The sequence below is a fragment of the Schistocerca gregaria genome, chromosome 1 (genome assembly GCF_023897955.1).
Source record: "Schistocerca gregaria isolate iqSchGreg1 chromosome 1, iqSchGreg1.2, whole genome shotgun sequence".
NCBI classification, from domain to species: Eukaryota; Metazoa; Arthropoda; class Insecta; order Orthoptera; family Acrididae; genus Schistocerca; species Schistocerca gregaria.
The window spans coordinates 469,717,654-469,965,148 of record NC_064920.1 but is presented as its reverse complement, the minus strand read 5'-3'; the positions used below and the strand labels follow the sequence as shown (position 1 = coordinate 469,965,148).

Below are 247,495 nucleotides of genomic sequence, written 5' to 3'. Positions count from 1 at the left end.
AAAGCTTGTATTAAAACGCCCAATACTTTTATAAACATAAACTGATCAAGTAAAATCCCGAACACTAATTGACACATGTGCATGTACTCTATGTGATCAAAAGTATCTGAACACCCCCAGAAACATACGTTTTTCATATTAGGTGCATTGTGCTGCCATCTACTGCCAGGTACTCCATATCAGCGACCTCAGTAGGCATTAGACATTGTGAGAGAGCAGATGGGGGCGCTCTGCAGAACTGACGAAATTCGAACATGGTCAGGTGATTGGATGTCACTTGTGCCATACGTCTGTATGCGAAATTTCCTCACTCCTAAACATCCCTAGTTCCACTGTTTCCGATTTGATAGTGAAACGAAAACGTGAAGGAACATGTACATCACAAAAGCGTACAGACTGATCTCGCCTGTTAACTGACAGAGACCACCGACAGTTGGAGAGTGTCGTAGTGTGTAATAGGCAGACATCTATCCAGACCATCACACAGGTATTCCAAAATGCATCAGGATCCACTGCAAGTACTATCACAGTTAGGTGGGAGGTGAGAAAACTTGGATTTCATGGTCGAGTGGCTGCTCATAAGTCACACATCAGGCTGGTAACCGCACTTGGTGTAAGGAGCGTAAACATTGGACGACTGAACAATGGGAAAACAATGTGTGAAGCGACAAATCACAGTACACAATGTGGCAGCCCGACGGCAGGGTGTGGTGTTTTTTTTTTGTTTTTTTTTTATCAGTCTACTGACTGGTTTGATGCGGCCCGCCACGAATTCCTTTCCTGTGCTAACCTCTTCATCTCAGAGTAGCACTTGCAACCTACGTCCTCAATTATATGCTTGACGTATTCCAATCTCTGTCTTCCTCTACAGTTTTTGCCCTCTACAGCTCCCTCTAGTACAATGGAAGTCATTCCCTTATGTCTTAGCAGATGTCCTATCATCCTGTCCCTTCTCCTTATTAGTGTTTTCCACATTTTCCTTTCCTCTCCGATTCTGCGTAGAACATCCTCATTCCTTACCTTATCAGTCCACCTAATTTTCAACATTCGTCTATAGCTCCACATCTCAAATGCTTCGATTCTCTTCTGTTCCGGTTTTCCCACAGTCTATGTTTCACTACCAAACAATGCTGTACTCCAGACGTACATCCTCAGAAATTTCTTCCTCAAATTAAGGCCGGTATTTGATATTAGTAGACTTATCTTGGCCAGAAATGCCTTTTTTGCCATAGTGAGTCTGCTTTTGATGTCCTCCTTGCTCCGTCCGTCATTGGTTATTTTACTGCCTAGGTAGCAGAATTCCTTAACTTCATTGACTTTGTGACCATCAATCCTGATGTTAAGTTTCTCGCTGTTCTCATTTCTACTACTTCTCATTACCTTCGTCTTTCTCCGATTTACTCTCAAACCATACTGTGTACTCATTAGACTGTTCATTCCGTTCAGCAGATCATTTAATTCTTCTTCACTTTCACTCAGGATAGCAATGTCATCAGCGAATCGTATCATTGATATCCTTTCACTTTCTATTTTAATTCCACTCCTGAACCTTTCTTTTATTTCCATCATTGCTTCCTCGATGTACAGATTGAAGAGTAGGGGTGAAAGGCTACAGCCTTGTCTTACACCCTTCTTAATACGAGCACTTCGTTCTTGATCGTCCACTCTTATTATTCCCTCTTGGTTGTTGTACATATTGTTTATGACCCGTCTCTCCCTACAGCTTATCCCTACTTTTTTCAGTATTTCGAACAGCTTGCACCATTTTATATTGTCGAACGCTTTTTCCAGGTCGACAAATCCTATGAACGTGTCTTGATTTTTCTTTAGCCTTGCTTCCATTATTAGCCGTAACGTCAGAATTGCCTCTCTCGTGCCTTTACTTTTCCTAAAGCCAAACTGATCGTCACCTAGCGCATTCTCAATTTTCTTTTCCATTCTTCTGTATATTATTCTTGTAAGCAGCTTGGATGCATGAGCTGTTAAGCTGATTGTGCGATAATTTTCGCACATGTCAGCTCTTGCCGTCTTCGGAATTGTGTGGATGATGCTTTTCCGAAAGTCAGATGGTATGTCGCCAGACTCATATATTCTACACACCAACGTGAATAGTCGTTTTATTGCCACTTCCCCTAATGATTTTAGAAATTCTGATGGAATGTTATCTATCCCTTCTGCCTTATTTGACCGTAAGTCCTCCAAAGCTATTTAATTCCGATTCTAATACTGGATCCCCTATCTCTTCTAAATCGCCTCCTGTTTCTTCTTCTATCACATTCACATCAGACAAATCTTCACCCTCATAGAGGCTTTCAATGTATTCTTTCCACCTATCTGCTCTCTCCTCTGCATTTAACAGTGGAATTCCCGTTGCACTCTTAATGTTACCACCGTTGCTTTTAATGTCACTAAAGGTTGTTTTGACTTTCCTGTATGCTGAGTCTGTCCTTCCGACAATCATATCTTTTTCGATGTCTTCACATTTTTCCTGCAGCCATTTCGTATTAGCTTCCCTGCACTTCCTATTTATTTCATTCCTCAGCGACTTGTATTTCTGTATTCCTGATTTTCCCGGAACATGTTTGTACTTCCTCCTTTCATCAATCAACTGAAGTACACTCCTGGAAATTGAAATAAGAACACCGTGAATTCATTGTTCCAGGAAGGGGAAACTTTATTGACACATTCCTGGGGTCAGATACATCACATGATCACACTGACAGAACCACAGGCACATAGACACAGGCAACAGAGCATACACAATGTCGGCACTAGTACAGTGTATATCCACCTTTCGCAGCAATGCAGGCTGCTATTCACCCATGGAGACGATCATAGAGATGCTGGATGTAGTCCTGAGGAACGGCTTGCCATGCACTTTCCACCTGGCGCCTCAGCTGGACCAACGTTCGTGCTGGACGTGCAGACCGCGTGAGACAACGTTTCATCCAGTCCCAAATATGCTCAATGGGGGACAGATCCGGAGATCTTGCTGGCCAGGGTAGTTGACGTACACCTTCTAGAGCACGTTGGGTGGCACGGGATACATGCGGACGTGCATTGTCCTGTTGGAACAGCAAGTTCCCTTGCCGGTCTAGGAATGGTAGAACGATGGGTTCGATGACGGTTTGGATGTACCTTGCACTATTCAGTGTCCCCTCGACGATCACCAGAGGTGTACGGCCAGTGTAGGAGATCGCTCCCCACACCATGATGCCGGGTGTTGGCCCTGTGTGTCTCGGTCGTATGCAGTCCTGATTGTGGCGCTCACCTGCACGGCGCCAAACACGCATACGACCATCATTGGCACCAAGGCAGAAGCAACTCTCATCGCTGAAGACGACACGTCTCCATTCGTCCCTCCATTCACGCCTGTCGCGACACCACTGGAGGCGGGCTGCACGATGTTGGGGCGTGAGCGGAAGCCGGCCTAACGGTGTGCGGGACCGTAGCCCAGCTTCATGGAGACGGTTGCGAATGGTCCTCGCCGATACCCCAGGAGCAACAGTGTCCCTAATTTGCTGGGAAGTGGCGGTGCGGTCACCTACGGCACTGCGTAGGATCCTACGGTCTTGGCGTGCATCCGTGCGTCGCTGCGGTCCGGTCCCAGGTCGACGGGCACGTGCACCTTCCGCCGACCACTGGCGACAACATCGATGTACTGTGGAGACCTCACGCCCCACGTGTTGAGCAATTCGGCGGTACATCCACCCGGCCTCCCGCATGCCCACTATACGCCCTCGCTCAAAGTCCGTCAACTGCACATACGGTTCACGTCCACGCTATCGCGGCATGCTACCAGTGTTAAAGACTGTGATAGAGCTCCGTATGCCACGGCTAACTGGCTGACACTGACGGCGGCGGTGCACAAATGCTGCGCAGCTAGCGCCATTCGACGGCCAACACCGCGGTTCCTGGTGTGTCCGCTGTGCCGTGCGTGTGATCATTGCTTGTACAGCCCTCTCGCAGTGTCCGGAGCAAGTATGGTGGGTCTGACACACCGGTGTCAATGTGTTCTTTTTTCCATTTCCAGGAGTGTATTTTTTCTGTTACCCATGGTTTCTTCGCAGCTACCTTCTTTGAACCTATGTTTTCCTTCCCAACTTCTGTGATGGCCCTTTTTAGAGATGTCCATTCCTCTTCAACTGTACTGCCTACTGCGCTATTCCTTATTGCTGTATCTACAGAGTTAGAGAACTTCAAACGTATCTCGTCAATCCCTAGAACTTCCGTATCCCACTTCGTTGCGTATTGATTCTTCCTGACTAATGTCTTGAACTTCAGCCTACTCTTCATCACTACTATATTGTGATCTGAGTCTATACCTGCTCCTGGGTACGCCTTACAGTCCAATATCTGATTTCGGAATCTCTGTCTGACCATGATGTAATCTAATTGAAATCTTCCCGTATCTCCCGGCCTTTTCCAAGTATACCTCCTCCTCTTGTGATTCTTGAACAGGGTATTCGCTATTACTAGCTGAAACTTGTTACAGGACTCAATCAGTCTTTCTCCTCTTTCATTCCTTGTCCCGAGTCCATATTCTCCTCTAACGTTTTCTTCTACTCCTTCCCCTACAACTGCATTCCAGTCGACCATGACTATTAGATTTTCGTCCTCTTTTACATACTGCATTACCCTTTCAATATCCTCATACACTTTCTCTATCTGTTCATCTTCAGCTTGCGACGTCGGCATGTATATCTGAACTATCATTGTCGGTGTTGGTCTGTTGTCGATTCTGATTAGAACAACCCGGTCACTGAACAGTTCACAGTAACACACCCTCTGCCCTACCTTCCTATTCATAACGAATCCTGCTGCTGTTGATATTAACCGATACTCATCTAACCAGAAATCCTTGTCTTCCTTCCACTTCACTTACCCCTACTATATCTAGATTGAGCCTTTGCATTTCCCTTTTCAGATTTTCTAGTTTCCCCACCACGTTCAAGCTTCTGACATTCCACGCCCCGACTCGTAGAACGTTATCCTTTTGTTGATAATTCAATCTTTTTCTCATGGTAACCTCCCCCTTGGCAGTCCCCTCCCGGAGATCCGAATGGGGGACTATTCCGGAATCTTTTGCCAATGGAGAGATCATCATGACACTTCTTCAACTACAGGCCACATGTCCTATGGATACACGTTACGTGTCTTTAATGCAGTGGTCTCCATTGCCTTCTGCATCCTCATGTCGTTGATCATTGCTGATTCTTCCGCCTTTAGGGGCAATTTCCCACCCCTAGGACAAGAGAGCGCCCTGAACCTCTATCCGCTCCTCCGCCCTCTTTGACAACGCCGTTGGCAGAAAGAGGTTGACTTCTTCTGCCGGAAGTCCTCGGGCGCCAATGCTGATTATTTACCAAAATTTAGGCAGTGGCGGGGATCGAACCCCGGACCGAAGACGTTTTGATTATGAGTCAAAGACGCTACTCCTAGACCACGGGTGGGTATAGCGAATGATTGGTTAACATCTGCCAGTGTGTGTATTGGCAACACTAAAATTTGAAGGCGGTGGTGTTATGGTGTGGTCGTGTTTTTCGTGGAGGGGGCTTGCAGCCCCTGTTGTGTTGCGTGGCACTATCGCAGCACAGGTCTACACTGATGTTTTAATCACCTTCTCGCTTCCCATTATTGAAGTACAATTCAGGGATGGCGACTGCATCTTTCAACACGATCGAGCCCCTGTTCATAATGCACGGCCTCAGGCGGAGTGGCTACACGACAGTAACGTCCCTGCACAGAGTCCTGACCTGAATGCTATAGAACACTTCTCGGATGTTTTGGAACATCGACTTCTTGCCAGGCCTCACCGACCGACATCGATACCTCTCCTCAGTGCAGCACTCCGTGAAGAATTGGCTGCCATTCCCCGAGAAATCTTCCATTTGAAAAATGGAAAAATATAGTTGCAGTTTGTGCATTGCAACATACGGTAATAATAAAAGCTTATATCGCCAAATTGTCAAGATGTAGGCATGATAATGAAAATTTTCGTCAAAATTAACAGTAATTAAAAATGGCCGTAACAATTTTCTTTACTTCAACTGAGAAGCAAAGGGAAACAGATTTCTATTTAGCTTGCGGATCCTTACTACACAATATTTATCAAGATCATTCTGCCTGAATTTTAATCCTGAGAGTCTCAAATCTTCTAAACCAGAAAATAATGGAAAGAACGATGTTGCCACAACGTTCTTCTACTCTCATACCGAATATCAGCCTTCTCTTGTGTGTGTAATTTATACTACATTTGATCAAAATCGAGACTGATGAAATAAAAAACAAAACATTTATTTGAATAATCTACATTTTATCAAAATCAAGACTGATGAAATAAAAAAAACATTTATTTGAATAATCTGATATATAATATCTCCAGAATGAAAATTTCATTCTGCAGCAGAATGTGCACTGATATGAAACTTCCCGGCAAATTAAAATTACGTGGCGGAACGAACCTCAAACTCAGGATCTTTTGCCTTTCATTGGCAAGTGCTCTACCAGCTGAGCTACCCAAACACAAGTCAGCCCCCCCTCCTCACAGATTCAATTCAACCAGTAACTCTTCCCTACAGAGAGACTGCAGAGTGAAAATTTCATTCTGGAAACATCACCAAGGCTGTGGCTAAGCCATGTCTCCGCAATATCCTTTGTTCCAGGAGTGCTAGTTCTGCAAGGTCGCCAGGAGACCTTCAGTGAAATTTGGTAGGAGACGAAGAGGTATGAGGATGGTTTCTGAATCATTCCTGGGTAACTCAGGTGGTAAAGCACTTGCCTGTGAAAGGCAAAAGGTCCTGAGTTCGATCTCCATCAGGTATACAGTTTCAATCTACTGCGAAAATTCACGAAGTATGCTCAATTTAAAATCTCGTTTCTGAGATGTTCAGAAGTTTACAAAGAAACATACTACCACCTATTCTGTCATGGTTCTCAGCATAAAAATATATGCTTTGACAGTTTGCTTTACCTATTTAACTCATTTTTCATTGGCAGTGACAATTCTTTTTTTGTTTTCGACATAACTGTCATCAAGGAGTATGAATGAATGACATTTAAAATGTTTATTTGACACAACAAACGGTCATCAAGCCACAGCCACTAAAATAATAAAATTTTTAAAAGTATACATAACTAGTTTTGAAGCAGAGTCGTCATTTTCAAATGTAATCAACAAACCTGGAAAACTGCATTAATAATTGCAACCACACTTCTTTCAAATATTGCGAAAAATACACTAAAGACAGTAAATTTAAGCAAAGACAACAGAAACTGGTCGCAAGACGTCATGACACATTTTGGTTGGTCAGTCATTTCACATCTTAATGCAGTGTAGATGGTTACTCGACCGTGATGAAAGATATTATAAACTCTTGCGTTATGCCCTACAGTGATGGAACGATCGTTTGGCCAACCAAGGCTCACACATCACGGTGGAAGCTGCCATGAGATAAGTACCGCACAGCACGCAATCGTACTGTGTTCTGCTAATGAAATGTTACAAAGACGAATTCATCAGCAGGAAAGTCCACAGTGAACATTCGCCGACCATGCATCACTCACACTGTCACTGGCGCCCATTCAGGTCAATGACCGAAAGTACGCACCCAGACAGGGTCGTCCAGGACATCTAGTGAAGGGAATGAGTATGCATCAGTCCACGGCATAGGTCAGAGCAGATGCAGCAGCATCAGGTGCTGTCAGCCATGGAGGATTTCCAATGGACTTCGGCCAATCAGTAGTGTGGTCCTGTAGGTGCTGAGAAACAAAGGACGTTTACAACTGTATCTAAATGGTGCACAGTATATGCTCCACTTCCCCATTCGATTGTGGGTGAAACAGAGAAAATACAAGGTGTGCAATACCACTGTGGGTGCAGAAATCAGAAAAAAATGCGAACTGTGGGCCATTATCAGAGGCGATTTCCTGGGGCAATCCTACAGTTGGGAAGACGTGGATGAAAGCCCACATGGTACTTTCCACGATGGCGGAGGCAATGCATAGGACTTATTGGTAATTGGACAGCACGTCAACCACCATCAATCACACAGAATGACAGAAAAAGTAAAGTTGACGTCAATGCAGTCACACGAACGTCTTGGTGTGAACCATCAAGCGAAAGTTCTTGGCGGTACCACCACCTGTTCGACACATTATTTACATTCACCAACAATCTCCTCAGTTGCTGAATCGACGCCAGGACATTAGACCAACAGTCAGAAGTGTACTTTCATAAGGGCCATATAAAATGACCATGGCATAAAAGAGCAAGGCAGAAAATGAGGCCACAGGACCAGAGGAGTGACGACCCATGGATTATCATAGTCGCTGCTAAGGAGGCCATCAACTGCCGTCAGCCAGTGATGAAGGCAGACTCCTTGGTGGAAAGGTGCTCTAACTAACCGTTGGACACAAATTCATCCACTTGTCGAAGCAATGGATGTTGGTGGCTGGCCTGCACTACACAATGACCACCACCAGGAATTTAACCACCTCATGTTGCAAGTAAGCAACGATCTGAAAACAGAAAACTTTGGCTTTGTCAAAGCCAGATCAGGTCCCATGGGCATGCACAGCAAACGTATTAGCACTGGCATGCTGTTCTGTGGTTCTGTAATGAATATCGTAGTGATAAACTGTCAAGAACAAAGCCAAATACTAGAGAAGCGTGTGGTTCTATCAGGAAAACTGACCAAAATGGCTCTCAGCACTATGGGACTCAACTGCTGTGGTCATTATTCCCCTAGAACTTAGAACTACTTAAACCTAACTAACCTAAGGACATCACACCACATCCATGCCCGAGGCAGGATTCGAACCTGCGACCGTAGCAGACGCACGGTTCCGGACTGCGCCCCTAGAACCGCGAGACCACCGCGGCCGGAAAAAGCTGACCAAATAGTGACACAGATGTCTTATGGAACTTAGTGCTGTAGAGGAAAACATGGAATTTTCAGACTGCCTACACGACGGCTAAAACTTCCTTTTCTACTTTCAAATGACTGTTTTGAGTTGTTTTCAACTTTTTAGAAGCTTATGCAAGTGGTTGTTCAGAGCCACCATCGTGTGTGTGAGCCAAGAGCATCCCATCCCCCCGTTGGGAAACATCGACTGCGAGGATGAGCCGTTTGCCCAGTGTAAAGGTACCAATACGCGGTGACGTCTTTGGGATTTGAAGAACTCTGGGTTTTGTAGATGGCAGTGCAGGCTCGCCTCTTGCAGTTTAGTGGAAAGAATCTGAAGGCTGTTGATATGTTGTTGCTGTGAGTAAGCTCTAATGTCATTAAGATAATTTTCACAGCAGGAAACAGTTTGTGCTAATTGTTTTAAAAAAATCTCTGATAAATGGCAGTTGCTCTCGCAATGCCAAATGCTAGGCACACGTAAAGGTACAAGCGTTGATGACCGTAATTTGTTGTGAGATATAATCCAGCTAAGCTGCAGCAATGCCTCCACCAAATCCAATTTAGAAAAACATTGACCACCCACCAGTTTTGCAGGTATTCCATCAGGGTGGGGAATACATAGCAATCCCCTACCGTTTCGACATTAATGGTGGACTTCACATGCCTGCACCAACAAAGTGACCCTCTGGGCTTTCGGATTACAACTAGAGCCAAAGATCATTGGCTAGGAGGAAAGTGTTCAACGATGCCAAGACGCTGCGATTTGGCCATTTCTTCCTTGATTCTTGGCTGCATAGCAAATAGAAATGACTGATCATGACAAAATTTTGGAACAGCCTTCAGTTTAATTGCGAGGCGAGCCTCATAGTCTTTTAAAGCACTCAGTACTGGCGAAAACTGAGACCTGTATTGGTAGCAGAGGTTGTCGACCGACTGGAGTGTGATGGAGTCAGAAACGAGGTGCACAGCATGTCGAATTTCGAACCCAAAAACTGTGAGTGCATAGAGACCAAAGCTGTTTTCAGGTGTCACACTGTCGATGGCCAAAAACGTGACTGCCCTTTAATATGCTGATACTTGACGTTAATGTTGAACTGGCCATGAGCAGGAATAGGTTGATCACAGGAACCGACCAAACGCCAATTGGTAAGTGAAAGAGAAGGATAAGCCAAACGATGATACCTTTCAAGATTCAGGGACACCGATGTAGACATGGAAACGGTATGGCTGTTCCTGAATTTGCAGCGTAATATAAATCTTGCTGGGAACACTGAACTCTTGGCTGTGTACCAGTGTGACACAACCCACGTCCGCGTCTGAGGACGGGCTGGGTTGGTAGCCATGACAGACGGCTGCCACATGGCCATGTGTACGGCAAGCCGAACACTAGAGTAGCGACTACGGGAGTGTGCTCAGAAACGTTCAGGATGTGAGGGGAAACTGCATCAGGAATTGTCACAGTCACAGTCACAGTCCGACGGCGAATAAGATGAAACCGACGAAGGTGTCCGGGCGAAGTCGTTGCTGTGAAACGAACGCACTGCTGCCACCACAGTTATGACCTTAAATTGTTCACTCGCAGTCTGGGACACTCTGAACTCCTGAGTGACAGCAAGGAACTCGTGAACTGTGGAATCGTCTAAACACAACGCCTCCCCATGCGCCTCTCTGTCCGGAGCAGAACAGACGATTTCGTACATCACAGAGTTGGCATAGGACTGTTTACAACGAGAACAAATATACCTGGACTTCTGAGATAAGTGCCAGAGGTCGGCTACCCATACTTGATCAGATGGGCCTGGTTACTTTGGCCGCTGGTGAATCTCCTTACTCCAAGATGCAACACGGTTTTTTTTAAAGGTAATAATCAATGAGCAGCTTTGAGAAAACAACACTGTGGTGTCAATTAAGGGAGCAAGTTTCCGAAGCAAATGAAATGTTTCGGACTCAGCCAAGACAGAAAAAAATTGCTAAGTTAGGTCCATTACGTGAAATGCTGGGGACTGCTGCTGCAAATGTCGTACGTTTCCATTCGTCGATTGTCTCTCAGAACAGTGGGAAAATTGTGAGTGTATGTAAGTGTGCTAAGTGCGGTTGTGGAAGGTTTGTTGTGACACACTTTGAAGTCATAACCAACTGATGGAGAAAGGCTAACATGTGTTGCTGTTCATGATACTGCTGCAATTGTTGTTGTAACAACTGAACCGACATTGGGAACATTAGTAGTGAGACAAGGTTTGTGCAGCCTCATTCTGCATTGTTGCCAAATTTATTCAGGATGACAGATCCAAGATGGCAGCAATAGATGTGACAACATTACAATGATGTCATGGTGGGAAGTTCAAATTTTGGAGGGAAAATATTTCAATTTGGCTACCTCCACTAATATAACCACCTCATCCCTCCCCCTCCCTTCCCATCCCTTCACCCACCCCCTATAAAATAGTCAGAAAAGTTTGGTGGGAAAATTCGTCACTTGGGCTAACTCCACTATCATAAGAAACTAGTGGGAAAATTTCGGTGAAAAAATAGGTTACTTGGGCTACCTCCACTAACCTCAGTCATCCAACCACCACCTCTTATTTGGAATTGGTGGGAAAAGGACCCAGCTGTGCTGCGATAAATGTAGGTCTTTATTTTGCATGCATTGTTTATTTAAACAGTTTGAGTTGTCATAGGCAGTAGCTCCACCCAATGTGTTCAACATGAGGTATGGAGACCAACTGACATAGTGCACAGTACCGCCACCAGAGGGCGCTGTCGTCCTGTTGGAATGGTGGAAAAAGGACTCAGCCTGTGTCCAGCTGCTGGAGAGGGGTAGGAGTGTTCTTTATTTACTTTCAGTGGGAAGTTGGAACAATTTATTTATGGATGCATTTCACATAATTTATTTATTATGCTGATACAGAACGTTCGCCCTGAAGTGCTTGGTGTCATAGTAAACCACGCATAAATCATAGAAATTATAAAGTACACTGATGTACAGATACGCAAACAACTCGGAAATTGTCAAAATAATGCATGTAAAACGTTCTGCAAACACGCTCACTAGTTGTAAACTGTCAAAATAATGCATTTTCAGCCTACAGACTTGCAAACTAATCGTAAATCACCGAAATAATGCAGCACACTGTTGTACAGACACCCAAACAACTTGACACGTGGAATTACACTTCATGCCGCCACTATCTCTGTAAAGAGGACATCTGTCAAGCAGATGTATAATTGGGGATTACAGTGCTTTATCTGTCGCTCACTTAGAATCGATTTAGTTATGAAACTGATGTCTCGATTTTATAACCAAGATGCCACCTGGGAATGGAGTACGTCACATAAATCTTCATTCATATAGATGCATATGTCGAAACAGGGTAGTCACGTTTCATCACACATGAGATGGAAGTCCTCTGTTGACCGAGAGGTTTGCTGTTAACGATTGCAGGTACACAGTGTTCTGAGTCACACACAGAACACGTGGTTGTATATGAGACGAATGCAGGCTACGCCACACAAGTGATGCATCCTAACTCAACAACGAAAAAAAAAAAGATCAAATGACCAGCAGCAACATCATATACTTTGATGATGTATATGTTCGAGAATTAAGAATGAATAGATGTACTGCATTGTCATCTAACTACATTGGCAATGTTACTCGGAAAGTAGAGGAGGGGGTGGTTTAGCGATGATACTGAAACTGGGAAGCACGCTGTCGCATCATTGGTCGATGTTGAAATTACTGTAAAATAACTAAAATTGTTCGTACCATGAACTATGGTGCTTATTATTATAGTACATCAATAGTGTCTTTCCCATCCCATCCTTCCACTGGCATGCTGTTCATTACAACATAACGACTGACTGACATCGCTCGTTTGAGATGGAGAAAGTGTCTTGGTGGAGGGGCAACACCTTCTGGGGATGGTTAGCACCGAAACAGAAATCACGTACATTACTGCAGTACGAGGAATCAATCGAAACAGAACACAAAGTCATCAGCTATCCCGTCACTGTGACAGATGAGTTTAAATATAAAGGTCGTGAATCATATTCCGACAGCAGTTTGGAAACGCTTCACAATAGCGCCAAACTCTTCCAGTTTCCTTGTGTTGAGACTGTCTTTTATTTAAAATCTTACAGCGCCTGTGTGTTGTGGTAGCATCAGCAGCAACATGATTTACACCATCTGAGGTCCAGTTTTTTATGAGAGGCGATGGATCAGAACCTGTTAATGTCAGTTTAGAACCTGACACAGACCTCGAAGTCATGGTGGTAATAACTAAATGTATGACAGTGATCACCGCGTGGGATTAGCCAAGCGGTCTTTGGCCCTGCAGTCATGGACTGTGCGGCTGGTCTCGGCGGAGGTTCGAGTCCTCTCTCTGGCATGGGTGTGCATGTTTGTCCTTAGGATAATTTAGGTTGAGTAGTGTGTAAGCTTAGGGACTGATGACCTTAGCAGTTAAGTCCCATAAGATTTCACACACATTTGAATTTTTTATTTTATTTATTTATTTATTTATTTTTTGGCAGTGACCAATGCATGTTACAGCAGAGAAAAATGATGTTTCAAAGAACGACATAGAGAGCCTCTCTTGCGACTGGCAGTATAGTCTGTGGGATACGGTCATCCTCCTCCTCCTACAGTACAGGTATTGACACTTTACACTGGTTTGCGCAAGTGTCTTCGATCGCTGGCGGCCTGTTCCAATGGATCAATACTCGTATATCTTATAGGATCGCCGCATGTGCTCGATGCCGACACGCAGTTGGCATTGGTTTCCGATATGTCGGAAGAGAGAGAGAGCGAGATGCGGTACAAATCTTACCGAGTTCTCTACCGGATGAAGTTAGCGGAGCTTTTATAGTTCGTTAATTTTTCTCTGTTGGATGGTACAGAATAACAGCCACTAGTGAATCATATTTCTGGCACTCTCATATCTCGAAATGGGTCACCTGTTTCGAACCCATATTATAGAGTAAAATTCCAAAGTGGTTTTAGATAGTCCCTATGCATCTTGCAACTGTTCCTCAGACAGTGCACCGCCATCTCTGCAGCTCTGGGAATGTGATCGTTCCAATTTAAGTCGGAACTGAACCGAAGTTGGAGAGAGCTAAATCTACCAGATTCTGCAGCCTGTGTTTCGAACATTTGATGGAAATGGTTCATTTTATCATAGCTCTTCTAGCAGTGTACGGTGTGTAGTGTCAGCACCAAACGAAGGCAACAACATGAGGCTGTACAAATACAGTACGAACAGATAAGGTGGTGTTTCTTATCGGAAAGATTAGTGAGACCGAACAACATACAGGTTCTGCAGTCCGAAGCAGACCCGCATCCCCCAGGGTCCATTCACGCCTATCACCCCCAATGTACCAGAGCGTACCTGATATTTCAGTTACAGGAGTAACCCGTCCAAATCCAGCAGTTTTCACATGCTACGTCACATAAAATTGGTTGGCACAGTGCACGTCATTTATATTAATTATAACACTATTACCGACAGGTGGACGGGTTACTCCTGTAACTGAAATATCAGGTACGCTCTGGTACATTTGATGTTGATTAGATAGGATGAAAAAGATTTACTTCCGTGAAATAGTAAATTAGTATCATTATTTTTACAGATCTGAAGATGGTTCTGAATGAACCGAAACCGGTCATATGAATAAAAAAAAAATTGCAGTCATCCTGGGTCGCACATATGCTGCGTCCATCCACTCCATAACACCTGCGCGTGAAAAAACAATATTATGAACATTGTACTGTACTAACTCATGACTTAAATAAACATTTTTCGTGACGATCATCATTAGTTCGAAAGATATCGTGTAACACATCACTTTGCCAAATGGTAAGTTACACCTACCGATTCCTCCTCCCTGTATCACACCTGTGCGACATCTTCAGCGCCGAAGTACTGATTGACTGTATCTTCCCTGCGTTTGTCTCTGGTCGGTTGCTAGGATGCCAGAGGGCGCCTGTCCGCAAGAGATGAAGTCAGCGGTGAACTGGAATATAGGGGCTTTCTCAGCTAATAATAGGGAAGTGAGTTGGTGGGAGCGGAGTGGGCCATTTGAGATCCGGGATAACTGAGGATGTGTGAATGCTCTGTTGGGCCAATCACAACTAGAAGGCAGCGTTCTGGCCTGCGGAGTGTTACTGGCAACATCACGTCGGTTGGAGTTTAAGTGCCAGCCACTCGACTATTGTAACAAGTGAGCATGTTCAGGGAACTGTTGCGTGCCCATATTGTGGGCTCTATGGTGAGGTCTTTTGTAATGAGCAGTAATTTTGTGTGGATACTGGTCGCCGTTCCCGTGCCACCGTTGCGCTAAATGGAAAACACCTTAGGGGTGTCAATACTCACTTCTGGGTACAGGCTTGAGAACCCAGGTTTCCTAAGCTGGAGACTCAAAGAGCCGCCAGCCCTCTGTAACCGTAAGGTCTAGGCATGCGGTGCGGCGATGGAGCGTTGTGTCACAGGAAATGCGGATCTCGGCTTAGCCACCTGGATCTTGGGGATAGAAGAAACCTCTATTAAAAAAACCTGCCAGTATCAAGTGTGCTGTGAGCACATGGGATGCATGGCTGTTGAGGCAGAATAGTCGTTAGTGGGCAACCTCTGACGAAGGTGCCACCCCTCAGTCTTATAACGCTTATCCAGCAAGCAGTGCCCAGTCTGGGTGGACCCTTCTTTCCCTAGCTGCTTGTGAGTCAGCGACAGAACCCTAGAACTCAAAACTCATCAACTCCCAACCGAATGGGTGTAGCACTGATGGGTACCAAAACTCAATCGAACAAGCGGGCTCATGTAGCCAGTCTTCCTGAGTCTACAGTTGATTCAAACACTGTTGTTTCTAGTAACAGAATGTACGCTGCTAGTCAGATTGTGGTTTTGATAGTTAAAAGGAGAGAGGGCCGCTTTGGGGAAGTTTCAGCTTTCTACACCCACAAAAGTTTAGAGGGCATTGCTGGCACTTTAAAATCAGTCAAGCGATTGCAAAATGGGAAACTATTGCTTGGAACTTCTAGTTGCCAATAAGTAACGAATCTTAGGAAAACTAAATATCTTTGGGAAAATTCCATCCAAACTGACTTACACTACAATATAAACTACAGGAAAGGGTATCTGTCATGTAGGGATATTGTCGATATCCCCAAAGAAGAACTGATACACGAGTGAGCTCAGGAAGGTATCATGGAAAAGGGTGGATGCGGATCTGGTAAAATCCGACTCCTTCATCCTTACCTTTATTACACTACTGGCCATTAAAATTGCTACACCAAGAAGAAATGCAGATGTTAAACGTGTATTCATTGGACAAGTATACAGTATTATACTAGAACAGACATTTTCACGCAATTTGGGTTCATAGATCCTGAGAAATCAGTACCCAGAACAACCACCTCTGGCTGTAATAACGGCCTTGATACGCCAGGGCATTGAGTCAAACAGAGCTTGGATGTCGTGTACAGGTATAGCTGCTCATGCAGCTTCAACACGATACCACAGTTCATCAAGAGTAGTGACTGGCGTATTATGACGAGCCAGTTGCTGGCCACCACTGATAAGACATATTCAATTGGCGAGAGATCTGGAGAATGTGCTGGCCAGGGCAGCAGCCGAACATTTTCTGTAGCCAGAACCTGCAACATGGGGTCGTGTATTATCCTGCTGAAATGTAGGGTTTTGCAGGAATCGAATGAAGGGTAGAGCCAAGGATCGTAACACATCTGAAATGTAACGTCCACTGTTCAAAGCGCCGTCAATGTGAACAAGAGGTGACCGAGACCTGTAACGAGTGGCACCCTATACCATCACGTCGGGTGATACGCCAGTATGGCGACGACGAATACACGCTTCCAATGTGCGTTCACTGCGATGTTGCCAAACACGGATGCGACCATCATGACGCTGTAAACAGAACCTGGACTCATCCGAAAATATGACGTTTTGCCGTTCGTGCACCCAGCTTCGTCGTTGAGTACACCATCGCAGGCGCTCCTGTCTGTGATGCAGCGTCAAGGGTAACCGCAGTCATAGTCTCCGAGCTGATAGTCCATTCTGCTGCAAACGTCATCGAACTGTTCGTGCAGATGGTTGTTGTCTTTCAAACGTCCCCTTCTGTTGACTCAGGGATCAAGACGTGGCTGCACGATCCGTTACAACCATGCGGATACGATGCCTGTCATCTCGACTGCTAGTGATACGAGGCCGTTGGGATCCAGCACTGCGTTTCGTATTACCATCCTGAACCCACCGATTCTATATTCTGCTAACAGTCATTGGATCTATACCAACGCGAGCAGCAATGTCGCGATACGATAAACCGCAATCACGATAGGCTACATCCGGCCTTTCTCAAAGTCGGAAACGTGATGCTACGCATGACTCCTCCTTACACGAGGCATCACAACAACGCTTCACCAGGCAACGCCAGTCAACTGCTGTTTGTGTATGAGAAATCGGTTGGAAACTTTCCTCCTGTCAGCACATTGGAGGTGTCGCCACCGGCGCCAACCTTGTGTGAATGCTCTGAAAAGCTAATCATTTGCATATTACAGCATCTTCTTCCTGTCGGTTAAATTTCGCGTCTGTAGCGCGTCATCTTCGTGGTGTAGAAGTTTTAATTGCCAGTAGTGTAGTATAACACTCCTGTAGCATATCGAGGCAGGTTAAACGTGCGGTTCAATGTCCCCAATCCATTGCCCTCTTTCAAATTCCAGCAGTTTAGTCACACCATTCTAGGATGTAAGAAAGAAGCCATTTCCGACGAATGTGGTAATGCTATTCATGAAGGAGTCCTATGTTCAATTCTTATGGAAAGTGTAAATTGTTCTGAGGTTCACCTTGTCTGGAGTACAGACTGTAGCATCTACCTTAAAGTCAGGAAGATACAGGAGCTTAAAACAACTAAGTGCAACCTCTATGGTGAGGCCTAGAAGGTCAGTAAGGCCATGCAGCCTCCCCCATTCACGACATTTTTCGCTTCAGCCTTTGAAAACGCTATTCCCCTACGCAAACGGAGCAGTGTCAGCACTATTACCTGCGTTTTTCAGTGCACTTGCACTCGCGTTGCCGACGTTATTCGAAAGTGCATAGCTGCCCCTCCCCTTGAGAACGTCAGAAAAATCCATGATTGTCAACAGCGGATTTCCTGGCACCTCCAAAGACAGAGTCTGGTGAACAGTCCAGTACTGCCTCTACCATCAGACCACATCGATATCATTAAGCTGGACGCTTGTAAAGAGTCTGTTTCAAAGACAATGGAATATGGAGTCTGCCTGGGGCAACCACCTCGCCCCAAGACTAGATCTCTGCCCAGTGCAGACCCCCCCATCCCAACAGAGGGCAGGGGAAAGTGCGCCCCCATACCTAAGTGGGGCATGCAGGACGCATGTAGAGGAACTGAAACTCTTAGCATCGGCATACTTCCTCTGCTTTTCTTTGAAAGAAATACATTTTAAAGCTTCTGACACCCCTCCAGCAGTAGATGACCTGACTAGGGAAAGAGCGAAGGAAGGGGCTGCTCTGTTCGTCTGTAATGCACACCACTCCGTTTTTCTCTCCTTGATTACTGACTTACAGGAAGTATCCACTGAATTCATGTGGGTCATAAGACCGCTATCTGCTCACTGTATTTGCATCTACAGCATTTGATAGTCTCTGAGCCTCTCAAAGGCCTTATAGAGCAATTCCAGTGCCAATTTCTCCTACTGGGCGACTTTAGTACCCCATTATGGGTTGGAACGTGCCCTAGGTATCGAGTTTTGGAGATGCTCATAACGTGTCAGGAGCTGTACATTGTCATTACTGGCAGCCTCACTCATTTCTCAGCTGCTACTGGGGCATCCTCTCCTTCTGCTCTCCATTCTTTGCTCTCGATGGGAAGCAACTGATGACCCGCACTCCAGTGATCACTTCCCACTGGGGATCCACCTACTGGACGGAGAATTGCTTGCAAGGAAGCTGCCAAAGCGCGTAGTCATTAGAGCTAACTGGGCACTATTGAGCCAGCTGGCTATACTTGAAAGGGTGGACCACGTCACGCGAGTGATCCACCAAGCCGCTGAATTCTCCATTCCAAAGTCCTCAGGTCATCTTAGAAGACAACCTGTACCTTTATGTACTGTTTAGTGTCGCCCAGCAACCTGGGCCAGGTGTGTGGCTCTTCAGCAGTTCAAATGGTGCCCAACAGCGGACAACCTCGCAGCCTTTCGATTCATGAGAGCGAAGGCTTTACGTGTAATTGATCAAGAAAAGTTCACGGCAAGTGTTCGTGTACTCTATCTCCCGTTCCACTTGTTCTACAATAGTATGGGAAGTCATCAAGAAGATTTCCAGTAAACACTGTCGTTTACCAATAGTAGCAACGCTGAAACAAGTGTATCTCCAAAAACGACCAGAGACATCGCTCAAATGGCAGATCGTTTTGCAGCGACTGCTGGGAATGACAGCCAGGAACCGAGCTCCGCCGCTACCGTGCCTTCATAGAGAGTGGTAAGATGGACTTCAGATTCAACAATTCTGAATCTTAAAACTGCCCTTTCTCCATGTGAGAAACGAATACGGCACTATCTGAGGATCGTGATACTGCATCCAATCACGACCAAATCAAGGAAAGATTACTCCATTATTTGACAGCATAGTCGCTGAAAATCCTCCTCGAATGTTTTAATTGGTATGGCAGAACGGCCATTTTTCCAACTCGTGGAGAATGGCAATTTTGGTACCTCTTCTGAAACCGGGAAAGGGCCGAAGTGTCCTAATAGTTACCAGAGTGTCGCCTTAACGAGCTGTATAGGAAAGACCCTGGAGCGAATGTTTACCGTCATCTAGTCTGGATGTTACAGACCAGCCAGCTCTCAGTGTGGATTCCGGAGATTTCAATCGACTATTGAGAGTCTGGCTCCGTTATAGCCGGCTATTCAACAGGCTTTTTTATGCACACGTCACTGCATTGGTATATTCTTTGACATCAGTAAGGTGTACGACACGTCTTGGTGACGCAGTATTCTAGGTCATCACCACCAAAGATGCTTTCATGGCGACCTAACCTTTTACAAACTGCCCTTCCTGTCCAAGCGCTTTTTTAGGTCCCACGTTGGTGACAAGCTGTCGGATCGTTTTCAGCGGGCACTGTTTTAAGTGGTACCGACTTTGACATTGCCATAAACAGTATCACGTCGCAGATACGTAGTGCTGCACAGTGCTCCTTCTTAGTGGATTGCCTTACGGTTTTCCATTCCTCCTCGGGTACTGTTCAAATGTACGTGAAATCTTATGGGACTTAACTGCGAAAGTTATCAGTCCCTAAGCTTACACACTACTTAACTTAAATTATCCTAAGGACAAACACACATACCCACGCCCGAGGGAGGACTCGAACCTCCGCTGGAACCAGCCGCACAGTCCATGACTGCAGCCCCTAAGACCGCTCGGCTAATCCCGCGCGGCTCCTCTGGTACTGGAACAGCCACTAGTCAGTGGCAAATTACAGAGCAGAGGTTAGAGGAGTGGGCTGCAAAGATACTTTTTCAGATTTCTTCAGATAAGTCTCTCTGTGCCTCCGTCTCCCTCCCTCTCTCTCTCTCTCTCTCTCTCTCTCTCTCTCTCTCTCTCTCTCTGTGTGTGTGTGTGTGTGTGTGAGAGAGAGAGAGTGTGTGTGTGTGTGTGTGTGCGTTTTAATCGTTCTCGCGGTATTTTTAATTTACCTGACTTCCATATGACAGGCCTCATTTTTTACTCTGAGGTTACCACAGCTGAGGTAACTGAAAGCCAGATCCAGAAGGTACTAAACATATTAAAGTACCTAGAGCGTCCGCTTCAGTCTTGTAGAGCTTTCATGTGATCGCAGGTAGACCCTGGGTGCACAGTATATAGTTCAGCGATGCCCTCTTATCCGAAGATCATTGAAGCTATCTACCATTAGGTAGGATTAGGCTGGCCACCGATGCTTACAGGACCAGACTCACACAAAGCCTGTGTGCTGAGGCTGAGGAACCGCCACTCATCATCCAGCTGCAGCTCCTCATGGCGCATCGGGTATAGAAGCTTCTCGCTGCTCCAAATTCACCAGTGTTCCATACTGTTGCTCGTCCGTCTCTGGAAAGATTTTCCTCCAATCGTCAATGAGCAAGAAGGCATTTGAAATCGGCGTCCAGAGTGTGATGGAGTAATTTGTGTGGAGCTAGTACAACTAAATAGCTAGTACAACTAAATAGCTAGTACAACTAAATAGCAAGGGTTTCAATCACCTGTCACCCTGGTTACTACAGAGGCCCACGGTAATAAGTCCAGAATATCCAGGACACCCTCCTTCAACTGCAAAGGCTGGAGAACGAAGTGTATTTCTGCTTTATGCCAGAGTGCAGGGCTATTGTGCGGAACGAAAGGTAGCAGCCAATCAGACAGACATACCGTGATCCTCAGATACTACAGTGGGCCGTCCCCCTACATGGTAACGCCCTGCTGTCGAGGTACAGAGGCATGCGTCAATGGGAAGACGGGCAGCTGTAAGTAACAGACAGTATGCTGCGACCGTGGCATACCTCCTTCCAGCCTCGCAGGCGGGATGAGGCCCCTAATTATTCGTACTCGCACAGGCCAGGGCACTATGACGTATGGCTTCTTGTTAGGCAAAAGGATCCTCCAGTTGAGGTGTGCAGATCACAGCGCGCCACCTTTTATTGCACTATGTTTTATATTCAAACCAAAGGGCGGCAGATCGTTTGCCGACAAACTTGTGCCCTATTTTAATTGACAATCGAATGAATGTGGGGTTTTGTGAATTGTCCAACTTGTTTCCTAAAATTTTAAGGCGAAGGTTTCAATGTGTTATCAGGGTGGGTGACTCATCCGTGTTTTTGTAAGTGATCAGCCAGGCACATACTCCTGTGGATCTATTTTGGTTTTTGCCTTGTCTTCCTTAAATTTTTAACAGTTTTAGAACATCTGAACAGTTTTAACGCTACCTTCGTTGATGTGAGCTAGTGTGATTGTGCGGGTGATCTTTGTTGATAGTGGGGCAGAGTGATAGGGGATTCTATCTCAGATTGCTTTTTATCTGTCTTCTCGCATTTTCTCCATTTTATCCACATTCATTTCTACTGACTTCGTGTGAGCGCTGATAACCCCTTCGTTGAGCGACCCTAACCAGCAAACACACGCACGCACACAAACACATACACACACACACTCGCTCACAGTAATTTTGTTCTTGATACTGGTGGGTGAGCTGTTACATGCTGGTTCCTCTTGGGTCCAGCTGTTGTGATCCAAAGGCGTTCGCTTGTATTCTGTCATTAGGCTGCGTTTAGCCGATTTTCCGGACATGTTCGCGATTTGTGCGAACCTGGATTATGTCTATTTTTCTCTCCATGTTACTGAGTAGCGTATCTCGGCTTTCTATGTTTGCATGCCGCGTTTTCTGTCAAACTGTTCTGTGAATTACTTACTCAATGCTCGCTGGCCCTCTTTAATTCATTGGCGTCTGGTGTTTTATTAGAACAGTGATTAACACGCTGTTGAGGTTAATTGTAAGGTACCTGTCTGTCATATTATCCATTCAATGTTCGCCAGTTTTCTTTAATTCATCGGTTATTTTGGTATTTTATTAGAACAGAGTTTAACGCTTCCAATGTTTCCCAAATTGATTTAATTCATTGGCGTTTTGTATTTATCTGGAATAATGTTTAACGCTTCCAGTGCTTGTCAAACTTGTTTTATACGCCGGTATTTTATATTCTTTTAGTATGGTGTTTAATTCTTCACATAGGCGTGCGTTTTAGGACAGATTAGCCATTATTTAATGCCTTATTTATCAGGGGCAAACCCAGACAGGGGGTCCATTGTATGCTTTGCTTGGTCTTGTGGCACTCACCAAACCGTTTTGTAAATTCCCCATATCTCTGTGGAAAAGATATCTATTTTAGTAAGCTGATTCTAAGAAGTCTGCATTACTTGTCATTTGCCGTTTTCCGAGCGAGCCCCCTATGGAGTAATTATCTTGTGATTTGTTTATTTGCCGTTTCTGCCCTCCGGCTTAGTTGATTCAGTTGGTGTATTTCGTCAGCTGTTGACCCAGTTCGCTTTCCTGCAACCTCTGAAATTAAGCGTTTACCTTGCACTAGTGTTTTATATTTCAGTTAATATGATTTGACGCTAATAATTTCTTCAAAACCCCGCTAAAGTATATCTAACCAACTCCGTCTAGAGGCGACCTTCAATATAAGTTTAACCTGATGTTTTGGTCGGCTGTTGCGCAGTAAAGTTCTCTGTGTTTACAAGCATGATACGCTCCTCCTCCTGAGGGCGTGTTCAGACGCAAGCTATGGCTATGTTCGGCTACATGGAGGTCATTTGCATTCGTGGACTTTATGCGATATCACCGGACCACAACTGTCGCGATTGGTTAGAAGAACATTCTGGACAATTCGGGGAAATGATTTGGTCACCCAGATCACCCGATATGAATCCCATCAAACTTTCATCGGAAAAAATCGAAAAGTCAGTTGGTTCACAAAATCCTGCATAGGTAACACTGTCGCAATTTTGTACGGCTGTAGAGGCACCACGGCTCAGTATTTCTGCAGGGGACTTATAACGACTTGTAGAGTCCTTGCCACGTCGAGCTGCTGCACTGTGCCTTGCAAAAGGAAGTCCGATATTAGGAGGTACCCCGCGACTTTCGTCACCTCAGCGTCATTATTTGCTTAATCGACTGGTGTTCTTGACATGTAATTCCCTGCTGACGAGATTTACTACAGCTGCTTAATACTATCAATTATTTTGTCTTCGCTGCGGAAGACAACTTTTATGGAGCCTTCAACTGTATGTGCTGCTGCTAAGTGTAGTCCTAAGCTTGGTCAACTGATGTTCTTGAACTGTCTGTTAAAGAGCAATTAATAATTTTGTCACAACTATTTATTACTTGAATTATTTTGATAATTTCATTCCAGGTCCGCCGACGCTGGGCGATCTTTGTTTGTTTCTCAATTACTATGTTAGTCCTATGCATTTCATGGCTGTATTTAAGCGTGTATTTTCTCAGAGTAAAAAAGATAGATTAATTTTTTTCTGATAATACATTTCTGTTTCAATATTCTTTATTCTGTGGTCCCAGTACCTGCCCACTCCCCAAACAGCTTCCCACCGTTTCTCTCCCCTCAGACGAATGGTGTCGTCAGTATTGTAAAACGTAAATAAACGATGAACGTTTGCAGTTCAGAACTAATTTTAACATTTTTACGTAAGGTTATTGACAACTAGTGTCTGATATGTTTTTAATTCCTTTACTTTATGACCATAACTATAAATGTATCTCATTTGTAATAAGGAAACTCATCCTTATATTAACGTCTCTGATTTTCACAAAGAGATCTTAACCACTAACCACATATTCATATAATTGACCCCTAGTTAACTGTATCGATGTTACATGCCTGTTATCACAAAGTGATTGTTCATTTAATAGGATTAAGAATTCTCATAAGATTTTATGTTTATGGTAAATTCTGATTGTCTACCTGTTTTATCTCATCTTTATCTCTTTGTGTGTCAGGGTTAATCAAAAGGGGGCGGGGGTTGAGATTTAGGCACATCTCTTTCTTCTTCTATAATCATCCGTGTTTTCACTATTCGGGATGAGTATCCGATGCCTGCTGTGACTAATACTGTATCATTCGTCTTATTTATTACGTATGCTATTCGCTAATTGCGTCGAGAAATTACTAGGGTGTTACCAGTACCTGTCAGTCAGTCCTTCGGATGGAAACCATTGGTTGGGAAAAGTGGGAAGCTAATCATAGTACTTCAGCTGAAGGAGAAAGAAAAGAAATGAGAGAACTAGAAATACCACAACTGAATAAAAGAAGAAGAAGGAAAAGACAGACCCCAAAGACAAGTACGCTTCCCACTGCCACCCTAACTATCTAAACCTGTGAGGTACGTCACTGGGGTGCTGGAGAATGAAGCTTGTCGCCGATTCCACAGAACAGACACCCCTAGCTTCACCTGCGCAGACCCAAAGAATCGGTTATTACACTCTAGAGAGTTTAGTAACACGAACAGTAATTCTGTTCGATTATTTAATTACTCAGGCTTTGTTAGCCTTACTCATTACACGTAGATTAGTTTCCTTTCGTAAGTCCAGAGAGGAAAATTAGCCTAATTACTTACACTAAATTAAGCTAACCTCCCCTAAAAAGTGTGCACAAACGCAGCCATAGCTTCTGTAATCAAATAAATGTAGAAATACCCTTAACCGAAACTTTTTGCCAAGTAGAACTCTACTCTGAACAATTATATCTCTATGCTAGCCTGTCATATATATGCCGTGTAAATAAGAGTACACTTCCCTTCTTTCCCTTTCGCTTAACTAGTTTTAGGAAGTTTCAGATACAATATTTTTTGGCTATGGGAGGGGTGATCCGTCTCTTTAATCAGTCACGAACTTCAAGTATGTAGGATTTCTATTTGGTTCTGTATGCAGCAAATAGTGCACATTTAATATATAATAGTGCACATTTAATGGCAAATAGGCGACAGTATTTACAGTTCAAAGAAGAAATTATGATTGATGTAAGTTGTTCCACAACGTTATAGGCTGACTAGTATGTTTGATTTGATAAAAAAACTGGCGTAATTCGGATACGATATGGAGGGGCGGATTACTGCTCTCCCGGCGGTTGTCAGGTTTTGCACATTGAAGCCACTACTTTACACAAATAGCTCCTTCTAGCCTTTCTAGACGACGTCACTCTGATGAATACCCCAGAAATACTCCAAATAGCTCCTGACTCGGCATCTTGAAGCTGTGTTCATCACGTTCTAGTCTTCCTACCAAGGGAAAATCACCGATATTACCAAACATTGATTTGGACTCCTCTGCTTAGTTGCCAGACATGTTGACAGCTGTAGAACAAAGAGGAATATTTAAATTACATTGCTCTGGTTGACCTCCGTTCTACATAAGAAAAAAAAACAGAAGATCTTTCCTTACATGCAACAAAGACCACACTGATGCCTTCGGGCTCAACCACTGCAACAAATCCACCATAACTAATCGTATGAATATGAAGAGGACCCACTAAATGACACCGACAACCGCCTAACTGTAATCCACACAGAAGAAGTTGGAACAAAATTTGATCTATTAGAACAATGAGAAATGTTTCACAAAGAAAAACTTTCTGGTGCGTGTTAGAAGAACAAACTGAGTTGAACGGCAACAGTTTTTTGTGCGATTTCAAAGTTTACCTTTCTTTCTAAAGTAGCCAGAGTTCAGTTTAAGCAGAGTTCAGTCATATATAATCATTTCACAACATACTATCACATATGACATCTGCAGAAAAAAATCGTTTTGCATTTATAATCTGGCTATAGATAAAAATTAATGTCTTTCTATCATCTTAGAAATAACATCTGTGTATGCATAAAAATGTAACATTTTTACATTCATATACCTTTTGACTTGTTTAAATTTTGTAGAAAAATGTTGTGAAACTAAACGTGTTTGTCTGCAAGTTAATAGTTTAACTTGCAGTAACTAAATACTAAGTAACAAGCACTGGATACAAAAGTAGTTCTAATTCTGGCTCAGTGGAGAAAATAGGATCTAGATTTTAACTAGAAGAGGCAAGGCTACTAATAGAAGAGGCCATACCTGTGTAGTTTGAAACAACTGTAATTCCACCAACCTCTCCCACCGAAATCAGGAAAATAATAAACTCACTGAAAAGTAAAGGCTCTTACAGAATTGATGGCATTTCCAGCAAGGTACTTAAAGCTTGTTCCCCACAGATAAGTTGGATTCTCAGCCACGTATGTAATAGCTCTTTGGAGTAGGGTGTTTTCCCCGATAGACTGAAATATGCCATTGTAAAACCATTGCATAAAAAGGGGGATACGTAGGAAGTCAACAACTGCCGCCCAATCTCTCTTCTGAAAGCGGTATAAAATTTTTTTGAGAAAGTAATGTATTCAAGAGTAGCCTCCCATATTTGTAAAAATAAAGTACTAACAAAATGTCAGTTTGGTATTCAGAAAGGCTTTTCAACAGAAAATGCTATATACGCTTTCACTGATCAAATATTAAATGCTCTGAATAACCGGACATCATACATTGGTATTTTTTGTGATCTCTCAAATGCCTTTGATTCTGTACATCATGGAATTCTTTTAGATAAGCTAAATCATTATGGTTTGGGGGCGGGGGCAGTACACAAATGGTTTAATTCATACTTAACTGGAAGTATGCAGAAAGTTGAAATAAGTGGTTCATGTAATGTTAAAACAACAGCTGATTCCTCAAACTGAGGGGTATCAAGTACGGGGTCCCACAGGGTTCCGTCTTAGGTCCTTTACTGTTCTTGATATACAGTAAGGACTTACCATTCCACATTGATGAAGATGCAAAGTTAGTTCTTTTTGCTGATGAAACAAGTATTGCAATAACATCCAAAAACCAAGAACTAAGTGATGTAATTGTAAATGGAGTTTTTCTCAAAATTATTAAGTGGTTCTCAGCAAACGTACTCTCATTAAATTTTGATAAAACACAGTATATACAGAACCGTACAGTAAATGGCACAACTCCAGTAATAAATATAGGCTTTGAACAGAAGTCTGTAGCTAAGGTAGAATTTTCAAAATGGTCTGCTGAAACGTCTGAGTTCAGCTACGTATGCTATTAGGGTTGTTGCAAATTTTGGTGATAAGAATCTCAGTAAATTAGCTTATTATGCCTACTTTCATTCACTGCTTTCGTATGGCATCATATTCTAGGGTAATTCATCGTTGGTATAAAAGTATTCATTGCTCAAAAACGTGTAATCAGAATAATTGCTGGAGTCGACCCACAGTCATCCTGCAGACATCTATTTAAGGATCTAGGGATCCTCACAGTAAATATATTCACTTATGAAATTTGTTGTTAATAATCCTACCCAGTTCAAAAGTAATAGCAGTATGCATAGCTATAACACCAGGAGAAAAGACGATCTTTATTATGCAGGGTTAAATCCGACTTTGGCACAGAATGAGTTAAATTATGCTGCCACAAAAGTCTTTGGTCACCTACCAAACAGCATCAACAGCCTCACAGATAGCCAACTAACATTTAAAAATAAATTAAAAGAATTTCTAGATGACAACTCCTTCTACTCATTGGATGAATTTTTAGATATAAATTAAGGGAAAAAACAACAACAACTTAAACATAAGTGTCATGCAGTATTTAGTCTAATGTAATATCTTGTACAGACATCTTTTATTAACCTGACACGTTCCACATCATCACGAAGTGTCGTATTCATGATCTATGGAACAAGTATTAATCTAATCTAATCAGTTATGTAAAAATTGTAGCTGCGTTATAGAATACTACATAACCTAGTAATATGTCTATGTACACTTAAAATGACCAGTGGTAACCTGTTTTGAACAGTGACAGAAAATTGATATCAAGTACCTGAAGATGACCTCTCAGGATTCGAAATGCATTGTGCCTTGTAACAGAATCGCGATTAGTGACTGAAGGCTGCATGTTTTCTTTTTGACGAAAGTAATACAATCACGGCGATAACACTGTCAACAATGGAAAAATTAGAATACTTTTTCATGTGAGAATACTGTAAGAAAGTGTCTTCATATTGAATTAGTTTTGGGCCCAAAACTGTATGAACAATATGCGAGCAACATCAATGTCTTCCATAAATCATTCCAAACTTATTTTCACGATATTATATATTATCATCTAGAGACGTGAGGCTTCTGGTAGGATCATCATGTAAACGATCGCTCCCCACAGTTATCGCTCAAGAAATATCTACAGGCTATAGAAGATTATTTTAATACAGAAACCGGTTTAGAGCAATGTACTCGCTGCTGCTCGCTGTCAATAAGACATCAAATCTGAAATACGTAAATTAAGACAATGCAACACGATTTAGGTCCTCCAGTATGCAAGAATCACGTCCCACCTTGGCATGCCACAGTGTGCAACACGAGGCCGTCAGGTGTCAATTTTGCTGCTGCAACCAAAACCGGTATCTGCTGCGGTCCTTCACGATCAACGCTAACACAACAGACGTCTTCACATATGCCAGCTTTAATAATTGCTCGTTTCGAGTGTAGGATATTGAGTGACATTTTTCAATACTCCAAAGAACGCCTAATTACTGTGATAATGTGCATTTAAAGTACACAACATGTCAGCAAGCTATTGAGTCTCTATAGCACGTGTCGTTAGAAACCACTGTATTACCCGTCTTAAACAAACTTGTCCTAACGGTCTGGAATAATTATATTCTAATCAACCTCGTATCCATAGTCTAGAAAGGCATGTACGGACTGCCTCTGATGTCAATACAACATTTACAGATTTGCCTTTATGGGAGGCGCTTATCACATAAAAGCAATGCTTCAATCTTTCATCATCAGAAACTGAAGAGTGCATTAAGAGAAGAAAATTGACCTGTCAGTCAGCGATAAATGTGATTAATGTGCGTGCTATCCGGCCTCTGTGTTATCGCGGTAGCTCGCCGCAGGAGCGTGGGTTTTAAATGCGCCGTTGCTGTATGTGTCCTCTATAACAGTTAAATCAAATATCAAAACCTTACGGTAGGAGGACTAACGAAAAAATGGAAAAAAGCGAATAAAATATAACACTAATATCATCATATTTTGTCATGCCTTATCTTTACAACAACTCCTTTTGTCTGCACTTCTCTTCATCTCTTTCAGTTCCAGTGCCAAATGCTTTACATCAGTTTACATCACACTCATATGATCTCGTTTCTCTGATTTCCTCTTCCGTTCATCCCAAGAAATTTGTCCTCGAAATTGTCTTTCAGAAGGCTTTCTTGCCATGGAATCCACTAGAAGAATGAGAATTTCCACTTGCCGATTGCTTTTGTGGGATTTTTCTGTGCAGTTTTCCTTTTAATACTGTTCCAACTGGATTAGATCACTTTCCTCCACAACCATATACATTACTGACGCTTATAAGCGTTTCCGTGATTAACACGCCAGTGCGGGTAGGGCTTGTAAGCGGCGCTTTCGCTAGCTAAGTACTTAGTTTAGTTTGTTCGGCTGTGCACTCGTGGTAGTACAAGCAACCAACGAAATATCACGTAACGTTTTCCTGTCTGCAGTTGTGTGTTTTTGTCTTTAGTCGTCTGTACCGACACCAGAACCTCCTAACCCGAAAAAGAGTAGGAAGAGTGAACAATATACTGACCACGAGATACTAAGTGTGTTAGAAGATAGTGATGTTGAGTTCAGAGGGGACGAACCAGAGGAGGGTGACTGGAATTTGGAGACTGCAGAATCATACCGTAGTCATGACAGTTTGGTAGCAGAAGGAGGAAATCGCCTACGATAAAGAACCCGCGCTCGCAGAAGTAACCAAAGCAGGTGCGACTTGACGTGTAGAACCACATGGGATGCAGTATCATCCGTTTACAAAATCAGAATATTTGCAGATAAATCCTGCTAGCCGTGCTCCAATAGGTTTCTTTAGGCTACTGGTTACAGATGACATACCGCAACTCGTAGTTGATGAAACGAACGGTAACGCACGCAATATATTTGCAAGTGAAAATACGAAAGAGGGCTCTAGGATTAGTAATTGGAAACCTGTAAGTATAGGAGAAATACTAGTCTTTCTGGGTATTTTATTACATATGGGTAGTGTCAAATATGTTCGATTACAAGACTACTGGAAAATACTCATAAATCACTTAAATAATGCGGTACACTGATGTAAAGATACGCAAACAACTTGTAGATTCTCAAAATAGCGCATGTAAAAGGCTCTGCAAAAACGCTTTCTAAAGGTCAACTGTCGAAATCATGCAGTGCACAGCCTGCACAGCTGTTCACAATATCATGCACCAACACGAAAACAACTAGGAAATTGTCAAAAGATAATCCATATGCAACGTTAGCAAACATGCTCAAAGCGCTTAAACAACCGAAAATAATGCAGTGCACAAACACTGACTGCATGTAAGAAAATGCTTCCGAAGTATTGTCAGCCGCGACACATCAGCGAAGTGACCCCCTACAGAGTGCAAGGAGCGCATGCCAGGCGGCGCGCTCACTGCGGGTGTATTCGCGAGATGCCTCCGGGCCACGTGCACGTGTTTACTGTTGCTCGTCCGATACCTCTCTACCTGTCAATACTGACGTCACAGGTCACGCTATAGAAATCTGTTCGAATGCTTCCCAGAATAGCAGAGGGTGCATTAGTCCTTGCAATCCTAACGGGACATGCAAGCTGCGTCTAGCCGTGCAAGCGTTTACCCACCCAGAGTGGCTGATGCATCACAGCGAAATGACTCACCATAGCAGGTGCATCTAAAAGGCTGTCACTGCTATACAGATGTCACATGGCTATGTAAATAAGAATCAAGTCTACCTCTCGGAAATTGTAATGTGTTGCAGAAATACATAACGGTCGCTTTTGTAGGAGCTTTGGGGACGTCTCTGCTTGTTTGCATGGAAATTCTTGTCCTAAAAGAACCTGATTACGAAATTTGTCCAAAATAACACTGATTGCATTCCTCCTCACGGTCCCAACGTGGCACCTTGTCCATCACATATTACCTTCCTGCTTTCAACAAAGATCTCCGAAACACTAACGTTCTTGCCACTATGTAGAGGCTCCTATGTCCCAGCACAAATGATTTCTTGTGAGTGAATGGAGCTTTATAATCAGCTCTTACTGAATTTACCCTCCAAATTACTGATGCTGCCGGTGTGGAAGCACTGTCTGCCATTTCCTTTCTGCAGACGAGACTTTCAGTGGCAAAAATATCTAGTACAGATCGCCATGTTGCACTGACCTACAGATCGTCAAATACTGAAAGACTCTTACTCAGTTACACTGCTCTGCCACTGAGGATGGAAGTCTGAACATTAGAGTGTGAAACTGATCTCCAACCCAATAATATATCACTTTGTAGGGTGTCGATGTGGTAAACATCAGAGGCCAGCCGCTGTGGTCGAGCGGTTCTAGGCGCTTCAGTCTGGAACTGAGCTGCAGGTACGGTCGCAGGTTCGAATCCTGCCTCAGACATGGTTGTGTGTGACGTCCGTAGGTTAGTTAGGTTTTAGTAGTTCTAAGTCTAAGGGATTGATGACGTCAGATGTTAAGTCCCATTTGAACCATTTGAATCCTGCCGGGAACAAAGTCTTAAACTCCTACACGATACGAATCAACCATCGTCGTTTAACAGTCGTAGACAGCATTGGTGATATAATCTGGACAATAAGCTTATCACAGATGTGTTCGACCAAAATATCGTGAAATCCTACAAGAATTGATAGCTGCGCCACGGGTCGCACGGCTCAACCTGTCAGAGGTTCGAGTCCTCCCTTGGGCATGGGCGTGTGTGTTGTCCTTAGCGTAAGTTAGTTTAAGTTAGATTATGTAGTCTGTAAGTCTGGGGACCGCTGACCTCAGCAGTTTGGTCCCACAGAACATCATGACATAACCTCTCGATCAGTGTTGTAAAATTGCTTATAAATGTAGTACAGCTGCTAACACATAGCGCAAATGCACTGATTGGGGGGTTTGGGGGGGGGGGTAGGGAGGAGGCGTGGCAGAGTACAGCACTGTACTCGATTGTACCCAGTCGCCTCCACAAAACATATTCCACATTTGCTGAGCAACTGCTCTGTTTTATGCATGTCTGGGTATGTGCATGCATCGCAGTTGGCTCGTTTCGCGCTGATCTTACACTGTTCGTGGAGCTACGACAAAATGTTCCCATTTCCACAGAGTGGCCAAAACATGATCCTGACGCACTAACTCAGGTCACTCTGTCTCTACCCGGGTTGCAGAATGTGGTAGATAAATCTCTCTCAGACTTCTGCTCAGTACCTACCTAAACTGGAACGATCGCATGTGCAAAGCTGCAGAAACGCCAGCAGTTGCATGAGGCATAGGAACTATCTAAAATTTTACAAATACATAAAATATGTAGGCCACTTTGCAGGGTTTTTCTGTCAGTGCAACATGGCGATCTGTACTAAATAGTTTTGCCACTGAAAGACTCGTCTGCAGAAAGAAATAGACGGACACTGCTTCCACACTGGCAGCATCAGTAATTGGTGGGTAAATACAGTAAGAGCCGATCATAATGCTCTATTCATTACAAGACATCCTTTGTTCTGAGACATAGTAGCCTCTAGATAGCGGTGTGAACGTTAGCGTTTCAGAGATCTTTGTTGGAAGTGCGTGATGGACAGGGGACAGGGTACCGCGTTCGGACCGCGAGGAAGAATGCAGTCGGTTTTATTCTGGGCTAATTTCGTAACAATCTCTTTTAGGACAAGAATTTCCATGCAGACAAGCAGAGTTATCTCCAAAGCTCCTACAAAAGCGACCGTTAACTATTTCTGCAACACATTACAATTTCCGAGAGGTAGACTTGGCTCTTATTTACATCGCCATGTGGCATCAGTATAACATTGCGAACCTTTTAGATGCACCTGCGATGGTGACTCACTATGCAAACACTTCGTTTCGATGTGTCAGGCACTCTGGGTGGATAAACGCTTGCACAGCTAAACGCAGCTCTCATTCCTGTTAGGATCGCTAGGAACATTGCACCCCCTGCTATTCTGGGAGGTATTGGAACAGATTTCTATAGCGTGACCTGTGGTGTCAGTATCAACAAGGAGACAGGTATCAGAACAGCAACGGTAAACACATGTACGCAGCCCAGAGCATCTTGCGAATGGAACCGGTGTGAGCGCTCATCTGGCATGCGCACCTTGGAGTTCTGTAGAGGGCCAGTTCGCTGATATGTCACGGCTGTTTCAGCATTGTGGGCACGTTTGCTTAGCATTACACATACATTATCTTTTGACAATTTACGAGTTGTTTTCGTGTCTGTTGCATTATTGTATGAACAGATGTGCAGGCCATGCAATGCATGATTTCAACAGTTGACTATTAGCAAGCGTGTTTGCAGAGCTTTTTACATGCATTATTTCACAATTTACGATTTGTTTCTGTCTCTGCACATCGGTGTACTGTATTATTTTAATGATTTACGAGTAGTTTGCAGGTCTCTAGTCTGTTTACTGTGACCTCAAGCACGCCAGGGAGAGTGTTTTGTATCGGTATAATAAATACATTACCTGCAATCCTTCCCTAAATAAATTGTATGCATTATTTGGACAGCTTATAATTAGTGAGCGTGTCTGCACATCAGTGAACTGCATTATTTGGTGATTTACGAGTAGGTTTCAGTTCTGTAGGCTGTTCAGTGAATTATTTCGACAATTTACAATAATCAAGAGTGTTTGAAGAGCATTATACATACATTATTTTGACAATTTATGAGATTTTTGCATGCCTGTACATCAGTGTACTGCATTATTTCGATGATTTGTGAGTTGTTTGCATGTCTGCAGGCTGTGTATTGCGACCCCAAGCATGTCAGAGAGTGTATTTTGTATCAGTGTAATAAACAAACTACACGAAGTCCATCGCTAAATAAATTGTTCCAGCGTAAAGTACACTCCTTCCTCTCTCCAACAGCCCAGCACAGGCTATTTTCCCGCTATTCCCCCCCCCCCCCCCAAACTACCATCTTGGATTACAACATGGGAGGGACGACAGCGCCCTCTGTTTGTAGTACTGTGTACTAGGTCAGTTGGACTCCAAACCTCATGGTGAACACAGTGGATAAAGCTACTGCCTCAAATTGTTTAAACAAACTCTGCATGCAAAATAAAGACATGTCCATCCTATCCAGCAGCCCAGCACAGGCTGAGTTCTTCCCCTCCAAATCCTAGGAAAACATGGTGGTTGGATGACTTATGTTAGTTGAGGTAGCCCAAGTGACCTATTTTCCCCGCCATTTTCTTAGGTTAGTGGAGATAGCCACTGTGAGCTTCATTGTCTTGCTGGAATTTTAACTTCCCACTATTTTCTGGAGAGGAAGGGGAGGGGGGGAGGGGAGGGGTTAGGTTAGTGGAGGTAGCCGAAGTGACCTATCTTCCAGCCAAAATTTGAACTTCCCACAGTGATGTCATTGCGATGTTGCCATATCTATCACCACCATCTTGTATCCGCCATCTTGAATATATTTGGCAACAGTGGAGAGTGGGGCCAAAGCGCCCTTATCCCCCTACTTCCATTACTAACGATCATTTATTTTGTGTAGGTCTGATGTGAGCATAGTATAATTTTTGAACCGTGATCGGAAGTGAACAGTGGGGGCTTTACACCTCTGGAATGCTATATGTGCATGTATCACAAGGAATCGATGTTTTGAGGAAGGAGTGTTTCATTTTACAGTTTTTCACCAAAGTTTACTGCAGAAAAAACTGCAAGGAGAATTTGTATCATGTGTTGGAAATATTTTTCTTACATTGGGATAGTAACATCATTGCATTCCATACGGCTAATAGGTCAGAAACCACAATGATCTAACATTATAATGCGTTTTAAATGCACAACGTTGTAGCCTTAGGAGTGCATATGTTTATGTTCTCCCTTACCAATACCTACTTGATAATGATCCCAGACACTAGAACAATACTTCAGAATTGATAGCGCAGTTGAATTACGTAAAATGCTGCAAACTCCGTCCATCTGGGTGATGATGATAATGATGATGATGATGATGATGATGATGATGATGATGTTTGGTTTGTGGGGCGCTCAACTGCGTGGTTATCACCGCCCATACTCTTTCCCAACATTTGCTCAGTATAATCTCGCCACTTCCATGAATTATGATTAAATGATGAGGACAACACAAACCCCCAGTCATATCGAGGCAGGTGAAAATCCCTGACCCCATTGGGAATCGAATCTGGGACCCTGTGCTCGGGAAGCGAGAACGCGACCGCGAGAGCACAACCTGCAGAGGTCCATCTGGAGCTACATTATGTACGTTTCTTGTTCTTAACTGTTTGTTATATTATGACAACAGATTCATATCTACTACACACCAAAAGGGGTGCTAACCTCCTCGACATTTGCACATCTGGCGAAGTCTTATACTATTAGATGGGTGCGGGGAGCGGTTACAGCCTCAGTTCGCACTGTTCCTTCATGAAACGTGGAATGTAGCGGTCTACTTCTAGTCAGATGCATATTAAATTTGTGCCAGTGCTGCAGGAAGCGTTGGTCAAAGACAATGCGAGGAGATCTCTCGGTCTCTAACTTTATCCTAAGAGTGCGAGAATGCCCAGTGGCTCCCATTCACATAGAGAAACATCCCACAGTACGCACTGTGATTGAAGTGCTAAAGACATGTAGCTCGCTGTCTGGTAATCTTTGGTGTACATGTTTGTGAACTGACACTGAATGAGCGTGGTACTCAGTCTCAGTCATCTATTCACATTCTGTAATTAGTGGAGATGCTGTTTAGTGATGATAAAGAAATTGGGAAGGATGCTGCCGTGTCATTGGTTGGTGTTGAAATTACTGTAAAAGTGCTAAAACTGATCGCACTATCAACTGTGATGATTATTATTATTACAGTACATCGACAGTACCTTTCTTCCACCCCAACCATCCACTGGTGCACTGTTAATTACCACATAATGACCTACTGACATCTTTTGCTTGAGATGAAGAAAGAGTCTTTGTGGAGGGGGTAACAAATTCCGGGGATGGCTACCACTGAAACAGTGATCACGTATATGGCAACAATATGATGAATCAATCAAACGGAACAGAGCGCCATCAGGTATCCTTTCACTGTGAATGATGAGTTTAAATGTAGAGGTCATCAGTCATCTTTGGACGAATTTTGGAAATGCTCTACAGTACCTCAAAACTCTTCCAGTTCCTTACGTTGTGACTGTCTTTTACTTCAATCACCCATTGTGTGTGTGTGTGTGTGTGTGTGTGTGTGTGTGTGTGTGTGTGTGTGTATGTGTGTGTGTCTGTTGTAGGTACAGCAGCAATAACATGATTGACGACATGTGATGTCTAGTTCTCTGCGAGAGGCATTGGATCAGAACGTGTTAATGTCAGTTTAGAACCTGACACAGACCTCGAAGTCGTGGCGCAAAAAGCAAAATGTATGGCACTGCACAAAGCGTGTTACAGCAGAAAAAGCGGTGTATCAAACAACAAAACAAGGAACCTCTCTTGCAACTGATAATCTGTGCGAGATGGTCCTCATACAGTACAGGCGGTGAAACTTTACGCTGGTCTGTGCGAGCAAAGTCAATCTTTAGCCACCTGCTCCAATGGATCAGTACTTGTATATTTAATAGGATAGCCACATATGCTCAATGCTGGCACGAAGACGGTATTTGTTTTTGAGATATCAGAAGAGAGAGATGCAGTAAAAGTCTATCAGATGAAGCTAGCAGAGCTTTATATTCGTAATTTTTCACTTTTAGATCGTGTAGAACAACGATGATAGAATGTTTGGGTGATACACATGTATGGATCCTGAGGGATGCCGATCTGCTTCAGACTGCAGTACCTGTATGATGTTGAGTCTTCCTAATCTTGCTGATAAGAACCAGCACCATAGCTGTTCGTACTGTCTTTTATACTACCTCGTGTAGATTAGATTAGATTAATACTTGTTCCATAGATCATGAATACGACACTTCGTAATGATGTGGAACGTGTCAGGTTAATAAAAGATGTCTGTACAAGATATTACATTACACAAAATATTGCATGACACTAATGTTTAAGTTGTTGTTGTTTTTTCCCTTAATTTATATCTAAAAATTCAGCCAATGAGTAGAAGGTGTTGTCATCTAGAAATTCTTTTAATTTATTTTTAAATGTTAGTTGGCTATCTGTCAGGCTGTTGATGCTGTTTGGTAGGTGACCAAAGACTTTTGTGGCAGCATAATTTACCCCTTTCTGTGCAAAAGTCAGATTTAACCCTGCACAGTGAACATCATCCTTTCTCCTGGTGTTATAGCTATGCACACTGCTATTACTTTTGAACTGGGTAGGATTATTAACAACAAATTTCCTAAGTGAATATATTTACTGTGAGGATCCCTAGATCCTTAAATAGATGTCTGCAGGATGACCGTGTGTGGGCTCCAGCAATTATTCTGATTACACGTTTTTGAGCAATGAATACTTTTCTACTCAACGATGAATTACCCCAGAATATGATGCCATACGAAAGCAGTGAATGAAAGTAGGCATAGTAGGCTAATTTACTGAGATTCTTATCACTAAAATTTGCAATAACCCTAATAGCATACGTAGCTGAACTCAGACGTTTCAGCAGACCATCAATGTGTTGCTTCAAGTTTAACCTCTCATCAATGCACACACCTAAAAATTTTGAAAATTCTACCTTAGCTACAGACTTCTGTTCAAAGCCTATATTTATTACTGGAGTTGTGCCATTTACTGTACGGAACTGTATATACTGTGTTTTATCAAAATTTAAAGAGAGTACATTTGCTGAGAACCACTTACTAATTTTGTGAAAAACATCATTTACAAGTACATAACTTAGTTCTTAGTTTTTGGATGTTATTACTAATACTTGTATCATCTGCAAAAAGAACTAACTTTGCATCTCTATCAATGTGGAATGATAAGTCATTAATCTACACTCCTGGAAATTGAAAAAAGAACACCGTGAATTCATTGTCCCAGGAAGGCGAAACTTTATTGACACATTCCTGGGGTCAGATACATCACATGATCACACCGACAGAACCACAGGCACATAGACACAGGCAACAGAGCATGCACAATGTCGGCACTAGTACAGTGTATATCCACCTTTCGCAGCAATGCAGGCTGCTATTCTCCCATGGAGACGATCGTAGAAATGCTGGATGTAGTCCTGTGGAACGGCTTGCCATGCCATTTCCACCTGGCGCCTCAGTTGGACCAGCGTTCGTGCTGGACGTGCAGACCGCGTGAGACGACGCTTCATCCACTCCCAAACATGCTCAATGCGGGACAGATCCGGAGATCTTGCTGGCCAGGGTAGTTGACTTACACCTTCTAGAGCACGTTGTATGGCACGGGATACATGTGGACGTGCATTGTCCTGTTGGAACAGCAAGTTCCCTTGCCGGTCTAGGAATGGTAGAACGATGGGTTCGATGACGGTTTGGATGTACCTTGCACTATTCAGTGTCCCCTCGACGATCACCAGAGGTGTATGGCCAGTGTAGGAGATCGCTCCCTACACCATGATGCCGGGTGTTGGCCCTGTGTGCCTCGGTCGTATGCAGTCCTGATTGTGGAGCTCACCTGCACGGCGCCAAACACGCATACGACCATCATTGGCACCAAGGCAGAAGCGACTCTCATCGCTGAAGACGACACGTCTCCATTCGTCCCTCCATTCACGCCTGTCGCGACACCACTGGAGGCGGGCTGCACGATGTTGGGGCGTGAGTGGAAGACGGCCTAACGGTGTGCGGGACCGTAGCCCAGCTTCATGGAGACGGTTGCGAATGGTCCTCGCCGATACCCCAGGAGCAACAGTGTCCCTAATTTGCTGGGAAGTGGCGGTGCGGTCCCCTACGGCACTGTTAGAATCCTACGGTCTTGGCGTGCATCCGTGCGTCGCTGCGGTCCGGTCCCAGGTCGACGGGCACGTGCACCTTCCGCCGACCACTGGCGACAACATCGATGTACTGTGGAGACCTCACGCCCCACGTGTTGAGCAATTCGGCGGTACGTCCACCCGGCCTCCCGCATGCCCACTATACGCCCTCGCTCAAAGTCCGTCAACTGCACATACGGTTCACGTCCACGCTGTCGCGGCATGCTACCAGTGTTAAAGACGGCGATGGAGCTCTGTATGCCACGGCAAACTGGCTGACACTGACGGCAGCGGTGCACAAATGCTGCGCAGCTAGCGCCATTCGACGGCCAACACCGCGGTTCCTGGTGTGTCCGCTGTGCCGTGCGTGTGATCATTGCTTGTACAGCCCTTTCGCAGTGTCCGGAGCAAGTATGGTGGGTCTGACACACCGGTGTCAATGTGTTCTTTTTTCCATTTCCAGGAGTGTATATCAAGAACAGTAAAGGACCTAAGACCGAAGCCTGTGTGACCCTGTACTTGATAGCCCCCCAGTTTGAGGAATCAGGTGTTGTTTTAACATTACATGAATCACTTATTTCAACTTTCTGCATTCTTCCAGTTAAGTATGAATTAAACCATTTGTGCACTGTCCCCCACAAACCATAATGATTTAGCTTATCTAAAAGAATTCCATGATTTACACAATCAAAGGCCTGCAGGAGCAGGCTTTGTTTGGCGCTAACCTTACACATCGTACATTGGTGGCTGAGCTACAACACATTCCCATTTCCACCGAATAGTCAAAGCACAGTCCTACAGCATTAACTCATTTCACTCTGTTTCTACGCAGGTTGCAGAATGTGATGGATATAGCTCTCTTCGACTTCTGCTCGTTTCCATTTTATATTGGGACGGTCACATGCACAAAGCAGCAGGGGTGACGAGCAGTTACAAGATGCATAGGGACAATTAGAAACCACATTGGAATTTTACTGAAACAGATAGCCCATGTGCCATGAATATGATTCACTAGTGTCTGTGATCATTAAAAATCATTAAAAGACTTCTCCATAGGATCTGCACAGGTATGTGATTGAATGGAAAGACTTGATTCCAAATCGCAGATGGCTTTTCTACCAGAAGTGTAACACTAGAGATCTGAAAAGCCAGTGTACATTTCTTACGACCTCAATCAGCACGCTATCTTCTGTATGTGATCATTCTCAAACAATCATCCCTATAACCCAGTGGATATATCGCAGAACATCTGACATGGCATTGAGACAGAATGCATTAGAAATACTAGAGAAATATCTAGTGGCGGCATGACAGAGTTGCAATCCTGGCTTCATACCGCGTTCCTTAGCCGAGTCACTTTCTAAATTCGATGATATTTTATTACAATCTTACACCGTCGACGACGTGTAACAGCACTGTCAGTTTGTTAATACACACTCCGACGATCACTCTCTGTATTCAATGTCGAGGTATTTGTGTGGAAAAACCACTTCATTCGGAGATAATGCCATACCTCGATTTGTAAGATCTGTATTGGTTTCAATTTGGGTATCATTAGCTATACTTCTGAGCACCTGTAGAACCAAGACTGCATGTGATAGTAACATGGCCATTACGATCATATTTTTTAACATCTGGCGGCTTGTAGGACGATTATGCCTCTCTTTCTAAGACACAGTGGTACTATGCGCAAGGAAAAAACTTATGGGACATGTCCACCCATCGCTGTTTTTCGTTTATTATTGTTTTTTATCTCCATCATTCAGTTATTGGTGAAGTATTATACTTAGTAGTAGAGGATGCGTGATAGACTCGCCATGATAAAATGACTATATCCTGTCGTAAGGAATGGTATGGATTTGACATGGAAAACTACGATAGCCATAAAGGGAATGAAAGATTTCTTTTTACACTGCTTATGAAGGAACAGTACAGGAGCCTTCTCGTATGATTAATAGTTTGCTGGATATGGTCGTCCTCCAGTACAGATTACAAAATTTTGTGCAGATCTGCGCAAAGGACTTGGAGCACTGGCCTCCAGCTCCAGTTGAGCGATACTGTATGTAATATGCTCAATGATAGCACACAGGTGGTAATTGTTTTTCAATATACCGAAAGAGAGAGAGACGCAGTAAAGTCTTCTAGGAGGTTCTATTACAAGGAGTGGTATAACTTGTTAAAGTTTGGATGCAGATAGTTCTCTCAAAACTGCCCCGATTTCGCTCATGAAACTAATAGGAATCGGCTGTCTCTACTCTCATAAACTCATGACTGTTCTTCTATTACTATTATCGTCGCGATTGCGTGTTTAAAACATAGGTGTTATTTCATACTTCATAACCTCTGATCCTAAAGTCGACTACACTTGAATTATAGTTCGTTGTGCAGTCTAGAAATGATAGTGGTTCTTTACCTCGACATGTGAGTAGTTCGCGTGAAACGGGTTACGATGTTCAAATTGCTCACAAAACTAGAGCGCAAGTATCTGCTGCTGTAGGACACAAACTTTACAGACATGACTGTAGAGGTGGGTTATGCATAAAAAATGGCAAATGTAAGAATACAGAGGTAATTGGTTTGAGATGTAACAGGAGAGGCGCATGGTAAAATCTTATAGGAGGTTCTGTTACAAGACAGACTCTCACTATTTGTTTCATAAACGCCTGTATGTTATAGCATCGCTATAGTAAAACGAGACCTGCCACATTGTACAAAACAGCTACATCCTCTTGAATTACAGCTTTTTGTTGTCGAAAGTAAAAGGAGTGTTTTTTTTTCTTAAATGTGAGCTAATGGCTTAAAGGATTGTATTCTCTGACGTTACTTCCTGTGTCTGAAATGTTTGTAACACACACCTGATCATCTGTGATCGGCTGCGGTGCACTTCGCTGCATGTCGCAAAATAATGAGATGCTATTTGTATCCTGCACTCGAATGCTATACTGATTTTTCTCATAAAACTAAGAGAAAGTGGACTGTGCCAATTTTCATGGGAAGAAGACATTTATTATCATTGTGATTGTGTTTTCATTTTTTAATAGTTGCTGCATTATAGGAGTCGCATTGATGTTAAATACAAATGTTATAGTCCAGTGCTCGGAACGGCGTGTGGCGCCCTAGTTCCCTCAGACGGCTGTCCCTTTACACAAACAACCGGTGTTTGAGGTAGCCCTCATTTATCACGGTTTTGTTCCGAGAGATGCCGGCGCTGTGCTCTGTTGTATGTGTAGCTTTTGTCAGCATCGATAATGCTGATCGCCCAGCAATGTGCTCATCAGGGAGCATTGTACTGAAGACATTCTGGTGACAGGCTGCGGTTGCGTTAGATGAAAGGCTCCCTGTTTCCCAAGCAGCCAGCTTTTGGAAATCCCGTCTGGAGCATTGTTGTTGCTCCAGAGGAGTCCAGTCTTTCCGAGAAATACATTTCATAGTTTTCTAGGTAGAGTTGCGTTGACGTTAAATACAATTGTTCTCCATCGCAGAACAGCGGCCTGCTGGGGGCGAGCGGGACGTGTCCACTGGGGGTAGTCACCGGACACAGACGCACTCTGACCAGGAGAGACGCCTGTGGGAGCCGTGTCGCTCTATTTTAGATGAACAAGCTGCGCTTGAGGTCACCGTCCTTTTATCTCCTATTGTTTAATTGACTATGCTACTGTGTTGGCATAGGACTGTCGCCTCAATGTGGGTACGGGGCTACGGCAATGACTTTCCTCAGTACATGTGATGCATTATCCCCTGTTCATTACGAGTGCTGGTTTATTCATGACAATTTTGAAGTGTAATTAGAACAATGATTCATTTTTTTACATCAGTTGTGGTAGTGTGTATTGGCTTCCGTACCCTGGGCTGCAGTGTGGTTTTTGATCAGGCGCCTGTAGTGAACTCTGACGTGAAACAATGATAGATAGTGTCCTCAGCAGTACGCTTACAGGTAATAAAGTTTTTAAACTCCTCTCTCTCTCCAACACCAACATCTTATCAGTTGAACATATTTCTAGCCAAAAGGAATAAAGATAGCACCTTACACTACTGCCTTTTTTCCGCCAGCTTATAGGTGAAGGGTAAATTTGGAAATTTATGGTAATGACTATGCGACGAAACTGCTGAGGTCATCGGACCCTATGCTTACGAACTACTTAAGCTAACTTAAACTAACTTATGCTAAGGACAATACATCCATGCCCGAGGGAGGACTCCAACCTCCGTCTGGGGGAGCCACGCGAACCTTGGCAAGGCGCCTGGGACCGCACGGGTACCCCTTGCGGCGTGAAGGGTAATGTTTGAGTGTGTCTGTCACTAGTTTCGCGTAGTGTTGTGAAATTTTTTTCCGAGCAGGATAACACCAGTTGTATGGTATCGTCAGTTTTTGAGCTGTATTGCGGTTTTAGGTCGTGCTTGTGTAGAGCCACGCATATAGTTGTGTAATTATGCATGATCTATATGATTAATTATATAAATAGTTAATATCTTTTCTTAATTTTCGCGTAAAAAAATATAAAATAAAGCACACTAACCTAATCTTCCTCTCCCTCATATGGACAATTTTCATGTGTTAGGGGGGGGGGGGGAGGGGTGCATTTAGGCTTTCCATCCAGGAGGACCTGGGTTCGAGTCCCGAATAGGGTACCGCCATTTCTAATTTCCCACCAATTGCCAGGGGGGTGGGGGTTGAAACCCAGCACACCCCTAGGACAAAGTAGTTCTCGTCAAAATTCGAAATTCCCGCCAAAATTCAAAATTGTCGCCAAAATTCGAAATTCCTGCCAACAGTGTATGTTGTGGGAGGTGGGGGGAGGTGCCTGTGGCCCACGTGCAGGCGTTATTCGGGGATGAGGGTGGGCGTTGTAGGGGTGGGAGTGGGCGTGGTCGGGTATGGGGGAATTAATTGATCAATTTAATTAATTTTCATATCAATTAGATATAAAAATTGGAGTGGTACTCCCGCTACCCTACTACTTGTGTTCCCATTTCGTATTCGTAAGTACTTTATAACTGTTCTCTTTTTAATTTTAATTGGTTTACTAACATTGATGTAACACTCTGTTCCTTTGGCTATTCGCGAATATGGACTATAAATTCCCATGTATCTTATTGATTTGTTAATTTTTATACCGTCCTGTTATTTGTATGTTTGTTAGCTTGACTATGTTATTGTTGTTGTTTTTTATACAGGGGCCTTAAAACTGTGTAATGTTACAATGCGAAATGCACTATAGTATAGTATACTAACAGAGGGTATAACAGGTAATGATTTAATATCCTGTGCTAAGGGTGCTGCAAGAAAATGTTGCGTCGATAACAAATATACTGCCTTGCAAATAGCTCAGTCTGTTATTTCAGACGAAATCCTTGTTCAGTAAGGATAGACATGCCAGAACGAAGTCGAACATCACAATTCGCACAGTTAACTGAATTCTAGCGAAAGGCTGAGGAATTATTCCGGGTTACTGTCAACACACTGGGCATGACATGTCCGCAATACTAATCGTGGTGCCAGTGATTTTCAGTTTTATTTATTTATTTGTCATTATAGATAAAGTTTTCCCCTTAGTGGCTATGACGAACTTCATATACAGGGTGTCCCAGCTATCTTGTCCACCCAAAATATCTCTGGAACAATAACAGCTATTGGAAAACGACTTTTACCGGTATCAATGTAGGGCTGGGGCCCATGAATGTACATATTTGGAAACATTCTACAACGAAAGCATATGTGTTTTTTAACACAAACTTGTTTTTTAAATGGACCTGCTATATATTTTCTTCAGCAATCCATAGCATGACAAAGCGCATACACTATGGCGTTGATTGCATCGCTATATTCCCATTACATCCAGAGATATTGAAACGCGAAGTTGACGCTTGAAACACCCGACATGCGCTGCTAGCGCACGTCCTGAGGCTCAGGCGTGAACCCCATGCTGCCCGTAATCGCGTGATGATTGACATGTGTAATCACACCTCCATACTTATCAAGAGGTCCGAAACGAATATTACGGTCTGTGCCATCAACTCTCATAAGCACATAATGGTTTCCCTCTTGCACGTTTTACGTATCTACGTACACAATATGAACCAGTACCGATCGGTGTACACCCGTCAGGTTGTCTTATTTATCCTGCACACCAAAAATAAGGTTTATCTAAAGAGTTATATGACGCATTGTGCCTGTCGCGCAGGGCCTGGCTCTACCTAGTCAAGTGTCCAACGTAGTTCCCACTACTGCCACAGTTACCACTTCGCCTTGTTTATGATTTGTGACCCATGCAAACTCCTGTACTCCACCACCCTCCGAGCATCCCATTTGTTGTTGCTTTGGCGTGCAGTACACCGCTTGCCAGTGTAGTCATGCATCAGAGTAATCTAGTGACGGCACGGAGGTAGTACACATTGTGAATAAACGTTGTGTTGTGGAACGTATACTGTACAGTATAATGTACACACATGAAGATATGGTAGAAATGCTGCTGATCTATGGAGAATCTACGTTGACGGGAAATACGTTATGAGATTGCTTGTTTGTTGATAGTACTGTTAGCGAACATTATGATTATTAAGTTAATATATCTGTTTTCTACCCTACTCTACATACCTGTACTGTAATCTGTTGTAGGTGGACGAAATGCTGTTCAGGCAGAACGACTGTACAGAAGACGATTCCCTGACAACCCATCGCCTTCGCGCCGTATGTTTGGTCGTCTCACATCTCGTCTACGTGAAACGGGAAGCTTAAATCCAAGACCTCGACATTGTCCTAGAACACGCACAGATGAACGTGCTGAAGTTGCTGTGCTCGCTACCATAGCTGTGAATCCTCAAATCAGCACACGTCAAATTGAACGTGAAGTTGGTGTGTCGAAATCAAGCACACAGCGTATTCTTAAACGTCATAAATTTCATCCTTACCATGTTCATTTACACCAGGATCTTCATGGAAATGACTTCCGCAATAGGGTAACATTTTGTCGGTGGGCTCAGCAAAAACTTCTGACTATTCCAAATTTTTTTGCAGATGTTCTTTTTGCCGACGAGGCATCATTCTCCGACAAAGGAATTGTCAATATGAGGAATATGCATTATTGGTCCGCAGACAATCCAAAATGGCTCCGTCAAGTAGAGCATCAACGTCCGTGGAAAGTTAATGTTTGATGTGGGATTATTGGAGATACCATTATCGGACCTTTCTTTATAAATGGCATCCAAAATGGCAGACAATACTCCAGATTTATACTACACAATCTTTCTGTTCTCTTGGACACCGTACCTCTGAACCGGAGAGTGGTCATCTAGTATCAGCATGACGGATGCCCTGCACATAACGCCTTACGAGCACGACGACTTCTGAACCGTAAGTTCCCTGGTAGGTGGATTGGACGAGGTGGCCCAGTTAGGTGGCCTGCCCGATCTCCAGACCTTACACCGCTGGATTATTTTCTTTAGGGAGCAGTGAAGGATGCTGTTTACCAACATGAACCAACAACACCAGGGGACATGAAGCAACGCATTATTGATGCTTGTACAGACATCAAAGAGGAAACAGTAGCACGAATTAGGGCATCCTTCATCCGCAGAGTGACCCTATGTATGCAAGCCAATGGCCATCACTTTGAGCATGAGATGTGAACGCTATGTTTAGTATGTAGTGCTGGTATCACAGTGGAAGTTTCTACAAAGGGCCATTTTACCCAGTGATGTTAAGAAACATTTGTTTGCAACAATTTGTCCTTCAACGCATTAGATAGACATAACATTGATAATTATGTGATAATAAAACTAATTGGTTAAACATGTTTACATTCAACTTCTATGTCCTACCTGAACTTCCCAAATCAAAACATTTTTACCTAAACAACGGTAAAACTTTTAGTCCACTTGCTCGTTTCACTAAAACCATCAACATGAATTTTAATATTACGAGTGAATGATTACCTGTCACTTGCGCTAGATCTACAGTAAAGTAAAGTTTTAACGTTGAAGGGCATTACCTTTTTAGTAACGGATTAACGATAAGCGAAGTTAACTTTGTGACTAACGTTGCGGTACACAGATATGTTACAGAACCGCATCACCCCTAGCCTATGGGATAAATACCTGCTGGAATGTACGACGTTAATGCAGGATGGCAGCTGACCGTATTATTCGTTTCGGACCTCTTGATAAGTATGGAAATGTGATTACGCATGTCAATCACATCGCGATTACGGACAGCATGGGGTTCACGCCTGAGCCTCAGGACATGCGTTAGCAGCGCATGTCGGGTGTTTCAAGCGTCAACTTCGCGTCTCAATATCTCTGGATGTAATGGGAATATTGCGATGGAATCAACGCCATTGTGTATGTGCTTTGTCATGCTATGGATTGCTGAAGGAAATATATAGGAGGTCAATTTTAAAAAAAACATAAGTTTATGTTAAAAACACATATGCTTTCGTTTTAGAATGTTTCCAAATATGTACATTCATGGGCCCCAGCCCTACATTGATACCGGTAAAAGTCATTTTCCAATGGCTGTTATTGTTCCAGAGATATTTTGGGTGGTCAAGATAGCTGGGACACCCTGTATAAAGCACAAAAATGAAGGTACACTATAATTACAGAATACACTCTATGCTGTCATGTAAATTGTAGCGTAATATATGATATCTCAAAAGGAAAGCTGCAAATTCAATGTGTTATAGCGCCAAAACTAATTAAGATATTCACACCGTATTTCGCTTGCGTGACAGACAAACTCACGAAGTTTTGTTTGAGTATGTTCCACGTTGTCGTGAGAGAAGCATAATGACAGAGGCTCAAAAAAGGGCTCCGTGTGTTGAATGGTTCATTCAGGCCAAATCGGAACGCAGGTCCTAAGAAATATTCAGGCTAAGTACAGGAAGCAACCACCTTCGCAGACGTCGATACGCCGGTGGTATAGAAATTTTGTGCAGACAGAAGCGTTGATATGAAGCATATGAAGCACTTGGAGCAAGTGAAGCCGACACAGAATTAGTACAAATGGCTTTTCAACGTTCACCATCTGCTCGGAGGGCATCGCAGGAGCTGCAAACCCCTAGGGAGACGGTGCACCGCGTCCATCGGAAAAGTCTTTCAGATCCATCCATGCCGATTGCAACTGCTGCACGCATTGAAACCAGACAAGCCATAACGTATGCAATTCACTGCGGACATTCCTCGACGATTAGAGGAGGATGCAATTTTTTAAAAAAAGATCACATTTGCTGACGAAGCAACATTCCACATGTGTGGTAAGGTAAACAAACACAATGTTCGCATCTGGGTACAACCAATCTGCACACTATGACAGATGAGGTACGTGACAGCCCGAAAGTGAATGTGTGGCGTTGTGTGACGACTGATCGCATTGTGGTGATATTTATTTCTCAGGAAAAACAGCTAATTCTAACAATAACCTTTATATGCTGGAGCTGCTGGCGCTACCACAACTGCATAACTGGCTCACGGCCAGGGCACAGTCGTCTTCTAACAAGACGGTGCACCATTATATTGGGCTCAGACTGTGCGAGATGTTCTAGGCCAGCTGTTTTTAGATAGCTGGACTAACAGAGGTGGTCCAGTTGCCTAACCGTCTGGTCACCTGACGTTACGCCGATGGCCTTCTCCCTATGGGGGCATGTCAAGAACAGAGTCTACTACATGCCTATCAACCAAGTCAATGATTTAAAGAACCGAAATGTTGCTGCCGCTGTCATAGTTAATGAGGACATGCTGCTAGTACTTGAAGACAGACTGGATGTTGTGTGTGCCATGAAAGGTACATATGCTGAAGTTGACAGAATGGCATTAAAGCTTTGTGAAATACTGTGTCACATAATTCTAATTCGTGTGAATATTTAAATTAGTTTGGATGCTATCACACATTGAAATTATATCGTATCTTTGGAGACACCTTGTATATCACTGACCCTCTTAAAGATGTACATTATGTTTACATGAAAGTTCATCAAAATTCAAAGCGCTTGAAGTGAATCTTATATGCAGATGGCAATCGAATAAAATGGACAGATTTCTGAAAAACAAGCATGCCATCGAAGAATTCGGTTCTGGAAGTGAACAAATGCTAAGTGCAACTAAAAAAGCAAAACAGCGGCCTACTTGTAATTACAATGAAAGCTACTTAAGCTATGGTTTCACTTTGACTGGGAGTAAAGATTATCATTTTCCACTACTCTTAGTTTGTGGGTATAAAATGGCAAATGAATCTCTGCTTCCTAGTAAACTGAGCAAACATTTTAAAACAATACATTCACATTTGCAAAATAAACCTGTAAACTATTTCAAGAGATTGTCCGAACAGCAAACAAGCGCAGTAAATTCTTTGAAAAGTGTGATGTCTGTTTCTGATAAAGCTCTGAACGTTTCCAACCAAGTCTCTGAAGTAACAGCAAAGAGTACGAAAGCTCATACTACAGGTGAGTCACTTATTTTGCCTGCTCGCAAAATACATCTACATCTACATCTGCATCTACATGACTACTCTGCAATTCACATTTAAGTGCTTGGCAGAGGGTTCATCGAACCACAATCATACTATCTCTCTACTATTCCACTCCCGAACAGCGAGCGGGAAAAACGAACACCTAAACCTTTCTGTTCGAGCTCTGATTTCTCTTATTTTATTTTGATGATCATTCCTACCTATGTAGGTTGGGCTCAACAAAATATTTTCGCATTCGGAAGAGAAAGTTGGTGACTGAAATTTCGTAAAAAGGTCTCGCCGCGACGAAAAACGTCTATGCTGTAATGACTTCCATCCCAACTCGTGTATCATATCTGCCACACTCTCTCCCCTATAACGCGATAATATAAAACGAGCTGCCCTTTTTTGCACCCTTTCGATGTCCTCCGTCAATCCCACCTGGTAAGGATCCCACACCGCGCAGCAATATTCTAACAGAGGACGAACGAGTGTAGTGTAAGCTGTCTCTTTAGTGGACTTGTTGCATCTTCTAAGTGTCCTGCCAATGAAACGAAACCTTTGGCTCGCCTTCCCGACAATATTATCTATGTGGTCCTTCCAACTGAAGTTGTTCGTAATTTTAACACCCAGGCACTTAGTTTAATTGACAGCCTTGAGAATTGTACTATTTATCGAGTAATCGAATTCCAACGGATTTCTTTTGGAACTCATGTGGATCATCTCACACTTTTCGTTATTTAGCGTCAACTGCCACCTGACACACCATACAGCAATCTTTTCTAAATCGCTTTGCAGCTGATACTGGTCTTCGGATGACCTTACTAGACGGTAAATTACAGCATCATCTGCGAACAGTCTAAGAGAACTGCTCAGATTGTCACCCAGGTCATTTATATAGATCAGGAACAGTAGAGGTCCCAGGACGCTTCCATGGGAACACCTGATATCACTTTAGTTTTACTCGATGATTTGCCGTCTATTACTACGAACTGCGACCTTCCTGACAGGAAATCACGAATCCAGTCGCACAACTGAGACGATACCCCATAGCTCCGCAGCTTGATTAGAAGTCGCTTGTGAGGAACGGTGTCAAAAGCTTTCCGGAAATCTAGAAATACGGAATCAACTTGAGATCCCCTGTCGATAGCGGCCATTACTTCGTGCGAATAAAGAGCTAGCTGCGTTGCACAAGAGCGATGTTTTCTGAAGCCATGCTGATTACGTGTCAATAGATCGTTCCCTTCGAGGTGATTCATAATGTTTGAATACAGTATATGCTCCAAAACCCTACTGCAAACCGACGTCAATGATATAGGTCTGTAGTTAAATGGATTACTCCTACTACCCTTTTTGAACACTGGTGCGACCTGCGCAATTTTCCAATCTGTAGGTACAGATCTATCGCTGAGCGAGCGGTTGTATATGAGTGCTAAGTAGGGAGCTATAGTATCAGCGTAATCTGAAAGGAACCTAATCGGTATACAATCTGGACCTGAAGACTTGCCCGTATCAAGCGATTTGAGTTGCTTCGCAACCCCTAAGGTATCTACTTCTAAGAAACTCATGCTAGCAGATGTTCGTGTTTCAAATTCTGGAATATTCCATTCGTCTTCCCTGGTGAAGGAATTTCGGAAAACTGCGTTCAATAACTCCGCTTTAGCGGCACAGTCGTCATGACCATGCTAGGAAATGAAGCAGCTATGAAAATAAGCAGTATTCCTTTGTCGAATGATACAGTTAACTGGCGTATTATAGAAATGTCTACTGATACTGAGAAAAATGTATGCAGTAATGAACTCAAGCACTCAAACTTTACATTGCAAGTTGATGAATCATTATCAACCAATTGTAACACTTATCATTTGTCCGTTTCGTTAATCAAGGTCAAATACTAAATCAGTTTCTTTTTTGCAAAGAATTAGGTGTGTCTACTGAAGCTGAGGACGTTTTCAACATTTTAAATGATTATCTTAATAAGTGACAGTTAACATGGAAGTGGTGTGTAGGCACTTGTACAGATCGCACCCCTTCAATGGTAGGCTGCGTGAAGGGCCTTATTTCTTTTGTAAAAAAAAATAAAATGTAGATGTTATCATAAATCACTGCTTTCTTCCTAGTTAGGTCTTAATAGCAAAAATATTGGGAGAAAAATTGAGAGAAGTCTTAGAGCAAGTTGTTCAGATGCTAAATTTTATGAACACAAGACCTGTGAAAATTCTTTTATCCGAATAACTTTGTATCGGTTTGGAGTCAGAACACAGTCGGTTTCTTTACACACAAATGTCAGGTGGCTGTCGAGGGGAAAGCACTTAGACCCGTGTATGAGCTACGACTAGAACTTCTCATGTTTTTCGATTGAATGAAACATTTACATTTTTGCAACCTCATTCGGAATGAATTTTGGATTGCCAGATTGCAGCATTTGGCAGATGTATTTCAGCAGTTTAATATTTTGAACACTAGCATGCAAGGGAAAGAAGAAAATATCCTCACATCCAACGACAAAATCAAAGCGTTTCACAGAAAACTACAAATATGGAAAAGAAAAGCTGTTCAAGGTAACTAGAAAATGTTCCTGTTGGTAAGTAGCGCGCATGCATAAATGAAATACTTCCCATAGTAGTAGATCATTTAATGAGTTTAGAAGAGAAAATGAGTTCATATTTTCCATCCCTCAACACTGAACAGTACGATTGGATTCGAATCCCATTCATGGAAACTTCAGGTGATTTCTTCGCCTTAATATTAACAGATAAAGAAGAACTGGCAGCTATATCCACTGATCGTGGACTGATGATTAAGCATAAGAAATTGTCTCTTGAAGCCTTTTGGATGTCTATAAATGAGGAATATGGATCGATATCTAAAAAGGCTTTGAACATTTTATTTTAATTTTCGTCGTCATATTTATGTGAATTAGGGTTTTTTCCCCTCACCACAATTACATGTAAAAAGGGAAAGACTCTTCAATGTACTGACGAGGAAATTAGCGTTTGTCAGACACTGAAGAAATCGGCAGGACACATCAGGCTCATCTTTCTAATAACACTAGATGATCAGACGTAAGGTACGTTTCTCTTTTATTGCGTTATTACCTTTCCCTATAATTTGAATTAATCGTTATTTTTATTGCATTATTTCATTTAAATTCGTTTCACTTAATAGTTTCTCTTGCCTTTGGTCTTGGCAGGGTAGGAGGCAACAGAGCGCTCGGCCGTCACATTTGGGTCGCAGTCGTCCTTCATGAATCTCTCACATTTTTTATACAAAAATTATTTGTTCATATTGTGATAATGTATATGTTTTATTAACATAAGTAGAATTTTCTCTAGTCTGGACGCGAAATTCAAAATAAAAAGACTTAATTGTTATTTTATCGCAGTATTTATTTCCTGTATTAACAGTTGAAAATATTCTTCAGAAATGTGTTTATAGTGAGCCCACAATTATTTTACAGCCTATTAAACGCGCCCACTGTCGCAGCGTAAAGCTGCCGCACTGCCCCGCGTCTGTGGCACGATAGCAATCGTTCACCTAGGTGACAGCATATCTAGACATGGCCATCTGTATCGTAAACAAGCAACTTGATTCATCCAAACTAGTATTAGTTTCTACTGCGGAACAGCCAAGCATCTTGTTCTACAGAGCCCATAACAACCGCTGCTGCTGGCGTTAAGTTACTATGCATGTAAACTATACGATTTGGTGAGTGTGCATTAGATAAAATGACCTTCTATTCCGGGGTAATTTACATCATTGTTCCATTGGATTATATAACAAACGATTCTGCTCACACAAATTATGACGCTATACCCTATAGTTTCGCAGTTGTACACTACTCAATGTATGTTGTTACCATCGGAATAGACAACTCGAAACTAGTAATCAGTGAAATTATATATGCGGTTTGACTATTAAGGGTTCTCCTGTATCCACAGCTTCACGCGCATTTTTTCTTGGCAGGGTGATTACCTCGCTTGTCAGTCTCTGACTATGTTTGGAAAAACAAGGGAACCTGAGAAGTGATACTAGCTCTAAAATTAGTTGTAAAGGAACAACTAGAAAGGAGTCTAACTTCATAAATACCTTTGATAACGTTACATGGAACCAAATCTATAAGGGCTTAAAAAAGCAGGAACAGACACAAAGACTGAATAATCATACGGAACATTTTGGGAAACTGAAACAGCTGTCACTAATGAAAGGACAAACCAAGAAGAGCCGATATGAAAAGGTGCTGAGTCGCAGAAAGGCACAACAAAAAGATTTTCACACTTTTAGCTTTCGGCCAATGGCCTTTGTCATCAATAGACACACACACACACACACACACACACACACACACACACACACACTCACGCAAACTCAACTCACACACATGACTGCATATCTGCGACTCAGCAACTCCGCTATATGGTGAGTGGCAACTTTTCTTTTCATCATATTGCTACATACCATCCTGGATTTGCAACTGTTAGATATGAAAAGGCGCCAGACAAGGTGGCGCATTTTCATCCATTATCTTAAACCAGAATATAGAAAAGATGCTTTAAAAAGTCGAAGAAGACTCATAGCCAGGTATACAAATACATGAGCAAAGAAAAGGCACGTTAACGTACACCGATGTTATAACTCTTTTACACTGAGGAGCAAAAAAAAGTAAGAGACCGAGCGGGTGGAGATCTCATCTGAACAGCACGTTGCAAGGCATACCAGATATGCTCAATAATGTTCATGTCTAAGGGAGTTTTTAAGTTCAGAAGAGTGTTCCTGGTGCCACGCTGTAGCAATTATGGACGTGCGGTGTGTCGTATTCTGCTACGGTCGCAGGTTCGAATCCTGCCTCGGGCATGGATGTGTGTGATGTCCTTAGGTTCGTTAGGTTTAAGTAGTTCTAAGTTCTAGGGGACTGATAACCACAGCAGTTGAGTACCATAGTGCTCAGAGCCATTTGAACCATTTTGTGTCGTATTGTCCTGCTGGAAATGCCCAAGTCCTTCGTAATGCACAATGGACATGAACGGATGCAGGTGATCAGAGAGGATATTTACGTACGTGTCACCTGTCAATATCGTATCTAGACGTATCAGAAGTTCCGTATCACTCCAACTGCACACGACGCACATCATTACAGAGCGTCCACCATCCTGAACATTCCCCTGCTGACATGCAGGTTCCACGGATTCATAAGATTGTCTCCATAGTCGTAAACGTACATCCGCTCGATACAATTTGAAACGAGACTCGTCCGACCAGGCAACCTGTTTCCAGTCATCAACAGTCCAGTGTCGGTATTGATGGGCCCAAGCGAGCCTTGTGTCGTGCAGTCATCAAGGGTACAGGAGTGGGCCTTCGTCTCCGAAAGCCCACATCGATATTCTTACGTTGAATGGTTCGCTCTCTGACATTTGTTGATAGAAGAGCATTGAAATACGCAGCAGTCTGCTGACGGGGTTGCACGTCTTCACTTTGAAAGATTCTCTTCAGACGTCGTTGGTCCCGTTCTTGCAGGACCTTTTTCCGGCCACATCGATGTCGGAAATTTGATGTTTTACCGGATTCCTGATATTCACGGTCCACTCGTGAAATGGCCGTACGGGAAAATCCCTACTTAACCGCTACCTCGGAGATGCTGTGTCCCATCTCTCGTGCGCCGACTATAACACCACTTTCAAACTCACTTAAATCTTGATAAAATGCCATTGTAGAAGCAGTAACCGATATAACAGCTGCGCCAGACACTTGTTGTCTTATATAGGCGTTGCCGTCCGGAGCGCCGTATTCTGTCTGTTTACATATCTCTGTGTTTGAATACTCATGCCTATACCAGTTTCTTTGACACTTCAGTGTAATTGTAAGTGCAGTAGACCTTGAAACCATATAAACTGTATTCGATAAGGATATGAGAAAAGAACATAATATGCAAATACATAAGTCCAAGAGCCGGCCTAGGTGGCCGAGCGGTTCTAGGCGCTACAGTCTGGAACCGCGCGACGCTACGGTCGCAGATTCGAATCCTGCCTCGAGCATGGATGTGTGTGATGTCCTTTGGTTAGATAGGGGACTGGTGACCTCAGAAGGTAAATCTCATAGTGCTCAGAGCCATTTGAACCATAAGTCCAAGACAAAAGTAATGCTACTTGAGAAAATGAACTTGTTTATCTGTTTAGGAAGCAAGATCGTTGGGGACAGATTGAGAAAAATAGAATTTCTCCAGCAAAAACTGCATTCAACAAGAAGAAGATTTTAACTTCAAAAAGCACCAGTCTTGAAATGAGGAAAAGATTTCTCAAAACGTATGTTTGGAGTGTGGCATGATATTCCTGTGAAACGTGGAATACAGCTCAAAGTAAAGTGGACTATCATTGTTACAAACGAAGAGGTTCTTAAAAGACAGGACGAGAAGAGAACTCTGTGAAAGTCAGTTGTCGAAAGAGGAGTGCAACTTATTGGTCATCTAATGCGGACTCCTGAAAATAATAACAGACAGGTACGTTAATCTGAAAAGACCTAAAAGAAGACCACTAGTGAGATACATAGAACAAATTATCAAAGATGTGGGATGTGAGATGTACGGAAAAGTGAAGAGGAAATCGAAAAGCCGTGAAGAATGAAGATCTGCTGCCAATTTAAGTGCTAGCGACTAGTCCTGGATTGCTCACCGATGGTGTACATCAAGTGATTACATTTACAGATCAATAGCACAAGCGATTCCGAAGTGCCTGGTATCGACCCAGGCTGAAACACCCATATTAACATGTGGTGTAGCTTCCACGGGTGGCATCAAGGCGTTGGCTGTGGTATCCGCTCGATCGTACACATGGCTTACGTTACGTGGCGCCTGCAGGGCGAGTTCACGTCTGTTCACGTCTGTTCACGTCTGTTCACGTCTGTTCTGTAACAGTCGTTGGTTGGCAGGTCACTTCTCATCCCATCTCATCCCACACATGCTGGACTGGAGAGCGTGCTGGTCAGGGACAGGGCCGCAAGTCTTGCAGAGCACGTCGATTTCATGGGCAGTGGTGGCCGACTATTATCTTGTTGGAACAACACATCACCTTCCTGTTGCAAGAACAGGAAAAGAATTGGTCTAACAACATCCTGCACATACCGAGCGCTGGATAGCGTCCCCTCCAAGAACTCCAAAGGTGAACGAGAGTTGTGGCTCATTGCGGCCCAGACCATAAAGCCTGGGATGGAGTCAGTGTGTCTCGGATGAATGCATTCCACGAGACAGCGATCAGCAGGTTGACAAACCATCATTTGCGTGCAAGCACAATCTGCTTTCATCGCCGAAGATCATAGCGCGCCATTCCATCTTCCAAGTGATCCTCTTGTAAGCATAGAATTGTATCGTTGACTATCCATAGTCGCCTCTCCGCCGAGCGCAGAACAACAGTCGGGAGTCGTGGTGTAGCTTTCGTGGAGCGTGGCCGGAGTGTTGTACTAGTGCCGTGGCTGCAGTACGCACGCCTATCTTACAAGTTATGGTGAAGTAATTGAAAAAGTTTGCCACACAAGTTTTACGTTTAATTTCAGTGTTCACGGTATAGTATCAATGTTTATCAAACAGGTGATGTTTCTCGGTTTCGAGCGTCATGTCGGGAGAACAACAATCAGCCGCGTCACGACGGTTGTGGAAAAATAATGTGGACTAGTATGAACCTAATTGCAAGTTCTAAGTACAGAGACACACATCGTTTTGGCTGGCTGAATATCACCAGCGCAGGTACTTTCTCGTTTGTACATCGTAACAGAAATTTTATGGAGCATCCGCGCCATGACACGGTCACGCGCAAGCTCGTGGTATAGGCTATCGAGTTTTTAGTACTGTTGGGAAAACTGTGCCCATCGTAGACTGATAAAACATCCCTTGAACAGTGATTGGTTCAAATGGCTCTGAGCACTATGGGACTTAACATCTGAGGTCAACAGTCCAATAGAATTAGAACTACTTAAATCTAACTAATCTAAGGACATCACACACATCCATGCCCGAGGCAGGATTCGAACCTGCGACCGTAGCAGCAGCGCGGTTCCGGACTGAAGTGCCTAGAACCACTGGGCCACAACGGCTGGCCAAACAGTGATTATTTTGTGTTCTATGCACCGTGTTTTTGCATTGCACGCCATTATTTAGACAACAACTTGTACGTCACAATGAGCACGTACTTGTAGTACAAATACTGATCACGTCCATTGTAGAATAATGTTAACTGTGATCTGTGCAGCCCCACCCTGTGCGAGTGTTTAACGGAATACAGTGAATTCTACCAGGTCAGCCGGCCGCGGTGGTCTCGCGGTTCTAGTAGGCGCGCAGTCCGGAACCGCGCGACTGCTACGGTCGCAGGTTCGAATCCTGCCTCGGGCATGGATGTGTGTGATGTCCTTAGGTTAGTTAGGTTTAAATAGTTCTAAGTTCTAGGGGACTGATGACCAAAGATGTTAAGTCCCATAGTGCTCAGAGCCATTTGAACCATCTACCAGGTCAACTTGGAATTGTTGGTGTGAGTGGCTCCTCTCCCTGCTACACCGTAGTTATTATAGGACCCATCATAGCACGGAGTGCAGAGAGCAGCAGATCAACCGCCAGGACCAGGTACGTGGGTTTAGACACACGGTCGTTATATGTCCAGATCCATTCCTATGTCTAGGGAGTGTTGTACAGTCTAGACGAGTGCTATAGACTAGTTTTATTGGTACTGAATATCTATCGCCTTTTCCTCAGGGTCGAACCAACATGTCAGTGCTGTGAAGTGACTGGAAGACAGGCTAAATGTGTGCGCGCCCGTAGTCCCACTGCTAATAACAGGTTCACAACAGTTCGTGTTGACACGTCTGGGCTCACGAGCCCTCTTACCTGCGCTGCGCTAGCTGTACAATCTGCCACTGCTGCCCTTACAACACGACTATCCTGGCAGTCGTCTGTGCTGCGTGGACGTCCAGAACCGTATCTATTGGTGTGTGAATGTTCACATGTTTACTGATACCAGCATCTTTGCGCAACCGACGCAGCACGTCGAAATTGTGTGGCAGTTCACTGAAGGACACCTTTCAAGCCCGCTCAATTGATCGCAGAAAGCATTAGAGCATCTCCGTGGCGTGGTTATCTGCTTCACACCACACTGAGCATTTTGGCTGTGAGCATTCCCTATTAAAGAACTGACATAGATGGCGCTCTGATAGATATGCCACTACGTCATCTTTGGCGGACTATTTGAAACCCCCGTGTGGCATATGCCGTTATCGGATCAAAAGCGACGTCGTCTTTCCAGGTGTTGCCGCCAAATGTAGTAAGCGTTGCTTCACGTAGTGGAGAATGGCAAAACAGAGGCAGCTGGCGATCGCGGCATTGCGAAGTAGGCGCGGCACAGATAGCCTTGCTGACAGTTGCTGTCTACCAACCGGCTAACGCAAGGATACACGCAGACCGAGCGCCGAGCGAAGCCTGGAGCGTGCTGAGTAAGGGAAGTGAGGCCAGCACGCAAGTTACGCTCCAATATACTGCGGGAGTAATAACAAGAAGCTGCCACCGAGGGTAAAAAAGGTCCTCCTGCCGGATATAAATAGTGGAGCGCAGGCGGCAACGGACAGAAGCCATTAGGAAGCAGTTCGAATCTGAGGACGGTTGTGGTGTTCGTGTCCGAAAGTTCAGTCTTTGTAGGTGACGATTTCGAAGTCTGTTCAAGCTCGCAGCAGTCATCCGTTCGCCGCCAGATGTCTACTTCAGCTCTGGGGGTCGGCCCGAGTCCGGTCGGCACCATGGCTGACTAACTACAGCGTGAACTTCCAGCAGGACCGGCCGCATCGCGGCACAGGCGCCGCCGGGGACTGACGCCCGGACTCCACGGCGGGACCTCGCCGACATCGCGACTGGCGGGTTCCCAACCGCCAATGCAGCAGGCAGCGGCTGCTGACGTCACGGCGACGCGGCTCCGTGGGGGTGCCATACTAGGCTGCCGAGAGGCGACGAGTTCATCTCAACCACGGGGCATCCTGGCTTCAGCGGAGCACTGGTGGCGTGCGCATTGTCGGAGAATCTACGCAGCAGCAGACAGGCGGAAGGACCCTCAGGGCTGGGCAGCGCCGACGAGGGAGAAATTGTAAAGAAAGTTCAATAAATAACTGTAAAACTCCACGCCGTCTCAGTCTTAGGCGCAGCCACTGTGTCTGCTGATAACAAGTACTGCAAAAGTCGTAACAAGTGGCCATCTGACATAACACAGGTGTACCATTTTTTTCCGGCAGTGTACAGCTCTGTCAGGGATGGAAAAGAAGTTATTTCGGTGGCATGGACACATCACATAGACACCACCTACTTCAGTCATCAGCTCAGCCTATCAGTTACTGTAGAAGGCCAAAAACAACGCGGAAGACCAAATTATGGTGGCTGGACATTATAAACACGGATTTAAGATCAAGGAGTCCAAACCCAAAGAAAATCGCAGTCCGTAAGGAATCGTGTGCGTTGAGCCAAAAAGAAGACCCCCTCTTCAACAGAACGGTGCTAAGAAGAAGAAGAAAAAGAAGAAGAGAAGAAGGGTAATGTTGTTAAATTAAGTCAGACGACACTTCGGAGTGGGTCGGCATTAGATTTTAAAAAAGAGACGTTAAATGTCGTAGTTCTGATCATACACATGATAGCAGAAGAAAAGAGGATATAAAATTTAGACTGGAATCAGAAAAGTTTTGCTGAAAAATACTGACTTTTAACGTCGAAAATAGATTTTAGATTTGGGGCCCTGTTACGAATCAGACTGTAGTGCAGCATTATACGGAAGTGAAACATGAACGGAAGCGGTACAGACAATGAAAAAATAGAAGGCTTAGAAATGTGGTGCTACAAGAGAATATTGAATATTAGAAGTGTAGATCGGGTATGAGGAGGTAATGAAGGTAATATGAGAGAAGAGCTTTATGGGAAACCTTGACAAAAACAAGAGATAGGTATATCAGACACGTCCTAGGGAGGAGGGGAAATTGTAGAGGAAGGGTACGGTTTGACTTCATTAAGCAGGTTTCAATTCATGCAGGTTGTTGTAATAACGCAGATATGATGAGACTTCCACAGACTATCGTGTTGACCTACTCCAAACACGTCGTCGGAGGGAAGACTATATCAGGTAACTACAGGACATTGTATAAGTTTTAGAAATTCCATTCATGTTCATAATATATTTGGCAAATCAAACAAACAAATTTTTCTTACACGAAGCAACAAACCTTACCAAAAAATCAGAATAAACCATTCGCTCTCTGCACCCCTCAGCAAATGCAACATTTTTCTGCTCGCAGTTATCTGTAAATATCTATGTATAGAAATACATCCATGTTTACATCTATACTCCGCAAGTGGTAGAGTGTTCATCCATGATCACTATAATGTTCCAACATTCCTGGTCGAATGGCAAATAGTACTTGGGAGGAATGCTTCCGCATAGGCTCTATTTCCTCCAATTTTGCCATCGTGGCCATTTCGGGAGATGTGTATAGGAAGAAGTAATCTGTGGATTCACTATTCTTGGAACGAAAGTTCTTGGAGTTTTGACAGAAAGCCTCTTCGTGACGCACAGAACCTCTCTTGAAGCGTCAGTCTCAGGAGTCTTCTCAGCAATTCTGTAACGCTCTCACACTTACTAAACGAAAAAACGAGAAAATGCGCCGGTCTCCCTTGGATGTTCTCTATCTCCTTTATTACTATTGTCTCGTAAAGGGTTGGGGGGGGGGGGTGTACATAAAAGGCAAGTCCGCGAAGACTGCGTTAAATAAATGCAAAAGGATGTACTATGAGAAACGTAAAAGAGAGCTAATACTTGTACTGCCAGACTGCAATGAGCGACAATATCGATGCCACCAAACACCTACGCAAATATCACAGAATTGATATTTCAGTGGTAGAAGAGACTCACGTAGGAGTTAGTGATGATGCCCAAAAATTGAAGCGACGAAACTGGCAATAGCTTCTGAACAACACAGTAGTGTAACAGTCGTAAAATCAAATATAGATATGATGTCTTCCGAAAAGACACTGCGGTCCTTACTTTATAACTAGACTCCTGTACCGTCAAATCGTTTCGCAAACTGTGGTGTCGTCCGCGGAACGAGGTATCACGCAGAAGTTTGTACCCCAATATGGCACCACAACTTAAGACAGTCGCTGCAAGACGCGGCAATGAATCGGAAGCTTGGCGTAGACACATCACTGGTTGTTTACGTAACACCTCCGCAGCCGGAAATTTATTTATGTCCGATCGCAGTACAGTTCACTGTAAGTAGGTTGTTTAGGTTTTTTTATTGGTAACGCCGCCGCCACGTAGCGCTCTGTATGAAAATCACTGGCTGTGCCGTGTGCAGTCTGTGGCTGGTTGGCATTGTTGTAATACTCGCCATTGTAGTGTTGGGCAGCGGCAGCTGGATGCTAACAGCGCGTAGCGTCGCGCAGTTGGAGGTGAGCCGCCAGCAGTGGTGGACGTGGGGAGAGAGATGGCGGAGTTTTGAAATTTGTAAGAATTGGTGTCATGAACTGCTATATATATTATGACTAGTGAGGTAAATACATTGTTTGTTCTCTATTAAAATCTTTCATTTGCTAACTATGCCTATCAGTAGTTAGTGCCTTCAGTAGTTTGAATCTTTTATTTAGCTGGCAGTAGTGGCGCTCGCTGTATTGCAGTAGCTTGAGTAACGAAGATTTTTGTGAGGTAAGTGATTTGTGAAACGTATAGGTTAATGTTAGTCAGGGCCATTCTTTCGTAGGGAGTTTTGGAAGTCAGATTGCGTTGCGCCAAAAATATTGTGTTTCAGTTTAAGCACAGTCGTGTACAATTTTTCTAAGGGGACGTTTCATCACCTCATTTTCTATGTAACCAGCTATCAATTGTAATAATCGTTAAAACGACAGATCGTCGTAGTATAGAAACGGCTGTGTACTACTAGCACAGTTGTACTGAACTTTATGGCTTGTTAAATACAATTAGACTCTGATGTGAAAGTACTATTTTGTAATGAATAGCTAAATGTTGAAGTGTCGCTCACTATACGTCACACAAAACAACCTACATAGCATTCAAATTTTTAAAACAAACCAGTTTTGGAAAATGAAAGGTGAAACTCTTAACAGGAGATTTTAACTGTCATAGTATCAGTTAGAGGTATAATAGCACAGATCAAAACGGTAGTTGGAATCATGGTGCCGGCCGCTGTGGCCGAGCGGTTCTAGGCACTCCAGTGCGGAACAGCGCTGCTGCTATGGTTGCAGGTTCGAATCCTGCCTCGGGCGTGGATGTGTGAGATGTCCTTAGGTCAGCTAAGTTCAAGTAGTTCTAAGTCTTGGGGACTGATTACCTTAAATGTTAAGTCCCATAGTGCTCAGAGCCATTTGAATCATGGCGAGAACAAGGTCTTAAACTCCTACACGACACGAATCTACCATGGTCGTTTAACAGTCGTAGACGGCATCAGTGATATAATCTGGACAATACGCTTATCACGGATATTCTCGACCAAAATATCGTGAAACCCTACAAGAACTGGTAGCCGCGCGGGGAACCCGCGTGGTCCAGGGCGCCTTGTCACGGTCCGTGCGGCTCCACCCGTCAGAGGTTCGAGTCCTCCCTCGGGCATGGGCGTGTGTGTTGTCTTCAGCGCAAGTTAATTTAAGTTAGATTAAGTAGTGTGTAAGTCTAGGGACCGATGACCTCAGCAGATTGGTCCCACAGAAACATACCACAAATTTCCAATTGATACCCCGAACTTAACATCTGCCACATCAGAGGGGCTGTGAGACTACAGAATGATTCATTCAAACAAAGTTTCAGTTTCAGGAAAACAAGGTGGAATGATTTCGAACTAGAGCTACAACAAGAGATAACGAACTTAGGAGCGAAGCCAGAAAATTGCTATGTTTCTGTAGAGACTATTATGTAAGTATATTCACCGAAAATGCCAGACCAAATACCTTGCGGTGTCAAGCAACACAACAAGCAACCATTTAGTACTCTTTGGTGTAAAGATAGAACATTCGTTCATGATCAGGGATCTGTTGTGCAAAGAGATAGCGAAGTTTCATCTCCGTGTGTGGGACCATGGTTACCTATTCTGCGCTTTATGAAAGTCTCCTTGCTTATTGCGAAAATGTTCAGTTTAAGTGTTACGACTCAATGAAGATTTTATTGAAACGCCTTATTCCCTCCTAAAACGGTGCTTGGTCAGCTAGTTTGCTTTTGGCTATGCTGTGTGTTTACATCCCACGTTTTGGAGAATTACGGTTAGATTTTGGTATTACTTAGCCATTAATTTTGGAAATACAGTCTATAGAGAACCTTAGCACCACAGTTCCGATCGATAAATGCCGCAGCCTTCCTCGACAATTTGTTTCGCATTAACCTCGAGTAGGCTTAGATCGAATGCAAATAAAAATTAGTATTAGCCATCATCGATTACGATTTTCTAGTGTAGAATTTGATGCATTATCTTCTTCCATTTTAAATAGGTGATGTGATGCGTTACTGAAAACCTTCTAGAATTTTTGAAATATATTTTAGATAGGAAAATACTCTTTTCATATTTTGATGGACATGTTAAAGGCGGAAATAACATTGTCACCCTTAACAAGCAATGGGTGCTTGTTCAGGTTTGTTTCATTTAAGTCAAGGATGAAATGTCAGCTACTTGCTTAGCATATTACATGTGTTTTGTACAATTATAGAACAATTTATATGTGGAATTAGCGCTGTGGGAATTAATTTCTAGAAATCACGGTCATGTTTTAGGCGTCACACATTAATAGATGACAGTAATCAGTCGGCTAACATGTTTGTGAGCTTGTCTGCTTATAATACTATTTTAGCTCACGTGTGTTATAGGCTTGGTCAGGTTTGTTTTGGTACATCCATCACTAAAACTTAAAAATTAAAACTCAACTCTCTGTTCAGCGTGTTATTTTTTAGCAACATGTGTTTTGCAAGAATTTAGGAGCACAAATACCATGGCGCACTCAATGTGAGAGTCCAGAGCCATGTTTTAGGCGTCGGATTTGTGTGTGTGTGTGTGTGTGTGTGTGTACCTGTGTCGCTGAAAGGGGTGGGGGTCTGACAACGAAGCTTACACATTTCAAATGTGGGAATACTGCAGGCTACACTCATAACGCTATTTGTTTTATCAATCGGTAAAAACGGAACCCTTACAGGATTACTTTGTTGTCCGTCTGTCTGTCCGACTTTTCAAAACCCCTTTTGTCTGCTACAGACGGACGTATCAAGTTTGTAAATTTATGTCACATATTAACGTCAACAATCCCTTGTTGATTTAAAAAAGTGAAGCTTCTAAGCCAATGTCATTTATGTCACATATTTTGATAATCGCCAACACCCATCCACACGTATGGGGTACTTTTTGTTGACCTACAATCATGAAATTTGCCTAGAAGCAAAGTTTCTCACTACAGCCAAAGGAAAAGATCTGGAAATAGTTGATTTGTAATTATATCACACACAAAAATTTTGAGTATTTCTTTTCCGTCCGTCTGAGAAGCCCTGTTTTTCCTCATGAACGGATGGACGCAACAAGTTGAAATTTATGTCACCTAATAAGAGCTACGGTCCTTTGACGATGTAAACTAGCGACGTTTCTAAGTATATGCAGTGTAAAGATACGGCCATTTATGTCACATATTTTGATGCTTGCAAACACACTCGTTACAACCTGTAGGGTACTTTCATTTGACGCAGTATCATGAAATTTGACAAGGAGAAAGATTCTACGATGTAAGTAAAGGAAAAAAATCAGAAAATTGTCAATTTGGAATTACATCACATGGACCCGACTTCAGATTTGAAGTTAAAACATTCTCGAAAGTCTTGGAATTCCTGGGACCGATATGCTGCCGGTATCAATGTCACTAACAGGCATAAATAATCGGGATTCTGGATTCTCGGTATGAATGAACTGCCTGTGTACATAATTAAGTTTGTACGCGACCTCCTGTGGACGAATGCTACTCGCGCCTGGCCAGTTCTTTTTACATGGCCAAGAAGTCGCCTCCAGTGCCACGTTGTGATTGGGTTCTACATTTCAATGGTATGTGAGTATTACCTGCATGTGACTGGCTGTTTCTTTTTCATCGCCGCCATCGTTGCAAGAAATGATGTATGGCTTCTTGGATTGTCCATGACGTCATATATAAGGGGATCGTCGCTTGTCAGTGACCAGGACGTCGTAGATAAGGGAGATTGGCTTATGACATTGTGGGTGAGGAGACACGTGGTGGCCATGTGGTAACATCACCAGGCATTACTTTCAATATGGGTCCACAGCTTCTATAAATCTTTTAAACGATGTCATCTTGCTTTCAGCTGTTAGTGTCTCTGACATAAACATCACTACACGGTTTAACGTCAAAGTGGACCAATATACACTACTCGCTGTCTCAACAAAGGACATGTTTTAACTAATTTCTTTTTCTTTCCTTCAGCGCTGGCGCCAATATATGATTTTTGCTCTTTCAAGGACGCACGATTTGTTGCTTTTTACTGGATATCTACAACCAGTCAAACGTTCCAGAAGTCGAACAGCATGGCGCCTCTGAATTATTTAGATGTCGTTCTCTAATGCGGCAGGGTGGGAATACCACTCAAGCTGAACTTAAGAATGAGTTGCAGAAGTATTCTGCAGCTCATTCTGTATGAATGATGAACTACACCTTCCTTGAATTCTCCCAACAAAGTCAACCATTCTTCTTCCCTACAACCGACAACGTGCTCGTTCCATTTCATGTTGCTTTGCAGCGTTACGCCTAGGTATTTAATCGACCTGATTTCATCATTTTGCACCCATATCAACAGCCATTTTTCTGCACAAATTTACATTTCAGACTGAAATGACTGTATGGTAAACTGTGTGTTCAAAAGTCATTCTCGTTTACAGAGGTTAGAGATAGTATAATATCGTTATGTTTCCCTTTAACAATCAAAATAAAGCACGTACCTCGGAGATTCACAATTACACTATTGGCCATTAAAATCGCTACACCAAGAAGAAATGCAGATGATAAACGGGTATTCATTGGACAAATATATTATACCAGAACTGAAACGTGATTACATTTTCACACAATTTGGGTTTATAGATCCTGAGGAATCAGTACCCAGAACAACCACCTCTGGCCGTAATAACGGCCTTGATACGCCTGGGCATTGAGTCAAACAGAGCTTGGATGGCGTGTACATGTACAGCTACCCATGCAGCTTGAACACGATACCACAGTTCATCAAGAGTAGTGACTGGCGTATTGTGACAAGCCAATTGCTAGGCCACCATTGACCAGGCGTTTTCAATTGGTGAGAGATCTGGAGAATGTACTGGCCAGGGCAGCAGTCGAACATTTTCTGTATCCAGAATGGCCCATACAGGATCTGCAACATGCGGTCGTGCATTATCCTGCTGAAATAAAGGGTTTCGCAGGGATCAAATGAAGGGTAGAGCCACGGGTCGTAACACAACTAAAAAATAACGTCCACTGTTCAAAGTGACGTCAGTGAGAACAAGAGGTGACCAAGACGTGTAACCAATGGCACTCCATGCCATCACGCCGGGTGATACGTCAGTATTGCGATGACGAATACACGCTTCCAATGTACGTTCACAGCGATGTCGCCAAACACGGCTGCGACCATCATGATGGTGTAAACAGAACCTGGATTCATCCGAAAAAATAACGTTTTCCCATACGTGCACCCAGGTTCGTCGTTGAGTACACCGTCGCAGGCGCTCCTGTCTGTGATGCAGCGTCAGAGGTAACCGCAGCCATGGTCTCCGAGCTGATAGTCCATGCTGGTGGAATCGTCGTCGAACTGTTCGTGCAGATGGTTGTTGTCTTGCAAACGTCCCCTTCTGTTGACTCAGGGATCAAGACGTGGCTGCACGATTCGTTACAGCCATGCGGATAAGATGCCTGTCATCTCGACTGCTAGTGATACGTGGCCGTTGGGATGCAGCACGGCGTTCCGTATTACCCTCCTGAACCCACCGATTCCATATTCTGCTAACAGTCATTGGATCTCGACCAACGCGAGCAGCAATGTCGCGATACGATATACCGCAATCGCGATAGGCTACAATCCGACCTTTATCAAAGTCGGAAACGTGATGGTACGCACTTCTCCTCCTTACACGAGGCATCATAACAACATTTAACCAGGCAACGCCGGTCAACTGCTGTTTGTGTATGAGAAATCGGTTGGAAACTTTCCTCATGTCAGCACATTGTAGGTGTCGCCACCGGCGCCAACCTGGTGTGAATGCTCTGAAAAGCTAATCATTTGCATATCACAGCATCTTCTTCCTGTCGGTTAAATTTCGAGTCTGTAACACGTCATCTTCATGGTGTAGCAATTTTAATGGCCAGTAGTGTAGTAACATCTAAACTTGATATGGCGGTGGAGATATCGACTCAGACGATTCGCCAAAGTAATATCAACACTGAAATTCAGCACAAGAAAGGACTGTGAATGACACGATGTTAGACCAAAAGACATAGAGAGAGAGGAGGCGCTATATGCTACAAGTGCCAGGTGACTACCGTTAGAGGAATACACGGAATGTATTCGCCGTTGCCAATATTGACAATCATCAGCTTTATAATAGAATGACGACAATGAAAATTCGTGCCAGACCGGGACTCGAACCCGGATTTCAGTGTTATCGCGATCTGTCGTCTTACCATTTGGCTTGCCAGAGTGACTCACGGATGTACATTTCATGTATTTCATAACGGCTGTAGTCGCCATAGTGTCTGTTCCTTCGGACATACATGCATGTCTGAAGGAACATTGCATCGTAATCCAAAACAATACACACATTTCGAGGAATCCATGAAAGAAAAATGTCTCTTACTTATACAGCTCTCTACCTTCTCAGGTAAATAGTTTTGGGGTAATGAAAGTTACGAGATATTGCGATCAATCTTTTATAAGAGAAGTGTGAGAAAAGTAATGAGACTATTTTTTTATCTGCTGAAATTTTAAGTTTGTTTCAAATAACAGTATTGTCCCCTACAAAGTAGTTCCCTAGTTATATACCCGCGGACTCGTTATTCCCAGTCTTGCTAGCAGCACTGAAAGTCTTCAGCTGGTAGGACCTTTAACATATCGGTCACATTCTTTTGAATCTTTTCCATTGTTCCAAAATAACGTTCCTTTAAGACATTTCGGTTTAGGGAAAAGAAAAAAGGCACAAGAACCCACGTCAGGTGAATAGGGGAGCTGTGGAACAACAGGGACGCCTTTTGAGGTCAAAAATTGTGTGATGGAAGTGGATGTGTGACGTGAGGCGCTGTCATGACGCTGCATCCAATTGTCTGCAGTGTCGGATCTCACTTGATTCACCCTTCTCCTTAGCCTTTAAGCACATATTTGTAAGGCACTTGGCTGACAGTTTGTCCTTGAGGAACAATGTCTTTATGCGCGATATCTCTACTGTCAAAAAATCAAATCAGCGTCATATTGATCTTTGATTTGCTCATTTGACCTTTTTTCGGTCGTTGCGATGTCTCAGTGGGTCATTCCTCACTTTGCCCCTTTCTCTCAGAGTCGTACTAAAAATCCAGGATTTATGACTTAACCATTCGTGGCCACTAGCAGTCCTCTAGGGAAGATCAGCGCCTACGTTTCATCGTATGTCCTGCTGAGTTGTGTGGTTTTTCGGCACCATTTTGGCACAAATCTTTCGCATGTGTGAAACTTCCTTCAGAATTTTGATGTACCGTGCACCGTGAAAGTGTTTAACAGGTCACCGATCACCTTTACTGTTAACCGTCGGTCTGACGTCGCACATACATGTTCGACGTTTTCGTCAGTTTTTGAAGTTGTGGGTCTCCCTGAGCGAGGATCATCTTCAACCAGTTCTCGACCCTCCACATATGATTTGTGCCAGAGAAAAACTTGTGCTCTTGATAAGGAATGTTCCTCATACACCTTTTCAACTTTGCAAAAATCACAATCACTGATCTTCCAGGTTAACACAGAACTTGATGCCATAACGTTGCTCTAAATTCCGCTGTTCGTAACACACAACAGAAACACTACTTCATTGATGGACCTCTCAAAACTTGCGTGATGGCTGTTCGGAGCTGAAACTCGGACTGATCATCTGAAAGGGATGAACACACCAAGTATAACAACATAGCGTTACCAGATCGCTCGCATCTCGTAGTTTTGTTCTCTTATTCTCGTTCTACTGTAACAGGGAGAGAGTACTATGCTGCCAATATCGTATATATTGCATGTGGATAATGAGAATAAGATACGAGAGAAAAGTATGGACAAACACTACTGACCATTAAAATTGCTACACCACGAAGATGACGTGCTACAGAAGAGAAATTTAACGGACAGGAAGAAGATGCCCATATACACAAATGATAAGTTTTTCAGAGCATTCACACAAGATTGGCGCCGGTAGCGACACCTACAACGTGCTAACATGAGGAAAGTTTCCAACCGATTTCTCATACACAAACAGCAGTTGACCGGCGTTGTCTGGTGAAACGTTGTTGTGATGCCTCGTGTAAGGAGGAGTCATGCGTACCATCACGTTTCCGACTTTGATAAAGGTCGTGTTGTAGCCTATTGCGATTGCAGTTTATCGTATCGCGACACTGCTCCTCGCGTTGGTCGAATCCAATTACTGTAAGCAGAATATGAAATCGGTGAGTTCAGGAGGGTTATACGGAACGCCGAGCTGGATCCCAACGGCCTCGTATCAGTAGCAGTCAAGATGACGGGCATCGTATCCGCATGGCTGTAACGGATCGTGCAGCCACGTCTCGATCCCTCAGTTAACAGATGGGGACGTTTGCAAGACAACAACCATCTGCACGAACAGTTCGAAGACGTTTGCACCAGCATGGACTATCAGCTCGGAAACTATGGCTGCGGTTACCCTTGACGCTGCATCACAGACAGGAGCGCCTGCGATGATGTACTCAACGACGAACCTGGGTGCACGAATGGCAAAACGTCATTTTTTCGGATGAATCCAGATTCTGTTTACAGCATCATGATGTCGCATCCGTGTTTGGCAACATCGCAGTGAACGCACATTGGAAGTATGCATTCGTCATCGCCATACTAGCGTATCACCGGGCGTGATGTTATGGGGTGCGATTGGTTACACGTCTCTGTCACCTCTTGTTCGCATTGACGGCGCTTTGAACAGTGGAAGTTACGAAACCTCCTGGCAGATTAAAACTGTGTGCCCGACCGAGACTCGAACTCGGGACCTTTGCCTTTCGCGGGCAAGTGCTCTACCAACTGAGCTACCGAAGCACGACTCACGCCCGGTACTCACAGCTTTACTTCTGCCAGTACCTCGTCTCCTACCTTCCAAACTTTACAGAAGCTCTCCTGCGAGGAGGTTTCATATCAGCGCACACTCCACTGCAGAGTGAAAATCTCATTCTGGAAACATCCCCCAGGCTGTGGCTAAGCCATGTCTCCACAATATCCTTTCTTTGAGGAGTGCTAGTTCTGCAAGTTTCGCAGGAGATCTTCTGTAAAGTTTGGAAGGTAGGAGACGAGGTACTGGCAGAAGTAAAGCAGTGAGTACCGGGCATGAGTCGTGCTTCGGTAGCTCAGTTGGTAGAGCACTTGCCCGCGAAAGGCAAAGGTCCCGAGTTCGAGTCTCGGTCGGGCACACAGTTTTAATCTGCCAGGAGGTTTCATATCAGCGCACAGTCCGCTGCAGAGTGAAAATCTCATAGTGGAAGTTACATTTCAGATGTGTTACGACCCGTGGCTCTACCCCTTATTTGATCCCTGTGAAACCCTTTATTTCAGCAGGATAATGCACGATGGCATGTTGCAGTTCTTGTAAGGTCCTTCCTGGATACAGGAAATGTTCGACTGCTGTCCTGGCCAGCACATTCTCCAGATCTCTCACCAATTGAAAACGTCTGGTCAATGGTGGCCGAGCAACTGGCTCGTCACAATACGCCAGTCACTACTCTTGATGAACTGTGGTATCGTGTTGGAGCTGTTTGGGCAGCTGTATCTGTACACGCCATCCAAGCTCTGTCTGACTCAATGCTCAGGCGAATAAAGGCCATTATTACGGTCAGAGGTAGATGTTCTAGGTACTAATTTCTCAGGATCTATGCACCCAAATTGCGTGAAAAATAATCACATGTCAGTTCTAGTATAATATAATTGTCCATTGAATACCCGTTTATCATCTGCATTTCTTCTTGGTGTAGCAGTTTTAATGGCCAGTAGTGTAAGTACGTAGAATGTCATTTCTTCCTTGTTCAACATAAAAATGGCATAGGACAAAAATCAATAGTATTTGTATTAGGTACCCTCCGCCTTGCACTTGCGTAGTATATATGTAGGTGTCGACATAGAAAGACAGGAGGAGAAAAATAAAATAGGGTGTGAAATGAAAGCCATACGCGCCCACGTTTCGTAATAAGAAAGGTGCGTTGTATCAAAGAATACCACTGCGAAGTACGAGCTCACGATAAGTGGCCCGCATACGATCTGCGTGTGAAGGCGGGCCGGGGTGAGTCTATCATCTGGCGCTGGTGCGACGGTGGGCGGCGCATGCGCGCCTCAGTCGGCGAGTTATCTCGCGAGACGCCAAGTCTGCACGGCGTGTGTGTGCATGGCGCTCCACTGCGCTGCCGACACACGAGGGGTGCGCATCCGACACCTCGGCTGCGGACATGCGGTGCCGCCGCTGCCGGCGCAACGTGCTGCTCACCCCCCTGTGGATCGTCGCGGGCCTCTGCTGCTTCCTGTTCCTTCTGCCACTCCTGCGCCCTCCGGATGAAAGTAAACACCAGGTGAGGTGGCCCACCAATGGTAGCCGACGCACTAGCCCTGCACCCTGCATTTAATTGTAACCCAGCGACAAGTGTCTGAGGTACGTCGTCGCCGCATCACGATAAACCTGTGCATCTCGTATACAATTATTTAAGCCACACAATTTTAATGGGAACAATCTCTCAGTCGGTATGGATCCAGTACATTGATATTTAAAAAACGTTTCGATTATCACTTGCTGTCCCCCTTCCTCATCATCAAATCGCAAGGAGTAAAAGGATACAAGACTCTTTTTCTTGTTTAAAAAAAATCTATTTGTGTCTGTGCCCGCTTGCACAATAAGCATATTTCAAGGATCCTGCCTGGAAGCAAACTGAATTTATTATTTTTGTCTCATCATCCATACGTGTTTGGATGATGTAACTCCATCGTCAGTGTGTTTCCCTTTATTTTATTGAACATATTTTTTTTTTTCATGGTGCTATCTGCCATCTGCTGTACGGTTGGTATTTGAGTAATACCTGTCACCTGAAATTTTATTGTTGGTATTACTGGTTTCCATGTTGTCAAAACCTTATGAATTGTATTCGCAACGCGTATTGTCAACGAAATATGTATGGACGAAGGCAAAAGACTAAGAATTTGTGTTTTCTCTTTTTCACTTTTCAAGGAAGAATACTCAGAAAACTAACCGTTTGTCATTTTTTTAAAATTTATTCATGAGTGTGCGAGTAGTTTTTTTATGCTGATAGGCAATATAAGGTTTAAGCCACGGATATTGAGCGTAAACCCTGCTTAAATATATTAACGCTAGCGTAACGACCGAATGGATCCGTTTACGCGTCAACTAATCGAATAATGCGAGTGGCTCCGTCGAAAAAATGATTTCAGTGAACTGCTACGAGCGTCATCAATATGCATCTGCCCTGAATGCCAGAAAGACCAGATACAACAATTACGAGGCTCTGATAAGCTGTATGTTTTGTGATTGGTTGCCGGTTAGCGAATGTTAGCAATATATGCATCGTTCATCAGTAAAGTATAGCTACGTCAACAAACTAGATGATTATCCGCTGTTCTTGATTACTCATTCAACCGACTCTTACACTATGCAAGAAAAACAGTCCGAGATATCAATAACTTAAAATAAAATCAATTTTATTTACATGATTTAAAAAGTATAATATTATAATTTGAAATATATTACAAAAACATCATAATATCAATTTAATAAAAACATGGTTTGTAACCCCTCCCAACATCTTCCAAGACTTCTTATCTTCGTATATCAAATGGGACTGTCACCACTAGTGTGGAAACGCCGAAAATTTTGAATTCGAAACTAACACTTTTCAAGAGATTGTAAGTTAAATTTGTACCAGTTGATACATATAAAATGTGACTGAATCCTTTTGGTTATTTCGAAGGAACTTGTTTAATTTTTTGAGACTCAAAGCAACTTTGCGCTCATTGCTATTCGCTGTTACAGCGATACGGTCACAGTGAAGTTGATTATATTAGTAAGTCTCCTTGACATGTTACAACTTTATGTATAGAAACTTTTGGCACTGAAAATAGCAAAGGAATTTACTTGCTTGTGATTGCGTAAGTTAAATGATGTTAGAAAGCATTCCGGGAAAGCAACCTGGCATCCACAAATCCTCCAAACAAATTGATCGTACATTTAATTATAGAACTTGTATTACCTATTGATTGGTAATTGTCTCCTAAAACACGTCCTAAATACTATTTAATTCAGTAATTTTTGTAAATGATTATGTCAATTGATAATAAAATTGAACACCAAGCGTAATCATGAGGTTCCACAAGATAAATTTTGAGAAACAGAAAGTATGTGACAACCTGGCATGATACGCTCCATGATGCCGTGCGTCTTAAAGGTTTTTTTACAAGTATAACAATTATAATAATTTGATACGTAGTTACGCTCTCCATATTAATGTAGTGATTAATGTAGTGATAGCAGGGATCTGGTGATATTAGCTCCACATTCCATTTCCACTCTTCGAATATGGTCAGGATCTAGTTGACTGCTCCTATAGACAGCCACAATTTATTTGATGCATTTGCATTTAAAAAGCGTTTCAGGAATCAAGGTCCCATCATGACTTCATAAACATGAATCGTACAAGAAAAGCATAGGAATCCTTATAAATACGAACATGTTAGGGTCGATCTAAGCATGATTGTTTTGAATACATCTGAAATACATAAATGTTTCTAACCGATGGCTTTATTGACAATTACACGACGTTTTCTAATAAATAACTGTTTAATTCAAATATTATAACATCGTATTTAGAAACGTGAATACGCAGCTTCATTACTTCCATTGCATGCTGAAGAGTGTCATACTGACAGACCTAAAGGCAAAATACTGACTATGGTGTATGAAATTCTCTCACTGCGAAAGGAAGTGCAGTTGTTCCTCTTCTCAGGCCTCCCACGGACAACAAAATGACAAGTACTGAGGTAAGTGATCGCAGGACAGCAATTATTTCCAGTGAATGATGCAGGAGCTAAACCTTAACTTCCGAAATGCGTTCGATACAGTTTCCCACGGTCTCTTGGAGCAAAACAAGAGCTCGCGGATTTTGTCGAACCCGTCGTAGTGTGTTATTAGTGACTTTACAGAAGTATCGTGCAGTGGCTACCTCTGTCAATGTATAGCTTGAATCGTTCCACATCTCTGAAAGACTTCTTTCTTGCGAGATTTAAGCAACACGATGTGTGAGAGAGTGAATGTATGCGTTGTGGCTGGATTCACGCCTCCCTTGAAAGTAGAACTGAGCACGTCATCATCCGTGCGGGAAAAATTGTCAGACCGAAAAGTAACTTCGAAGCTCTCTATGGGAGTGTTTTAAGACCGTTACTTTTTACGGTATGTGTAAGGTGTAAACGATAACTTAACGACATATCACAATGGTGTAGATGAAGTCGAGACGAACAGTTCGATACAGGATACTAACGGCCCATCACTCCGGGAAAGAGCCTCAGACTGGCCCACAAGAGCAACTTACACTACGTCCCATGCGAGTCGTGCGAGATTTTGGCTAAAACTGTCCTTGAATATTAAAAACCCATTGTCATTACACTTGCAGAATGTAAAATTAGTGTTTGTGTAAATTTTGCCTCAAAATATTATGAATGTTAACAGCATGAAATTAACAATGAAATTATTTTTTTTCTAGCCCTCTTATTACGAATCTACTGTATTTATATGAGTTAACTTTAGAAGCGAGAAAGGAAAAGTGGTGTAACCTCCTGCAAGAGACGGACATGAAGCATAGCAGTAGGAAGGCATGGAAACTGGTCAAAAGTCTCAACAATGACCCAACAGAACCACAACCAAATTACAGTGAAGTTACACCTGATGAGATAGCTCACCAACTACTCATGAACGGAAAAACTAGAAGGAAGATCAGGAATGGCAAAATTAAAAGAAAACTGAACGAGGAGATTAGCTTCCTAGCTCGCCCGTTCTTCATTCAGGAGCTACAAGATGCCAGCAACAATTTGAAAAACAATAATGCCGCTGGCCTTGATGATCTGAGATCTGAGCAAATTAAACATTTTGGACCGGGAGTACAAGCATGGATCCTAGAGCTAATGAATAACTGTATTACAACAATGCAAATTCCTAAACTGTGGAGGAAAGCTTGGGTTATTGCGTTACTAAAACCAGAGAAAGACCCAGCTGAAGCTAAAAATTTTCGGCCTGTCTCACTGCTTTGTCATTTATTTAAAGTGCTGGAGTGAATGATCCTCAAACACATAGCTGATTATGTGGACAAAGCCCTCATTAACGAACAAGCTGGATTTCGACCAGGAAACTCATGCTGTGGCCATATCCTTAATCTCACACAGTACATCGAAGACGGCTATCAGAGAGGAGAAGTAACTGGGGTCGCATTCCTGGATCTCAGTGCTGCATATGACACAGTTAACAATAAGTTGCTTATCCAGAAAGTGTATAATGTCACTAAGGACTACACCTTTTCTATGTTCGTGAAATGCATGCTACAGAACAGACGCTACTATGTAACCTTTCAATCTAAAAACAGCCGATGGAGGACACAGAAAAATGGACTTGCACAGGGTAGTGTCCTGGCTCCAATATTATTTAACATCTATACCAATGATCTTCCCATCAGCCACCAGACACGAATGTTCATATATGCTGATGATGCAGCAGTGGCCACACAGGATAATGTACGTGAGAATTGGTAAATGAACTGTGATCACTCCACCATCGTGCGACATTTGCACGCTGTGGGGGATGTTAAAGAATAGGGTGAATGGCTACCGCATGCGCTAAGCTAAAAGCACTAAAATCAGCGGGTGACCATGTGTGCCTCTCTCCTTGCTCGTCATCATTGTCTCGTGAACAGCTTCGACCATTCCTATCGTGTATCGTTACTAGTGACGAGAAATCGTGTCTTCATGCTAAAATGAGGAAACGGAAGGCGTGGCTGAGACCGAACAAAGCAGCAACTCCCCTGCAAAGACCTGCGCGCATCCGCAAAGGATAACGTTACGCATTTGGTGGAACAGCGACGGTGTAGTGTACTACGAATTCCTTCCCCGATGTGTAAGCTTCACAGATGACATTTACTGTCTTCAACTGAGGCGTCTTACAGACACAGTCCAGGAACAACGAAGAGGAAGACTGAATGAAGTAATGATATACCATCGGAATTCTTACCCGCATTCTGCTAGACTGACAAAAAACACTATACAAGAGTTCATCTGATCTTGCGCCCTAAGATTTTCATCTTTTCCGCCCTCTACGAACAGGCAGCACTGAAACACCTAAGTCGAAACAAAACCCCGAGAGTAGACAACATTCCATTAGAACTACTGACAGCCTTGGGAGAGCCAGGCCTAACAAAACTACCATCTGGTGAGCAAGATGTATGAGACAGGCGAAATACCTTCAGACTTCAAGAAGAATATAAATATTCCAATCCCAAAGAAAGCAGGTGTTGACAGATGTGAAAATTATCGAACTATCAGTTTAATAAGCCACTGATGCAAAATACTAACACGAATTCTTTAGAGACGAATGGAAAAACTAGTAGAAGCCGACCTCGGGAAAGATCAGTTTGGATTCCGCAGAAATTTTGGAACACGTGAGGCAAGACTGATCCTACGACTTATCTTAGAAAATAAATTAAGGAAAGGCAAACCTACGTTTCTAGCATTTGTAGACCTAGAGAAAGCTTTTTACAATGTTGACTGGAATACTCTCTTTCAAATTTTGAAGGTGGCAGGGGAAAATACAGGGAGCGAAAAGCTATTTAGAATTTGTACAGGAACCAGATGTCAGTTATAAAAGTCGAGGGGCATGAAAGGGAAGCAGCGGTTGGGAAGGGAGTGCGACAGCGTTGTAGCCTCTCCCCGATGTTATTCTATCTATATACTGAGCAAGCAGTAAAGGAAACAAAAGAATAATGTGGAGTAGGAATTAAAATCCATAGAGAAGAAATTAAAACTTTGAGGTTCGCCGATGACATTGTAGTTCTGTCAGAGACAATAAACGACTTGTAAGAGCAGTTGAACGGAATGGACAGTGTCTTGAAAGGAGGATATAAGATGAACATCACAAAAGCAAAACGAGAATAATGGAATGTAGTCGAATTAAATCGGGTGATGCTACAGGAATTAGATTAGGAAATGAGTCGCTTAAAGTAGTAAATGATGGTCGAAGTAGAGAGGATACAAAATGTAGACTGGCAATGGCAAGGAAAGCGTTTCTAAAGAAGAGAAATTTGTTAACATCGAGTATAGCTTTCAGTGTCAGGAAGTCGTTTTTTAAAGTATTTGTATGGAGTGTAGCCATGTATGGAAGTGAAACGTGGACGATAAATAGTTTAGACAAGCAGAGAATAGAAGCTTTAGAAATGTGGTGCTACAGAAGAATGCTGAAGATTAGATGGGTAGATCACATAACTAATGAGGAGGTATTGAATAGAATTCGAGAGAAGAGAAATTTGTGGCATATTCTGAGGCATCAAGGGATCACCAATATAGTATTTGAGGTCAGCGTGGAGGGTAAAACTCGCAGAGGGAGACCAAGAGATGAATACACTAAACAGATTCAGGAGGATATAGGTTGCAGTAGATACTGGGAGATGAAGAACGTTGCACAGGATAGATTAGCATGGAGAGCTGCAGCAAACCAGTCTCTGGATTGAAGACCACAACAACAACGAACAGGCATCGAGGAACTTCCTTTCCCGCTGAAAACATGGCTGGGCGAGTTCTTCGCGTCTGAACCACGTTCTTTCTACAGTCAATCGAAAAATTACCCCAGCGTCGGCAGACTTGTACTGTAAATAGTGAAGGAGAATATATTATCGATGACTAAAGTCACTGTCATGTGTATCTGTTGTGTTTATTTAACTTACGGGAAAACGCTACGAACTTATGCACTCGCCCAGTATAAAGAGGGGCAATGACCCATTATCGTTTGATTACACTATTGGGTACTACCACTGGAAACAGTAACTCCCGTACAGTAGCTTGGAGTACCCGGTGTGAAGCGGCCACATCGAACGTAATAAATACAGATGGCCGGCTGAAATTCATTTCAAGAGTCCTCATCATCATCATAGCATGTTAAAGGGAATTTCCTCTGTCTCTCGCCATCTTTACAATTTGGTTCTAGTTGCTGCACTCCATTCCGCAGGTAATGTTTTGCGATATGGATATTCTGCACTTCGTGGAGAATAATGATTTCTACAATCAAGACTAAAGCGATGGTTTTCTGGAGATTATAGGCCGTCGTTTTCACAAACAGTATTTACAAAGGAAAAGAGAAAGCCAGATGGGACGGGGGTGGACGGGAGAATTACGGTGTTTGTCAGCCTTCGACAACATAACGCGAAGTACTGGTGTAGTCGTAGTTCCTCAGTTTTTTTCAGTCGACCCACGCCTCCTGCTCTCACTTACAGGAACAGAAAATTAATCCGCGAACTCATGTGAATACCAGACACTTTACCTGGCATATCACAGTCTGGCTATAGAAGAATGGATATAACGATTAACTGATAGTGAACAGGGGTCGGAGTACAAATTATACTACACCGAATTAGATTCCGTGCTTTTGGAGTAAACAGCGTGACAATGTACGCTGAAAACGACTCTTAGGAAACCCGAAATTCACACTTACTTCGGATTCAACATAAAACCCAAGTCTTCTCACAACTTTGCGAGAGTCCCTTCGCTGGTCCGGTTAAGAAATCGGCACACTGCATATAATAAGGCAGAGTGTTAGCGAACCTCTCTGATGTTCGAACGTTTATCGTTTCAATAAAACTGACAAGTAACTTCAAACTGTCGCAGTAAATGCCTCCGGAACGACACGTGCAACTGATACGTTGCACATCGGATCACACTGACAGCGATTTGCAACCGACGCCAATTGCTTCCTTACCTTAAAATACCTGAAAAATTAGCGTTTTGCTATCTTTCTTGGTCTCACTGGGCCCTACCTTTCGAGCACATCTAATTGTAACAGGATATAAGGGCAATGCTCGTAAATCATAAATCATGATCAAAGATCAAAATAGTGTACTTTTATATACAATATTTTAACAAAAAGTGTTGGCACCTCCTTTGCAAGGGAACACCGTCACAATGAGAGGAACAAATTATGAATGCTGCGGTTATATTTATTTTTAGAGGGTCGCCTAATCAGGATATTTCGGTTCTGAGATTGAGATTAAGTCTGTGTTTAATAACGCGTTCTCTCTTCAAAACCTGGATTTTTACCACACTGGAATGACAGAAAATACGTATCCCGCTAAATTAACATGAAGTCTCGTAATCCTGATTGAGAAATTGCTGCAACGCAACCAGCCCAAAATCGTATAAAACACTGAAAACACAAAGCTCTCTAGAAGCTCACTTTAACAATGAACGTTCCGATAATGCTGTGGGCAGGTACCTCATGTACACGGAAGACGGCTTAGGAAACGTTATAAGCTTTCGTCAGTTGTGCAGCTCACAAATGCAAAGCAAACGAGCGCAATACCGACGAAATAATACCGTTGATCAGGCAACTCAAGTTGTGTAGAAAAATTTCCGCTACCAGTCACAATAAAAGGTTATTTATTTGACACACGACCGGTTTCGGGCTTGTGCCCATCCTCAGGTGTTTAAACATTCATGTACATGTTCATACTGCTGGAGATCACTGTATAAATACAAAAAAATAAAAAATTTTGATGGTGAGTAAGTAGCAAGGCCAATTAAAATTGTCGCACTTGTATCTGTTTAGTCACCAGCAAATAATTATTTTGTATTTATACAGTGATCATCAGCAATATAAAGATGTACATGAATGTACAAACACCTGAGGATATGCACAAGCCCGAAACCGGTCGTGTGACAAACAAGTAACCTTTTAATGTGACTGGTAGCCGAAATTTTTCTCCATCCTATAAAGGAACAGTCACGGAGTTCAACAGCATCCACTACGCATAAAATTCATTTAACTCAAGCTGTGTATCAAATTCTGCAATTTGTGAGCTGCTCAGAAAGTGAACAGCACTAATACGAAATGCGAAACTTAATCAAAATTCAGCAAACATAGGTCACAACCTGCCAGCCAGCACCGGATAAAAGCGGCCAAAATGGCGACAGAACGAGGCTGTCCCCGCCAGCTCTGCACCACGAGTGCCCCAGACCAAAAATGGTTCAAATGGCTCTGAGCACTATGGGACTCAACATCTTAGGTCATAAGTCCCCTAGAACTTAGAACTACTTAAACCTAACTAACCTAAGGACATCACACACACCCATGCCCGAGGCAGGATTCGAACCTGCGACCGTAGCAGTTCCGCGGTTCCGGACTGCAGCGCCAGAACCGCACGGCCACCGCGGCTGGCAGTGCCCCAGACCGCGCCCCCGTCACGAGTGCTCAGAATTCTCCTCCTCTCAGCCCAACTCCGGGCTTCTCGAAAAATTCTGTGCGGAGGAGAGGATATCCAGTCACTGCCACAGTGACCGGTAAGAATTTCGCTTTGTTTGTTGAGTACAGGGGAACCCTGCAGAACTTTCCCATTCGTGGCTTAAAGAACGCATCCTAACATTGAAAGGTCGGTATCAGATGCCAGCCGTGTTCCACTCATTGGTCGAGACCTTAGCGCCTGCACACGGTGACTGGCAAAACTCTGTTAATTGGATGACAACGTTTGGAGGTAAAGGGCTAACAGTCGAGTAGACTTGTCGCCGTAGAGCCGTGTCATTTAATTACATGTTCCATACATCATCTGAACGATTCTTTTATCGAAATGATGAACGAGTCAGTTTGTAGGATATGTACGCTGATCACTGTGGCCGGCCGGAGTGGCCGAGCGCTTCTAGGTGCTTCAGTTTGGAACTGCGTGACCGCTACGGTCGCAAGTTCGCATCCTGCCTCGGGCATAGATATGTCTGATGTCCTTAGGTTAGTTGGGTTTAAGTAGTTCTAAGGTCTAGGGGACTGATGACCTCAGAAGTTAAGTCCCATAGTGCTCAGAGCCATTTGAATCATTTTTTGATCATTGTGGCCACTGCCCAATGCAGGTTGGATGCCTCCTGGTGGCGTTGCGGGCATCTGACGCAGTAAGAAAAGTATATAAGCCGAGAAGAGACGGATGAGGGATTACCCTACACAAGATATGAGCTGCAAATTGAGCAATTCACTGAGATAAGCGACTCTGCAAAGGTCGGATTATTATTACGCAGAGCCTGCGAACGAGTATCTGGAAAACGCCGAAGCTGGTCGAATGTTCACGTGCTACCGTCGTGAACATCTACATAAAGTGGTATAAGGGCCGTGAAACTACCACCAGGCGCTAAGTGGTTGGACGTCCACGACTCTTCACAAAACGAGAGTGTTTGGAGGTCTTGTCCGCTCTGTAAAGAAGGATAGATGGCGATCTGTTGCAGCTCTGGCTAAGGAGCAAAATGCCGGTGGACGCGTAAGTGTTTCGGAGCAAATCATCCAGCGCACATTGTTGAACAAAGGGCTCCACAGCAGACGACGCCTGCGTGTTCACATGTTGACCCAACGACATCCTCAACTGTGATTGTAGTGGGCTCGGGATCATCGAGTTAGGACCGTGTATCTCTGAAAACGTGTCGGCTCGAGTTAATCACATTTTTGCTGCACTAGGTCTATGATCGTCTCTACAAACGCCGTCATCCAGGCGAACAGCTGCTATAAACGTGCACCGTACCACGGGCGCAGGCTGGTGCTGTTATGACAGACATTCTCCTGCGCTTGTATGAGACCTGCGATAGTAATCTAAGTCACCATGGCAGCTGCGGGCCACCTGCATCCCTTCATACTTGGTGTGTTCCCTGACTACGATGTCATATTTTACCAGTATAGTTGTCCGTGTCTCGAAGCCAGAATGGTGCTACAGTGGTTAGATGGGTGTGATAGTGAAATCACGTTAATGTCTTGGTTCCCATCTGGGACGCTATGGGGGCCACCATCGCGTACACACACTTGCGGACAACTGCACTACTGGTCATTAAAATTGCTACACCACGAAGATGACGCGTTACAGACGCGAAATTAAACCGACAGGAAGAAGATGCTGTGATATGCAAATGATTAGCTTTTCAGAGCGTTCACACAAGATTAGCGCCGATGGCGACACCTGCAACGTGCTGACATGAGGAAAGTTTCCAACCGATTTCTCATACACAAACAGCAATTGAGAGCCGTTGCCTGGTGAAACGTTGTTGTGATGCCTCGTGTAAGGAAGAGAAATATGTACCATCACGTTTCCGACTTTGATAAAGTGAAACGTTCCCTTAGAAAACTTTATACACGACTGTGCTTAAACTGACACACAATATCTTTAGCGCAACGCAATCTGACTTCCAAAAATCCCTACGAAAGAATGGCCCTGACTAGCATTAACCTATATGTTTCACAAATCACTTACCTCACAAAAATCTTCGATACTCAAGCTACTGCAATACAGCGAGCGCCACTACTGCCAGCTAAATAAAAGATTCGAACTACTGAAGGCACTAACTACTGATAGGCATAGTTAGCAAATGAAAGATTTTAATAGAGAACAAACAATGTATTTACCTCACTAGTCATAATATATATAGCAGTTCATGACACCAATTCTTACAAATTTCAAAACTCCGCCATCTCTCTCCCCATGTCCACCACTGCTGGCGGCTCACCTCCAACTGCGCAACGCTACGCGCTGTTAGCATCCAGCTGCCGCTGCTCAAAACTACAATGGCAGACAACAATGCAAACTAAACACAGACTGCGCACAGCACAGCCAGTGATTTTTCATACCGAGCGCTAAGCGGTGTTACCAATAAGAAAACCTAAACAGCCTACTTACATAGCCCCCATGCTCCCCACAAAAAATTTTTACAAATTGTTTTGGGCAGTGGCCAATAATGATTTGATAAAATTTTTCATAATTACTATAACAAAGAAATGAAACGCACACACTTATCGATACAATGTTGGTCAGAAACTAAAATTTTCTCACAGTCCATATAGACAGTCCTGATCATTCATCACAGTAAAATAGTAGTGTTTTTCTCAAAGACTGAGCAATAAAAGAAAATGCACACGGAAGTAGTGGATTTCCATGCAGTCTTGAAGAAGTAGTGTTGTCCTTCCAACGAAAGACAGTGCTGACTCTTGACATGCAGACAGGTAATGGGCCACAACAGAGTCAGTCGACGTTGAAGACTATTGGTAGGTAGGTCACCACAGAGCAGACCCACTATAGTCCTGGTAGAGATTACGGTATTGGTGGGCCACCAGAGGTGCAGACCCATTGCAGTCCTTGTAGAAATAATGGTATTGGTGGGTCATCAAAGGTGTAGACCCACTGTAGTCCTTGTAGAGATGGCCAGCAGCCATCTGTTTGACTGTGCAGGCGCACAATCACCATTGAAGAGCCTTGCGGATAATATAACAAGTCCATAACCACCACTTGTGCACTCAGAAAAATTGTTTTTGAAATGTCCTTAGAACCAGCAATGCAGTTATCCAGTCCCTTGCTGAATTATTAACACACGTGCAAACACTATCAGTCCCTACTTCTCACATATTGTGCATATACTATGACCAACAGAAACGTGTGCAGTGAAATGTAATTTACAATTTACTTAATTTGATGAACTGGTGTCAGTTACAATTTTATAACATAAGGATGCAATAACAAAGGTACAAAATACATCATTAAAGAACATAACAATACAGATAACATTTGCAGTAGTACAGGCTTTACAAAAGAATCGAAATAGCAAATACATCAGTGTTACAAAAATTACGACATAAGTACATACATAAAAGATCAGAATAACTTTTGAAACATCAACTTCACACATGAGCATTAGAACAAAATAGAATAAATAATGTCTAAACATCTTTACAAAGTAAATAACATATTATTGATGCAAATTATATTTGAGGATAACAGTATTCCTCATCATAGTGAATGTAGCTTAGTATTAGAAAAATTCTGCAACATAGGTCTTATCAGATAAACATATAAAGACAGGAAGAACATAAATACACAAGGGTACACAAACACATAGTGGGATAACACAAGGAAAGGACAGGGTTTGTTTTACTGCAGTATTTTGCAAACAAAACTTTGTTTACTTCTCGGAGATCTCCCTTCGTTCTTCTTTATTTCCAAAAAGTCCTATCTATACCTGATTTCTGTACTTTTTTCGTATAACTTCTCAATGCATTTCTTCCAATCCATCGCAAATCATTCTCTTATATAAGCTACCCCCTCTTAAGCTAACTTAAATCTACTGAGCTCAGATGCTTAACTAAGGGATGAGGCAATGCAGCAGCACAAAAGAATTTACACAAACAGCAATGTTAAAAAACGGAAGTTGGCAAAAAAAAGGCAGCAATATTACAACTAATATAAGGCAATGTGCAGCAAACAAGAAAAATAAATCAGTAATAAAATTGGCTTAACCTAGTAATACAAAGTGATATTCAGTAGCACTATGCCTGGCACATAGCAGCAGCAGCAAATGCTATAAATTATACCTAAACATGACAAAGCTCAAGCAGGAAAAATATTACGCTAAAGACAACAATGCAGATAAGGGAAATGTATATTCACGTCTTAATGTCTATATAATTAAAATGGTGCACCACTACTTATTCGATGAAATAAATTACCAAGTACTTGAAAAGAAAATTATATATACAGTTACTGTTATTAGTCGCTTCTTATTGCTCTTTCCATTCCAAGAGCTCCTTTTTCGCAGAATGTGGATCCTAAAATAATTATTTAATAGATCTGTCGACAGAAAGTGTTCACATTAGCAAATGCATTTAATTTTATAAAACCAAAGCTGCAACACAGCTGGAAAACAGATATCAAATGAAATAAGCAACTATGGACAAAGCATAAAAATATCATTCAATAGTCATGTGACAAGTTAGTAGAATTCTCTCAACTTTCGTAGAAAGACGTTTGTTATAATCAGGTGTCAGATGTAAGTATCTTTCTCAGTAATGAGCGTGTCGTATTTGCGGTGCTTTCTACAAGGGAATGTCAATAGAGAGGATAATGGCCTTTTTTTTTACCTGTGCCTCTGAAAGGCACACACTAATGGCTTTCTTTTGTCAGGTGGTTGTCGCGCAGCTGGGTGCCCACGACGCATTACGTGCAGGTGGTCACTTAACTGTCTTAACGAAATATTATTGACACCAGTTTCCGCTACAGTGGCAGTCTCATGTAAAAAATTTCACAGGTCAAGAATTTGAGTTACACATCTGTAGAAACAAAATTCTATTAATATAACAGTGTCCAAAAATTTTTGGCGGCCTTGTGATACATTCACGCGTATACACGCATTTCATAACTCTTAAAGTACGATTCTTGGTTTCCAACATCCTTTTTCACAAACCAGAGTCCCTAACCACTACTCATTATTGCTTACCTTATTACACATATGTATATTCGTCGACACTTCTTCAATATATCATCATAACAGATACGTAGCATAACCAAATAACTCATATAGCATCAGCTTAAGCATACTTCAGCAGCATAATTCACATCGTCGTCGTAATAATAACATAATAACACCACAGTCAAATTCTCAAAATCTCCGTAGCTTCCTCCAATAATTTCAAAACCTAAAAAAAATTCTCTGCTCATGTCAAAAGTGTCATCTGCCTCAAACGTACTTTAAAAATCGTGATCCCATACCAAATATGTCATTCAAAGCTCTCATAGTATCACAATGGTTCCGAACAAATATGAACAGTTCACAAAATACAACTTCGCAAGTGTGAAGTTATCCAATGGTGTAATTATGTAAACATCTGTCACTGATGTAGTAAAGTAAATGTTTGTCTCTCTCAGTTAAATGATCAGATAGCTGTGTAATTTATGTGTTAGAGAAATATGGTACCGATGTGTAAAGTTGTATAAACAAATACCATATTAGCTAGGGCTCCTTGTGCTTGCCAAACACATGGTACACAAAGTAAGCGTGTACCCCCCTGAGGATAATGTAATTATATCCTCAGGTGTTACAGATTACAGCAATGGAATGAAATGTATCACAGAAAACTTTCTTTGTAATTCAAATATGTTGAAAAATAAATAGTTTAATGCGTGACCTGTAGCGCTAAATGTGCGTCTTGCTGTAAGACAATCTCTGTGGAAGTGTCGTAGTTGTTGTCCTCCGAAAGCTAAGTTCTGCAGAAGTCAATGTACTTACCTCATGATAAACGAAATTGAAATGCTTAGTTATTACGCTTATTGCCGTGATGAAGTAAGTACTGTACTGTACGTATTGTTGTGCTACAGAAAAGGCTGTCTCATTGTAGCTATACCACAAACGTTACTACTAAAACATGTTTTACTTTCCAGAAAAATTCAGAAAAACTGTGCAGATATAAAACAGATAAACTGCAAAAGCAACATTGTAGATTGTCACTCATTAGTAGCGTCGTGATAAAATCGTGTAGCTGTCACATAAACTAACCACTGAGTCATGTGGTATCTCACAGAAAGTACTTTAAATCCAGAATTTATTTTCAAGTAAACCAAAATGTTGCATTAAAATCTCATTAGCAGTACTGGGAACTGTTCTAAATGTGTCAGCCTTGTAGTCGTTCGGTAATCGTGCAACTAACAAGCAAGAATGTACATGCACAATAACACTGTGACGTCTGTTCACTATAACAATGCATTCGTAATTTCTGTTTAAAAATGTTCCCTAGGTTCTCGACTGTATAGTTAACTTCAAAACATTGTTGCATGTTAACAGATTCTTAGTGTGACAAAGTATACTAGTGACGTGATGTGAACAGCTTTATGGCAAAGACAAAGTTAAAAAGCAGATTATCTTTCAATAAACGGTTTTACATGTGAAATGTGGTGTAAACCTTTACTCTTCCTAGTACGCAGACTGTCAACTGAAAAGCAATTATCATGTGATTACGTCGGTAAGGAACACTGGAATTTTGCTCAAGGTTAGCTTATGTTATTTTTCTCTGAGCCAGCCGGCGCACGCGGCTGCCTGTGGTGCGAATCATTGTCTGTTTCTTTGATGGCGCGCGTCGTTATTGGGATTAGGAGACCTAACTTCTACAAATTCACATTGCCGAGAGGGCCCTGCTCTGTTTGAATCCCGCCAGTTCTGCTGCAATTCAGGTCTGTCGTTACGATCATATCGTCTGTCGTCATGTCGGTAGATTCCATAGTTTCTTTCTTGTCGGTCACGTGGTGGAGAATTTCTCTCTGAATCGTAACTGCGAGCTGGACCGTTGCGTCTAAAGTTATTCTGTCTCCCTTGATAGTAATTATTTTGGTTCCCATATTGTCTGTTTCTCTGATTGTCTCTGTGATAGTCATTACCACGGAGAGGTGACCTTTCCCTGTAATTATTACTACTCTGCCAACGGTTGTCATACGAGTGGTGTCTGTTTTGGTCACGATTTGTATTGTGAGAATAGCCTTGTCGTGTCCAGTTATTATTTCCTTCATCGCGGAATTGCGACGGATGTGACCTGTAATTGTTGTGTTCCTGTTTTCGCGTTCCGCGATTGTCAGTGTCAATTTCTAATTCTTGTAAGAGTCCCTGAAAAGCTTCAATGTCGTCTTTGCAACGGCCTGCCAAAATAATATGCCGTAAATGTTCAGGCAATTTGATTAAGCAAATGCGGATGAGTTCTGACGGGCTGTATGGGTTTGACAGGTACTGATTCTTGTGCAACATGTCTTCAAAATATTTCACAAGACTGGAAAATTCAGATTGTTCGAAATGTTTCATCATCATGATGCCATGTTTTACTCTGTCTTGTGTGGCTTGGGACCAATATGCTGAGAGGAAGGCATGGTGAAATTCTCCTTCACTGTGGCAATCGTGAATGACCGATCGCATTCTTACAGCTGGTTCATTCTCTAAGTAGCCACACATAAATTCTAATCTGTGCTCTAGTGACCAGTTGGGAGGAAAACAATGAGAGAATTGATGGAGCCACGCTTGTGGATGAATGTCGTTGCCAGAATTCTTAAATGTTTTGAATTTACGTGTAGTAATGAACAGCTTGTAGTCAAAATCATCGTCTCGGCGGGTCGCATATCGGTCATTGTTACGTCGTATCGGCGGTTCCATCTCAAAATTCGGTGCACCTTGCCAATTTCTTTCATGATTTCCGAAATGCCCTGTGTTATTATTTTGTGGTTGTTCTGTATTGCTATGTCCCTCTTCCCATACTGTGGCGCGAGTGTCCTCTGAAACATGTAATTCTTGAATTACTTGAGCCAACTGATCTTGTACTTCCCGCATTTCTCTTTTGTACTGTGTGTTGATTTGATTTTGATTCTGTTTGAATTTCGTAATTTGTTCATACTCTTCAGTGTCAGTGAAGGCTACAGGTTTTGTGTCATTCAGATCATCATCTACCTTCGTAGATAAGTTAGTGAACTGATCTGAAAGTTCGGCTACTTTATCCGACAGTGAAATTATTTCCTCTGTGTGTCTTTCTGAACCAATTTTCAGAGTATCTACTGTGTCCTTTAAGTTCACTTGAGTTTTTGCAAGTTGCGTAACCGAATCGGTAGATGCACTGAGTCAATTTTAGCTTGCAAGGTCTCATGATTTTCATGAACAATAGTTTGCAGTTCTTTTATGGCTGCTTTGTGATTCTGTAATGCATTTTCATGCCGCGAAAAAATAGGTTGAAAATGCTCACAAATTTGTGTTTTTACGTCATTACAGATTTTTTTGCATTTCGATTCAATGTTATGTAACTCAGTAGTTAAATCGTCACGTGTTTGTTCAAGTGTGCTGTCTAACTTCCGAAGATTTTGTTCCATTGTGTCTAACTGTTGCTGTGTTTGTCTCTGGTGTTGTTCCATTGTGTCTAACTGTTGTTGTGTTTGTCTCTGGTGTTGTTCCATTGTGTCCAACTTTTGAAGATTTTGTTCCATTGTGCCTAACTTTTGAAGATTTTGTTCCATTGTGTCTAACTTTTGAAGATTTTGTCCCATTTGTTTCTGATTTTGTTCAAGCGTTGTGTCTAACTTTTGTAGCCTTTGTCCCATTTGTTGCATTAACTGTAATAACAGTGCACTGGTGTCTGAAACATGTTCCTTAGTGCTATTCGGCAATGCATTTGAACCGCCAATATTCGCAGTTTGAAAAACAGAAAATGTGTCCTGATTTATTTGAGAAAACGGTGAGGACGCAAAATCTGAATCTACAGTGTTTGCAAGATTGTGTCCTGTCATTTCGGAATCGTGAGTCGAGCTGTTGCCGACCGATCGATCGATAATGCTTCCCTGTTCACTAACTGTTTCACTTCCTACACCATTATTTGCAACCCGCTACATTTCCCTATGCACTATTACCAAATTACTACTTTGAACATTTGTGAATTCATTACATGATGGCGCTAACACATTGCTTTCGTCTTCACTGTCATTTCTCAGTTTACTTTGTAGCCTAGTATTAAGTTTTTCACACGGCATTATTGTCACAATATTTCACACGATAACACAGAAAAGCACAATTTGAAGAGCAAAAATAAGAGAACACATTAACATAGCACTGAAAATAATATCTAGTTAATTGCAAGTGCAGCTGCGAAATACTTGGTGCAACTCTACATGCATGCCACAACTGTTGTACTGTACAACAATGAAAGACTACAACTACAAAGGAAATTCCCTCTATGATTACGCGCTAGCAATAAAAAAAATCAACATTAATTACACAAACTACAAGAAAAAATCAGAAGATTCCAGTGAGGTATCCTGGCAGGGTCGCCATATGAAACGTCCCCTTAGAAAACTTTATACACGACTGTGCTTAAACTGACACACAATATCTTTAGCGCAACGCAATATGACTTCCAAAAATCCCTACGAAAGAATGGCCCTGACTAGCATTAACCTATACGTTTCACAAATCACTTACCTCACAAAAATCTTCGTTACTCAAGCTACTGCAATACAGCGAGCACCACTACTGCCAGCTAAATAAAAGATTCAAACTACGGAAGGCACTAACTACTGATAGGCATAGTTAGCAAATGAAAGATTTTAATAGAGAACAAACAATGTATTTACCTCACTAGTCATAATATATATAGCAGTTCATGACACCAATTCATACAAATTTCAAAACTCCGCCATCTCTCTCCCCACATCCACCACTGCTGGCGGCTCACCTCCAACTGCGCAACGCTACGCGCTGTTAGCATCCAGCTGCCGCTGCTCAACACTACAATGGCAGACAACAATGCAAACTAAACACAGACTGCGCACAGCACAGCCAGTGATTTTTCATACCGAGCGCTAAGCGGTGTTACCAATACGAAAACCTACATAGCCTACTTACAAAAGACGGATTGTAGCCTATCGCGAATGCGGTATATCGTATCGCGACATTGCTGCTCGCATTGGTCGAGATCCAATGACTGTTAGCAGAATATGGAATCGGGGGGTTCAGGAGGGTAATACGGAACGCCGTGCTGGAGCCCAACGGCCACGTATCACTAGCAGTCGAGATGACAGGCATCTTATCCGCATGGCTGTAACGGATCATGCAGCCACGTCTCGATCCCTGAGTCAACAGATAGGGACGTTTGCAAGACAACAACCATCTGCACGAACAGTTCGAAGACGTTTGCACCAGCATGGACTATCAGCTCGGAGACCATGGCTGCGGTTATCCATGACGCTGCATCACAGACAGGAGCGCCGGCGATGGTGTACTCAATTACGAACCTGAGTGCACGAATGGCAAAACCTCATTTTTTCGGATGAATACATGTTCTGTTTACAGCATCATTTTGTCGCATCCGTGTTTGGCGACATCGCAGTGAACGCACATTGGAAGCATGCATTCGTGATCGCCATACTAGCGTATCACCGGGCGTGATGGTATGGGGTGCGATTGGTTACACGTTTATGTCACCTCTTGTTCGCATTGACGGCACTTTGAACAGTGGACGTTACATTTCAGATGTGTTACGACCCGTGGCTCTACCCTTCATTCCATCCCTGTGAAACTCTACATTTCAGCAGGATAATGCACGACCGCATGTTGCCGGTCCAGTACGGGCCTTTCTGGATACAGAAAATGTTCGACTGCTGCCCTGGCCAGCACATTCTCCAGATCCCTCACCAACTGAAAACGTCTGGTCAATAGTGGCCGAGCAACTGGCTCGTCATAATACGCCACTCACTACCCTTGATGAAGTGTGGTATCGTGTTGAAGCTGCATGGCCAGCTGTACCTGCACACGCCATCCAAGCTCTGTTTGACTCAATGCCCAGTCACATCAAGGCCGTTATACGGCCAGAGGTGGTTATTCTGGGTACTGATTTCTCAGGACCTATACACCCAAATTGTGTGAAAATGTAATCACATGTCAGTTCTAGTATAATATATTTGTCCAATGAATACCCGTTTATCATCTGCATTTCCTCTTGGTGTAGCAGTTTTAATGGCCAGTAGTGTATTTACAGGAGTAAACACCTGGTGCCACATAGCTCCACAAATTTAAAGCTGTAGAATCGATGATACGCATGATCGGTGATATACTGCCTTAAAAAGATGGCTCAACAAGCAGATGGTCATAAAGTTTTGGTTCGTTAGTGTGTACATGACTAGTGTTAACGTTAATGAACACACTATTGTTTTTAGTCCTACTCATGCAAGTACACGTTTTTTCACTGGCTACCAGTTTTAAGCAGAAATTGGTCAACAGAATAGAAGACATTGTTCAGGAAAAACGATTTTAAATTATATTTATAACTTGCTTTGCTACCCGACAGACATTTTATGTTATTGGCCAAACGATCAAACAATTTTGTTGATGCATATTGAACTCCTTTCTGAGCTACTGGCAGCTTTAAAAATGCCGAATAAAGGTCATTTTTCCCTCTAGTGTTGGAGGTATAGACATCACTGTCCTATTGTCCCCCCGGTAGCTGAGTGGTCAGTGCGACAGAATAGCCTTCCTAAGAGCCCGGGTTCGATTCGCGACTGGTTCGGAGATTTTCTCCGCTTGGGGACTGGGCGTTGTGTTGTCCTAGTCGTCATCATTTCATCCCCATCGACGCGCAGGTCGCCCAAGTGGCGTCAAATCGAAAGACTTACATCCAGCGAACCATCTACCCGACGCGAGGCCCTAGTAACATGACTGTTGTACACACAGAAATTGGGGCATTGTACCCTATTTACTGACTGCTCCTCATGTGCTACATCAGTTCTTGCTATGACTCTGTCGTTGTACAGACCTGAATGTAGTGTGGTTTACAAACTTCAGGGACACTCTATTAACAGAGAAACACTTAATTATTCTTTGGACAATATTATTTACCAACTCTTCCGTTGTTTTCTCTTTAATGTGGTTTATTATAACATTAGAATCGTCTGTGAAAAGTACCAATTTTGCGCGCGGGATTAGCCGAGCGGTCTACGGCGCTGTAGTCATGGACTGTGCGGCTGGACCCGGCGGAGGTTAGAGTGCTCCCTCAGGCATGGGTGTGTGTGTTTGTCCTTAGCATAATTTAGGTCAACTAGTGTGTAAGCTTAAGAACTGATGACCTTAGCAGTCAAGTCGCATAAGATTTCACACACTTTTGAACATTTTTTTAACCAATTTTGCTTGTTGAATATTACGTGTAAAGTCGTTCACATATAAAGCGAAAACGATGATTTTGGAATATATACAGTTTCGAACATTATGAATCACCTCCAAGAAAACGATTTATTGACAAATAGCCAACACGGATTCAGAAAATATCGTTTTTGTGAAACACAACTAGCTCTTTATTCAAAAAAGGGCTCTAAGCACTATGGGACTTAATGGACCTTGCCGTTGGTGGGGAGGCTTGCGTGCCTCAGCGATACATATAGCCGTACCGTAGGCGCAAACACAACAGAGGGATATCTGTTGAGAGGCCAGACAAACGTGTGGTTTCTGAAGAGGGGCAGCAATCTTTTCAGTAGTTGCAGGAGCAACAGTCTGGATGGTTGACTGATCTGGCCTTGTAACACAAACCAAAACGGCCTTGCTGTGCTGGTACTGCGAACGGTTTAAAGCAAGGGGAAACTATTGCCGGAATTTTTCCCCAGGGCATGCAGCTTTACTGTATGGTTAATGATTATGGCGCCCTCTTGGATAAAATATTCCGGAGGTAAAATAGTCCCCCATTCGGATCTCCGGGCAGGGAGTACTCGACGACGCTATCAGGAGAAAGAAAACTTGCGTTCTACGGATCGGAGCGTGGAATGTCAAAGTCCTTAATCGGGCAGGTAGGTTAGAAAATTTAAAAAGGGAAATGGATAGGCTAAAGTTAGATATAGTGTGAATTAGTGAAGTTCGGTGGCAGGAGGAACAAGACTTTTGGTCAGGCGAACTCAGGGTTAAAAATACAAAGTCAAATAGGGGTAATACTGGAGTAGGTTTAATAACGAATAAAAAATAGGAATGCGGGTAAGCTACTACAAACAGCATAGTGAACGCATTATTGTGGCCAAGATAGACACGAAGGCCGCGCCTACTATAGTAGTACAAGTTCATATGGCAACTAGCTCTGCAGATGACGAAGAAATTGAAGAAATGTATGATGAAATAAAAGAAATTATTCAGATAGTGAAGGGAGAAGAAAATTTAATAGTCATGGGTCACTGGTATTCGAGAGTAGGAAAAACGGAGAAAAGGAAACGTAGTAGGTGAATATGGATTGGTGGGAAGAAATGAAAGAGGAAACCGCCTGGTAGAATTTTGCACAGAACACAACTTAATCATAGCTAACACTTGATTCAAGAATCATAAAAGAAGGTTATATACATGGAAGAAGCCTGGAGATACTGAGATCGGGGAGAGGCTACAACCCTGTCTCACTCCCTTCCCAACCACTGCTTCCCTTTCATGTCCCTCGACTCTTATAACTACCAACTGGTTCCTGCACAAAAATTGCAAATAGCCTTTCGCTCCCTGAATTTGAAAGAGAGTATTCCAGTCAACATTGTCAAAAGCTTTCTCTATGTCTACAAATGCTAGAAACGTAAGTTTTGCGTTTTCATAATCTATTTTCTAAGATACGTCGTAGGGTCAGTATTGCCTCACGTGTTCCAACATTTCTACGGAACCAGACTGATCTTCCCCGAGGTCGGCTTCTACCAGTTTTCCCATTCGTCTATAAAAAAGTTGGGTTAGTATTTTGCAGCAAGGCTTGTTAAACTGATAGTTAGGTCATTTTCACATCGTCAACACCTGCTTTAGTATTTGGGATTGGAATTATTATATTATTTTTGAATTCTGAGAGTATTTCACCTGCCTCATACACCTTGCTCACCAGTTCGTAGAGTTTTATCAGGACTTGCTCTCGCAAGGCTGTCAGTAGTTCTAATGGAATGTGGTCTACTCCCGGGGCCTAGTTTCGACTTAGGTCTTTCAGTGCTCTGCCAACCTCTTCACACAGTATCATATCACCCATTTCATCTTCATCTACATTCTCTTCCATTCCTATAATATTGTCCTTATCCAGGTCCCATCTCCTTAAATTCCCACTTTCTTGCTGTTTCTTCAGTTTTAATCTACAGTTCATAGATTGTGGTCAGAGTCCACATCTGCCCCTAGAAATGTCTTCCAATTTAAAACATGGTTCCTAAATCTCTGTCTTACCATTATATAATCCATCTGATACCTTTTAGTATCTCCAGGGTTCTTCCATGTATACAACCTTCTTTCATGATTCTTAAACCAAGTGTTAGCTATGATTAAGTTGTGGTGTGTGCAAAATTCTACCAAGCGGCTTCCTCTTTCATTTCTTAGCCCCAATCCATATCCACCTACGACGTTTCCTTCTCTCCCTTTTCCTACTCTCGAATTCCAGTGACCCATGACTATTAAATTTTCTTCTCCCTTCACTATCTGAATAATTTCTTTTATCTCATCATACATTTCATCAATCTCTTCGTCATCTGTGGAGCTAGTTGGCATATAAACTTGTACTACTGTGGTAGGAGTGAGCTTCTTATCTATCTTACCACAATAATGCGTTCACAATGCTGTTTGTAGTAACTTACCCGCACTCCTATTTTCCTATTCATTATTAAACCTACTACTGCATCACCCCTATTTGATTTTGTATTTATAACCCTGTATTCGCCTGACCAAAAGTCTTGTTCCTTCTGCCACCGAACTTCACTAATTCTCACTATATCTAACTTTAGCCTATCCATTTCCCTTTTTAAATTTTCTAACCTACCTGCCCGATTAAGGGATCTGACATTCCACTCTCCGACCGTAGAACGCCTGTTTTCTTTCTCCTGATAACGACGTCCTCTGGAGTACTCCCCGCCCAGAGATCCGAATGGGGGATTATTTTACCTCCGGACTATTTTACCAAGAGGACGCCATCATCATTTAACCATACAGTAAAGTAGCATGCCCTCGGTAAAAATTACGGCTGTAGTTTCCACTTGCTTTCAACCGTTCGCAGTACGAGCACAGCAAGGCCGTTTTGGTTAGTGTTACAAGACCAGATCAGTCAATCATCCAGACTGTTGCCCCTGCAACTACTGTAAGTAGTCTGTTTAGGTTTTCTTATTGGTAACGCCACGTAGCGCTCTGTATGAAAATCACTGGCTGTGCTGTGCGCAGTCTGTGTTTAGTTTGCATTGTTGTCTGCCATTGTAGTGTTGGGCAGCGGGAGCTGGATGCTAACAGCGCGTAGCGTTGCGCAGTTGGAGGTGAGCCGCCAGCAGTGGTGGACGTGGGGAGAGACATGGCGGAGTTTTGAAATTTGTAAGACTTGGTGTCTTGAACTGATATATATATTATGACTATAAAGGTAAATACATTGTTTGTTCTCTATTAAAATCTTTCATTTGCTAACTGTGCCTATCGGTAGTTAGTGCCTTCCGTAGTTTGAATCTTTTATTTAGCTGGCAGTAGTGGCGCTCGCTGTATTGCAGTAGCTTGAGTAACGAAGATTTTTGTGAGGTAAGTGATTTTTGGAATGTATAGGTTAATGTTAGTCAGGGCCATTCTTTTGTAGGGATTTTTGAAAGTCAGATTGCGTTGCGCTAAAAATATTGTGTTTCAGTTTAAGCAGTCTTGTATAATTGTTTTAAGGGGACGTTTCATATAGACCAGTCGTGTATAAATTTTTCTAAGGTGACGTTTCATATGTCGACTCTTAGCCGAGGATACCTCACTGGAATCTTCTGATTTTTTTTCCTTGTAGTTTGTGTAATTAGTGTAGCTTTTGTTTATTGCTAGCGCGTAATCATAGAGAGAATTTCCTTTGTAGTTGCAGTCTTTCATTGTTGTACAGTAAAATATTTGTGGCATGCATGTAGTTTTGCACGAAGTATTTCGCAGCTGCGCTTGCAATTAACTAGATATTATTTTCAGTGCTATGTTAATGTGTTCTCTTATTTTTGTTCTACAAATTGTGCTTTTCTGTGTTGTCGTGTGAAAAATTGTGACAATAATGGCGTGTGAAAAACGTAACACTAGGCTCCATAGTAAACTGAGAAATGACAGTGAAGAAGAAAGCAGTGTGTTAGCGTCACCATGTAATGAATTCACTAACGTTCAAATTAGTAATTTGGTAGTAGCGCATAGGGAAATGGAGCGGGCTGCAAATAATGGTGTAGGCAGTGAAACAATTAGTGAACAGGGAAGCATTATCGATCGATCGGTCGGCAACAGCTCGACTCACGATTCCGAAATGACAGGACACAATCTTGCAAACACTGTAGATTCAGATTTTGCGTCCTCACCGTTTTCTCAAATAAATCAGGACACATTTTCTGTTTTTCAAACTGCGAATATTGGCGGTTCAAATGCATTGCCGAATAGCACTAAGGAACATGTTTCAGACACCAGTGCACTGTTATTACAGTTAATGCAACAAATGGGACAAAGGCTACAAAAGTTAGACACAACGCTTGAACAAAATCAGAAACAAATGGAACAAAATCTTCAAAAGTTAGGCACAATGGAACAAAATCTTCAAAAGTTGGACACAATGGAACAACACCAGAGACAAACACAACAACAGTTAGACACAATGGAACAACACCAGAGACAAACACAGCAACAGTTAGACACAATGGAACAAAATCTTCGGAAGTTAGACAGCACACTTGAACAAACACGTGACGATTTAACTACTGAGTTACATAACATTGAATCGAAATGCAAAAAAATCTGTAATGACGTAAAAACACAAATTTGTGAGCATTTTCAACCTATTTTTTCGCGGCATGAAAATGCATTACAGAATCACGAAGCAGCCATAAAAGAACTGCAAACTATTGTTCATGAAAATCATGAGACCTTGCAAGCTAAAATTGACTCAGTGCATCTACCGATTCGGTTACGCAACTTGCAAAAACTCAAGTGAACTTAAAGGACACAGTAGATACTCTGAAAATTGGTTCAGAAAGACACACAGAGGAAATAATTTCACTGTCGGATAAAGTAGCCGAACTTTCAGATCAGTTCACTAACTTATCTACGAAGGTAGATGATGATCTGAATGACACAAAACCTGTAGCCTTCACTGACACTGAAGAGTATGAACAAATTACGAAATTCAAACAGAATCAAAATCAAATCAACACACAGTACAAAAGAGAAATGCGGGAAGTACAAGATCAGTTGGCTCAAGTAATACAAGAATTACATATTTCAGAGGACACTCGCGCCACAGTATGGGAAGAGGGACATAGCAATACAGAACAACCACAAAATAATAACACAGGGCATTTCGGAAATCATGAAAGAAATTGGCAAGGTGCACCGAATTTTGAGATGGAACCGCCGATACGACGTAACAATGACCGATATGCGACCCGCCGAGACGATGATTTTGACTACAAGCTGTTCATTACTACACGTAAATTCAAAACATTTAAGAATTCTGGCAACGACATTCATCCACAAGCGTGGCTCCATCAATTCTCTCATTGTTTTCCTCCCAACTGGTCACTAGAGCACAGATTAGAATTTATGTGTGGCTACTTAGAGAATGAACCAGCTGTAAGAATGCGATCGGTCATTCACGATTGCCACAGTGAAGGAGAATTTCACCATGCCTTCCTCTCAGCATATTGGTCCCAAGCCACACAAGACAGAGTAAAACATGGCATCATGATGATGAAACATTTCGAACAATCTGAATTTTCCAGTCTTGTGAAATATTTTGAAGACATGTTGCACAAGAATCAGTACCTGTCAAACCCATACAGCCCGTCAGAACTCATCCGCATTTGCTTAATCAAATTGCCTGAACATTTACGGCATATTATTTTGGCAGGCCGTTGCAAAGACGACATTGAAGCTTTTCAGGGACTCTTACAAGAATTAGAAATTGACACTGACAATCGCGGAACGCGAAAACAGGAACACAACAATTACAGGTCACATCCGTCGCAATTCCGCGATGAAGGAAATAATAACTGGACACGACAAGGCTATTCTCACAATACAAATCGTGACCAAAACAGACACCACTCGTATGACAACCGTTGGCAGAGTAGTAATAATTACAGGGAAAGGTCACCTCTCCGTGGTAATGACTATCACAGAGACAATCAGAGAAACAGACAATATGGGAACCAAAATAATTACTATCAAGGGAGACAGAATAACTTTAGACGCAACGGTCCAGCTCGCAGTTACGATTCAGAGAGAAATTCTCCACCACGTGACCGACAAGAAAGAAACTATGGAATCTACCGACATGACGACAGACGATATGATCGTAACGACAGACCTGAATTGCAGCAGAACTGGCGGGATTCAAACAGAGCAGGGCCCTCTCGGCAATGTGAATTTGTAGAAGTTAGGTCTCCTAATCCCAATAACGACGCGCGCCATCAAAGAAACAGACAATGATTCGCACCGCAGGCAGCCGCGTGCGCCGGCTGGCTCAGAGAAAAATAACATAAGCTAACCTTGAGCAAAATTCCAGTGTTCCTTACCGACGTAATCACATGATAATTGCTTTTCAGTTGACAGTCTGCGTACTAGGAAGAGTAAAGGTTTACACCACATTTCACATGTAAAACCGTTTATTGAAAGATAATCTGCTTTTTAACTTTGTCTTTGCCATAAAGCTGTTCACATCACGTCACTAGTATACTTTGTCACACTAAGAATCTGTTAACATGCAACAATGTTTTGAAGTTAACTATACAGTCGAGAACCTAGGGAACATTTTTAAACAGAAATTACGAATGCATTGTTATAGTGAACAGACGTCACAGTGTTATTGTGCATGTACATTCTTGCTTGTTAGTTGCACGATTACCGAACGACTACAAGGCTGACACATTTAGAACAGTTCCCAGTACTGCTAATGAGATTTTAATGCAACATTTTGGTTTACTTGAAAATAAATTCTGGATTTAAAGTACTTTCTGTGAGATACCACATGACTCAGTGGTTAGTTTATGTGACAGCTACACGATTTTATCACGACGCTACTAATGAGTGACAATCTACAATGTTGCTTTTGCAGTTTATCTGTTTTATATCTGCACAGTTTTTCTGAATTTTTCTGGAAAGTAAAACATGTTTTAGTAGTAACGTTTGTGGTACAGCTACAATGAGACAGCCTTTTCTGTAGCACAACAATACGTACAGTACAGTACTTACTTCATCACGGCAATAAGCGTAATAACTAAGCATTTCAATTTCGTTTATCATGAGGTAAGTACATTGACTTCTGCAGAACTTAGCTTTCGGAGGACAACAACTACGACACTTCCACAGAGATTGTCTTACAGCAAGACGCACATTTAGCGCTACAGGACACGCATTAAACTATTTATTTTTCAACATATTTGAATTACAAAGAAAGTTTTCCGTGATACATTTCATTCCATTGCTGTAATCTGTAACACCTGAGGATATAATTACATTATCCTCAGGGGGGTACACGCTTACTTTGTGTACCATGTGTTTGGCAAGCACAAGGAGCCCTAGCTAATATGGTATTTGTTTATACAACTTTACACATCGGTACCATATTTCTCTAACACATAAATTACACAGCTATCTGATCATTTAACTGAGAGAGACAAACATTTACTTTACTACATCAGTGACAGATGTTTACATAATTACACCATTGGATAACTTCACACTTGCGAAGTTGTATTTTGTGAACTGTTCATATTTGTTCGGAACCATTGTGATACTATGAGAGCTTTGAATGACATATTTGGTATGGGATCACGATTTTTAAAGTACGTTTGAGGCAGATGACACTTTTGACATGAGCAGAGAATTTTTTTTAGGTTTTGAAATTATTGGAAGAAGCTACGACGATTTAGAGAGTTGACTGAGGTGTTATGATGTCATTATTACGATGACTATGTGTATTATGCTGTTGCGGTATGTTTATGATCAATAAGCTGATGCTATATGAGTTATTTGATTATGCTACTTATCTGTTATGATGGAATATTGAAGAAGTGTCGACGAATAATGTAAGAAATAATGAGTAGAGGTTAGGGACTCTGGTTTGTGAAAAAGGATGTTGGAAACCAAGAATAGCACTTTAAGAGTTGTGAAATGTGTGTATATGCGTGAATGTATCACTATGCTGGGGAAATTTTTTTGGACACTATTATACTTAAATGATTTTATTTCTACAGATTTGTAACGCAAATTCTCAACCTGTGAAAATATTTTTATATGAGACTGTCACTGTAGCAGAAACTGCTGTCGTAAATTTTTCAGTAAGAAAGGTAAGTGACCACCTGCACGTAATGCGTCGTGGGCACCCAGCTGCGCGACAACCACCTGACAAAAGAAAGCCATTAGTGTGTGCCTGTCAGAGGCACAGGTGGAGAAAAAAAAAAGGGAAGCCATTTTCCTCGCTATTGGCATTCCTTTGTAGAAAGCATCGCAAATACGACACCCTCAAACTTGAAAACATGATTACACTGTAGAGTTCATAATTTATGATATTTACTGAAATGAAATGATGAGAAATGTTTCATGTCTATTGTCTTGCTAGTTGAAAGATTGTTTACTGCACTATGAAACGCCATACGGCTAGCGAATGACGTTTCACGCCATGCTTTGCCTATTTTGTTTAATATCTAGTTTATAGCTGCACTGCAGCATTGGTTACTATAAAATTTAATGGATGTACTAATATAAATATTTTATGCCTACAGATCCAATAAATAATAACCTTATGATGCACTTAAAAAAAACGAAGGAGCTCAAAAACACATTTCCCTTCACGGGAATTGCAAAAATAATTTTTTTTACGATTTGGTAACTTATCTGCTAGCGTGTTCTCGTGATGCATCACTCTGGTGTTAAGATGTGACATAGGTATTAAACATTTTTACTGTAATATTTTTTTGCTTCAGCTTTGTCATGTTTAGATATAAATTATTACATTTATTGCTGCTCGCTATGCTTACTTGCATTTTTTGTCATTGCTGTTTGTATTAACTGTTTTGTGCTGCTGCATTGCCTCGTCCCTTAGTTTAGCATCTGAGCTCAGTAGGTTTAAGTTAGCTTAAGGGGGGGTAGACTATATAAGAAACTAACTATGAGGAATTGGAAGAAATGCATTGAGAAGTTATAAGAAAACGATTTGGCCAAAAAAGTAGTGTACAGTGGAGGAAAACTATTTTTGAAAGAGGATGTGAACAGAATACAGAAAGCAGGTTTAGATAGGACTTTTTGGGAATAATGATAAACTAAGGGAGGTCTCTATGCAAAATACTGCAGTAAAACAAACCCTGTCCTTTCCTTTCGTATTATCCCTCTATGTGTTTATGTACCCTTGCGTATTTGTCTTTTTCCTGTCTTTATGTGTTTAGCTAGTAAGATTTATGTTGTAGAATTTTTCAAATACTATGTTATTTTCTTTGTAAATATGTTCAGACATTATTTATTGTGTTTTGTTTCAATGCTCATGTGTGAAGTTGATGTTTCAAAAGTAATTCTGAACTTTATGTATGTACTTATGTCGTAATTTTTGTAACACTGATGTATTTGCTATTTCGATTCTTTTGTAAAGCCTGTACTACTGCAAATGTTATCTGTATTGTTATGTTCCTTAAAGATGTATTTTGTACCTTTGTTATTGCATTCTTATGTTATAAAATTGTAACTGACACCAGTTCATCAAATTAAGTAACTTGTAAATTACATTTCACTGCACACGTTTCTGTTGGTCATAGTATATGCACAATATGTGAGAAGTAGGGACTGATAGTGTTTGCACGTGTGTTAATAATTCAGTAAGGGACTGGATAACAGCATTGCTGGTTGTAAGGACATTTCAAAAACAATTTTTGTGAGTGCATAAGTGGTGGTTATGGACTTGCTATATTATCCGCAAGGCTCTTCAATGGTGATTGTGCGCCTGCACAGTCAAACAGATGGCTGCTGGCCATCTCTACAAGGACTACAGTGGGTCTACACCTTTGACGACCCACCGGTACCATTATTTCTACAAGGACTGCAATGGGTCTGCACCTCTGGTGGCCCACCAGTACCGTAATCTCTACCAGGACTACAAGGGGTTTACTCTGTGATGACCTACCTACTAATATTCTTCAAAACTTCGACTGACTCTGCTGTGGGTTTGCTCTGTTGTGGCCCATTACCTGTCTGCATGTCAAGAGTCAGCACTGTCTTTCGTTGGAAGGACAACACTACTTCTTCAAGACTGCTTAGAAATCCACTACTTCCAAGTGCAATTTCTTTTATTGCTCAGACTTTGAAAAAAACACTGCAATTTTACTATGATGAACGATCAGGACTGTCTTTATGGACTGTGAGAAAATTTTAGCTTCTGACCAACATTGTATCAATAAGTGTGTGTATTTGATATCTTTGTTATAGTAATTATGAAAAATTTTATCAAATCATTATTGGCCACTGCCCAAAACAATTTGTAAAAATTTTTTGTGGGGAGCATGGGGGCTATGTAAGTAGTCTGTTTAGGTTTTCTTATTGGTAACGCCACGTAGTGCTCTGTATGAAAATCACTGGCTGTGCTGTGCGCAGTCTGTGTTTAGTTTGCATTGTTGTCTGCCATTGTAGTGTTGAGCAGCGGCAGCTGGATGCTAACAGCGCGTAGCGTTGCGCAGTTGGAGGTGAGCCGCCAGCAGTGGTGGACGTGGGGAGAGAGATGGCGGAGTTTTGAAATTTGTAAGACTTGGTGTCTTGAACTGATATATATATATATATTATGACTATAAAGGTAAATACGTTGTTTGTTCTCTATTAAAATCTTTCATTTGCTAACTGTGCCTATCGGTAGTTAGTGCCTTCCGTAGTTTGAATCTTTTATTTAGCTGGCAGTAGTGGCGCTCGCTGTATTGCAGTAGCTTGAGTAACGAAGATTTTTGTGAGGTAAGTGATTTTTGGAATGTATAGGTTAATGTTAGTCAGGACCATTCTTTTGTAGGGATTTTTGAAAGTCAGATTGCGTTGCGCTAAAAATATTGTGTTTCAGTTTAAGCACAGTCTGTATAATTGTTTTAAGGGGACGTTTCATATAGACCAGTCGTGTATAAATTTTTCTAAGGGGACGTTTCACTACTGAAAAGGCTGCTGCCCCTCTTCAGGAACCACACGTTTGTCTGGCCTCTCAACAGATACCCCTCCGTTGTGGTTGCACCTACGGTACGGCTATATCTATCGCTGAGGCACGCAAGCCTCTCCACCAACGGCAAGGTCCATGGTTCAGGGTGGAGGTGGGGGGGGGGAGGGGTTATTAAACTTAGTTTTCCGAAATTCCTTCACCATAGACTACTAAGTAAATATTCCGAATTAGAATCAAGACGAGCTACCAACATGTGTAAAGATAGAATTAGATATCCTCATTGTAGCGAAGGAGCTTAAATCACTTAATAACGGCAAGTTTTCCAGTCCAGACAGTGTACCAGTTACGTTTCTTTCTGACACATAAGCTCCAAACATAGCAATCATTTACAATTTCTTGCTCAGGGAAAGAGCCATACATTGCACAGGTCACACCAACACTCAGAAGTAGGAGTAATCCGATCAATTACAGCCCATATCATACCAGTCGATTTTAAGTAGGATTTTGGAACATAAACTGTGTTCAGACATTATGAATCACCTAGATGAAAATGACCTATTGACACATAATGAGTACTGATTCAGAAAAATTCGTTCTTATGAAAGACAACTGGCTGTTCCTAATCTTTCTAAACCATTTAAGAGACAATCTGAGCAACCCGCTGAGACTGATCGCAGATGATGCACCCATTTACCAATTAGAAAATGACAGACTCGATATTTACATGGTGCGAAAAGTGAGAATTGTCTCTGAATGAGGAAAAGTGTGTGGTCATCCATATGAGCATGATAAGAAATTTGTTAAATTTCGATTACTCGATAAATCACAGAACTTGTAAAGGCTGTCAGTTCAATTACATAACGAGGAACTACCATTACGAACAACTTAAATTCGATCGATCACACAGGTAATGTGGTGAAGAAGGCAAAACAAAGACAGCGCTTGTTTGTCAGCACACTTAGAAGATGCGACAGGTCCACTAAAGAGATTTTTTTAGAGCTATGTCGCTCTACTTAAGTAAAAAATCCTAAAGTGAAAATCGTGATTGGTTTTGTAAATTGACAATGCTAAGCACTAACCAAATATTGTTACTGTGCCCATTTTGCCACAAATGGTCACTGTAGCAATATTTGGTTAGTGATTAAAATTGCCAATTTACACAACCAATTAATATTTTCATTTTAAATTTTTTTATTTAGCTTTGGTTACTTAGGTCAAAAAGAAAAATAAGACTGTGTGCAATGACTGTCACACACTGAACGACATTTTAGATTGCTCTGAAGATGGTTCGGTAATGAGCCGAAACCGATAATCTGTAAAGAAAATTTGCGATATTGACGTATCTTTTTTTTTTACCACACATGTTTTAAGTCAACAGATCCCGTATCTCCTCTCATCGACAGTGTCGAAGTATACATAACTTCATTCGTTTTTAGTATAAGGTACTTCCCGTACATTGAGCGATACTCTTAGTACGTGGGAAATTGTCTGCTGTTTTAGTATAACGGAGTTAACACGTATGACGTCTGTACGTAAATAGTGTTAACCCTGGAAATTTACACGTCTGACTATTAAAAGAAAGATTTGGATTTTCCCAGAAGAGCGTATGGTATCCATTATCTTCTGCCACCAACACCGACCATTTCAGCAGTCACGCAACTCATGTCAACAACAGAAGCAGACAAGCCAGCAGACGAAAGCTTTATGTAATGTTAGCGCCAGAGTGGAGAGGACGCGAAAGAACTTTGACGGTTCGCTAAACGACGGTTCGGCAACTAATGAAACAAGAGTGATCACTAGTGCACGCAAACCGAACGCGACCGAATGCTGTTCGCTTGCTTTCGCCTACCGTTTAGACCAGAGAAATTTTCGTTTGCCTGTCGTTTAGACCAGAGAAATTCTCGTTTGTCGATGCTCATTCTCTTGCACTCGCTCCGGTGTGAAACAGGCTTAACCTAAGGACATCACTCACATCCATGCCCGAGGCAGGAGTCGCGCAGTTCCAGACTGAAGCGCCTAGAACCGCCGGCCGGTGTGTTGGTCCTGCTTAAGTAACTCAAGATGGATGATCAGGGCACCTGAGCGCTGAAGCACAATACAGAGGTGGCCGGCCGATTTGTAGAAGGGCCGGAAGAATAACCAGACAATACTTCGAAAACTGAAAATCTTGGACGCAGCAGAGAGGAACAAGGAAGAGTTACCTCGGAAATCACGCAGTCTGGGTTATTTCCGAGGATTTTTACTCTGAGAAGCATACCATTGTATGAATTCCTAATTAATGGGTATATGTATTTCCTCGCAAACTTTCCGTGTTGGACGACAAAAGACTAAAATATGGTTGGTCGGCGTTTGGAAGAATCTGTGGGGAGGGACAATAATCTGTGGTTTCGAGCATGTGATTCGCCTTCGGCTTTTACGAGGGAGGGGAGCCGAGCTTTACTGGAAAGCCAGCGGTGGAGAGAAAGAGGTCTTTCGTTAAGAGCACCCGTGCTTGACGGTTGCTCAGTATCAGCTTTTGTTGGTACAGACGGACTTGCTGTCTTTGCCCTCAGGAGATTTTGTACTTAGATCGGTTAGGCACTGTACTGTTGTGAACTTGTACAATTCTGGACTTCGCCTCCAGGTAGGGAGTCGTCGTTGAGTACAGCGATTAGTGATTGACAGTACTTCTTCTGTCTATACTCACACTGAGACTTTTCTGAATTCCGCCCTTGTGACTAGGAGTTCGCGTTTCTTGCCTGTAGAACACAGCGGGGAGAAGACAGTATTAGTTAATACTAGTCAGAAGACCGCCTTCTGCCGTCCTAGTGTTTGAATGAGTTTTTATTTTGTGGGTGGAGTTCTTCCATTGTCACAGACGTGTACGAGAATCATCACCCCGACGCACCACACACAGTACATACGGTGATATTCCTAATTGCTTTGGCTTATTAGGGCTATTAAGCTAAACAGCTGTGATCACGTAAGTTTTATTTCCACTGAGGTTCCACACCACTGTAGGTCACCTTTGAAAGTAGTGTCTTCTAGTGTTTGATACGTAGATGATATCAGTGATCTCGCGTTATTTATATTACATCACCTAGCCATAGAAAGCGGCAGATTTGGGCAATTGATCAGTAATGTTAGTTAATAAATTCATTCTTATCTCTTTATGTCCTTTGGACATTGATATATAAACATTTGTAATACATAAAAGGGTTTTAATCTACAAAAAATGGAAATGAGCGAATGGCATCATTGGACGGGAGTCCACTATTCGAGGAAGTTCGGCGGTCAAGCGCAAGACTCATTGATGAGGACATCACAGCACCCACTCCCCGAGCGGAGAAATTCTGCAACCTGACCGGGAATCGAACCCGGGCCTGATTGCATGGGAGGCGAGCACTTTACCACCCAGCTAAGCAGGCGGACTTTTAAACAACAATAAATGGATAAGCAGAAATAACATTTATCATTTAGTAGTCACTAGTTCCCTTAATCATTTATTTATATTTATGTTGTAATTTATATGTTAAAGAGCAAGAAGGAGGAAATAATATCATCACTAAGAGATCTTAAGAGCTGCTTCAGGGGGTAGTCAGACAGGGCCAAATCATCATTTTCGCGTTCAGTATTTTCCGTTGCTCACTTTAATTTTACACCTGCCTGGAGTAACATCTTGGAACACTACCCATGAAATGCTCATTGAAAGTCTTGGCTTCCATGACACATGGTGACTAACAAATGCAGCAATACCGACTTACAGCTACCTAACGAATACATCAGCGAGAAGGCTGGTAGAATATATGTAATAGGGCCATTAGAAACAAAAGTCAAAACTTTTGGTAACATTTTCGGAGAACAGCGATCTTGTAAGCTATATAATGTTAGTGTAAAACAGTCAAGATCGCCATGGTTATTTTATTTAAAATGACCGATTTCGGCTTAGTCTTAGGCCATCTTCAGAATAGCACCATCAGCTGAAGTTGACGATGTCCAGAACAGTCAGTAGACCTCAGTCGCTGAAACTGAGGTAACCATTGCGATCTAGACTGCAAGATTTTTGATTGCGATCATAAAATAACCATTGCGACCTAGACTGTTTTTCACAAATTTTATAGAAATAGCAGGGTTTTTTTTTTTTTTTTTTTTTTTTTTTTTTTTTTTTTTTTTTTTTTTTTTTGACAGCACGTCTCTCTTTCTCTGAATATTGCCACACATGACATACATCAAGATGCAACCACACCGAATCAAACAGGCAAGAGGAATATGAAAGCTTAATGTTAGCAAAAGCAGAGAACAATAAATTCCTTAAGCTCCTACTTGTCTTGCCTCCGTGACTTGTATACCAGACGTACAGACCTAGTGTGTGGTAGAGAAAGTTTTAATAACGTAAAAACTAGAATTTTACTTATCAAACTGCAACAGCAGGATGATCTTAGAATAAGAGCCAAGGTCATCATGAAGTCGAATTAGAATAAACATCCCTCTACCATCTTCTAAGACGCAAGAAAAGGAGGAATCAGCAGGTAGTAAGACAAAGGTCCCTGATTCGAGTTCAGGTCTGGCACACAATTCAAATCTGTCAAGACGAGAACGTACTCGGAAATTGTTTTTTTTATGATAAGCACAGCTACGATACTACATAAGTGAGACCTTGTGTTGCGAATATGATGAGATAACGGGTACTTGATCTCTGGAGTAAGGCACTGGAGTGGTTGCACGCTTATTCATTGAAGTAATCATAGTAGTGGTTATGATAGTGGAATTGCATTCGCGAAGATTTCGGTCAAAACCTCCGTCCAACCATTCACACTTAAAACTTATTAATGGTTGGATTCCCTAAGTCGCTTGAGCAAATGATGGCATGTTTCTTTTGGAAAAGACACGTCTGATTTCCTTCCGTTCTCCAGCATGACCCTGTGCTGCGTGTGTAATGACTCGGATCCTTCCTTTTCTATTATCTCCAGTCTTGGTACTCGCGTGATCATACACTGAGCTGACGAAAGTAATGGTATAGCGATATGCACGCATACACATGGCGTTAGTATGGTGCACACAAGTTATGAAAGGGCAAAGCTGTCATTTGTACTCATGTGATACATGTGGAAAAGTTTCAGACGTGATCATGGCCGCACGACTGGAATTAACAGACTTTGAAAGCGGAATGGTAGCTGTCAATGGGACAATCCATTACAGACTTAGGTCCGAGATCCATAGTGCCAAGAGTGTGCCGGGAATACCAAATTTCAGGCATGACATCCCACCACGGTCAACCCAGTGGCCGACGGCCTTCACTTAACGACCGAGAGCAACGGCGTTTGCGTAGAGTTGTCAGTGCTAACAGAAAGGCAACACTTTGTGAAATAACCGCAGTAATCAGTGCTGAACGTTCGACGAACGTAACCGTTAGGACAGTGCAGCAAAATTTGTCGTAAATGGGCTGTAGTGCCGGATGACCGACGTGTGTGGCTCTGTTAACAGCCCGACGTCGCCTGCAGTGCTTCTCCTGGACTCGTGAACAAATCAGTTGGACCCTAGACGCATGGAAAACTGTGGTGTGGTCAGATGAGTCCCGACTTCAGTTGATAGTAGCTGATGGTAGGGTTCGAGTTTGGCGCAAACCCTAGAAAGCCATGGATCCAAATTGTCAACAAGGCAGATGTGCAAGCTGGTGGTTCCTCCATAATGGTGTAGGCTTTGTTTACACGGAATCGACTGGTCCCACAGACACTCTTCGAGACCGATTTCAGCCATTCATGGATTTCACGTTCTCAAACAACCACAGAATTTTTATTGATGAGAAATCGCCATGTCATCGGGCCGCAATTGTTCGTGAATGGTTTGAAGCACATTCTGAACAACTCGAGCGAATGAATTGGCCTCCTAGATCTCCCGACATGAATCACATCGAACATTTATGAGACATAATCAAGTGGTCAGTTCGTGCACAAAATCCTTCACCGTCAACACTTTCGGAATTACGGATGGTTAAACAGGCACCATGGCTCATGCAGGGTACTGCCAATGACATGTTGACTGCTTGTCATGTCCAACTGCTGCACTACGCCGGGTGAAAGGAGACGTGACACAATATTAGGAGCTACACCGTGACTTTTGTTACGCCAATGTATAACTTGAAACAATCCGTACAAATGTCGGAAGTGGTTGGCAAAATGAGTGTCCGTTAATTTCTCTCCCTTTAGCTTGCGAGTTCATGTCTTCTAAATATCGTAAGTCTCGCTTCAATGGCTGTGCAATTGCAAAAACTTGGCTGTAAGAAGATCTGACGCTCTGTCCTGCTTTGAATATGAAATAGCCTCTATAACTGAGATATCAGTTTAATACTGGGCCCAGACTAATTTGCGTATTGTTTTCAGAGACGCGCTATCGTCATATAATGGGGCGGTCAAAAAGATTCCGTTCGAAGGTCGTACGACACAGAATCAGCATGCAAATCAGGCAAAATCGCCGTGAATATGGGGTCGATCATCCCACCGACGCACGAGGTTGAAGAAACCCGTTTGGTGAACACCGCGTTCTCCTGATTGAAGAAGTCATTACCTCCCTACTGCACATCCTCTTCCCACAGGAACAGTTGACAAATCAAGATATTTGTTTAAGGAGCTGAAGGCGTGATAATCACATGCGGAGACATCTGGACTATAGGGCGGCTGCTCCAGTTGCGAGCTAACATCCGATAGATGTTAGGGCTCGCATGCGGTTCCTCCTCGTCGAAATGTCTTGGGTCACACTCATCTAGGGGTTGAACCGCACGTATCGCATTACACTCCCAAAATTAGACGTTTGTGATCCTTTGGTTAAATTGTCTGGCTGATGGCGAATTTGCGAAATACAAAGTTAATATAACATATAATAACAGTAGCAATAATATATATACGAAGATAGTAACTTGTTCTCGAAAGAACAGTTACTGTTGATGACCGTGCAGCTTTTTCCTGGAATAAATGATGACTAACCGAAAACTTTAGCTGCCGACAGGTGTTGTTGATATACCTTGATGTGGACAGCTGAAAATGTGTCCCCCGACCGGGACTCGAACCCGGGATCTCTTGCTTACCTGGCAGACGCTCTACCCATATTTTTTTTTAGGCAAGTGCTCTACCAACTTTGTTTTTTTTTGTACCATCTTTTTTTTCTTTTTATTATTTTCTCTGCCAACATTTTTGTTTTTGTTTTTTGATTTTTTTTACTTTTTATTATTTTTTTGTATGGAAAAAGGCGTGTTTCAGTTACGACAAACGAAATTGGAATGTACATCCGTAGAGACAACAGAACAAGAGTTCCTTCTAAACTATGAAATAGAATTTGAAACTAATAGTGTGATGATAGATAATAAAGAAAGAAAAATGTAACCAAATCCCGCAGACCATTCCATGTGCATGGCCCATCTGCGTACAGATTCCATGTTACCAATTGGTACAACATTTCGCAGCGTGTGGAGCCCCATGAAGGAGGTCATCCTCTGCCCGGTACTCCCCAACTGTGAGGGGGGTTATCGAAGACACTGCACAAATAGTTTGCAAATAGTTGTCGGTATTGGAGTGTACCCTCAAGCGTGCTATGACCGTCCTGGAGAAATTGCCAGTAATCAAGCACCATGTTCTCATCATCTCGAAAGAGGTAGCCTATGGACATGCCTTTAAACCATGTGAGAGCGTGAGTCTTCGCAGGTGGGAAATAAGTATCCTCTGGACAAAGGAGGAGCCGTGGCTCAACTGTGCGAGGAGCGATTCGTAGGTAGCAGGCGAGGATCTTCTGCACTAGCAGCCATACCTCTAACGCCGATTTGCATGTTAAACGGTGTTCGTCAGTATCCACGAGGTGGCAACGTGGACAAAGGGGGGAATCCGTCACCCCAATAGCGTGCAGCCTTTGTCGTGTTACAACCTTCCCGTTCACCACCTGGTACCACGCGGCTCGTACCCGCGTGGGGAGGAATGGCTTCTGGACCGCTCTCCACACTGCAGGCCATAGGGTCGTAGGGCTCTTCCTCTCAATCACATTGCGAGGGATGGACCTTAGCAGCAGTCTGTAAACGTATCTCGCCTTGGGAGTGCGGGTGTTGGGAAGGTCTGGGTGCACGTAACTGTACTCAAGAATAAATGCCGAGAGGTGCGAGAGTGAGGGTGTAATGAGCGCAACCGTGGCAGGTGGCAGAAGAGACGCCGGCAGCAATTCCTCTAAGAGATGTCCCGTAAGGGAAGCACCTTTGTGGGTCCACAATTTCATCATTGTGCACAAGTATAACGCTGTAGGTCTCGCTCGTACATTTATAAGTCCCAGTCCGCCATCACACGGAGGGAGGGTGAGTGTTTCGTAGCAGACTTTGAATAGGTGTCCGGCGGTAAGGTAATATCCAAACGCTGCTTGCAGTCTGTGTGCCATCGCTGTTGATATCGGTAGGACCTGGGCCATGTGGATCATCTTAGTCGCCACGTGAAGGTTGAAGTATTTCACACGCTGTAGGAGGTCCATCCGTCGAAGTAAGTTCCGGCAAACTTCTGTGCGTATTGCCTGTAGTAATTGTGCATAGTTTATGGCAGCCGTACGGCGCACATCCTGAGTAAATGTTATGCCCAAGAACCGGATCTTGTTAACTAGTGGGAGTGGGGCTAAAGCGTCCTACTGTAGACCTCTCCCAATGGGCATCGCTGCCGACTTGGCCACATTCATGAGGCTGCCCGCTGCCAATCCATAGCGATTGATCCATTGTATCACCGAGCGTACCTCGTCACCAGATCGGACAAGTAACAGAAGGTCATCAGCATATATCCTGCAGTGAAATGTGTGATCCCTCAATGACATGCCCGAGAGCCTGTTTTTCAACCCTCCGACAAGTGGTTCGAGTGCGATCGCGTAAAGGATCATGGAGAGTGGGCATCCTTGGCGGACTGACAGTCGGATCGAAAAGGGACCCACAATTCGTCCATTCACCAGTACACGGGATGCAGCTCCACGGAAAAGGCGCTGAAAGATGTCGAGGAAGTCAGGTGGGAAGCCCATGCGGGCCATAACGGACAGAAGGAACTTGTGGTGAACTCTGTCGAAGGCGTGGTCGAAATCAATGGAGATCAGAGCAGCTAGAAGGCGACAGGATGTGGCGATGGCTATTAAATCCCTGCATTCGCTGGTTGCCGTTTGCATGTTGGTCACTCCGCCCTGTGTCGTTTGCTCCAATGAGAGGGCTAGGGGCAGAACCTTCTTTATGCGGCTGGCAAGTAGTCGGGCGAAGATTTTATAGCCCGAGTTGAGTATTGTAATGGGCCTGTAGTCCTCGACCGTCCGACCTCTGGAAGACTTGTGTATCGGTATAAGGAGACCTTCCACGAATGCAGGTGGCACGTGGGAACCGGGGGTCATCAGTTCTTGGTACATGATGATCCATCGGGGCATCATTAGATCGCGGAAAGTCCGATAAAACTCGAGCGGCAGTCCGTCTGGCCCGGGAGATTTGTTGAGTGCTCCCTTGTTAAGCGCGTCCTCGATGTCGTCCCGTGTAATTCCACCTAACAGCGTCGCCGCTGCTGCATTGTCGAGGGTGTGCGACACGTGCTGCAGTATGTCGCGATCGTCCGCTTCCTCGTCCTCTGTATTCACCTCGTCGTAAAACCGGCGATAGTGATCTGCAAAGGCCTCTGTAACAGCCGGCTGAGTCATTACGACCCTACCACCTGGCAATACGAGGTCTGTGATCAGCCGCTGTCGGGGTCGGCGGCTGTCGAGCACGATGTGATGCAAAGACGGGGTTTCTCCTTCCGCTCGGTCTTGACGTCGCGATCGCACTACGACACCCTCCAAACGTTTCCTCGTAAGAGACAATATTTTACCTTTAATTCGGCGGCTTTCCATTTGTCGGTTTGGAGATGGTGGTTGACAGTCGAGTTCGCGAAGCATCGTGTAATAAAAGTCCAACGTGTGACGATGCCAAGCTGCGATATCTTTCCCGAAATGTGTTAGCACACGCCGAAACGCTGGTTTTGCACAGTCCACCCACCATGCTAGAGTCGAAGGGTATCGGGGAAGACGACGTTCGCAATCCAGCCATGTGTTGGCGATAATCTTACGGCATTCCGGGGCTTGAAGATGCGCTACATTCAGTTTCCAGGGTCCTCGGCTGCCTCATATCCGCTGCTGCTGTAGAGTGAGTGTGCATATGAAAGCGCTATGATCGGAGAAGGCAATCGGCCAACGTTCGGCGTCCAATACTCCCGGCGCTAGAGATCGTGAGACATAAATGCGGTCTAGGCGACTGGCTGAGTGACTAGTAAGGTATGTCGGCCTGGGACGGTCACCATGCACTGTCTCCCACGTGTCGGTGAGAAGCAGATCTCAAACCAGGAGCCGAAGTTCTTGACAAGTCGAGAAATGTGGGACTTGGTCTTTGGGATGGAGCACACAGTTAAAGTCGCCGCCAAAGATATATTTATCGAAGCGGCTGATAAAGAGGGGGGCGATATCCTCCGAGTAGAACAGCGATCGTTCGTGGCGTTGGTCAGTTCCTGATGGAGCGTAAATGTTAATGATCAGCGTGCCCAGTGCTGTGATCGCCAGTCCCCTTCCTGACGGAAGGTAAGTTACTTCTTCGATGACAATTCCGTCGCGTACTAGCATTGCCGTACCGCTGCCATTCCGGTCCGCCGGTGACACATATGTCACATAACCGTAGAAAACGGGGAGGGCCGCTATATACACTTCCTGCAACAGGGCAATGTCAACATCCGAAGAACGAAGCATCTCACGCAGCAACTGGATCTTCACTGCCGTTCGTATCGTGTTGATGATAAGCGTGGCGATACGATAAGCTTGTTGCCGGACCGCAGGTGTTAAGTTATCCATTAAGACTGGAATTATCTATGACGCTTCTGACTGTATTGACACCTCCACGACCCCCAAACCTCACCTGCAGTCCTTTCTAGAGAGTCGGCACCAATGGCGTGGGCTCTTTTGGCATAACTTGCATGGTTCGATCGTCGTCGTGGTCATCCGCCCACGTCGGGGAACTCAAAGCAAGATCGGCTTCCCTAGCTTCCTCAGGACACGGCATGGGTGCTTGCACTCCAGAAGGTGGTGGGCAGCATCTGTCCTGCATATCGGCATCCGATTTTGCCACTGTAGATATATGTGGTTTGTCCTCAGTTCCTTTCGGTGGTGCCACAGTGCAGCAAACGGCGGCTGCCTCTGTGGTGGCGTCGTCATTGAAGGTGGAGTCGTCGTCCTCTGGAGGCTGTGTCGCATCCCGTTCGGAAGTTGCTCTACGCCTCCGCTTCCGTCGCTTCGGAGAGCGTTGCATCCTGGTGTGTCCTTCTGTGTCAGACGATGGCAAAGATTCACGACGTTCCGGCACAAAGGCAGCCGTAGGCACAATTAGCGAGTTACGGCCATGCTATCGTCATGTATGTTGTTATCCGTCGACGGGGGCGGCGGCATAGGAGTTGAATCCGTAGCTTGTGGAACGGGTGTGTCATCATCGCCCTCTATTGGAGGATGGAGCCGCGACCCAACAGTGGATGTCGGCTGTCGTGGTGAAGTGGTAGCTGTCGTGAGGGCTGCTGCATAAGTCACGGGAAGCAGCGTCGGCTACGATGGCGGGTCCGCGTCAGCCGGCGGCAGTTGAGTGATTCGGCGTTGGATACATTCTGATATGAGGTGTCCCTCCTTCCCACAACCAGAGCAGGTCTTCGGTTGCCCATCGTAGATGACGATGGTGCGGCAGCCACCGATATTCAGATATGAAGGTACATGTCTTTTAAGTTCTATTCGGACCTGGCGGACTCCATTCAGAACAGGATATGTCTGGAATTGTGTCCATTTTTCCGTAATATGATCATGGACCGTGCCGTAGGGGCGCAGCGCTGTCACGACGTCCTCCGCCGGTAGTTCGAAAGGAAGTTCGAAAATTCTGATCGTGCGAAGTCCCATGCCAGAATAATCTACGTGCACAGTCCCCACATTGCCATCAGCATGGCAGAAACGGAGGCCCTGTTTCGTGTCCCGAAGGATCCGTTAACATGTTGCGTCGTTGATGATCTTGACATATACGATGCTACTCACAATAGACAAGTGAATGCCGAGAATGTGAGTCGCCGGGATTTTAACTTCTTCTCGGAGAAATCGTTCGACTTCGAGTGCTTTGGGCCGTGCAAATTCGTTGCGGAACGTAAATTTGAGGGTCGATTTTCTGTATTGGTGCGCCATAGTGATCTATATGCTGAGTACGGCACGCGCGAAACTGCCGAGTACGATGTAAACAAACAGAAGCGGTCGCTTCGCGGCAGGAACACAAACAGCGCGTCCTCACCGTAGCACAGCCAAAGCCCAACTGATCCATCTGAGCCACCGAGGACACTGATGAATAGCGCGACTGCAGGGACTTACCCCTTGCACGCTTCCCGTGAGACTCACATTTCCAACTGTCCACAATTCTACATATGTATTGTACCTTATAGACATTTGCACACCCGGGGCACTCATTTTCAGCTGTCCACATCAAGGTATATCAACAACACCTGTCGGCAGCTGAGGTTTACAGTTAGTCATCAGTAATAATAAAATCGGGAACTAAATTAACGATCCATAAATGATGTAAGCCACACAGTTGCGATTTGGTAAAAATAATGTTTATTCAGAAAGCAAACTAATAGCGAAAGTGGTCGTATTTAGAGTTACTGTTGCACTCTAGCGCATATCTATTTTATACAGTTCGATCATTCGCAATCTCATCGCAAAACACAAGTCCAATATTCCGCCTCCTTAACCATACGAAAAGTTAACATCTTCGCTCAAGTGACCAGGGCAGTTTTCTTTCCTGAGGCCGTCTATCTGCTTGGCTACAGCTTATTCTACATTATTTTACATTTTAATATATTTAAATAACAATATCTTTACCACCTTCACGTTCTAAATAAAGTAGTAATAATATCCATTACATAATAAACGTTAAATTCTTTTACATAAAACCAATATAATTCCCTTCGAAGCTTTGAATGCCACAGCCAGTAGCCTTGCACCCATGTACTTTCTGATAAATAAATAAAGAACAAAACTAACTACTATGCACTAAACTTTACAACAAATATTGTATTAGCTAACGATTCAATAAGGTGCCATGCTGTCATCGTCCAATGTGTTTTGTGAGGAGGAAATGATGATCTGATGCTTAACCGTAAACACGGAAAATTTAAATTTACAATATCCTTTAAACAAATAAAGTTACAGAGTTGATATTTATCACTTTTGTTATTTTAATGGTGCGCTTCTATATGAAGGATCGATCGTTAATATCGACCAATGCTTACAGATTTTAGCATTCAGGTCTTTGTTACAAAACTTATAAATTTCACTTTAACAGTAAATCCTAAACTATTATAGATATGAACAATATTCAAGTTTTATTGGAATCACCATGAAAATTTATGGAGGATGGCAGATTAAAATTACTGTGGCTTGATTCCCCGCATTACTACAGAATTAAATAATTTTCATAAATGTTTCCCTTTACGGCCGATCGTAGGTCCGCCATATTTAACACTGAAACGTCTCCTCCCCCCCCCCCCCCCCCCGCGCCCCATGAACCATGGACCTTGCCGTTGGTAGGGAGGCTTGTGCGCCTCAGCGATACAGATAGCCGTACCGTAGGTGCAACCACAACGGAGGGATATCTGTTGAGAGGCCAGACAAACGTGTGGTTCCTGAAGGGGGGCAGCAGCCTTTTCAGTAGTTGCAGGGGCGCAATTTTTCCCGAGGGCATGCAGCTTTACTGTATGGTTAAATGATGATGGCGTCCTCTTGAGTAAAATATTCCGGAGGTAAAATAGTTCCCCATTCGGATCTCCGGGCGGGGACTACTCAAGAGGACGTCATTATCAGGAGAAAGAAAACTGGCGTTCTACGAATCGGAGCGTGGAATGTCAGATCCCTTAATCGGGCAGATAGGTTAGAAAATTTAAAAAAGGAAATAGATAGGTTAAAGTTAGATATAGTGGGAATTAGCAAAAATCGGGGGCATAAGGAACACGACTTTTGGTCAGGCGAATACAGGGCTATAAACACAAAATCAAAGAGGGGTAATGCAGGAGAACGCATTATTGTGGCCAAGATAGACACGAATCCCACGCCTACCACAGTAGTACAAGTTTATGCCAACTAGCTCCGCAGATGATGAAGAAATTGCTGAAATGTATGATGAGATAAAAGAAATTATTCAGGTAGTGAAGGGAAACGAAAATTTAATAGTCATGGGTAACTGGAATTCAACAGTGGGAAAAGGGAGAGAAGCAAATATAGTAGGTGAATATGGATTGCGGCTAAGAAATGAAAGAGGAAGCCGTCTGGTAGAATTTTGCACAGAGCATAAATTAATCGTAGATAACACTTGGTTCAAAAATCATGAAAGAAGGTTGTATACATGGAAGAACCCTGGAGATACTAGAAGGTATCAGATAGATTATATGAGGGTAACACAGAGATTTTGAAACCAGGTTTTAAATTGTAAGACATTTCCAGGGGCAGATGTGGACTTTGACCACAATCTGTTGGTTATGAACTGTAGATTAAAACTGAAGAAACTGCAAAAAGGTGGGAATTTAAGGAGATGGGACCTGGATAAACTGACTAAACCAGAGGTTTTGAGGACAATATTATTGAAATGGAAGAGGATGTAGATGAAGATGAAATGGGAGATACTATACTGCGTGAAGAGTTTGACAGAGCACTGAAAGACCTGAGTCGAAACAAGGCCCCGGGAGTAGACCACATTCCATTAGAACTACTGACGGCCTTGGGAGAGCCAGTCCTGACAAAACTCTACCATCTGGTGAGCAAGATGTATGAGACAGGTGAAATACCCTCAGACTTCGAGAAGAATATTATAATTCCACTCCCAAAGAAAGCAGGTGGTGACAGATGTGAAAATTACCGAACTATCAGTTTAATAAGCCACAGCTGCAAAATACTAATGCTAATTCTTTACAGACGAATGGAAAAACTAGTAGAAGTCGACCCTGGGGTGTATCAGTTTGGATTCCGTAGAAATACTGGAACACGTGAGGCAATACTGACCTTACGACTTATCTTAGAAGAAAGATTAAGGAAAGGCAAACCTACGTTTCTAGCATTTGTAGACTTAGAGAAAGCTTTTGATAATGTTGACTGGAATACTCTCTTTCAAATTTTGAAGGTGGCAGGGGTAAAATTCAGGGAGCATAAGGCTATTTACAATTTGTACAGAAACCAGATGGCAGTTATAAAAGCCAAGAGGCATGAAAGGGAAGCAGTGGTTGGGAAGGGAGTGAGACAGGGATGTAGCCTGTCCCCGGTGTTATTCAATCTGTATATTGAGCAAGCAGTAAAGGAGACAAAAGGAAAATTTGGAGTAGGTATTAAAATCCATGGTGAAGAAATAAAAACTTTAAGGTTCGCCGATGACATTGTAATTCTGTCAGAGACAGCAAAGAACTTGGAAGAGCAGTTGAACGGAATGGACACTGTCTTGAAAGGAGGATATAAGATGAACATCAACAAAAGCAAAACGAGGATAATGGAATGTAGTCGAATTAAGTCGGGTGATGCTGAGGGAATCAGATTAGGAAATGAGACACTTAAGTAGTAAATGAGTTACTGGAGTCAAGTCAACTGCGCGGGAAGGAAAGCCCACGTCAAGTTGGCATTTTACTTCTCAATTTCAGAGTCTTAGGACTGTTATCACCCACATGTCAGACACTCAAATCGATATCAAACGTTGTTATGTCGATAGGGTGTCAACCAAAGCTCTGATTTAGTTCGTAGTACGTGCCGTCGTCCAATAGAACATGCGTAAACGATAATTAAAAGCAACACCAGAATTACGGAGCACAGGAACAGCATAAGTGTGAGTAATCAATGCGTTTAGCCTTCGTGGGGAAGTTGGTAGAGCGTTAGATTGTCTTACCGAAGGTTCTGAGTTTAAATTCCAATGACAATTTTTTTTAGTGTTCTGTGGGTGATAGTGTTATATGGGACAACGTCACGTTTATGACATGTAAAAGGGCTGTTTGGAGTTTACAGCAATGTTCTCATGGCAGTCTGCTTCCGCTTTATTTCTTTGAAAGTAATAAACCTATGGAGTGCATTTATAATTTCACAGAATGTACAATCAAAATAGAGAAGTTAAGAAACAGTTGCATCACACGTGCGGACGTAATAGTAGTAGTAGTAGTAACAATAATAATAAAACTGATAATAGTACTAAACAAAAAGATAAGAGCAACAATAAGTACATAACGTTCAAAAATCAATGGGTGCGCACACACTCACACACACACACACACACACACACACACACACACACACACACACACACAGTGTAGGAACAAAGGCTTCACGATAATAGGGTTGGAAACAAAAGAGTATGTGAAGGAAATTACTTTCATGCACCGGCACAATTGACGAATCTCACATTAGAGTAGCCAACCTGTAGTTTGCAGAATGAAGGGTTGCGTCTTAGACAGAATTTTGCCCAAGTTTCAAAGCTTCTGTGTTCATTAGCCATTATCCACCTGTGACGGTGAGAATTATATAAACTTGAAGAACACGACTGATTGTACGTGAGATACTGCAGCTTAAAGACATCATTCCGTTGTTGCAGACTAATCTCTTGCAAAGAATCTCGAGCGGCATCGGACAAAAAATTGAGGTTGTGCCTGCTGGAATTGTGTGAATTGTGATTTTGTCTTATGATAGGCTATTTTCTACGAGCAGCTCATGAAGCACACTAGCGTCTTTGTGGGGCTCGTAAGAATCCAGTATTAGCAGCAGTTTCTCACTTATAACAGTTTCACGCACAAACATTTTTTTTTTTTAAAGTTGTAATCAGTGGGATTCGAACGCGGCACTTATGGTACGATGACCTCACGCTCTATCAGCTCACCCACGCGAGATCTTTTCCTGTGCTCCGTAGTTCTGGTGTTAGTTTTACTTATCGTTTACGCACGTTCTACTGGCCGACAGCACACAGCATGAACTAAGTCGGTGTTTTGGTTGATACCCTATTGACACACAACGCTTGGTACCGATCTCAGTGTCTTGATATCTGGAGGTCTGGATGTAGACAAGTCACAGGCGTAAATACTCATGCTCATAATAGGGCACTCGTCAATATATTTAAAAATTACACTGAAACTATTTTCATTTCTTTTGGTAATAATGAGAAAAGGTTTTTAAAAGAATCGAACGTGTCATAATTCCATTCCTGGTACATTAAAATAAATTCCTGTCTGTAGTGAACATGTTGCTCAGCTTATTGTTAGATTGGCGAGGTCTATCGGCATCATTCTTTTTAGCCTAGCTGGTTGACAGAGTTAGAACAATAGCGTCAACAAAATGATATATCTGTGGATGTGGACTCTAAAAATTAAGGCCGAAAGTCCTGAGCAATGTCTCTCAAGCATTGGCATTCTTTCAGAAATTGTAGTATTCGAAGCCCAAATTTCGGACGGAAGCCCACACCCACTGTCAAATAATCAGCAAAATAAGTATCATTTTCACTTTCAGGTTGAATTCTCATTACATTCTCAACAGAAGCACTCCCAAGGAAGAAGAGCCAAACCAAACACACTTTGTAACCGTTTTCTTAGTTTATAATCATTTATTTTGTTTATAATCGGATGATAGTCCTAACGCCTGAATTTTCTTCCACTAGGCCTGTGTCAAATGAAACCCCAACCTACTACTGATGAAAATGGACACACCTGACTAACTGTTTTGTGTATAACTACTTCGAAATCTCACACAATGACAGTTGATGCTTAATATTCATATCGACACAAGCATTTATGACAAAATAAACCATCCGGCCCAATAAACACTTTTTTTAATGTTAGTAACATCTGGGCTGGAAATACCGAGTCCATTATCGGTAACTCCTTTACGAATTAAATATAATCGTTTCTAACATAATTCAGTAACAGCCTCCCGTTTTACACTGTTGGAAGTTCTTTGTCTCTTTAAATTATCAGCGGCTTCATGGTCATGACTAATTTCATTGACAAACGCAAGGGCGAGTGAAGAATTTTTTAAGTAACTACGTGACTTACATGTTTTTATTGTGCATCTTCACATTACTCCACGCCGTGTTTCTCTATCGTTCCGATATGTAGTTCTTCCGGCAACGATCAACTTTTGGCCTCTTTCACTCGTCATACGCTCCACTGGAACGCTATAGCCTGTTTCTAACTTAGTAGTACATACGTGTAGTAGGAACCGGCACACAGAGCAGAGGTTTCAGAGAAAGTGACTAATAAGAACAGTGCTCCCAACAGTTCGGAAAAAACATTAAAAAGTAGCAAATAAAACAGACTCGCACCCAGCAGACTGGCATTGGGACAGAGGGAATCCCCTCTGTGCGTATATTGGAGGCGCCATCCAGTCCCTGTGTTCGTCTGATAACCAAGGGAGACCTGCCGAAAACCTTTGGTGGATTCGGGGATTGGGACTATTTTAATATCTTCCTGGTACTGCGTTGTCAGTTGCACAAGAGAAAAATTTAAATGTAGTCTCTCTCTTTGTTTGTGTGTGTGTGTGTGTGTGTGGCGCTGTTTTTCTGCCTTTGAACTAAGCTGTGATACTTGTGACTAGAATCCGTCTCTATATGGGCGTTTACAAAATTAGGCCAGGAAAGGAACATAACAGGATAGATGCAACTTAGCTACTGATTAAACTGTAGTAATTACCACACTGTAGGCTGTTCAGAAGAAACGCAGCGAGTCCTACAGGTGGCCGACGCTTGGTGTGCGAACTGGCAGCTGGGCCATGAACGAGTGCACGATACTACACTTCACCAGGGGAAAGATTCATTATTTTCTGAGAAAATGACAACGTCTGGTCCATAGGGGCGACCGTCTGAGACCGTCTGAGACATTCTGAAGCAGCTATTTGAAAACATAATTTTAATTATGTTGGAAAATAAAAATCGTTTTAACATTTTCAGCAATCACGATCATATCCAGGCGATAAAGAGTCCATTATTATTTGATAGCACGACTGATTGTTTATTATCGAGGAGTATGGTTCCACAGCCGTTTAAAATTCAATGACTACATAAGACTAGCTGTAGTAAAAGCTATCTACCATACTGACGTCCATTGGAGAAATTCTAAGGAAATGTAATTCATCCACGAAGGAAGAAGGCTGCTTTCAACACCTCTGTTTTACAAATTCCTTTCAAGGAACCCCTTGAGTGCGAAGTGTCAAAAGGGCAGCAATGTTTATGTCATTCGACGTCCCACGAGTAGTCTACCAACCAAGATTTATACAAAAATAAGTACCCGTTTTCCAAAAAAGTCTTTGTACAATTGGCTTCATTTTATGGACGAAAATAACTAATTTTCAAATATCCTCTATTGTAATAATAGTAAAATGATCATTCAATAATTACCGTGCAAAAAACAATAACAATATTCAATTAATATTCAGTTATAATATAGCGGACCAACGACATCCGTGCATTGTGGTGGTCAAGAGGTGCTGCGCACTGCTGCACTGACTCGTTGATATTTGCATAGTGATCGCCAACAGCTGGCAGCACTTGCGCATGATGAAAAGATTGAACATTCGCAAATGTTTACTTCAGGTTTCCATTGGGAAAGAAATACTTCTGTTGCAGCTAAGACACATAAAGGTTTATGTACACATTTGCATCCAGACAGTGTGAATGGATGTGTTCATCTTCACAATCTTATCCAGAAGGGTCTCCGAAATTAAAAGAATTCTTAGTCTTTTGTTGTACTGTACAGATACAAGGTCATATGGTACAAACATGTTAGAAGGCACGTAGCTCATTATTCGGATCTTTCCTAAACGAATAATGATAGAGCGAATCTGTAGGCTGGTAAACACAAGCGAAGTAACACACTTATGAAAACAAATTATTTGTAAAGATAATGTTCCTTTAGCTCAGTATGTACCAGAAAGATTCTTTTATTATTTTCCCCTGGGGAAAGCAATTTATTTCCAACTCTGCTTAATATACCAGCTTACATAATCTCTTCATTTGATGAGAACTTCGTTAACTTCTACCAACTTTTCGGGATAAAAAAATGTCACATTATATGGGGACAGTGGGTGGAGAACTATTTCGAATCGCAGCTCGCGAACTGAAATCCCGATCTGTGAACAAGCATACTGGCCTGCTAAGAAAGAACTCTTTTACACATTTCTCTTTGCAACTTTAACTCCTCCTCGCTATACAAACAGTGCAGTTTAGTTTTGTAACAAGAACGTCTAACTGTTTCACTCTTTTAGAAACCATAAGGACAATACTTCGTGTATTGTGATGTGATATATGCCAGGAGATCACTACGATTGTCTGGCATCAGTATTGTTGTTATTCGTTTGGAACCACCCAGACAACAGGTACAGCTTAAGTAAGGTACGTTGCGGACGCGCGTGACATCGTCCCCATTTTGCAGAAACTTTGGGGTACGTCATGGGGTTCATCAAACCAACACTAACAACTTCTGCTATTGGAACGGTGTCCCCTGTGCCAGAATGTTGCCCATATACTACACTAGTCGGCTTGCACCTCAAGCATCATCACAAGAACAGTCACAAATATGCAACTTTCTAACCGCCTATTCTCAGTCATATATTTCCTCCACTTTGGCTGCGAGAATCTGCTCTCAAGCGGGAGTTTACAAAAACAGCTTGCGATTCTTACCTCTCCGTACATGAGAAAATTCCCGCACTCAGTGAAAACAGACTTTGTTCCCTTCATTCACCTTTATGACGTGGTGGTCAACGAAATAACAATAAGGGACCGATGGACAGAAATATAGCAGGACAGTGCTACCCCAGAACAGCTTAAGATGCCCTGCATCGCATACGGGCCATCAGGTTTTCAAGAGCACTACAAGACCTGGTCTGCTCTCAACAGAATAAGGACAAATAATGGAAGATGTGATAACTTAGTGTACAAATGGGTATAGCAACATCGCCAAGATGTGGTTGTGGCGCAGAACGACAAACTGTGTAGCAGCTCATACGTGTGTGCTCAAAATGATCATTCTCTCGCCATCTGGAGGAGTTCTTGATGGCAACAAAGACGTCAGTAGGATATATTCAGCTATTGGACATATGTCGGTGATCTTTTGCGCTTTGTAAATACAGTAAATTTAATTAATATATAATTATGATTTTACCTGTCTTTTAAATACATGTATACGTATTGTCAGAAAAAAGGTTTTCTTGTGTAATGTGATACAAGCCACACTACACATAAATTAATGGTAATACTCTGCTAGTTTCTGAGGACCGATTTGATTCACATCGAGCAGCCAGCACCTCATCCACTCTCAGCCCGCCGAGGACACCTGTTCAGTGGCACTATTCTTCTTACGATATCGGTGTCACAGTCAGGAAAGCGGCTTTTAATCAGGGAACATAGCGTTGTACTGAGTCAGCTTCTAGAACTCAACGTAAAACTGATAATGCATTCAGTATGGAAAAACGATATGCCATCGAGGAAGCAAATGGGGAGCTACGTTACTCAATTTGGGTTAAGAGAAAAAAAGTAATGAAGTCTGTCGAAATGCAGACATGCCGGATCAGCTTAGACGGAAACTTTCGGACACACAATAACAAATGAGCTAAACACGACATTGCTCCAACAGTGGGTCGGTATTGGTGGTTGCGCCCATGGGTTTCTAGCATTCTCGGAAGTTATTTAAGCAAATAACATGTTAAAGAAAAGCCTGAAGTCTACAAACTAAAAATAAACATTCTTCTTTCTCACATCAAGGTTAGGCGTTTTCCTCTCCGACTACACAGTTTCACGACATGTTCTCGTTGGTCTTTCTAAATGTGCTCTTTCATGTGCAAGGACACACTAAGTTGATTATGGAGACTTCCGATCTTTCTACAAGAGGAATTCGTTTTGTTTTATATTTGTGGACCTTGACATTTACTTCTACAGTTCGCATTGCAAATTTTCATTTCGTTTTATGTTGTTTCATTTGCATCCCATTCCGTACACGTACCTTATTTCTGCTCTCTGTACACACACTCTTTATGTTGGTCATATCTTATTGTCAAACCACAGTACAGTCACAGACATTGCCTTATTCCGTTTCAACGTTGTTTCTGGCGTTACTTTTCATGGTCTTCTATACGGTTACATTTTTATTTCTTCTTCAGTAGATCAATTGCGTAACAGATTACGTATTTTAAATAGAAAGATAAACAGGAGTCAACTAAGCCACTTGTGTCTATTAAGGGAAAGTGGGGGAATAGTGTGCAGTTAAATAAAAGTTATTATTTTGACAGATTCGTAATAACTAATCTAAAACCAACTGCATGTAAGATTGTTGTAGTTTCTCTTACTTTACTATTCTAAATTAATTTAGACGTAAAGAACAGTACAATAACGTTTAACTTCAAATATCACAAAGATGCGAATGCACACGAGTTACCCATGGGTAACTATCGGCAGAGATCGTGGAATTGTGCATTTGAGGAGGGAAGCTTATATGAAATGTACATCATCTGCATTTAAATTATGTGCCAATTTCTGTTAGAAAATAAGAACACTGAAACGAACTTAAACAGCAGCATTGGTCACCTAATCACTTTCATTTTCACATTTCAACAGTTTATTGGTCTCCCGGATAAGAAGTCATTACAAACATGTCTTGGTGTGTCTTCTTTAGTAGCTGCAGCAAGATTACAGTTAGAGCACCCAACACACTTTTACCATAATCTTTTATCTTTCTGCACATACAGCATAATTCTTGGCATCTATTACTAACTGTAAGTGGTATTTCAACGCACCAATAAACAAGTAATCGTAATCATCGTCACCGTCATTATCAGAAATGCTAGGAACATCCGACACCTCCGATGACTCGTGTTTACTCCGTGTTATGGCTTTCTTTTCCTTCCTTTCTGGCTGCTCAGTGAAGCAGGGCACACACCTTTCCCATTTTTGTTCCTCAACCTAGCATGACGTTTTTTTCATTCCTTACTTTCTCCTTCATATCGGCTTCTTCCAGCTTATTTTTTACGGAGGGGCGCAGCAGTTCTTTTTCAGCATGCCGTTACTCCAGCCTGCCACTGCATACTAACTAGGTCAGATAGTGTAAGTTAATCTGTTATATTTAGAAATCTAATCCATACAATTATACAATAAATTACTATTTTTAATAATATATGCAGACAATAATTATAAGATTACCTTCCTATTTTTTGCCTGCTGAAGATGAAACAAACTGGCCTATTATATCATCCTCACACTCACATATTCCACAGCTAAATGACGTCTGTCTTCTTGTTTCTGTTTGTTACTTCCACAATCGGAAGAGAACAGCAGCAGTGGAAAGGCATGCTTACCGCAAACTTCAAATACTGAACGCGTACGATGACCCGCTGCGGACAAACACGCAGCTCTCCCCTAAATGCATTAAAAAAGCACGCACGCACACTGTGGTAGTAATAAATTTGTAAATGAATGTTATGCTCCCAGAAACCCTTAGAGTTCCTCAGATTTACTAGAAGCATCAAAGAACCAGTGTTAAATTTTTATTACTTTTTCCGATGTTTTTTGTGAACATTGAAGTAGTAACTGTTTGAACTGATTTTTTTTTTTTTTTTACTTTAATCTATAATTATCCCCAAACATTATTTCTCGTGGAAATCCCAGTATGTGCAGTGAAATGCTTGGTTGGATTTAGCCTTGGTAGATCAAATAAATCTATTAATAAATGATGTGAATTTTTTCAGAAGTATATTATACGGACAAGTGCAACGTCACTCTCGGCAAATACAACAGAATGGTCAGAATCGCAGCGCCTGCACAGCTTCGTCAGCCTAGACCGCTCGTCGAAGACTCGTAGCTTTTGGCGACAGAGTGTCTGCTGTGTATTGATCGAGCTCGGGCATGAGCCAACAACTCCTAGGCTTCAATGAAGTGCTTTTTACATGACCCAGATCACTGACTTTATCTCGCAACCTCAATTAAGATACCGACAACAATAAAGAAACAGAAGATTAGGCCAGACAATAAGATACTACAAATGCATGTGCACACCATTTTTTTTCTCGCGGAATAGACATCTTAACCTCACATTAAACTTACGGGACATTGTAATCACGACCCCGTCGCAGATCAGGCACTACCATCTGTTTAGCCTCGTTGGGCCACGTTTTTCTCGCCGGCCCGTGCTGTTTCCTTCCTCTACACCGTAGCGAAATCTGAACTTCGGTGTGCGATAGATATCTAGCCATAAAGTATGTTGACGTATCGTTGTCTATAATCCTCAGTTCTATTGATTACGGCAAAGCTCTTCTGTTCAGTTCTAGTCTTGTATCAGTTCAACCAATTTCTCAGTATATCCACTCAGTTTCCACACTCCGCCTTCACTACCCTTATTTATGGTTCTGTGTAACACTGCACTATTTAAAATTTGTGAATAGTTCAAGGCTAAAATTATCTGACCAAAGTTTTGGTCTTCTAGCATCGATATCGCACAATCTCATCACTTTTGTTTTCTGTTTTTGATGTTTCACAGTTGTTGTCTATGGAGAGCTTAAAAGGTTAATAGATGCTTGTAGATTATTCTCCCGAGAGGCCAGTACGGCCTGATCGGCCTCTTGGCTCTTCCTTTTCACGATTAAATCGTCTAAATGCAAATCAAACGGCATAGGTAACATGCAACTATTTGTCTGGCACTTCCGTAAATATTTAGTTCCTACGTCTGAACTTATGAATTCAAAACGTTTCACCAAAAGACAATATCCACTTCTCTCAGAACTCTCAGTTTTGAGAGCACACTACGGGGGTCACACTCATAATGATGTTGGCGATGGACATGATGTTCAAATGTGTGTGAGTTCCTAAGGGACCAAACACCAAACTACTGAGGTCATCGGTCCCTACTAAAACTGCCTTATGCTAAGAACAACACACACACCCATGCCCGAGGGAGGACTCGACCCACCGGCGGGAGGGTCCGTGCAATCCGTGACACGGCACCTCGAACCGCACGGCCACACCGCTCGGCGATGGACATGATTTTTAATGGAATGAAAGTTTAATTTATCACCCATTATGTGATCAACATCAATACAAAATTTCATAAATATCGCTTTGACGGTTAATGATGTAACACTTTCCATTTCTGTCTGTGAGTTTCCTACAAAGACCTTTCAACGTCTTCTTTCTAATGAATTTACTTGTGCATTTAATTTTTAATATACGCTCCTTGTACCACCATTCAAATGCTCCCAGATCCTTCTCATCCAGTTCCTACTCGGTCCGTGTTTCAGAAGCTGACAGTTTTGTGCTCCAGAATTACAGTTTCAACAATTTACTCAATACTATTTCAGTATTTGATAACGCCGTATGAGCTTCCCAGCGTCTCAACAGTGGCGAAACACAGAGGATGGAGAACGATGTAAATTTTCTTATATTTAGATGGGTAAACTTTGAAATCACCAGGCAGAGACGTGGTTTTCGTTTGGTATTTACTCTTCCTTCACACCATCAGATATATCGACATTACTTGAAACACAGGTCACACCTACTATTGGACTAATGATTAAACTGGATCAAAGTAGTTCACTAAAATTTAAGATCATTCTGCCAAAAAAATACGCGTTTCATACGACAATAGTCTAGCCTACTCTAAGGACAATCGCTAAGTGCGCTGTTAGTATTCAGCAGTTATTGTTTACGTTGTTTAGCATAGCGAAGATACGTTAAGTGACAGCTGGTTTCAACAATTTCAAGTTCGATTAAATGGCTGCAGTACAGACACAACCAAGAATCACTTTTTTGCTAAAAGGTTTTTTGTTGTTCACATTATTAATTTTTAATCTAAATTCTTTGCTAAATGTGCTATCCAATGCATTCTACAATTCTTCTAAGCAATCCATAATTTTGTCTAGAAGAACAACCGGTATTTTCCCTTGCTCTGATATCCCTGTTCTGACATTTTCCTTCATTCCCTTCGTTGTCCCTCCCACTCATAAGCTGACGAACTTCGGCGATAACCTACAATCCATCCTTACACCTACCTAATACTAATCTGCTTGACCTTTCAGTTTTTATTTCTCTCATTCGATTACCACAGATGTAGTAGAGCACTCGTCGACTTCAACGCCTTACCCTCCGTTATAATGATTTTGCATACATCATTTTATTACGCATTGTAAAAGGTCTTACGTAGATCGACAACTGCTACAAAAGAGGTCTCCTTTTATCTGATCTGATCCTCGTATACAGTGATCATCAGACTGTTGACCCACTAGATGCGCTGACTGGCTTTATAGAAAGGTTACGTGTACAACTGGTTGTCGCCTAAAAGGGCGATAAACATTTTCTGCCTGCCAGTAGTCATGGTCTGAAACCACATCGTGTAGAGATCGTCCGCTTGCGATAGGGACGGCACGGAAATCAGAACGCCTGGATTCTTACATCATACTTGCTGGACAGTAACGTGTCTGATCACTACACTTCGACAGCTGCCACAGAAATGAAAGCGAGTCACCTCTATGAAGAGGCCTGAGCGTCATTTCTCGTGAGTAGAATTTGTATCCCACCTAGACCCCCTGTGACGCTACACAGATGTTACACACATTGCTGGTCTTGTGGGTTACAGGACAGCTTCGTAAAAACTTTTGCAGTCTGTACTCTTAGAGGTTGGCGATTTCGCAGACGCACAGCCGACCTTCAGGTGGTGTTGTGCTCCTGTTTGCTTATGGATCAATTATCAGCAGGTGCTCTTTGTAAAGATTAGAGTTTACGATCCCTTCGACGTCAAGGTTATCAGAGGTGTAGCACAAGCTCGGATTACGGAAGGGTGGGGAAGGAAATTGGCCGTGCCCTTCCAATGGTCCAGCCCTGCCTCGGGCATGGATGCGTGTGATGTCCTTAGGTTAGTTAGATTTAAGTAGTTCTACGTTCTCGGGGACTGATGACCTCTGAAGTTGAGTCCCATAATGCTCAGAGTCATCTGAACCATTTGAACCAGAATGAGATCCAATCATTGCTCCACCTCCCGCGGCGTGCTTAACGCCTGGTGTAACTCTCCTCTTTACCCAAACGCCAGCGATGGGTCGTGACAAAAAGCTAAAAACTCGATAGTAAGCCACCTGATTCAATTGTCAAGTCACTAACTTTTTGTAATATGAGTCCGCGTCCTCCATAATTCTTTAAATGATGTAATTTTCGCTTTTAGCTGTAACCGTTATATTGCGCTATTGCAATATCGGCGTTTGTGCCATTTCCACATATCTACAGAGACATAATACAATGTAAACGTGTTGGACTGGTTTATTCTTCCGCAGAACATTACCCTCCAGCTTGGATGAATAAGCTCACCGGGAAAAATTAATCACCCATGCAGAAATCATTACAAGTATCTTTAATATCTTCTAATTCCGCAGCTGGACTTGACAACCCCATGGATGCCGTTAGAAAGTGTATCGATATGGTTGTGCAAGCACGTCGCAGTTCCACTAAGTTGCAGGAATGCTGATGTCAGCGTTGAATTTACCCCCACGCCCCCACCCCTTCCACAAGTTGCAAATATCCCACACATTTTATATGGGGCCCATGTCAGGTGGTTTTGCAGGCCAACCGTGATATAATAGGGTGGGGGAGTATTCAGAGAACTTTGCTGTTGTCGTCCTAATGTGCCTATGGAGCAATGGCCTCTTACGAGGTGACCGACTCTCAGAGTTCATTGCTTGCAGTTCCCATCGCAAGGTTCTCTCGCTAACAGGTGGGGATGGACCTTTACTCACCGCCTGCAGCAATTTCTTAAGGTTTGGAAGGGATTTTGATTCTCCGATCCCTCTCAGCCATAATCTTTCCCGACGAAAATTTTGACAAGGTGTTTCGCGGCCACGAATGTTGCATCATTGCTTGCAGACACGTTGTACAGTTCGCCGCGAAACACGAACAAATGCAGAACTTAACACATCGTATGCCCTTGGGCACGGCCAAGCACGATTGTCCCTTTTTACGACTCCGTCGCGTCCTAACCTGTTTACGTACAATGTCCGCTTGAAACATAAGCGTCTCACTGATCGCTGCTGCGTTGTGTTCACGTGGGAGCAGTGCGCACGCCGTTGGCCACATGATTCGATCGTTGCGCCGTCTGGAGAGGATTAATGATTCATCGGCACGTGCGCCCTGGGTTGACTAATTTTTTGCCAGATGAGGCTAGTACTCACGCAGGACTTTGTGGCACGCAGCTCAGGCAAACCATGCGCATTATAACTGGTATAATCAGAGCTACACTTACTCTCCACACATACACCCTCCGTCTCTGCAGCAGTAAAGTTCACTTGCGTGGACGTACAAAAACTACAGAAAAGTTCTCACCTCCCTAATCACGCAGACATTCTAAAAATCAGTAAAGGAACAGATCGTTCCCGTCAACCACATCTGGAAGCAGCAAGGATGTCAGCGGAGAACGACTTTACGATTAATAATTGATGGAGACACATATGACAGATTAATTCTACGACGGAACAACTCAACATGCTGTGCATGTCGACCAAGCCACCTGGCTTTCCGTTTGCCACTCAAGATCTTGCAGATTCTTAGCCAGATAAGAACCAACACAGGAAGGTGTGACAATTCTCTGAAGAAATAGTAGAAAATAATGTTTCCTGGTTGTGACTGTGACGCTGAAAAGATGACTGTTCACCACAAGATAATAGTAAATATTAATTTTTTTAGTGTAGCCGTATGCTGAATAAATAAGTAAATATAAGATATTAATGTTGTATTATGTCTTTGCAGACGACTGAAAATATCAAAAATGGCATAATTCCAATAGCGCAATAAAATAGTTACTGATTTAAACCGAAAATGATGTCATGTTAAGACACTGTTCTTCTATTTGAGAGAATATGGTTCAAATTCCCGTCCGGTCATCTTGATTTAGGTTTATCGTGGCCTCCCTAGTTCATTAATGGCGAAAGATAGGTAGACTCAACTGAAACAGCCTAACCTAAGACATGTCTTATGCGTGCACCATCTTATTGCAACTCATTTAATATCGTCGATGGGACGTTATGTCGACGTGTTGTAGGCAGTTGAAAATTACAGTGCCTCTCCAGTATGAGCTATAACATCTACTCTTGTGAAAATGAAGTGATTCCAAAGAAGTCGGTGCTGTGCTACCACATCTCTCCCAATCCATTTTCTTATAATCTCAGAAGAGCTACATCGTTACTGAAGACTGTAAAAGAGTGCCAACCATAGAGACATTATAAAGCAGTTTCAACGTCAACTGAATCTACCCTGTTGCAGATAAACAACTAGCAAACAATAACTACAGGCTGCCACAACACCGGCCGCTGTGGCCGAGCGGTTCTAGGCGCTAGAGTCTGGAACCGCGATTCTGTTACGGTCGCAGGTTCAAATCCTGCCTCGGGCATGGATGTGTATGATGTCCTTAGGTTAGTTAGGTCTAATAGTTCTAAGTCTAGGGGACTGATGACCTCAGATGGTGTCCCTTAGTGCCTAGCGCCATTTGAACCATTTTTTGAGCTGCCACAACACTTTCAGTTAGAGCAGGTTATATTTTGCACTGCTAGCCATTAGATTAGATTAGATTAATACTTTTTCCATAGATCATGAATACGACACTTCGTAATGATGTGGAACGTGTTAGGTTAATAAAAGATGTCTGTACAAGATATTACACAAAATATTGCATGACACTAATGTTTAAGTTGGTTTTCCCCCTCCCTTCATTTATATCTAAAAATTCAGCCAATGAGTAGGAGTTGTCATCTAGAAATTCTTTTAATTTATTTTTAAATGTTGGTTGGCTATCTGTCAGGCTTTTGATGCTGTTTGGTAGGTGACCAAAGACTTTTGTGGCACCATAATTTACCCCTTTCTGTGCCAAAGTCAGATTTAACCCTGCATAGTGAACATCATTCTTTCTCCTGGTGTTATAGCTATGCACACTGCTATTACTTTGAACTGGGTAGGATTATTAACAACAAATTTCATAAGTGAATATATATACTGTGAGGTTACTGTGAGGATCCCTAGATCCTTAAATAGATGTCTGCAGGATGCCTGTGTGTGGGCTCCAGCAATTATTCTGATTACACGTTTTTGAGCAATGAATACTTTTCTACTCAACGATGAATTACCCCATAATATGATGCCATACGAAAGCAGTGAATGAAAGTAGGCATAGTAGGCTAATTTACTGAGATTCTTGTCACCAAAATTTGCAGTAACCCTAATAGCATACGTAGCTGAACTCAGACGTTTCAGCATACCATCAATGTGTTGCTTCAAGTTTAACCTCTTATCAATGGACACACCTAAAAATTTTGAAAATTCTACCTTAGCTACAGACTTCTGTTCAAAGTCTATATTTATTACTGGAGTTGTGCCATTTACTGTACGGAACTGTACATACTGTGTTTTATCAAAATTTAAAGAGAGTACATTTGATGAGAACCACTTACTAATTTTGTGAAAAACATCATTTACAAGTACATCACTTAGTTCTTGGTTTCTGGATGTTATTACTAATACTTGTATCATCTGCAAAAAGAACTAACTTTGCATCTTCATCAATGTGGAATGATAAGTCATTAATCTACACTCCTGGAAATTGAAATAAGAACACCGTGAATTCATTGTCCCAGGAAGGCGAAACTTCATTGACACATTCCTGGGGTCAGATACATCACATGATCACACTGACAGAACTACAGGCACATAGACACAGGCAACAGAGCATGCACAATGTCGGCACTAGTACAGTGTATATCCACCTTTCGCAGCAATGCAGGCTGCTATTCTCCCATGGAGGCGATCGTAGAGATGCTGGATGTAGTCCTGTGGAACGGCTTGCCATGCCATTTCCACCTGGCGCCTCAGTTGGACCAGCGTTCGTGCTGGACGTGCAGACCGCGTGAGACGACGCTTCATCCAGTCCCAAACATGCTCAATGGGGGACTGATCCGGAGATCTTGCTGGCCAGGGTAGTTGACTTACACCTTCTAGAGCACGTTGGGTGGCACGGGATACATGTGGACGTGCATTGTCCTGTTGGAACAGCAAGTTCCCTTGCCGGTCTAGGAATGGTAGAACGATGGGTTCGATGACGGTTTGGATGTACCGTGCACTATTCAGTGTCCCCTCGACGATCACCAGAGGTGTACGGCCAGTGTAGGAGATCGCTCCCTACACCATGATGCCGGGTGTTGGCCCTGTGTGCCTCGGTCGTATGCAGTCCTGATTGTGGCGCTCACCTGCACGGCGCCAAACACGCATACGACCATCATTGGCACCAAGGCAGAAGCGACTCTCATCGCTGAAGACGACGCGTCTCCATTCGTCCCTCCATTCACGCCTGTCGCGACACCACTGGAGGCGGGCTGCACGATGTTGGGGCGTGAGCGGAAGACGGTCTAACGGTGTGCGGGACCGTAGCCTAGCTTCATGGAGACGGTTGCGAATGGTCCTCGCCGATACCCCAGGAGCAACAGTGTCCCTAATTTGCTGGGAAGTGGCGGTGCGGTCCCCTACGGCACTGCGTAGAATCCTACGGTCTTGGCGTGCATCCGTGCGTCGCTGCGGTCCGGTCCCAGGTCGACGGGCACGTGCACCTTCCGCCGACCACTGGCGACAACATCGATGTACTGTGGAGACCTCACGCCCCACGTGTTGAGCAATTCGGCGGTACGTCCACCCGGCCTCCCGCATGCCCACTATACGCCCTCGCTCAAAGTCCGTCAACTGCACATACGGTTCACGTCCACGCTGTCGCGGCATGCTACCAGTGTTAAAGACTGCGATGGAGCTCTGTATGCCACGGCAAACTGGCTGACACTGACGGCAGCGGTGCACAAATGCTGCGCAGCTAGCGCCATTCGACGGCCAACACCGCGGTTCCTGGTGTGTCCGCTGTGCCGTGCGTGTGATCATTGCTTGTACAGCCCTTTCGCAGTGTCCGGAGCAAGTATGGTGGGTCTGACACACCGGTGTCAATGTGTTCTTTTTTCCATTTCCAGGAGTGTATATCAAGAACAGTAAAGGACCTAAGACCGAAGCCTGTGTGACCCTGTACTTGATAGCCCCCAGTTTGAGGAATCAGGTGTTGTTTTAACATTACATGAATCACTTATTTCAACTTTCTGCATTCTTCCAGTTAAGTATGAATTAAACCATTTGTGCACTGTCCCCCACAAACCATAATGATTTAGCTTATCTAAAAGAATTCCATGATTTACACAATCAAAGGCCTGCAGGAGCAGGCTTTGTTTGGCGCTGACCTTACACATCGTACATTGGTGGCTGAGCTACAACACATTCCCATTTCCACCGAATAGTCAAAGCACAGTCCTACAGCATTAACTCATTTCACTCTGTTTCTACGCAGGTTGCAGAATGTGATGGATGTAGCTCTCTTCGACTTCTGCTCGTTTCCATTTTATATTGGGACGGTCACATGCACAAAGCTGCAGGGGTGACGAGCAGTTACAAGATGCATAGGGACAATTAGAAACCACATTGGAATTTTACTGAAACGGATAGCCCATGTGCCATGAATATGATTCACTAGTGTCTGTGATCATTAAAAATCATTAAAAGACTTCTCCATAGGATCCCTATAACCCAGTGGATATATCGCAGAACATCTGACATGGCATTGAGACAGAATGCATTAGAAATACTAGAGAAATATCTAGTGGCGGCATGACAGAGTTTCAATCCTGGCTTCATACCGCGTTCCTTAGCCGAGTCACTTTCTAAATTCGATGATTTTATTACAATCTTACACCGTCGACGACGTGTAACAGCACTGTCAGTTTGTTAATACACACTCCGACGATCACTCTCTGTATTCAATGTCGAGGTATTTGTGTGGAAAAACCACTTCATTCGGAGATAATGACATACCTCGATTTATAAGATTTGTATTGGTTTCAACTTGGATATCATTAGCTATACTTCTGAGCACCTGTAGAACCAAGACTGCATGTGATAGTAACATGGCCATTACGATCATATTTTTTAACATCTGGCGGCTTGTAGGACGATTATGCCTCTCTTTCTAAGACACAGTGGTACTATGAGCAAGGAAAAAACTTATGGGACATGTCCACCCACTGCTATTACTTTTGAACTAGGTTGGATTATTAACAACAAATTTCATAAGTAAATATATATACTGTGAGGTTAATGTGAGGATACCTAGATCTTTAAATAGATGTCTGCAGGATGACGGTGGGTGGGCACCAGCACTTATTCTGATTACACGTTTTTGAGCAATGAATACTTTTATACCAACGATGAATTACCCCAGAATGTGATTCCATACGAAAGCAGTGAATGAAAGTAGGCATAGTAAGCTAATTTACTGAGATTCTTATCACTAAAATTTGCAATAACCCTAATAGCATATGTAGCTGAACTCAGACGTTTCAGCAGACCATCAATGTGTTGCTTCAAGTTTAACCTCTCATCAATGGACACACCTAAAAATTTTGAAAATTCTACCTTAGCTACAGACTTCTGTTCAAAGTCTATATTTATTACTGCAGTTGTGCCATTTACTGTACGGAACTGTATATACTGTGTTTTATCAAAATTTAATGAGAGTACGTTTGCTAAGAACCACTTACTAATTTTGTGAAAAAACATCATTTACAGTTACATCACTTAGTTCTTGGTTTTTGGATGTTACTGCTATACTTGTACCATCAGCAAAAAGAACTAACTTTGCATCTTCATCAATGTGGAATGGTAAGTCATTAATGTATATCAAGAACAGTAAAGGACCTAAGACCGAATCCTGTGGGACCCCGTACCTGATAGCCCCCCAGTTTGAGGAATCAGCTGTTGTTTTAACATTACATGAACCACTTACTTCAACTTTCTGCATTCTTCCAGTTAAGTATGAAGTAAACCATTTGTGCGCTGCCGCCCTCAAACCATAATGATTTAGCTTATCTAAAAGAATTTCATGATTTACACACTCAAAGGCCTTTGAGAGATCACAAAAAATACCAATGGATGATGTCCTGTTATTCAGGGCATTTAACATTTGATCAGTGAAAGCGTATATAGCATTTTCTGTAGAAAAGCCTTTCTGAAAACCAAACTCACATTTTGTTAGTACTTTATTTTTACAAATATGGGAGGCTACTCTTGAATACATAACTTTCTCAAAAAATTTTGATAGAGCTGTCAGAAGAGAGATTGGGCGGTAGTTATTGACATCCGACGTATCCCCACTTTTATGCAATGGTTTTACAATGGCATATTTCAGTCTATCGGGGAAAACACCCTGCTCCAAAGAGCTATTACATACGTGGCTGAGAATCCTCCTTATCTGGGGGAACAAGCTTTAAGTACCTTGCTGGAAATGCCATCAATTCCGTAAGAGTTTTTACTTTTCAGTGAGTTTATTATTTTACTGATTTCAGTGGGAGAGGTTGGTGGAAATACAGTTGTTTCAAACTGCACAGGTATGGCCTCTTCTATTAGTAGCCTTGCCTCTTCCAGTGAAGATCTAGATCCTATTTTATCCACAACATTTAAAAAATGATTATTGAAAATATTTTCAATTTCTAATTGTTTGTTAGTACACTTGTCATTCAGTTTTATGGCACTAAAGTCTTCCTGTGCTCTTTGTTGCATTGTTTCCCTTTCAATAATATTCCAAATTGCTTTAATTTCATTATCAGAGTTACTGATCTCAGACATGACACACATGCTTCTGGACTTTTTAATAACTTTTCTTAGTACTGCACAATAGTTTTTATAATACTGAACAATTTCGGGGTCAGTACTCTCTCTTGCTGTTAGATACAGTTCTCTTTTATGGTTGCAAGATATTCTTATTCCTTTAGTTAGCCAAGGTTTTTTATATGTTTTCTCGGAATTATGTTTATCTATTTTCTTGGGAAAACAATTTTCAAATACCCCTAAAGTGTATCGTGAAATAAGTTATATTTCAAGTTTGCATCGGTTTCCTTATACACTTCATCCCAGTCTAGCTGCTGTAGGCTTTCCCTAAAGTTTGCAATATTTATATTGTTAATGGAACGCACTGCTTTGAAATTCTGATTTGATATACTGCATGGAACTATGTCATGTACTGTAACTAGCTGTGCACCTTGATCTGAAAGATCATTCTCAACAGGATAAACATTTATGTCCTTAAACTTATGTTGGTATATAAAAAGTTATCTATCAATGTCCTGCTGTTCTTTGTTATCCGAGTAGGAAAATCAATGACGGAGCTCAAATTGAAAGAACTGAGTTATACTACAAGGTCATTCCTCCTATTACACTCTTTCAGGGAATCAACATTGAAATCCCCACAAATGATAATCTGCTTCCCCCTGTCTGACAGATAGCACAACAAAGCATCTAAGTTTTCTAGAAATAGCTGGAAATTCCCTGAGGGGGACCTATACACTGTTACAGTTATGAAAGTGCCATCATTTAGTTTAAGTTCGGTGGAACAGGGAACTGTATCTATCCTTTATAGATCTAGAAAAGGCATATGACCGGGTTCCTAGGAGAAAGTTATTGTCTGTTCTACGAGATTATGGAGTAGGAGGCAAACTCTTGCAAGCAATTAAAGGTCTTTACATGGATAGTCAGGCAGCAGTTAGAGTTGACGGTAAATTGAGTTCATGGTTCAGAGTAGTTTCAGGGGTAAGACAAGGCTCCAACCTGTCTCCACTGTTGTTCATATTATTTATGGATCATATGTTGAAAACAATAGACTGGCTGGGTGAGATCAAGATATGTGAACACAAAATAAGCAGTCTTGCATATGCGGATGACTTCGTTGTGATGGCAGATTCGATTGAAAGTTTGCAAAGTAATATTTCAGAGCTAGATCAGAAATTTAAGGACTATGGTATGAAGATTAGCATCTCCAAAACGAAAGTAATGTCAGTGGGAAAGAAATATAAACGGCTTGAGTGCCAAATAGGAGGAACAAAGTTAGAACAGGTGGACAGTTTCAAGTACTTGGGATGCATATTCTCACAGGATGGCAACATAGTGAACGAACTGGAAGCGAGTTGTAGCAAAGCTAATGCAGTGAGCGCTCAGCTACGATCTACTCTCTTCTGCAAGAAGGAAGTCAGTACCAAGACTAAGTTATCTGTGCACCGTTAAATCTTTCGACCAACTTTGTTGTATGGGAGCGAAAGCTGGGTGGATTCAGGTTACCTTATCAACAAGGTTGAGGTTACGGATATAAAAGTAGCTAGGATGATTGCAGGTACTAGTAGATGGGAACAATGGAAGGAGGGTGTCCACAATGAGGAAATCAAAGAAAAACTGGGAATGAACTCTATAGATGTAGCAGTCAGAGCGAACAGGCTTAGATGGTGCGGTCATGTTACACGCATGGGAGAAGCAAGGTTACCCAAGAGACTCATGGGTTCAACAGTAGATGGTAGGAGGAGTCGAGGCAGACCAAGGAGAAGGTACCTGGATTCGGTTACGAATGATTTTGAAGTAATAGGTTTAACATCAGAAGAGTCACCAATGTTAGCACGGAATAGGGGATCATGGAGGAATTTTATAAGGGGGCTATGCTCCAGACTGAACGCTGAAAGGCATAATCAGTCTTAAATGATGATGATGATGATGATGATGATGATCAGTGGCACATGCTTCCATGTGTTGCTCTACACAAACTTTTTTAGTTTCTAAATTATTTACACTGTGGAAGCTTTTGACATATGTGGCAACTCCTCCTCTCATCATATTATCTCTACTTACATGTGCAGCTAATTTGTACCCATTGATGCTAACCTTTTGCATATCAGTGACAATGTGATGCTCAGACAGGCATAGTACATCTATTACATTCTCAGTTTCTATATCTTCAAAACAAAGCAGAAGCTTATCAATTTTATTCTTCAATCCCCCAATATTTTGATGAAATATACTAACATTATTTTTCACTTTACTTTTATGGGTATCTTGAACTTTTTTTAACATCTTTAGTACTTGCATGGCTAAGTTTCCCACTGGACACTGATCTTACACTAAAAAAGAGTTTCCACCATGAGATGTAGTTCCTCCCCCCTTTAAATATCCTGCTATCTGCCACGCCAGTTTACCCTTCCCTTTCTTGTTGAGGTGTAGGCCATGTCTAGTATAGTCCCACCTACAGTGTGAATCAACAGGAACCACACCAATGTGTGACCCTGCACCAGATCCAAGTAGCCGTTCCAGCTCCAAATTAACTCTCCTGACAGAAGAGCTCAAATGAGGTCGGTCGTGGCGCTCCAGAAGCGACACAAACCCAACACTGGTATGACTCTGGCGTGCAAGAAACTTTAATGTGGCATGAAGACTGTCGTATGCTGTGCAAGGTCTTTGATTGTGCATGTAACCGATGATACACGAGAGGGCGCCACCATTCATACACACTTCACAGCGTGCGCCGCTCAGTTCGGATCTGTCGTCATAAGACGTCACTCACATTATGGAACTAACTTACGCTTCCGCTACAGGTTCTTCAAAGCGCCACATCCATCCGTCGCGCCCACAAGAAATACGTCACCGCAACAAACTTGTGATGTCACAGTAGTTGCCTTGCCCGAAATACATCACGAACGCTCGGCTCTGCCAGATCCATCCATTGAGAGGCACATGAGAAATACAGGCCACACAATGAACTTGTGACGTCACTCCTGTTGCCTTGTCCGTCATACATCACGAACGCTCAGCTCCGTCTGCGGCCATTGTGAAATCAATACGTCAATGAAAACGTGCCTACTATAGGTTATAACTTTGTCTCGTGTTATGGAGGGCCTGCACCTATTTAAACGCAAAGTTAATAATTACTAAACTGCTCTAAAATTGTAACTGGCTCCACGCGGGAGACGGTCGCTGGAATTCGTAACACCTGTAGTGTTGCTCAGGCGATAGGGCCGGTATATATCATTTGCCCCGATCAGCTGCCTTACTGAATACTGATAAGTACAACTTGTTCGCCACGGTAGCAGCACGATCAGCGTGGCTGATTGCTAAGCTAAGAGGCCCGGGTTTGATTGCCGGCTGGGTCGGAGATTTTCTCTGCTCAGGAACTGGGTGTTGTCTTATCGTTACGTTCGTAGCGTTTTAATTGACATTCCACTAATGAGATGGCTGAATGGGCACAGCCCGAAAGCTAATAAAAAAAAAACTACAACTGCTTTCCTCTTCCGCAAAGTAGATTGCAGATGGCAATCATTCCGTCGATCGCGAATAAATGGAGATACACCGTATGTGGTTCTGGTTCATCATTTCCCGTCGCAAATCGTCCAGCAGGAATTCCAGTTTACAGTTACAAACCATCCGACACATATCAACGGTTGCCGTCGTAATGGCAATCCGCTGTTTACGAGTGATCGTCGGGTAGTGAAACATCTAGTTTCTACTGAAACTTCGACTCAAAGACTGAACTTAATAGCTGTCACAGGAACAGTCCAAGCATAACTGGATAATTCCTTTCAATCTGTTAGGTCAGTTATCGTATAGGACTTGGACTGCAGTGCCACACACCTTGTAACACGCAAAATTCAGTATTCTGTGTACGTTATTTTAATATATGTTTCATATTGTGCTGCCCATATTAATTGTCTAAGAGCACTGATGTCGTAAACGTGCAGGCCGGCTACCTTGTACAGCAACGATTATTCTGTGGTAGGGGGTTCGCTTCCTGCTACCTTGGACGTTGGGCGCTAGACTTGCTTTTGCGAATACATCACAGTGTACTACATCCTTGGATCATAAGTGTTACAGCACAACTGCACGAAACAGGTACTGTAGGAGTAATGCCATCTATAAGGGACAGTCAAACGAAAACCGAACACACGCTACAAAAAAAATGGCTCTGAGCACTATGGGACTCTACATCTGTGGTCATCAGTCTCCTAGAACTTAGAACTACTTAAACCTAACTAACCTAAGGACATCACACACATCCATGCCCGAGGCAAGATTCGAACCTGCGACCGTAGCAGTCACGCGGCTCCGGACTGAGCGCCTAGAACCGCTAGACCACCGCGGCCGGTAATACACGCTACAACAGGACCATGGAATGCACGCTACAACAGGACCATGGAATGCTTCCATTTAAAAGGAATCACCACACGTAATTCCCACTGGTAGACGAGACGATCAGTTGTTGTTTCGAAGAACGCGGTCGGCCGCTGGCGGATCCACAAATGTTCCCGCTCTTGCATTTCCTCGTCTGACTAGACGACAACGCGTGTCTTTCTTTAGGTCGCCAAAGATGTGAAACTCACATAGAAAAAACATCCGGGCCGTACGGAGGACGTTGCACTGATTCTCAACCAAATCGCTGAAGCGTAACCTTCGTCCGATTGGCAGTTTGAGGGCGGGCATTATCGCGCAACAGCATGACACTGTTCGACAGCATTCCTGCGCGTTTTGACTTTACGGTGCATCGCAGGTTCTGCAACTTGCACATTGATTGTGGTTCCACGGTCGAGAAACTCGACGAGCAAAGGGTCACTGTAGTCGAATAAGAAGATAGTCATGAACTTGCCAGAAATTGTGTGAATAGCTTTCGATTTCTTTGGTGGACGAGTCGTGGAATGTTTCCGCTGTTGGTTTTGCCTTTTGCCCTCGGGGCGTTGTAATGCTTTCATCCTGTTACATGATAACGACCGCTCCCACACTGCCAATCGGACGAATGCTACGCTTTAACGATTTGGTTGGAAATCACTACAACATTGCAACCTTCGTTACAGTGCGTATCTTTCACCTTGTGATTTTCACATCTTTGGCGAACTGAAGAATGACATGCCTAAGCGTCGGTTTCTGTCGGACGAGGGAGTGCAAGAGTGGGTGCAGTTGTGGATCCGCTAGCAGCCGACCGTCTTCTACATAACGTGGATTGATCACTAACGTCTTAACCCGTATAGTGATTACTTTTCAATGGAACCATTCCAATGTCCATTGTGGCGGGTGTTCAGTTTTCATTTTACAGCTCCTCACACATACTGTGCATAAGGAAACATTATTCAGCAAGTTTTCCATTAGAAGCGACATTTAAATGTTGTTTGTCTCCGATAAATTCTCGTTATATCTCGTGTAAGTAGAAGAAAATTCGACAAGCAGTTGTTGCACTGTGACGTCAGCAGGATATCCGCGTCCTACCTGAGTTGGTGTGTGGCGGAGGGCACTTTACGTGTCACTGTCATTACCTCCCTTTCCTGTTCCAGTCGCGTATGGTTCGCGGGAAGAACGACTGTCTGAAAGCCTCCGTGCGCGCTCTAATCTCTCTAATTTTACACTCGTGATCTCCTCGGGAAGTATAAGTAGGGGGAAGCAATATATTCGATACCTCATCCAGAAACTCACCTTCTCGAAACCTGGCGAGCAAGCTACACCGCCATGCAGAGCGCCTCTCTTGCAGAGTCTGCCACTTGAGTTTGTTAAACATCTCCGTAACGCTATCACGGTTTCCAAATAACCCTGTGACGAAACGCGCCGCTCTTCTTTGGATCTTCTCTGTCTCCTCCGTCAACCCGATCTGGTACGGATCCCACACTGATGAGCAATACTCAAGTATAGGTCGAACGAGTGTTTTGTAAGCCACCTCCTTTGTTGATGGCCTACATTTTCTAAAGACTCTCCCAATGAATCTCAACCTGGTACCCGCCTTACCAACAATTAATTTTATATGATCATTCCACTTCAAATCGTTCCGCACGCATACTCCCAGATATTTTACAGAAGTAACTGCTACCAGTGTTTGTTCCGCTATCATATAATCATACAATAAAGGACCCTTCTTTCTTTGTATTCGCAATACATTACATTTGTCTATGTTAAGGGTCAGTTGCCACTCCCTGCACCAAGTGCCTATCCACTGCAGATCTTCCTGCATTTCGATACAATTTTCTAATGCTGCAACTTCTCTGTATGCTACAGCATCATCCGCGAAAAGCCGCATGGAACTTCCGACACTATCTACTAGATCGTTTATATATATTGTGAATCACCGGAATGGTGTCAGACTTGCACCAGACGGTGGCCGAAGATCCCAGATAGCATATCCCGGTCAAAAATGCCATACGACCATTTCATTAGCAGCAGGATGTGGCCTGTCGAAAGTGAGGTTGCTGTGCGCGTTGGTAGGAATCCAACTAATGTCATCAGAACATGGAATCGTTAGGTTCAAGCAGGTCATGCTAAACTCTGTGCAAGATCTCAAAGATCCAACGAGACTGGTGCCTGAGAGGACAGACATATTGTTCGTTCTGCTGTGCAGAATCCTACAGCCACGTGACGCACCTCGAGTCAAGAATGGGCCTGTCTGCAGCAAGACAAGCATTAAGAAGACAGTCCGGCCACGTCTGCTTCCCTTGATGGGGCAGAGCCGCGCGACCGACGTTGCATGCAGGAGCGGCACGATGTCGCCTTTCCAGACGAAGTCTACCTGCTTCTGGGCACAGCGCGACGGTGGCTGTATCTCTATATGGAAGTTCCGAGCAAAACGAACGCTGGCGGATAGTATTCGTCATCTTCGTAAGGCTCCGGTTCCTAGTGTGATAGTACTGAGACTCCTGGGCTGCATTTTTTGTTGGTTTCCCAAAAGTGTCCTGACTACTTTGTGAATGTGTGTGTGTGTGTGTGTGTGTGTGTGTGTGTGTGTGTGGGTGGGCGGATGGGTGGGTGGGGGGGGGGGGGACAGGGGGGAGGGGGATGTTCCACTTCTTATTAACTTACGCTCGGCTGCCGTCATCACTATTTGATTGAATTTAAGCCACATCTGGCTGACGTAGTATGGAAGGAATGGAGACTGCCTTTAGGACAGTGTCAAGTGAACTTATTTTGCATTTTTAATGTAAAATATTTTGGATGGATTTGTATGTTACGGATTTAGTATTGCTACACCGACCGTGCCGTCACTAACTCTTGTATGCATCACGTCGCTCACTTTTTGCTCAGGACTGTTTGTCACTAAGAGATCTACTAAACAATACCGCTAAAGGTGGTGTAAATTTAAACTACACATTTAATATAGACGAATACACGCCTCGTAAAAAGACACACACAAAAGAAAGTAAAGATTGCACGGCAGAACCATTCAGATGTATCTGTGCATACTACTGTGACAAGTCACGGATTAGCGATGTGCACAAATACATGTGGTGGTAATATTGCGTACATATGGTATAAAATGGCAGTGCTTTTGCAGAACTGTCATTGGACTCAGTTGATTCATGTGAAAAGATTTCCGAAGAGATTATGGCCGCACGAAAAGAATTAACAGACTTAGAACGCTGAATGGTAGTTGGAGCTACATGCATGGAACATCCCATTTCGGAAGTCGTTAGGGATTTCAACGCTCCGAAATCCACAGTGTCAAGAGTGTGCTGAGAATACAAAATTTCAGGCATTACCTCTCACCACGGACAACGCAGTGGCCGACGGCCTTCACTTAACGACTGAGAGCAGCGGCGTTTACATAGAGTTATCAGTGCTAAGAAACAATCAACGCTGCGTGAAATAACCGCAGAAATCAATGTGGGACGTACCAAGGCAACAGGTAGGCCATTCCCGTGTGTCACGCTGTTATTGGTTAATGAGTATGACGTCGTCGGGAATACTGTTCTATCGTGATAGCTCAACACTAGCCTCATGAGCTGTTTCTCGTTAAATGCTACAGCCACATGGATACTCTGAAAGTCAGATTTAAGTGCCTGGAAGAGGGCTGACGCATATTACTAAGCATCACTTACATCTCAAATTCTAAGAAATTAACATATGTACGTTATACACACATCAAAAAAAGTTTTCCATCACCCTGAACTCCTGAAGATAGGCGTTGACTATGGATATTATATCACAGAGACAGTCCCTTAGACAGTTCAGAGATGTCACTAAACTCGCCCAAAGATGTGAACAACCATGCATCAGCAGCGCCTATTAGACGGAGAGGGTCCGACAGCCGATCAGTTCCAGTCATTCCACCAGGAAGGAGGTACACGGCTCTTGTTGTCTATACTTCAACTATGCCTAGACGGTCAATACCGCGGTTCGAACGCGTCCGGATTGTTACATTGTGCCAGGAAGGGCTCTCAACAAGGGAAGTGTCCAGGCGTCTCGGAGTCAACCAAAGCGATGTTCGGACATGGATGAGATACAGACAGGAACCGTCGATGATATGTCTCGCTCAGGCCGCCCAAGGGCTATTACTGCAGTGGATGACCGCTAACTACGGATTATGGCTCGGAGGAGCCCTGACAGCAACGCACCATGTTGAATAATGCTTTTCGTGTAGCCACAGGATGTCGCGTTACAACTCAAACTGTACGAAGTAGGCTGCATTATGCGCAACTTCACTCCCGATGTCCATGGAGGGGTCCATTTTTGCAACCACGACACCATGCAGCGCGGTACGGATGGATCCAACAACATGCCGAATGGACCGCTCAGGATTTGTATCACATACTCTTCACCGATGAGTATCGCAAATGCCTTTAACCAGACAATCGTCGGAGACGTGTTTGGAGGCAACCCGGTCAGGCTGAACGTCTTAGACACGCTGTCCAGCGAGTGCAGCAATGGGAGATTCCCTGCTGTTTTGGGGTGGCATTGTGTGGGGCCGACGTACACCGCTGGTGGTCATGGAAGGCGCCGTAACGGGTGTATGATACATGAACGTCATTAAAGAAAATGGCTCTGAGCACTATGGGTCTTAACTTCTGTGGTCATCAGTCCCCTAGAACTTAGAACTACTTAAACCTAACTAACCCAAGGACATCACACACATCCATGCCCGAGGCAGGATTCGAATCTGCGACCGTAGCGGTCGCGCGCTTCCAGACTGTAGCGCCTAGAACAGTTCGGCCACACCGTCCGGCTGCTACACTACGCCGAGGAAAAGGAGATCCACCACGCTGTTAGGAGGTATTCCATGACTTTTGTCACCTCGGTGTAAGTGACTCGCTTCGACATAGAAGCACCTCAAAAAACACATATCAGCCCACGCTAAGCCCATTGTGGAACAAGAGTGGCGTTTTGTCAGACGAGAGTTCACATACTGCGTTTCCTGCACGCCCAGTTCTGCTGCGTTATGGACAACAGATGCATCAGCGTCGGGGGGTGAAATGCCGTGACGACGTGAAAAGTGCTCCAAAGCTGTAGTATGCTAGGTAGTACTATTCATGTGGACAAGACCTTTACACTGCACACAGATTCACCTTGAAATTCTGGCGATATATGGACCAAATGCAACGCGGCTTCTAGCCACTGTGGAATGGTGCCAACAATATTATCAAGGCCGCAAAGACATGAGTGATCCGGAATGGGAAGCAAGATCATCGACATTGGTTACAGGCGACGATGTCGAGCAGTCCAGTTACTGACTGAAAGCTGTCGCAGATTTTTCGATGAGGACGTTCACACAGCGGTTTTCGAATTGCCCCATGACCAAGGAGCAGGTTTCTATCGCCGCGGAACTGAACGACTGGTATAGTATAGTGTTCTGAGCGTTGTTTCGAAACTTTACTTCTATGTTGAAAAATACTATAATGTATCTGTGTCACTCCGAAGTGTAGTGCAGCTTTCAGTAAAAGTTGCTTGGCCTTTCGAAATAATGTGTAAGTTACTTTTTGAAATCCCTCCGTACAATAAACAAACAAACAATAACTAAAAGAAAACAGCCCTCGGTCACTAATTTTTAACGAAATAACCGAGTTTCGACACTGCTAAGAGTGTCTTCCTCAGAATTTACACCAAAGAATGGTCTATAACATGGTCACAGAATTCTGACTAAAAACGTATGATACAAGCTATAAGTACGGAATTATCGTGAAAGACTGGCACTGCTTATATGTCATTTATAAAATAATAAATATGCCAAAAGGATATTAGTCACAAAGATATTTAAGATAAAAAAACTGTGATGGCGAGGCCACTAAGGGCTGCTCGTTACTTGCGTGGTGCATGTTGTAAACGGACTGCGGTGCCCGCGTTAACAAATGCGGCCAGGTGAACATGGCACTGCAACGAGCGTGCCATCTAGTAGCCGCAGATACAATTAGGCGACTTCACATTGAAATATAGGCAGAAATGATTATAAATAAACAGTATTTGGTACATAATGGAAAGCAATGTTTGTTTGACAGCAGCGTACAACATAACATTTTGTCAACATCAAAGCTTATAACAGTAAGGTAAAACATGAAAGTCTCATTATGAAAATGTCGATAGGACTGAATGACAACTCTTAGAAAGCAATATGACGTGAAATACAGCCAAGAAACATTTGATAATTAGAAAACATAGGACTACCTTAGAAGGAAAAGAACATTTCGGCAACCTGCACAAGGAGACCCGAAGTCACATATCGAGTAACGGCTTTACACCGTTGAAAAAATGTTTGTTACATAGCTGTAGCTGTTCGTTAAGGATGAGGCTATCCTTTCGAGCTACATGCTTGATAATCTCTCTTTCTTCTAGAATGTCTAGTCCACGCCCTTTCTTTCCGGTGCGCAAAATGTTGCTATCGCAGATGGCTTTAGGTGAATGACCTGTAATTAGAAGATGGTAGGCAAAAGATGAATTTTGGGGGCTAGTGCCATTTTTTCTTAGCAAGTGTTATTTATATCTGGTAGTGAAGGCACGTCCAGTTTGTCCTATATCGCAGACAATTTTGTAGACACCAGAATTTTCTAGGGGGAACGAATAGAATGTAAATTATGTATGAAGTTTTTTTTTTTTCAAATTGTTATTAGTAGAAACAGCAACGTTGCAGTTGTATTTCTTTCGAAGAATGCGTTGGATCTGATCAGGAATAGAGAAATATTTTTTTGAGTTAGACTCGATGACAGAAGTGCCTAGCGTAGAAATTCTTTTGCCGGCCGCGGTGGCCGTGCGGTTGTGGCGGTGCAGTCCGGAACCGCAGGACTGCTACGGTCGCAGGTTCGAATCCTGCCTCGGGCATGGATGTGTGTGATGTCCTTAGGTTAGTTAGGTTTAAGTAGTTCTACGTTCTAGGGAACTGGTGACCTAAGATGTTAAGTCCCATAGTGCTCAGAGCCATTTGAACCATTTAGTAATTTTTTTAGCAGTTAACAATGAGTATAAGCCAAACATAGTAGATGACGTCCTTAAAAAGAAAACTGCACAAGTCATTGCCTCCTTCTAGTGAGGTTGCTACACTTATGTGAGCCCTTCAGTGCTGAGTTACAGATTCCCTTTAGCAAGAAAGTGTGTGCGGAGTTTCGCAGACTGCATAAATTCATTTCCCCCAGCCTGCTGCCGCATATATCACAGAATCGAAGGCTATTCTATAACCATGCATGAAAGGGTATACAATGCTTCACGAGTACTGCCGAGTATTTGAAAGACACCAGTGGAAGAATTTAAAAAGAAAAGAAAAATTCTGCTTTCACCTTACTACCGAGAGAGACGTGTCATTGAGATCTCAAAGAGAAGTGTTGCTGGCAGTGACGATGTTTATGTAGCAAAAATAAAGTTTTTTCGCAGACTTCAGGATACCAGTAGCGTGGAACCATAGAATAGCCGGTACCTTCTCGGGAAAGTGTTTCCATTAATTTCTGCTGCACAGAGTCTTGTACTAATCGATAATTATCCTCGCTCATCGTTAGTTAATTTCGAGACGGATATTTGTTGTCTAACTGCTCATCCAGTTGTAAGACGTGTATATTATTATTGTCTAACGTCAAACCACAATTTATGAAAGATGTTTATATTTTATTAATAGGATTAAGTAGGAATAATTATTATTTGTCATGTTGGAAATAATTGTGGTAGCAAGGAATGCCTGCACCAAAATATTGTTGGCAGGAGAGACCGCAGATTGATATAATTTTAAAAAGGGCGGGAGAGACCGCGTATGGATACATTTTAAGAAAACAGCAGGAAAGACCGCACATAGATGCATTTTGTAATGGTAGCAGGGATTGTCTGCACCAGTAAGTCTCATTTGAACGTTTGTAAAATCATTTCATTCAGAATATAATTAAGTTTTGCCAGCAATATTGCATTACTGATTATAATCCATCCCAAAAACCGTCAACGTAAAACTTTGCAAAATTTTATTGTTGTCAGGAAAAAGTTTAACTATGAATTACGTAGCGTCACTCAAATTAATTAAAGAAAAACGTCAGCTTTGCTATTAAATAATAACGTCAGCTTTGGTAATAAATACAGCCACTTATTATGACAGCCCACCAGCAGCTAACAAAGTATAGTAAAACAAAGTATATTCATGTCACAGTTCGATGTAGCAGTCAGATGGCGATCCAGCAACAGTAAAAAAGGTAAGGAACAGTTTTGGGTTATTGCAGATAACGACTGAAGGCCACGACGACGACACATTCTATGTTTCGTCGAAATAATCAGAAAATCACTTTAATAAGCAACAATTAAATTTGTATGGGAAGATTGAGAAAGAGAATAAATTTCAAAGGGAAGATTTCATTTGTTATTATTAAGCAAGAGATAGAAATCCTAAGGGAAGGTTTCATAGGTTACTGTAGAAGGGAAGGTTGCGTAACACAAAAGAGATAAAGAGGAGACGGGAAGATTTCACTCTATTTCATTGGCAGTGACCATTTTTTTCTTTTTGTGTTTTTCACTGCTACCGCATATAACGCAGTGACTATAGAGGAAGTAAGACTTGCTGCTTTTCTCTTTGCACTGGACGCCGTGACAGCTTTTTCTCTACACATGCAGACTGACATCTGATGTGCACTTTGTGACAAGTCTAGACACTCGCGATTTTGTTGTGCGCTTTAAGGAACGTGTTAATGGGCACTAAGATGCCGTCGATGGAGATTACGCCCGCCTGCATCTGCTTGCGAAGATATACTCATTACCAAGGTGCTTTTCAGGAAGCGCCCGCACTGGTGTTGACGTCACTGTCGGTGATGGACGCCTCTCAGAAGTACCGCGTGCGGCAGTTCGTGTCGGTGGGCGACGGCTGGCAGCAGCTGGCTGCGTCAGCGGGGGACTGGGCCACGTGCCTGGCGCTGCACGCGTCGCTGTCGCACGTGCACCACGTGGGGCGCCAGGCCCGCTTCTGGAGTGGGCCCCTCTCCGTCGCGCTCTTCGCCGCCGGGGAAGACGTCCACCTGCTGCTCGCCTACGTCACGTTCCTCAGGCGCTGTAGGCAACACGTGCGAAGTAGGGTAAGTAAGTAAGTCATTTCTGGCGCCTCTGCCAATAAGAACAAAAACTACTCAGAAACATTTATGCACTAACTTCATATCTGCAAACGTGCGGGCTTTACTTCTGGCCATTAAACCTGAAACACCACGAAGGCGACATGTAACATACCTCAAATTAGCATGAAGTCTACTACACCGACGAAAAAAATCGCAAACCGAAAATTAATTAACGTAGAGTAACGGAATTTCGGAATTACGTTTGTCTAAGTAACATAGTTAAATGATTAACATTGCAAGATCACAGGTTAATGTAAGAGCGAGATAAGCCATTGCAAATGTGAAATGCCGTGTACTGCTAGAACGTTGAATGTGAGTATGCAGACGTGCATACGTTGTGTTGTACAGGTGCCGGTTGTCAGTTTGTGGGATGTAGTCCATGAGGGTTGCACTTGATCGGTCAGTACAGGACCGCTTAATGCTGTTTGTGGATGACGCTGAAGTTGTCGTCCGATTATGCCCCAGATTGGAGACAGATATGGTGATCTAGCATGCGCACCCAACATGTCGGCACTCTATAGAGCATGTTGGATTACTCTATAGAGCATGTTGGATTACTCTATAGAGCATGTTGGATTACTCTATAGAGCATGTTGGATTACATCTGCAGTAAGTGGGCGAGAATTATTTGTTGAAAAACACTCCATGAAATGCTGTTCGTGTGTGGCAGCACGACAGGTAGAGTCAGCAGATTGTATAAATTTCAAATGAGGCTATGTGTGACAACCAAGAGAGCGTTACTGCTGTCATACGAAATTGCGCCCCAGACCGTAACTCCAGATGTAGGTCTAGCGCGCCTAGCACTCAGACAGGCTGGCTGCCACCTCAACTGGCCTACTTCTAACCAACAAACGGCCACCACTGGCACTGAGGCAGAACCAGATTTCATTAGCAAACTCAACAGACCTCCACCGTGCCTTCCAACGAGCTGTTGCTTGACGCTATCGAAGTAGCAAATGGCGGTGGTTTCTGGTCAGTGGAATGCACGCTGCAGGGCATCTGGCTCGGAGCTGTCCTTATAGTAAATGATTTGTAATAGTTTACTGTCTTACTGTGGTGCCAACTACTGCTCAAATCAGCGCTGCAGATGCAGTACGATGCGCCAGAACCACACGCCGAACACGACTGTCTTTCCTGTCGGTAGTGTGACGTGACCCTCCGGAGACAAGTCTTCTTACAACTTACAACCGTCCAGTCTTTTGACCACCGCTGCCAGCAGCCATGTAGATTGGCTACATTCTTACCAAGTCTTGCTGCAGTATCGCAGAAGGGTCTTACAGTTTCTCATAACACTGTTACAGGATCTCGTTCAAACTCACTGAGGCGCTGAAAATGGCGTCTTTGTCGCCTTAAAGACATTCTTGATTGACATAAACTCACCACGTCCAATCTCTAAGACAACTAACCCTCAGAGCCGTTACGGCGAGCATTCAAAGCAAACTTGTTTTGCATATTCATAGGTCCGCTACTAATGACTTCTCTTAAGAGATGGCCTGCAATCTGAATAGACATCATGTTTCAGATGTAGAAACACGCTTACCAACTTTCGTTTATGTCCCATGACTCCTTTTTGGTGTTGCGATTTCCTTTTCCTTTTTCACTGCAATCACACAGAGCAGCAGGAATAACTAAATGTACATGGTGTATGTAAGGAAGGATTATACAGCTAGTTTTTTTATCCAGAAATCGCATTTGAATATCCATTGTTCGTCAGAAGCTCGTATTACGCCTCGTGTAAGCAGTAGAAAAATCTATCAGCATGTGTCGGAATTCAACAACGGCAGTATTTTAACGTATTGAGGCTGCAGATTATCATTCTGCGATATGACTGCTCCCATTTATCTGAAAACCATGGAATGTCAGACACATATGGAATCGATGAGTTCTGGAGGGTCGTACACGACGCCTTGCATGATCGTAGCGGCTCCACGTGATTAGCGCTTGTGAGGAAAGGCATATTATTTGCTCCTGTATGACGTATTGTATAGTCATGGCATGCAGCATGAGCTGGAAATGGCTTTCTATGCTGCAAGACAAGCATCCACACGGACAGTGCTAAGACTCCTGGAGTACCACAGACGGTTATCATGGCAATCATTGTTACAGTTTCCCTTAATGATAATAATAATAATAATTCCGTGTGGCTCAAGGCCAGGTGCAAGTGATTCAATTCGATGCTACTTTGGCGACTTGCATGTCACTAACCTACACCGGTTATCTAATGGGAAAAGGAGAATCGCAATTACCTGTCATTTCTGCAGACTTGTGCCATCGCTGAGAGGAGAAGACCAGGTTACAACGAGGACTGAAAATCGGTAGTACGAGTGAGATTCGATTCTGCGACCCTTGATGCAGCTGCAAAGAGGTTGCGCCAATAGTGGTGTGACCAACGACAACGCTGACCAAAAAACTTGCAGATAATAACGTAGTCGAAGTCAAGAGAAATCCTGTGAACAAATTGCAATCAGACATAAGGAAAACAATTTAAAACAGTATCTTTTTGCTTCCAGATGAGAAAGAGAAACGTAGATTAAAAATGGTGAATCCGTCCATTCATTTGCTTCGTTTGCAAATTTAATTACGCAAGAGGGTGAACCGATTACGCCGATTATTAACAATATGTCATGTCCAAATTACAAACTGAACCGGGAATGCAACAAAAAACTGAAAGCAGCATATACTTATAAAAAGTCATTCAGTGTCAAAAATAGTTACGAATTTACGAATGATATTAAGCATTTACCAGTTCCATCTGGAGATTATAAAGAAGAAATTGCTAATATACAAAAAGGTTAGACAAGGCGAAATAGCAGAACTCTTGGAAAATGTTAGAACTTGTGTTGTCATTTAATTAGCTTCAGTTTAACAATAACATTTTTTATCAAAATAACAGACTCGCAAAGGGCAACGGTTATTCGGGTGCCATAGCTGAGATATTTGTAAATGAGCTATAAAATAAGTGTTTTGAGCAAATTCCTGACGTCTGCGAAAAAACCGTGTATCACAGACGTTATGTAGACGACACCATGCTACAGTAAAAAGGTGACGAAAGTGAAACATGCGAGGTAGCAGAAAGAATGGGTGGGGTGCACGAAAAAATTAAGTTCACAGTGGAACTGGAAGAAGAAAGAAGTACAAGGTTTTGGGATTTTAGGTTAACTAAAAGGGATGGAAGGCATAAGATTAGCATTTTTTAGGAAGACGACCGCTACTGACACGATTGTAAATGTAAAATCCTGTCACCATAAGAAAAATAAAAGGGCATACTTGAGAGCCATATGATCAACAGGATGCTAAAACTACCACTCACCCCTAACGACGTAGTGGAAGAATTAAATGTGATCAGACGAGCAGCCGAGGCATCTACATCTACATCTACATCTACATCCATACTCCGCAAGCCACCTGACGGTGTGTGGCGGAGGGTACCCTGAGTACCTCTATCGGTTCTCCCTTCTATTCCAGTCTCGTATTGTACGTGGAAAGAAGGATTGTCGGTATGCTTCTGTGAGGGCTCTAATCTCTCTGATTTTATCCTCATGGTCTCTTCGCGAGATATACGTAGGAGGGAGCAATATACTGCTTGACTCTTCGGTGAAGGTATCTTCTCGAAACTTTAACAAAAGCCCGTACCGAGGTACTGAGCGTCTCTCCTGCGGAGTCTTCCACTGGAGTTTATCTATCATCTCCGTAACGCTTTCGCAATTACTAAATGATCCTGTAACGAAGCGCGCTGCTCTCCGTTGGATCTTCTCTATCTATTCTATCAGCCCTACCTGGTGCGGATCCCACACTGCTGAGCAGTATTCAAGCATTGGGCGAACAAGCGTACTGTAACCTACTTCCTTTGTTGTCGGATTGCATTTCCTTAGGATTCTTCCAATGAATCTCAGTCTGGCATCTGCTTTACCGACGATCAACTTTATATGATCATTCCATTTTAAATCACTCCTAATGAGTACTCCCAGATAATTTATGGAATTAACTGCTTCCAGTTGCTGACCCGCTATTTTGTAGCTAAATGATAAGGGACCTATCTTTCTATGTATTCGCATCACATTACACTTCGCTACATTGAGATTCAATTGCCATTCCGTGCACCATGCGTCAATTCACTGCAGATCCTCCTGCATTTCAGTACAATTTTCCATTGTTGCAACCTCTCGATACACCACAGCATCATCTGCAAAAAGCCTCAGTGAACTTCCGATGTCATCCACCAGGTCATTTATGTATATTGTGAATAGCAACGGTCCTATGACACTCCCCTGCGGCACACCTGAAATCACTCTTACTTCGGAAGACTTCTCTCCATTGAGAATGACATGCTGCGTTCTGTTATCTAGAAACTCCTCAATCCAATCACATAACTGATCTGATAGTCCGTATGCTCTTACTTTGTTCATTAAACGACTGTGGGGAACTGTGTCAAACGCCTTGCGGAAGTCAAGAAACACGGTATCTACCTGTGAACCCGTGTCTAAGGCCCTCTGAGTCTCGTGGACGAATAGTGCCAGCTGGGTTTCACACGACCGTCTTTTTCGAAACCCATGCTGATTCCTACAGAGTAGATTTCTAGTCTCCAGAAAAGACATTATGCTCGAACATAATACGTGTTCCAAAATTCTACAATTGATCGATGTTAGAGATATAGGTCTATAGTTCTGCACATCTGTTCGACGTCCCTTCTTGAAAACGGGGATGACCTGTGCCCTTTTCCAATCCTTTGGAACGCTTCGCTCTTCTAGAGACCTACGGTACACCGCTGCAAGAAGGGGGGCAAGTTCCTTCGCGTACTCTGTGTAAAATCGAACTGGTATTCCATCAGGACCAGCGGCCTTTCCTCTTTTGAGCGATTTTAATTGTTTCTCTATCCCTCTGTCGTCTACTTCGATATCTACCATTTTGTCAACTGTGCGACAATCTAGAGAAGGAAGCACAGTGCAGTCTTCCTCTGTGAAACAGCTTAGGAAGAAGACATTTAGTAACTCGGCCTTTAGTCTGTCATCCTCTGTTTCAGTACCATTTTGGTCACAGAGTGTCTAGACATTTTGTTTTGATCCACCTACCGCTTTGACATAGGACCAAAATTTCTTAGGATTTTCTGCCAAGTCAGTACATAGAACTTTACTTTCGAATTCATTGAAAGCCTCTCGCATAGCCCTCCTCACACTGCATTTCGCTTCGCGTAATTTTTGTTTGTCTGCAAGGCTTTGGCTATGTTTATGTTTGCTGTGAAGTTCCCTTTGCTTCCGCAGCAGTTTTCTAACTCGGTTGTTGTACCACGGTGGCTCTTTCCCATCTCTTACGATCTTGCTTGGCACATACTCATCTAACGCATATTGTACCATGGTTTTGAACTTCGTCCACTGATCCTCAACACTATCTGCACTTGAGACAAAACTTTTGTGTTGAGCCGTCAGGTACTCTGTAATCTGCTTTTTGTCACTTTTGCTAAACAGAAAAATCTTCATACCTTTTTTAATATTTCTATTTACGGCTGAAATCATCGATGCAGTAACCGCTTTATGATCGCTGATTCCCTGTTCTGCATTAACTGATTCAAATAGTTCGGGTCTGTTTGTCACCAGAAGGTCTAATATGTTATCGCCACGTGTCGGTTTTCTGTTTAACTGCTCAAGGTAGTTTTCAGATAAAGCACTTAAAAATATTTCACTGGATTCTTTGTCCCTGCCACCCGTTATGAACGTTTGAGTCTCCCAGTCTATATCCGGCAAATTAAAATCTCCACCCAGAACTATAACATGGTGGGAAAATCTACTAGAAATATTTCCCAAATTATTCTTCAGGTGCTGAGCCACAACAGCTGCTGAGCCCGGGGGCCTATAGAGACATCCAATTACCATGTCTGAGCCTGCTTTAACCGTGACCTTCACCCAAATCATTTCACAATTCGAATCTCCGTCAATTTCCTTCGATACTATTGCACTTCTTATCGCTATAAACACGCCTCCCCCTTCACTGTCCAGCCTATCTCTGCGGTATACATTCCAATCAGAGTTTAGGATTTCATTGCTGTTTACGTCTGGTTTCAGCCAACTTTCTGTTCCTAGTACTATATGGGCGTTGTGACCGTTTATTAATGAGAGCAGTTCTGGGACATTTCTATAGACGCTCCTGCAGTTTACTATTAGCACATTAATATTGTTATTCCTTGTTGCATTTTGCCTACTCCTGCCTTGCCGCGTCTCAGGAGGCGTCTTGTCGGGCCTAGGGAGGGAATTCTCTAACCTAAAAAAGCCCCATGTGCACTCCACACGTACTCCGCTACCCTCGTAGCCGCTTCCGGCGTGTAGTGCACGCCTGACCTATTCAGGGGGACCCTACATTTCTCCACCCGATAGCGGAGGTCGAGAAATTTGCACCCCAGCTCTCCGCAGAATCGTCTGAGCCTCTGGTTTAAGCCTTCCACTCGGCTCCAAACCAGAGGACCGCGATTGGTTCTGGGAACGATACTACAAATTGTTAGTTCTGATTCCACCCCGCGAGCGAGGCTTTCCGCCTTCACCAACTCCGCCAACCGCCTGTACGAACTGAGGATGACCTCTGAACCCAGACGGCAGGAGTCATTGGTGCCGACATGAGCAACAATTTGCAGTCGGGTGCACCCAGTGCTCTCTATCGCCGCCGGTAGGGCCTCCTCCACATCTCGGATGAGACCCCCCGGCAAGCAGACAGTGTGAACACTGGCCTTCTTCCCCGACCTTTCCGGTATTTCGCTAAGGGGCTCCATCACCCGCCTAACGTTGAAGCTCCCAATAACTAATAAACCCCTCCCCCCGTGTGCCTTCTCGGACCTTGCTGAAGGAGCAGCCACATGTCCACTCACAGGCAGAGCGGGCGATGACACACGGCTAGCCTCCACATTGACCCTCCGCCTCGTGCGCCGCCAACGCCGCTGAACCCGCCACTCCCCTTGGGGAGAGGGTGGCCCAACCGCGCCCTGTACCGACGAAGATGTCTCGACAGCAGAGACAGTGGGTGAAGCATGTAACACCTGGGGTGTACCTTGCGACGCACCAGACTCCCCACTGCCGCTACACTCCGTGGCAGCAGCCTGAAGACGGCTGACCGCGGCCATCAACACGCTCAGCTGTTCGCGAACAGTGGCCAGCTCCTCCTGCGTCCGTACACAGCAGCCACACATCCTATCCATCCTAAGAAATCAATTTACTATAGAGTGTTAATAAACTTTTAAATAGACTGCTAATTCACTAAAGGCGGTTGATTATTGACTAAACTGTGATTGCTAACCACTTCTTGTAGAAAACAAGGAAAATAGCACTACCTGTCTCTGGACTGTATTCAAAACAAACACTAGCACTACTAGCACTATGGCTGACTAAAGGGACTCTCTCTGACTGTATTCAAAACAAACACGAAATCTATGGAACACTTAATAGCACTCGACTATTAAAGCTTCCTAAAAGCAAAAACACGCAGAGGAAGAAGTGACAAGTAAGAAAAATACAGTTAATACTTAAATTAAGGTAGCTCGCTGCACAGCAGACGTGAAGCAGACGGCGGTTAGGGCCAGGTATAAGGACCGTGATGTAATGAACCTTTATGATCCGTGACAAGAAGAAGACAACATAACGAAAGGGCAATAAGTTTGTTGCTATGTCATACAAGCATTCAGAAAAACGAAAGTAAAATTTGAATTTTTAACGAAAGTTCAATTGGTTCTAGACTTCGCCACAAAGTTGGCAACATCGGCAACACATATTTAGAATCTGGTGTCTATAACATCAACTGTCAAGACTGTGACAAGTTTTATATCGGTCAGATGAAAAGGAACTTCGACTCGTTGTAGAGAGCATTATGTATAACCAAAATAAGAGCGCTTTCGGTGCACTTTCAAAGAAAAACATCCGATTAGAAACATGGAGCATAATATGAAAGGGACAATTACTGAATCTACTCGAGGAAATTGAGATTTATGGACACAGAAAACGTCAACAGGAACTACTGCTAAATGAACACAATGAGTTTAATTGAAAGCTTATTCCGGTGTATTCAGAAACCTACTAATTTGAGCTGCGTCGAGCGACCCTCCGGTTACGTGCGGCCGGCCGTGTGCGCCGCCGCCAGCGACGACGAGGCTGGGCCTTCCTCAGCAAGTCTTTCTTTTTTTATTTCTTTACTTTGGGTTACAAGGACCATACAGCCAACAACTGTTATAAAGTGCCAAAGAATCCTAATCGCAAAAAAGTAGAATAGCACACTCTTAAAGTAAAATAAAAGCGCAATTAGACAACCGCCAGAGATCCGACGGCAGTGATGACAATGACATTGGAGCCCCTCCGCAAGTTCCGCCACAAGAAACCAAGAACGTCACACAGAGAAGCCACGAGGCGGCGCCATTGAGATCCCACTCCGGGTGTACTGTCGACTGCCGACTTTTAATTAGTAGTTACTGTTTCGTTAATTACCTTACACTTACTGTTACAGTTTAATTATTCTGTCATGCTGATCGATTTCGTTTTATAGGAGCTTCGCCGCGCGGAGTGGCCGCGCAGTTTGAGGCGCCATGTCACGGATTGCGCGGCCCCTCCCGCCGGAGGTTCGAGACGACCCTCGGGCACGGGTGTGTGTGTTGTTCTTAGCATTAGTTAGTTTAAATCTAGGGACCGATGACCTCAGCAGTTTGGTCCCTTAGGAATTCACACACACACTAGGAGCTTCCCAAAATTACTATTTGCACGCCTTATGTGGATTTTAAGTATGGATCTAATTCGACGTATAGTGTATCACTACGGTCATTTTGCCATTTTAAGTATTTTAGCGAATGATTACGCATACTGCATTTTAACCATTACATTTACAGTACTGGTTACTCATGTGCCCTAGCTATAGTGCCCTCTGCTGGTCTCAGTTTCTTGTATAAGTAGCAGACTCACCCTGACCATCACTAGCACACACTCTGGACCTACATGTATAATTTCAAGTTGATACCTACATCACAATTTGAATTTTTCTTATGCAGCACTAGACCTATTATAGATTTAGGTTCAGCAAATTGAACTAGTTAAATACACCCGCCGCGCGGGATTAGCCGATCGGTCTCAGACGCTGCAATCATGGACTGTGCGGCTGGTCCCGGCGGAGGTTCGAGTCATCCCTCGGCCGTGAGTGTGTGTGTTTGTCCTTAGGGTAATTTAGGTTAAGTAGCGTGTAAGCTTAGGGATTGATGACCTTAGAATTTAAGTCCCATAAGATTTCACACACATTTGAAAAAATTTGATTACACCCTATTTTTGTTTGTAACAGATCTAAGGACGGTAATAGTGAAGTGTAAAAGTTTGTGTGAACAAGATGTACCTGTAAAATAAAGTGCCACAGGTCCTGTAATTCACGTAAATAATGGCGGCTGTTTTGCGTGCACCGTGATGGCGCTGGATAACGACCCATATGGATTCAATTGGATTTGCATCAGGGGAATTTGGTCTCCGAGACATCAACGTGAGTGCACCATAACGCTTCTCCAACAACTGTAGCACAGTTTTAGCTCTGAGACACAGATAACTATACTGCTGAATGATGACATTGCTGTCGGGGAAAGCGTCAAGAGTGAAGGGACGCAGGTGGTTCGCAGCTGTCAGCGTGTCTTCGATTGCCACCACATATCCCATGCAGGTGGTTCGAATTTGTCAGCGTGTCTTCGATTACTGCCACATATCCCATGCAGGTGGTTCGCAGCTGTCAGCGTGTCTTCGATTACTGTCACATATCCCATGCAGGTGGCTCGCAGCTGTCACTGTGCCTTCAGTTACAACCACATACCCCATGCAAGAGTGGGAGAATATCTGTAACATAATACTGATCCCACCATGCACGCTGCTCGTTTTGAGCCGTCGCTCACCTCGGTGACGGCATTAATGGAGGCGTCCTTCGATCTAGTGTATCAAAAATGTGATTCACCCCCAAGAGCCGACGCGTTTCCATTGATCGACGGTCGAATTGCGATGGTCCCATGCCAACTGCAATCGTAACTGACGATATCGTTGGGTCAACATGTGAAAACGTAAAGGTGTTCAACAATGTATGATGAACTGTGTGCTCCGAAACACTTGTCGGTGTACCAGCATTGTGCTCATTCGGCAGAGATGTCACAGATCACCATCTAGCCTACTTTACAGAACAGACAGTCCTCCGAACCCCACGTTTTGTGAAGACCAGTGGACGCCCAACCATTTAGCTCCTACTGGCAGTTTCACTGTACTTCTACCTCTTTCCGTAGACGCTCACGACAGTGGCATGCAAACAGTCGACCAGGTTCGTCGTTTTGGGGATAGTCGTTGACAGGCTTTTTGCATAATAATAATAATCTGTCCATTGACAAAGTGACTTATCCCAGTGGATTTCCACATTGGCACCTATATCTTCCATGGGTTGATCACCTATCCGTCTCTGCGGCGCTTAGATATTTTTAATAGCGCGTCACGTGCCCGTAACGTCACCAGGTGGCATCCAACCTAGCGGTGGTCAGTGGATATAGTAGTTTGGCTTATCAGTGAACTAATGTGGCAAGTCCTGTGTGAGAAAGTCTGGCAGCACAGTTCACGAGAGGATCCACAGCATCAACTATACACAGTCGCGCGCGACCATGCATTATTGAAACGCCAAGTAAATAAACTGTCTGCACTACAATAATGAAATAAGGCATGGCTAGAAAAATACAGATGCTGCATGTCAACGACACAGCATGCTCGGAAGAATAAAAAACGGGAACCAAGGTTTAGATTTAAAGAAATTCTGCGTTTAGTACGATCTGTGACGTCATCTCATCTGCGGGAGCTGAATACGTCTAGCGAGGGTCGAAGCCGAGCAGTGTGGCCTAGTGGTAAGACGCATATTCTGTGGGGCCGCTGCTCTGTTCTCCATGTTGTCATGAAAATGTAGGTTTCCCACGTTTCCCTACATCGTCTATGGCAAACTTCGTCGTGTTTCCTCCAAAAGTGACGCAACATTGTCCTCTGCTGTTTTATTTCCCATTAGTTCAAAATGTTCAAATGTGTGTGAAATATTATGGGACTTACCTGCTAAGGTCATCAGTCCCTAAGCTTACACATACATAACCTAAATTATCCTAAGGACAAACACACACACCCATGCCCGAGGTAGGACTCGAATCTCCGTCGGGACCAGCCGCACAGTCCATGACTGTAGCGCCCCAGGCCGCTCGGCTAATCCCGGGCGGCTTCATCTTGAAACGTTCATAGTTCTGGAAGGCCTGGAGCAATTTGTTCCAAACTTGGTACACATTGCTTATTGGACTTAATAAGACTCATCCAATACTTCTATTTGTGGAGGTGGGACAGTGGTGACGCGTAAACTTAATTCCGTGACGCCTGTAGCAGTTTCAGTTAAACATGGGACTCATATGACTATCTAGGAAAAAACACAACTGAACTAGAACACTCCTAGTTTTCCTACAGATGGAAGCAAGGATCGGAGTGGTTAAGGGGAGTTTAGTTAGAATAACTATGCAATGCATGGAGAAATTTCGACGAAAATATACGTAAGATGGTTTGTATGAACAATCAAAGCAATAAAATTTATCGAAACCCACCCCTTAGAGAACAATAGAAGAAAATTGGAAATTAGCGGTAAGTTCCTCTAGGTCCAAATTGCTGAGGTCATCGGTTCCTAAGCTTACACACTACTTAATCTAACGAAAATACACGTAAGATGGTTTGTATGAACAATCAAAGCAATAAAATTTATCGAAACCCAACCCTTAGAGAACAATAGAAGAAAATTGGAAATTAGCGGTAAGTCCCTCTGGGTCCAAATTGCTGAGGTCATCGGTTCCTAGGCTTACACACTACTTAATCTAACGAAAATACACGTAAGATGGTTTGTATGAACAATCAAAGCAGTAAAATTTATCGAAACCCACCCCTTAGAGAACAATAGAAGAAAATTGGAAATTAGCGGTAAGTCCACCTGGGTCCAAATTGCTGAGGTCATCGGTTCCTAGGCTTACACACTACTTAATCTAACTTAAACTAACTTACGCTAAGGACAACACACAGACCCTTGCCCGAGGGAGGACTCGAACATGCTACGGGGGGAGCCGCACGAACCGTAGTAAGGCGCGGCAACCCCGCGCGGCGCAACAATAGAGCTTCCTCAGTAAAACGAATACTATCACTGCAGATTGGATTTCAACTAGCACATATTGGCGTAAGAAAAAGTGATTATGAGGTGGCAAGAAACTTCTTTAAAAATTTGTTCTCCTGTTTATATACATTTATGGTCTCTATACAGTCTTGCGCAGTAATAAATACGTGTAACATAAAGATGCAAGCTATGCTCCTTCTTACTACATAAAGCAAGTTGCGTTATTCATTTTCTTCAGCATGCATCGGGGCTCGGCTTGGTGATCCTTGACATCGGATAATGTCGCAACATGGTAGCCATTGTGGGCATACGGATAAACAGTACAGCCAGTCCTGCTATCGCTAACAGTTCAGAGCACTCGTTTGACGAAGTATTTAACGAAGAAAAATTTGAGCGACTGATAGCTTCCATAAATAGAGACAAACGTTACGCACAAAGTTATAACTAAGATGATGACAAAAAGCCCGGGAACAACGCCATGTTTTACGAGTTTTCTTCATAACTAAACGGCGCTACAATGTCATCGGAATGTTTGGCAGTCTTGACAGCCTTCTTCGTGAAAAAATTGTCGTCATAATGAAGATAATAAGTATGACTATCAGATCTCTTTTTTATGTTGCCCGTGTCGTTAGTTGCAAATTACATTGAAGAATACTGCCGCATCTCACGGTCTATGGGGAGGCTCTGTGTTGGCTATAGTAGGTTATTTTTGTGAATTATTTAGTGACTAAGCGGTTATAAAAACACTTTTTAAAAATAACTATACCCACTATTGTGAAATTGCCCGTTCCTTCTGAGATTTCAGTTACGAAACGTTTACCAAGAGTTATGGAAAGAAACGGAGGAAAATAGGAGCAAGTTAGTCGTGAATCTGTACCGCGCATTCAGTTACTCGATACATGAAAAGAGCACTACATGATCGCATAAAATAATATTGCTTGGTAGAGTAACTTATTAGCTCTAGTGGAAGCAAAGCCGTTAGTTGGGGACGGTAAAGTCTCACAAATAGTTTTGTTTCTAACCTGAATTGTGAATAATGATGTAGGTATCTCTGCACTTAACGTAGTGTCAGACGTGGAGGAATTCTGAGTAACATCGGTTGTGCTTGCGACTGTATGTAATGGCCTCTCTTTTGCATGTGTCTTTGCGGTTTATGGGCTCTCGACGGCTAGATTACACAAGTCTGCGATATAAAACTTGTTTCAAATTTATTAAGTGATTTTTATAGTGAAAATAGTGAAACAATTCATCACGTACAGTTACTTCACAAACTGCTTGTCTAGTTTTAGCTTTTTTCGATATTTCAGCTCTCTAGTGAGTTTGACTTTTGGGTTTTAGGATCTCCATAAACTGTTATTTAGCCGTTTTTATATTAGATATACGTAAAGTAATAAAGAGTAATTAGGAGAAACCAGCAGTACTTTCATGTCAGTGCCTGTCTGTCACGCTGCCCCTTCCCCTGCCTACACAAGCAGTGAGCTTCTGCTATTGTCCCTCAGTTCATTCTGTACTGTTCACGTGTTGTTGTTTCTAGTGCTTTAAAGTAGTGACTGTTTTCTTATGTTGTGAAGTTGTTTTATGGACAATGGACAATGGCTACCAGAGGGTGTATAAACTCGCCAAATTGCACCTGCTACATTTGTGATAACTATACCGTTATAAAGCAACAAAGAAACATTTCCCATGTTGTTGAAAAAGTATATTTCGCATATTTTGGTATAAAGTTAGGCGATCAAGATAAGCCTTGGGCCCCACTCAAAGTTTATTAAGTGTGTGTTGAAGAACTGAGACAATGGTTTCAACTTATATTTTGCAATTCCAGTGATTTGGAGGGAGCCCAAAAATCATAATGGTGACTGCTATTTTTGTTCTTCCAACGTATGAGTTTTCAACTTGAAAAACAAAAAGAATATTTCTTACCGTAATATTCAATCAGCCATTCGCCCTGTTCCTCGTGGACCTGAAGTACCAATACCATCTCCTCGAGATTCTTTGGATGATACAGATGATAACGAGCCATTGGCTCAGCAAGGTGATAGTGAATAAGACAGAGATTGCTACAATCCTGGCACAACCGGTCCCATTCCATTCTCACAATCTCAACGATTTAGTTACAGACCTAGGAGGTTGGGTTGTTTAGGGAAAGAACAAACTGCGAGGTCATCGTTCTCATCGCATTAGGGAAGGACGGGGAAGGAAACCGGCCGTGCCCTTTCAAAGGAACCATCCCGGCATTTGCCTGGTGCGATTTAGAGAAATCACGGAAAACCTAAATCAGGATGGCCGGACGCGGGATTGAACCGTCGTCCTCCCGAATGCGAGAGACCTAGGCCTCTCTAAAGAATCGGCAGAGGTTTTAGAATCTACATTGAAAGATAAACAAATGTTGACTCCGGGTACATCCTTTTCTTGGAATCTATCGAGGGAAAAGGAGTTTTTATCTTTCTTCTCTCAAGAAGATGATCTGTTTCCAGAATGAGATTATCACTCTGCAGCGGAGTGTGCGCTGATATGAAATTTCCTGGCAGATTAAAACTGTGTGCCCGACCGAGACTCGAACTCGAGACCTTTGCCTTTCGTGGGCAAGTGCTCTACCATCTGAGCAACCAAAGTACGACTCACACCCGGTACTCACAGCTTTACTTCTGCCAGTATCTCGTCTCCTACCTTCCAAACTTTACAGAAGCCCTCCTGCGAACCTTGCAGAACTAGCACTCCTGAAAGAAAGGATACTGCGGAGACATGGCTTAGCCACAGTCTGGGGAATGTTTCCACAATGAGATTTTCACTCTGCAGCGGATCGGGTGTGAGTCGTGCTTCGGTAGCTCAGATGGTAGAGCACTTGCCCGCGAAAGGCAAAGGTCCCGAGTTCGAGTCTCAGTCGGGCACACAGTTTTAATCTGCCAGGAAGTTTCATATCAGCGCAAACTCCGCTGCAGAGGGAAATCTCATTCTGGAAACATCCCCCCAGGCTGTGGCTAAGCCATGTCTCCACAGTATCCATTCTTTCAGGAGTGCTAGTTCTGTAAGGTTCGCAGGAGAGCTTCTGTAAAGTTTGGAAGATAGGAGACGAGATACTGGCAGAAGTAAAGCTGTGAGTACCTGGCGTGAGTCGTGCTTCGGTAGCTCAGATGGTAGAGCACTTGCCCGCGAAAGGCAAAGGTCTCAACTTCGAGTCTCGGTCGGGCACACAGTTTTAATCTGCTAGGAAGTTTCAGATAACCTGCTGTTTTGCAGTGATGTTCCTGGACTTACGGCACGTTTCAAAATAGAATATGCTCCTGATGAGTGGAGACTTTTTATTGATTCTTCAAAAAGAAGCCTTAAAGCTGTACTTTTACACAATGGCAATAAGTATGCTTCTATACCAGTTGGACACTCGGTTCACTTAAAATAATGTATCGAAAACCTTGAACTGGTTTTAAGAAAACTCTGTTATTCAGACCACAAATGGACACTATGTGGCGATTTAAAAGTGATTTCAATGCTGCTTGGTCAACAAAGTGGCTATACAAAGTTCCCTTGCTTTCTCTGTGAATGGTACAGTAGATGGTTCAAATGGCTCTGAGCACTATGGGACTTAACTGCTGAGGTCATCAGTCCCCTTGATCTTAGAACTACTTAAACCTAACTAACCTAAGGACATCACACACATCCATGCCCCAGGCAGGATTCGAACCTGCGACCGTAGTGGTCACGCGGTTCCAGTCTGTAGCGCCTAGAACCACTTGGCCACTTCGGCCGGCGGGGCAGTAGAGACAGAAAGCAACATTACATAAAAAACTCTTTGCCCCTGAGAAAAACTTACTGGTAGGGGTTAAAAATGTTGAGAGGAAAAGTCTTGTGGATCCCAAAAAGGTGTTACTTCTACCACTTCACATTAAGTTGGGGCTGATGAAACAATTTGTTAAGGCATTGCCAAAAACAGAGGAGTGTTTCAGACATCTTTGTGGACAGTTTCCTAGTTTATCCGAGGCAAAGCTAGAGGAAGGAATCTTTGTCGGACCAGACATCCGAATGCTACTCACAGATCACAGCTTTGTGGACAAAATGGAAATAAAAGACAAGGGAGCGTGGACATCTTTTAAATTAGTTTTTACCGGTTTCCTAGGAAACAAAACAGATCCGAACTACAAAATAATCGTCGCAGTCATGCTCGACAGCTTTAAGAAGCTGGACTGTAACATGAGCATTAAAGTTCATATTCTCCACTCGCATCTTGACTACTTCCCTGCAAACATTGGTGATGTAAGTGAAGAGCATGGCGAAAGATTCCACCAAGACATCAAACAAATGGAAAGAAGATATCAAGGAACGTCAACATGATAGCGGACTACTGCTGGATGATAAAAAGAGATGATCCTCAACGAGAAAACAGCCGGAAAAGCAATAAAAGAAGCTTCGACAGAAAGGGAAAGCGTTATTATAAGGACTTATGAGCTTAAAGAGAAATGGAAGTGTAGTTTAGAACATGATTTATAAATAAAATAAAATGTTATAATGTTGGAAAAAATGTGATAAATTGCTTAAATTTTGTTATTATACCCAAAACTACTCCCACTTAGAAAAATCGTGGATGAACCATACACCCTGATAACACATTAAGAGGTTCTCCCTAAAAACTTGGGGAACAAGTCGGACATTTCAAAAAACCTTAAAAGCTGTACCACATTCGTTTTATTGTTAGTTGAAACGGAGAGAAAATCTGTCGGCAGAGGACTACTGCCCTCTTGTCTGAATATAAAACATAGTCTGGACTGTGGCGCACCGTAATCTGTACACCACGAACACCACAGTTTGGAGGGCCCTCTCAACGGAGCAAGACTCCATGCGTCAAAGGGCTGTGGCCTACTCGAAGACGAGTAAGGAGGACCTCATCCCACCTGTTTGGCTAGGTTGAGGTACGCCATGGTGCCGTTGTGGACAGCAGCTTATTGTCCGTCTCTTCCAGCGATTCTTCTCATTGTATGAGTCTCTGCCTCAATGGCGAGGTGGTGGCATGTAGGGGAATGGCACACTGAACTATCTGACTATCGCGTCACGACTCCTTGGGTACTGCATTCGCCATTTCGTTTCCCTTAATACCCATATGCCCCGGTACCCATCAGAAAGACACTCCTCTCCAACCTTTACACGTGTAGAAGATCGACTTGGATATCCTGTATTACTTTATCTGCTACGTACAAGTGTTGGGGGGAATGAACAGCACTCGGGGCGTCGAAACAAACGTGGAATTTGGCGGTCGCAACACATCTCATATGCTCCAGCGCTGCTAACATCGCATATATTTCGGCATCAAATACACTGAACATTTTATGTAACCAGATCTTAACGACAGACTCAGACAAAAAACAACAGAGCAGCTAATGGAGTCCCCATGCTTAGGCCCATCCTGAATACAACTATATAGTTGCGGCGCTCATTTAAATGTCGTAAAATATTGTATTAAAAACAGATTCAGAAGTGCAATCTCCCCAGTACCACACTAAATCTAAAATTGCTCTGACCTCTGCAGTAACGAGTGTGGTAGTCGATTAAAATCCTGGATTTGGGTTCAAACTCGCCCTGCACCAAGTGACTCCAGAGTCATCTGCGTTTCGCAGACTCCCTGTTTACGGATTAGGATTTTTACAGAGGTGATTTTAGCTGTCGAAAACGTCATATGCGAGACCATAAAAACAAGTTTCATAATTCATAATAAGTGATTCAGCGATATCCATGCAAATTACAAAAGTGGACACATATGTATGTATGTTTCACATCTGCTCCTAAACCACTGGACCGATTTCAACTATACTTGGTGCACATCACATTCACTGTCTGGAAAGAATCACTGTGGGGGTAACAACCAACCTTCTCTCAAAGGGGCGGGGAGGGGGTGAAAAAGCAGTATAGCCGATGGCACAAGAAAACCCACACTTCAGTCACCCAGTATTTGAAGACGAGAGTACTTAAGGACTTGCAACAAACTTCACACATAATCAAACCCTTACGAGACTTTTTCTCACTGATGACCCGCACAAAATAATGAAACGAGAAAAGTTCATCTCTTACTACATTTTAGCTGTGCATGCTGAAAGATTCCTGCATCAGGCAAAACATTTTAGTTTATTACGTCATTCCTGCAAACTATATGCATGACACATATTGTAGATAGTATTCGTAAATACCACTGAATACACAAGAAAATTTAAGTCATTGTACGACATTGTACGACAGTTAGTTCAGTGCATTCGACGTCAGAAACACTAAATGTGTGAAAATGGTTCAAATGGCTCTGAGCACTATGCGACTTAACTTATTCGGTCATCAGTCCCCTAGAACTTAGAACTACTTAAACCTAACCAACCGAAGGACATCACACACATCCATGCCCGAGGCAGGATTCGAACCTGCGACCGTAGCGGCCGCGCGGCTCCAGACTGTAGCGCCTAGAACCGCTCGGCCACTTCGGCCAGCAATGTGAGAAAACCTAAGACATCATGCAAGACGCTTAAATTTATTAATTCCTTGCTGCAAAATCTATTTCCAACACATTTCGCAGACAGCATCCACTTATCCTCCAGCTCTCCTAACATCGAGTATATTTCGGCATCAAACACACTGTATATTTGATGTAACCGGATCTTGACGATGCGCTCAGGAAAAGAAAAGAGCAGCCAATGGATTCCCCATGCTTAGGCCCATCCTGAATACAGCTATATAGTTGCGGCGCTCATTTAAAATGTCGTAAAATATTGTATTAAAAACAGATGCAGAAGTGTATTCTCTCCAGTACCGCACTAAATCTAAAATTACTCTGACCTCTGCAGTAACGAGTGTTCTGAATATACACTCCTGGAAATTGAAAAAAGAAGACATTGACACCGGTGTGTCAGACCCACCATACTTCCTCCGGACACTGCGAGAGGGCTGTACAAGCAATGATCACACGCACGGCACAGCGGACACACCAGGAACCGCGGTGTTGGCCGTCGAATGGCGCTAGCTGCGCAGCATTTGTGCACCGCCGCCGTCAGTGTCAGCCAGTTTGCCGTAGCATACGGAGCTCCATCGCAGTCTTTAACACTGGTAGCATGCCGCGACAGCGTGGACGTGAACCGTATGGGCAGTTGACGGACTTTGAGTGAGGGCGTATAGTGGGCATGCGGGAGGCCGGATGGACGTACCGCCGAATTGCTCAACACGTGGGGCGTGAGGTCTCCACAGTACATCGATGTTGTCGCCAGTGGTCGGCGGAAGGTGCACATGCCCGTCGACCTGGGACCTGACCGCAGCGACTCACGGATGCACGCCAAGACCGTAGGATCCTACGCAGTGCCGTAGGGGACCGCACCGCCCCTTCCCAGCAATTAGGGACACTGTTGCTCCTGGGGTATCGGCGAGGACCATTCGCAACCGTCTCCATGAAGCTGGGCTACGGTCCCACACACCGTTAGGCCGTCTTCCGCTGACGCCCCAACATCGCGCAGCCCGCCTCCAGTGGTGTCGCGACAGGCGTGAATGGAGGGTCGAATGGAGACGTGTCGTCTTCAGCGATGAGAGTCGCTTCTGCCTTGGTGCCAATGATGGTCGTATGCGTGTTTGGCGCCGTGCAGGTGAGCGCCACAATCAGGACTGCATACGACCGAGGCACACAGGGTCAACACCCGGCATCATGGTGTGGGGAGCGATCTCCTACACTGGCCGTACACCTCTGGTGATCGTCGAGGGGACACTGAATAGTGCACGGTACATCCAAACCATCATCGAACCCATCGTTCTACCATTCCTAGACCGGCAAGGGAACTTGCTGTTCCAACAGGACAATGCACGTCCACATGTATCCCGTACCACCCACGGTGCTCTAGAAGGTGTAAGTCAATTACCCTGGCCAGCAAGATCTCCGGATCTGTCCCCCATTGAGCATGTTTGGGACTGGATGAAGCGTCGTCTCACGCGGTCTGCACGTCCAGCACGAACGCTGGTCCAACTGAGGCGCCAGGTGGAAATGGCATGGCAAGCCGTTCCACAGGACTACATCCAGCATCTCTACGATCGTCTCCATGGGAGAATAGCAGCCTGCATTACTGCGAAAGGTGGATATACACTGTACTAGTGCCGACATTGTGCATGCTCTATTGCCTGTGTCTATGTGCCTGTGGTTCTGTCAGTGTGATCATGTGATGTATCTGACCCCAGGAATGTGTCAATAAAGTTTCCCCTTCCTGGGACAATGAATTCACGGTGTTCTTATTTCAATTTCCAGGAGTGTACCTAGGAAAACAGATTCGGGAGGTATGATGTCACAAACACTGAGATACGTGATAAATTACCGCATCATGCATTACGTTTTAATTTATTACGTCTTTGCTACTAATTCTATTCACAACAAATTTCGCAGACAGTAGGCACATATACCACTGGCTATACCTGAAAAATTGTATTATATTACAGCTCATACTTCTGGAGATGCAATGTCATAAGCGTTAAGCTGCATGAAAATGAAACTGCAGGGTGAAATTCGCTAGACTTTATAACAGAACATAAAATCATGTATGTCAGTAATTTCTTTACGTGTAATGTTTTATGTAAATATAGCCTTTGACTGCGAGTTTAACAACTAAGAGACGGTTATCATGCGGGAAGGAGGTCGATCTTGGGAGGAGGTGGTTGATGGTCTTTGGATCGGGAGCGTGGGTTGGAGGAGGTGGCGATACAGATGTGGTGTAAAACAATGTCTTATTTCATATTATTGTAGAAGTGTTAAATGTGAATAAATGAATTAAATAGTGATGTGCAAAAATAATGTAACGTTTGCTCTCTAAAAACAAAAATACCACGTCGCCCTACAAACCAGTTAGTTTCATACAAACACAAAGAAAACCGCGGGAACAACGCAGTGGAATCACCTCTAGACTTCACGAAGACAACAGCGCAGCCATCGATATGAGTAAGTACCAAACTGTTCGTACTTGTTAACGACCTCGGCCTATAAATTTGAATCTCCTGTAGTACCTGAAGTCACCATGTGGACAAAGGAGTAGGACAACTTATAGACTGTGGAAATCTTAGGAAGAGGTCCGTTAAACTTGGGGACTCGTCCGGGATATTACAGTTAAATGCGATGAGACTAATTTTGCTTCGTTTGCGGAACATTATAAATTTTATAATTCGTAAAACATGAATAACATTGTACACTTTTCCTGGACCAGAAAAAGTAGTGTGAGAACCAAGAAAGTGCTGGCTTATCGGAGAGGTGGACCTATGATCGACGTCGTGGTGTGAAAAGATAAGTACAATTCTGCTTTGTTTTAAACTTTTCGTCAAAACTGTGTCCAAGCATGTGGTGCCATCATGACGCTATCAGAAGAAATTAAAAAGGAAGTGGGAGAAACATTAGAATCGAACATGTGTGGTGTAAGTGACGATCCAGATGACTCACAAAACGAAAGAAAACCGGATCAACAGGACGGGGTAAGTTTACTCTTTGCCAGAATGGGACAAATGCAGCCTGAATTAACAATGGCAATGAATTCAAATAGTGAATTCCTAGAATCAAAAATAAATGCATCCAGTGAGTCGCTAGAAGCGAAATTAAACTTAACTAGTGAATCGCTGGAAGCAAAAATGAAAAGCAACGGTGATGTCCTGAAAGAAGAGATCTCAAATTTAAAACTTCAATTAGGAGAAAGTTTGAAGGGCGTGAACTCCAAAATTGATGCTATAGGAAGTAAGTTTGTGACCTTAGAAAATAAATTGGCCACAGTTAGCTCAAGTCAAGTAAAAGAGATTGAAAGGTTAACTGCAGCTCAAAGAAGTGGAGGAGAGAGTAGACAAATTAAGTCTAGATACAGAATCAAAAGTTAACACATAAGATGCTGAATTAAATAAGATACAAGAGTCTGTAACGTGTAATTTAAGTGTAATAGACAAGAGATTCACTGAAATGCAAGATAATTTTGTGTCTAGAAATTTATGTATGAATGGTGGGAGTGTGTGGAGTAATTCACCTGTAAAAAGTTTTCCTTGTGATAATTTACACCCTGTAGACTTTTTACAACACTGCTCTGACAACCTTGTTCCTGGCATGTCTGATAATCTAAAGATTAAGTTTGTAAAAATATTCCTTGAGGGAGCAGTTTTGTCTTGGGCAAACCAACATTTATGAGTGGAAAACGTTTGATGATTTTAAGAAGAATTTCTTAAATAAGTTTTGGTCTCAGACTGAACAGGGTAGAATAAAAAGTGAATTTTTAAATGGGCCTAGTTTCAGGGGCAGAAACCACTCAATGAAAGACTTTTGCAGGGATCAACTTAGGAAACTGGCGCATCTAGATAAACCCTTCGACGAAATGACGCAAATTGATGCCCTTAAAAGGAGGTTACCTGAAAGAATACAGTGGGAATTAGTGCATGGACCTGATGACTGTTTAGACCAGTTTCTAAAATATATAGACAAATTAGACAGGGCAATGGAGAGAAATCTCCAACAGTTTAGTAATGGAAACCATTACAGTGGGAGGTGGAATTCTGTTTACCGTGGGGAGAACACCAGAAGCGACGATAGAGATTTTCGGAATGAACACCAATATGATAGAACAAAAGAGTACAATGCTAATGGGAGAGGGAATAACTGGGAAAACAATGGTATAACTAGGAAGAACAGATGGGAAGGTAACAACAGAATGAATACAAATTGGAGGAGTGACAATAGAGGTAGACATCCGGAAAACTCCGGTCCGCCTCAATGAGGGTCCACAGCTTTGGGGTGAACAGATTTAAACATAATAGGACCACTAACGTTCACACAAAACCCAATAGTGTAAATAACTGTACCATTAACAAACAGGTTAAAAACCAGGAATATCAAGTGAATTATATAAATTTTGATAAAAAGATTGGGATGCTATGTTGCACAGTAGACCACCACAAAATAAACATAGGATAGATCAAAGTTCTGACTCAATTCTGGATGAGGAGATGTTAAATGATTTTTACAGCTGGCCAAAAAGGGGAGAGCAAGCTACTGATGAAGAGAGTAATAAATGTTTTAGTTCAGAATTGGGGGGGGGGGGGGGGTTGTTCACACAAGAAGGTAATAGTGAATCAGCTGATGATATACCTAAGCAACAGGAAAAAGAATCAACCATAGAAAGTGAGAAACACAGAGAAATAGACGAAACTGGCAGTAAAGTATACCATAGTAGTGATGATGTTAGTAATATTGATGTGAAAAGTATGGTAAGCAAACCAGAATGTGAGTACAATGTTTTTATTGAAATAAATAATGAAGTGTTGAAACTTGATGATAGTTGTGGTGATGAATCAAAGGAATATGACAAGAATAATGAAGTGACAGCTGAAAATCAATTGCTGTCCTGATGACTTCATGGTTAATCAAATTGGTGATAACAATAGTGAAAATATTGTGAAAGAATTAGATTTGCGTGACATTATTGAAAGTAAAGGAAGCCATTTTTTTTTAAAATCCTGTGGAACAAGTATAATGAGAGTTGTAGTAGCAAAGTGTTTTGGTATCATCTAAGTATGATTAGTAGAGTTTTATGCCCACGCTGGTGGGAGAGTAAAAGAAAGAGTCTGGGTGAAAGGTACATAAACAGTAGGGAGATATTTCGTGTGCAGACAAAGTGCAAACTTGACACTAGTAACTTAGAATCTGAAACTCAGGTACACCTGATGAAGACTGAAAGGGAGGAAGTAGATGGAAATTATAAAGAAATTGAAAAAGATTCATTATATGAAGTCCCTGAGGGGAAGGCAGATGAAAAGGAATTAGGCTGTCCATACATTAAAATAAGAGTCAATCAATGGGAAGGACACTGTCTTATTGATACAGGAAGCCCCATATGTGCAATAATCAGAAAAATTTAGAGATAAAATTAGAGATGGCAAGAACTTTGTAGAAATGCCGGTTGTAGGGGTAAAAATCAGAGGTGCCACTGGTAGGCAAAGTAAGGTAGTTAAGAGTCAAGTATTGTTAACATTTGAAATTGAAAATGTGGAGTTTGAGCAGGGTTGCCTTGTGGTCCCAAGATTAGAAGAAAATATCATTTTTGGCATGGATTGGGTCTTAAACGTGGGTGTAAGCTTCTCTTGCGAAGATAAGAGTGTTATAATTTCTGAACCTGAGAAAAATAGTATTCTGTAAACAGAAATGTTCATCCTTAACTCTAGTAATTCTTGCAACCTTATCAAAGCTGTTGTAAGTAAGGTAGATAATCAACCCATAAGTGATAACACACCCTTTGACCTTATAAATGAACAAAATTTCGAAGAATTAGTCGAAGTCTAATTGAAGGAAGCTGTAAATCTAAGTGAAAGTCAGAAAAATCAGTTAAGAGAAGTGTTATGGGAATTTCAGGTTACATTTAGTGAGATACCAGGGAAGGTAAAGGACTATCAGTGCAGACTTCAACTCAGAGATCATCATCATTTCTTCTTAAAACCATATGGCATTCCATTCTCCAGAAAAAAAGATGTAGAAAGGGAAATCCAAAAAATGGAAACTTGGGGGATTATAGAATGAAGTAGAAGTGCTTACAACAATCCATTAGTAGTTGTGTCTAAGAGAAATAGAGGGGTTAGACTTGTGCTTGACTCTAGGCACCTTAATAAGTTCTTGATTAGAGAAAATGACCATCCTGACAATATGGATGCACTTCTGTACAAATTTGATAATGTAAAATTTATGAGTAGCCTAGACTTGACATCTGGTTTTCATCAAATACCACTTGAACTTGATTCTAGGAAGTATACTGCCTTTTTGTATGGTGGCAAAAGTTACCAATATTGTATTGCCATTTTGGATTGAATGTATCTGTGGCTGAATTTATCAGAGCACTGGATTTTGTATTAGGTGATGAATTGCCTTCAAAATTAATAGTATATGTAGATGACATTCTTGTAACTGGAAAAATCTGGGAAGATCATCTAAACCTTCTGAGACAAGTCTGTTCAAATTTGAGGGAAGGGGGAATGACTGTAAAATTGGAAAAACGTTGTTTTGGAGTTAATGAACTGAAATTTTTGGGGCATAATATTTCAGAAAAGGGAGTCTTACCTTATAAGGATAAACTTGAGGCCATTGTAAACTTCCCTACCCCCAAGAACAAAAAACAACTCAAGTCCTTTTTTGGTCTCACTGGATTCTATAGAAAATTTCTTAGTGCCCAAGCTTTAAATGCAAACTGCTTATGTAACTTACTAAAAAAGAATACTGTTTGGGATTGGACACAAGAATGTCAGGATGCATTCGTGGAAATAAAACAACAACTGTCCCAAAGTCAGATGTTGTATAGACCTGTTATGTCGTTACCGTTCTGTATAATGACAGATAGTAGTGAGACAGGTTTAGGGGCACACTTGTTTCAAAACATAGAAGTAGAAGGAAAATTAGAACACCATTCTATTGCTTTTGCTAGCTGGGTTTTACAAAAGTATGAAAAATCATATACAGTCACAGAGAAGGAACTACTTGCTATCCACTGGCATTTAATAAGTTTAAAAGTTATCTGTTAGGGTACAAGGCAATTGTTTTCTCTGACCATAAAGCTCTATCTTACATTCAGGAGTGCAGACTCTATCATGACTGTATAACAAGGTGGGTTTTATTCCTTCAACAGTTTGACTATGAGATCAAATTTATTCAGGCTAAACATAATGTCATTGCAGATGCCCTTTCCAGACTACCAGTAGGTTCAGATGTTGAAAATACTTATGGAAAAGAGGAGAAAGAGTTCAAACTTATGTACTTAAAGGGTGTAAAAGATGAAGCTGAAATACTGAAAATCTGTAATGATATTCGTAGAAACCAAAACCATGATGAAAATTGGAAGTTGGTTAAAAGTTATATAGGGAAAAAGGGAGGAGAAAAGGTAGATCAGTATTATAAAGTACAAAAAGGGATTTTGTCCAGGAGACCTAGACCTGACTTAAACAATTGGAAACTATGCTGGCCTGAGCAATGTATTGACATATTAATCAGTTTCATACATGAAAGCTTCGGACACTGCGGATCAACAAAATGTATACAGAAGATACAGGAAAATGTATACTTCTATAATATCAGTAGGAGAGTGAAGAAAAAACTTGAAACCTGTGATCGTTGTCAGAGGGTAAAAGTGAGTAACCAGACTTCTAAAGGATTGATGCAAAACATTTTACCAAATAAAAACCTTGAATTGACAGCTATTGATCTATATGGACCACTACCAAGATCAAGGGGAGGGTACAGTTACATCTTCGTTATAGTTGACGTTTCTCTAAATTTATAAAATTGTATACATTAAAGAGAGCAACCAGTAAACAAATTATCATCAAGCTGAAGAATCATTATTTCACAAATCTTGGTGTACCCCAGGCCATCATGTCTGATAATGGGTCACAGTTTACATCTAAATTATGGAAAATTTTTATTGAAGATACAGGAATAAAACATATTTTGATTTCGGTTTGTCACCCACAAGTAATGCAACAGAAAGGTACATGAGGGAAATTGGAAGACTCTGCAGAACATACTGTAGTAAAAATCATGTTAATTGGATTGAAAATGTTACTGACTTCGAGGATATAATGAACAGCCTACAGCATTCATCCACTGATTTTTCAACTTATGAAGTAATGTTTAATAGACAACCTGCAAATTTGATTTCTGAGAATGTTGATTTCCGACCTTGTCAAACTATGACATTCCAGGAAAGAGAGACAGCTGTTAGGAACACTATGAAAAGGCAGGGAGAGGTAAGAAAATGGAGACATGATGCAAGAAGTAAAGGAGTTCAATTCAGGACGGGAGATCTGGTTTTAGTAAAAACACAGGAAAAATCTAAATTGATGAGTACTGAAATAAAGAAATTTTTTGACATCTATATAGACCCCTTTGAAATCAAGGAAAACCCGCACCCTAATGCCTATAGGCTAATCTACCCAAAATCCAAGAAGTTATTTGGACTGCACAATGTTACAGAGTTCAAACTCTACAAACATGACCCATAAAATAGTCATTAATAAGTAAAATGCTGCTCGGAAAGAACTAGTTGACTGGCCCAAATATATCACTTTATTGCTTTATCATTCAAGGAAAACTTCATGTCAAAGTGTGGGACTATGTCAACTGAAAGTATGAAGTAGATTTTGTGTATGTGAATTATGTCTGTATTAATGTCTCTTTGTTCTCTAATATACCCATTCATTAAATTTGGTATGAGATTAGTGTGTCAGACGACGAACTAGTCTTCAGTGTCATAGTAATGTCTCTTAAGAAAAACCAAAGTTAATGATGTGGACACTTTTAAAGTAATAAGATATGAATAATGATTGTGTGTAAGAAGACAAAACCTTGTCATTTGTAAGCTATGTCAGATGGAACATTATTTAATGGATAAAGCAAACTGGAGGTACTTGTCAGATTATGAGAGTGTGCATTGAAAGACCAGGCATATTATAGTGTGTTAAAAATATAGTGGATAGTCATGAAATTTAATTATGCAAATTAAGAATATATTGAGGTTTAGAGCATTAAGGAGACAGATGTTGGTGTGTTACATTTGAAACCCCTGTGATGGATTGAAAATTATGTGATACTAATTTTGAAGTTTATATTGTGGAGAATATTTTGTAATAGTTTACATAATTTAATGCTAAAGTGAATGAAGAGCTGTTAGGAATTTATCCCATACCCTGTTACACAATTTGAAATAATTTCTATTCATGGTAATATGCTATTTGAGCACAAGAGAGTGAATAAAAATGAAACACTGTTTAATAATGATGTAAAGTTAAGGTATAAAATACTAACAATCTTACACAATTTAAGTGTAGAGTTTGTCATAGTTTGTCCTATAAAGCTGACATAGATGTACAATGTGAGGATACTGCAATGATAGTCGCAATCATATATGGAACGTCTCAGCTACCTCATTATAAAGGAACATTAAATCATAAATATGTAAACCAATCTGACTCTGAAAATACAGTGCTGATCACACATAATTGAATTTGCACTGGATTCCACCATGTGATTATATTCCTCACATATACATGAATTTTCCCTAAGAGTCAACCATTTAACATTGTATATAAGTATTACAATATTTTGAACTATGTCTATTTTATGTACGTGGTTAAAAGAACCTCTTTATTTTAGAATAATGATTTCTTTAGATTTAATGGTTGTTTTGGGCACAAGCCATGCCTTGAGGTATTTTATTGAAGCAATAATATTAAAAGATTGTGAGAGATGCATCATTTCACAGTTCTAAAGAAACCACTGACAATGTTTCCTACTATCAGAAAAGTGAGTTTAACTAAGATGCATTAAGTCAGTATTGAAGTTAACTTGAGTGTATACATATACTATATAATTATGTACCCATCTTAACACGGATCTGCAGCTATCATGATCAATTAAATATAAGGTGCCATATTTTATTGTTAGTTATAACCTCATTACACTTTTTACTCAATACAGCCAATGTAACCTTCAAATTGTATATCATGGAAAGTATATATATATATATATATATATATATATATATATATATATATATATATATATATATATATATATGAAATAAGACATTGTTTTACATCACCTATATATATATTTTACATCACCTATATATATATATAACTAAGATCACTTGGGAAACCAATTTTATTACTAACTTTTGGAACTGGAAATTTTATCATAATGTGTGTATTAGATATATTTTATTCCTTAGTGACACACAATCCCATGCATGCCATGCATGGACTTGGGTGGAGGGGGGGTATTGTAACAGAACTTAAAATCATGTATGTCAGTAATTTCTTTACATGTAATGTTTTATGTAAATATAGCCTTTGACTGCAAGTTTAACAACGAAGAGACGGTTATCTTTGGTAATGCGGGAAGGAGGTCGATCTTGGGAGGAGGTGGTTGATGGTCTTTGGATCGGGAGCGTAGGTTGGAGGAGGTGATGTAAAACAATGTCTTATTTCATATTATTGTAGAAGTGCTAAATGTGAATAAATGAATTAAATAGTGATGTGCAAGAATAATGTAACGTTTGCTCTCTAAAAACAAAAATACCACGTCGCCCTACAAACCAGTTAGTCTCATCCAAACACAAAGAAAACCGCGGGAACATCGCAGTGGAATCACCTCTAGACTTCACGAAGATAACAACGCAGCCATCGATATGAGTTAAGTACCAAACTGTTCGTACTTGTTAACGACTTCGGCCTATAAATTTGAATCTCCTGTAGTACCTGAAGTCACCATGTGGACAAAGGAGTAGGACAACTTATAGACTGTGGAAATCTTAGGCAGAGGTCCGTTAAAACTTACAGGTGAAACATGTGTATAAATACACGTGAAATACGTTTCATGTATGAAATGTATTGACATGTGCGTATACAAGCAAAGCCACGGCTAAAAACTCTCCCTAAACCCACGCACGATTTCAGTCAGATTTGGTGCACATTTTAGTTAGAATCTGAAAAGAAATAATGTAGGAATAAGAACCATCAGGCTCGTGTTTGGGATATGCGACAACATAGAGAGAGAAGGAAGGACAAGAAGATAGGCGACACATTTAAAAAATGGTCGGACGGATGTTAAACATGACTCTCGTTCACGACGCTCTTCGAGATTTACTGTCAGGAAAGTCAACGAAACTAAGCGTTCCAGTCTAAGACTGACTGTCCGAGACATTGCGGAGAATATAACATTTCGGGTGGATCATCTCATAATATTCTGAGACAGTATCTTCGAATGCACTGTGTTGCCGCGAAGTTTGTCCCACAACTCATGAGTCAAAATCATAAAGACCTTCTCCTCGCAATCTGTGAAGAGCATTTGAATCGCACAAATCAGATTGAGATGGTCCTTAAGAGAACCATAACTGGTGATGAGACGTGGGTCTACGGTATGATATTGAAACTAAGATTCAGTCTTCTTCACGATTTTCGAGAAAGATTCTCCAAGACCAAGAAAAACTTGTGAGGTCAGGTCAAACGTCAAGGCCATGCTGATAGTTTTCTTCGACCTGGAAGGATTAGTTCGTTATGAATTCGTGCCACAGGGACAAACTGTTAATCGATGATACTATCGGACCGTGTTGTGACGCCTGCGAGAAAATGTAAGAAGGAAACGGCCTGAAATGTGGCGAGACAGTTCATGGCTCTTGCATCAGGATTACGTACCGGCCCATTCATCCATGTTGGTGAGTGACTATTGCACAAAAAAAGAAATCACTGTGCCGCCTCTATTCCGTACTTTGGAGACCTGGCCCCTGCGGACTTATTCTATTTGCAAAGTTGAAAACTCCGTTGAAAGAACAAAGATTTGCAACGATAGACGAGATCCAGCAAAAAGCGTATCAAGACTGCTTCCGTAAGTGGAAACGGCGTAGAGAGCGGTGTAGCAATTGCGGAGGAGAATATTTCGAAGGAGACCATTCACAATTAGTGAAAGGCAGGCGCAGAAAAATTTTGTGGGCAAATTTCCGGAATTTTTTGAACAGACTTCGTACACAGAGAAAGGGAACAGGAGAAGATGGGAATAAAGATGGAGAGGAGGAGATGGACACAGAAAGGAAAGGGGAGAAACTGAACAGGGAGAGAGGGTGGAGGAGATCAACAGAGAGAGAGGAGGAGGAGATGGAATTAGAGGGTTGGAGGAGAAGGACAGAGGTGGACGGACCAGATGGACAGAGGAGGAGGAGCAAATGACAGAGGGGGAGGAGGAACGGGACAGAGAGAGGGGGATTAAACTGACAAACAAATGGGGAGGAGGAGATGTAATTTGAGGGAGTAGGAGCAGATGAACAGAGGGTGAAGGAGTAGATTCACCGAGGAGGAGGAGCAGATTGACAGAGGGAAGGGGGAGAGGGACAGAGAGAGGGGGCAGAGGAGAGGGGTAGAGAGAGGATCACGAGGAGATGGACAGAGAGAAGGGCAGGGGGAAATGGACACAGAGAAAGGGAAGTGGGACATAGACATAGAGAGAGGGAAAGAGGAGGTGGATACAAAGAGGGGCCAAAAGAATATTACACAGAGAGGGGGAAAGACAAGGTGGACAGAGGACGGAAGGAGGAGAAGATGGAGATTGGAATAAATAAATACCCGGACAACGCCGTGATTCTCACCTACAGTAGTTGGCCTATAATTTTTTTGCATCTGTCCGACGACGCTTCTTGAAAACAGAAGCGACCTGCGCTGGGTATTCTGCGTCGCCACAACGACCTACCGATGAAGGCATATGCGTGTTTTCGCATACATTCTGTAGAATCTCACAGGTATGCTTTTCCACTGTTCAGCAGTTTTAGCTAATGTCCAGTCCCTCGGTCACTTATTGCAATATCTGTAATTTCACCGTTCGTGCGATTATTGATAAGATGAAGCGTACTGCAATCTTCCACAGTGAAATAATTTCGGAAAACAGAGTTCAGTACATTTACCTACTACCTGTGATCTTCCTACAGGGTATACCCTACTTTTAATGTCCTTCAAGTTCCTTGCCAACTGCATGCTTCCTTTGTGGCTCAAAAAAAAAAAAAATGTTTCAAATGGCTCTGAGCACTATGGGACTTAACTTCTGAGGTCATCAGTCCCCTATAACTTAGAACTACTTTAATCTAACTAACGTAAGGACGTCACACACATCCATGCCCGAGGCAGGATTCGAACCTGCGACCGTAGCGGTCCCGCAGTTCCAGACTGTAGCGCCTAGAACCGCGCGGCCACTCCGGCCGGCTCTTTGTGGCTCCAAATACTTCACAGACAGCACTACTCCCAAAGACAAGCAAACCAAAATCGTTGCTGTACTGTAGTTTCTTCGCAGGTGAGCTTCCACTTACTGTGGCCTACGGAGCAGCCACCCAATGACACCGTGGTCGCGGCTGGGGAGCAGCTGGAGGAAGTGGACTGCGGAGAGGACGACGAGCAGGTGCTGCAGCGACTTCTGCGGCTGCAGGCGCACCCTGTGGGGGAGCAGCTGTCGTACCCGCAGAACCTGGCCAGGAACACGGCCAGGCTCGCCTGCCCCACCAGGCTCACGCTCTGCCCAGACGCCGACATGCTGCCAGGGCCCAGCATGGACCTCGCGGCTCAGCTAGCGGACCTCTTCAGCAGAGAGCCACCGTGCAAAAAGTACGTCAGCCGACACTGCGTTTCTTTAAAATAACTTCGTTATCGACATTTCAGTGACATGCCTCTTCTGTAGAAACAAGCAGCAATGTATTCCTAAGCGACGTTGGCTCCAAGATGTGGAACGGGCCAGTCGAGGCAGACTGCACAGAGTACTCATTTTTCGAGTGCGGGCAACTGTCAACAGCATAAACTCTTGGCACGTTGTGTACGAGCCGGTAATTCTGCTCCCCACCACAGATATCTGTCAGTTACAAAGTTACTTAAATTGGAGTACGGCGGCCGGCCGTTGTGACCGAGCGGTCCTAGGTGCTTCAGTCTGGAACCGCGCGACCACTACGGTCGCAGGTTCGAATCCTGCCTCGGCTATGGATGTGTGTGATGTCCTTAGGTTAGTTAGGTTTAAGTAGTTCTAAGTTCTATGGGACTGATGACCTCAGATGTTGAGTCCCATAGTGCTCAGAGCCATGTGAACCATTTTTGGAAACCAGAATCATATGTTACAGCTCTAAGAACACGGCGGTTCTTATCTTGGAAGATGGAAGTGTCGACAGAATACCTGTATGAGCATCCCAGTTCAGGCTCACATGAACGCGAATGAGCGGGCCAAAGTCATGGCATGAAGAACATCCCCCAATACCTCGCAGAACCATCTCTGGCCTGATGTAAACTCTGTCACACTGTAGGTTAGGCTCCTCAATGGGCCATCGCACCACCATACGTCATTTGAAAAGAGGCAACATCGTAACTCGTCAGACCATTCTAGAAACCCGTTATATGAAGCCCAGTTAGTGTATTGCTTGGTTATAGAAGACGAACGGTTTGACACGCTGCTGAAAGTAATAGCGTTTTACGAGGTGCTTGACTCCAGGTGTATATTTCATGCAGTTTGCTAGGAAAATGCTTGAGTTGCCGCCGCATTCACTGACAGCAGCAATTCCTGTCAGGCTTGTAATCGATTGTCATTGACAAGACCAGACACTCATCACCAATCCCAGCTGGTTAGGATTTTTTTACGACTATTGTTCTTAAGCCACGTTATATGACTGTGTTGCACACCATTCCTTTAAGATACCATGGACATTCCACATTGATAAATCGGGAAAAATTATTCACGGTGCTTCTAAAGACAACAGCTCCATTACGCCATTCAGTTCCACATCATGTCGTCCCACCTTAATAGACTGGTTGCAGACACACCACTTCACTCCACTCACGGCCGAACCGCACAATAACCCTGGGCTCGGTGTGGGGCAGCGGTGGGGTGAGTGGACTGCTGTAGCCTGTTGTGGGGTTCTGTACCACTGCGGGCTACGGCGGGGATGAAGCCTCTCCGTCGTTTCTAGGTCCCCAGATCCACACAATACAATACTTTCGCTTTTGTAATATTAGTATTTAAACTTGCTGTATCAGTCTCCCGCCTTTGTTGTTAAAGTCTATCAACTCGCGAGACGAAGAGTACAATGACATTCAAAAATGTAGGCATTTCAAATACATTCCGTTCGTACCTGTTGCTTCTTTCTCCAGTTTAAAGGTCTCAAAACTTCCTTTTACAGATGCTGAGAATAGTTTTGATGGTACAGAATCTCCTTTCCTGATCATCATTTAAATCTTAATTTGTCAGTATTGTGATGAAGTTTAATCGGAGCTGTAGTATTCCGATATACATTGTTGGATATAATAAGGTAGGCTGAAACAATTACTTGTTTCTCGCAGCCCGTTAAAATAGATTTAATTCAAAATTAAACAGAAAAAGTTACAGAATCTTTAAATCCGAGACCCAGTGGGTGATTCATTCCATTACTCCGTTCTGTGATTTCGTTCATGTCTTGCAAACGGTCAATTGTGCTATAGACGCTTCTAATGGCAGATTGCTTCTGTGTTTGATTAAAAACCAATGTTATTTCCTATGCAATTGGCATGACAATGATTTTAGCGAATATCTTGCCATTACAGAAGGAGGCTAAGGAATGTATAGATTTTTATGTTTTGTTTGTTCCGTTGTTGTGAAATACCTCAGTACAGTCATTAAGTTCTGACACTGGGCGCATAGCGGCGATGTGATGCACTACAACACTTAGGTGGCGCCCTGGTATGCCAGTTAGTCTGAGGACGAGGAGGAGGAGGAGGAGATCATTGTTTAACGTCCTGTCGACAACGAGACCAATACAGACGGAGCACAAGCTCGGATCAGGTTACAAATGGGAAGGAAATCGGCCATGCAATTTCAAATGTACCATCGCAGTATTTGCCTGAAGCGATTTAGGGAAGTCACGGAAAACCTGGATTAGGATCGCCAGCGTAAGTTTGAATCGTCGTGCTCCAGAATGCTAGTCCAGTATCGGTTAGTCTCTCATGTCAGCAAGGGATAGTTGAGTGCATCCACTATTGGCAGAAATATGGTTGTTGTTAGTGATTTGACTCCGTATATCGGAACTCGAGTATGTCGGAATTGGAAAATAATACAAACAGCAAATTCTGCGTGGAACTAGGCAAACTCGCTATCGAAGTGATGCATTAAGCTGACGGTGACTCAATCATTGAGACGCAGTCTTGTATTTAAGTGGCACCTACGCTTATTGCAAAGGAGACACAGTCTGGAGCATGATGTGTCGTAGTGGTCGGACACAAACGATTTGGACTGAACGCAAGATTGAAGAGGTTGCATGTTGGCGCGCGCCAATCGCTCCCAATCGGTAGACGAATTCGCAGCAGCAGCAGGTTTCAGCCACAGTGCGAGCTACAAAAATTCTGACTGATGATCGAAACATGTCGCAAGTTCCCAAGCACCGTGAGCATCCCGAAGCAAGACCGACGTAATGATAGCATGACGATATTTGGCGTCATGTTCAGTAGTACTGATAATGAACCGACTGGATAATAAACGGAGACGAAACAAGGTGTTTCCTGTGCGATCAGCAACTGAGCCGACAAGCGACCATCTGGAAAACGCCAGCATCACCACGGCACAAAGAACCGCAACAAGACAGGTCAAGAGGAGAGGTGATACTTGAATTGTTTTTTGATTCAAACGGAATTTTTCAAATGGAATGCATCCAAGACGGTGCAGCGGTAAAAAAAACCTGCTACAAAATCTCGGCCGCTTGAGCGATTCTCTTCGTCGTTAGTCATGAGCTTCGGTACGGGAACAACTGTCTGTTGCTACACAACGGCCTTTAACATCGTTCTGTCCTTGTCCAAGAGGCCCTTAGAAGGCAACAGATCACCCTTTTACTATGCCCTCCGTGCTCGCCAGATCTCGCACCGTGCGTTTTTTTCCTCTTCTCTTTTCCCCCATGGGAGCTCTCCTGCACTCCTACGGGGACGTAGATTTCATTAGGTCTAAGAGATCATGACTGCCACAAGAGAAGCCACACGGGACCTTCCTGATAACATGGTTGAACGATGCTTCTAGCAGCTATAGTGACGTTGGCAAAGGTTCGTAGCAGCCAACGGCGATTATTTTGAGGTAAAACGTGGATCTGTTTCATTTTAAGCCGTAGCTGTACGGGCAGCAGGCCAAAAGCGAATAAAAATGTTAGGCGGCATCTTGCGACGCGTCCTTGTTCTTGTGGGTGCCTACTCTCGCGGCGTCAATTTCAGAACTTACCGACCGTAGCACTATAACATTTACGCCACTGTTCCGACTTCGGAGACTAAATCTCCGCCCCCTGGACATTCTATAAATAATTTTCTAACTTCTGTTTGTATTAATTTGTCTTTCATCTTTCAATATTTTGATTGAAACACTATCATTCCAGGCGCCTCTTCTTTCTTGATACCTCGAAGGCCTTTATACACTTGATCTGGCATTACTTTTGTAATGTCATTAGTTTCATAATTCACTATCTCTATTTCCGATTCATCCCTTGGACTGTTCAAACACTTGAAGAAATCTTGAAACGCTGTACAATTATCTCTCTTGCCTAAATGATGAAACGTGATGTCTACTCAACAACAGTCCCTGTTTCGTCTTATTGTCTTATTACAACGACGATTGTGATGGATAGCGATCACGTAGCCTTCTCTCCAAAGTTGGCCACCGAGGCTCAATAATATTGAGGTCTAATGACTCAATGCGAGTGCGACATTGAATTCCGCAGTGACTTTTGTACTTGTCGTTCTCTTATTTTTCGTCATAACACTTTTCAATGACCGACTGTCACGATCATTCTTGACACACTTTTATCGGTGGTGCGACTTAGCGGATAATGTTTTTCCGCTTTCCCTATGTTGTTGTTGTTGTTGTGGTCTTCAGTCCTGAGACTGGTTTGATGCTGCTCTCCATGCTAGTCTATCCTGTGCAAGCTTCATCATCTCCCAGTACCTACTGCAACCTACATCCTTCTGAATCTGCTTAGTGTATTCATCTCTTGGTTCCCTCTACGATTTTTACACTCCATCCTGCCCTCCAATACTAAATTGGTGATCCCTCGATGTCTCACAACATACCCTACCAACCGATCCCTTCTTCTTTCCCTATATGCTATACAAATGTTTGATATGGTGCCTGTTGAAACACCAAACAAATAGTTACCTTGGTTTTGGAAGCACCAGCAATCTGCCTGTGTTCGATTACACTTAATTCCGACGTAATGCACTCACAACTACAGTGTTCTCACTGTACAGAGCATGATCGACACATTGCACAAGTATCAAATACGTTCAAATGGCTCTGAACACTATGGGACTTAACATCTGAGGCCATCAGTCCCCTAGAACTTAGAACTACTTAAACCTAAATAACCTAAGGACATCACACACATCCTTGCCCGAGGCAGGATTCGAACCTGCGACCGTAGCGGTCGCGCGGTTCCAGACTGAAGCGCCTAGAACCGCTCGGCCACTCCGGCCGGCGCGACAGGTTTCGTTTGTGGTCAAATACAGCAGCGCAACCTGCAGGTTCGGCTATATTCAGCAGCTATGTTCAGGCATGCATTTCTTGGATGTTTCCATACCTTTGTCCAACCGCTGTAAGTCTACGGTAAGTACAGCGTTATTCGTCTGCGTTACAGGTGCGCGTACATCTTGCCGGTGTTCGAGCTGGACGCGAGACTGGCTGGCCCACCGAAGGACAAGTGGGAGCTGCAACAGCTGGTGGAGGACAGGCTGGCCCGTCCTTTCCACTGGGAATTCTTCAAGGACAACCAGAAGTCCCTGGATCCGACTCGCTGGCTGCAGCACTCTAACGCCTCTTCGACGCAGTTGTCCGTGGCTTACAACGTCAAGTACGGATGGGCCTTTGAGCCGGTCTATGTGGCAGCCAGCGGAGAGCTGCCCGTGTTTGACGAGAGCTTCGTAGGGTACGGCTTTACAAGAAACACGCAAGTACGAACCATAACCTACTATTTCCTCCTGTAATGACGTATAGACAGTTACATGTAATATTAGATAATTTCATCCGTCATCCCTAAATTTATTTCTCTTTCTGCAGTAGAGGTCACTTTCTCTATATCCGATTTACAAGATACTTGCTGAGAAACCCATCATTGCCTGGGTATTGTCAATTTTCTATTAGAAATGAAAACATAAAATGTCCTGTGTTTGTAGTGAAACATAGCAAAAATTTCATTTCCATTTATTCGTGAAAATACCTCTGAAATTATCAAACAGTGGTACAAAATTATACGCACAATGGACAAATCTGTAAGTACAGTATCCAGATTAAGAACGCGATTCTGTAAACATCTGTACTACAAAGGTCCTCACTGCTCTACAGACATCAATCGTTTTCGTCCACGGCCATTTGCGCTTCGCATTTTTTTTAATTGACTCTCGGGACGTACCCACACACCCATGTCAACAGTGGAATGTCATTTAAGACGATGTGAACGTAAGGACAACACAACACCCAGTCCCCGAGTGGAGTTGCGAGTCTTCCCCATTGACAACACACTGGGCGATTCACGCGGTCCCGGGTTCGATTCCCGACCGGGTTGGGGATTTTCTCTTCCTAGGTACTGGGTGTTTGTGTTGTCCTCGTCATTTCATCATCATAATCATTCGTGAGAGTGGCTAGATTGGCTTGCGTAGAAAGTGGACTATGTAAGAATTGGGACTTTGCGTGGACACTGATGACCGCGCAGTTGAGCGCTCCACAAACAAAACATCATCATCACGTTGGGCGACTTGCGTGTTGAAGATGATGATGATGAAATGAAGATAAGAACAACATCCAGTCCTCGAGCCGAGAATCCTCCAACCCGGCCGGGAATTGAACCTGGGCCCACTGCATGGAACTCAGAGCGCTGACCACTCAGCTAAGGGGGCAGACGATTCTAGGAGTGTCTTAATAGCAAAGACAAAATCTATGAAAAATGCTTGAAGCAGCTTTTTTTCACGTGCCTCAGTGTTTATGACTTTATATCTCTTGAACTAAGTGCCGTACAATGACATACTTGCGTAGGTGGATTCAGCGGCATATGTAGATACTGTCTGCAAAATGTGTTGCGAATATAATTGGTAGCAAAGGAGTAATAAATTTAGACGTCATGCACAATGCGGCAGTTTTTCGCACATCACATAGTCTATTGAGTCATATTTCCTGACCTACATGTGGTATGGTGATAAAATTTTGTAGATGTATTTAGCGTCACAAGTGGATACTGCCTGTGCAATTTATTGCGAATACAGGTCGTAACACAGAAGTTATACATTTAAACGGCAATGCAAAGTGCCCGATTTTTTCATGACCTCATCGTTTAAGATGTAATAGCTCTTGAATTATGGAAAGTAGGTGGTTCTCACCCCCACAGCGATTGGTGCCTGACAGTAAGGGATATGTGTACCAACTTTAGTTGAAATCGGTCGAGTTGTTTAGAAGGGGATGTGGAACACACAGACACCACACACACACACACACACACACACACACACACACACACACACACACACACATTGTGATCATATGTTGGATTTAATGGCTGTAAGCTCTCTCCTAGTCAACTGTTATCACAGTTCAATTAATTTTCGGCAGTTGTACTGTTAAATTAGTAGAAAAACGCACAATGGATGATCGTAGTGTCCCTTCTAACAATAACAATATCCCATATCCAATAACACAACAGTTAAGATGACTATTATGGGGATACACTATTAATGACTAGAAAAATATTGAGTTTCATGAAACTTTTCGAATTTATGAGAACGTACTAAAATGTAATGCCACCAAATTTTATATTCTATTCTCAAGATCGGTTGACGTATTGCATGTCATTCACATTACTCGGTCGAGTTCGGCGCTCCGCTGGCGCAAGTTGCAACCCTCTGCCGCTAGAGGTCTCCGAATTGTAGAACTATGTCGGTATACTGCGAGACCCTCAGAAAACTGAAAGCACGAATTCCAAGAGTCCATCCACACATGGAGCACCCTCTCCGCATGATAATGCCAGCCCACACAGGAGCGCTGCGACGTCTGCAACCATCCGACATCTTGCGTTCACTGTCATTTGTGATCCTCCACAGAGTCCTGACTTGGCCCTATCCGACTTTCATCTTTTTTCCAAAACTTAAAGAACACCATCGTGGACCTCACTTAGATAGTGATGAAGCAGTGCAAGTACAGGTCAGGTTGTGGCTCCGTCAACAAGCGTTCTGTCATGAGCGTATCAACAAACTGGCCTGTCGTTGACAAGTTCCTGGCGCCCTCTATCGGTAATGCTGGAATTCAATATGGTGTCGGCCCACCCTTAGCGTTGATGACAGACTCCACTCTCGCAGGCATACGTCCAATCAGGTGCTGGACGATTTCTTGGGAAATGGCAGCTCATTCTTCGCAGAGTGCTACACTGAGGGGAGGTATCGATGTCGGTCGGTCAGGCCTGGCACGAAGTCGGCGTTCCAAAACACCCAGAGGTGTTCTACAGAATTCAGGTCAGGGCTCTGCGCAGGGCAGTCCATTACATGGACGTTACTGTCGTGTAACCACTGCGCCCCAGGCCGTGCATTATGAACAGGTGTTGAAAGATGCAATCGCTATCCCGCAAATGCTCTTCATCAGTGGGAAGCAAGAAGGTGATTAAAACATCAATGTAGGTCTGTGCTGTGATAGTGCCACTCAAAACAACAAGGCGTTCAAGCCCTCTCCATGAAAAACGCGACCAGACCATAACACCACGAGCGCCTCCGAATATTACTGTTGGCACTACACACGTTGGCAGATGACGTTCACCGGGCATTCGCCATACCCACATCCTGCCATCGGATCGCCACATTCTGTACCGTGATTCGTCACTCCACAAACGTTTTTCCACTGTTCAATCGTTCAATGTTTACGCTCCTTACACCAAGCGAGACGTCGTTTGGCGTTTACCGGCGTGATGTGTGGCTTATGAGCAGCCGCTCGCCCATGGTTCAAAAATGGTTCAAATGGCTCTGAGCACTATGGGCCTTAACATCTGAGGTCATCAATCCCCTAGGACTTAGAACTACTTAAAGCTAACTAACCTTAGGGCATCACACACATCCATGCCCGAGGCAGGATTCGAACCTGCGACCGTAGCGAACGCGCGGTTCCAGACTGAAACGCTCGACAATGAAAGCCAAGTTTTCTCACCTCTCGCCTGTCATAGTACTTGCAGTGGATCCTGACGCAGTGATGGTCTGGATGGATGTCTGCCTATTACATATTACGACCCTCTTCAACTGTCGGCCGTCTCTGTCAGTCAACAGACGAGGTCGTCCTGTACGCTTTTGTCCTCTACGTGTCCCTTCACGTTTCCACTTCACTGTCACATCAGAAACAGTGGACCTAGGAATGTTTAGGTGTTTGGAAATCTCGCGTACAGACGTATGACACAAGTGAACCTAATCATCTGATTACGTTCGAAGTCCGTGAGTTCCGCGGAGCGCCCTATTCTGCTCTCTCACGATGTCTAATGACTTCTGAGGTCGCTGATATGGAGTATCTGGCAATAGGTGGCAGTAAAATCCGCCTAATACGAAAACATATGTTTCTGGGGGTGTCCGGATACTGTTCATCATGTAGTGTATGTTCATCGCCTGGGTGACTATGTTGAGAAACAAAGATGTAGACATGAAGAATAAAGATGTAGAATGTTAATACAATTTTTCATTTTAAAAGCTTTACTAGTTGTCACATAACAAATTCGAAGAATTTACTTTTCAGCACGCCCTCGTATTATCAAATATCAGTCGCTGTGATTTGTAGCTCTTACACACACACATACACAGTGTTGTAATCTCAGTTCTGCAAGGAATAATGTTAGCTCATTACTAGCGATTATTCATTTTCTTATGGCAATCCATCCGAGATACATTCTGCGTACATCACTTAACATATCATTTCGTCTCTCTCCTGTTATTAATTGTGTTATATCCCCTTTCATATCCTTAACGCGACCAGGTGCCTCTAAAAGCCAACCACTGTTTACAAAATATGTAATACATGTAATTATTGGTAGCTGGTGCTTCAGTGCCACAACTTTTGACATACAGCGTGGACTCTTCGGTAGCTGCGAGCTTGCTATTGACTGCAACGGTTCTTATCATCTCCATCTTCTGCTGAATGCCAATGAGGTTAACGACTTGCTGGTATGAATATTGGGAAACGTTGATTCCAAACTATTTATTCACAGACTCGAGCGGTTACCTCAACTTCAGAAAACTGACTAACGGAAGCATCTTGGACCCTCTGTGCTCAGTCACGAAGATTGAAACATTCACAGAATAACTGAAGGCAAAATTCATGATTTTGTAGTAAACACTAATTCGTCAAAACTTTCTCATGAATCGCAGCGAAAAGAAGCACGAAACTTAATCGGGGTCACGATGCATTAGGTAAATAGTGACCGGATAAAGAACAAAATCGGTCCCATCTGAATCCAGCTAAGCGACAGCAAAGTTTTCACTCGCGAGAACTACTTAATGCTTCTGACAAATGACTAAAATTAACAGAAAATTTCTAAAGCGGCAAAACTGAAGTAACTTCCCACTTTAATCACCTTCCAAATGCGTATAGAGGCGGCACGTCATGCTCGTAGGACACCAGCACAGCGACTCGCTAACCGTTCACAGAATCTCATCTGCCTCGCTTCCGTGCACAAAGACAGAAAAACTTGGAGGGAGCGAACTGACCATTCGACAAGACCATTTTTCTCAAAATTTTCCATAGGTTCAACGCCTAAAATTAGAGCACATGCTTGTTTTACGATTGGGTCTGAGGGAATCAGTCGCAAGACCGTGCGTTATGAGAGCCCGGAAAGGTAAATGCCGCATCAGACTTGCACCTCGATCCAGCTTCTAAAAATAAAATTGAACGGCCGTTCCAAGGCGCTGTAAAAAGCCGAACCAAGGAATTCCACATAAATTCACCCATGTGCACGCGTTTGTAATTAGCAGGTATCGATATTTAGGAAAGGTGGTTAAGGGTTTGTGGTGCGCTGAATATTAAACATAATAGAGATGGAAATAAAAATCAATCAGTTCGGTTGACCGTATTAGAATGTAACATGGTAAAAATGTGAGAAAACACAGGAGGAGGAACGACGCTCTGCAGAACTTGATAAAACTATAAAATGACATGAAAGGTGACTGACTGCCGTGTTTCATCTAGTGTCCATACTCGAGAGACTTCACGATTGATTTAAGCAATGGTTAAGATTCGCAATAGCTATACTGCAGTTCAAACAGAATCAATGACATGAGAAAGGGCACACCATCATGTCTAAGTTGACAGGTATACATATGACTTAAATATTGTGAAATTGTGATCTTTAGGAGTATGATTCTATACTAAAGATTTACTCCGTCAAAACCAGAAGCCTTCTAATTATTTATTTTTGCGAAGCCTCATCCATCTCCCATCAAATTAGGATCTGTCTCTCCTACATTACGTTATCCAGTGCTCATTCCAGACTTCCCTTGCGCTATAGCTGTATATAGTCTTTGGGAAGCATGGAAGTAGCACTTTTTCAGACGAAAGACATAGACGTGGCTCTGTCAGAGGCAAAGAATATGTGGCTTTATGAGTTACGTGTTTGCTTGCATTTGGTATAATAGGACAGATGTTTGTGGAACCCCTCCTGTTGACTCCAGACCTTTATATTATTTGATCAAGTCCACTACATTATAGGTTGTTGAAGTCCTCTTCGGAGCTTCTTTCAAATGCCACAGAAAAGTATACAGGAATGCTCATTTCCACTGAAGACGTTGAAAACTACACATTGGGTCAAAAAAAGTTTTAATTCCAAATATACACACTCGATCCGCCACCGCTCCCTGTGCGTGGGTGGCATGTAGCGACTTTGAAATCTTTAAAGGCTATCCCCGTTTTTATTGTAGATTGGGATTCTACGCCAAAACCAACATACATTTTGTCTGAAGAATTTTCTTCGACACGCCACAGATGGCGCTGTAATAGGGCGAACACACATGGATAGAAACTCGTAATTTACGACATCCTACTCAATCGCACTTGAATATCCAATGGCTTGTGGGACCCCACCTCCATGCTGCGAGGATAGGACAGGCCAGTATTTTATACTTTCTAAGTAAACTTCATTCGCAACTTTGTATTTCTTAGACATCTCGAAAAGGTGGCTATAAGACGCACCACCTTGGACGTATAGCGAACCACGACATATCATGAAAGGCAGTACACTGCGGCCGCTGTTGTGGCTGTGCCCTCTTGTAATGATGTTCCTGGCTGGATGTAGCCGGTTTCCACTCACTACAACACAAAATCCACAAGTTGTTAAAATACGCTTTATGACAGGAACCTATTGAGTACTTTACTTCAATGATGTACAGTGTGAAGTTCCGTGGTTAGCAGCAATCAAATAACATGTACTAATTCTTGAATATTGTCCATGTTCCTATCACAACTACACTACTGGCCATTAAAATTGCTACACCACGACGATGACGTGCTACAGACGCGAAATTTAACCGACAGGAAGAAGATGCTGCGATATCCAAATGATTAACTTTTTAGAGCATTCACACTAGTTTGGCACCGGTGGCGACACCTACAACGTGCTGACATGAGGAAAGTTTCCAACCGATTTCTCATACACAAACAGCAGTTGACCACCGTTGCCTGGTGAAACGTTGTTGTGATGCTTCGTCTAAGGAGGAGAAATACGTACCATCACGTTTCCGACTTTGATAAAGGTCGGATTGTAGCCTATCGCGATTGCGGTTTACAGTATCGTGACATTGCTGCTCGAGATGGTCGAGATCCAATGACTGTTAGCAGAATATGGAATCGATGGGTTCAGGAGGGTAGTACGGAACGCCGTGCTGGACCCCAACGGCCACGTATCACTAGCAGTCAAGATGACAGGCATCTTATCCGCATGGCTGTAACGGATCGTGCAGCCACGTCTCGATCCCTGAGTCATCACATGTGGACGTTTGCAAGACAACAACCATCTGCACGAACAGTTCGACAACATTTGCAGCAGCATGGACTATCAGCTCGGAGACCATGGCTGCGGTTACCCTTGACGCTGCATCATAGACAGGAGCGCCTGCGGTGCTGTACTCAACGAAGAACCTGGATGCGCGAACGGCAAAGCGTCATTCTTTCGGATGAATCCAGGTTCTGTGTACAGCATCATGATGTTGGCGTCCGTGTTTGGCGACGTCGCTGTGGACGCACATTGGAAGCATGTATTCGTCATCGTCATACTGGCATATCACCCGGCGTGATGGTATGGGGTGCCATTGTTTAAAATACTCGGTCACCTCTTGTTCGCACTGACGCCACTTTGAACAGTGGACGTTACATTTCAGATGTGTTACGACCCGTGGCGCTACCCTTCATTCGATCCCCTTCGAAACCTTACATTTCAGCAGGATAATGCACGACCGCATGTTGCAGGTCCTGTATGGAGCTCTCTGGATACAGAAAGTGTTCGACTGCTGCCTTGGCCAGATCATTCTCCAGATCTCTCGCCAATTGAAAACGTCTGGTCAATGGTGGCCGAGCAACTGGCTCGTCACAATATGTCAGTCACTACTCTTGATGAACTGTGGTATCGTGTTGAAGCTGCATGGGCACCTGTACCTGTACACGCCATCCAAGCTCTGTTTGACTCAATACCCAGGCGTATCAGGGTCGTTATTACGGCCAGAGGTGGTCGTTCTGGGTACTGATTTCTCAGGCTCTATGCACCCAAAAATTGCGTGAAAATGTAATCACATGTCAGTTCTAGTACAATATATTTGTCCAATGAATACCCGTTTATCATCTGCATTTCTTCTTGGTGTAGCAATTTTAATGGCCAATGGCTAACATTTCCTCACAGCGAACAAAGGTTCGAGGCAACGACTATCACTATGGAAGACTACCGCACAGTGCGACGTATTGAGGTGGAATGCATTGAGCACCGATGTGACGTACTGAGATACTGAATTGAGAGATTGAGACAGCGCGGTCGGTGGCGGCGGCGTATATGCACGTTGCCTAGGGGACGTTATCGGCGTGGAGCCTGGGGGCGTGTCTTGGTCTTCTCTCGCCATAGGCGCGCTTAGTTCACCGCCTGTTATGCAATATTTCCTAGTGCCGACCGGTGTGCTGGCGAAGGCGTACGCCAGCACATTCCTCCTCCCCGAAACATCGCATCGTTGTCGTGTACTGGAGATGCGAACGACAATGGTGGGGGAGCCGTAGTGTAGAGAACGGCCCACTCCCGATCTTACCCCACCATCTGGCTTTCGAAAGCAGAGGAACGCCCTCCCGAAAACACTGCGCAGGATACACGTCCAGTCTTGAGGGCGTCTCCTGGGGCGAGGACGGCGACGGCGTGTCCAGGTCCATCGGGTCGAAGAGCAGGCGACGGCGGCGGAGGTGGAGGCGAGGGCGCGACGTCCATTGGCTCGTGCTGGGTTGCCATGGCGGCAGCAGATGGCGGTTGCGATGGCCGAGTGGTTTCGTGAAGCCATGAACTTTGGGAAAAGAAAAGCAGCAGAATCACGGGGGAAACAACAAATACGAATTTGATTCTGGTAACTGGGCTGCAAACCATCGGGACCTGCAATTAGATACAGATATGTCCCAATGCGTTACTGGATCTCGCCTCGCTCCTAGCGCTGACTTCGGGCAAAATCCCTGTAGAGAACAAGATCACGCGGTGCAAAGCGATACTTGCAGACCATCGGCGGCATCGGATACTGCAGTGCGTGGAACAAGTGACGCAGCGTCCAATGGTGGCGGCCCTGCAGAAGTTGCGCAAGTGATGCTCCGTCGAGTGGATGAGAGCGATAAGAGGAGAAAAACTGAGTTGCAGTGCCTGTTCCCGTGTGTGGGAGGTGCAAAGCTTGACCATTTGTTTGAAGGTGCGAACAAAGCGTTTCCCTTCGCCGTTGGACTGCAGACGAAACGAAGCACTTGTTAGATGACGAATGCAATTTTGTTCACAGAATTGTTCAAAGTCATGTGACGTCAACTGTGGTCGGTTGTCCGTAACAATGACTTCAGGCAATCCTTCAACTTAAAAAAATGCAGGACAGCACTTGAACGGCGCTACGTGACATGGTAGAATTCATAGGCAACGCAAATGGGAACTTGCCAGAAGAGTCTACCACTATGACCCATCGAGTGTTCCAAAATGGTCTTCCAAAGTCTATGTGCACTCGTTGCCAGGGGGATTGAATCTTAGGCCAACCTGAGAACGTATGTGGCGGAGCAGATTGGTTTTCCGCGCATGCGCTACACTGACGTCAACTGCTCAATGTGGGCGTCCTTACCCTGACAGGTACAGTGCAGTGGCAGCCGGCTAACTGTTCAGTGCGAACAATTCCCGAATGTCCTCGGTGAAGCAGTTGTAACATATCCTTTTGCAACATTGTGGGAATGAGCAGACGCGATTGTTCACTGTCAGATTGTAGTAAAAGCACATGTTGTTGTACTGAGAGGTTATACCGACGACCGAAGTATCGGCACACTACTGCGTTCTGAATACTGTTCAATGAGAGAGGCCAAGAGTTGCGAATGCAATGCAACAAAATGTTCAGATCAGGGTCCGCTTCAGAGGCCTGTGCAATTTTTCTCTAGTTCAATGGAAAAGATTGCAGCAATTCAGAGTCCTGCGCATCGATACGGCGACAACAAAAGTCAGAGGAATCAAAATAGGTTGGTTAGTTGGTTTAAAGGAGGGAGGGGGGGGGGGGGGAAGGGACCAAACTACGAGGTCATCGGTCCCTTGTTCCTGGTAAGATAATTACACAAGGGAAAGAAGAAATGAAAGGAGACGTACAGCATAATAATAGAAGAATGGAAGAACCAGAAGAACGACAGAAGGACAACCAACACTACTACGGACAAAACAGGAAAAGAAAACCACAGAGAGAAGCAAGAAACAGGTAGAAGGGATAAAAACAAGAGAGCAGATGCCCGTGACTGGCCGACCACAAGAATGAAAAGGAAAAGCCAACCACTCTACGACTCATTAAGGATCCAGCCTAAAAGCATTAGGGTGGAGAACATAAAGTGACAAAAGACATGTGCAAAAACTTATATAGAATGATAAAACCCACCGTCACGTATAAAACGTAAAACTAAATTAGCCGATGAGGCGTTGTCAGCTAAAATTAATTACAACGAATCCGGTAACTGAAGAGTCCGTCGCAGGGCAGCCAAAGAAGGACAGCTCACCAAGAAATGGGCCACTGTCAACCGGAGGCCGCACCGACACAGACATGGGTCATCACGGCGCAAGAGGTAGCCGTGTGTCACCCAAGCATGGCCAATGCGAAGCCGACAGAGAACCACAGAGTCCCTGCGAGAGGCCCACCTGGAGGTCTTCCAAACTTTCGTAGTCTCCTTAATGGCACGCAGTTTGTTGTGTGTACTGAGGTTATGCCATTCCGTCTCCCAAAGCCGCAAAACCGTACGGCGTAGTACTGAACGCAGGTCAGTCGCAGAAAATCCGATCTCCATGACCGGTTTCCGCGTAGCCTGTTTGGCCAGCCTGTCAGCAAGTTCGTTGCCTGGGATTCTGACGTGACCTGGGGTCCAGACAAACACCACTGAACGACTGGACCATTCCAGGGCATACATGGACTCGACTCCTGGAAGGTCGCTACCAAAGGATGACGAGGGTAGCACTGGTCGATAGCTTGTAGACTGCTCAGGGAATCAGTACACAGAAGAAACGACTCCCCAGGGCATGAACGGATGTGCTGAAGAGTACGAGATATAGCTACCAGCTCGGCTGTGAAAACATTGCATCCATTGGGCAAGGAATTCTGTTCAACATGTCCTCCATGGATATACGCGAAGCCGACGTGATAATCAGCCATCGAGCCGTCGGTGTAAACCACTTCATGGCCTCAGTACATGTCAAGAACCAAGAGGAAGTGGCAGCACAGAGCCGCGGGGTTAACTCTTTAGGGCCATGTGAAACGTCAAGGCGAAGCCGCGGCCTAGGTGTACACCATGGAGGTGAACATGAAGCAGAGGTGGTAAAAGAAAGAACTCCAGTTCAGAAAGTGGTAATCAGACACGAACTGCAATTGGAAGCGCTGACGGCCGCCGATGCGGGAGATGAACGGCCGTGGATGGGAGAAAGAGACGGTAATTCGGATGCGCAGGAGAACAACGAACGTGTGCAACGTAACTGGCCAGCAGTTGTGCATGCCTAACCTGCAATGGAGGGACTCCGGTCTCCACCAAGACGCTGGTCACCGGACTCGTCCTAAAAGCTTCTGTCGTTTGGTGCCCTGGGTCGAGTAAACGGGCAGCGCTGAGGGCGCTGAGGGCGCCGTCGAACCATAAACCAGACTCCCATAGTCAAGGCGGTGCTGCCAGCACTTCCGTTTAAGCTGACGAAGGTGAGGAAGCCAAGTCAATTGGGCGTCGAAAACCAGCATTCTTGTTGCTATGTTTTCCCTTTCCTTCAGTTTTACTTTCTTAGGTAGCATTTTCCTTCTTTTCCTGCTTTCTTTGAGTGTGTGCTTCAGTTTTATTAGGTCTGTCCACATTCGTTCCTTTTAATGTGTGTCAGGGCGCTGATGACATCGATGTTGAGCGCCCATAAGCCCCAACACACACACACACACACAACACACACACACACACACACACACACACACACACACACACACACACACACAGAATCGATATGGCCCCACTACCATTAGTGGATCGTCATTAAGGTAAAGTTCTGGTTCCGGATGAACAGTACGACGCCGACAGAAGTGCATAGCACACGACTTCGCGACCGAAAACTGGAAACCGTGGGCTAGAGCCCATGACTGCGCCTTGTGGATGGCTCCCTGTAGGCGCCGCTCAGCAACACCAGTACTGGTGGAGCAGTACGAAATGTAGAAGTCGTCTGCATAGAGAGGGTAAGACGGACAGCCATACAGCTGCTGCTAGACCATTAATGGCCACTAAAAATAATCTCAATACAGAGCCCTGAGGGACCCAATTCTCCTGTATATGGGTGAACTATGGGAGGCACCAACTTGGACACGGGGAGTACGAGGCGACAAGAAATTGTGGATAAAAATCGGGAGCGGGCCTCGGAGACCCCACTCGTATAATGTGGCAAGGATATGATGTCGCCAGATCGTGTCATATGCTTTTCGTAAATCCAAAAAGATGGCAATCAGGTGTTGGCGTCTGGAAAAGGCTGTGCGGATGGCAGACTCGGGGGACACGAGATTATCAGCGGTAGAGCGACCCTGCAGAAGCCGCTCTGACATGGAGCCACTAGGGCACGTGACTCCAGGACCCAACCCAACCGTCGACACACCTTACGTTCCAGCAGCTTATAAAGAACGTTGGTGAGGCTGATGGACCGATAGCTATCCACATCAAGAAGGTGTTTACCGGGTTTGAGCACCGGAATGATGGTGCTCTCCCACCATTGCGGTGGAAAGACGCCATCGCACCAGATCCGGTTGAAGATGATTAGGAGATGTCGCTTGTAGTCAGATGAGAGATGTTCAATAATCTGACTGCGGATCCGATCTGGCCCAATGTGCACGACCACTGAGGAGCTTCCACCATGTAAATTGGGCGTTATAGGATTCACTGTTGCATTTAATGAACGAGAGGACATTCCCTTCCCGCGCCATTTGAGAGTGCTAAAGGCTGGGGGGTAATTCTCCGATGCAGACGCACGGAGCCATTTAAAGGCTGTGAGGTGCTCCAGGGAAGGGTGCCACGTATGCCGCTGTAGAGCTAGCCGACGCTCCTTAATTGCTTCAGCGACTTCTGGCAACCACCAAGGGACTGCCTTTTGCTGGGGGCACTCTAAAGAGCGAGGGATAGCGTTTTCTGCCGCAGAAAGGATTCTTGTAGTCACCTGCACAACGATCTCATCGATGTTCCCGTGTGGGAGGGATTCAACGGTGACAGCAGAGGTGAAAGTTTCCCAGCCTGCCTTGTTTAAAGCCCATTTGGGCAGGCGTCCGTGGGCCTGACGCTGTAGCAGTGACAGGACGATGGGGAAGTGGTTAGTACCACAAAGGTCGTCATGTGCTCTCCAGTGGATAGATGGGAGAAGTCCTGGGCGAAAAATTGATGAATGTAAGGCCGAGTAACTACCATGAGCTACAATGAAATTTGTGATAGCCCCAGTATTTAAGAGGCAGACAGTATAATTTCGACATCTCTGTCTCGCCCAGTAAGCGCAGTGCCACCCCACAAAGGGTTATGGACGTTAAAATCTCCCAAAAGTAGGAAAGGTTTAGGGAGTTGATCAGTCAGTACAGCTAATACATTCAGGAGTACTGTATCATCTGGAGTAAGATATACATTGTAGACAGCTATTTCCTGCGTCGTCCTTATTTTGACAACCACAGCTTAAAGAGGGGTTTGAAGAGGTTCAGTTTCACTACAGACTGAGTTCAGGACATAAACGCAAACTCCACCTGACACTCCGTTATAGTCGCTACGGTTCCTGTAATATCCCTTATAGTTGCAGAGGGTAGGGGTCCGCATTGCTGGGAACCAGGTTACCTAGAAGGCAATACAGAAAGCAGGTTTAAAGCTTAACAGTTGCTGTAGCTCAGCCAGGCAGTGGAAAAGACCGCCGCAGTTCCACTGGAGGATAATGTAATTGTGAGACTGGGAAGGCATGGAACATTCAATGAGGCTTCAGGGTCACCTGCTGCCACCGACTTATTGCCTGAACAGTCAGTATCCATTGTGTCTGAGGGTCTGGCGAGATCCAGGCTCTCAGTGGACGCCAGAATCTCCACCTCATCCACAGACGCAGAGTTTGTAGGTAGTGGTGGTGTGGGTATCGCTGCAATTCCTTTGGTCTTGGGGATCTTCTTTTTGGATTTATTTTGCTGCTCATGGGTTTCCTTGGCTGGAAGGACTTCACTGATACAGTCTCTGGGACTGAGGATGAGCGTGAAGCCCTACAACCAGCTGCTTTTGGGCTCTTCAGCCACTGGTGTGTGTCAACTTTCCCACTAGCAGAAACCTGGGAAGGGAGTGACCCAAGGGACCTCTTCCTAGCGAGAGGAGCCAAAGAAGACTTACTCTTCCCCAGGGCAGAAGTGGGGACATATCCCCGACGGTTGGGGGGGAGAGGGTGTTGTTCCTGAAGAAGGTGGTGTAGGAGCAACAGGGAGGGAATTACCCCTCCCCCCCCCCACCATCAAGGGGGCAGGTGTAGTCTTCTGGCTCTTAGAGGTGACTGGGGTTGGCGGAACTGATGGGGCTAGAACTGTTGTAATGGCAGCATAAGTCAATGTCGTATGTACAGTATGTGGGCGTCCAAATTTCCTCTTAGCTTCAGTGTAAGTCAGTCTGTCCAGGGTCTTTTACTCCATGATTTTCCTTTCTTTCTGGAAAACCCAGCAGACAGACGAGTGAATGGTGCTCTCTGCAGTTGACACAGATTGGAGGCGGCGCACAAGGAGGATGTGATGGGCGTCTGCAATCTCGACATGTGACACTGGAAGTACAACAGGAAGGCATATGGCAAAACTTTCAGCATTTAAAGGGCCACATTGGGGGAGGGATCTAGGGCCTTACATCACAGAGGTAGACCATCACCTTGCCTTCTTGGGTAATGTATCACCCTTGAAGGCCAAGATGAAGGCACCAGTGGCAACCTGATTATACCTCAGACCTCGATGGACACGCCAAACAAAATTTATACCTCGCCGCTCTAAATTGGCGCACAGCTCATCGTCAGACTGTAAAAGAGGGTCCCATTGACATATGATGCCCTAGACCATATTTAAGGTATTACAGGGCGTGATGGTTACAGAAACATCTCCCCAGCTTGTCACAAGCGAGTAACTCCCTTGACCGGGTAGAGGATGCTGTTTTCATCAAGACTGACCCAGATCTTATTTTGGAGAAGCCCTCCACCTCCCTAAACTTGTCCTCTAAATGCTCAACAAAAAACTGAAGCTTCATTGTCATGAAAGATTCCCCATCAGCCCTAGAATATACAGGGTACTGGGGCAAATAATAGCTGCTGCCATATTTAGCCTGACGTTCCTCCCATGGTGTGGCCAGGGAGGGGAACGATTTTGGGTCGTACTTCCATGAATAGAATTGAGCCCATGAATGCTTAGAGACAGCTGGTGTTTGACCACCAGCAAGAGATGATGTACTACATTTCATCGCGTGTCATCTGACCTGATGCCACCCACACCGACCAGGGGCCCTCACCACTGGCGCCACCCAGCCTCAGCAAAGGCCAGCTGGCAGGATGACCATTGCTGGGAGTCCCGATGCCCCAGGATGACTCGCATCTACTCCTCGGCATATGTGTGTGTGGGGGGGTTTAACGGGGCAGGCACGTTGTTAAAATACACTTTATTGCAGGAATCAATTAAGTACTTCAATGACGTCTAAACTGAAGTTCTGTGGTTAACAGCAATCAAATAACATGTACTAATCTTTGAATCTTGTCTGTGTCCATATCAATGTCAATATACAATGGACAACGTTCGCTCACAACTAGCTAAGGTGCGAGGCAACGACTATCGCTATGGAGGACTACTGCATAGTGCGACGTATTGACATGGAATGCGAACTGAGTCCCGATGCTACATACTGAGGTACTGAGATTGAGACAGCTCGTTCGGTGGTGGCGGCCTATATGTACGCTGCCCAGGGGGCGTTATGGGCGTGTAGGCTGGGGGCGTCTTGGTCGTCACTTGTCATAGGCACCCTTAGTTCAGCGCCTGCTACATAATGCTTCCTAGTGACGACCGGTGTGCTAGCGAAGGCGTACGCCAGCGCAGCCGGCGCTCGTCTACCGTGCAGACGTAGAACAGATAGCGGCTCTAAACATTACAACACTTGCGCAGTGCTTATTGCCTGTACTCCTATCATTTGGAGAACAGACGTGCAAGAGGACAACGAATGTTGCATTCACAGAAGAAAAAACTGAAACGATCCCGGTTTACAGAGAATGTTGGTTTGTATGCCGAGCGTTTTCCAGAGAATGTTCTGTCTCGTGCGTACTTTTACATGGCTTTGAACGCCTTTACGTCTGATGGCAGTGTACAGACCGGCAAAAGGAAACGAAGCAATCGTTTTAGAAGAGAAGCTAAGGATATAGCTGTACTAGCGGCAGGGCAACCACAACCCACAGATAAGCGCCCGGGAATTACACCGCGATTCCGATATGAACGTAGGTAGTATTTCCACAATACTGCATCGTCATAAGTATCATCCACGCCATGTGTCAATGCGTCAAGAACTTCATGGCACCGCTTTCTATAACTGGGTAGTGTTTTGTGCATGGGCATGTCAACAAATGCAAACGACCCCCACGTTCTTTGCCGAGGTACTATTTTCCGATGAGTTTACGTTCACAACCCGTGGTAGCGTTATCGGCATAACGTCTATTACTGAAGTGTAGACAATCCCCACTGATTACGGTAAGTTGACCATTAACGTCCTTGGTCGGTTAAAGTACGATTTGGCATTACGGAGAACAAACACATTGGCCGTAGTTTATCGACGAAACGTTAAATGGACGCATATATCGAACGTTTTTAGAGCAGGAACTACCGGTTCTACTGTTGGATGCTACCCTGGACGTTCGACAACGTATGTGGTTTCAGCATGATGGCTGCCTAGCGCATTACCCAGTTGAAGCACTGGTCAGTGAATCGATAGAAGTAGCGCTATTAATTGACCCTCTGGATCGCCGGCTTTGACGTCGCCGGATTTCTTTCTGCAGGGATATTTAAAAGATAAAGTGTACTAGCAAGGCCACAGGCACTGAAAACATGATGGACCGCATCAGAAACGGCTGTGCTGACATTCTCGCAGATATGCTTCTGTCCTCTATACGGTCGTTTGGAAAGAGAATCACTAAGAGTATCGGAGTCGGCGCTACTACGTTTGAACACTTACTCTAATTGGAAAAGTACAGTAGTGTTCCCCTCAGGCCATGGCCACAGTGGCGAGTCGTGTAATCTCTTGTTCGATATATCGGAGAATACAATGTTGAGAATAAGGTTCCCAATTAGGAGTTCTGAAATACTGACCTGACCCACGCTCGCAGCGTGGAGATGGGGTCTCACGTGCCATCGGATATTTAAGGGCCATTGAGAAACATGTCACAATTACGATTGTGTACCCATTTCTATTCCTCCGATTACAGTGCCATCCGTGACGAAACGAAGAAAATGCTTCAACATAACTGATGTAGATTGTGCTGTAGAATCGTAATCTGCAATAAAAAAACGGAAGTTACTATTGAAGGTATATATATGAAGACAGTAACTTGTTCTCGAAAGAACAGTTACTGTTGATGACTGTGTAGCTTTTCCCTGGAATAAATGATGACTAACTGACAACCTCAGCTGTCGACAGGTGTTGGTGATATACCTCGATGCGGACAGCTGAAAGTGTGTGCCCCGACCGGGACTCGAACCCGGGATCTCCTGCTTACATGGCAGACGCTCTATCCATCTCTCTCTCTTCTTTTTTTTTAACTCAGTTTTTTTGTTACAGATGGCAGCTAACCCTCTGACCGAACACCCTGAGCTACCGTGCCGGCATACCATCTGAGCCACCGAGGACACAGCTGAATAGTGCGACTGCAGGAACTTAGTCCTTGTACGCTTCCCGTGAGACTCACATTCCCCTACTGTGCACAATTCTACATATGTATTGTACCTTATAGACATTCGTCTGTGCGAATGCGCACAGGTTGCCCAAACTCTTACGGGAATCGCCAAAGCGTGCGCGAGTAATGAGTGGGTGGGCAGATGTCTATAAGATACAATACATATGTAGAATTGTGGACAGTTGGGAATGTGAGTCTTACGGGAAGCGTGCAAGGGATAAGTCCCTACAGTCGCGCTATTCCTCTGTGTCCTTGGTGGCTCAGATGGATAGAGCGTCAGCCATGTAAGCAGGAGATCCCGGGTTCGAGTCCCGGTCGGGGAACACATTTTCAGCCTTCCACATCGAGGTATATCAAAAACACCTGTCGGCAGCTGAACTTGTCAGTTAATCATCATTCACTATTGAAGGTTTCAAACTGGCCCCCCGGCACCCACGCACAGGATGGGGTGGGCAGTCGAGTGTGGTATCTCTGGATATCCTCCTCTGAGACAAACAAATTGGAATTGTAACTTTTTTTTCGGTCTGATGTGTAGTTTTCGAGATATTTCAATGTCTTCAGTTAAAATGAACATGCTATATAGTCCCATTAGAAAAAGAAACAAAGTCAGTGTCGTCATTCGGCAACTATAAACGATAAAAATTACTTGTGAACATCAGGAAATTCGCCATATTGTCCGCTATAACTTGGCGAAAACCATAAGTCGACATATTTATTCATTCTGGATAAATGTGAGGTGCCTGTCGTTGCTGCCTCATCCTGTATATGTAAATACGTGCTACGTTTGGCAGTAACAAGGATTTAGTAGCAAATCTGCGTTGAAATACTTTGGAGAAAAGATACTTGGAAACACCAAGAAAAAAAGGGCTTTGCCTGATCGTGGATGATGAAGGTGGCTGGGTGCCAATGCACATCTCAGACGTGGAGTCCAACGGCATCAGCAGGGATGTGAATCAAGTGACATTTTCGATCGGTATATTGTTTTGCCATGTGTAAGAAATCGTCTGCGTTGCAGCATCTGCTGACACCAACATCTTTGGGACCAGTTGCAGCTCGTCGTCGCTAGGACTAGAGTATCTCATCAAAAACGTCCAGAAACCTATTAGTGGATATTAATAAAGAGTGTGTCTACCCTCCGCTTTATGACTGCTTGAATTCTGCTGGAAACACTTGCGATGAGACGTCTGCTTGTCTGTGGAGGTATTGCAGCCCATTCTTGCTCAAAAAGCGAAACGAGTGAAGTTAGTGATGTTGGACGCTGGGGTCTCGAGTGAAGTCGACTTTCTGGTTCAGTAGATTGCGATCGGGACTTAGGGCAGGCCAGACATGAGCGTAAAAACGGGCAAACATTCAAATGTAAAATATTAAAGAGAAATGTTGCCATCTGTCAATTTTGATAGTTCCCAAACCCAGCAAAAGATGGGAACACACCTCTAAGCTTTTACATTTGCGGGTTAGCCTGTTTTTCCGCACATGTCTTTCATTATTGTCTCTGTACCGTTCCTCTACTATAAGCAGTACAGAATGCCGTAAAATGTTGTCTGTCCTTTCGCACTTAGGATTATTAGTAGGGTGAGAGCGGCAAATTGATATGCGAATAAACCAAGAACACGCATCACACTCACACCCAGATGACTTCATGTGTTTTCCTAAGGCTACACAGGGTTCCAGCACCATCCCCACCCTCCATCCCTCCCCTCCCCCACCTACCCTATTGGCGAGAGTTTCGAATTTTGGTGGGAATTTCTTTGTCCCAGGGCTGTACTGGCGTCACACCCCACTCCCGCCTAGGAACCGGCAGACATTAAAAATGGTGCTGCCTTTCTGGAACTCGAAAACCGATCCTCCTGGAAAGAAAACTAAGTACACCGCCCCCTTCCGCTCCCTCCCCCCCTCACCCCCCCTCTCGCCCCAACACAATTGTACCACCAGAGGTGCCTGAAATTGTCTGTAGCCAATAGGAACGCAGCATCCGATCACATCGGGGATATAAGGTGGGGCCAGCAGCTCTATAAGACTTAACAGGTACCATCTTTCAGGCAGAGGAAGAGGCCACCCCACCACAAAGGGATGGCCCAGCGCCGCAAATACAGCTCCCGGAACACTTGCTAGCTCAAATTCGACATAAGAACAGTGTGGCAAAAGAGTGGAAGATCACCAGAAATCAAGCCACCAGGAATCTGCTCAAGGTTCTACAGCGAGAACTGAAGATAGCGCTCAATGAGCACAGAAACCAGCAACTGAAAAACCGCCTCACAGTTCTCAAAGTAGACGATCATACACTATAGCAAGCAACCAAACAGTTCACAAAAAGACGCGCTAGGATGCCGCCACTGCACGGCGAGCGCGGTCTGGTCTACAGCCATGCTGAAAAGGCGAACGCCCTCGCCGACTCCTTCGAGAAGCAGTTTCAAGCGGCAGAATTATAGTTGTAAATTGTTGTAGTTGCGCTGGAAAAGTCCCTGAGCTTCAAGAGCTAATAGAAAGCACAGAAGCTGATATCGTTATAGGTACAGAATGCTGGCTAAAGCCTGAAATAAGTTCTGCAGAAATTTTTACGAAGTCTCAGATAGTGTTCAGGAAAGATAGATTAGGCAGAATTGGTGGTGGAGTGTTTGTGTCTGTCAGTAGTAGTTTATCTTGTAGTGAAGTCGAAGTAGATACTCCGTGCGAATTGGTGTGGGTGGAGGTAATACTTAAGAGCCGAATTAAGTTAATAATTGGCTCCTTCTACCGACCCCCACACTCCGATGATACAGTTGCGGAACAGTTCAGAGAAAGTTTGAGTCTCGTAACAAATAAATACCCCACTCATACGGTTATAGTTGGTGGGGACTTAAGCCTACCCTCGGTATGTTGGCAAAAATACTTGTTCAAAACCGGTGGTAGGCAGAAAACGTCTTCCGAGGTTGTCCTAAATGCTTTCTCCGAAAATTATTTCGAGCAGTTCGTCCACGAACCCACGCGAATTGTAAATGGTTGCGAAAACATACTTGACCTCTTAGCCACAAAAAATCCAGAGGTGATAGAGAACATCATGACTGATACAGGGATTAGTGATCACATGGTCGTTGTAGCTAGGTTCAATACAGTTTCTTCCAAATCCATCAGAAACAAACGCAAAATAAGTTTATTTAAAAAAGCGGATAAAGTGTCACTAGAAGCCTTCCTAAAAGACAATTTCCATTCCTTCCGAACTGACTATGCGAATGTAGACGAGATGTGGCTCAAATTCAAAGATATAGTAGCAACAGCAATTGAGAGATTCATACCTCATAAATTGGTAAGAGATGGAACGGATCCCCCGTGGTACACAAAAAAGGTCCGAACGCTGTTGCAGAGGCAACGGAAAAAGAATGCGAAGTTCAGAAGAACGTGAAATCCCGAAGATGGGCTAAAATTTACAGACGCGCGAAATTTGGCACGTACTTCGATGCGAGATGCCTTTAATAGGTTCCACAACGAAACATTGTCTCGAAATTTGGTATAAAATCCGAAGAAATTCTGGTCGTATGTAAAGTACACAAGCGGCAAGACGCAGTCAATACCTTCTCTGCGCAGTGCCGATGGTACTGTTACCGACGACTGTGCCGCTAAAGCGGAGTTATTGAACGCAGTTTTCCGAAATTCCTTCACCAGGGAAGACGAATGGAATATTCCAGAATTTGAAACACGAACATCTGCTAGCATGAGTTTCTTAGAAGTAGATACCTTAGGGGTTGCGAAGCAACTCAAATCGCTTGATACGGGCAAGTCTTCAGGTCCAGATTGTATACCGATTAGGTTCCTTTCAAATTACGCTGATACTATAGCTCCCTACTTAGCACTCATATACAACCGCTCGCTCACCGATAGATCTGTACCTACAGATCGGAAAATTGCGCAGGTCGCACCAGTGTTCAAGAAGGGTAGTAGGAGTAATCCATTTAACTACAGACCTATATCATTGACGTCGGTTTGCAGTAGGGTTTTGGAGCATATACTGTATTCAAACATTATGAATCACCTCGAAGGGAACTATCTATTGACACGTAATCAGCATGGCTTCAGAAAACATCGCTCTTGTGCAACGCAGCTAGCTCTTTATTCGCACGAAGTAATGGCCGCTATCGACAGGGGATCTCAAGTAGATTCCGTATTTCTAGATTTCCGGAAAGCTTTTGACACTGTTCCTCACAAGCGACTTCTAATCAAGCTGTGGGCCTATGGAGTATCGCCTCAGTTGTGCGAATGGATTCATGATTTCCTGTCGGGAAGGTCGCAATTCGTAGTAATAGACGGCAAATCATCGAGTAAAACTGAAGTGATATCAGGTGTTCCCCAGGGAAGCGTCCTGGGACCTCTGCTGTTCCTGATCTATATAAATGACCTGGGTGACAATCTGAGCAGTTCTCTTAGATTGTTCGCAGATGATGCTGTAATTTACCGTCTAGTAAGGTCATCCGAAGACCAGTATCAGATGCAAAGCGATTTAGAAAAGATTGCTGTATGGTGTGTCAGGTGGCAGTTGACGCTAAATAACGAAAAGTGTGAGATGATCCACATGAGTTCCAAAAGAAATCCGTTGGAATTCGATTACTCGATAAATAGTACAATTCTCAAGGCTGTCAATTCAACTAAGTACCTGGGTGTTAAAATTACGAACAACTTCAGTTGGAAGGACCACATAGATAATATTATCGGGAAGGCGAGCCAAAGGTTGCGTTTCATTGGCAGGACACTTAGAAGATGCAACAAGTCCACTAAAGAGACAGCTTACACTACACTCGTTCGTCCTCTGTTAGAATATTGCTGCACGGTGTGGGATCCTTACCAGGTGGTATTGACGGAGGACATCGAAGGGTGCAAAAAAGGGCAGCTCGTTTTGTATTATCGCGTTATAGGGGAGAGAGTGTGGCAGATATGATACACGAGTTGGGATGGAAGTCATTAAAGCATAGACGTTTTACGTCGCGGCGAGACCTTTTTACGAAATTTCAGTCACCAACTTTCTCTTCCGAATGTGAAAATATTTTGTTGAGCCCAACCTACATAGGTAGGAATGATCATCAAAATGAAATAAGAGAAATCAGAGCTCGAACAGAAAGGTTTAGGTGTTCGTTTTTCCCGCTCGCTGTTCGGGAGTGGAATAGTAGAGAGATAGTATGATTGTGGTTCGATGAACCCTCTGCCAAGCACTTAAATGTGAATTGCAGAGTAGTCATGTAGATGTAGAAACCCCTGGATGAAGGGCATGAAGAGGTAGACAGCCGTCAACCGAGACTTTGTGGTATTTCTACCGATTCTTTAATGACGCTATTCCAATAGCTCCGGGCTCGGCGCAGCACCCTGGTGTTCTCTAAATCAAAGGTGTGGTTTTCTTTTTTCTTTGATACTATGTTCAGCTATAGCAGATTTCTCTGTCTGTTCAAGTCAGATGTGTTCCTCGCAACTTTTCGAGATGCAACGCTGCGTTTGTCCAATGTACTGTACACCACATTCGCAGGAAATGCTATATATGCCAGGTGTGTTGAGTCTGAGTGGGTCTTTAGCTGAGCTCAGCAGCTCTTCCGTCTTCGGCGGTGGTCGGAAGACGGTATCTATGTTCGATTTTCTCACTAGCCTCCCGATTTTGTCTGACAGGGGCCCCAAATATGGCAGAAAGGCGAGTCTCTTTTTATGTTCCTCTTCTTCTTCTTCTTCTTCCTCTTCCCGAAATATGTCAGCCTGTCTCCTCTTAAACGCCTTACCAATCTGTGTTTCACTGTACCCATTTTTCCGAAATACCTCTCTTAGTTGGTGTAATTCGCCTGAGAGGCTTTCTTTGTCACAAATGACGAGTGCCCTTAGTACCAAGGTGGCCAGTACTGACTGGCGTAAAGGCTGGATGGTGGCAGCTGGTTGCATGGAGGTACAGGTCTGTGTGCGTCTTCTTTCTATACACTGAATGGGGCAGCGTGCCATACGCCTTCTTCCTAATCAGTACGTCCAGGAGTGGAATACAGCCATTCTCCTCTACTTCCATCGTGAAGGTGTAATCTCATGTATGCTGTTTAGGTGGTCCCTTAGCTCCTCCAGTGCCTGCCTGCCATGCTGCCATATCACGAAAGTATCGTCGACATAGCGGAAGAAGTGCCTTGGTTTACGGTGAGCAGTTTGTAGGGCCACCTCCTCAAAGTGTTCCGTATAAAGATTTGCAATCCCTGGAGCAAAGGGAGACCCCATGGCCACTCCATCCACTTGTTCATAATGCCCTCGATTTCACTTGAAGTAGATGGTCGTAAGTGCATATTCAAAGAGCTTCACTGTTCAGATTCGAAGTGCTAATTAAGGAGTGCCAAGGCGTCTTGAAGAGGTGACGTCGAAGCTCGTGAGTGGGTCATCTCTCTGTATTCGGATGTCCTTCAGTATTCTCACTAAATGCCGGCCGCGGTGGTCTCGCGGTTCTAGGCGCGCAGTCCGGAACCGTGCGACTGCTACGGTCGCAGGTTCGAATCCTGCCTCGGGAATGGATGTGTGTGATGTCCTTAGGTTAGTTAGGTTTAAGTAGTTCTAAGTTCTAGGGGACTAATGACCACAGCAGTTGAGTCCCATAGTGCTCAGAGCCATTTTTGAACCATTCTCACTAAATCTGCGGAGTTTTTCACGTGATGGCTACAGTGTCCCACCAGTGTTTTTAACATTGTCGCCAGGTATTTGGCCAGTCCATAACTGTGCAAGTTGATAGTGTCCAGAATCGGCCGTAGATGTATCGGCTGTTGATGTATTTCATCTGTGTCAGACATATTCCAGAATCCCAAAACAACTATTGACGAATAATGCAAACCCAATCATTGCATTCAGACGGGACAGTCTGAATTTGAAACACATTTAACAGGCTCATATATGAACCGATATGTCGTGCAATGACTTCGTAAAGATCATGGGTTTCTCGTTATTGATAAAACAAGAAAACTGAGTGATGGCAGGTATAGACGGAACTTCCAGGAGTCCCTATATATAGCCGTGCAAAGAGGTGAGTACTTCATTATATGCATTACCATGGATAAATTCGCAAGCATGCCACGAGCTCAGTTTGACAGGATGGGTATGCATAGACAAAACATTCGCTTATAAATGGATGCGAAAATTCAAACTCTCCAACGTAAAGTTAGAGGCGTACCCAAGGAACTAGAGATATATTTTCATACCTTTCTGAGACTGGGTGATCAGGTTAATGCAACCGAGAAGAAAGTAAACGACCTAACTAAAGAGGAAACGCCTGTTACTGAGAAGGGGACACTGTATGTGCGGGTTAACGCAATTGAAAAGAAAGTAGGCGACTTAACTGAAGGGAAAATAGTTGTTACCGTGAAGGGGAAGGAGCATAAGAAGAAGGGTGAATGTATACAACCTCACGCTGCACAGAAGTTCGATTAGTATACCAAGAGACGACGACTAAGCATAAAGTCATCGAAGCATGGAAGGCCATTCGCTAGAAGTTACGTTTGCTGAGGTTAGGTCATTTGAATGGGGAGCACACTCTGCGAGAAACCTTTAAACCAGTTACAGAATCTCTCGATGAACTCTCAGAGCAATTCCACAAAGACGACGATGACGCTATTGCTGTGTTCCTTAACCGTCATAGCGACGCTAGGATAAACAAAACATTGCGTGACAGTGATGGAAAACCATACATGTTGCGCACGCAGCTTATAACTTTAAATGAAAAAACAACACAGATCAGCTATAAACAGTTTCAAAGAATAGCCGGTCTACTGAACCGTATTTTCCCAAGACCAACAAAACTGTAAATTATTCGCCTAAAGATATGGAAATGTATCGTCAAATATTGCTTTTGTCTGATCTGCATAAGAATACAAGAAGTCGAAGCAATGTGAAATACAAATCCATTATAAAACCTGTATTGGATGGTGAAAAAAACAGCAGTGGCGATGGTACTGACATTTAGCATAAAAGAGTGAGCAATCGAGTCCTGCAGATATATCACGACGACCCCAATGAGCTAAAAGACCGGCTACGACTGCTCATGGAATCAGCTGCCGCTGGTAATACAGTTCATTCGAATGAAGTTCTTTCATTAATTTCCGAACTTAGAGAGGCATCACCGAATAAATATGGAGACTGTATTTCGAGAACTGCAAAAACCAGCCAGCAAAGTATACCCTCGAAGATATGTTGTGATTAAAAGGTTTGGACGACCTGTGGTAGGCGGATCTTTTCGATTTGAGGGAATATTCAGGGGTGAATTACGGATTCAAATATATTTTAATGGTCACTGACACTTTTTCTTAAAACACCTGGGCATTACCTGTGAAAGTGAAAACTGGGAGGGCTCTGGCGCATGTGTTTGAGGGATTGCTGCAGACGGGGACGAATCTAATCCCAGAAAACCTTCAAAAGATAACGGCGATGCATTTTACAGTAGATATTTCAAGACTGTGATAGAGCGCTATGGAATATACACTCCTGGAAATTGAAATAAGAACACCGTGAATTCATTGTCCCAGAAAGGGGAAACTTTATTGACACATTCCTGGGGTCAGATACATCACATGACCACACTGACAGAACCACAGGCACATAGAGACAGGCAACAGAGCATGCACAATGTCGGCACTAGTACAGTGTATATCCACCTTTCGCAGCAATGCAGGCTGCTATTCTCCCATGGAGACGATCGTAGAGATGCTGGATGTAGTCCTGTGGAACGGCTTGCCATGCCATTTCCACCTGGCGCCTCAGTTGGACCAGCGTTCGTGCTGGACGGTGCAGACCGCGTGAGACGACGCTTCATCCGGTCCCAAACATGCTCAATGGGGGACAGATCCGGAGATCTTGCTGGCCAAGGTAGTTGACTTACACCTTCTAGAGCACGTTGGGTGGCGTGCGGACGTGCATTTTCCTGTTGGAACAGCAAGTTCCCTTGCCGGTCTAGGAATGGTAGAACGATGGGTTCGATGACGGTTTGGATGTAGCGTGCACTATTCAGTGTCCCCTCGACGATCACCAGAGGTGTACGGCCAGTGTAGGAGATCGCTCCCCACACCATGATGCCGGGTATTGGCCCTGTGTGCCTCGGTCGTATGCAGTCCTGATTGTGGCGCTCACCTGCACGGCGCCAAACACGCATACGACCATCATTGGCACCAAGGCAGAAGCGACTCTCATCGCTGAAGACGACACGTCTCCATTCGTCCCTCCATTCACGCCTGTCGCGACACCACTGGAGGCGGGCTTCACGATGTTGGGGCGTGAGTGGAAGACGGCCTAACGGTGTGTGGGACCGTAGCCCAGCTTCATGGAGACGGTTGCGAATGGTCCTCGCCGATACCCCAGGAGCAACAGTGTCCATAATTTGCTGGGAAGTGGCGGTGCGGTCCCCTACGGCACTGCGTAGGATCCTACGGTCTTGGCGTGCATCCGTGCGTCGCTGCGGTCCGGTCCCAGGTCGACGGGCACGTGCACCTTCCGCCGACCACTGGCGACAACATCGATGTACTGTGGAGACCTCACGCCCCACGTGTTGAGCAATTCGGCGATACGTCCACCCGGCCTCCCGCATGCCCACTATACGCCCTCGCTCAAAGTCCGTCAACTGCACATACGGTTCACGTCCACGCTGTCGCGGCATGCTACCAGTGTTAAAGACTGCGATGGAGCTCCGTATGCCACGGCAAACTGGCTGACACTGACGGCGGCGGTGCACAAATGCTGCGCAGCTAGCGCCATTCGACGGCCAACACCGCGGTTCCTGGTGGTCCGCTGTGCCGTGCGTGTGATCATTGCTTGTACAGCCCTCTCGCAGTGTCCGGAGCAAATATGGTGGGTCTGACACACCGGTGTCAATGTGTTCTTTTTTCCATTTCCAGGAGTGTATTACTACTCGACGTTCATCCACTTGAAGGCGAGTATCGTGGAATGCTTGAACAGAACAGTGCAAATCCAAATGTGGATACAATTCAATTTCGTGTCTCACACAAATGGGCCGATATCCTCCCGAAAATAAATAGTATAGTCGAACCAAACATCGCACAATAAAACGAGACCAATCGGTGTTCGTGATAATAGACTTCTAGCTACAGTATATATTCGTATTAAAATGTTAGATCCTGGCAAACGGCAATTTAATGTAAGTGATTTAGTACGTATTTCAAAACACAAGACAGCATTTGGGAAGTCATACATGCCAAACTGGTCAACCAAGGGATTCACAGTTTCCAAAGTGCAGAGAACGAATCCCAGAACCTATCCGTTAAGGGACATCTGAGGTACTGAAATTGCAGGATGCCTTCACATAGATGAGTTACAAAAGAGCTCGGAACCAGATGTTTATCTCGAGGGAATAGAGCCTTAGTTAAATGGCTTCGTTTTCCGCAACACGAAACAAATGAATCGACGCTGACGATCTGCTTTATAATAGGGCGTGCAGACCACGACCACCTCAGTAGCATAATATGCTTGTAGGCGACGTATTAGAGGAGGAGGCGGTATTCTCGACAAACTATATCAGTCGAATTACACATTCCTGGATATAATTTCTGTGGACCTGGAACAAATTTTCATAAACGATTGGCACGTGTTGATATCAGGATAGATATGCTTGACGCAACGTGTGTGGCTCACCATCGCATACGCAGCAAATGAAGATCGTCACACCGCAGATTGAACACGTTCGAGAAGGAATACTGGTATAGGTCAACGCATTGCAGCATCTGTAGTTAAAAAAAGTATGCGTGATAAAGTTAAGTTGGGCTTGGTTGTGAAGAAGTTCAGCCAAGCTACAAGTGCTGCATATAGTGCGCTAAGGAAGAAGATGACAACCAAAGGGTGTATGAAAAATTTTATTCTGCCGAGGTTATATGCAGCTAAAAGTGCCCTGTAACAGCACAGAGCGAGAAAAGAAATCGATTTATGGCCCCGGGTTCTACCAATACCAAAGAGTCGGGTGGAATTATTCCCTTCCTCATTCCTGCCCTACATTGTCTCTCAGCAGTGGATTCACTAGCTAGGGGTGCTGCAGCTATTAACAGGACAGTCATGAATGCACAAAACTCTCAGGAGCAACTGCAGGAGGCACAAAGACATAACCGCATGATGGAGGCAGTAGCCATCGCGAAAGGGCTATACCTGAAACCATATAAGAAAGAACTAGATCTCTTTATAAACAATAAAAAAAAGCCCCCTAGCAGTCCTATCAGACAGGGCGCTTAGAAAAACAGATCTGCTTAAGTTTATTAAAAGGAATTCAAGATTCCGAGGTGTGTTTATGCGCGATGCATTACCGAAGACTATGTGGAAATCAGAAGAATGCGGAATTGTGAATCTCGACGTAACAGGAGGACCTGGAACTCTCAGGGTAGCATATTTTTTAAAAAGAAGGAAACACAAATAATGTCTACTGTTTCGGTGACCTGCAACCTCCAGAAGAATTACAACGATACTTCACAGACAAAAGACATGGTCTACAATTTTCGACGCTACCAAGACTTTAATACATTCCTGTGCGGTCATCTATGCATCACGTTCCTCCTGACGTTTACGAATGATATATAAGGACGGATATTAAGCTTCCATTTACTAGTTGATGTTTAGATGCAATGTCGTACACTTTGAATTTAAAAGAACGATCGTCTATAGTACTTGCGAATTACTTCCCACCAGTTGATTCAAGCGTTGGAGATTTGAGTACCGCGCTGATTGGACTGGAGACATATAACACCATTCGAAGTATCACCCGCGTTAACAATAAACCGTATCTGTAAATTAATGACAAAAACGAAATTGTGGAAACTGAACCTGGTGCATACGACACTAAAGATTTAAACGAAGCTTTAAACAGTCCGGGAAAGGGATTTTGCCCCGTGCCAACATCAGTACACTTAAATCTGAAATAAGGACGGGGAATGTGTCGACTGACTTTAAACAGAAAAATCCAATAGGCCCACTACCGGTTTTCACAAAGGGGCATGTTTTGAAGACAGATCACAGTAAATTTTACAAATCTGATCAGGCAGTAGATATTCAAAATGTTCAAATGTGTGTGAAATCTTATGGGACATAACTGCTAAGGTCATCAGTGCCTAAGCTTACACACTACTTAACCTAAAGCATCCTAAGGACAAATACACACACCCATGCCCGAGGGAGGACTCGAACCTCCGTCGGGACCAGCTGCACAGTCCATGACTGCAGCGTCTTACTTCAGTCGGGAACTACGCGGCTGCTACGGTCGCAGGTTCGAACCCTGCCTCGGGCATGGATGTGTGTGATGTCCTTAGGTTAGTTAGGTTTAAGTAGTTCTAAGTCTAGGGGACTGATGACCTCAGCTGGTAAGTCCCATACTGCTTAGAGCCATTTGAACCATTTTTGCAGCGTCGTAGACCGCCCGGCTAATCCCGAGAGGCAGACATTAGACGTTCTCCATGCCAGTAAAATCCGTGTTGAGTGTAACACTGCAACGAACTGATATCTCAAGTATACATTGGTTTATTCAATTTACGGTTTCTTCCCACCAGGGTATAACATTTACGAGTCTCCTATCAACGCTATATACTTTCCAGTGATAGTTCAGGCATTGGACTATCTGGAAATGCGTACTGTAGACTGTAATAAGCAACTTGTTGACTTTAGCGGTGAGGAAATCATTGTACGATTACATCTAAGATAAGACTGGCGTAAGATATAAAACAAGCGCACACAGCGCACAGCACAGCACGTCGCAGCAGAACCGCAAGGTGATAACACGAGTTTCTTACATCTGTAGGCCTCACTCGATATATCTCACCCAGTGGTATATGATGAGCGAATCATACGCTAGGAGTACTTCTCACATAAACCTAATGCTTTAATGACATTTAACAGGAACAATGAAATCCGGATTGTCATCCAACACCAAGATGCTTTAACTCTTCCAAGCAGAGTTTCATACATCTGAATTACGCATTTAAGAAAAAGGATGGTAGTCATACAGTGGGATCAAAGCTTACACGTAATGCTTTGGCATTCCTGATCCCGGAAATGCGTTATGAACTTAGTGGGGTAGAGATTGATCGTACACGTAATGTTGGCATAGCATAAACCCTTAAAACTTCTCACATCATCACCCTCGGAATTGCTTCAAGGAAGCCTTTCACTGATGTGAACTGCGCTAAAACACGGAGGAGTGCAAAGTGGCTAACACGTTTCTTTCATGGACTTCACTGATACGATCCTGGTATACCGTATAGAGAAATTGTGACGTTACTTCGAATATTTGATCATCCTGAAACCATAATCTATATCAACGGCGAGAAGAAGATCACATGGATGCAGCGAATCTTGAAGTTTTGCATCTACTGAAGACCTGGAATTCCACAGGTGTCCTGCTATCCATCAGCTCAAGAAGATGTGTGAAAATAGTGTTGATGCTTATGAAAATGTGAAATTACTTTTAAGTTGGATTAATGAAAATAAATGAATTTTTTATCTCACAGTTTGGGTTTTTCTTTGCTTCTACATAGCTCCTACGTACATAGTATGTAGCTTTGCTCTGAGCTTACGTCTGTGACTTCGTTCAAGCACAGGAGATATAATTTCAGCCATGTTTGCTGTATGTCTTTGAAAGCGCCGCCTGTCCCCAAAAGCCTATACATGCAGCACGATAGGCGAAAACCCATGCAAACATATATTTTGTTTCCCTCCATTTTAAACGTCACCTCCCCCAAGCTTCAACTGAAACCTTTGCATCTTGCACAGCTTTATATACATTTGCAAGGGTAGGAATTTGTGAAAAAATAAAAAAATAACAATTTAGTATTTAGACATAAATATTCACAGTAGTAATACAGCTCTACATCCACAAATATTGTTGTTTTTTACAATATTCATTTTATTCACAGTTCTTGGTTTTACAAATAATATTACTGGTTGAAAAAATAATGTTTATCTTACATTACAGTACTGATTACAGCTACTGCACAGGCGTAGATTCTCTTGCACAAATACTATTAATAGTGAAATTCTACCCAAAAAGAAGTCTTAATTTATTCGTTCGATTGGGTGGCTGTAAACATTTTCCACCTCAAGTATCTGAAGTAATATAACGAAGCGGATGACCCTAAAATGTTCATCCCAAACAGCATCACTAAAATGAACAGGGTAGCACTCAGACTTAAAACTGGTATGACTTGGACAGCTAGCGGTAGGTGAAACTTAAAAACTAATCTATTTACACATACTTTCACACAATCGCAGCCGGCCGGTGTGACCGAGCGGTTCTATGCGCTACAGTCTGGAACCGCGTGACCGCTACAGTTGCAGGTTCGAATCCTGCCTCGGACACGGATGTGTGTGATGTCCTTAGGTTGGTTAGGTTTAAGTAGTTCTAAGTTCTAGGGGACTGATGACCTCATAAGTTAAGCCCCATAGTGCTCAGAGCCATTTGAACCATTTTTTAACACAATCACACACGCACATGAAGTGCAAAAGAGAGAAATACGGTAGATTATTTTTTCCCTTCATTTACAATTTTTCAACTTTTTTGACGATTTTAGTCCAATTTTTAATCTTTTTACATACTTTGCACATTTTTAACTTTCTTTTATATTTTTTTCAAGCACATGCTGCTTATATATTCTTGCACATATAATATGCTACTTATTCAGAAAAAAATAAGCAGAATATATTTACACACAGGCTTATATATTTACACAGACATTCACACTCAAACACACTCACAGGCATACATACAGACACACATAAGCACTCACACATGCAGGCACGCCATACATCACACATACAATATTTGTTGTTGTTGTTGTGGTCTTCAGTCCTGAGACTGGTTTGATGCAGCTCTCCATGCTGCTCTATCCTGTGCAAGATTCTTCATCTCCCAATACTTACTGCAACTTACGTCCTTCTGAATCTGTTTAGTGTATTCATCTCTCGGCTACAACCCTGTCTCACTCCCTTCCCAACCACTGCTTCCCTTTCATGTCCCTCGACTCTAATGACTGCCATCTGGTTTCTGTACAAATTGTAAATAGCCTTTCCCTCCCTGTATTTTACTCCTGCCACCTTTAGAATTTGAAAAAGAGTGTTCCAGTCAACATTGTCAAAAGCTTTCTCTAAGTCTGCAACTGATAGAAACGTAGGTTTGTCTTTCCTTAATCTTTCTTCTAAGATAAGTCGTAGGGTCAGTATTGCCTCACGTGTTCCAATATTTCTACCTAATACAATACTTAAACTATGACAAAAGAGCCATACTATTAGGTACAAGCTATCACTCAGCCATGCACTCACACACTCTCTCTCATTCACACCGTCAGAATCCACCGTCCCCTGTTGCGCTTCAAGTAAATAGTGTGAGTACAGGGGGGGTTCGATCCTGTCATCACAAGTGAAATGACAGTCAGACGTTAGGTTGCAGCACAGTGTACACCTCATGACCTCGTGATCTAATACTAGTCTGCTGTACCAAATGCGGAGTTTGCAGCGGTGCACCACTAACACCATCCTACTGGCAATGCAAATAGTCTTTGACCGTGAAGACACATGATGCCACACGTCACACATCCTTAGCCCGCCTCCTGGTGGTTCCACCTATTGTACGATATGCATACATTTTGGATTTTAGGCCCACAAACTCCACAATCGGAAATCCAATAGCCTCACTTCCGTTACGCCGAAAATCATCTTGTTCCAAGGAATGATATTGTTAGGTTTATTGGCTGCATATCCCGATGTGTCGAATTCATTACCGTGACAGCTAATTACAAATCTTCACCCAATAGCTGAGGCTATCTGAATCCATATCAAGTAACTTTGGTTGGACAAAATGAGTTATAGCAAACTCATAGTGCAAGTGATACATGTGGAGTTTGGAGATGTCCATTATACACATATCCAAACTGACTGGTTTCATAAACTCACATCTCCACAGCAACAAAGTCCTCATTCAAAATAGTGACCTGCTTAAAATCTGGTCTGGCGATGCTCTTTCTTAAGCCCCAGTGCCCACCCTGTTCGCTCCTACCAAAATGTTGCATTCATTTCTTACATTCTGCATGGTTTTACCGAAAATGGAATTACTCATTAATTTATAAAAATTTGTTTTAGTATTTTATTCAATATACTTCTTCAACCACCCCATTTGATTCTACCTAGCTCCATCCCTAAGCTGACACGCTGCTGGAAATTACATACCTCCTTGGTGTCCAACAGTGGTCTTCAGTTCCGGGATAGTACTTCCTCATGGAACTTGTTGCTCTGGATATAACGCCAAGTCGCTTATCATTTCATGAAAACTAACAGGGTATATGGGGTCTGTCCCCACCACATACCCTACATCAGAATCAGCCGCCGGACCCAATATTTTTCCATCTAATCCCTTGTTTTCGGACACCCATTGAAACCCACTTATCGGCAGTGGCTGCATCATGGAGTGCCCATCTGAATTATTCACATCCAAATATAGAACAGAACTTGAATCGAGGAATGCGTTGACCTCCAAACCCATAAGTGGATTATTTGCCTTGGCGTGTCTAAGGACACACTGGCAAAGTTCTCCACAGATAGCACATTCCAAAAAGCATATCAGTATCAGTCAACAGTTCGATGCTGCGCCTCGTTTTCTTGAGTATCGCATCCCAGTTCAACCCAGGTTCCGTTTAATAAAAGGTGGGGTCCATAGAGTATGTGGCCATTCATGCACTCTGGAACTTTTCAAAAACATCTCCCAGCAAACTCACGTCATTCCATGTGTAGTCTTGCGTATTCACCCAAATTTGGAATGTTGAATTCCCGCCGGACAATGACAGCATACTCATAATCTGCACCAGTTATGGCATCGCATATGAGAGTACTGGTAAATGCAGGATGTCGGATAGCCTGGTATCGTCGAGTTTCCTCTTACTATCAAAATACTTGTAAGGCAAACTCCTTTCCTAGTCACGAGCTGAAACTTTTCCTCATCGGGGTATGCAGATCGAGTGATATGCATATTCTCCCGAGATCGAGTTTCAATGAGTTGCTGGAGTGGCGCCTGCATAAAACTTAGCGTGTCAAGGAAGCAGAGCGTAATTTTTAGCGTCATTCGTTTTGAGAATGAAATATACTTCTCAACTCTCTTAGGCAGAACACTGACTTGATTTTCCTCCCAGGTGAAATTAGCCAACTGCTCAACTAGAAAGTGAGTATCATATCCATTTAAATTATGTAAGAGAACGGGTATGTGTCGTGGTAAATGATACTTCAAATTTCATGCGTTCTGAGTTGCAACACGCAACTTCCCCATAAGACGACAATGATCTCTATGCAGAGTTTCAGCTTTTCTACCTAATGGCAGCCCACAAATATGACAGTTAACTGCATCATTGCATAATTTTTTATCCTCCTCCGATTCGGTCATTGGGATATTGCCGCTGTAAAGCCTATCAACGTCCAATGATAGTTTTTGAAGCTCAGTGAGCAACCAAACCACAGGATTATCCCCGACATAAGATTCATAGGGGTTAAGACTTGAATCATATGAACATGCAGTTTGGTACACTGCCACATACGGTACTTGTTTTTGCGTAAAGGTGGTACGTGAGGCTAAGGGATTCCCTTCACAGTGGATGATAGGGACAAGGAGACATTCGAAATCTGCGTATACAACAAATGGACATCATTCCTAATGGTGAGAATTCTTAAATTTAATGAACTTGTTTTCATCTGAAGGCATAACAACAAGTACCGATCCCTTGAATTCACAGTCCTCCAGATGCCTTTTTAAATGCTGTTCTTCTGAAAAGGTATTTAGACATTTGAAGCAAATGCCTTTCTTCTTTTTTCGCCAATTGGCTGTAAAGGTGGAGGAACATGTCTTTGATCCACACACAATGCTGATTATCGCCTTCAGAGAAGAGCAGCATGTTTACATGAAGAGCACGCTCACCTGAATACTTCAAAAAATGGAATGGTTCAATTATAGTACAATTGTTCAGCTCATCTGACTTATTTTTCTGCTTCTTCCTCAGGCCATAAACGTGAAGCGATATTCCGGGATTTTCCGCCTCAAATTTTGGTATATTCTGAATCTTTGTGAGAAACTCGACACTGTCAAAGTTATAACATTCAGAAATGGTAAGACCTATTATGTATCAAGATGTCGGATGTTTTGTGTAATTTCTTTTGCAAGCCATGATTGACCATGCAAAATAAGCGTTATCCTTTTTATTTTGAATGTTTATACAGGCCTGCTCGTTCTTAATAGCCTCAGGGAGTTTGATATAACTGGACTCTCCATCTAACGAATCATTGACATGAATATCGAGTTGTGGTATTTGGCTGCTTTATTGGCCCTCTTCCTTCCATCTCAGAAAACTGGGACAGTATAGCACTCAAGGTGGATTAACGATACCACTCGGCGACTGATGTACTCTGAGGTATAATGCCATCTTTGAGGATCTGTGGACCCAGCACAGGGGGGGGGGGGGGGGGCATGCTTGTAGAAACCTGACTGGGTCCCAATACCCGCCTCCCCCCCCCCCCCCCCCCGGCAGGTGACTCACGTCCGTTCTGGTAAACGAGATACGCTTCTCAAAGGTCCTAGCAACCGCTGAGTATTCTAGAGGGCCCATGACGCCGCTAATTTGTTGTCCTACACTATTGGAACGGGACAGGAACAACCACTAGCCACAGGTTCATTATCATCAATACTACAACTAGTAGATTACGTGTCCACCCAGTGGATGAGGGGTCTGGCGCTGAGGCGCCTCCAGGTGGGGAGGGGGGGGGGCACTGAGAATAAAAATAAACAGCTGATGGTCATCTACAATGAAGCTTCACTATTATTTGACAGCTGTAAAGACTCGCCACATCACAAATTTAATCTTTCGTTCCCTGCTTCCTTGATTCTAAGCTCACACGCGTTCGCAGATACAATGGTAAACACAATACATTTGCGATGTGTCGTAAAATTCATTATAATGGAAAAGGGTCCAGCGTCAGCGGTATGACGATTGTGATAGGAGGTGTTTATTCTCACTCTGCGAATTATAGAAAGTATTGGGCACAGCTTGCTTCGCTCCCTGTTTCAGGGCCCATAAGCGCTCAGGAACAAGTGAAAACAAGGGCGCCCATACCTATGGGAAAGGAGCAGCGCTCCCCTCTCCTGATCCCCCCAGCTCTCAGGAAAAGAGAAAAATATAGAGTACTCAGGAGTTATTCTTTCAAGAAAACGATTTAAGAAGTACTAATTTTGGGCGTTTCATGATGTTCTCTTGTTCTCTTAGACATCCTCATGCCTCACTGGCCTGAGCTATGAACTTGCTTCTGGTCGCTTCGTCTAACACATATAGTCAAGTTGGAGTGCTGTGTTCGAATAGGACTATCTTTACAGTGGATAGTTGTAGTGCATGATACATGCTTGGAAATCGAATAGCAAAACCTCAACGTATATAATATTTATTATACAATTTCCATTCTGAACATGAGATCCACTTGGTCACACCAAGATTTATGATCAAAGATCATTTTACAGCTGGAGACAACTCTCATTCAAATAAATTAGTTTTACGAAATGAAACACGGTCGAAACAAGCTGTAATATATTTATTGTCCGTGCTGTTAGTTTATTTCAACTGCTAGTAATTTTCGAGCATCTGAAACACATCCACAAAAATGGTAACATTGGTTTATATAACGTATGTCCATGTGAAACATCTTGTGTTCATATATACTTCATAAATAAAGTTACTTACTTATCATAAGTCTCAAGCTTCATATCACATCTGACTAAATAGCTGGCACATATGTAAAGGCACTCATTGCTTTCATGTGCATGTATAACAGCACAATGCAATAGTGCACTATACGTATAAAATGCGTATTTGAACCATAAGCTGTTTTTATTTTACCCCCAAATATCTGCTGGTTTCACTCTTTGACCATTTTCACGGAAGAAGGGTTAAAATGATTTAAGTCACCATATTGTATCAGTCATTGCTTAAAATATGTAATGCATGCCTTGATTGTACATATATGACACAGGGCCACAATTCATTAGATTAAAATACAGGCACAGCTATTATAGTGCAGCCAAAGATGTCTAGAACCATATTTATGGCTAGTCGATAGTACCATGTACGATTGTGGCCCAGTATTTACTGGCTATTTTGTTTGTTACACTCAAGCATACCAAGCAGAGCAAAGGAATTCATATCGCTAGCATATATGACAAAGGGTGCGTGGGGCAGCCACAGAAGTGCTCCTGATGTAATACAAAATTGCACCCAACACGACAACTCCAGGTCTAGTGTTCTAGCATGTAGACAAGTTGGTACCAGGTTCTCAACTGGCCTTTTTCCAACCAACACAAGCCCATCACTGACACCAATACAGAACCAGTTTTTTTTCTTTACTGTGATTTCATTCCCCTGCCCCATATGGGCAGGGGAGGGCTGTCAGCGGCACAATCCGCCGCTCTTCAGCCGAGTGACAGGACAACTAAAACAAGAATAAAATGATACATACATAAGGAGATAAAAAAGGGGAACATAAAACAGAGTAAGGGGAGAAAATGGAGGTAAAAGAAACACTGACATGGAGACGTTCCTGGGGGACAGTTAAAAAAAAGTCACCAGAAAGTTAAAAAACACAGTTGACGATTCTCAAAACACAGAGAAGACACTGAGTGCACAGGCACAGGTTTAAAGTCGGCCACAGTAGTAAAAACACTCCGGAACAACACACTTAAAACCCACTTGGAGCACACACGATGAACAATAAAACTGCCAGGTGGGACCTGCCGAGGGAAAAGGTCAGAGAGTACGGAAAAGGAGGGGAGAGCATGGGGCAGCTGGGGAAGCGGCGGGATGAAGAGAGGAGGGCCATCAGTGTGTTCACGAAGAGGCAGGAGACACGTGGGGCGGGAGAGAAAGAGGGAAGGCAGGGCAGGAGGGAGTGCAGAGACACTGGAAGGAGGCACAAGAGATAGAGGGAGAGTAGGAGGGGGAAGCCGCTCAGGAGGAGGGAGGGGGAGGAAAGGAAGCCCAGAGGAGGAGGCAGGAAGAAGGGGTTAGAGTTGGTAGAAAGGGTAGGTGTCAGGGTGAAGCTCATCATCCAGGGGGGGGGGGGGGGGGGGGTAGACGGTGGAAGTTGTCTTGGGAAAGGAGATGGAGGGTGTGGAGATGGAGAGAGGGTGGGACACAATGGTGCGGCAACTAGTTGGGGGTGGAGAGGATGGGAGAAACCAGGGGGTGAGGGGGATCAAGGCGGCGGACAATATATAGTGTGCGGATGTGTTCAAGGAAAAGGAAAAGGTGGGGGAAGGGGATGAGGTCGTAGAGGATGCGCGTGGGGGATGGAAGACGATGCGGAAGGCGAGGCGGAGCACATGTCGTTCGAGGAATTGGAGGGCTTTATAGAACCGGGGAGGGGCGGAAATCCAAGTGACACTGGCATAACACAGGATGGGGCGGATCAAGGATTTGTAGGTGTGAAGGATGGTGGAAGGATGCAGACCCCACGTCCGACCGGACAGTAGTTTCAGGAGGCGGAGGCGGTTGTGAGCTTTGTTTTGGATGGTAAGGAGATGGGGAGTCCAGGTGAGATGGCGGTCGAGTGTGAGGCCAAGGTATTTGAGGGTAGGAGTGAGGTGGATAGGACGGCCATAGATGGTGGGGTATACAGAAGCAGCTTTCATCAGAAATCAGTACAGACGTGCACCCCGCCCTCCAATGAGCTCTCGCTTGACACTACTGTAGTCGCAAATGGCGGTGGCCTGCCTGGGGCCAGTGGAATACACGCTACAGGTCGCCTGGCTCGGAGCTTTCCTTAAAGTAACCGATTTGTAACATCCCAGATCACGTAAGAAACAGATTGGCCGTCCTTACGGCGGAACAGGCAACCGCAAAAATAGTTTTCCCGTCGGTCAACAGATGTCGCAGGCGACGCTACAATGCTAACTGACCTGTGCATGTCGCGGAATTGGCAACGCTGAATCTTCGGTGACGTGAATGACGCTGACTTGTGTTCGGCTAGAGCGCTGCGCGCGTAATTCATTCGTCACACAGCTGACTTTAGAGTGTAGACCATGATCGGCAATGGTTTTTCCCGAGTTTTCAATCGAAGAATGTAGATTCGCTCCTGTAATTCTACAAACCAAGTTTATTTCTACTGTAGGGATACTTCTCACAATCCTATGCGAAATGAAATAAATGAAAAGTAACACACAAACATTTCTCGTGAGTTACTGTTTAAAAGCAGACTAATGCAATCGCATAGGTTATACACTCGCCTTCCATGCCGTCCATTTCCTCTTCGTTATACAGCTCTTCTGATACGGATTATGGTGGTAAAAAAGATCTCCACGTGCAGGTTAACACTAGAAAGTTTTCAAAATCTTCTCAACATCTTTGAAATATAATCCGTTAATTTACTGACAAATATTGCACTGAGCAGTGGGTTTCGCGTCCGACATTACCGACATAATTATTTATTTTGTATTGAGTATGTATAGGGATTAGGTGAGTTATAACGACAATATATTTTTCACGTTGAGACTGTAAATGAGTTTAAGAAACAGATTTTGCTTCCTTTCTTTGTATTTCTGTAAGCGTTCTTAAGTATAACCACATTTTGCATTTGATTACTGTTAGTTGTGAACGAATATGATTTCATGTACGCATTTAACAACGATATCTTCGAAAAAAATAAATATTGTGAAACTTTAAATATCGTGAGTAAAAAAAAAATTGATGGTAAACATCTTAACTTTGCGGTCAGCACATCTACTATTGTCACAAGCAGTACTGATTTGCTCAGATTTAACAAATTACTTCTGTCTAGTTAAACGTGGTAGAGTGATGAAGGCAACGAAACTTATTTGTGCAGCCTAACGGATAATCTTTATTTGGTACTTAAATACAATATGAATAAACTACATATTTCTTATAATTTTCAGTTTTGAGAGTGTTCTACTACACTTGTCTTTGAACATTGTTCTGCAACTGTAATACAATTTGCACTTCACAAGATGATTCAAAATGAAAAGTCTGTGTTCTCCACATTCCTCATCGTCCAACCAGTGAAAGTTTTCAAGTGTTGATTTGATGTAATTAACAATCCTAAACTTTATATTTCTCTTATAATTAAACTGTAAAAAACAGGACTCATATGCCTGTAAAGACATTTCAATAACGTTGCTAAACTCAACATTTGGAGCGCTGAGTCACACTGAAGAATGACTCAAATTCCCAGTTGCGTATTTTTTATGGAGAATAAATAATTCCCTCTTCTCTTCAAGCTCACTGCTACATGTGTCTCCTTACATCCCAAACAATCATACCTTTCGATGCATATGTGTGCTAAGTAGCCAGCAAAATATGCTACTGAACACTGTTCATAGGAAAGGTATTGCTGTGGGGAAGACAAATAAATACTCGTTGGCCTCGATGGTACTCGCTTCTTCATCCGTAGAGGAACCAGGGGTGTTCGGAATTCCGATGTTTCCAGAGCTCTCCAACAGCTGAGATTCATCACCTTCTTTTTGCAACACACAGTTGTTCAGTAACAGCATCTTGTCAGTGTCCTTCTCACTATTTGAAGCGTCACAAGGCTTCATTAGTGAGTTACCAGTGCTTGTTCGGAACAAGCACCTTAGTGTTCTAACTGTTGGATTACGGCTGTAGCCTCCTTTCTGACGGTACACAGAAGATAAATTCTCAAGAGCATCTTGATTCAATCTGCTGGGCAGTAAAAATTTAATGCCGACAGTTTGTTCCTCAAGAAAAAACTAAGCTATAGCATTCACAGTCTGGATTAAACCCGTAATGCATGGTGGTGTCGTTATTTTACCTGTCTTTTTCAGTTTTATTTATGGTACTTAAGACATCCTTTGCATTCTGTAGCGTCTCCATTACTACTGTTCTGATAATGCACACCTATATGGATTAGAGGAAAATGCTGTCCTGCTGTTCAAAACTTCAAACAAATTGTTCATAAATTCAATAAAAGTAGCTGTGCTCGCTGCTGTATCACTCTGCAGTTCTTTAGTCGCTACACAAGTTCTGATAGCTGCAGCAACAGAGTGGCTGAGGACCTGGACTGCCATTTTACATTCATTTTCTGGAATGAATCAGGTTGCAAATGACTGTCAGTGAGTTTTACCAGTATTCTGTTTTTTTTTTTCTTATCAATGTCATATGTTTTCCTGACATCTTCGAATAAAACAACAGGATTGTTGAAAATGAAGTCGCCATTAAGCAGATTGTTTAGTATGCTTTTGAACAAATGTGGGACATCATAAATATAAAACAATTTCTGTTCATTTACAATAAAATAAGGTTTCTCAGGCATAACATGTAAATGCTTCACAACACTTCGATTACTAGCTCCCTGATCACAAACGAATAATTTTGGCTCTAGGTTTGCATTTTGCAACAACATAATTAATTGCTGTAAGAGTCCCAATAAATCCGCATGTTTTACCCCGGAATTAGACAAAAAATATGAAACAGGCAATTTCCAGTTACTGTAGATGCCTCTAATCATAAAAACAAGTGCATAATTTTCAGGAAATGATTTCCTTCCCCTGTCACCCAAATCTTCTAGACCTTCTACTAAATCGAGATGTTTTGCATATTCCAGATGGCGCATATCGACATCTCATCAAAAGATAGTACACACGCCTTTTATAAATAAGTTTGTGTCTCAAATTTCTTGCTAAGTTGACTAAAAAGGTTTTTGTTAAACTCTGGTAGAAATTTTGTGACGCCAATCCAGCGTCTAATTGTGGACCGTCCAGGTAATACGACACCCAATTTTCGCAAAAATTTATATGCTGCAGGAGATTTGTAAAACATCAGAGAGAGATTTTCCTCGATAGAAGACCACGGACGTTTTTTGCTCTTGCACTGCATTGCAGCCTGTGCCCTGGAGAAATCAGATGGGAAGCAGAAACTGCTTAACACATGGGCAATGTTATTTGAGCTCCTACAATGCAATAATCTACTCTTAACTTTTGACAAGTAGGAAGTTTTGTTTTTCAGTGATCTGTTCATTGTGTATTTTCTGTTTGAGTTTTTGCTTTCTGGGAGTATCCTCATCATCACGACGTAGCATACAGAGTTTTCTTTTAACTTTTCTCGCAGGCATTCCTATGACTTCTTTCAGTTCTGGAAATGGTTCACTCTTTTGTGGTGCTGCATTTATTTCTACCAGAAGCACTGTACGTTCTCCTTGCATTGTTCACTTTCAGTTCAGGTGATGACAAACTATTCTTATCACTAGTTCCCTTACATAGTGCTGAAGAACCAGTGTCAGATGTAAATTTTACGGTAACTGCTGTGTGTATAAGCCGTTGTTTCGTAGTTCATGAATGACTTTTCATCAAAATGGACATCACACAGCAGTCTATTGTGCAGTTTTTCTGGGTCCGTATCCAGCAGTTTGACATTGCCTGTAACAATAACTGTCTATCAGAAAAATACGATATATGTATATACCATTAACACATTTAGTATCTCAGTCTACATTAGCATGATAGAAATGAATCTTTCATTAAGTATTTGCTAAGAGAGATCTTTGTGTGCAACCTTTTTTGGGCTTTAAATATTATGATTAATTCTGGGAATGGCGTTTTAAGTCTGGTCAGCAGTGAGCGAACTAAAACAGGAAAGACTGCATTCTCATATGTGAAGACGAATTTGAGGAAACGACATTCAGTCGTGTTCGGTTCGTAAACTTTACTCGGTGCCCACAGTGCCTCTGAAGTTCCTGCAAAGTTAAGAAACACGTCATTTCTAATTTCTTCTGCGTGACATTACTTGCTTCGTAATTAAAACAAACATTGCCTGTAATATTGTTTCCCCTTTAGTGCCTAGCTTTTCACAGTGAGAAACAATTAAGTAGTGAAAGCATAACATCAATGTTTGCAAGTGTTTGCGTGATGAAAAGCTGATTCTGTAGTGTTCAGTTCCATTCACCACTGCGAGACAATAACATTCAGTCTTTTTCGGTAGGCAGTCGGTAGTGTTCGTTAGTGTTCAGCTGGCTGTCGATTTCTGAGAAAAGCATCATAAGAAGTTTGCCTCGTCTCCCCTTTGGCGTTACCAGCACGGAGAGTACGCGTCTTCTTGCGAACTTGCTTTATGTTGCTGCTAGTAAATTTCCTCGTCAGGTGTAATGAGGAGCCAACGAAAGCCGTCAAACGACGTATGTGCAAAATTCTGGAACAAATGTAAAGAAGGTTGGAGCTGCAATTCAATGATAAGTGCATTGGCACTACTTCCAAGCGTTTCACATCTACGTAACAAATTAAGCCACCAACATATTTATTTTCCTACGCCACTTTGTTTGCTTTTTCAAAACCAACAGGCAAAATAATCTTATCTCAATATCAAAGATTTACATCGTAGCGGTAACTAGAAGTCTGCGCGGACAGGAAAAATGCCGCCGTCCGTATGTGCACCGCATCCACAAGATCATTATCCACATCTGCCAAGTTGCTTATCCGCATTCTGAGATATTAACGTTTTGTAAAGCAGCTTAACCCACCACTGCTCTGAAAAGAGACTTGTGCCTCGCCTGCTGATTTCCGCACTCGGTTATGATGCGAATTAAGGCTTGACATATTTCAGTGACAGTCATTTCAAATTTAAATTCTTTTACTTCGCTTGTAACTTATCGTAAATGATAGAAGAGTGGCACAAAACGATGAATTTTGGATTGTTGTGGAAAGGGGGCTGCAAACGCGGTAATATTCAAGTGAAAGCGTGTTTTTTGAGCTTATTTTGATGGTGTCAACTTTGAAGAGCCACAGACGGCAAACCATAATAATGTTAAAAATTTACTTTGTACAATTTAAAGATAACCCGCAAATATTCGCAACAGACGTACGCTTTTATCTGCAACACAGTTATTACTGGGGATATCCGCACTCGCGCAGACCTGTTACTATAAGTAGTGTTGTTTTCGAGTGAAAGCTGTGTGAGGATTATTAGCGCAGAGATAAAAAAAAAAAAAAAATAGGCAGCTTCTATAGTTCGCATTCTATGCTCGTTCTCTTCTATTCTCCTCCCTTCATTCCAGTAAAAACGCTTGTTCACACGTATAAACGAAGGGCACTGAACGTTGGCGACTTATCTATGAATACTCATTTGCAGCAGTGTAAACGAGGTTTCACACTCGTGCACTTCGTTCGCTCTAGTATATACCAGGATTTAGAGGGACCGATGACCTAGCAGTTAGATGACGACTATGTTGCCATTTCAGATCTAGAACCATTTTCAAGTACCAAGGGAAAGGTCTTGTAAGGTAATGCTTCTTAAATTGTTTACAAAATGTTACCAAACTATGCTTTCCATTTTATTACCCATATATTATATAGGTTTCAGTTTTCACATTGCACACAAAAATGCCTGTACACTCAAAATTACGATAGTGAAGTGAATAAACAGTTTAAAAAAGTCCAAATCGCAGCAAGGATTTCATTTAAAAATTATATGACATGATTCTTGTACAGGAAGGAATGCCACGTTATATCAGAATATAAAATCGACAAAATTTAGATAGGATCGAATGCTTAGGGCTCTTTATTAATTCTTACTCGTAACTAATTTATTGATTTATCTGAATTTAAAATCCACTCCCGTAACCTTTCTTTATCTTTGACGGGAAATCTGAACATTTTTAGTTCAGGATTTGTTCGTCTACTCCTTCCACAGTTGATATACTCGCAGGGCCTTGGCATGACGACTCGATCCACTACCACCGGTATTTCAGAAACAGCTGTACTTCACAGACGCCAAATAGTGGGAAGCTGCACGCGTTCGGCCGATGTTGCCATATATTTCACAGAACGGAGTGTCATCTAGTGGTTGATTCCACAAGTAAGCGTGTGACGCTGTTGCCGCCTGGTGGCCGTTCCCTGACAAAGCTTGCCTGCTAGACCAAGCGATCGGGCAATCTGTTTTTACGTGATCTGGGGTAACATGTTGTGTGATTATGGTATTCAGATTGCTGTTACAGATACAATACGATGTGACAGAGCCATACGACGAACACGATGGTCTTCTCACTCCGTTGTGCCACATTGCTGCGCGGGGCCCAGTCTGCTTGCGACTCTAAATTCTAGTGAACAACGCTGCCAACACTCGTGTGCAGTTGCTATATTCCTGCCAAGTCTTTCTGCAGTATCGCACAGGGAACATCCAGTTTCTCGTAGCCCTGTTACACGATTTCGTTGAAACACAGTGACGTTTTGATACCGGCGTCTTTATCGCCTTAAAGGCATTCTTGAGTAACATCAACTAACCACGTACAATCTCAAAGGTAACTGACGCTCACGATCGTTGCAGCAAAGCACACCTGATTTGCATCCTCAAAGTGGTGATACCCACACCACTCTTTGCTACTGGCTCGAAATTTGAACAAACATCATCTCTGAGATGTAGAAACACACCTACCAACTTCATTTTATGTCACACAACTCCTTCTTGGTTTTGCGACTTTTTTCCTTCAGTGTATGTTGGCTCTCGTTGTGTATTAGCTTATGAAATCACCAGTGTTTGGAAATTCAAGTATCATGTGAAGGGAAAAGGAGTTTTATCGGAGTTATCAGCATAAAACACACAAAAATTACTGCATGATGTATTCAGTATTAAAGCAGCAACAACAGTTCAAATGATAGGACCACAGCTAGAAGACCAGAAGTTTAAAATTCGAAACTCATGCATCATATTTCATGTTTAAATTTAATATTTAATTTGCAGTCCTACGTACGAAACACAAAAGATTACGTCAGAATTCGTAATGGGGCATGTCAGTCGGCCTATGAGGTGAAACGCAAGTGATATACAGGGTGAAAAGTATTTAAACCGACAAACTCTGAGATGTTGTAGGGGACATCAAAACAAGTATTTTTCCCTAATGTCATTTTTTCCTGTGAGAAGTATTTAAACCGGCAGAGGAAGATTTCTCTGGCGCCAAATTAATTAAACCACAAATATTTTCCCATTTTTTATGACTAAGAGACAACACATTAACACAACCCAGTTTCAATTACAGTAGATTTTCTAAAATTCCTCCATTGACACGTAAACAAAGTTTACACCTTCGGATCATGTTCTGTCTGACACGGGCAAAAACCCCAGGATTGTGCTCCCTGCCGCCGTTGGATAAGCAGCTGCAGCAGCAAGTCGCATAAACCTAGCTTACTTATTTGTTAGATAGTTTAATTAATTTCTTTGCGTGTTTTTGGGTACTTGCATTGTTTAATTCATATATTTCGGGCGTATTATAGTATTTGAGGGTTGTAGCATCGCGCCTTAGTACCAGAATAGTGTAAATTCGCGTAGTCGTCTGTCTTCTGTTTTTGTTTTGAACAGCCAGTGTCGGTTGGTCACAGTCATTGTGCTCCCTGCCGCCGTTGGATAAGCAGCTGCAGCAGCAAGTCGCATAAACCTAGCTTACTTATTTGTTAGATAGTTTAATTAATTTCTTTGCGTGTTTTTGGGTACTTGCATTGTTTAATTCATATATTTCGGGCGTATTATAGTATTTGACAGTTCTAGCATCGCGCTTTAGTGTTTACTTCGTAGATTCTTATTTAAATTGCGTGTGAGTTTCGTATAGGAGGTGCAATTTCGAGTTTTAGTTACTGTAATCGTAGATTCAGCAGATTGTAGCGCAGTCGTTAGGCATTTGTACAGGTTAGTTGATACATTCTTTGCGTGTTTCGCTTGCGTTATCTAGGCACGGACTCGTGTTTCGGTAACTGTTGTTAAACAAACATTAGAATGGACAGGGACTGCGATTGCTGTGTTCGGATGAGGGCTGAGCTGGCATCCCTTCGCTCACAGCTGCAATCGGCGCTGACTTCGGTCGCGCAGCTTGAGGCTGTTGCAAAAGGGCACCACTGTGGGGAGCCGGACTTGGGTATCACGGGGATGTCAACCTCGTCCCGTCTGTCCCCAGATCGGTCTGCCGCTGTGGTTGCCCCGGTTGCTGCCCACAGTGGGGCTGAGCCCTCGCCTGTGGTTGATTGGGAGGTCGTTCCAAGGCGTGGCAGGCAGCGAAAGGCGTCCCCGGAGGCTGATCAGAAAGCCTCCCCTGTGCGTCTGACAAACCGGTTTCAGGCACTGTCTCTGGCTCAGCCAGATGCAGCTGCCTGCCCTGTTTCAGAGGATCATTCTCAGCTTTCAAGGTCCGGGCAATCGCAGAGGGTGGGCTTAGTGGTAGTTGGGAGCTCCAATGTTAGGCGCGTAATGGGCCCCTTAGGGATACGGCGGCTAAGGAGGGGAAGAAATCCAGTGTGCACTCTGTGTGCATTCCGGGAGGAGTCATTCCTGATGTGGAAAGGGTCCTTCCGGATGCCATGAAGAGCACAGGGTGCAGCCAGCTGCAGGTGGTGGCACATGTCGGCACTAATGACGTGTGTCGCTTTGGATCTGAGGAAATTCTCTCTGGATTCCAACGGCTATCTGATTTGGTGAAGGCTGCCGGTCTCGCTTACGAGATGAAGGCAGAGCTCACCATCCATCATCGTTGACAGAACCGACTGCAGATCTTTGGTGCAGAGCCGGGTGGAGGGTCTGAATCAGAGGCTCAGACGGTTTTGCGACCGTATTGGCTGCAGATTTCTTGACTTGCGCCATAGGGTGGTGGGGTTTCGGGTTCCGCTGAATAGTTCAGGAGTTCACTACACTCAGCTGGCGGCTACACGGGTAGCGGAGGCTGTGTGGCGTGGACTGGGCGGTTTTTTAGGTTAGAAGGCCTCGGGAAACTGCGGGATGGGCTGCAATCTCAAAGGGTGCATGGTAAATACAGGACGTGCTTGGATCAAGGAACAGTCGGAATTATAGTTGTAAATTGTTGTAGTTGCGCTGGAAAAGTCCCTGAGCTTCAAGCGCTAATAGAAAGCACAGAAGCTGATATCGTTATAGGTACAGAATGCTGGCTAAAGCCTGAAATAAGTTCTGCAGAAATTTTTACGAAGTCTCAGATAGTGTTCAGGAAAGATAGATTAGGCAGAATTGGTGGTGGCGTGTTTGTGTCTGTCAGTAGTGGTTTATCTTGTAGTGAAGTCGAAGTAGATACTCCGTGCGAATTGGTGTGGGTGGAGGTTATACTTAACAACCGAATTAAGTTAATAATTGGCTCCTTCTACCGACCCCCAGACTCCGATGATACAGTTGCGGAACAGTTCAGAGAAAGTTTGAGTCTCGTAACAAATAAATACCCCACTCATACGGTTATAGTTGGTGGGGACTTAAACCTACCCTCGGTATGTTGGCAAAAATACTTGTTCAAAACCGGTGGTAGGCATAAAACGTCTTCCTAGATTGTCCTAAATGCTTTCTCCGAAAATTATTTCGAGCAGTTAGTCCACGAACCCACGCGAATTGTAAATGTTTGCGAAAACATACTTGACCTCTTAGCCACAAACAATCCAGAGCTGATAGAGAGCATCATGACTGATACAGGGATTAGTGATCACAAGGTCATTGTAGCTAGGCTCAATACCATTTCTTCCAAATCCATCAGAAAAAAACGCAAAATAATTTTATTTAAAAAAGCGGATAAAGTGCCACTAGAAGCCTTCCTAAAAGACAATTTCCATTCCTTCCGAACTGACTATGCGAATGTAGACGAGATGTGGCTCAAATTCAAAGATATAGTAGCAACAGCAATTGAGATATTCATACCTCATAAATTGGTAAGAGATGGAACGGATCCCCCGTGGTACACAAAAAAGGTCCGAACGCTGTTGCAGAGGCAACGGAAAAAGCATGCGAAGTTCAGAAGAACGCGAAATCCCGAAGATGGGCTAAAATTTACAGACGCGCGAAATTTGGCACGTACTTCGATGCGAGATGCCTTTAATAGGTTCCACAACGAAACATTGTCTCGAAATTTGGTAGAAAATCCGAAGAAATTCTGGTCGTATGTAAAGTACACAAGCGGCAAGACGCAGTCAATACCTTTGCTGCGCAGTGCCGATTGTACTGTTATCGACGACTGTGCCGCTAAAGCGGAGTTATTGAACGCAGTTTTCCGAAATTCCTTCACCAGAGAAGACGAATGGAATATTCCAGAATTTGAAACACGAACATCTGCTAGCATGAGTTTCTTAGAAGTAGATACCTTAGGGGTTGCGAAGCAACTCAAATCGCTTGATACCGGCAAGTCTTCAGGTCCAGATTGTATACCGATTAGGTTCCTTTCAGATTACGCTGATACTATAGCTCCCTACTTAGCATTCATATACAACCGCTCGCTCACAGATAGATCTGTACCTACAGATCGGAAAATTGCGCAGGTCGCACCAGTGTTCAAGAAGGGTAGTAGGAGTAATCCATTTAACTACAGACCTATATCATTAACGTCGGTTGGCAGTAGGGTTTTGGAGCATATACTGTATTCAAACATTATGAATCACCTCGATGTGTACGACCTATTGACACGTAATCAGCATGGCTTCAGAAAACATCGCTCTTGTGCAACGCAGCTATCTCTTTATTCGCACGAAGTAATGGCCGCTATCGACAGGGGATCTCAAGTTGATTCCGTATTTCTAGATTTCCGGAAAGCTTTTGACACCGTTTCTCACAAGCGACTTCTAATCAAGCTGCGGGCCTATGGGGTATCGCCTCAGTTGTGCGCATGGATTCGTGATTTCCTGTCGGGAAGGTCGCAGTTCTTTGTAACAGACGGCAAATCATCGAGTAAAACTGAAGTGATATCAGGTGTTCCCCAGGGAAGCGTCCTGGGACCTCTGCTGTTCCTGATCAATATAAATGACCTGGGTGACAATCTGAGCAGTTCTCTTAGGTTGTTCGCAGGTGATGCTGTAATTTACCGTGTAGTAAGGTCATCCGAAGACCAGTATCAGTTGCAAAGCGATTTAGAAAAATTGCTGTATGGTGTGGCAGGTGGCAGTTGACGCTAAATAACGAAAAGTGTGAGATGATCCACATGAGTTCCAAAAGAAATCCGTTGGAATTCGATTACTCGATAAATAGTACAATTCTCAAGGCTGTCAATTCAACTAAGTACCTGGGTGTTAAAATTACGAACAACTTCAGTTGGAAGGACCACATAGATAATATTATCGGGAAGGCGAGCCAAAGGTTGCGTTTCATTGGCAGGACACTTAGAAGTTGCAACAAGTCCACTAAATAGACAGCTTACACTACACTCGTTCGTCCTCTGTTAGAATATTGCTGCGCGGTGTGGGATCCTTACCAGGTGGGATTGACGGAGGACATCGAAAGGGTGCAAAAAAGGGCAGCTCGTTTTGTATTATCACGTTATAGGGGAGAGAGTGTGGCAGATATGATACACGAGTTGGGATGGAAGTCATTAAAGCATAGACGTTTTTCGTCGCGGCGAGACCTTTTTACGAAATTTCAGTCACCAACTTTCTCTTCCGAATGCGAAAATATTTTGTTGAGCCCAACCTACATAGGTAGGAATGATCATCAAAATAAAATAAGAGAAATCAGAGCTCGAACAGAAAGGTTTAGGTGTTCGTTTTTCCCGCTCGCTGTTCGGGAGTGGAATAGTAGAAAGATAGTATGATTGTGGTTCGATGAACCCTCTGCCAAGCACTTAAATGTGAATTGCAGAGTAGTCATGTAGATGTAGATGTAGATGTAGATGAGTATCCTGAATTGTTCCTGCTGCTGCTACTATCCGGGCAACCAGATCCTCTTCTCATGCAACAGGAGTTGCGTAAACAAGGTTGCGTATCTCTCCCCACACAAAAAAGTCCAGAGGGGACATATCTGGGGATCGAGCACGCCATGGTACAGGACCACGTCTGCCAATCCACGTTTCTCGGAAGCATCGGTTCAGGAATCGACGCACACGACGACTGAAATGTGCCGCCGCCCCGCCATGTTGGAACCACATGCGTCGTCTTGTAGGGAGCGGGTCGTCTTCCAGCAATTCTGACAATGCTCTAGCGATAATTGTAATAGTGCCTGTCATTTAATGGCCTAGGTAGCAGACACGGCCCAATTAAACAGTCCCCAACAACATCGACCCAGACATTAGCGAAGAACCGCACTTGATGAGCACTAGTAACTGTGTCATGTGGATTATCCTCACTCCAAACATGCGAACTGTGCATGTTGAAGACTCCATCACGCCCGAACGTTGCTTCATCGGTAAACAACACAGAGGATGGAAATGTAGGATGAATTTCACACTGTTCCAGGTACCACTGCGAAAACTGTGCTCTGGGTGGATAATCAGCTGGTTCCAGGTTGTGGACACGCTGTACGTGAAATGGACGTAACAACTGATCTCGAAGGACTGTTCTTACATTCGTCTGATTCGTCCCCATGTTACGTGCAATTGCGCGAGTGCTGATTGGAGGATCCTGCTCCACAGGCTGCAAGACAGCTTCCTCAAATTGCATCATTCTTACCGTGTGACGGCGTCCCTGTCCTGGTAATCTGCTAAATGACCCGGTCTCACCCAGACGTTGGAACACAGCAGCAAATGTCGTATGATGCGGGATACGGCGATTAGGATATTGTTGGTGATAAACCAGTTGTGCAGCTCGTCCGTTGTGGTGCGCTACGTAGTACGCACCAACCATATCAGTGTACTCACTCCAGGTGTATCGCTCCATTAGTAAACAGAGACAATGCACTGCTACACTGGTGGACAGCAGTTGCCTACAACTGAAGAGCGTAATACGCCCTCTAACAACTGAAGATCGTGATACGGCCTCTAACAACTGAAGAGCATAATACTACCTCCATCGGTTTAAATAATCCTCATAGGAAAAATTGACATTAAGGAAAATATTTGTTTTGATGTCCCCTAAAGCCTCCCAGAGTTTGTCGGTTGAAATACTTTTCACCCTGTATTAACAAAAGCTTATTGGATCTTTAAAAGAAATTAAAGGTGTACAAGAAATGTGCTATGTTGAAAACAGTAACAGACTATATACTCAAATGACACGATTTCCCTTATCTCTTATATGATGCTACAATGCAACAGGCTGGAGCTCTTGTCTGCCTAATTGGTGTGTAGTCTTATTACTACATAAAACATATACAAAAAGAATATTACAAAAGCTCCAAACCATTTTTTACTGTATTACAATTTGATAATGTGCTCCCAGAGATTTATGTTGGTCGTATTGTCTGATTATTACAATGTCTATGTTAGGTACAAAATAGCGGAAGTAAAGTTGGTTTAAACCATCTCATACATTTAATGTAGCAATATTATTATACGTCGTTTAGATAGAAGAGTGATCCACCCTATTGCATTATAGCACCATACAAGAGATATTGAGAAATTATGCTCTTTGTGTATATAATCTGTTACTGTTTTTGATATTGCACGTTACTTATGAACTTTTCATTTCTTTTAAGGACCCAGTAAGCGTTTGTGAATGTATTTTGTGTTTCATTTTATATATCAAATGGCATACCCATTAGGAGGCCTGACATAACCTTTTGTCTTACGTACTCGGAACTGAAAATCTCCTATATTGAACAGGACACATGGTGCATGAGTTTCAGATTTTTAACTTTTAATACGATACAAGACAATGATCTTCTAGTTATGTTAGTACCATTTGAACATTATATGCCAGTAAATACTGGGCCACAATTGCACATGGTACTATCGGCTATCTGTAGATATGGTTCCAGACGTCTTTGGCTGCTCCATAACAGATGTGCCTGTCTTATTATATGGTAGGTTTCTGTATGTACATTAATAATGGATGTAATGTAGTGCACTATTGGATTGTAAGCGTGCCACACACACGTATGAAAGTGATAAGTGTCTCTCTATAGGTACCGGCTATTTAGTCAAATCTGACGTGCAGCTTGGTTTATGAGTATATATGTGTGGACAGCCTGTAATTAAAATATGACAGCATATGGTGTATGAGATTTGTTTCTTGGGTAAAAACGAAGGCACTTACAACACAAGACACAGAACATTTTCTACAAAACAATTAAAACGTATGGAAAGGGATAAAGGACGGTGTACTCGTCAGAAACTGGAGCTATTAAATTTTTATGACTCTTTCCTCCGAATTCGCTAGTTAATATACTTCTTTTTACCACGACTCCACTTTTTACCATCTGTCGACAGCTGTTGTGGTTTCAGTCTGAAGACTGGTTTGATACCATTCTACAAGGGTGCTTATCCTTTTCCAGGCTCTTCATCTATGAATAACAACTGCAACCTACATCAAGCCGTATTCAGTAGTAGTCCCCCTCTACAGTCCTCCGCCTCCTCCCCCTCTCCCCCATCCCCCCCTCTCTCTCTCTCTCTCTCTCTCTCTCTCTCTCTCTCTCTCTCTCACACACACACACACACACACACACACACACACACACACACACGCTCTTCTCTCCACTATCTATTTACGATTCCTTTATGTCTGAGGATGTGTCCTTCTAATCTTCAGCATTCTTCTGCTGCACCACATTTCAAAAGCTTCTGTTCTCTTCTTCTCTGAACTGCTTATCGTTCACTCCTCATGTGCGTACGAAGCTAAGCACGCCCGATGCGTACGTTCAGAAAGGGCTTGCTAACACTTTAAATTTATTATTCGATGCAGTTTCGGAACTGCCGCCGGATTATGCCGGATTCTTGTCACGGTATTTCGGCTGACAACCATTCAGCCATCTTCAGGTGACTGTTTTCCACTGGAGACTGCTAGTTCACATCGCTAGTTCGCGCGTGACACTAAACCTCCGCGCACGTAGCGGCTGCCGTTGCGCATACGTCTTCGCGCCAATTTTCCGTGTAAAGGTAGCCACGTGAACTAGCCATCTCCAGTGCAAAACTTTCAACTGAAGATGGCTGAATGGTTGTCAGCCGAAATATCGTGGCAAGAAGTCAACGTAATCCGGCTCCAAACCCGAAACTTCATCCAGTACTATTGACGCATGGAAAATATCAAGAATCACACCTAAGTTTATATTCCATACCTACAAATTTTTGTTTTTCAGAAAGCATTTTCCAGCTATTCGCAGTCTGCATTTTATATTTCTTCATTTCGGCCACTATCAGTTATTTTGCCACCCAAGCATAAAAAGTCGACTCCTTATTTTAGTGTTTCATTTCCTGATCTAATTCCTTCAGCGCCGTCTGATTTAATTACTACATTCCGTTACCCTCTTTTTACATTTTGTTGATATTCACCTCATAAAGGATTCTCAATAAACTATCCGTTCCGTTCAGCTGCCCTCTGTCGACACTTGTCTCACTTTAAATAATCAAAACATTTGACATAATCCTCTTTCGTTCAAGATTCTCTCCATCTCCCCCCGCTACGCTTCTGCACTCGACATTCGGTTCTTACTCATTGACTAGAGAAAACTCGCGCTGTCGATTCGACATTGCCCAGCGAATGTCAGCCTCTGAAAGAACTTGCCACCCTAGCCGATATTGTACCCTCACACTTAACAACCTTTTTTTTCTCACAGGCATACGAGATGTTTGCCTCTGGTTGGCGGTTCTTCGTCCTGGACCACGCGTTCCTCATTCACTGGGGCCTGCAGTCGATAGACAAGCGGCCCAAGTGGCGATGGAAGGAGAACACCATCAACAGCGATCGCTTCCGCAAGTGGGTGAATCGAGTCGCTCTCAAGTACGACGTGGACGAGATGAAGCTTACGTGGAGATACGCCGACTACGACTCGAGTATGACGACGTGCCCTCGGCAAAAGTGCAAATCAGCACGACCCAAACCTACAAAGTCAACTCCGTCACCAAAGAACCAGGAAAAGCCTACAAAGGCAACTCCGTCACCAAAGAAGCAGGAAAAACCTGCAAAGGCAACTCCGACACCAAAGAAGCAGGGAAAGAAGGCCTAGGCCCAACGAGACGTGGAATTCCACAGAAAGTGTTCGTGACAGCAGACTGAAAACGTGTTAGCTAGTCTTCAAAGTGTGCATATTTGTATTTTTTTGTGATTTCTTGCTGAAGTACTGTCTATGTTTATTGATGACACTTAGGAACGGTTGCACGGAAACTGAAACAAGCTTCTGTTGCTTACACTGTGGACATGCCTTTGGTGCCTCTATGAAAAAAATATGAGTCATGAGTTTAGCTCGGCTTTCATCAACCATTACTTGTGGGCTTGTCTTATTGTTTCTAATTGCACATCTTTACAGAATGCCGTAGTATTTATTTTTAAATGGCTTGTCACTTCTACAAGCTATTTTTTGTCAGTGTTATCTTAGCACATAATAAAATTGTAATTAATAACATTCCTGTAGTTTTGACAAAACTGCTGTGTTTAACAGATCGCAGATTTCTGTTTTAAACTGTATGTGGAGTATAGTAAAGTCCACGAACTGAACTGACATGAATACTATTTCATGACTCAAATTAATTGAGGAATGATATTATGAATATGATATAACAGCGAAAAATCTGTAAAACATTTTATGAGCTGTTATTAGTGCTTATCGTTCAAAGTAGTTATAGGGTGTTCTAAAACGTCACTTATTTATTGTATTGTAATTTTAAATATTGATGTATCTCAAAGAAAGTGATAAGATATTTTTCTTCGTTGTTTTTATAACGACTGAAATACGGGTTTCTTATCCGACTGCTGTGATAGTGAAGACTCTTGTAAGCTTTGACATATTCAAGTATGTACACTCTTCCAGATAAGTGTAACCGCCAAAACCATAAGTGCACTTTTACCACTCTTCCATGCTGGCAACCATTTATGTGGCTGCAGTCACTTTCAAAGTTAGCATATTTATTGTCCTAAAAGTTATTTTCAAAATGTGATATAAGTATATAATTAAATTACAGTATTATATTGTCATTAATCTACTTCAATTTTCCAATTCCTCATCTGAAAAGACTAATGAAGTGCTTCACTCACAACTTTTCCCTACAGTATAAGCATTCCTTAAGGTGAAAACTTTAGTCGAGGCTATGAAGAATTGCTGGTATTGGCTGGATTGAGGGGATATACTGAACTAGAAACTCAGAACCTTTGACGTCAAATAACCTAAGTATGATGTTTTATAAAATTGCTGAAGCTAGTACTAAATCACGCGACTTAAATGTTATTTGAAACAGTTACAAACATTAAATGAGACAATTCTAAAACATTTGAACTCACTTCTTTGAAATTAACGAAGATACGGGAGACAACTTCAGAGGTTTTGATTGTTATGTAAGTGGTCATAGC

The 247,495-nt window shown here is 43.2% G+C and overlaps 1 protein-coding gene and 1 non-coding gene across 2 annotated transcripts; both read left to right on the top strand.

Annotated features, from left to right (window-relative positions):
* Positions 1-72,563: 72,563 nt before the first annotated feature.
* Positions 72,564-247,123, top strand: LOC126353082 (beta-1,4-glucuronyltransferase 1-like). Its single transcript, XM_050002736.1, has 5 exons — positions 72,564-72,728; positions 152,711-153,007; positions 185,019-185,326; positions 190,339-190,651; positions 245,769-247,123. The coding sequence occupies exons 1-5, from the start codon at positions 72,609-72,611 to the stop codon at positions 246,156-246,158; spliced, it is 1,428 nt and encodes a 475-aa protein (XP_049858693.1). The 5' UTR covers positions 72,564-72,608; the 3' UTR covers positions 246,159-247,123.
* On the top strand, positions 208,603-208,676 carry Trnat-ugu (transfer RNA threonine (anticodon UGU)). Its single transcript has one exon. It is a non-coding gene; the product is annotated as a tRNA-Thr (tRNA).
* Positions 247,124-247,495: the final 372 nt, after the last annotated feature.

Coding starts and splice junctions, on each gene's coding strand:
- LOC126353082 (XM_050002736.1), top strand. CDS start 72,609: ATGCGGTGCCGCCGCTGCCGGCGCAACGTGCTGCTCACCCCCCTGTGG. Junction 72,729..152,710: donor CGGATGAAAGTAAACACCAG/GTGAGGTGGCCC, acceptor GGTGCTTTTCAG/GAAGCGCCCGCACTGGTGTT. Junction 185,327..190,338: donor AGAGAGCCACCGTGCAAAAA/GTACGTCAGCCG, acceptor TCTGCGTTACAG/GTGCGCGTACATCTTGCCGG.